Source organism: Dryobates pubescens, chromosome 19, assembly GCF_014839835.1.
Source record: "Dryobates pubescens isolate bDryPub1 chromosome 19, bDryPub1.pri, whole genome shotgun sequence".
In the NCBI taxonomy this organism is placed as follows: Eukaryota; Metazoa; Chordata; class Aves; order Piciformes; family Picidae; genus Dryobates; species Dryobates pubescens.
In genome coordinates this window covers 7711069-7999426 of record NC_071630.1, presented here as the reverse complement: position 1 = coordinate 7999426, position 288358 = coordinate 7711069, and the positions used below count along the sequence as shown (strand labels likewise).

The window sequence follows — 288358 nt, the reverse complement described above, 5'->3', positions numbered from 1 at the left end:
TGTAGTGTTCTTACTAGGAAAACTGTTTTATCCCTTGAAAAGTAATCTCAGCTGGGCAATAATAGAGACAAAAGGCAAGTGCAAAGCACCCAGATTGCAGTTCCTATGACGTACGGCGCCAGGTGCATACTATTTAATGTTGAGCTAAACCAAAAAGACTTAACCACTTCTAAGCTGGATGCTCTTGCATATGACGGAAGAGGGCTGCGTTTCAGTTTCAGTTCTAGTGCAGAAGCAAGGTAAATGTTGCAATGTATTATTTGCTATTAAAAAGGAATGTAAATAAAGTTGTTTAGGTGTTTGGGGTTTTTTTCTTATCAACCTTGATCTCTGAATTAGTAACAATATTTTAATCAACTTGGTACCAAAAAGGTCTAATTTCTTCCAAGTTTAAATCAATATTTGATCTGCATGCCCAGGGCTAATTAAAATGGGTAAGTTGACACTGTTTCCTCATCACCTCTCCGCTCTCCAAAGGCTTCAGGACTGCGAGAAATTATTTCTTTCTTCAAGACTTTTCTCTGGAAAGTCTTTTTATCGAGGTATGAGACCAAGCAAATTTGGAGTGTTTATAGCATTTTCAAATTGCAATTTTACAATCAGCTTTACAGAATCCACATTGCAGAATGAGGAACATCTTAACAAAAGAGTAGAACATATTGTCTCGAAAGTATTTTGTGCTTAGAGCACAGGTGTGCAATTCTTGTCTCTTCTACTCTCTTTTACCTTCTACATCCCTATCACAGGGTCAATTTGACAGGTAACTGCATTTCTAGGTTTAAAAAAAAAAAGTATTAAAAAATCATAATGCTTACTTTTGAAGTGGCAGAAAATAGCTTTGGTGTTTGATGGGGTCTGATGAATGCAGCTAAAGTGGAAATAGCAAATTTTCATGGAAGATTTTTCTTCCTGTGAGCTGTTACTCTGGTTTTAACCTGCAATCAAAGTATTCCGATGTTCACTTTTCAAGGGCTACGTAGTAGCTGTTGAATGTATTATGCTCCCAAATGATACCTGATTTTCATGCTGAAGTTATCAAATGCATTATTAGACACTTTGGAATGTACCTTTAGTTTTGCACTTTTAAGCTTACTCAGGGCAAAATATTTTTCTCTCCAGGACAGGAGTGAATTGCAGCTTCCAATTTGTCATAAGATCCATGTGCAAGTATGTGGAGATGTACACAGGTTGTTCTGTGAAACAAATCCTGAGTATCCAAAGCTAGTCCACCCAAAAAGTTCAGAAGGGAAAAAAAAAAAAAAAAAAAGGAGAAAAAAAAAAAAAAAAAAAAAAAAAAAAAAAAGGTCCATAGTGCAGTTCTCATTTCTGTCAGTAAGCTTTCATCCTTCTATTTTAGCTACATAAATGAGCTGCCACTGATTGTGTTCTTTGTAGCTTCGAGTGGTGATTTCATTGCTTTCAGATATGCTGCTCAGGAGAAACTGACAACAAAGAGGTGGATAATTCAGTCCTCACCCAGCACACTTTAATCCTGTAAGTAGTCACATGAAAGCCAAGGGCTCCAGTTCCTAGCTAAGTGAATTTATCTGAGCAGGGAGGCCTTGGGCAGAGTTAGACTAAGCAACTCTTTCCAGAATTTTATTTTGAAATTTTTATCCACCTGGAACACCTGCTTATGGTGGAAACAATAACTAGGACACAAGCCTGGAAACAAGAGATTTCTTTTAGAATGCTGTTCCTTAATTGACTCTCTTTTTGCTTCACAACAAGGTTCTGTATAGATCTGCTTCCATTGGGGACCCAGCCACTATGAGTTCTATGGCAACAAAGATGGTGAGGGGCTTGGAACACAAGCCCTATGAGGAGAGACTGAGGGAGCTGGGGTTGCTTAGCCTGGAGAAGAGGAAACTCAGGGGTGACCTTATTGCTCTCTACAACTACCTTAAGGGAGGCTGTAGACAGGCAGAGGTTGGTCTCTTCTCCCAGGCAAACAGTACCAGAACAAGAAGACACAGTCTCAGGCTGCGTCAGGGGAGGTTTAGGCTGGAGGTTAGGAGGAAGTGTTACACAGAGAGAGTGATTGCCCACTGGAACGGGCTGCCCAAGGAGCTGGTGGAGTCACCATCACTGGAGGTGTTCAGGAGGAGACTTGATAGGGTGCTTGGTTGCATGGGTTAGTTGATTAGGTGGTGTTGGATGAAAGGTTGGACACGATGATCTTGAAGGTCTCTTCCAACCTGGTTTATTCTATTCTATAAGGATCAAACAAACCAATTCTTCATCCTATTTCTCCCTCCTTCAAGCGAACTCTGAGCAGGATTAGTCAACAACATGATAAAACAAGCTTCTGGTGTTAGAGCTCTATCAGTGATCATTGTGTTGCTACTGCTAACAAAAACAATGCTGGAAATTGTTTAGCAGAGCAAGAGTAACCATTTGATACTTCAGAATGACACTTCAGAACTAAATTAGCCTGTTTTCAAAGATTATTGTATGTAATCATATATCATTTCCTGCATATTAATAGAAGTTCTGAGTCAAAAGTAGCTCTACATTTGCTTATTATTATAAGGAGGCAGAAATAAGAAATTTGCTCACTATACTTTTGTATCTATATCAATTTTACAGAAACCCACACAAAATATTCTGAAATGACCTTTCTGAATAATTGAGGATGGCTTTGCCTTTTTACCAGCATCTCTATAAACTCAGTATGGCATCAATGACAATTTACCACAATATCAGCCATAGAGTATCATTTCCAAATACATTTAGGGAGATTTACTGTAAGTAATGAAATTATTAGAGAGTAACCAGGACAAATATATCTGACTGCTAAAATATGCTTTATGATCTCAATAATTCCCACTGTAAATATAATTGTTTTCTGAAGACCAGATGGCTAATAGCTGGATGTTGTGCAATTTTGAAGTAGATGGGTAATGAACTTGCTGTTTTCCCATCTTCCTCCCCCATATGATTGCCTTCTGTAGCTCATCTACAGAAAAAATAATACTTTATTTTGGAGGTATATTTTAATTGTGGCCATTTATTGTTTTGAAAAGGACCATAGACACATTATCTTCATTCAAGGAAAGGTCTAAACATCACCTGTTGTCCCACTGGTTAAAGAAACCAGGATTATTTGTGCTTTCTGAAATGTGAGAGAAGAGAAAACAAAGTATGTTGTGATTCTTATAGAGAACAGCCTTAGATGTTTTGCAGGTGTAAAAGGATAATTTGATGACAGAATTTCACCCTGTGCTTCTTCAACTCTAAACTGTAAGTGATACAAGCTGATAAAAGAGAAAATAAAACCTCTCCTTATTTTAAATTAAAAAAAAAAATCAATCTGAAACTACTTAAATGTGTTGTACACTTGTATTGAAAAGAAAACCCAAACATTTTTGTGTTAATAAACCCCATGTTATTTTAAAGCAAAAGCAGTATGTATCTAGTGCTGCCAATAGCTCTGTGACTTGGAATTCATTGGCAATTATAAGTGATGCGCAGAGAGGTACAAGCCCAAGCCTATGCTACATGTCACAATAAGAAGTCACACTTGCCAGTTCCTCATCCCCATCTCTAACTGCCAGAGCTCTGTTAGATAAGGTTAGTCTGAGTAACACAACTTTGTAAGCAAGTGTGTCAGACATGTTCCGGAATACTAACTAGGGCTGTTTGTGTTCAGACTCCTACTTACAGCAAAGAAAAAAGCAAAGAGCGAGTACAACTCCATGTGTAGATATGAATGAACAATGTACATCAACTAGGGGAGAGAGAAAGGAGCTAGAAAACCTGTTGCTGAAGAATAAGAGTAAGAAGCACTTAACAAAATTCATAAAACTCCAAATCTGAGTCATTGTAACTACACCCCCAGGCAGGCCATCCTCGTTATTACATTAAATGTTGGGTTTCAGATTTCCTTGAGAATAGCAGATGCCTCAGTGTGTTTTGTCCTGTTGAGGTGAACTGTCTATTGCCCTGACCAATGGTCGTGAAAATTGGTTTAGGCTAATCAGAATTTCCTAATCTCTTCTCCTAATTTGTACCACAGCTCTTTGCCATCATGCACCTTGTAAATTTCGGACTTAGACGCTGTCTACTGGAATGCGAGACTGACAATCCCTTACTTAAAACACTTCAGACCCTCTCTTACTCTGTTTCTTACATAAGTTGACTCAAAATGTTAGAGCCATGCAAAAAAGTATTCTTCTTGAGCCTTCAAAGTCATCAGAAACACCAAGTGTGTGATTTCTATAGAGAGAAGTCTGCGTTGTCAGATAGGATCCTCTGCTTGTGGTTATCTAACAAGTCATCACCTCCACGAAAAGGACTGTGATGTTTAGGATAACAAACTAGCAAGACTGAAACAAAGATGGGGAGGGGTTTGGAGCACAAGCTCGGTGAGGCGGAGGGAGCTGGGGTTGCTTAGCCTGGAGAAGAGGAGGCTCAGGGGAGATCTTATTGCTGTCTACAACTACCTGAAGGGAGGTTGTAGCCAGCTGGGGGTCGGTCTCTTCTCCCAGGCAACCAGCACCAGAACAAGAGGACACAGTCTCAAGCTGCACCAGGGGAGGTTTAGGCTGGATGTTAGGAAGAAGTTCTTCCCAGAAAGAGTAATTGGCCATTGGAATGAGCTGCCCAGGGAGGTGGTGGAGTCACCATCCCTGGAGGTGTTTAGGAAGAGAATGGATGAGGCACTTGGTGCCATGGTTTAGTTGATTAGATGGTGCTGGATAATAGGTTCCACTTGATGGTCTCCAAAGTCTTTTCCAACCTGGTCTGGTCCATTCCATTTCATTCTAACTAGCTCTCCAGGTGTTTTCCATGGTAGAGCACAGTTCTTAAAGGGCTTTTATTTTTTTCCCCCATTAAATCCTATATACATTTATATAAATTTGTGGGGGTTTTTGATGGCACAGTATAATGTCTTTAATCCTTAATAATAGACCCAGACACAAAATTGTGGTATATAGCTACCTACCAGCTTTTCATCTTTGCTGCATTTTTCTTAAAAGAAAGAGCTCAGTGTGGAAAATAAGCAATTTATCACATGCAGGTGGAAATAGCATTGCCAGGCTGCTGTCCCTATCAATATTGAAAAGCATTTCCCTTGTCTGAACCTGCTCTAGTGGAGGAGGAGCAAATTGTCAGAACTGGGAATATGTGACTCAATGGAGAAGATCCATTTTTACTTGGGGACATAACTGCAAGCTAAGTGCATCTGTGCCTAGGTTGTGCCAGGCAGGTGTTGAAGTTAATAAATACAGTATTGAAATGAGTTGCTATTTTTAATATATGTTATAGATACACCTGTTTTAAAATTTTTAAATCTGTCTTGTGTGTGAAAGGATCTTTTTTTTTCCCCCTCTTTCTCTGTCAAAATATTGTTGTAATAATTATATGAACATTGACTGTTCTAATCATAAGAACATTCTTCAGTATTTTTCCTGCTTCAGAAATCAGTACTATAACACTGCTATGACAATTGCCAAAGACAGGTTTCCTTTCAAAATGGTGATGAGTCCTATTGTAATCATCACAGCTTCTTTGTCTTCACTGCCCTCTGAACAGCCCTTCTAATATTTTTTACTTTGAGCTCTGATGTGACATGGAGATGAAAGATTATGTGAAAGATTACCAGGGTACATAGAATAATACTGTATTTACTTGCATATTGCTCGCTATCCAGTGAACTTTTTCATCATTTTACTGCAGAAAAAGGAAAAATTCCTACAGTCAGGATCTGATTTTCAGTGTCACATACCATTAGTTTGATCATGTTTGAATTCACCCTTAAAAAGTGATTTTCAAAAGACAGTTTGTATTTAAACTGAAAGAATAATGACCTTTTTCAGTGGGTTACAGGGAAAAAATAAGGAGGTATGGAAACTTGTGGGTTGGTATCTGTGCATACACACATAAAGATGAAATTGTGCCCGGTTTATTCAGAGTTCTTGAGAAGAATTTTTCTACAAGGACCAAAATGTAGCAAGAGCAAGAAATACATTTGCTTAATTGCAAAAAGGTTTTGAAGACTTTACATTCTCAGAGATATTTAGAACTGTAACTTGCCTTGGATATTTTCAATGTGTATTTCCCTCGTATTCCTTACGGCTGTGCCATAAATACAGAATCATAGATTTGTTAGGGTTGGAAGGGACCTCAAGGATTATCCAGTTCCAATCCCCCTGCCATGGGCAGGGACACCTCACACTACAACAGGCTGCTCACAGCCACATCCTGCTTGGCCTTAAAAACCTCCAGGGATAGGATCTCCACCACCTCCCTGGGCAACCTGTGCCAGTGTCTCACCACCCTCATGGGGAAGAACTTCTTCCTAAGATCCAATCTGATACTTCTTACTTCTTGTTTTGCTCCATTCCCCCTAGTTCTGTCACTACCTGACACCCTCAAAAGTCCCTCCCCAGCTTTCCCCAGGCCCCTTTAAGCTACTGGAAGGCCACAATTAGGTCTCCTTGGTGACATCTTATCAAGCAACATACCTAAAGAGCATCTCCTTCATTTCTGGCCATTACACATAGCTGGGGAAAAGTCCTCTTTAAGCCATGATCAGCAACAAAATAATAAACCTTTAAAAAAAAAAAAAAAAGGATTTAACCACAATGATAGCATGATTTTTTTTATTTTTATTTTTTTTGGTTAGTCTTCAGCTAATATCACCTAACAGATCATTTTGTCCCTTTTAATTTGCTGCTTCTGTTCAGTATTCATTAATCTTCATATTTTAAAAGTAAGGTTAGATGAACTTAATGCAGGCAATATTTTTCTGGTGACAGATACAGTTTATCTTCCAGATATTTTGGGGTGGTTTTTTTTCAATATTTACTGTGTATAATTTTAAGAGATGTACAGGTAAAATTATCTCCTCTACAGCCTCTATGATTCAACCTCGAGAAGAGAAGGCTTAGGGTAGAATCTTATTACCATGGACTGGTACATAAAGGGTGGACAACAAGTGGATGGAGACTCCCTTTTTACAAGGAGTGCTATGGAAAAGACAAGGGGTGATGGGGACAAGGTACTCTTGGGGACACTCCCATTGGACTCTAGAAGAAAATTTTTCCCTGTGAGAGCAATCCTCTCCCAGTGGAAGCTAGGGGAATCAATGTGGATTTGGTCAGTTTTAAGACTCAGCTTGGCAGGTGGTTCCTGAGTATGGTATCATCCAGATTACAGCAAAATACAATTTTGAAACAAAAACATCCATAGCTTCTGCAACCCTTCAGGCATCTCTCTTCATTTTCTCCTCACCTAATTTTTTTAGGCTTTAGGGTTAAATCATTGAAATTCTAGGCTTCGACCCTAGACTTTACTGAACACTTGATATTTCTTTTATCATAAAAGGCTATGAAGCATCATGAGAAGAATCACTGTCTTATAGACAATTGCACAGGTTAGATCAATTCTTAGCACCACAGGCTTGCTACTGAGGATATAAAGAAACACTTGGGAGCCCTGGTTACCAAAGTAGGACAGTGCATTAGATACACAACAGCTCTGCAGGCTTAGCTTGCTTCTGAAAGCAAAACTTGAGACAGGTTCTTTTGAATGACTTGCAGCGACTATAAAGGTGCACTGAATGGGAAGACTGCAGGTGAAGAGCGATTCACACAACAGACCAAGCTGAGTGCAAAGGACAAAGTAAAGGGAAAGAAAAGACACATCAAAGCTTAGCAAATTAAGGACTTGTTAATTAAAATAAATAAAAAGAAGCCATCTGATCTGTTTTTAAAACTGCCAAGAAGCAAGCAGTTACTATGACCACACAATGGCTTATATTAGTTTAATACTTTATCATTGAAATATTACAGAGGTGCATTGTTGGAAAGGAAGGTTGTTTGCGCTGCTGACAGCAGTTCAAAACCAGCAATGAATCTTCCTATGATAGAAGTGAAGGAAAGAAATAGAGTGGGAATATCAGACAGACAGAAGTGACTGGAATCAGATTACTTGTATTGATTTTTGCCTACATTTTATTTGTACTAAGGAGAGATTTGGAAATTTCTGCCACATGAAGGATGATTTAGTTTCTATTGAAGTCAGTAAAATAATCCATTGATTTCTGTAAGATAAACTTTAAAATCATCTCTACCAAAGTATTTAATGTGAACATATTCTCACCAGTATTGCCCAAAGTGCTTTACTTTAGTAGATACAAGGACAGCTTCCTAGAACAAAAGCTATTATGCTGATATTCCTTGGTATCCATTATGATAATCATTAACGTTCCTGAAACCCACTTAAATTCAAATAATAACAGTGCTTGGTATTTATGCAATGCTCTTCCTATCTGTTTTTACAAGCATTAACTAGTGGATATGTTAAACCGGAAGAAAATGTTATAAAGTTTCAGATACAGCTGCAGGGATTCCCTTAAATTAGAGATTCCGAAATACTAGCTGCAATATGGCAATTTTGGCTGATAATCATTCAGACTCAAACCTTAGTGACTTAATCAGATTTCTCCTTCAGTTCTGCATATCTGCTTTAATCAAATTAACAGCTGAACCCTGGTTTAATTAATGTGCATATTATAGAAAGGTATACTAAACAATGAGGTGCTCCAAATCAGTCATCTAGGGTAGGAAATAACGGAGCATAAATTCTGCAGTTTGCAAGCATCGATTTGTGAGGAACTGATTCTCTAATTTCATTCAGGCCCTTCAAGGATTCCCCCACTCCCCCAACTTTCATAGTTGGAGCTTTTAAAATACACAGCATACTGTGAAAACCCCTCAACATGATGAGCAGTGATAAGATTTTTCAGACCAGCAAAATCTTCATAACATTTTTTTTTCCCTTTCACTACTGGCATCCTGCCTGGTCCTAATTGGAAGAGATTGCCTTCTCATACTGCTTTGTGGCAGAATAGACTACATCAGCTGTAAGCCTGAGAGAAGAACATCAAATCTTGCCTTGAAAATGTTTCAACAATTCCACATATCACTGTAGGAAAATCCTCTATCCCACAAGTGCTATAATGCTATGGTTTGCAGAGATAACCGTATTAAATACATCATTTCCATAGAACAAATGAATAAGCAGCTGCTTCTAGCACAGGGTCATTGTACTTTTTGTTGCCAGACTTTTGTCCTAGGAATTTTATCTACATACACACACACACACACACACACATATATACAGATATATTTTGATAATTACATTCCATCTGAAATATCTATTAATATTTATGTATTGGCATGTATGCATGGGTCTTTCATAAGCAGCTTATCTGCTGGTATAAACTAGCTGAAGAAAACACAAAATAACAACTCATTTTTTTAACTGCATTTGCAACTGAAGTTTCCCTCTCTGGAATTGTGAGTTCCCTATTTATGAACACAAAGGTAATAGTGAATACCATGAAATACAAAAGGTCATGGCTTAACTTTTAAGTCTGTCTCATAGCCTCCCTGGGGAGGGCTTATTTGGAAGTAGTGGAAGAATTATACACAAGAGTTTTATTAACTGCACTAAATACCATATCTTAAATCCTTACTTTGCATTTCTTTGCTGTCAGTCATAACTTGACAAAATTAAATAAAAAATATGAAACCTCAGGTTGGTTTGGGGAACAACTCAAGTATTTATTCCTTTGCAACTATCCTCTGGTTGGATTGATGTGCTTAATGAGTTGTGAAAGCACTTTTTCCTTTCCCCACTCTCAACTCAGAGATACAAAGAACTTTTGTTTATTTTAGAACTTTCCCCTCCAAAACTGTTCTATTATAACCATGCAAAATAATTTCATCTTGCAAGTGTATGTGCACACAAGTTCTTGAAATTGCAATCAAGAGCTCTGATGGAGCAGGTTTAAATGTGTCTGGGTAGCAAATCATCTAGGATTTGGGGGTTTTACTAATTATTTCCACACTGAAAATGATATCGAAGTGAAGAGGTCTCATGCTATCAGTTGGAAGTTCTATTTCATATTTCATTATGAACTAAATCCTAACTCACTCATCTGGCATCTCTGAATTACATTGCTGTTGCCCTTTCAGAAACAGTAAAGTACGGAAGTGCCTCTTTTCAGCAGAGACATCCCATAAATATGCGAGAAGAGCTTGAATCACTGTAAAGTTCATTAGAATATTTCAGTCAGATATATGAAAGTGTCAATACAAACCAGAACTACTTTTGGAATTTATTTTGTGATTGCTCTGATTTTTATCCTTAGACATGCAGGGGATGCAGGTATTGATGGCTCTTTCAAGCTGAGATTTTTCAGAAGAATTACAGAAGTTTGGTAAATCTGGAGGAAAACTTTAGTTTTCCTAGAGCACGACAATGGTGACTACAGCTGAGGGTGGTAATCTTTGCACAGGTAGACTGGGTAGTTAAACTGGTATGTATTTAAGTGAGAGGTATTAACAGAGGAACATAGAGTGAGAATTCCAAACTACTCATGGCTTGCACACAGTGGGTAGCTTATAAATATTCAGCCCCAGCATTCATACCCACAATAAAATTTAGTAGAACAATAGTTACTGTAACAGCATAAGGAGGTAAGGAAGATGTTCAAACTACAAGAGCAGTGTACATCCAAATACTCTAAAACCAGCATATGAATATATAGAGTTTAACTTGTTCTCGGTGTTTGCACAGTCATGCGAGGAAGTAGGGAAAACTGAGCATATCTCATTTCCATGATACTTTGGTGCTCCCTTTGAGTTTTTACAAGGCTTTTCCACATGCTCCTCAAAATGCAAAGGCATGCTGTATATTAGCCTACCTGGGCAGCACATATTCTCTGCTGGATTACTGTGTGGTCTAAACACTTTATTTTATATTGGGAACATAGGTCTTCTGCAGAAAGTCTCAAGTACCTAAGTTAGAACTACAGTAGACTTTCTAATAGCTGCTCAATAAGGCTATTGAAAGAGTGGTCTCCATTGTCCAAAGGTAAAATGGAGTGGGCACTGTTTGTATACAATGAATATCTGTAGGGAAGTATTCTTTTTCATCAAGGAATTGCTTAATTATGTTGAGCACTTAATTTCCAGTGATATAATCCTGCTTCTGTTAAAGAGAGTTTTCAAGGATTTCACAAACTCCACTAGAAGGCCACTTTATAAAGTAGCATGTAAAAGTGAGTCATTTGCCTTTTTTTTTCCTAATGAGATGAATCATGAGGAAAAAGCCAGGTTAATGTTCCAAGAAGCTTAATTAGAATCAGGTGAGAGCTTGAAAAGGCAACTAAGGTGATTTCAGGCAGTGCTTATAGGAGAAGCCTTAATTAAGAAGACTGATGGCCTTTTACTTAAATCTCTTCAAGAGTATCCAGAATCCTATTTAACTCCTCCAGATCCAGCAGCAAAGCACATTTGAAATTTCAACATGTTTCACAGCAAACAAAGCAAAAGTGCATCTTTGTGGCTATAGTGGACAGTACAGCAGCCTGCTGCTTCTCAAGGGCACAGACAGCAATGCCGAGCCGCAGAGGAATCCGATCAAAAATGTTGCAGGTACTTGAAGCATCCATAACATCACAAATATTTCAGCACAGCTGCAGTGCAGACAGGTGTATGGTAGATTACAAAAGCACTTTATAACTAAGACTGCTGTGACTTTTGAAAATTCGCTTGCAATATGCAGTCTCACGTGGAATTTATTCAGCCAGCTTAAAAATCCATACAAGCTTTAAATTTATCACTTGAGGCTTGGTTTTTTCCTTCCTCTTTTTAATTCCTGTAAGAACAATAAGGTATATGAGGTATTTTAGCTGCAGGGGGCATATTTGGAGAAAGTGCTTCCTGCAGAGCTCTTCTGCCTTTCTTGTAAATTAACTGCATAAAATCCAGTCATGTTACAGTATGACATTTGGTTTCCTAATCTGTTTAATGCCATGGTTTGCACATGATGTGTTCTGAGGTGCTTTTGAAAAACAGCCACCACATTTAGAGTTGCAATAGGGGTTCTTCTCACAGACAACTTGTATCAGATTGCATATTTCAGAAGAGATATAGCAAAAGATGTAATTTCATAGAATCAATAAGGTTGGAAAAGACCTCAGAGATCAAGTCCACCCTATCACCCAACATCTCATGACTAACCAAGCCATGGCTTCAAGTGTCACATCCAATCCTTTTTTGGACATCTGCAGGGACAGTGACTCCACCACCTCCCTGGGCAGCACATTCCAATGGCCAATCACTCTTTCTGTGAAGGACTTCTACCTAACATCCAGCCTAAACCTCCCCTGGCAGAGCTTGAGACTGTGTCCTCTTGTTCTGGTACTGGTTGCCTGGGAGAAGAGACCAGCTCACACCTGGCTACAACCTTCCTTCAGGTAGTTGTAGAGAGCAAGAAGGTCTCCCCTGAGCCTCCTCTTCTCCAGGCTAAACACCCCCAGCTCCCTCAGCCTCTCTTCATAGGACTTGTGCTCACACTCTCCCACCAGCCTCGTTGCCCTTCTCTGAACACGTTCAAGTGCCTCAATATCTTTCCTAAACTGAGGGCCCCAGAACTGGACACAGTACTCAAGGTGTGGCCCAACCAGTGCTGAATACAGGGCAGAATGACTTCCCTGCTCTTGCTGGCCCATCAGGTTCCTTATTCTAAAAATACAGCCCACATCCTATCTTTCTGTTTGCTACTGGAATGCATGGGCATTGTTTTGAGTGCATACATCTACTGCATCCCTAAAAATCTGTGTGTATTTTAATTCTTTAAGACTGGAAGAAACCCAGGTTACCATTTGAACAGCCTCAAGCATTCACTTGAGAATGTTTTCAATCAATACTTGTGTGTGTGTACCTAGGAGGACATATGCATTCACACTTCAACAACTTTTCAGGGTAAAAGTGTTGCCATGTACTTCTGCTGTATACAAGTATAACAAAATCATCATATTTTTCAGTTTTGCAGTCATTCCTACAAAAGTCTTCATAAAAAGGAAGATAAATAGGTTATTATGCTTCATCATCTTCAACACTTACCATTTCAAACTACTCTTAGACCAGTTTTCTGCCCCAGTAGATTTCATTCAGCTTTATCTAACTAGTATTTCAGAACTGGTACTAAAGACTTCTGCAAATAAGATTTTTGCTGTAGAAATCCATACCTTTCCTCTTAACAGAATTTCAAAATATAAGTATATGTCATGGGAGAGTCTGTGGTTCAAAGGGGAGAAAGACAAGGGAACTGGAAGGCTTGAAAGTATTCAAAACAAAAGCTGAAGACAATGTTTTAGTTGGTTGGTTTTTATGTGACCTTTGCCTTCCTCTCTTCCCCCACTTTTGTTTTTGATCTATTTCTTTAATCCAAGTTTGGAAATTCTTATCTCTGCAACTCAAAAGCCTACTTTACAGAGACTTGCTGTGAGAAGAAGAAGGAAAAAAAAATAATTCAGAAGAACCTGCACAAGGATTCAATCCCAGGATAATGTACTGAAAATGAGTTGCAACAGTGCTGTCATCGTTAAATGAATTATTCACTGAAGAGCACTCAGCCTACTAGCTGGCAGTTCTGCTTTTGTATTCCTATCCAGAACAAAAGATTTCAGATTTTGATCCCAGTTACTTGAGGCACAAAATTTCCCTGCACAACAAGCCATCACCACCTTGGTATATACTAATTGATCTGCACAGCAGTTGCAGCTAATCACACATTCACCGTTAGATGGTGGAGCTGGAACCTGTGTTCCAAAGCTAGTTTGTGCACTTGAGCACCTGTAAATTTATGGGTTCTGCATGAGCTGGATAGAATTTGTCCAAAAGTTTCATTGAGCTACAGATATGGATTGTCTGCCCATGGCAGGGAGGTTGGAAGTAGATGATCTTTGAGGTCACTTCCAACCCTAACAGTTCTGTGATTCTGTGTGCTGAACAAAAGAGACAGTGAAAGATTATTCTTTCAGATCACCATTAGCATTACCAAAACTCTGTCTTTCTAAGGGAAGAATTTGAAGAATTGTGTGATTTGTTTTTTCTTTTCCTTAGCTATAATATTTGAAAGGTTTTGGTATTTGGATTAGATGCCTAATACTGGAAAACTGCAACCATTGTGCCATGCAAGAATAGGGGTGTGGGGAAATACAGTCTTAGTGGTCTCATGGAAGTTTCTGGAAAGATAATCTAAAGAGGAATGCAGAGCCTTGCTGATGAGACAGAACAAGCCCATGGAACTGTGCAGCTGCTGCCTGATGAGATGAGTAGCAATGAATAGAGGAGGGCAGGGAGCAGCGGATGGACAAGCAGCTGAACATAAGTCAGCAGTGGTTTGTTGCAACAGTGAAGGCTACCCTCTTACTGACAAGTTCATAGACAGGAGTTCTGAAGAAAATGTTCTTCCCCTCTTCTCAGCAGTTTTGGGGAAACTATCCTGAACACTACATCTGCATTTGGGCCCCTATAAGTAAGACCAAGTCCAGTGGATGGCCACTAAGATGTTCAGAGGGCTGAAGCACGTGATATGTAAGGGTAGGAGAAGGGAGCTGTGCTTGTTTAGCTTAAAGAATGCTGATGGGAGGGGTAGCTTATGGCAGTATTTCAAATAGAGTACAAGTTTTTCAATGAACATACTTATTACAGTTACAGGAAATGGTCTGTGAGTTGTCTCTTGCATTAATACAGACCTTAGCTGTTCTCTTTACGGTATAAGCTTAGTATCAGATGCCCCAAATCCTTTTTATTCTTTTTTTTTTTTTTTAATTTCCCTTTATTTTTAAAATAATTCATCTATTGAACATCCTTTTAATCCCTGTCAATTACTTTTCATGTGCTTGAAGTATTCATCAACACAAATTTTCTGTTGTTTTCTGTAGTTTATCTCCTAAACATGTGACTTCCACAACTGCAGTTTGAACCAGCATAGGACAATTCCTACATATCAGTTTAAATCTGAATTGGTGAAATAAATTTGGAAGCATTAGACTTCATCAGTTCTAGTTTAAGGAAAAGTAAAGCCATGGGTATGTACCTGAGGTTCTGAGATGTTCGAAGACCCACACTCGGACATTACTGAGTTGCAGACCTCTTTGCTATGACCTCTGGCAGCCCAACCAGGTATCAAGAGCACCGCCACAGTATTTCATCTACAAGTCTTCCTAGATTAATTTGTCCTCTGGTATTTCAAACAAATGCAAAAAAAGGAGCACTTAGAGAATATTTGGTTTGGGAAAGAAAAAGATGATATTTCTCTGTTTTTCTTCTAGATTGTGGAGGCAAACTAGACAATACAAATAGTTTAAATAAAACCTGAACTGTTGGGGTGTATCACATGCTCTCCTAAAACTCCTGAGAAGAGCACAATTTAAATAAGACAACTAATGGTGGTAAACTCCTGAGAAGAAAACAAATTAAATAGGAAAACTCCTAGTGGTAAGCACAGATCCCTTCTAATGAAGAGAACTGAAACAGTAAGAGCCCTGACATTAATGTGAAAAACAGGTGATAAATTACTTATTAAGGTAATTAATTGCTGGTTATGTGAGATACTGTAGATTAAAGACAATAATATATAAAATGGTCATAATTTTGCATATTATTTTTCTTTCTGTCATTAAAGAATTTCTCACAACTCCTCAATTCCTAAATCACAACTCAGCAAATCTGTTTCTCCTACAATCTGCTCAGATCAAGATAAGTTTTACCCAACTCTCACCAAACTTAAAAAGCCTGTTCTGTTTGTGGCTTCTTTCAACTCTGTCATGGCTGTGTCCTACCTTGGCACTGCCCTTTTTGAAAGGGTTAGCCAAAGTACTGTTTGTGCCAGAGGCACAGCCTTATCTAGACTAATTTTGGATAACTGAAAGGTCACAGGCACAAAGAAACAGCAGGTACAATTACTGCCACAGTAGAAGGGTGCAACAAATACATATGGATACCCAACAGAGTTCAGCATTGTCTTTTGAAGTGGTGTACATAAAGTCCTGATCTTAGGAACAGAATGGAAAGCAATAATTAGGGCCTTCAATTTATCACTGAAATGTTAAAAGAAGTCTGACAGAGTAAACATCAGTTCTGACAAAAAGAGCAAGAGTCATGTGTTTGTCAAAAAGATGAAGCCTTGCAGGGAGTTATTCTTCCACTGCTGGACAGAAGTCCCATTGACAACTCCAGGACATGTTATTATTTCCTCAGGTTCCCTCCCCCCCCCTCAGATTCGTGGGAGAAATAAACACACACACTTCATGTGTGTGATTCTGGTAATTAACAGAGGATCTGAGCCTAGTAGTGAAGCTTTAGTAGAATACAACACTTTTCCCAGCAATTTCATTATTTATACTCTTAAGAGGAGGCATAATTGACTGAACTGTATGCAAGCAGCTTTTCTTTTCCCTTCTTCGCTTGCCATGTCACACAGGGTTGCAAGAAAGTTGCCAAAGGAATTGTAATGCCAGGTTGCAGCACAAGTTTTTTCTTTAGACATAAAGCTTCAAAACCTTAGAAATGAACAAATTTATGTTAGTACCATTAATGAGTTTCTTCTTGCAAAATGTTTCACTGTGATATCCTTTGAGTCAAAATAAGCTCTTCTCCTGTATCAGCAGAGAATTTCAGAGAATATTCCAATGTAGCAGCAGCTTTTAGTTTTAACACTGTTTGTTTTTCCACTGAATGGAATCATGGACTCATAGAAATCACAGAACTGTTGAGGTTGGAAGAGACCTTTGAGATCATCATGTCCAACTGCTCACCTAGAGCAGTTGATTGGCTTTGCAAAACCAAAATTGCCCAATTGTCAAATTTTTTATTAAAACCTGTTAGGTTTGGTAGTTTAAAATTGTTTTATAAGATTTTTCACATTTGACATCAGGGACAATAGGACACAGTATCTCCTTTCTAAACTTTGTGTTGATTATAACAGCCCAGCTATGCAAAACTGACAAATTGAATCTGGGTTTTTCCAATGGGACATCCCTGCCTCTTGCATAAAGCTTCCTGAAATGTTCATTCTATATTTTTTTGGCTTGACTGATCTTTCTGAAAGCTAAATCAGTTTCCTTACTTTACTTACACACAGAATCATAGAATCAATAAGGTTGGAAAAGACCTCAAAGTTCATCAAGTCCAACCTGTCACCCAAGACCTCATGACTACTAAAGAATGGCACAAAGTGCCACGTCCAATCCCCTCTTGAACACCTCCAGGGACAGTGACTCCACCACCTCCCTGGCAGCCCATTCCAATGGCTAACGACTCTCTCAGTGAAGAACTTTCTCCTCACCTCGAGTCTAAACCTCCCCTGGTGCAGTTTGAGACTGTGTCCTTTTGTTCCGGTGCTGGTTGCCTGGAAGAAGGGACCAACCCCCTCCTGATTACAACCACCCTTCAGGTAGTTGTAGACAGCAATAAGGTCAAGCTTAAGCACAACATTGAAATTGACATCAAACACAAGAATATTGAAACAGTCAATTACATCTGTTAAGTTTTTCCTTAACTGCGATTTACTCATGTCCTTGATGAGGACAGCCTGCAGTTTTCTCCTCTGTTTTGTTTTGTTTTAATTCATTTTGGCTAGCCATCATCATGTTTGGCATAGATCAGCAAAACAGGCAGTCAGGGCATTGTCTGTGGAGAGGTTGAGACATAACTTTCATGTATCAATACTGATACAGCCAAAGCTCGAATCATGATATAGTCTTCCTTAAAAGGCAAAAGATTCCTGCAAATGTTATATAGAACTAAACCAAAACTCAGGGGAAAAAATGAATAGACAATAGTCTATTGTTCAAAGCAATAATTCACAGCTCTTAGGAGTTGCTCTTTACCAGGGTGCAAAATTATTTTTTAATAACTGAAAGTATGAGGAAAAGTAAATTAAAATTTTTAGGAGTTTTGATCCTGGTTTGTTTTTGGTTTTTTGGGGTTTTTTTCCAGCTGGAAAATGACTGTAACAATTTATCATTGTCTCATTTTCTTTATTTTACTCTAAGGTGAAGAAGGAGCTGAGAGAAACCTTTGAAACTTAAGGTTTTGTTAGTTTTCTTTGCTCTTTATATTTTAATTTACTCAGAAGTGCTCCACTGCAAAACTTTTTAAAATGATAGCTTGAATTTTCTTAATACTGGTGGGGTTTTTTGTTTGTTTTAATAAAAAGCCTTTTTTAAAATGAACTTCAGGAAAAGATTTTTTTTTAAAAAAAATCTCTATTTATAGCATCTTGGGACAAACGATGGAATAACTGCAATTAATTAATTAATTAAATAAGACTGGTGTCTTTGATTAAAGATGATCCAAGGGCTGGAATATCTCTGTTTTGAGGATAGGCTGAGGGAGCTGGGTTTGTTCAGCCTAAAGAGGAGACTCCTGGGGAACCATAGAGCTGCCTTCCAGTACCTGAAGGGATCCTACAAGGCTGGACAGGGACTTTTCATCAGAGCATCTAGGAACAGGACAAGGGGGAATGGTTCGAAGCTGAGGGAGATCAGGGCTGGACTGGACCTTAGGAGGTAGTTCTTCAGTATAAGCATGGTGAGATTCTGGAACAGGCTGCTCTGGGAGGTTTTGGATACCTTTTCCCTAAGGATGTTCAAGCACAGACTGAATGAGGCCTTGAGCATCTGAGTCTAGTTGAGAGGCATCCCAGCCCATGGCAGGGAGATTGGAGTAGGTGATCTCTCAGCCATTCCATGATTCTGCATATCAAACAATATAGAATCAATAATTGTGACAGAAAACTGGCCATTTGTGACAACTGATCCCAGGCACCTAAACTGGAACTACACCAGTTCTCTTTAAAGATGTTGTGTATTTGCTGCACTGGATTTATCAGCAACACTTTATAGCTTCATTGCTGTGGTTAGACAATAAAAAGTCCCAGGAGTTAATGTAGACTGACGCACTTACAGACTAGTTAAGCTCAACATGGTACTGCTGTTCTTAATGTGACCCAAGAGAAGATACCTGTTGAGACCTGTCAAAAACCGCAGAGTCAGACAAACAGAAATGTTGTCATTTACAGATTTTGCAGACCCAGACATTCCAAACTTGGTACAGAGGCTTTCTTAGGTTAAAGAGAAAAACTCAGTTACAGATTAAAGCAGTTTGGGAGGGGGGTGGGGGGTGGTGGAAATTAGGTCACTAAAAATGAAATGTAAACCAGCTGAGAGATTTGTGCTTGTTCTGAACTCGTGCCCTGTGGGATGAATTCGACTGCCAACAGTATATTTGTTAATTGCTGCTGTTGTGATCCAAAGAGCTTCTCAGAGCTTGACACTTATATTGAACGTCTAAATTAAATTCCTTCTTGATGATGTATATGCAAAGGTATCTCAGAAGAGCTTTTTGCATTACCTCATGAACATTTTCCTCTCCAAGGGTCTGTAGCACGTTTCTCCTCCTCCCATTAATCTTTTTTGCAGAGAAATGTAGCATCTATACAGCTAGTGATACTGTTTCTCTAACAAACTGTTTCCCAAAGTAATTTCTGTCATTACATGTGATGCCAGTTTATAAATTTGTCTCTTAGTGTGGAGGTAAGTCAATTTATATTCACGGAAATATAGCAGGCAGAATGTTAGGATGTATTTTTGATATCAGTAAGTTAACATGCATAAGGGTTTCTATCAGCTGAATGAGATCATATCTTGCTTTAATGTTCAGTTGTATTAGCTACGTGAAAACTCACTGGATCTCTCTGAGCATTACTTAATGAATTACAGAAGTCCTAGAGCAATGAACTACAAACATGACCTAGCAGAGGTTGCTGGAGTCACAATGCCTGTTCCTTGACCATTGTATTAATGTGTGTTTATTACTGTGTTGAAGGCCACTAGTTGAATGTGAAAAATAGCTAGAGAAGGGTCCAAACTGATTTTTTTTTTTTGCCTGATGAGTAAGCTTTAGAACAAATGGAAATCTACATTTTGTATTCTACTTACATCTGCGTGGCATTTTAGCAGGGTCATCTTTAGCTAACAGCAGTCTTGTTCTGTGTCAATCTGACTGGATAGAAAATACTTGCAGTTAAGAGTTATCTACGGTTTGTTAGGACATCCTAAATTTAAATTACAATGCTGTATGACCCAAGTGCAAGCCAGAGATGTTGGTAGCCATTATAAGAAATTCATTCCTACATTTGCTTCAGCCCATTCACCTACCAGAATGGTTTTATACCCAACGTGGATAAGTTTGGGTTAACAGACAGACTCAGGTTTATATTTAAATGCAATTCTTAAATCAATACAATCATTTGCATTTATATTCTGATGTATTGAACTATGTATTTCCAACAAGAGAAAAATTAGTCACAGCTGACAATGCAGCTTGCAGGAACTATGACACATCCATTAATAAGAGCTGGGGACATAGAGAGTCTTTCTGTAAAAGCAACCGAGATGTTAGAAATGATGAAAACATAAAGTAACGTAATGGCCTTAGCTTTTTTCCTCCTTCGTGAGGCAGCCTCCTTTGCTCCTAATTTGTAAGAGACTATTTTCAGATCAAAGCCTTATTTATTCTACAGCATGTGGCTTGCATGCTGTATAACTACTGGGTGTTTAAAATGCAAGAAGATTATTGAAGAAGGGTGCCCCTGGAGTTGATTCATTTTTGTTTGGAATCTGCAGATAAATTGTGGTGTATATTGCATAAATAAGAGTACCATTGGCATTCAGAGCATAAGGTTCTGGTTTGAGGGAGAGACTCTTAGGTTTCTTGAAGAAATACATCCGTTTCAGTACCATATAAAAGGACATAAAAACTGTTTCAAACCTAACAGAATCACTTTCTGAAAGTAGCTTGTGAAGAGAAACTTTGGTTTCACTTCTACTTGGTAGTGCCTCTGTGATTTGATTTTTTAATTATTATTTTTCCCCAAATTTCTCATTTCTTTTCTGCAGTTCTGTTAGAGATGGCTCATTACAGAGGCTTAACTACCTGGACCCTAGATAGTGAGGGCCTCCTATTTTTTAACTCTTCTTCCCCACATCCCCTCTCAACATAAACAAGCAGTCACAAGCACATACACACACTATAAGAGTTAATGTACTGCTGGGCTATGGTGTTTCACTGTTGCCCAGAGGTTGTTCTTCAGGGATAAGCATGTCAAAGAGCTCACATGCTCTTTGGAAATTAAACTCCTATGAATTTGGATATTATGGCAAAGCATCAGTGATAATAAGTCAGGGAGATAATAATACAGGAGCAGGGAGGTCATTCTGCCCTGTACACTGCACTGGTTAGGATGCACCTCGAGTACTGTGTCCAGTTCTGGGCTCCTCAGTTTAGGAAGGATGTTGACTTGCTGGAGCATGTCCAGAGAAGGGCAACAAAGTTGGTGAGGGGCTTGGAACACAAGCCCTATGAGGAGAGGCTGAGGAAGCTGGGGTTGCTTAGCCTGGAGAAGAGGAGACTCAGGGGTGACCTTATTGCTCTCTACAACTACCTGAAGGGAGGTTGTAGACAGGTGGATGTTGGTCTCTTCTCCCAGGCAGCCAGCACCAGAACAAGAGGACACAGTCTCAGGCTGCACCAGAGGAGGTTTAGGCTGGAGGTTAGGAGGAAGTTTTACACAGAGAGAGTGATTGGCCATTGGAATGGGCTGCCTGAGGAGGTGGTGGAGTCGCCATCACTAGAGGTGTTCAGGAGGAGACTTGATAGGGTGCTTGGTTGCATGATTTAGTTGATTAGCTGGTGTTGGATGATAGGTTGGACATGATGATCTTGAAGGTCTCTTCCAACCTGGTCTATTCTATTCTATTCTATTCTGGTCTGGTCTATTCTATTCTATTCTATTCTACTTTCATGCCTGTTCCTATAGCTCTCAGATATGCTGCTCTTAATCACTCAGTACATTGGTAAGCCTGAAGATTACTTGGATTGGAATCTCAGTCCTGCTGAATTTAAAGATTCTTTTAAGAGAACACTGAAACAAAGAATGCCTTTAGATGAGTAAGAGTGCTAAAAGGCAAAGTAATTATGTTATCTATCAAAACTATGCTGGGAAAAGTTTTGTTCCTTTTTGTTACTTTCACTGTCATTCCAAGTGCCAAATTTTCTGTGAAATTTGGAGATTACATTCTTGAACAGACCACGGAGAGCTCTGAAGTCACAAATCAAATAAGTAGGAAAATCAATTCATTTAACTGAGGAAAAGTCTATGAACAAGTAATCCTAATAGCATTTTTTTTTCTTGCAGCCTACCATCAACATATTGTATAGTGTCATAAAAATAGATTACAGTATCTCTAAAATTAAAAATGGATCTGTATTTATATATTTCCCAAGACATCCTCATATTGTGCAGCATTTGATCAATTCCCCCCTCTTTTATAACTATTGATGGAACAACAAATTATTCAGAAATAACTGATCAATATTAGAATCAGCTCCTGGACTTCTATTATCCATGGGTATGTTATTACCTTCTAATTTGTGACTGTATTTTCTTATTTATTGTTTCAGGACGTAGGCATATTTATGTACCAAATCCATCACAAAATTCTTTAAAGACTGCTGTTCCCTAAAACTCTCTAAAGCCTTGCATAAGTATCTGCACTGCAGCAACAACCACACTGAATCCTTTCTGCTCTCATCCTTTTCTTCTAGACAAATTGTAGGGCAATTTCTCACCTTGCATTTTCAGCCACACTTAAAAAAAATCATAAAGTAAATATTCTAAATCATCTAGAAGGTGGGAAATATACAATTAGTCTGCTGCAAACTGTCTTTTTCATCCTCTCAAGTGCAAAGCATTGCTTTCTAAGTTATCAGTATAAGGCTGTAGGGATAAATGTGAGGGTTGTTTAAAAGCACATCAGTGTTACCTTTCAGTGGAAGGTGTGCTATGATATTTCTTTACGTGCTGCACACAGTGGTTCAACCACACACTGCTTTTGAAAATAGGGCAAGTGTGTTTATGGCATCTAAAATCACCAGCTGTTTACTGTGAACCCCTGCAACATGTGGATTAAAGTGAAACCTTTCAATTATAATGCCTATTTTTAAGTAGCCTGTGGCTTAGCATAGCACTTTCCATATTAAAGTTTTTTTAGAACAGGGGCATGCCATTATATATATTAATCTATTTGTTCTCAAAGTAGGATTTTCTGGAACATAATTAATTGTTGGCACAAGAGATCTGGGAATTAATATTTCTGTAGTCCTCTTCCAGTTCTAGACTTAATCCTTTGTGATCTCAAAAATCTGTATTTCATGAAAAGAATGTATAAGGGGCAGACCAGCTTAACCTTCCTGCAGTTTTGCCTTTCAAAGGCTTAACTTCTCAGGTAAATAATTTTTTTTTTTATTCCTGCTCTCTCCCCCTTGCCCCAAACTTTGTTCAGTTCACAGCTGCCCACTATGTTAGATGAAAGTTAAGGTTACAAAGACAGTCAAAGAGTTCAAAAGTGTTGGAACTAGACTTAGCTTTTAATGTCATTCTATTAATGAAAAGCTATTAATGAAAAGTTAAGGTTAAAGTTTTCTATACTTTTAAAACAGAAACGCTCTCACATACAACCTTGCCAACCACTATAGGATTCAGCACAGGCATTTGCTTCTTGAGCAGTGGGAGTAATAATGACAAGCCTGTGAACAATGCTAGGCTGTAATCAAATGCAGCCCAGCCACTTGACAGTGCTGAAACACTTTGCACGGATGGGTTTTTCAGCTATTTACTGACTGCAGAGGCATATGGAGTCCTCAGTGGTATTTGGAGTTACGAGGAGTCATTAGATGTACATGTTTAGCAGTTACAGAGCATATAAAATCTGCTTCTAAATCCCAGTTTCTGAATATTTACCTTTGGAGACAAAAATCTGCTTACCCATATAGATGAGCTGGTAGGACATAGACTTGAAGACCTGAGGAACAAATGAGTCTTGGCAGAAATGACAAGGGAGCCCAAAAGGTATATTTTCCTTAAGTTAAATCTCTAGACATGGGATCTGAGCTCCATGGTTGGAAAATGTCCCTTTTCCTATGGCTTATGTGAAGCTTTTGGGATCTCTCAATCTTAAAATGCATCCTGTGCAATGTTCAAATGCTGACTTATATCAAGACCAGTTCCTACTTGTCTTCAGAGGAAAACTTCTCTGTTTAAAGACAGGAAGCACTTGAGGAGAAGGGCAACTGCACTCGTGGAAATCTACCATCAGTTTCTCAGCTGTCGGAAGGGTTTTGACGCAGGGTTGTAATATGCTGTATATAAATATTCATATGGATACGTCTATCTAAAATATGCCAAAAAAAAACCTTATAGCACAGGAAGTGTTATTTCTGGTACATTTTTCAAACAGTTCCCTTGTCCAGAATGTCCTGTTTAGCTTCTGTCTCCTGACAATACCTTAAGACACTGAATTGGAACGATCTTACTAAGTAAAACACCTCTGCAGCAGTGCTAGGAGTTTTTAATTTGTGGCTTGTTGGTTTCTGTGGATAAAACAGTTATTTGGCTTCCAAGAAAAAGGTTCAAACTGTCTGTTTAGTATATTTTTCTTTCTTTTCCAGTTGAAAAAAAAAAAAGAATTCTTTACCAACTGATGTTCCAGAGTTACAACCTTTCACTGAAAGTAGATGTGGCATCAAGTACCCAAACACAGCAATTGAACAGGAAACAAATCTGTTTAGAATCATCTTGTCCAGGAAAGAATATCAAGAATTCTTACCCATGCTGAAGAGAGCAGTAGGACAGATTAACTCTGATGTTAACAAACACATCATTGCAAACTTAGTTTAAAGTTCCTTGTCACCATGCAGCTGTAGATACCAGCGTATTTGACAAATGCAGAGGGCAAGAGTAGGGAAGCTGATGCTAAAAGTCCAACTCAAGAACTACATCAGTACATCTTAGATTTGATGCCACAGTAGCAATGAAATCTGATTTTAGTGTCTGCTTGAGGTTGAGGAGGATCTTTCCTTATTTGAATCAAGTCAAATGCCAGAAACTTTTTTTTTTTTAAATAATATTATATACACTTGAGCAACTTTGAGAAAACCACCCAACAAAACCTGTCTCATATACGTTCTTATTAGGACTGCTAAACGACAGCTGTTCTCACAACAGCCAAATAAAGTGCACATTATGTTGTCATGCCATGTGTTTTTAAAGTGAATACCAGCAATCATCTTCAAGGATGTGCTAGTATAATTATATTTCTATTTTTAAGCCATTTCTAATACATGATCCAATTTTCATTTGTCTTTAGATATGTAAATTTACGTTCTCCACACAAATATCACTAGGGCTAACTATAGTGCTGTAAGAACAGTGTAAATGCTGAACGAATGCCTACTTAATCTTCTTGTTTGGTTTTCATCTTCAGATGGATTGTCTTATTTCAATTTTTGACAAACAGTTCTGAAACTATTTGAATCCAGAATATTTATCACAGCCACACTGAGAAACTGAACAGAAAAGGTCTATCTTGGGAAAAGTTAACCTTAAACCAAAATGTATGGTATATGCTGTCAGATTATTATCAGGTCAGCACAGGTGGCAAAGCCACAAGGAAGTCTGTCCGAAAGCAGTAAAATAGAAGAATAAAAGTAATACATGATGAATTACAAACCACAGCAGGTAAATATGCAAAAGCATGAAACAAAATCTTCACACTTTGTGATAAGACAACATCACTACATTATCAGAGATTGAATTTACTTAGATATTCAGGGCCTCCTACACTGAAGACGTGAATCACAGTAACTGTAAACACATGCTTTACATTAAGTTTCATGAAGAGCTACCGGGGGTGTCTAAACAGTCCAGCACAAAGGGACGGAACAGATGACATACTGTAATATAAATGACTCTTTTTAGAGAGAGCAGAAAAATCACAGTAATCCATATTAGAGAGCATAATACAGATGCTACAGAGGATTGGGAAACACTAGGGAAATTTAATTCAGCCACCTTTTGCTTCAGTAGAGAAATAATAGTGATTCATTATATTAATTCCTTTGATGCTTTAGGTTTAGGAAGTGAGATTTGATACCTGGAGATACTGTGGTGAGTACTCTTTGGATGGCCTGTTCAGGCCTGCCGCCACCTTTAACAGCTGAATCCCAGATATCACTGACATGATGCCATTCATTGATCAGATCCCATGTGCTTACAGTACAGTGCCCCTGACACAGGAACATTTCACCTTAACTAGTGTCTTTAGGGGCTTTTAGAGTACGCATAACAAACATATCTTCAGTTGCAGAAACACAGTAAAATACAACTTTGCATTAGAACCGCAAGTATTGTGGACAGAGATATTACAATCATTAAAAGGTAAGCAGAGCATGTTCAATCAACAAAACTTGTTAAAAATACTTTATTTCATTTATTTAGATTTTTCACAGAACGTGATTTTAAAGTGGTGAAGATTCTCAGATGGCTTTAAATTACACAGTATTTTCAGAAACAAGAATAGCAGGAAGGCCAATGGCATCCTGACCTGTATCAGGAACGGTGTGGCCAGCAGGAGCAGGGAGGTCATTCGCCCCTGTACTCGGCACTGGTTAGGCCACACCTTGAGTACTGTGTCCAGTTCTGGGGCCCTCAGTTTAGGAAAGATGTTGAGTTGCTGGAACATGTCCAGAGAAGGGCAGCTGGGGAGGGGTTTGGAGCACAAGCCCTGTGAGGAGAGGCTGAGAGAGCTGGGGTTGCTTAGCCTGGAGAAGAGGAGGCTCAGCTTATTGCTGTCTACAACTACCTGAAGGGAGGTTGTAGCCAGCTGGGGGTCGGTCTCTTCTCCCAGGCAACCAGCACCAGAACAAGAGGACACAGTCTCAAGCTGCACCAGGGGAGGTTTAGGCTGGATGTTAGGAAGAAGTTCTTCCCAGAAAGAGTAATTGGCCATTGGAATGAGCTGCCCAGGGAGGTGGTGGAGTCACCATCCCTGGAGGTGTTTAGGAAGAGAATGGATGAGGCACTTGGTGCCATGGTTTAGTTGATTAGATGGTGTTGGATGATAGGTTGAACTTGATGATCTCAAAGTCTTTTCCAACCTGGTTAATTCTTTTCTATTCTACACAAGCACTTTGATAGTCAACACTCACTTTTTTTAATTACCTTGAGAGATTTTGCTATTATAGTTATTAAAATTTCAGTCTATACCTTAGTCAACTCAGCATATTGGCTTCATTGTTTGATTCCATTAATTAAGATTACATGGTATATATTTACCGTCCCCATAGATTATTGTTATTGTACCTATGCTTGCTGTTTCTCTGTTATTTTGAATAAGGATGTGAGGTTGCTTAAGATTTTGGGAGTGTTCTACCAGACTCTTATGTTCAGCCTTGTAAAATGTTTTCTAGCAAAAAAAAGAAAAAAAAAAAAAAGACAAAAGCATTGTTGATGATCTCTAGTTACTATTGTGATTCACATTTAAGTAACTGGCTTGTCTTGGGTAAAAGCCACCTCTTTGTTCATTAAAATTAATGCTCAGCAGTGGTTTATGATTTTCTGGTTTTAGTTCTGTGCCAGACAGAAGAGGTTTCCTGTCATAGGGAGGAAAGGTAAATGTTGCCAAGTATTTTCACTGTGATGTACATCAGCAAAGTGATTCTCTTACTTGCACTTTACTCAGACAGCATTCCTACAGCATCAATAGACTGATGCTAGAGTATGAGTTTTGCCTATCTTGTCTCAGGATTTTCTGAACTGAAGTTCATTGAATGGAGCACCACAAATATTGAAAGATATTGTTAATAAACATTTAGCCATAACCAAAAGAAGTTTCACTTCAGATTGTTAACTTTGCTATTCGTGTTTCATTTGGATTCATAGTGGGTGGGGAAGGTTCATTTGAACATTGACCAAATAAAAACATGGAAAAAGTAGTGGAAAAAAAGGTCTGGAATGTGTCTAGATGCTTAGCACTAACAGACTACCTATGCTGAATATATATTTTCCATTAATATTTAGTCCAAATCTTCCAGTGAGCATCTTGAGCAGAGATACTCTAATGAAGTAATTAGCCTATAGGAGATAGAAGTGGTCATTTTTGACCAGCCAAATCTGGATAGTCTCACTGTAATCAATTTGACTCATACTTGTAGACACCTCATATTTTGTATTATTTTCTTTTATCTTAGTTATGCTGAGAAAGAAGAGCAAAAGCATAAAAAGGCCAGTAAAAGGAGACAAGTAAATACTATCCATCCCTTGGACTGTTTACACTGAATAAAGTAGGAATTAGTATTCCAGGCTTGTGACTCTACCTCTTGGCTCTTAGACTTCTAAATGCAGTTGCTAATAACCTCCATGCATTCATGCATGCTGACAGATATGCCACAACACTTTAATCAGCACTGGCTACAAGGCTAATAAAGGTTAGTAATAAAATAAAATTCTGTAGGGGCTCCCTCTTTACAGGCAATATCAAGCCCTATGAACTTTTAATGCCTACTCTGTCTATTTAGATAGTCATGGCTCAAAGCCTGTATTAAAAATAGCAAGGAATGCTTATTCTGAAGGGTTTGAAAATATTGCAAATTACACTGTAGTATTGGCTTACTCCAAACTAATCTTACCCCTTACTGACCTTTGCAGAAACACTTCTCTTTCACTTGGCAGTTTCATTTCCCTTCTTTCCTTCTGTCTTATTCCCTGTCCTTTTACCTGTAGTTTATTTAGTCATCAGGAATTGGTGTGATGGGGCTGCTGCTTTTTAACTATGTAGCTGATAGGTTTGTTGTGTTCACCCAGAAGCAAATACTTATTTCTCATTCCATTTCCATTGCAGCCTCATTTTCATCGCAATATTGCATTCTTCTGGAGCTGTACAATACATTTCTTTTGAGGAAAGCAATGAATGTATTTACTCTTTGCCTTGCCTCTGTACAGGGTATTGTAGATTTTCCTGTCCTTTATTTCCCTGCACATTTTATAAAAGAAAGGCTAAATTCATCAGGAAGCTAAAAATAAATGCAACAATGAGGCGAGAAATAAATGTGTACACATGCATTTGCAAGAAAGGTCTTTCATTAGCATTATTTATTAAAGGAAGATAGAATGGAATACAATAGCTGTACAGAAATTAGCAAGCCCAGTGAAAAGCTAAAATCTTCTTACAAGTTATCCTGTATTCTTTAAGATCGCCAGCCTTCTATCAGGTCTAATTCAACCCTGATAGCTGATATAAGTTTCCAGACTTCATGGTGGAAATTGGATCTTTTTACAGTCATGAAGAAAAAAGTGAACCTGGAGTAGTCTTGACAGAATGAGTGCATTTAGCTATGGAACTGCTCTTTCATTTCAAACCACAGAAAATAAAATACCCAGACATTGATCTGCACCATCCTGTTGTTTCACCTTAGAGTCTCCACTCACAGGGCCAAGAGATATTGAATTCTTGTTTTCAGGCTCCCATCCTAATCCAGGAGTCAATGGGCTTGCCAGAGTCCCATAAATCTGCAGCAAAAGCAGTCTGGCATTGACACGCCCGTTGCAGCTACTTTTATTTAGGTAGGCTGTGAGTTTCTGGATCATTTGTTTCATTAATCTGCAATGATATTATAATTGTATTCCAAATGTAATTCATTCTAGTTGTGCTGCAGACATTGACAGGACATACAATTTTACCCAGTGCTCCTCAAAATGAACCCCATAATCCTGTAGGATTCATTCTGCTGTGCACTAGGTGTCTCCAGTTTCCATGGGTGAGCTATCCATATTGTCATAGTACTGGTTATGTTGACTACCAACATGTTTTGGAAGATCCTTCTTTGCCAGTAGTTGGACTGTACTCTGTGACATGGTTCAAGCAGCAGAGGCCCATAGATGTTCTTATAAACATCCACAGTTTGGCTGTATCAACCTCCATCCTCAATGGTAACATTTAAGAAGCCTGGGAAACAGAGTGCTTGTGGAAGACAAATGGGTCTGTGGGACAGGTGCCCTCAATTTCAAGTAGCAAAGTTTGGATAATCTACACATAAATGACTTAATGTGCTGTTCCTGCTCACCATGTTGTCATAAGGGGCCCAGAATTATTCCAGAAGAAAAGAAACAAGGAAAGACATTTCTTCTTCCTTTCCGGGGCTTCTGTTTGATAGGTGTCAGGTGAGGTTTCATAACTTACTGTAAGATGCTACTGAAAGTTGGATGTAGAGAGGACTCCATGCCTGCATGAAAGGTCTGACAAATCCTCTAATATCTTGTCTTTCTGATGAGATCCGTCTTCCCTTAAGGTGACACAAAATATATTGCACTGGAGGGCTGCTTCATTGAAGCTTTCTTCAGACTTTTCTACCTCACCCTGCAGTTTTGCTGTTGGCATTTCAGCTGTGTCTTTCTCAGGCTGTACCCACAGAATAGCAACAGAAAAGAAAAACGAGAGAGTCTTATTTTTTAATTTTATCTACTCTTTAATATTATTGCATACAGCTCAATTTTCTGTCTGAGCCTCTGTGTTCTCCTGTAGGCCAGAGATAATGGACAGTCACATCTCAGCTATAAATCTCAAATTTTTAAGACCAAAACAAGGCTAGCAAGCTGCAAACCAAATGCTCATGTTAAAATACATCATCAGGATGCTTTAAAGAGTGAATCTATGATCTATTCAAAGACTTCAGAGAAAAACAAGACCACATTTGTTGATTACAGTATTTGTTTAGACTTTGTTTGTCCAAGTTCAGTACTGATTCCCTTTTTTTCTTTTAAGGAAGAAAAAAAAAAAGAGAGAGAGAGAGAGAAATTAAATTATTTTCTGTGTGGAGGACCAGAAAAGTGACCATTCTACTTAAGTCTCATTTTCAGTGTTAAAGAAGGATTTAAATGATGCTGAAGTTTTTGTGAAAGTCTTTAGCAAAGGTGCAAGCCTTTTCCAGCAAAATATTGCAAGAAACAGATAGGATACCCATGCATTATAAATATTTAAAGATGTTTCTAGGACTATTTGCAGACACAAGCTTATATCCTTTTTTCCTTTTCTACCTGTTTTCAAAATGCTTGTGTGTGTCTGTTGTATGTGGCTTTTACATTTTGTTCATAAAAGAAAATCACATACCATCAGTTATCCTTACAGAGAAAGCCTTAATGTTTTGTAATAATATGCCCAATTTACTGTACTATTTTTGCAATCCTGCCACTGTTTAAGGCTTCACTATTCATCACAAAGTTAAATCCATTTTTTTTTTTCACTGCTTGATTTGTTCTCTAGTACTACAATTAACATGTCCTTAGTCCTGTTCTTGCGTGTCTTCCTTTTTATCACCAAGCCTATAGCTTTTGTGGGACTATAGTTCTGCAAACATTTACAGTGAAGTATTTTAAGCGTATCTAGATGACAACTCTGAACATGGAAACAGAACAATTCTTTACTGCAGCACTTCCCTTTTGTTCTTATTTGACTTCTGTACCACCTCTTTGGCATCAGCATCTTCAGTTGGAACTTCTGCTTTACCATCTGCTAGTACAAGAGAGATGAGCTGTGCAAGAGTTATTCAGAACAAGGGGACACAGTCTCAAGCTGTGCCAGGGGAGGTTTAGACTCAAAGTGAGGAAAAAGTTCTTCACTGAGCGAGTCATTCGTCATTGGAATGTGCTGCCCAGGGAGGTGGTAGAGTCGCCGTCCCTGGAGGTGTTCAAGGGGAGATTGGACATGGCACTTGGTGCCATGGTCTAGTCGTGAGGTCTGTCGAGACAGGTTGGACTTGATGATCCTTGGGGTCTCTTCCAACCTTAGTTATACTGCGATACTGTGATTCTTGGTACAGTCTTGAAGTGGACAGTGAGGTTTACAATATAAATACAAAACTGGATTATATCAGAATCATAGAATTGGTCCAGTTGGAAAAGACCTCTAAGATGGAGTCAAACCATCAACCCAATACCACTAGGGCCATTGAACTATGTTCAGAAGTGTTATATCCAGACATTTCTTGAACATCTTCAAGAATGGTGACCTTTCTACCTCTCTGGGCAGCCTGTTCCAATGCCTGACCACTCTTTCATTAAATAATTTTTCCTAATCTCCAACCTATACTTCCTCTGGCCATTTTCTCTTGTTCTATCACGTGATACTAGGGAGAACAGAGTCCCCACCTCACTACAGCCTCCTTTCAGTGAGTTGTATGGAGCTCTGTCCATTTTCACCATCTGGTTACCAATGATTTTGTATTCAAGATCTAATTTTATATTTTTGGACAATTTTAACATCAAAATTTGGTCACAGTTAAACCACAGCTGTGATTTATCCCTGAGAAGGACAATGCACTGGGTGAGAGATGAACTGGCAGATGCTTTGTTGTTTGACATTTAGGACACGTCTATGTCACATCAGTGGCAGAGCCCCTGTGTGAGTTCAGATTTGTGCTTTGCTGTGAGTTGACTCAGAACTCTCTGCAATCGTTCACTATTTCCATCTGGCTGTGCACACTCAGGTGTGTCAATAGATTTCTTTGTGCCTCAAATACCCTGTGGAATGGGGATTACCTTGTGTTTCTTAAGTAGCCTTGTCTCTTCTCTATCTACATTTCAAGGCCTGCATTTGTTTATTGTCCCCAGGTGCCACCAAAACAAATGACTAAATAACAACAAAATACCTGCAGTTCTAGGTTTGCAATATAACTTTGCGGATTTTTTAGCTGCCAGGAAACTTGTTTTGTGTGTATGAGTGGCAACTGCATGCTTGCTCAGACACAATCAGTGCTTTGCATGTTTACTGAAGTTAATACGATTTAAACCTCATAGATGATCCTACTCATGTAAGGTATTATCCACAAACATCAACAGAAGTGTTCAAGTCCTTGGCTGTTACATGAAAATAATCCTCCATAATATATTGCTTGTTTTTCCCCTCAGTGTCCACTGCCTGGAGATTTCTATGATGTAGCTTTGCTGTTCATTTTTTATTAGAACCATTTTTACTTTTTCTACCTTCTTACTCCTGCTTTCAGCTTTTCTTTCCCTTTTCACCTTATAGCAGTATTGACTCATTATCTATGGCTATATTAACAAGTAGTGTGAGGCAACATAACCGTGTCCATGAAGCCAAATGTTTGGTGCTAAGAATTTGACACACATTATGGGCATTTCAAGCAGGCTTGTTTCAGAGATTTTTTCATTTGGTCCCAAGGAGTAAACATTCATTAGTGGTTGCACCTAATGGGATCTAGGGGTACCACTGCAAGGAATCAGGTTTGTCCTGTCCATGACTGTTACCATGGCCTGTGGTAAATTAAGAGTCCTGGAACATGGTTTGCAAAAGCATAATCATGACTGGACCTAAAGTACACTGCAGATACACAAAGTGATGAACATGTGGGGTTGTACTTCTCAGTTGCTACCCAGATTTGTAGTGCATTTATGTTTGTTTTGTGTGTATCTACAAAGTTACTGCATAAACTCTGCAACTCAAAGTTCTAAAGCCAGTTCTCAGACCAGGCTGAAGACCCACTGGCTCTGGAGGACTAAAAGGCCACACACACATGTTAGAAGAGAAGGAACAAGTCCCTAGACTGTTTGTCTTTCTGCTGTTACCCTGCTGCAGACTCTGCCGTAGAGATCTCTAAAGAACTGCCTGACAAGTCCATCCACTCATTGATCATTGCAGCCTGGCAGGGAGGGTAATCAGTCACTAACAGGATGGATTTTGTCAGGCTGATGTTAGCAGGGCAGGGTCTCAGAGCCAGTGTATCTTGCAGATAAGCTTTAAAAAGGCAGAAGAAAACACAGCAGTAATCATGTCAGCCTGTCAGATACCCAGCTCTCACGCAAAACAACAAGATCCAAGATGGTCAAAGCTGAGTGACCCACAAAACTCTTCCTGAAATTGTTGTACATAGCCTGACAGCTATGGACAAGCCCTGCTTTAATGGAATAAAGCCACTCTAGAAAGGAGAGTAATGTGAAGGGAAAATTACCATGTAAAGAATTTCTATTTGATTCTGACACTTTCTTTTTCCATGTAATTATTGCCATGGTTTTTAAAAGTGCATTAAAATTTCATTCAGATTAAGATGAAATATAAGAACAGGAATAAGAGTAATGCATTGTAAGATCCTGTGTTGACAATCACTTTTAGGCAGTAACCTTTATCAAGGTTAATGTCATTTCAGTGCCTCATCTCAAGATCCTCATTTTGTGTCTTAGGCAAGCCTGGCATTTATTGTTTTCAGGGTTTTTTTCCTCAAGTAATCTGTTTTATTTGTGATATGTGCTGCAGAGTAATTAATTCAGGCTTATCACATGCTTAAATAGCATCTGTGCTGGAACTTCATAAAATATTTATTAATAAATATAAAGTACCCAAGATGTAAAAATATTTTTGCACAATTTTATTTAAAAGAAAAAAAAATAATATTCCAAGTTTTTAGGGACTTAAGTACCTGAGTTTTTTACTCTGGCTATAGAAAAGCTATGGGAAGCAATTCTGTTGCTAGGAATCACAACAAACAGTTCATGATTTTTTGATCTCTGCGAGATCTCACTTCACTGGGCATGCGTAAATAATTCTAGCTCATTAGATGTGTTTTATTGCAGCATGGTTCCCACTACAAGCCTCCTGATTCTGCTGCATAATGCATCCTACTTAGATAATCTGTTTGACTGCACCACTGATATGCCCTGCTGACATTATGTGGTCTTATATACCCTTAATACTTTTAGCTGGCCATTGATGCTCCCCCTGCCAAATGTAAATGCAATCCAAGTGTGCATGGTTTGATCCTGTCCATAAGGTCTGGAAGTTCTCAAGTATTTCAGCCATCAAAGATCAAGTTCTATATCTGCATTCTCCTTCTCTGGCAAAAAAAAAATAAAAAAAATTTAATCTTCCACTCAAAATGTTGATCTGCCAAACTTCATTAGATGAGTCATCCTAATTATGCAAGTGACCTTACTGACTGTGTCACATGGGTGTGCAATTTAAGAAAAGATTAAAAGATTTGCTCATATGTTGGGAGAGGGTGAAAAAGTTGCTGCATTTAATTGGAAATGCAGGAAACGCTGGGAGGATAGAATGTTGTGGCTTCTGTGTCTAAAGCAGTCTGTAAGAAAATTGATTTGTTACCATCTTCTCTAGGAGTTAAATAAGTTATGCATTTAATTCATTCTCTCTCACTATGTAGTATGTATTTTGGAAACAGTACTGTCATGCTTGATGGAAAGACAGAGAAAGGTCACTTTTGGCTCCATTTTCAGAGCACAACAAAATGAAATTAGCAGTTGTGTTTGCTTTGCTGTGGGGGAAAAAAAAAATTATTCTTGGCCAGAACAGATAACTAAGTCATTTTGTGTAGAAATGCCACTAACATTATACTTACATTTCACTCTGTTTGAATTGTACAGGTAGTTCATAGAATCATAGAATTGTTAGGATTGGAAGGGACCTCAAGGATCATCTAGTTCCAGCCGCTCTGCCATGGGCAGTTTAGAATAGAATAGAATAGAATAGACCAGATCAGGTTGGAAGAGACCTTTGAAATCACCATGTCCAACCCATCATTCAACATATCTAACCAACTAAACCATGGCACCAAGCACCCCATCAAGTCTCCTCCTAAACACCTCCAGTGATGGTGCCTTCACCACCTCCCTGGGCAGCACATTCTAAGGGCCAATCACTCTTTCTGTGAAGAACTTCTTCCTAACATCCAGCCTAAACCTCCCCTGGTACAGCTTGAGACTGTGTCCTCTTGTTCTGGTACTGGCTGCCTGGGAGAAGAGACCAGCCCCCACACATCTACAACCTCCCTTAAGGTAGTTGTAGAGAGCAAGAAGGTCTCCCATGAGCTTCCTCTTCTCTGGGCTAAGCAACCCCAGATCCCTCAGCCTCTCCTCATAGGGCTTGTGCTCCAAACCCCTCCCCAGCTTTGTTGCCCTTCTCTGGACATGGTCCAGCAACTCAACATCTTTCCTAAACTGAGGGCCCCATAACTGGACACAGTACTCAAGGTGTGGCCCTAACCAGTGCAGCATAGAGGGGGAGAATCACCTCCCTGCTCCTGCTGGCCACACTGTTCCTGATATAGGCCAGGATGCCATTGGCCTTCTTGGCCACCTGGGCACACTGCTGGCTTATGTTCAGCCTACTGTCAACCAGTACCCCCAGGTCCCTTTCTGCCTGGCTGCTCTCCAGCCATTCTGACCCCAGCCTGTAGGACTGCATGGGGTTGTTGTGGCATTCTTGTGTTCTCATGTTCTGTGTTTGATACAAACATTTGAGTCTTGCCCAAATACAAAAGGTATAGCCATGGATTTCACCAGGCCAGACCAGTGAGATACAGATACCCTGTCAAATAAATCATGCTTTAAAAAGTTTCAGCTCATGCAAAAGTGGAATTTGCAAGGTGATGTACTGTAGAAACACAAAGCACCTTCCTTCTACTTCCAGTATTCCCTTACTTGACTAGCTATTAATATTGAATAATTATTTTTTGGAGTTGCATGCTTTGCTGAAGGGAAGCTACCCCACGAGGCTGAAATGGTCTATATACCTAGGCAAATATGTTGATGAGATCTTTGGGGCCTTAAGCAAGGGTAAGAGGCAGAAATATACAGATGGTCATAATCTCCTATATCAATCTGATTTGCTCCTTTTTAATCGCAGCACATTCTGATTATAGCTTTGACTTTGCTCTGTCTTTGCTGCTGTTTCCTGCTGCACATCAAAAACTTTTGTCTGTTCTAAAAAATATTGAACAATGGTCTAAGCTGCTCATCTGTTAAAAGCTACCCATATTTATCCATCTCTGTTGTTTACTGTCATTAATAGCAATTGCATTTCACAATCTGACCTTGAAATGACAGTTTATGTGCATAAATTCTCTCTGCCTCTAACACACATATAAACACGTAGTATTCACAAACACAAACATTCACCAAATAAAAAAAATATATCTCTAATTTGATCCTTGAAAAATACAAGTGTGAAGAAAAAGTACTTAAACATATTGGAAATGTTCATGTAAATTTTATTTCTTTTAGATTTAAATTTGGTAGAATAATGTCTGCATCCTTTCAGTTTGCTTGTTTCCCCTTAGTAGCATTAAACCAGGAAGTCAGCTACACAGTTAGAACAGATGCATTATGCAATTCTGGTGCTGCTCCATAAGCAGAGTAACAGAACAAACACCAGGAATTGTGTTTTCTAATAAAAACATATATGGAGCTGTCTCACTATAAAGTATAATTTCCTGTACCTATAGAAAGTATCTGGAGACTGTTTTAGGGAAAGCTGTTGTGCCTCCCACTTGGCAGTTAACGTCAGGAATGTATTTCTTGTATAGCTCTGTTCAACTGAGAACTTGTATTCTGTTTCCCTCCTGGGTGGAAAAGGATGCTTTGTCCAGCCTACAGGCAACTGGATGTTGTCCAGGAACATTAATCATTAAAACACCTAGGAATCCTTCAAGATAAAAGGCACTACAGATCAACTTAGAATTCTTTACCACATCCAAGTCTGCGTTTTCTGAGGAGCGTTGATAATGTTTCTCATTACAGTAAGCACATTGGATCTTCCAGCCTTATATTCAGGTGCTGATGTAAAAGAGCCATAGCTTATATGTACTTAGATCCTCTTTCACCAGCTTTCTCTAGGGGGATATGCATTTTCCTTACCATAATGAGGCCCATAAAGAAGAAAAATGATGTGACCTAGTATAGATAGGGAGTCACATCACAGTAACTTTTCATCAGAATTGGAGTAGTTAGAGACTACTATATTATAGCAGTAGTGGATAACACTGCTACTGTTAAGAGCCAGCTGTCAACATTTCTGTTATAAACCCCATTTTTCAGGGCTTTATAACTCCTCTGGAAATTCCACTTGGGGTGAAGCTTAGTTTAGAAAGACTAAGTAAGGGAGTGATCTTTTGAAAATGAAATAGAGGGACAAATAAAAGAAGCTAAAATTCCAGGCATTTTCTGGTGAACTGCTGTTTTCCCATTTTATTTCATTCACCTTAGTATGGTTGCTCCAGTTTGAGTAGAAAGGACTCAAAAATAAGAGTTTTCAAAAACATTTCAGTGCTGATTCTGTGGCCTGGTTTCCCACCAATCTCTGGTGACATCATCCTTCACCTGAGAGATTTGATTCTGGGTCTCTCCATTTCACATTGTGTACAAGCAGTGTATGCAACACCTTCCTTTTGCAGCCTGCAGTTTCTTTGCCATTCCTACAACTGAAATTGTATCTCTCACTGTCTCAGGCAGAGAGGGTTTGTATGTTATATAAAAATTATAGTTAAAATTCATGCAAAATAAAAAAGAACATGCAGCAACAAGATGAACAATAATTTTGGTTGTGTCATTTTATACACTTTTTGGTATTGTTGCTTGCCACTTGTTAATTGTGCCTTGAGACAAGAAACAGATGAATCATCATCTCAATTTTTCTCCTCTCATTATTTTTTATGATTCTCAGTTCTTTTCAGGACAGTAAATGGAAATAATTAATTGCCCAATTTATTTGCTGGATATTCAAATATTTACTCACAGCATGCTTGTCAGAACAACTACCTCATCATTACTACCTTTTTTTTTTAAACTTCCTTTTTGTATGTGCTCATTGGTGTAAGAGAGACATGAAGGGGCAGAGTTATTATGGGGGGGTTGTTGTTGGTTTTTTCCCCCTTTTTCTTCATTATTATTTTATTTCATTTTATTTTTTATATCCATCTTGACTCTGACACAAAGAATTAAGAATGTAAAATACAAGAACAGGTTATTTTTCCTAAGAGCTAGGGAGCTAAGGATATTTTATGATGATCAAGATCAGATTTCATTGCTTCCTTGCTGTTATGACAACACAAGATAATTGTTGCTTGTTATTTAAAGGCCAGAATGTATTTATAATCTCTTCTCTAAATTTCCTCCATAAACGATTTTTTTTTCCCCTTCTTTTCTGAAGCACACATTTAGGAATCTGAACCAGAATAAAAGTTGAAATTGCCATGAGCACTGTAATTTTTAGCTTTTATTTTGATAAGCATTTTGTATTGTTCAAGTTGTGAAAAATGAAACCAGCACAGCACAGGTGGAAAAAGAAGCTTTTGATAAAACTTTTTTCCTACAAAAGGAGAATTTTTTGAGCATACTTTTAATCAAATCAGAATCAGCCTTAAATTTTCTTGTGACTTTGTGGTTTGAGTGATGTATCAAACAAAGTAAAGCAATAGTAATCTCTAACATGAGTAATAACAATTGCTTTAGGGAGGAGAAATTACATTCTTCTGGGAAATATCTATAAACCCAAGTGGCAAAATCTACAGAAGAATTAACCAAACAGGTTGTTCTGGTGTGTCAGATAATCTGAGTGAATGAAAGGGCAGCTTTCTCAGATAATTGCATCTATAAAGACAAGGCAGGGAGGTGGGGGGGAGAGAAAGAACCATTTTCTTTGGTTTATAATAGAAAAATATTCCTGGTTTAATGCTGTTAGCAGATTGAGATCTATGACAATAAGTTTAAATAGTTACTTATTCTCCAATTCTAGGTTGAAACCTTGTGGTTTTGTGTTGGAAGACTGAGAAGCTGCCAGAACAAAAGGCTTGAAATAGAATCATAGAATGTATTTTTTTCCTTATTCCTGCAACTCCTGAATGGAGTAATGTCATCAGCAGATATACAATAACACCTTTAAATGACTTGGAATTTATTTGGTTCACAAAATCACATGGGAAGATTGGCAGCATCTTAAACAGCAGCAGTCAGTGAGGATGTGGTTTGAGTATTGACAGAAGTGATTTTTCAAGTAATGAAGAAGGTTACATGATTAAGTTTCCTGAAGCATGCATTGCCTGCACTTACTGTGTGCACTTACTGTGTATTGCCACCCTTCTGAGTCACAGAAGAGCTTCCTCCCCCTTTTTTTTTCCAAAAGAATCAATAGGATTAGGGGATTTGCACTCAAAGCTTGCCTGTGGCTTCTTGTTAAGCATGTTGTGTGCTTTATAGCTGTCTTTGGCTTTTTTCACTGTTCCATGGCATTAAACACCTAAATAATATTCCTACATTCTGATGCTCTGGCCAGGTATTTTCTATTAGCACCATAAAAAAAATAAGGTTTTTATAAAGGAGACAGAAGTCAATCTCTGAAATTCATGCTTAGAATTTCAAATAATGACCTGCTCCTCGGAAATTCTGAGTGTTCTTCAACTTTCAGAGCGCCTGGTGATGTTCACAGTTGTATTGTTTCTTATTAGGAAAGTTGTTTGGCTGCAGCCCTTCTGCAGAAGACCTATTGCCTTTGTGTGTCAAGCAGCATACACAGAGAAGTCTGCACAGCCAGATGGATAATGTAGTTTGGCAGACACATCAAGTCAGATATGCAGAGGACAGCTTAGCTGGCTCCTCGCAGGTCAGTTAACAAGCCATCAGAACTCATTGTGTGAGCTGATGATTGCGCAAGGCAGCTGTATTTTGCAAGGCATGATTTGCATGAAATGGCAAAGTCTCCCGATGTGTCACAGTGTAATGGGCTTCTATTGAAGTGTGGAGTTTAGACATTTTATCTCCAGCCTTTATTGTTGCTGGCCTAATGGATTGGTATAAAGACACAACAAAAAAGAAGCGATTACTGAAGATGCTGAGGAATCAAGTCCTTCGCAGGGCTATACACAAAGCACATAAAATGCCAGGTTTGAATGATCACACATAACATTTCATTGCCCTAGTTCAACAGCAAGCAAAGAATACTGCGGGTTTTCTTACCTAGTTTAATCCAATTTATAACTTCTATATCTGCCTCTTTCTGGTAGACAGAGAGTGTGGAGGCATACAGCCGCATACTTGAGAAGGGTTATTACACATACAGGGGTTTTGTACGAGGAGAGAGGGTCCACTAAACCTGGAACAATCCACACTGGTAGGCCCCCATCCCTACAGAGAGCGAATAAAAGATTTCTTTAAAAGAGGAATTTTGTTACTCGTGGGGGGAGGGGGGGGGTTAGGCTATGCCTTTAAAATTTAGTTACAGCTTTTCAGCAGAAAAGTAGAAAAATATAAATAAATCAGTATTGGGTGTAAAAAGGGAAACAAAAGATTATTCTAAACAAATTCCTTGGAGAAATATCTAGAACGAGACAAGTTGCACCAAGCCCGGTTCTCTCTCTTCTTTTCTGATCTCTGTTGTCTGCTTTGCTCAGGAGAGATTAATCTGCTTGTCAGCTGGCCTTGGCTGAGTTTTTAGTTAAGTCTAACCCACTGCTTTCTCACCACTCCTTTCCTCTCTTGGGACAGGAGGGTAGGGGGGATGAGTCTCTGACCAGGGGGGTTTCATGTTGTTTGCTAATTGTAAATATCTGTATAATATTGTAAATCCAGTGTATTTTGTACATATTCATTGCATTCCATTGTAGAGTGTAGTTTTTGCTTGTAAATACAGCTTTCATTTGCTTCTAACTGAGTTGGTCTGGCAAAGTTAATGCTGGGGGGAAACTTCAACCCACCACACTCGTGTGCTATTTTTTAAGAAGGTTTCCTATTGAAGAGTTTAGAAAAAGAGATACAGCATTGCCTGTAGCTCTGCAATTGAGTAGTTCATTAGAGAGCTAATTAGATGAAGTGCTTGATCAGTGATGGGTAAAATATGTCAGAACTTATCTGGTTTAAGAATAGGCTTATCCTTTCTTCCTCGGATGGAACAGAAATAGACTCCAAAAGCAGAAAGAGCTGTTTCTCAGGAGAATTTGGCTTAAGAAATTCAATATTAAAGAAAGTCATTTAACTCAAGTTTATTGTTTTGGAGCTGAATTAGTGGACATGAATTAAGCATTGTCATTCTACCCAGGGAAAGGAAAAGGCACATAATTGTATGTAGAGGAGTCCAGGAGGACAAGCACTGTATAGGACAGTTGAAACTCAGTATTGTGGATTTGAATATCTGGAACTTGAATAAAGACAGGTAATAGTGGCTGAAATTGTGATAGAAATGGACATTGGTGCTAGCTCAGTAAAAATAAATGTACTGGAAAGACTGGGCATGAGAAAAATCATGGTTATATATACATTCTCAGTTACTTTATAAAGGACAAAAGGACAGAGGAACCATTGAGAAGAGTGAGGTATCTGTCTGCTAAAGGATTAAACTTTCCCTGATGTTCATAGTCTAGCAAACTAGAATGGCTTTTGCAGTGATACTATTCAACTGCAAAAATGGTCAGCTGAAGAAAGGAAGAAACATTTTTCCTCACAGTGTCATATAGCCTTCTAATAAGAATCTTTAAGGTGCTGTGAGGTTACTTTTTTAAGGACACAATCAACAATTTTGGAAATACAGGACCATTTTGGAAAACAAAAAGATAACTTCACAACTGAGTACAGATATTTATCCAGGGAATCAGACAGAATAGATAGCAAACAGTAATTACTTTTCTGATTTATCCTTTGTTAGTTACCTGATGCCTAAACTGAATGGCTGACATCAGTTGGTTTAGTAATGTAACAGAAGCAGTGATGATCAAACTAAGGTTTAGCACTGTGACAGAAAATAGTACTGATCAGAGAGTTGTACTGCTAATAATCAGATTTTTAATAGAAAACTATTTCTGTCTTTGAATATCAAGGGGGGGAGGGGAAGTAATAAATTAAATTTGGCAGAAAAATTGGAGAAAAAAGCAGAAGTGATAGAGTATATGTATGGCTTGTGCTGAGTGAAGGCAGAAGTTTCCTGGGTTTTTAAGGGGTCTTTCATTGGTTGACTGTGTTGACCCTGGATATTAGGAAATATTTCTTCACTGAAAAGGGTTATCAAACACTGGGATAGTCTTCCCACGGCAGTAGTGGAGTCACCATGCCTGAAGGAGTTTAAGCAATGTGTGAACCTGGTGCTTAGAGACATGATTTAGCATTGACCCTTCAGTGCTGGCTCTAAGGTTGGACTGGATGAGCGTTGAGGTCTCTTCCAACTGGATATATTCTATGATTCTGTGAATTCCAGTTTCCAACTTTCTTCTTTCTTTTTCCTGGATGGTATGCTCTTCAGGGAGGAGAACTGTAAGTTTGATGTTTGATTTTAAGCTTGCTGCCGAGTGACCTTTGTTTAATTACCATGTGTTACTGGTGTTATGATTGCGCTCTCTGACCTCAGTGAACTTCATTCTGGACACTTCAAATATGACTTTAGCTTAACAAGTACTGGGCAAATTGTGATGTTTACAGATGTGTATTCTCTCTCATTTCATGTGATACTGCTTGTCCTCACAGTTTTCAGGATAGGATTCATCAATTGACTAAGTAGAAGGTTATTACACACATACAGTAAAGATGAGATTAATATTCAGTGCTTCCAGCTGTGTGAGCTGTATTGCAGACTAGCACCTGCACCTGCGCATACACCCATTGATGAGGCTGCTATGTACACAAGCAAAAGAGCTTGCTTTTCTACTTCACAGTTCAGAAGAGTTCTTGTAGATGGCTGCCTTCCAAGAAAAAAAAAAAAAAAAAGAAGGAAGATGTTTTTAGATTGCAAAATTAACAAGAAAGCAGTTTGAATAGAAAGATTGTTTGAAATTCAAACTGCCACAGAGCATCTTCATTTTTGCCTGTATTTCTATTTGGGTGGTTTTGGTGGTGGTGGGTTTGTTTTGCTGTTGGCTGGGGTCTTTTCTATGTGCTTTTCTGCCTCTTCACTTGGGATGAGTTAATATTGCTGGTATTAGTATATTTCAATAATAAGAGAAAAGGGAATGATGCAGTCAGCAGTCTTCTGGTTGTCTGCAAGGTTCCTTTTTTTAGTGACATTTCTTTCCACCATCTTCAGAGTCAAGGTTTTGACTTTCTAGTAGAATTATAGGACGATTTAGTTTCATTACCTAGTCCAGCCTCAACTTCAAGGTAAGTGAACATAGATAAGTATTGACATCTAATACATAGCTGGATTCTTGTTCCAAAACTTTAGCTTAATATCTGTTGAATTTTATCTTTACATTTTTCAAGCTTACATTGTGAGCAGAGCACATTTAAATCATCCAAAGAGGTAATAAAAAACAGGTTCAATCTGGTCAGTCAATGTTACACAAGATTATCAGTTTTACAGTCCATGTTTTGATGGGCCACTGAATCGAGATTGCTTTGAGTATTGGGTTGGCAGATGAACATGGCTGCTGTGTGTTACCTGTCATAAATTGTTCACCATAAATGCAGAATTGTTATTTATAGTTGATGGCACGAAGTCAGTAGTGCCCTAAGCAAAACTGCCATTGGAATGCTACTCTATCCTTGTAGTTCAGTAGGTGTCAGGAGATCTTCCTCTATGAGGTCAGGCGTTTTGGATGAGAATGATGAACAAGCAGCAAAGAGCTGAAAATGCAATCATTTGAAATGATCACACGTTACAAAGTCACCCTCAAGAAGCCTGGGGAAGGCTGACAGCAGCAAAGCTTCAAGTAACTAGCAATGACTGTAACAAAAGGCCATGTTGCTTTCATAGATATTAGGGGACCTGTAAGTAGATGGCACTTCTAGTAGTAGTGTCTAAGAACAAGGTGCAGGCTTTTCATTACCAAAAGTAAATGCATATCCTACCATAAGAAAAGTGAAGTGTCAGAATTCCCTCGCCCTTTCAATCCAGGTCTCCCAGCTCAATCACTTTGCCTTTTCAAGAATCAGTGGAAGCATGCACTGCTAGGAAATTCATGATGCAGAATTTGTTCCTAGGTCGAGATACAAGAGGAGATAGAAAATTTCACTGAAGAAAATGCAAGGGAAAATAAAGATCATTGTATATTTTTGAAAATCTTTTTCTTTCTTTCTTTCTTTTTTTTTTTTTTTTGTGTATAAGTATCAGAGAGTAAATGTTTGGATACAACAAAAAGTCAAAAGGTATCTCAAATATTGCAGAAAGAGAAGCTGTGGCGGGTTATTATTTGATTATGGACCCTCTGAATGCATTTATCAAAGAGAAATCACTGCAACATGTTTTATAAATTGTTCTTTGAAAAGCACTGAGTGGGAAACCCCTACCTGCAATTCTCTAGGGCATTTAATAAAACATTATATATATATAATAGTGAAAATAATCAAAAGCCTAATCTATCTAAATCAGTCTAAAAATACAGATGACTAATCAGCAAGATCACTAAGTTACAAATTACCAGCAGCTCAGAGATGCACAAACTTGATTGGATGTCAGTGACAGAGGGCAAATATGAATGACAAGACTTTGGGAATGAAAGGTCTAAATGCAGGTACACAAAAGATAAGGTTCCTAACCTGTTTTCAGATGTATTGGCTGATTTCCATTATAAATAATTTGGAAGAAGAAATGCAGACTGAGGCAAAGAAATCTGCTGAGGAAACAAATCCAAGGCAGGATGGTCAATACAAGGGGCAGGACAGTAGCAACCACACACTAGAAAGGAGGTTATGTCACAGGCATGCTACTTATTAATGAATTAACATTGAAAATGTTGATGGTTTAGTTGAGCGAAGCCTGGAAAAGTTCAGCTGACAGCACAAAAAAATCACCTAAATATCAAAGTCTGCAAAACTCTCGAAATATAAACTAACAAACCTTCTAGTGAATTTAATAGGCATTTCTATTCTCTGCCAAAATGGCTAATTTAGCTCTTAACCAGAAGATTGCTTTTTGGTTTGAACTATTATATCTGTCTAAGATGGGGAAAGATTTCAGTGGTGTGATTCGAAGTCAATGATCCTATATTCTGCACGCTAGAAAAGCCATTCTCTGAATCATGTTCGTTGCACTACAATATAAATAACAAAACAATTTCAGAAAAGAAAAATAGATCTCATCTGATTATAGACTTTTTTTTTCCTGTTGTGAATCTGTAATTAGTTTATTAACATTTCTTTTATAGAAATATGTACCATTACACTTGTGTGAGAAGTAGTACCTTGTTAGTGGGTGGAGGGAGCAAAAAGTAATGAAATAGATAAAAAATAAACCAATGTTAGAAAAAAAAAAATTACTCTCAAACTGAGTCCAAAATATAGTAGCACCAACCTTCTTTATTCTTAAATATATTTTATGATTTTGAGTCACTAATCATTGCACAAAACAAAAAGTATAAATGTGGCTCAAGTACCAATTTACCGAAGTAGTCACAGCAAATCCAAGCATAAAGAGTACCATGGAAGGTTGATATTGAATTATCTTTTGTAGTTCTCAGATTAAATTTTACTATCTTTACTTGGGTAGTCCACTGTCTGATGCAGTTTATTTTTCCTGTATCTTATTGGAAGTTTTTATTCATAGAATAGAATAGAATAGAATAGGATAGAATAGAATAGAATTGAATAGAATAGAATAAACCAGGTTGGAAGAGACCTTTGAGATCATTGAGTCCAACCTATTATCCAACATGATCTAATCAACTAAACCATGGCACCAAGCACCCCATCCAGTCTCTCCCTAAACACCTCCAGTGATGGTGACTCCACCACCTCTCTGGGCAGCACATTCCAATGGTCAATCACTTTTTCTATGAAAAACTTCTTCCTAACATGCAGCCTAAACCTCCCCTGGCGTAGCTTGAGACTGTGTCCTCTACTGACAGACAAGTCAGAGATAAGAACAGAAATTGAGTTTGTAACAGCACTGTCCCCTGTGCCACAGAAAGGTGATACAGCACAATTTTCCCCCCCCCATTGTTGAACCATTTAGCAGAAAAGTTTCATAGCTAGGCCATGTCATTATTATTACTACTACTGAGACAATTAGCATTATTTCAATAATTAAATAATCCAGCCTTATGGTTGATCTTCTTAGAGTAACAGTCTTCTGAGTTGCCAGAACTTTTCTGAGCAGAAACACTCTAAACTGCTTTTTTTAGGTAAATAGATACTTTGTGAACTTTATTTTCTGTAGCTGCCATGTGCTTTTCCCAGTAATTATACTACGGTCTCTTTTTTTATGTTTATGTCTATGTAAAGTACTATAAGATGGTAGATAAAAGATAGTTTTCCCCTACAAAATAAGATTATCTTTCTTTCTTAAGAGAATATTGTCTCTCTATCCATTTCATTTACTTGTCCTAATGACTTCAGGATGTTCTAAAATCTAAGGCAGCATTATATATCACAAAAGCCAATTTGTATTGCTAAGAGTCCATCCTGAAAGAACAAGATGAATGGAAAACGACCTATTTAAACATTAATTCAGTTTCTCTGACAGCCAATCTTGAAGTTCTGCATATTTTTCTTCATACCTTCATTAGCAAACAGACAGTTAACATGGCGGTTGAGTAGGCAACTTTTGCCTGTAGCTATTCTTCTGGTTTAAATGTTTGTGTTACTAAAGCTCTGTAAGTAAATAATTAACATGTGCAAGCTACATGTCAGTACACAAGCAAATTAAGAGCCATTTCACCCACTTCCACAGAACCTGCTTTAAAATGCTTTGAAAATCTAGGGCTTGTCAGCTTTGTCACCAGTCATATTACTGAAGCCTCTTATCTAAATCTTGTTACTAATATTTCTACAGTGCTGTCTTCTCTGATCCTAACTACTTTTTCCCCCCATAGTCAGCACTTTTTTCATATTTCTAGGCAAAGATCTTAAAGACCAAAATGGAGTACTGTGAAGGTTTTGTTCACAAGTTCAGTGGAAGCTGTGCTCAACATCCATCAAATATATATGTATGTATTTTAAAATGCTTTAATTATCAAGAAAGAGTTGGAGGTACTTACAAATTGTAATTCTTTGATTTGAAATACTTATGATTCCAGGTGAGGATGCGAGTCTTAGAACTTTAAGAATCATAATTATATAAGCTGTCCTGAAAATAACTTCTGTTTGATAAGACACTTTTATATGGGATTTAAAGTGCTTTTTGTGAAGAAGAGTACTACTCAACATATGCAAACAAACAAGCAATATCTCTTACCCTTTCATTTTATGTTGTAATTATTTTGAGCAACAACAAAAGCCAGGATTTTTTTTACCTCACAGATGCACACAAAAATCATTGCATTAATCATGATGCGGAAAATTCTACAAGGTAGGGTGACATCTGCTAGTGAGATAGGAAGTGCAGCCTGCAGCTGTGCAGAAACCCATCAAGCCTTTAGCAATGAGGTCCTTTGTTCTAATCCTGACAATTTCAAAAGTGCAGACTGTATATAAAGTGCACACACAAATCACCTTCAGAATATTTTTCATCAAATATTTTATTTCACACAAATATTTCTCGCCAAGTGCTTGCACTGCACCTGAGTTTCAGAGCAGCGGTAAAAGAGTAGAAATAAATCACCATGCTAACCTTTTGCTGAGACAATTAGCAAGATGGGCAGGACTTGTCAAATAATGGGAGATTTTTAATTTTATTTTTTTTTTAATTAAAGGCAGGGGATTTTCATGCAAAGCAAGGAAAACATCACAGATGAATGGACAGACTCTGAGGTTACCTGTAACTAGTAGTGGAGAAGTTCTAGTGTCTGCAATGATTTTTAAACATTATTTTTTGTATGTATAGAAGAAAAAGGATACAAACATCTACTGATAGCTTTTTGTTTTCCAGTCTTCTTCTTTCACTACAGACTGGGAAAAAAAATGTCAGTTCCCATTTAATCTCCAATTAGGGATGACAGTTTTCTGCCATTATTTGTTTCTTGCAAGATGTTATGAATACAAAATTCATAGTCTCCTCCAGCATTGGCATTCCAGCACCAGTAGAGATGTGGTGGTCACACTCATGTTTCCACTGTGCCAAGGACTGCTTTAAACTGTGACTGTCAGGGTGTTCACCCCATATCTCTTTTTAGCTTGTTCATATTGGTTTTGAATATACAAATACCCTAATACCTCTTCGCAGGTGCAGAGAGAAGCAAACAGTCCAAAGAATTTCTTCATTTTACATCCAGACACCTATTAACAGGTGCACATGCAGTGAAAAATCACAGAGCTCATGGTTTCACTTACCCAGTCAGAACTCTCAGCAGCTTTGAGAAGCGACAGGATTGCACCTGAGCATGTATACGTCCCAACCTGTGTTTTATTTTCATTTGCATGCTTTGCCTCAGTAATGAATAGTATAACACACTAATATCAAAGACACAACACTGGAAACCATCTTTGGCTTTAATATCAGAGACCCAGCCATTTTTTCAAACATGTAACAAATACCAATGCAAATTTAACTTCCTTCCAGTCCTCTGAGCCAGTTATGGAAGAAGCATACAAAAAGGCTTTGAGCCAGCCCACAGTTCTCAAGCTGAGCTGGCCATGGGAAAATACACAGCATGAAGAGTTTTAGTTGGAACAGACTCCATTAATGTTACCTACTTTTTGTAATATATGCTGTTACTGTTATCCCCAAGTGATGTACCCAGCTATTTTTGTATCTCTACCAGAGAAAATATGATTATCATAGTAATTATGACAGCAAACCTTTAAAATAAGTGTACTCTTTGAGTCACAGCAAAATCAAAGCTAACCGTGTAAGCAATCTGGGGTACACTTTTATGTTTTGGGGGGTTGGGTTGGTTTGTTTCTCCATAGTTACTTTCAGATTAAAAACCAACAACAACAACAACAAAAAAAAGAGTAAAAAATAGTGCTTTTTGGAATATGTCCACCTCAATTCCACCCACACACCCAGCAGAAGCTCAAAACAGCAAACAAATTAGATTTGCATTTTAAAAAACCCCAACTTTAAAAGCCCTACTGGAATCCAGCACAGCAATAGAATAATTAATGGGAAGAGAGAAGATACCATGCTCTTCAAATGTGTTCAAGTAGCTAATTATTAGTTATCTGTAAAATGAGAAAACACTTTTTATGTGAAATTATTTAACTTTGTGAAGTTATGTATTTAAATAACATCAGAAGTAACACTTGTCCATTTTTTTTTTCCTTGTCAGTATTTAATATCTGATTATTTGTGTACTGATCAAAGCTAGACAGCACTCTTCTGTAGGGAATTAGTGCAGTTTCACTGATAGTATCAGACATTTATCTATACCATATGTTAGACAAACGGGAAAATGCTGCTGTATTTCTGTTTCTTCCCTAAGGTAGCCACTTTAAAGATGCATTCTCCACCACCCACTCATTTTCTTGTACTCATACTAGAAAACACACTTCTTCCTCCTGTGTTCAGCTTAATCAGTATCAATGCACTCATACCATAACTCTCAGAAAGCAGTATATGATAGAATATCTGTTATGTTGTACTTATGGGAATAGCAAACATTAATATCAAGCCTTAATTATTTAGAGGGAAAAGTACCTTTTTGCTTTCATGTAAAAACTCTCACTGAAAGAAAAAACAAGGATTCTGAAAGCTTTATAATTAATTATAAACAGCTTTTCAAGGAAATGGAATGCATAGTTTTGGGGCAATGCTGATTTTAGTCACTTTATTAGAATAATTGCCTATTTTTTTTTCCTTAAAGTTATGGTGAGCATCACCTGTTAGCTGCATCTATAAGCCATTATGTATAGACTCCTCACATAGTGTTCAAGCAAGGACATTGGACTTGAGTCTTGCTACGTACTTTGCTATATTTTGTGGTGGGTTGTCTTTGACAGGCTGCTGACTCTCCTCCTCAAAAAGACAGTGGAAAATGTAAGAACAAAAAGCTTGCAGGTCAAGCTAAAGATGTCTACAATTAATTGCCTTCACAGCAAAACACACTCAGGGGCAATTCATTTTATTTATCACTAATTAAACAAGATGTGGATAGTGAAAATTGGAGGCAAAACCAAGAGCACCTCCTCTCTCCTCCTTTTCCTAGGCTCACTTTTAGTCCTTCCCTCCCACTCCTCAGATCCCCACCAAGTACTACAGGGGGATGGTAACTGGAGCTAGAGCGCATCACGCCTCTCAGCCATTCCTTCCTCCTCACACTTCTCCCTTGCTCCAAGTCCTTCTATGTACCACAGCCCTCCAGGATAAACTTGTTCCAGCATGGGCTCTCCAGGGGCTACAGTTTTCTCAAGAAACCTCCACTTGTTCTGGCCCAGGAGCCTCTAAAGCCTTCATCATACTCCAGCAAATCTTTCCACAGGGAACTGTCACACCATAATTATCCCCAGGCCAGTGAGCTCTAGAAAACTCTTTCCTCACAGCCTGGATACTATTGCAGCTTTCTCAAATACCACTGGTTTTGCTAATTGGCTCAGCTGGGACAGGTCCATTAAGGAACCAGCAGGAGTTGGCAATGTCCAGCTCAGGGCAGTCCTGACCTCTCTTTGCAGAGGCAGCCCTGCAGCTCCCTGCTACCAAAACATGGATTCCTTGTCTGTGTTTCAGCTGGAGTCAGGTTCATAGCTGCAGGAGGCTAATGGAGTTGCACTCCAGCCTCTAAAGCTGGGCTTGGAGGGGTTTCAAAGGCTTTGTTATTATGCTATGTGAAGCAGCAGGCTAGTGGTCTTCAGTTGCAGTCATAGCATAGGAATATGTTGAATGGCCTCCCTACTGTCTCCACAGCACAGGTATGTTCAAAATAATGTTTATTTGATTTTTGATCAATTATGTGCTCAAGGTGTTTTCTCCAGAGAGGGTAGGATGGTGCTGAAAATATTGGGGGGGAGCTGGAATATTTTCGAGAAGCTGAAAGGTCTTCTGATGCATCAAATCTACTTGTCTACAGCTTGGAGATTTGTGGAGGTGACTTAAAGAGGGAAACATCTAGTCTTTTGTCCTTGTGCAATTGTAGTGATGTTGGTGATGATCTTTTCTGCTGTAAATTTGATGAACTGGGAGAAGTAGGGTTTATTTTGTAAGTGGTACTTCAGGTTTTTGTAAGCTTATGTATTTTTAAATTAAGAAGGGCTTGAAAGCAATGCTGTATTGTAGTGTTTGATGAAATGACATTCCTTTAGTAATGTTTTTACATGAATGTTGACTGACTTTAGGATCCCAAGGTAAGAGCAGTAGCTGCGTGTCAGTAGTAAGCAGATTAAGGCTGTGGGAAAACACCCTTAATGCACCTTCTTACCCAAAGAGTAGCATGGGCTGCCAAGTGGCACTGGGATCAAAGCATGTGCTTGTCTGCTTTCCACAGAAAATGTCCAATGTTGGATATAAAATGATCACTGATTCTTTCAGTTAGCTGTTTTTCATTTTGGTTTGTGGCAAACAGCATTATTACACATTTGCCTTGCTACTCCACCCCTCTACAAAATTTCTCATCAGCATCCTTAATTGCCTCATGACATCATTGTGTAACTGTTGTGGACTTTCACATATTCCTATAGACAGCATGGCTCATAAAGCTTAATGAGAGTAGGTTCATTAAATTAATCCTAGTAATTAACAAACTTGCTGCTTACTTCTCAGTTGTCTAATTTGTGACAGTCTTGGCAATTGGCTTCTACTGGAAGCTAGACTTGCATCCAAAAAGCCAATAAAAGTGAAAAGTAAATTAATCTTCATTAGAATTAGCTTATTGAATTTAAAATCTATTGCTGATACCTATTGATTTAGAAATGGTTTTTCACTTAGAAAAAGTCACCAACAAGAGTGTTCATTAAAGCAACTTTTCTTCCTATATGCATATCCAGAATATGTTTTGGCAACAGTAAATTTCCTTAAATTGAAGCATTCTGATTCATCAGAATCCAACTTTGGGCTCTACAGGAGGATTTAATGGAAAAGGCGGCTAAATAGCTGAGCTCTAAAAAATCCAGACCTAAATGCTCAATGTCTTCTGATAACATCTTGATCTTAATGTAATAGTTGTTTTCTTATTATCTTATTTACTGGTATTAAATAAGAATGTAAGAATAAGATTGATCTTTCTTAGAAAGTCTTGTAAATAAGAGGTGATTGATCTGTTACTCCAGTATGCTAATCTTCATAACAGAAACTGATTAGGAAGGACTTGGAATGGGCTTCTATTTTTATTTTTGTCCACTTGACTCTAATGAAGTTCCTTGATTTGTTAATTTTCCTCTATCTGAAACTAGAGTTGAGACTGTTGAGGTTTGCATTACTGTTATTATTGATAAAAGGTTTAACCCCTGAGTCAAATTTTATTCTCTGTCAGAATTAACTAAGCGCTGATATAAGAAAAAATAAACCTTAAGAGCCTCTTTCCTTTCTCTTGTTATGTTTGGTTTTGGTTTTTTGTTTTGTTTTAATTAAAAAAAAAATAAATTCCTTCCAATCCTAAGTTTAGAGTTCTGAAACAGGTAGGGTTTTGCAATGAACCAGTTGGTTTAGGATCTCAAAGGATTTATTTGAAGCAGTAAATAAAAACCAAATGAATGACAAAGGAAAAGTATGCTGTATCTGCTATGTGTACATCAAGAGAACCAAAACTCTCTCCCAAGTTTAAGATGGGTTTAGTACTTGTCTGTGCAGGTTATAGTTCAGAAAAGTGTTTGCCATCACCATGTCACCATCTAAGCTCAGCTTGGGGAAAGGAGAACTCCAGTTGTTTTGTGGCAATTGGTGTTGAATTGGAAGTAACAGTGTTCAGTTAGGAGTTTCTCTTCCTTTCCCAACCATATGAAGGTTGCTTCTAGAGGGCAATCTATAAACTGCACTCTATTAGCAACCTGATAGCTAGTTAAAGGTGGCAGTAAATCTTGACTCTATCGCTTCCAGTGCTAAGACTACACTTGTACCAGATCTTTAACTCTCTCCTAAAAAGTAAATGCCCGAAAAAAGATCTGAAAGAACTGAGCATCACCATTTCCTTTCTTAAATTACACTGATCTCATTTTTTATCTAGTGCTATCCTCTTCATATTAGTGCTATCCTATCTAGTTCTATCCTCTTCATAATACTATATTGGCTTGCTGCTAAAGCAACATTCTTGCTGCTAAATCTTAATTCCTTACACTGAAGATATCCAAATATATGCTTTGTAAACTGCAGACCCCATATGCCATCAGCTGGGGTACCCTGAGCAGCTGTTTCTGAAAATGTGTGACTGTGCAGCAATTACAAGTTGAGGGAAGAAGAAACCAAGAGGGAATACAAGTGTGTTAGCCATGACTGCACTGGTGAAGGACTTAATGATGCAGAGGTATAGGATGCCCTTTCCAGGGCATCAAGCAGGATGAGCAGTTGTGATGACTGCAGTTTGTAGAGACGTATGGTACTTAAAAAACAATTTGTAACTTTACATTGTTAAATAGAATTTTGCTTGAAATAACTTTTCCAGAGTTTAGGTTTCTAAATGTAAGGTGTTTGCTCAGCAGCCTGGTTCTGAAATGAGAGAAAAAGCAGAGCTAAGAAGACTTGTTTACAGAATGGCAGAGAAGCTATGATGATATCTTCTACTGCATATGCAAATTTATTCTTAATTTTGCTGACAGGTGACTGATTAACTATGTTGACTGTCCTAGTCTTCTTATTATTAGTTATTTTTATAGACAGTTGTCCATGGAATAGATTCATGGTGCTTTTAGGCACATGATCTAGGCAAAAATCTTCAGAAGTGATTGTATCTGCCTGGATATTCAGCAGCTTTATGGGTTCACAAATCAGTGGTATGCATGCAAAGGGAAATAGTGGTTTTCTTTTTTATCCTGATTTAATGCATCTTTCCCAAGGTGATTCTGCTAATGATGATCTAATTTAAACTAGGATGCTTGGTTCTAAGGCAGGCTGTTTTTCTGTTTAAAGACCAACAGGAGGGAATGCTCTAAGGCAGAGAAAGACTGAAAGCATCATATATCAAGATGGGGAAAAAAAAAAGTTCTCAGAGGAAACTTTTTTTTCCCCTTAGATCACTGAAAAATTTTATATAATGAAACAAAAATATCTGCAACTTTCAACCAAAGGGCCTTTTTTTTTATCAAACAAAATTTGTAAAGCCCCACAGCCTGCTTTGCTCTTAATTTCTGGGACTTTTAATCTGTGAGAAGTCAGAATATGGTGCCAAGTGTTGTATTATGAGACCTTATCCTTCCACCAGTATTTTATGGAGGTTGATTTCACTAGCTGAGAAAGCATCCTACCTTTCCAATTTCCTTGATTAGCTGCACTTAGAAAGTTCTGAATGTGTGTCTATTTGTGATCTTATATAATTGACATCAGGCACAATGTTTATTTTTAGTATTTGAGTAATTGAGATCAAAATTATTCTCCCATTGTTAGCACTCATCTAGAGGCCTTTTTCAAAATTTATCTAAAACAATGAATTATTTGGTGTGGGGGGAAGCTATAGAAAACATTTGCCCATGAAAACGTACTGCATTCCTGCTTTTGAACAAATGGATGCAACACTGAAATTTAGATAATTTGAAATCTCTCTTCAGATTTTGTAGGTAAGATTCAGCTGTGTGGTTTTGAGCCTGTTTCTAGTCATAATCAAGAGATTAAAAAAAACCCCAAGCCCAAAAACCTTGCCAATTTGCAATTTCTAAGAACCATGGAAATGTTTGTTGTTTAAGCGGAGTGGTGGTGGTGGTAATTAATAAGTGCCAAAGAAAAACAGGGAATATTGAACATATGGGTAAATGAGAAAGCAACAGTAGCAAAAATATTGCAGACCCAAATTTCATCTTTTTTTTTGTAATAGAAGTCTAATAAAAGCTTGTGCAAGATTTCCAGATAACTTTTCAGGGTTGGAAGGGACCTGCAAAGATCATCTAGTCCAAACCTCTCTGCATAAAGCAGGGACATCTTCAACTAGATCAGGTTGCCCAGAGTCATTTAGTGCTAATTTTCAACAAGTTATTACAACAAACAGAAAAAAAAAAAACCACGAAAACACACAAAAATACCCCAATGACAAAACAGCAAGAAAAAAACCCACAACTACAAAAGTATGTTTAATAAGCCTGAAATGCAGCAGGTTCTTGCCATTTGTTACAGAGAATATGGAGCAGAGCCAGGAGTTCTCTGAAGGTTGTGCTGAAGTATGGACTGGTAGTAACTGTCAGTATTAATGTGAAAGCCTAAGATATCCTTTTATACATATACCTTTTTTTTTTTTCCCCCCAGTGATATTTAAATTATTTTGATTCAGAGGCAAAGAGGGGATGGAAGGGGATGGAAGGGGGGTTGTAGTGAGGTGGAGGTTGGTCTCTTCTCCCAGGCAACCAGTACCAGAACAAGAGGACACAGTCTCAGGCTGCGTCAGGGGAGGTTTAGGCTGGAGGTTAGGTGGAAGTTTTACACAGAGAGAGTGATTGCCCACTGGAATGGGCTGCCTGAGGAGGTGGTGGAGTCACCGTCGCTGGGGGTGTTCAGGGCGAGGCTTGACAGGATGCTTGGTTGTATGGTTTAGTTGATTGGGTAGTGTTGGATGATAGGTTGGACACGATGATCTCGAAGGTCTCTTCCAACCTGGTTAATTCTATTCTATTCTATTCTAAGTGATTGTTTTGTCAGTAAATTGGCAGATAGTTTTTAGTTTTCCATTATCAGTTATATGTATCCTTTAAAGCTACTTAAAAATGTGAACAAAACTATTCAGGAAAGTCTGTTTTCTGCTACTTTTCTTTCCAAAAGACCTTTGGCTTCTAGATTCTGTTGTCTTTCTGTGAAATGAGAGTTGCAGCTGCTACACACAGCTCTCATGTTGACCTAAGATAATTGTCCCTGCCATGCTTGATACTTGCCTGCCAGTATCAAACACAGGAAAGCCTTGATGTAGATGAAGTCACTTACTTCAGACTAAACTGAGCTGATTGACTGTGTACTTGATATAGACTAAGAGCATATACACAGACAGCAATCATAGCTAAGGTGAAAGAGCTCATCCATACGCCGCTTTCCAGCGCAGTATGATCTTTAATTGCCTGATCCACTGATCTTTGCATTTTTTAAGTGATTTCCTTGATAGCCAAACAAAAATACACAGTGAAGAATAAGTATTTCTTATCATAACCTTCTGAGTAACAGCTTGTATGATGCAGTGATCAAAAAAGCAGGAAGAAAAGAAATGGTGAACCAAGCAGAAAGCTTTGCTGACCCTTTTCTTCTGTGTAGAGCTGTGCGTTTGTTACTAATACATGAAGAGCTCCTATGCTTTCTTGGGAAATACATTTCCCTTCTCAACCAATGTCTCTTCTATGATTTCACCCTCATCCAAAACACGCCTTTATACTGTGTGTCTTTTTTTTCACAGTGCCACTATTCCTAAATCTTGACATTTTCTTGTACAGCTAACACCGCAAATATCTACTGGGAGTTCTGCTTTTCTTAGATAAATACTACAAAACAAGATGCATCTTCTGCTTCTAGAAGTAACAGAAGTTGACAATGTATTCTTTTGCCTTGTTTCAAATTACTCCTGCTCCTCTTGGAAGAAAAAAGGAATGTTTGCCACAATATTGAAATGTCTTTCAAGCCTTTATATGTTCTGTTGTCTCTTGAAGCCTCAGATGCTCAGCTGTTCCTAGAAAATGTAATAATGTTGCAATGTTTCCCAGCTGATCTGTCAAGTCATGATTCAGATTGGATGCATGGGTGGACACTAAAACGATGATTTATCAAGCAAGACAATTTTTGTTTATCTAGTCTTGTCTTGAAACATATGCTAAGCCTAGCTGGTTTAATCTTGCATTCCCTGGTTCCCAGCAGACTCAGACAAAACATGAAAGGCAAAATGGTGGTGCAGAGGAAGTGACAAAGAGCCTGAATTTCCGCTGATTTTTATATTTGACTTTTTTTGCTGCTGAATTTCAGGTTGAAGAGTGTTGTACAAGCCTTCCTTCCTATCCATTTTATGCTGTCATAAAGCTTTTTTTAAAGACAAAACCTTCAACATATTTGAGAAAGGGGAAGAGAACAAACCAGTACAAACTATTGTCAAAGTTGTAAATGGATCTGCTTGTCAAAATAAGCCTGATGACTAAATTGTTGCAGTCAAGATGACAACAAGGAATATAAGGAACAGCAGAAAACTGCCTCAAAAGTAGCTTGGAATATTTTTAGTTTGGGGTGGTAGGACAGAGAGAGCCTTTGGTTTCTGATGTGCTTGTTCTGAAAAGTTTCCACTCAGTAGAAAATGTCCTACTAAATATATCAATATATCCACTAAATGCATATTAAAGAGGTGCTTTTAGAAAGTGGACAAAATACTTTGCTTTTTTTTTTTCCTTTCTTTTTTTCTTTCTTTCTTTTTTTTTTCCTTTTTTTCTTTTTTCCTTTCTTTTTTTTCTTTCTTTCTTTTTTCTTTCTTTTTTCTCTTTCTTTATTCTTTCTTTTTTCTTTTTTCTTTCTTTCTTTTTTCTTTCTTCTTTCTTTCTTTCTTCTTTCTTTCTTTTTTCTCTCTTTCTTTTTTCTCTCTTTCTTTTTTCTCTCTTTCTTTTTTCTCTCTTTCTTTTTTCTCTCTTTCTTTTTTCTCTCTTTCTTTTTTCTCTCTTTCTTTTTTCTCTCTTTCTTTTTTCTCTCTTTCTTTTTTCTCTCTTTCTTTTTTCTCTCTTTCTTTTTTCTCTCTTTCTTTTTTCTCTCTTTCTTTTTTCTCTCTTTCTTTTTTCTCTCTTTCTTTTTTCTCTCTTTCTTTTTTCTCTCTTTCTTTTTTCTCTCTTTCTTTTTTCTCTCTTTCTTTTTTCTCTCTTTCTTTTTTCTCTCTTTCTTTTTTCTCTCTTTCTTTTTTCTCTCTTTCTTTTTTCTCTCTTTCTTTTTTCTCTCTTTTTTCTCTCTTTTTTCTCTCTTTTTTCTCTCTTTCTTTTTTCTCTCTTTCTTTTTTCTCTCTTTCTTTTTTCTCTCTTTATTTTTTCTCTCTTTTTTCTCTCTTTCTTTTTTCTCTCTTTCTTTTTTCTCTCTTTCTTTTTTCTCTCTTTCTTTTTTCTCTCTTTCTTTTTTCTCTCTTTCTTTTTTCTCTCTTTCTTTTTTCTCTCTTTCTTTTTTCTCTTTCTTTTTTCTCTCTTTCTTTTTTCTCTCTTTCTTTTTTCTCTCTTTCTTTTTTCTCTCTTTCTTTTTTCTCTCTTTCTTTTTTCTCTCTTTCTTTTTTCTCTCTTTCTTTTTTCTCTCTTTCTTTTTTCTCTCTTTCTTTTTTCTTTCTCTTTCTTTCTTTCTTTCTTTCTTTCTTTCTTTTTTTTTTTTTCTGTTTGTGAATATTTTCAAGCTATAGGTTGGGGTTTGGAATATATTTTTATTATCCTCTAGTTAGGAGTGATCGAGTTCACAGTTTTGCTTTCCACTCTCTTTCAGCAGACTAGTTTGTAGAGGTCTTGAATCTCTAAACAACTTTCTGTGGATACTATATGGGACTCAGAGTAATTTCCCCTGTCACTCTGTCTTGACATCAGAATACTCGTGTGATTTACTGACCTTTATCTCACACCTCAATACACTACCCTTTCTTCTCCCTTATCTTGCTTCACGTCTCTATGGAGTGCAGATTTTTTGGCAAGGTGAGAAAGGTTCCACAGTGCTAAAATACACTCAGATTGCAGTGTGTTCTCTCTTTTTTGTTTCCTTCTTCCCCTAATAATGCTTTGTATATCTTTCTATTTTGATATGAGAAAAAGGCACAGAGAGAAAGTATCATTTATTTTTTTGCATTAAAACCAGCACAAGGTAAACAGGTGGAGAAGAAACTGAGCTATATCCAAGTATTATGCCACTCCTTTTTCTTCTTGACTCAATTGGCATCTGCTTTGAGAAAAGATGTTTCCCTGAAGAGCTCAATGTCTTTCCCCAAGTTTGAATTGTTTGAGGAAAATGAGCGAGTTTCTTTGTCTTGCTGTGGAAACACACAGGTAGAACTAATTCAGTTAATCAACATATGCTGTCATTTTATAAAGAGCTTAGAGATGGTATTTTTAGGTGCATTGGGGAAGTTAAAAGTTGTGTAATAGCCAAGAAAAATTTCTTAAAATAAAAAGAAAAAATCCCAACCAAAACAACAACAAGAAGACAACACAAACAAATGTAGTCAAGTCTAAGCAGATTTAGTTTGTGCAAGGCAATTTTGGAAGTGTTTCATGTGGAGCTTGGCTTTTGGAGATATTCTTTTCAAAATCAGAGCTCACATACTTAAGCTTGGCTCTTGAGTTCATTATTTCAGAGTAAACTTTGTACAGTGCTTGCATATAAACTTCAATTAGAAAGATTAAATGGCAATGTGGTATGTGCATGGAATATATCAATTCTGGGCTTTCACACAGAAGACTATGGTTGTTTTAACTGATTATTAATCAATGATTATCTGTTGACTTACAGGAACAATGAGATCCCAGTAGAATTCAGTAGAAATTCATGCCTCGTAATGCTGTGGTATGCACACTAAAGAGTGCTGTCCCAGTCCTATCCAATATCTTTATTGATGATCTGGATGAGGGGGTTGAGTCCACCATTAGTAAGTTTGCAGATGACACCAAGTTGGGAACAAGTGTTGATCTGCTAGAGGGTAGAAGGGCTCTGCAGAGGGACCTTGACAGGCTGGACAGACAGGCAGAGTCCAACAGGATGGCATTTAACAAGTCTAAGTGCCGGGTGCTGCACTTTGATCACAACAACCCTATGCAGCACTACAGGCTGGGGTTGGAGTAGCTGGAGAGCAGCCAGTCAGAAAGAGAACTGGAGGTATTGGTTGACAGCAGCTGAACATGAGCCAGCAATGTGTACAGGTGGCCAAGAAAGCCAATCAATTTAACAAGGATATTGAGATACTTGAATGTGTCCAGAGAAGGGCAGCGAGGCTGGGGAGAAGTCTTGAGCACAAGCCCTATGTGGAGAGGCTGAGGGAGCTGGGGGTGTTTAGCCTGGAGAAGAGGAAGCTCAGGGGAGATCTTCTTGCTCTCTACAACTACCGGTAGGGAGGTTGTAGCCAGGTGGGGGTTGGTCTCTTCTCCCAGGCAACCAGCACTAGAACAAGAGGACACAGTCTCAAGATGTGCCAGGGCAAGTTTAGGCTACAGGTGAGGAGAAAATTCTTCCCAGAAAGAATAATTGGCCATTGGAATGTGCTGCCCAGCGGGGTGGTAGAGTCACCGTCCCTGGAAGTGTTCAGAAAAGGATTGGATGTGGCAGTTGAAGCCATGGTTTAGTTAATCATGAGGTGTTGAGTGATAGGTTGGACTTGATGATCTCTGAGGTTTTTTCCAACCTTATTGATGCTATGATTCTGTAGTTTTCAGGCTGCTCACTTGTTTGAATGTACCAACTCTAGTTGTTACATAACCCATTTCTATATCTTCTAAAGCAGAAAGAAAGCACTAACAGTGATGCTCATCTGGTACTTGGAGAGAAACTGCAAGAAAAAAACAGTGCAATCTCTACTGCATGAGCACTGTTTCAGACCCTGAAAATGATCATTTCTTTGTTCTAGAATGCATTTCTAGGAGACAATACTCCAACTGTGCCACACAGTGTCCGTCCTCTGAAGAATGCATGTTCTAGTCTGTTAGTGTCTGAGAGTGGATGTGATTTATGCAACCAGCAGCTGGTTTCAGCTCCACAAAACAACTCTTTTAGAGTAAGTCAGATTATTTACGTGTTGTTGTGGCAGGATTGCTTATATCTCTCCTAGTGGCTTCTACTTCAATTTATGTCACTGCAGAAAGCATCTGGTTGTTCTTCCAGTTCCCTGACAGTTCAGGTTTTTGTTTCACACTCTGCTTGCACTGTTTTCACATTCCTGCCTTCTTTGGCTGACTGTTGTTATAAATCAATGTTTGGTCAATTTGTCTTCCATTCTATCTCAAAGCTCTCTTAGATGCATGTTGACAATCTGAAAAAAGTTTCTTCCTAATAACCAAAGTGGTTACTGCTTGCATGCAAAATGGATTAACTTCTTTCTCTCCAGAATGAGAAAAAAATGAGTGGAGAAATTAAGCCTAAAATGTGTTAATCAGATAAATAGTGCAGAAATGTGTTGCATTTTTTTACAGTAATTTAGCACTACCCTGCACTGTGTGGATGAAGCTCAAAGCCTCTGGTAGTTCTCCCAGTGGAAACTGTCACCACAATGATTCTGCCAAAGAATGGGTGCTTTATATAAAGAAGTTGTATCAGGGAACAGTCTGCTCAGTGCAGAAGAGTGAATGATGCACTGTTCTGAATGGCCATTTCATGGAGAACACCTAGATGCACAGCTCTAATACCACACATGAAGATGATGACCTGGGTATAGTGCAGATCTTTAATAATGGTTAAGTGCTTTAAATGTTTGTGGGGGCTTTATTTTTTTCCCAATAGATATATATTTTTTTTTTCTTCTTACTTCAAGGTATAATGTTGCTGTAGTGCAAGCTCTACAACCTCTTATGAAATGAATGGAACAAGTGAATAAAATTTGCAAGCAAGAGGATTTCCTGACTTGCAAAACAAAATATGAGCTCAAAGCAAAGCATATTTATTTACTGACAGGTAAAATAGATGCTTTTATCTGGAGATTTGAGCCTCCTTTAGTCAGTATAGCTGTACCAATTCAGCAAACTCTTTTTAATCCTGCATGGGAAAGAGACAGAAAGAATTCACCACAGTTGTGATAAAATCAAATTAAAAATTCATGGAAGTAAAACATTGTTCTGCCTGATCCAGTAGGAGACAAGTTTGGAAAATAAAAGAGCATTAGTAGGTGCCGAAGCCTCTGGCACATTATTTTATTTAATTTGAAATGTAACTCTCTCTTTTGTGATGATCTCGCTCGCCTCTTGAATGCAGTAACTCTCAGAGGAATAATCTTACTTCCTACGCTGCTGATGTAGGAATCTGCTGTATTTGATGATCAACAGCAGGATACTCCAGACAGGGCTTCAAGCCAGTAGTGTTTAGAGGAAACAGAACTTTTAGGAGTAGCGAATCAAAGCTTTCTTTCTATACTTGAGGAATGGATGTATGTGTGCTAAAGAAATACGGGTCTACCTAGCTTTGTGCTGCATTTTGTGCTGGTCATGATGATCTCTACAGCCTATTCAGAACAGATAGCTATGACATTAGAGCCTTTGCCTTTTCAACATTCACTTTTCTATGTTGGAAATAAGAATGGTCTGGAAAATAGTTCAGAACTAATGCTAAACCTTTGTTAAATTAACTAATGCAGTTGACATGGGCAAGAAAAGTTAAATATCCCTTACAGCAAGAATGTAGCTATTTCAGTAGCATACCTCACAGATGATTGCTTTAAGCAAGAACAACAAAGCAGGAATGCTATGTAACTCTAATTTGCAGGGTAGTAACTCAATTAAATTGAGAAGAAAAAAAAAAAAACAGTATGGAAATGAAATGGTGTGGTGAACAAGTGCAAATTATATCTCCAGTTTCATGCATTCTGATAATAACAATCTCCTGACTCAGTCTGTATACATGCAGCAATGTGTCAGGCAATTTACAGAAGAAGAAAGAGAAGGTCAAGTTCAGTAGAAGTGCAATAGTGGTCTCATATCAGTCCAACAACAATAAATCAAATGGGGGCCACTCAAACACATTCTAAAGTCTTGTTAGGTGAGCAATATTTTCAGAACAAGTACCTTGGTATGATATATGGAATAAGCACATACCCTGAACAAGAAACTGGAGGGGCAGAGATGTGACAAGGAATGAATGTTGAGCACAGTGATGGGCAGACCGCTCCTCAGATTCACTTTTATGATGCCGTGGGCTGCAGGGATGAGGGGAAGCATTTTGATCCTACAACATTGTGGTTAAAGGTCTTTCACTCTATTTCAGTTCCCAGCAATGTCAGTATTTTCACAAAATGGTCCAAAATGGGCTCTCTTTTTCATGTACTTCTTGTGCTGTCCAGGCAACAGGAGACTTTCAAGCTTCAGATAAACACCCAGAACCCAAATAAACTCCCCAGCAGTGGGGATGCATAGCTACTTCTACTGCACATTAGCTCATTTTTCAACTGCTTAAGTTCTATGTCCCACTTCAAATATTAATGATCTCCATGCAAATGCTTGGATATGGCACTGTGATTCCTAGGATGTAGTCTAAAGGAATAGGCTTCATAAAGTACTGGGAAATTCCTCTGTGTTGTGTTCAGAGGAGCACCGTGTAATGGAAGCAGCACTTTAAAAACCATGTGCTTTCATTTCTTGATGGAGAGGTGTTAGGAAATCTTTGTCTAAAGCATTTAATGCTTGAGAATTCTATGTGTGCTGGTCTGGATCTAGTGTCTGTAATCTGCCACAGAAATGTTGCAACTTGAACTATAATAAATGAACAGTATTGTCTGAATTCTCTAAGTGATTTGGATTAAAAATGGTTAGATTCTGGCTTTGTCGAGGAGCTGAAAATAAGGACAGCTTCTTACTGAGATAGCTGTCTAACTGTATAGTCCTTCTGAGATAAGGCATCAATAACTTTCTCCTAATCTTAGTTGAGCTTAATCAAACACCTCACTTATCAGGCTCAGCTGCTCTCAGGTAAAAGCCTCCTTATCTTGCATTCACAGGATTTTGTAGAAAGTTAGTTAACATCAAAAAGCAGAGATTTTGAGCATGACAGTGTCACCTCTGCTCTGCAGAATATAAGCAATCATATTCTTCACATCCATGAAAAGTTAAATCTGAAATTTTTGAGAGGTTCCAGTCACAATTGCTAAAATTTTCTATATTAAGGATGATAATGGCTGAGAGTTTTGTTCGTTGGAGCTTAACATGAAAGTTTCTGAACAGAGCGGTACCAGGTTAGATGTCACACCAGAATGAATTCTTCTTGCTCAGGGAAAAAAAAAAGCTTTATATAAAGGACAGTGGAAAAGACAGAAATTTACATTGTTGAAGGATTATTTTCATAACAATTCAACATATCAGTGGGTGATAAAGGGCCTACGTTATTGAGTCAAGCTATATCCAGCAAGCCAATTGTTAAGTTTTCTTGTTTTATGCATTTTTTATATCTGATTTTTTACTTATTGTGCAAGCCATCTTATGAAGTAGAGGAGGGCTGCCTTAGTATCTGATTCTGCTAATTTTGTCTAGAACAATGTCAGGGTTTTGTGAGTAAATACCCAGTGAAGAAGGAGAGGAAAGCTTTTATTTGCTAAATGGTAAAGGAGATATGAGAGGACAGATGTAATGCAGAAAGGGAATTGACTTGGCATTGCTGTAAAGTAATAAGGGTGATATGAATATCTAAGGAAAATGTTTCATTTCCAAAGATAAAAAGCATTATGAAGATTTCAAAGAGCTAGAGTGCTACTGAACTGTATCTGGTGAAAGAGGAGTGTGAAATATTAAGCATTTGAAATGTTTTGTTCGTGTGGGGATTCGTTTCAAATTGTTGTTGATTTTATTATGCAGTTCATGTTAATAGATATTTGACTGTAAGGTTGATTATTAATGAAGGACAAATGAAATCTATGCTTAATGTTATACCATAGCATGTCACCTTGACATTTTAATTGTAAAAATTCAGTAGGGCCAAACTTGATCAGTATTTCAACTGAAAGCCATGAGGTGCATGAAGTAATGCTGGTGACAGGCCCCAAGACAGCTTAATGACATTTCTTGCCACCTTTACAGCTAAGGACCGAACTGCTGCAGCCTTTCATGATCTTACAGTATTTTTTCTTCATCTTGAGCTGGATTAAAAACCAGCATTGCCCAAACCAAACTAAAAGCACACCAAAAAATGAACAACCAAAATCAACTTTGGAAGGTTTGGTTGCACAGCAGTCACTAACACAAAGTGTGTAACACTTTCTAGAACTAAACAATGTCTTGCAGTCTTGCTGGCTGGTTCTTATTTTACTCTATTTTATTTTTTTTTTAAACTATGTGATTGTCAAGTGATTGTTTCATTCTCTCACCCTAGTGTACAAATTAACTGCAGAATTAAAGGGCCTCTTGTGAAATCTTTTACAATGGTATAGAATTATTCATTGGAGCAAGCCAGGACTTTTTTGCATCATATGTGGGTGTTGAGGTGGTGTTCCTTGATATTTTACTTGATTTTTGTGTGTGTGGGGTGTGGTTGTGGTTTGTTTGGGTTTGGTTTGTGGGTTTGTTTTTGATTGTTTTTTGTTTGGTTGGGGTTTTTTTGCTGTGGGTTTGTTTTGGTTTTTTGTTGTTGGTTGGTTTGGTTTGGTTGTTTCTGATAGACAACATTAGTTTGTCAGAAGTCTGAGTGTAAAATATTAATGTTAGGGTGGATTTTTTCAGAACTGAAGTCCTCTTTAATCCCTTTCCACCCTTTCCACATTCTCAAAATGCAGACCTCAGCAGCTCCTGTCAGTTACCCAGGCACTCAGTTTTGCACTTTTGCTTTCACAACCATTCTTGCAAAATGGGACCCCAGGAGACTCTAGAATGGGAGCCTGGCCATGACTATGATTGCAAGTGATATACAGACTGATGGAAACAGAGCTGTGGAATGAAAGAGTTGTTTTAGGGGAGCTGTCATCCACCATATGCAATTTTCTGGTGGTGTTTTAGTGTTGTGTTTTCTTTTTTCCATTAGCCATCCTCTGGCTCTAGATAAATAAATACACACTTGTGGTTGGAATGCCACACTGCCACACTGTGGTTGTTTGGAAGATAGATCATAAGCGAGAAACTCATCTGTGGACCCACAAAACCATGGTGAATAGCTTTGTTTTTGTTAATCTCCTACTCACAGCTATCTTTGTATTCTTGTCAGTTGCTCTGAAGTAAGCAGAGGGGAATATTGTGTGAACCAGCATAAATTCACTAGTCTTCAGTTTATTTCCAAAGCAAAATAAATTTCAAGATCCAGGCTTCAGATGTAATTTGGTTATTTAATATAATCTGTTATTCATTTAACAATTCTTTAAGTTCATTGTTCAAAACAATATCTGCTATTAGTGCCTCTAATGGATTGCCTTAGGGGGTCCCCTAAGGAACTGCTCATCTTCAGAAGTCCCTTTCTGATCTCATCTGTCTCTCTGCTCAATGTGCTTGTGAAATTAAAAGCCTGCACATAATCAAAGAAATAAGCTGGGGTGGGGAATGGATTGAAAATGCCATTTCTATGCTGCTTCTCTAAGTATCTGTTGCTTGATCAGAGAGGTCAGCCTGTGCCTGCCAAGCAGTGCATGGTCGCGAACAAGGCCAGTGCTGTCTCAAAGCAGTGCTCCGGCATGAGTATCACCTGTCTCTGACACAGCTCCTTGCCCTGCTCAGCCCTGCTCCCCCTTGGCATGGTGGTGTCAGCCAGGAGGGGCATGCCCTCTGTCACTTGAGTGTGGATGTCTTTTCATCCAAAGACATGTCTTTGCCATTTGAGGAAGTTAGAGAATACAGAATTAACCAGGTTGGGAAAGACCTTTGAGATCATCGAGTCCAACCTATCACCCAATCTAATCAACTAAACTATGGCACCAAGTGCCTCATCCAGTCTCTTTTTAAACACTTCCAGTGATGGTGACTCCACCACCTCCCTGGGCAGCCCAGTCCAATGGCCAATCTCTCCTTCTGTGAAGAATTTCTTCCTAACATCCAGCATAAACCTCCCTTGGTGCAGCTTGAGACTGTGTCCTCTTGTTCTGGTGCTGGTTGCCTGGGAAAAGAGACCAGCTCCCACCTGTCTACAACCTCCCTTCAGGTAGTTGTAGAGAGCAATAAAGTCTCCCCTGAGCCTCCTCTTCTCCAGGCTGAGCAGCCTCAGCTCCCTCATAGGGCTTGTAATTTGGTACAAGGCTCATAGATGAGGAAGCCTGATCATATCTGATCCAAAAACAAAGGTCCAAACTTTGGAAACATAACCTTTAGTGAAGGTACTGTCACTCATCTTCTGCCTTTTTCAGTCTGGGAGTGGTTCTCTTACATGTCCTAACTGCTGATTTGTCTCATCAGCAAGAAAATTAATGCTCATGTCCTTATCAGTCTATTTAAACTTCTGTATTTTAAATCTGATTTCTTCAGCTGCAGTTAGGAAGCAGTGGAAAGGAAGTGCAAAATGTTACCTGGTTGTATTATGTGTCTCTGTCTTACAGGGCCTAGGGATGCAAATCATACAGATTCAAAGCTTTCCAATGCTGGCAATTTTCCAATGACTTAAAGGTACACAGAAGAAATAAATAAATAGTCATTTATACAGTAGCTATAACAGTCTTAGAAGGAGAATCACAGAACAGAAGGAGTTGAAAGGACCTCTGGAGATCATTGAATCCAACCTCCCTGCCAAGTCAGGTTCACCTAGAGAAGGTCACAGAAGACCATATCCAGGAGGGTTTGGAATATCTCCACACCTCCACCACCTTTCCGCGCAGCCTGGTCCAGTGCTCCATCACCCTTAAATTAAAGAAGTTCCTCCTTGTGTTTAGATACAACTTTTTATGTTCAAGCTTATGCCAGTTACCCCTTGTCCAGTCTCTGGACAGCACTGTAAACAGACTGGTGCCATCCTTCCAACACCCACCTTTTAGGTATTTATACGCTCTGATGAGATCCCCACTCAGCCTGCTCTTTTCCAGAATTAAAAGTCCCAGTTCTCCCAGTCTTTCCTCATAAGGGAGGACGTTATAGTTCTCTAATCATCTTTGTAGCCTTTTGCTGTACCCTTTCCAGCAAGTCCCTGTCTTTTTTGACCTGGAGAGCACAGAACAGGACACAGTACTCCAGCTGTGGCCTCACCAGGGCAGAGTAGAGAGGGAGTCCTTATTCACTCCTCCCATTTTAAGCATTAAAAGACATTTATGTATGCATGTATTTATTTATTTATTTATTTTAGTGGTGGCAGTTTATAGGAATTGAGGAGACTGATTTAAATGCTAAATTTTGTTGGAAAATTATATAACATTTTGAATCAATGCAGGAATATTCCTTTGTGAGATGGGATACTTCTGGAACCTTTGGAATTTGGACATGTAGCCCTAACACAGGTTAAGCAGCTTGAGCATGAGATTTTAGACGACATCTCAAGTTATAATTACAGTTCACTGTTTTAAATAGTGCCATCTAGGGTTTTTTTTCCCCACCCCCTTCCATTCCTTGTTACTAGCAGCACATATGTGACTTGGCACCTTAACCATAGGCATTGTTCACATTATATCACGTTAATAAGGTCAGTGCACCTGGGGTAGAAGGAGCTACTTCACAGCTTTTTCCACTCTCTGCTCCGGTATGTGTCGGAACGCAGGCTCCACAGGTCACTGGGTTGGTATCTCTGGGCTTTCTTTTGCCAGATGGTTGGGTTGCAAGTGTGAGGTCTCAGTATCATTGCTGCTTTTTTTTTTCTTTTTTTTTTCTTTTTTTAAATTTATTTTTCTTCCTTTGGTATATCTTTAATTCTGAAGAGTTTGCTAAATTTGAATGCAGCATGTATAATTTTCTTATTAAATCAATGGACAAGGTCATTATGTGTTAAAAGGAGGAAATAACTAGTTCACACATGTTATCTTCACAAAAATGTGAGCTGGGCAATACTGTGCTGACCTTTCAATATCATTCAAAATTAAATTCCATATGCACTCTGCTACTATATTCTAATTCTGCTATGCTGTTAGGATGGCTTAGTAAGTGTTCCATTTTATTTGCTTGCCTACTTTGTTTCTTCGTTTACCTATATTTCACTTTTTAATTTAGGGCACATAAATTTTCACCGCATTGATCACAACATCAGGTAGTTTTTAATTGCAGGGGAAAAAAATTAAAATGCTAGGAGCTTTACATCTACTACTGTCTCCAGAAATCTGGGCCTTGATAGGAGTCACAAGTGGAAGGACTTGCATCGTTAAATACTATAGAAAAGACATTAATATAGATTTGTAGTCATGAAATGAATTAGTCTGTCTCAGTGGCAGGAAGCAATTTCCGCAGGGTGTAATTCAGAGCACAAAAGAACATTGCAAAAAGGTGCTGTAAAGATACAGAACAGCAACAGATAAGCCCCTAGAGTGCACATATTTACGAGGGGAATATTAGAGTGATTTGAGAATGAAGAAATGGAATAATAACACTCAGGGCTGCAGCGTTCACATCTGTGAATATGCTTAATTGTTTTATTGCAATGCTTTAAATGTGGTGCATGACAAAGAGAAATCTAGGAGATGCTTCCTTATTAAGGTTTCACCTGAAGCCTTAAGATGGAGGCATTTATCTTGGCTAGTAGCAGTGTTCTGTGTGAGCTCATACTTTATGAAAATACATGGATACCACGCAGTCAGGTACTTTGAGGAAAGCTTCATCTTGCTCTGTTTACAGAACCTAGCACAGCTGGCTTTTAATATTTACTGTGGTCTTGGAAAACAGCAGAGCATAGATAAATATTTGGGAGATGGGGATGGAGATGGCTACTGCTAAAAACTTTCTGTGCCCAAAATTGAAACATTGAGGCCAGAGGCTGTACAGAATAAGTGGGTATTTTTTTACTGAAGTCACAGTTTTGTCTTGGCAGAGACCTGATCTGATGATGATGAAATTAGAGAGGGTTAAGAAGGCATCTCATCTTAATGCAGATTGTCTTTAAAAGTTTCAAACAAAAAGATTTATACAGAGACCAAAACTTTACCAAGGTTGGGGACAAACTACTAAACAGCAATAGAGGACAAACTATTAAACTGTAATAGCAGGACACTCAGAGGCCAAGGGTGCCTCTGTTGAGATGTGGGAGTACCATGTTCAGTCAGTTCTGCTCTATTCAAGATTAATGTCCTGACCTTCCTATTTTATTGGTCTAGGATATCTTTGTGTCTTTCTGGTTTTGACCAGAGACCTTTTCCAGTGCATTGCTGAAGTTGGTCTATTCTCAGCCTTTTGTCTGTTGTGACTAAAAATAATTTAGTTGAGCTAGTCAAGATTTTGGCTGTTTCAAACACGGGCAGATAGGGTGACTTGCCAAACTAGAAAGAGCACAATGGAAGGGTTTCAGTTTGAAGTTGAGTTCATCCCTTTGCCTTTTAGATAAGAAATTCCTGAACTGAGAAGGCAGATACAACTTCCACTTTAAGAAAGGACACTAGGAAAGGTCAAAACAATTTAGAAGAGATTTGTCTCTTCAAATAAGGCAAGTAGTTATGTTGTTTTAAAAAAGGAAATGAAATCTTCATTGTGGAGGACTTATTCATGTAAAACAGATTAAAATATGCATTCATAATATGTAAATATAGAGTCAATTAACATGAAGCTTTTTTACAGTATAAGTGATTGTAACCTGCCGGTGTCCTTTGGGACGACTTTGAAACTGAAATGCTTCTTCTCTATAGTCCCAGTAAAGAAAAATCAATAAACAGTAAACATAGAGCAGTCTGTTGCCAAGTGAGTAGTGTCTGAATAGGACAGTTTCATTTTCAACAGATGAGCAGAATTCACCCATCAACAGATCCAGGTTCAGGAGTCCACAAAGCCCTTCATGCATTCCAAGACCGATTCCAGTAGGCAACAGAAACTAAAATTCAGAGAGAGGATTCAAATCTATCTGTTTGGTTGTTTTGGATTGGGCGTTTTTTCCATCTGTTTAAAAATCTCTCTCTTTTAAGACTGCCTCCAGTCTGGTTTGCCTCAGATTTAGTCAGTTACACTTGTGTGAGCTCAGTATGGAGAGGGCATAAAAACATCAAGAAATTTATTTCCGCTTTCAGTTTGATCTTTTCTTTGATCCTTGAAAGGTTCCGTCAAAGCAGGACAGTTTGAATCTGTCAGGAGGCCTGTTGGTAAAGAAGGTCGTGGTGTGTCAGTTTAGCAGAAGTGACATCTCTCCCCTGCAAGTGATTCTGCCAAGAGTATGAGAAAGGGGTAGGGAGGCAAGAGGCCAAATTCTGACTAGCTCTTCCCACTGCCACAATTTGCTCTAAAACTGATGCTGTCAGAAACACTCAAGTCATATAAACAAGATAACATTAGTTATACAAAAATTATACAAGAGGATGCCTGACTTTTTCCCCTTGAACAGTTGGGGTAATTACTCTATTTGATAACTAAATTATACCGTGTGTAGCATGGTCATTTAAGTGTCCACACTTTGCTCCCATGTCTAGAATTCAGCAGGTTTGAAATCTTGTTATATGAAAACATTTAACAAGGTGTTTGACCATTTTTTCATGAGGTTTGCTTATCTCCAATGTCAGTTCATAATCTCTAATTTCCATTTTGCATGTTATCACTGAAGTATTCATTGCTGCATCTTTAATTGCGTTAATCCAAGTTGCAAATAGCTTGTGTGTTCCTGGAGGTGCAGAGGTCAGCTCCACTAAGTACAAAACTCTTCAAATTAAGTAGATTGCTGAGGGTTTTGTGCATTTGCTATGTTCAGCATTTGAAAGCAGTTTCTGCTGAAAGTCTGTCTACTTAAAATTCGAGCACTCTGCAACTAAGGAACTCCAAAAAGAGGTAATGAACCATAAATTATTGCCGTTAGATATTTAATACTCAATCAGTATGTGCTCTCTCATGCATATCCCACTGGCATTGCATTTATTCTGACAGTGTGGTACTGGTTCAATTACTTTGCTCATTTACAATAAAAGATTAATGAAAAGAGGTATATTTTAGTTCACAGAGATTAATTGCATCCCTTACTTTCCCTACTCTAGAAATATTCAACCCATAATCCTGATAGCTTTTTCGTCAACAAGTACATGGAAAATTAATAGACTTTCTTCTGCTGGAATCCTCAGTAGGCTTGCAGATACAAACATCCAGGGAAAAGCTGACTGAAACTTGGCTTTTTGGTATGGAGGAATTAATTTACCTTCTCTCCCTTGCTCTTTCTCTTTCCTTCTCTCTTTAATCCACCCTGATGACACTCTGAATTAGCTGGAATAAAAGCACTTGTGCAATAAGAGTTTGAAACCAGCACACTCTTTGTCTTTTAGGCAGTCCAGCTAAGACACATTGTGTGTTTCCTCACTGAGGTGCAGCCAAAGACAGCTAGTCATTGTGAGGGTAGATAGATGTTTCCAGCACTTTCGAGGGTGTTACTGCCTTGTAAAATTTAACGGCCCTTCTATTTGCAGAGTATTTGCTAAGGTTACTAATAAAACTTATTTTTAACCTTGCTATGGATGCAGTTCATAGTTTAAAATTGCACTGTGCAAAGATGATGTGAAGGAAGAAATCAGCGCAAAAAAAATAGAATTCATGTGTGTGCTGTTGGCATGTAGGGGAAGAAAATATTCTAGTGTTCTACTTTACAGGAGTTCTAGCTACATTAACAAGAAAGTGAATCTAAGAAAAAGGCTATAATTGCAATATTCTGACAAGCAAACCGTGACAGTCGTTTAGAAAAAATGCCAAGCTGAGGCTTATGTGTCATTTGCAGAACCTTAAGGCAGATCTTCAGCAGTTCACATTTGTAGCTGGACTATGGCTTAGACTCTAAAGTAGTAGCCAGCTTGTGATCATACTGGAGCACAACTGCATCAGGGCAGATTTCAAAAGAGGTTGCTCTGAAAACATGATACAGAAGCAAAATCTAATTGCAGGAAATACTCTCTTAATGTTTTGGTACTTCTGGTTCTGTTCTGTATGCAAAACTGTTAATAGAAAAATAATGCATTTCAGTATTTTGGACCTCAAATAGTTGGTTAAGGAATAAAAATAGATGTACAGTTCACATGTACCTAATTTACTTAATTAGATTTCTTCTTCGTGATCATATAGTAAAGGCTCTCAGAACTAGCTTTGAAAAAGCTTCCTGGAGATCCTGCTCTAAATATGGAGCTGCTACCTTAAAATCTATATCCAGCTCAACCTCAAAATGCTGTTTTATTATCATGATCCTTTTTAATCTGTGTTATTTTCCATCCATTGAGGTATGTCATTACTTCAGGATGAGCCTTACTGGCTTAGAGAAGAATAAAAGCTGAACTGGTTTATGATGGGACAGCATGGGGCAGCTTAGAGTAAGGTAAACGAAGAGACATGAGTTCAGGGTGACGTAAGTCCTCTGTGGTCACTACGCGGCCAAATTTGTCTCCTGATGGCTGAACAAAGATACAGATTAAAATATTCAGACTTGGATTGTTGGTATCTTAACAGTGAGAACTTTACAGCAGCAGTCTCTTTCTTCAAGAATTGTCTTGCTATAATTGGACAACATCAGGGGTTCTGAGCTCTTAGCTTGAAAAGAGGACACAGACAACAGATGATGTTGCTTAATGCACTATGCTCTGATTTTATGATGCTGTTTAATTTTCCTCCTTAGGCAAGGAGAATATTTCACTTAGGAAAAAATCCCAAACACCTTCTTTGCCGAATAAGGATAAACTGGGTTTACACTTTTGCTCATCTTAATGAGAGCTGAGGAGTTTGGTAGCTACATCTGATGTAGAGAACGCTGCTGCACACAATAGTTTTCTGCACAATACCTGTATTTTAAATCTGAATAATTTTGCTTATTTCACTTCTGTCTATGCCTCTTATTTCTTTGAATGCTGAATGATTCTGTGTTTAATTTCTGATCTTTCTACTAGCAGACTTTTAAATTGAATAATACAATAACATACTTTAGAACTGCCTGCAATTACTTGGAAGATATGACTTCTTTTTGTGTAAGTTAGATGCCTGTAATTAAAAGAAGACCTGACATATATATCTTCAGTTAATAATACCAATGATAACAGACAACTTGTGTAGATTTTAATGGAAACAACTTTTTGCTCCAAGGGAATTTTTGAATCTTAGCATGACCTCTCCTGCTGCCCAGGGCTGGCTTGAGACACTGGGTTGTGACCCGTGTATCCTCTTGCAGTTAAGGCCCGTGTCGTGTTATAAAGCTGACTTGAATAGAACTTTGAAAGAAATAAGGACTAAATTAAACAGTTTATTGCAAATCCATAGGCCTTGTGGCATTTGCTTAACCCAACAAAGCAAAATTCTTGGGGCTTGTTTTTCAGAACATTATTTCATTTGATATCAGGCTTTTAAATAGACATCAAGTCTTCACATTTAGCAGCACAGAGAGTTCTACCCAGTTAATCTCTTTTCCCACTATCTTGTTGATCTTTTTATCATCTAAGTGTGGAGAAGAAGTCTTTAGAAGGTTTCCAAAGGAGCTGTGCACCAGACCTTGTACTCCTTGAGATGACTCTTACAGGGTGAAAAAGAAAAACAACCATTTGCTGAAATAAAACCCACATTCACTCACTTTGTGATTTTGAGGAGGAGTTAACTGCCAACATTTCAAGAAAATGGTCCTGCTTTGAAGGAAGAGAATAAAAGTACCTGAGAGGTGAAGTGGTTTTCTCCTGAAAAAAACCAAAAAAAAAAAAAAAAAAAAAAAAGAGAGAGAGAGAGAGGGAAAATAGGGTTTAGATACTGGTGACTTTGGTCATTGTTGTAGAATGGGTGGGATGCTGGTGACAAAAGGTATCGATAGGATGTAGCTGTCAGATAACATGGAGAGAAGCAAAAAAACACACCATATATGAAAGCCCCTTCCAACCCAAACCATTCTATGATTATTGACAACCTTATCAAATGCATTTTGGAATAAGACTTGGTGTAAATACAATGGAAATGACCAGTTGGTGCATTCATAATCCCTGAACTGTTGGTTTTATCCTCTTCTAAACTCTTGAGCGATTTATCTTCTCTGAATTGTTTTTCTTTGCAATCTCTAGCTCACTATAGGGTTCTCTATTCAAAGCAGAAAATGAAGGAGTGGAAAAAGGAAACTGAACCATTTCACAAGAAATGTATTGCAGACAGCAGTTTAGGAGACTCATTATCCCAGCATGAGGAAAACACAGCAGAATCCTAAGAAAGCCAACACAATACACATGCAAGGAATATACTCAGTGACTGAACAGACAATATTCTATTTTTTCAGTTCAACTTAATACAAATTCTAATTCATTTTGTTGTAATAGGATGTATGAAGCAAATATTAAGTGCTAATTAGTATCCTGCAATTGAAAAAGCAGGCAATATAGCACATGTGGTTAGTTCAAAATAGTAGGAATTCCTAAGTTACTGGGTGATTAGTTGGGAATGGTATAACCAAAGTATGAACAGAAATCTCACTATCAAAGTGATTAAAAAGGTTTGTAGGAATTTTCCAAGCAGCTATAGGTGGAGAGGGACAGGCTCAAGTTGTTTGTGTTGGGGGGTTTTTTTGGTTGGTTTTTTTGGTTGTTTTTTTTTTTTTTCTGAGGCTGAAGCAAACAAACAAGAAAGGCAATTACTTTTCTGCCAGTGCTCTTAATAATGTTTCCTTGATTGCAGCAGTTTTAATGTGTGTTGTTTCCTGATGGATTCCTCCTTGTATCCTCATGAAGCACTTTTGAAATGCAAACACGGTCTTGTAAATGCAGTCAATGGAGCTGGTCAAAACCAGTAAGAAAACTGCAGTTGAAGGCACTCTGACTGGGTACAGAAATCAATAACACTCCAGACACTGCATTTAGATACATGCTCATCTCCATGGTATATCTCAGCTTTTGACTCAATAGGAGGTATTTGTGCTGTGGAGGTGCAAGTCATGCAGTGAACTGGTGCCTTGAAATTAATTGTGTTTGTCAACCAGCTCTGACAGCCCATCGTTGCAGGAGCACTGGTTTTAATTTGGTAAGATAAAGTGATAAGTAGTGCATCAATTAATCTTTCAAATGCACATTTCATATTGCTATCCACATTACAGCAATTATGAGCTGATACACAAAATGCCATTTGCCTGACCAGCAGAACAGACACAGAATGGTTTTCCTGCTGAGTTAACAGAACTGAACTTTGCCTGCTGACTCACGGTGAATTAACAGTACAAGCAATAAAACTTGTTATTACTGGAGTTCAGAAGATGTGTGCCACGTACAAGCCATGTAGCAATTGTTCAAATTAATTTAGTCTGCTAAGGGATACTTCTTAATGAAACTATAAAGGGAAGACACCTGAGAACTGTGAAGCACATGTCATGAAAGCCATCACAGGTGGCTTTTCTAGCAGATCAAAAATTGCTCTGGTTTGGGCTCTCTTGTGTAATTCAGTGCAGTACACACCAAAATATTAACAAAAGTAATCTGTCCCTTGTCTACTCTGGGTAGAATCCAAGTGCTCATAACAGATCCACTAGTTCCAGACCAAACAGGGTAAGTGTACAGTGTGTATATGGCACTGGGTGCTGAATACTATTGCAGGAATAGAATATAAAATATTTCCTGCAAATAACCTGTGCTGGTTTTTAAAGTAATGTACAAAGGATGTTGTTTCTTGTACCAGCATGGAACTAGTGCAGTTATTTGCGACAGGCTGTGTATCACTTGACATTAACACTTGTAATACCAGGCTACCTTTCCCTGTGGGGGAGAGAAGACAACTGACATATGAGTAGGACAGTGTGGAACTTAGGTAGAGTAAAGCTTATAAAATTCAGGGCTGGAGAGGGAATTTCTTGGGCTCCTGCTCTCAGCAGCAGCATTTCTTTGACAGGAGACACCTGACTTGGGCTATTTCCCCTCTTTTCACCCCAGCTGAGCCATGGCACCAGGTGTCTTCTGTGCAACTTCTTTGTCTGCTTTTAAATTTGCCTCTTTACCTTGAGGGTGTCTAGTCAGCTAAGAAAAACATCATCATCTCTAGGTTCCACATCTCCTCTACCAAAACTCTGTGTGTGTGTGATTACTGCTTTAAACACTTCTTGTCGTTTACCCTGATTAACAGCACAAAACTGTGGGCATTTGCTACTTCCTGAGGGGTACCACCTACAAATTTAATTTCAGGGCATAGACACTGTTAGTATTCATTCAAGAGTGTCACCATAGTGATCTAAAACCTATATCCATGAAACTGTATTCTCAAACTTTGGTTTTGAGTAACCATTTTCAGCGAATGGCCTGCAGAGTATAGAACAGGTATGATAGGGACACAGCACACGGTAGAAGTGCAGCCTGATGTCACATAAAATTGACAAGGCAGAAAAAAAGTGTATGTTCTTACTCAGTTCAATATAAAAACAAATAAAATAGATGAGCTTAATCCTTTCTCTGTCTAAATGAAAAAGTCTTTTTATAATTAGTTACCTTTACTTGCTAGAGTCACTTTAGACCACCCAAAGACCTTGTAAACCTTTACTAAATTGAGCTATTGAAATACACTTTCAGACAGACTTCCTGAAATGGATTTGTTTGTACTGCCAATGCATTCAAGAGAAGTTATTGAGTCTTTCTGTGCCTCTTTACCCATTCAGTAAATAATGTCCATAGAAAGTGTTTTCCAGTGTTAATACTGTGTTTAAATACTATTATTTTAAAAATTACTAGTTCATGTCAGTGTTTGAGGTTTGAGATTTTTTTCAAGGTTTCTGGCTTGAGAACAGCAGGGAGAAAATTGAAGTCCACATTACAGAGCACCAGAGTTGATTCTTATCTTTACAGTAGAGCATATGTTAAGCAATTGAGGAAAACTTGTACCAAATCAGGTGGCCCAGCATGTGAAGTGGGGGTTGTGTTTGTGACATGTTTTGGAAAACTTCCTATTGTTCCTCTCCTGTTGCAAAATTAAGCATCTAATTTTTGTTGAGTCTTCATGTAGTGATCACTTCAACAGTAATTTACTAACTTTAATTAAAATACTTTCCTGCTAATCTTTGGACATTATGCCTTTAATTACAAAAGATGCCTGTTATATTAATAGCCTTGGAGGCTGCCTTATTTGCTTTAAAATGTAGGTACATGTACAATTAAACTTTTGCCACGTTTCACTGTGTTCTGGGTAGGATCAGTGACCGTTATGCATTACAAAGCTTACAGAACTGTGATAATGAAGCAAATTTGTGGTGAAAACCTGTGCTTCAAGGGAGTATTAAAGCTCATTAATTTCATTAGCTGAATGCATCTTTTCCAATGCAACTTTAAAGAAATCTTGTAACTTCATGTGGCACTGCAGAATGGACCAATTTGTTTAATAACTGTGACTTCATAGCAAATAAACATTTTCAGATGATTAGTCTAACAGTATGCTAAGACAGGATTTTCCTCAAAGTTTAGCATTTGCTCTTTTGCATATTTCTTAACCACTTTCAGTGGTGACACATTACATTCCACATCATTAGGAACCAGTAGAGTCTCAAGAAATGACATTGCTTGGTACAGAAAAGTGAAGCTAGGGGTTATGCAGAACAGGCTCAAGGCATAAGAAAAGTAAGTTGCAATCACTTTGGTGTCTGAGCAGCCTGGGGTTGGCTGTTGTTTTCCTACTCTTACAACTCCTTCAAGCTTTGCTACAGTTATGAATTGGAAAAATCCAGTCTTTTGTGTCTGAGGTCTGGCTTGTACATCTTTCTCCTGAACTCTTTTATTTTCTGAAGTAGAAGAAAGCTCTAGTTTAAGCATTTATATTGCTTTGCAATTATTCCAAGAAACAGTTGTGGTGTTTTGTTTGTCTGGCTTTTGGTTGTGGTGGTTTGGGCTGTAGGGGTTTTTTTGTTTGCTTGCTTGGTTGGTTGTTTTAATAATATACTATTGGTAATATCAAGTGCTGTAATTAAGGACTGAAAATGGTCAAATATACTTTCTTTGACAGTGAAATATTGCATGAATATTTTTCCCTAACTCTTTTTGTCTTCTTTTTGTCCTAAATTTCAAGAATCTCCATAATGCAGCTATGCAGCTATAAGTACTTATTAAATATTGCTGTCTTGGTGTGTTCCATGTCTTAATTGCTTTTTATCTACATTAAGAGCTAAACCCAAAGACATTTCACCTGCTAACATCACAGTGGATTAGCTTGAAAGTAAAGAATCTTACAATGATGGTATACCCACAGAATCAGTGCTTCAGTGTTAAAACTCTTCCATCATTAATGTGCACCCTACAAATAAACAGAACTCTATACCTTTAGAGAAGTCCCGTATTTGTTTCTGTGTGCAATGAAGTAATTTAAATAACTATTTGGTCATTATAATAATCATAATTCATCATAAAATTGGTTTAGCTAACATAAATTCTAAGCCTCATTCTATAGTTCTTACTCATCTGATGTGAGAACCTCCTTTGCTGTCTGAATTATGGATTCTTTTTCCACGGATCACTGTCCCGGATAGGCCAGTTGTTTGCTACTGTGTGTTTCTAGATATGTCCCTTGCCTTTTTGCATAGGTATTATTATAATAGGCAGCAGATATAAGAAGGAATTCAGGGGAGCCGGGATGTTGAGACTGTTTCTACAGGAGGACTTAGGGGTGACCTTATTGCTCTCTACAACTACCTGAAGGGAGGTTGTAGACAGGCAGATGTTGGTCTCTTCTCCCAGGCAGCCAGTACCAGAACAAGAGGACACAGTTTCAAGCTGCACCGGGAGAGGTTTAGGTTGGATGTTAGGAAGAAGTTCTATACAGAGAGAGTGATTGCCCATTGGAATGGGCTGCCCGGGGAGGTGGTGGAGTCACCGTCATTGGAGGTGTTCAGGAGGAGACTTGATAGGGTGCTTGGTGCCATGGCTTAGTTGATTAGGTGGGTTGGATTGGTTGATGGGTTGGATGCAATGATCTGGAAGGTCTCTTCCAACCTGGTGTATTCTATGTTTATTCTATAAAAGTTCGATTTGCAATCAGGAAAAAACATAAGTTTAAAGCATGATTCCAAGCTTAATCAAAAAGAACTTTCAAATAATAGCAATCCATTTTCTCATACAAAAATAGAAAACTTATTTCTTTATTCCCAAGAGAACAACTGGGATTGTTACGACGGTGAAACTGCAGCATGTACTGTTTTCAGGAGTCTGAGGATTGTTCGCAGCCTGCATTTTTCTACATGCAGCACATGCCGTGGGTTAGTTGTTTGGGTGGTGTTTGATTGGTTGATGGGTTGGACGCGGTGATCTTGAAGGTCTCTTCCAACCTGGTTTATTCTATTCTATTCTATTCTATCAGTTACAGAAAGGGCAGAGCTCTTAACACACATATAAGAAGTAGCCAGAAGTGTGATCAGTGAGGAAAGACTTCATCCAAAGCTAGAAAGATAACTAATTGCTTTCATGTGACAGGTTTTGACTAAAGAAGGGTGCGCATTCTGATACCTTCTCGTTGAACTTCATCATTCACTAGATCTTGATGAGTGTTGTTTTTGTTTAGCTGGCTTTTTTTTTGCCTTTTCACCCCAAACCCATAGCTGACTGATTTGTCTGCTGTAAGCCACGACTTAGCATCTTCCCTGATTTACACAACCAGAAAGCAATTGTTGTTAATTAGTATCACAGCGCCTTAAAGAAGAGTTGTTGAGTCTTTTAATTTTGCGAAGTTGATTTTATTTTAATGTCCCTGCAGACTGCTTTCTCCATGAAGTTTAGTAGTGTTAATGATAGTAAAGTCATTTGCAATTACAGTGATACAACTTTGGCTAAAACAAGCTAAAAAGAGAACTGAGCTAGAAACTAGTGATCCTCTCCTTATACAGTAGTTGCTTTTATTAATGTAATTTAGTTGAAGGGTGTCTATAAGATGCCTTGAGGTAGTTAGTTCAGATGTTTACCTAAAATTAAAGCAATTGCCTGATTTTTTATTTTTTGACACAGAAAATATTCCAATATGGTGAAATTGTGGGCCAAGTTCTCTGCTGCAAATGACTTCATCTGACCTCGCTGGAGCTGGAAAATGTATTAATTATGCCACTTCCAAAGTGACTTTTACGTCCCATTATTTCCCAAGGCATACTCATCAAAGTCCTGATCTGTTTTAAAAAGGAACCTATTTGGCAAAGGACAGATCATGCGCTGCCTCCTCCCTCACGGCTTTTCTAACTTCTTTTTCACAATTGTAATACTGCTTCCATTGCAGTTCTTCCAGTTCCAGAAGTTTTGTTATGATTAGGCTGTACTTTGAGGGGGAAAAGGTGAAAATACAAGGCAGCAGATTCTATATTGGTATTTTAAATGTGTGAACCATTTTCTAGATGCAAAATGAAAAGAGAGGTTTTCAGAGCACTGTAGATATTTGCAGAAGCAATGCTGCCTGTGCTTACTGTGATAGGAGGCCAAATACAAGCCAGTGAAGAAGTAAATTACAGGTTTTGACAATCTCACTGCAAGGTGTTGCTAACATTCCTAACCATGATTATACTGTTTCTCCTCCAATTCAGGGGTAGTTGTCTGATATCTTGCTAACTTGCTAATGACTTTATCTCTAATGGATCACTACTTATCAGGTCCTGCTCGTGATCTTTTCAGTGTTTTCTATTTAAACAATCTCAAGTGCAATTCTTTTCAAGACTGAAATAGAAGTAGAGAGGTTTATTCTATCAATGCTTAACTATTCCACACTGCTCCCAGTTTGTGATGTGTATTTGTTAAATAACATGCATGGTACAGTGAAAATAATTTAGTGGTTTCTGAATGTCTTACTTGCTCTTGTCGTGAAGCCCAACTTGTTGATACTCAGCACTGTGTGGCTGCATTTATTATTTTATTGGTTTTAGCCATAGCCCAACTTAAGGTAACAGATTAATATCCGCATAAAATACCTGAAAGGGCTCCTGCCATTTCCATCATTCTTAAGTTTTTGGCTGTTTCTGATAGCCATCTGTGATCTGTGGTAGTCATTTTGCTTCTAGTATTCCCACTGGGTTTGGCTGTTGTCCCAGTTTGAGGCCAGGCAGATTGTCTCTTGCCTCTCACCGGGGCAGAAAAATGAGACTCACACAGATGGATTGCAGAAGTGATGGGAAGTTTAAATGGAAAAGTAGTGAATGCTTTACAGAGAGCTACCAGCACAGCGACAAAAGAAACCCAAGGCATACAGAGTCCCTCACAGCATATCCAAAAGCATCCCAGCACTCCCCTTCTCTCTACCTGAAGATATACCCAAAACCTCCAGGACTCTTTCTTCCCCCCCCTCCACTGTGAGGCTAATCTCAGCTGGCCAGATCTGAGATTGCCCTTCCCCCTTCTCCTCCTGGCATTAGGCCTAGCCAGGTCTAAGAGGTCTTGAACCACTCCTCCATTATTACCAGATAGGGAAGCATCTCTCATGGGAGCAGGGGGAAAAGAAAGAGGAAGTGTGCGACCTTGCTTATAGATGTATAGGGAGCAGGACATTATGGGTATGAAATACGTAGCTTCCTGTGTCCACCCACTGGACTGGACACCCGGGGCACCGGAGGTGTATCTTGTGTGGCAGCAGCAGCAGGAGGCACTCAGCCTAAACTGCCACAGCTGTATAAGTACCAGTTGTGTAGCAGAAGAAGTTTTTTTTATTACATCAAACTTATGTAGCTGAAGATTCATTTATAGCTTCAAATGTATGGTGGGGGGCATTTTCCTTTATGAGTCAAGTTAAGCCATGAAGGAGGGCAACAGTGTGGTGTCAGCTTTGGCTCTGCTCTGCTTCTTGTAGAGCAACTTACCCTCTTGTGCTGAGGAGAAGACAAAATATCCAAAGAAAGGCAGGAATGCAGTAAGGGAAAGGTCAGTGACTTTTTGTCCTTCACTGACCTCTTCCAGGACAGAAGAATTACACTTGCATATATAAGGACTTTGGAAGTGTTAAATACTTAGCAATTCAACAGCAACTTGATTTTTAGAAATACTTATTGTTAAAAAATAGTAATACCAACTACTCAGAGGCAGCATTGTAGGCATCCTGCTTTTCACCTGCAGGCTGAGAAGTCAAATAGAATAAAATGACTAGTTTTGAAGGGCATTATTAGATGAACACCATGTCATTTAGTGTATTCCATCAAATGTCATTAGATCTCAAGGCAGCTTATATTAATGATAATTTAGTTAATTAACCAAGACTGTTACTTTGTCATAGTTTGACACCCACTAAGCTGTAGTAAATATATTGTAATTTGAAACCTGCTGCCTTCTATTAAGGCTCTGTACAGCTGTTGGTTTTTTTTCAAAACTAGCAAACATACAGAATAGCAAATAAATTAATCAAGGCTAATCCTCAGAGCACTAAGAAATAGACATTAAATAGCTTCTGTGACTCCTTCTTTGTACATAAATTCATTACTGAATTGGCCATTGATCCAGTTACCTGCATGGGGCCCAGATGCTGGATTCACTGCCCCTGTGAGTACATTTGAACACTTTCTTTGTACTTGCACTGCAGCTGTTTGTTGAGCAGGTATCCTGAGAAAATGTGCAATTAATTGATACTACTAGTTGAGGGTTTTGGGGGGGTTTGTTTGCTTTAATTTTTAACCCTGTGTATAACTTTGTTGTAAAATCCTGAGACCAAAGCATCCTGTGGCAATGCCATATTATGGTTTTCCTTTGAATTAGCTACCTTTTTTTTCCTTTCTTGTTCTCCAAAGGTCCAGCAAGGCATAAAAAATCATTTGCACTCAACTATTCTGAGTTGTATAAATATTTGATGACATGAAGTCCTATGGGCACTGCAATAATTATACAAATTGTAATGCTAATCCTTGGTATCAATAATGCCTTTGGAGAAAATAGCATTATATACTTCACTCCCAGAGAATAATAACAATATTAACGCAGCTCTGACACTTGGCAGAACTGCTTCCCCAGCCTGTGTTCACTTGGCAATTGGAATTGCAAAGAAGCACAGAAAACACACATTTCTGGCTGCAGTTCTGCTTCCAGAGTGGCAGAAAGAATTTGGCATTTAATGATATGCAAAGTGTTGTTCCTATTTGATTGTAGTATACTATACATGCCTTGGAGCATGACTTAAAGTAATTTAACAACTGGAATAACAGGCATTTGGGAAGAAACTAATTTCATAAGAAGGCAGATCACAGACACTAGGCTTGTTCATAAAAATGTTGCCTTGTCATGCTCTGCAGAGTTGGATATCAAGCTAGCAAGATGATGATGTGGGGGGGCAACATTGCTCAGTTCCAACTGGATGACATCCACTTGACAAAATAACATAATTAGTGAAATGTAAACATTGCAGCTAGCCTGCTTTACAGAATCATATCAAAGATCAATTTTATTTATTAATCTTCTCTTGACATTTCTCTGAGTATGTTTTGGACTCTCATGGTGCTTCTGTGCTACTCCATGGCTACCCATCACTGCCTGCTTCCTCTATTTTGTTTTCTTGGAGAATGAAACATATTGCTTGAAGTGAAAAGTGATTTTGGTTTCGGAGTCTGCTTGCTTCTCAGTAATTTTGCTAGTAGACTTGTCAAATTGCATAATCATCTGTAACTGTTATCCATATGTACTGGGAAGAGCCGAAGCTACTTTTGTGTGCAAGTAGTTCACAGTGAACCTATAAAGACAAGAGGGAGAAAAAGCAGCAGCCTCGATTTCGATTACTGTCATTCCCCATGACAGAGCTGGATCTGGAGAGATAAAGGCTTATAAACCAGCTTCCATCTCTTCATGTGTGAATGGAGGATAGAGGCTGGAGAACAGCTGGATTTTAGAATTGCCAGATTCTTTTTCTTTCCAGTCTTCCTCCAACTAGTTTGGCATATTTTTATGCCAGTAAAAGAATAAGGAGAAAATTGGAATTGGGTATACTGTGTCACAGGAGACCTTGGATAGAGGTCACTGGGATGAGAGTCCTAAAGGTCTGTCCTTGACATCATTCATGTGGTTAAGGATTCTTTATTTAGGGGATTACCTAACTGAATAAAATCTGTGGCTGTTTTTTGACACCCTCAGCACTAATTCACACAAAACCCCAAATTTCCCTTTAGGTAGCATATGTAAATCCCAGTTCTTAATCTTTCATATTCCACAAGATTGTTGTAAGAGCTTTGAGATTTTTGAAGTATAACCAAGGTTAAAATTATTTTAAAAACAGATTACTTTGGTTTTGCACTTTTTTTAGCTGCTTTCATCCAGGAAATTAAAGTGTTTTACTGACTGTAATAAAGTAAGCTACATAACATAGTTGTGAAGTAAAAAAAGGGATAGAACTAATTCCCTTCTTGCTGGGAGAAAAATGACGTAACAAAAATTGCCAAGGCAAATGTTCTGAGGAAAGAAAAAACATTCTTTCCTCCCCCCACCTCAACTGTGTGTATTTTCAGTTCTTTCTCTTTTTTCACGTAGATGTAGCTCTAGATAATTACCTACAATAGCTTTTTGGGATGTAGAATAGGGTAGAAATAAATTGGAAAAATTAATACAACCCAGCCTTCAAACAGTGGAGTTTGCAGTTCCTTGATATGTCATGTGTTTAAATATGAGCTAGATAATATGAGTGTTGAATAATGACTTCTGGAAGCGCAGGTAATTTTACTACAGCATAGGAAAAAAACTTATCAAGTCTCAATTCGTTATTCCTTTTAACCTGAATCTTAGGAAAATATACCCCTTTTCTGTGTCCCATAATGGCTGCCTCCCACTATGGTGATTTTATGTTAGGCTATCTTGCTTAAAAAAACTCAAACGAAAAAAACACACCTTACTTTTTAAATCAAGTAAGCAATAGAGAGTTAAGACTCAAAGTGATACCTTCTTGCCATTTCTGAGTTATTTTTCTGGCTCTAATGTGTCTGACAATGCAATCTAAGAACTGCAGCAGGATATAGGTGTTATATTGTGCTCTGAATTTTGTTACAGTGGGCATTTTTGGTGAATATTAATTAACTTCTGTGTGACACCTCTCCTGAAACATTAGAATTCAATGGCATAATGAAATTCATATTAGAACATGCCAATGCTCATTTGAGACCTGTTTATCATATTCCCTTCAGATAAATAAAAAAGATCATTTAAGAAATGTTTTAGGGGAAATTATAGATTAGAGTTCTACTTATTCATGCTGAAAATTGAGTTCTATTTCAGATGTGATGGCAAATAAATCTGATATTTTATGGGCTTCTTTCCATGTTCTTAAAGTTCATTGTGTATCAGCAAGCAATCCTTTTCCTGCATTTTAGCAACTAATCTCTGATCAAAGGAATATAAAAACCTAAACTTCAAAGGTGTTTCTTAAGGGTTTACAAATCTCTGCTTTCTTCTGTATCACAGAATATGGGTGCTACTTTTGAGGATACTGCATTTTTATCTCTGGGCTGGGTGGGAGAAGTCTTCAGTCACTTAAACAAGATCAGATCTTCTGGTAATTTTCATCTTTGTATGTTATATTAGCTTATCCATTTCTTCAGCAGGGCCATCTGGCTGATAGGCTGAAATAAAGAGTGCATTGAATATAATTATAGCCATTTAGAGAGGGGAAAAAAAAAAAGGTTATTTCACAAAAATATTAACATTGTTAAAAATTCTAGTGTGGCTTTCAATTACTGCAAAAAAGAGCAGTGGAACTGACTGGACTAAAAGCATATCAAAACAAGTGGAGCAGAGAAACCCATATAAAGAAGGAAAAGAACAAAGAATTAATATAAACGTCAGTGCTTGGATACTGGTCATCTCCCCTGCTCCTGGCAGTAACTGAAGATGTTAGTGTCCATGTTTTTGTAGCAAAATGTGCAGGATATTTCATTTGAAAAACCAAACAGCCACCAAAACTTTGTGTGGGACTTTTATATTCACTCCTACTTCTTTTGTTCAGGAGATTGACCATTATGGGAAAACCTGAACATGCAGAAATGGTGGTAGAGTCACCCATACTAAGCATGAAGGAGAACAGCAAGAGTGTGTGACTGTGTTTTGTGCACGCTGTCTGACGTGTATGGGGAGGAGAGCAGGAGGATCCTCAAGACTCATATTGTCCTACTAATGAAAAAGCTAAGTATTTGTCAGGAGAAAGCAGCCTGTCTAAATCTTTGGGTCATTTGTGTGCTGTATGTGTGCTTTGTTATTAGAATATCCAACAGGTTTTCACAGTGTTTTCAGTGAGTTGTGCTGTTTTCTGAAGTTGTTCAGTGAAAATCTCCTAAAATCCTATGCCTTCTGCCCAACTTACTGTGTTGTGATATTTTCTAGTGTGCTTTGCCATGGCACTGCATTTCTGAAGGCATATATGATCAAAAATCAACCAACCATGTAACAAAAATACATATAAAACCACCGAGGAAGAACACTTATTTCACAGGTCAAGTGAGATCTCAGAGTCTGTAAGACTCTCTGATCTCATCTCCTTCCCTTTTAACAAAGCTCAAGTGTGGTCTCTTGACTAGTTTCTTTGACTTTTCTGCTCTTTTTGAACTCTTCCCTTGCTCTCTTTCCACTGGACACAATCCTGGATGTCCTCTTCTGCTTTGCTCCCCTTATTAACTACTGCTAGTCTTTTTATGATTCATCTTCCTTTCTCACTTAGTCCATGAAATTTCCATTTCGTCCTTCTTTCCTGCAAGGGATTTTTTCAGCTTCGTGGTTGCTGGGGTTTTAATTTGTTATGAATTTGCCAACTTCATCTTTTGGGTTCAATTTCCCACCCCCACTCTCCTGCTACAGTTCCATGTGAAACATCCTTTCACGCAGGCATAGGAAGGGGTGAAATTTACTCCTGGTGGTTTGAAATAGTCTGATGTCTGTGTGTTTCCAGCTTGTAGGTGGTGGTATATTTGTATTGTCTCCACATGCCTTAGTCAACTCCATTCAGGAGAACACTGGCTTAGAGTTATGACAGGTCATCACTTCATTCTCGTGGAATAATAAATAATAAAGGAGGCAGTAACGATCAATGGCTGGGAAGAGGATCTGCAGCCAAAATAGAGGAGGAAAGGGCCTATGGCAAACTGCAACCTGCTTGTCTGAAGCATTGACAAAGAGATTATATGCTGCGTTTCTGAATGGAACTGCAGGCTCACCCAGCTGTGCCAGGTACAGATTTTTGGAGTTCTGTGGAGCCCCCATAATTATCCAATGTAATGGCACAGAGTTCTACATAAAGTAGCTACCTGGCTCTTCCTTTCTGATTGCTATTGTCCTTGAAAGCAGTGTTAAAACCCCCATTGATCTGTATGGGAACTCAGCTGGACTAGCTCCAAATGCGTTTGAAAGTCCTACTGGTTTTCCCTATACTTTGATTTATCCAGTCTATTCTAAAGGGCAATTTCAGGCTCTAATGGATGCCATCAGTATTTTCAAATGAGGCACCTTTTAAAATGTGGAAATAGCTTTGAGCATAATTCCTGGTAAAGTAAACGTCGAGTGTTAGCTTTTTGTATTTTTGCTGCACAGCAACAACGGTTTTGCTGGGGGTCGATAAGAGATTGAAAAGTGTGGTTAATAATAAAAGCTGAAGTGGGAGTTACTTTAATAATGGGATGTCATGTGTAAGCCTATAAAATAAATAGTAATTATCACATTTGAGAAACTACTCTGTTCGAATTCGTATTGCTCTTGACAGCTTCATCTGTTCATCAAACCTTCCTGGATTATGCACTTTCTTGTTCCTAATGAGCAAACAAATGAAACGGAAATTCTTACCCAGATAGAAGGTGTTGATTTCAACAAAACCTAAACAAAACTAGATAAAAGACAGGCAGGATTGCAGACTTCAGGATTATTTCTTCCTAATGCATTTGGCTGTTACAAAACAAGATGAAAAACACAGCTATAGTTCTATTATTTATGTTCCTCCTCCACCTTTCTGTGGCACTTGTTGAAGGAGGTGGATTTTACATATTATGTAGCCCAAACTGGAAGTTTTAAGAGCAGTAATGAATTCAGAATGGAACTGCATAGGTTTTGCAAAGAAATGGTCATGTCTCATGTTTGTGAATCCATAAACGTTAGTATGTCACATCTGGAAGAGATGGTGAGCATTCATAATGGTTTGTCTTTTTTTTCCTCTCTAGCCCCACACACCCAGGAATGTAAGAAAATCTCCTCTGAGGAAAGATTTGGGTTAATGTAATTTAGTGTGTTATTAAAACTACAGATTTTTTTTTGAATACTCTTGACCTCAGGAGCCCAGAACTGGAGACAATATTCCAGATGTGGTCTCGTTAGGGCAGAGTAGAGGAGGAGTACAACCTCCACTGGCCGGTTAGCCACACTGTTCTGAATACACCCCAGGAGACCATATTATTGTACACATCAGTTATAAATTTAGCCTTGTAAGCCTTAGAGAGTCAGAGCTAAAGTTGGTATGTGTTGAGATATAGGAAAATATAATTAAATTAGGGAAAGTAAGGAGCAGAAAATAGGTTGTGAGAATCTCATTACACTGTCCCTTGAAAAAGTTTTGTCGTGTTTTTTTTCCTCCTTTGTTCTTGTATGTGAAGCAATATGTTTGTACTCAGAACTGGTCTGTGAAGTTGAGGTGTTATGTGTAAAAGGAGGGTGTAGGGCCCACGCTCTGTGCATGGATTAGCAGATCTGAATCACTACATCAGGTGGAAATACATTTTCTATAGAAGTTATTTCAGTGTGCTGACTTCATTCCCAGAGATGGTCGTGGCAAAATTATTGATTTGGACATTAGCAGCATTACAGAGTTTTTACAGCTCTATCTGAATTTAGCCTTGTGTTCATAGGCAGGCTCTGATTCCAAGGCAAGTAAGGTGCTCAAGAAGCCCTGCTATATGAAGAAAGGTTGAGAGAAGTGGGTTTGTTCAGCCTTGAGAAGACTTGGGGGAGACCTTATTGCCACCAACCAGTAGATAAAGGGTGGATACCAAGAGGATGGAGTGTCCCTTTTCACAAGGAGTCACATGGGAAAGACAAGCGGTGATGGGGACAAGTTACTGCTGGGGAGATTCCCATTGGGCTTCAGAAGTAAATGTTCTCATGGGGAAACAGTTAGACATTATAATCATCTCCCAGGGGAAGCAATGGATTCCCCTCCGCTCCTCAGTTTTAAGACTTGAACTTGACAGGGTGCTGGGCCAGCTCATTTCAACTACATTTTTACCTAGAAAGGTTGGACCAGATGATCCCTGGGGTCCCTTCCAACTTGGCATTCTGTGATTTTTCCCAAAGCAGCTGAGGGAGTAGCAGGGAGAAGAAGATGCCCTGCTGCCTGAGCTGTTCTGAGTCCTTCAGTCAGAGGAAACCCATTCTGCCTGGTCATAAAGCCAGGACTGCTGGCTGGCAAAGTTGGGTTCCCAGTACACATCCCCAACTTGCAGGCTGGAACAGTTTATTGTCAGGTTCTAACCCACGAGGGGGCAGGACAATCCCAATTTCCTGCACAGCCAGAATAACTGGTGATGGGGAGGCAGCACAGTTTCATTCCAAAATCTGTTTGTCATCCTGCTTCAGCACTGGTTTGCCTTAAATTCATCACAGCAACACCCCAGAAGTCACAAGATTGGTACTGCCTGCAACTGCTGCTAAAATTCTGCCCATCACCTCTAGTCACAAGTGTGTTTGTGAGCCTCTAACAAAGCCTGGAGTTGCTTTGGCAGCACTTAGGAAAGAGCACTATTGCAAAAGACTGTTTGCAATTCCCTAGCAATCTCATTACAGCCCGAGGCTTTGCTGCAGTGAGATTTTTGGATAACAGTAATGTCTGAGCCAACCTTCTACTGCAAACCTGGGGAGTCAGAAGCATCTTATTTAAGCACCCAGGGTATAAGTGCCAGTAGGTTGGGTTGTAGCACAATTTAGCTCTAATCCAAGGGCAACACCTCAGCTAATCATTCTCCAACATAGTACTGGTTATCAGCCCCCAATCTGACAGCATGTGTTGCAGTCAGTTCATAGAACCACAGAATGCCAAGTTGGAAGAGACCCCAGGAATCATCTGGTCCAACCTTTCTAGGTAAAAGTGTAGTTGAAATGAGCTGGTCCAGCACCCTGTCAAGTTCAAGTCTTAAAACTGATGAGCGGAGGGGAATCCATTGTTTCCCCTGTGAGATGATTACAATGTCTGACTGTTGTCATGGGGAAACATTTACTTCTGAAGCCCAATGGGAATCTCCCCAGCAGTAACTTGTCCCCATCACCCCTTGTCTTTCCCATGTGACTCCCTGTAAAAAGGGACACTCCATCCTCTTGGTAGCCACCCTTTATATACTGGTAGGTGACAATAAGGTCTCCCCCAAGCCTTCTTTTCTCAAGGCTGAACAAACCCAGTTCTCTCAACCTTTCTTCACATGGCAGGACTTCCAGTCCTCTGATCATTCTTATGGCCCTTCTCTGGACACTTTGTAGCCTGTCAGCAAATTTTTTTGCATAGAAGGGAGCAAAACTGAATTCAGTGCTCCAGGTGCGGTCTGACAAGTGCTGAGTAGAGGCTCAGGAATATAGCACTGCATGTTGCTCATGCTGAGGAGAGAGCAGGTTGGGGCCAAGCAGTGAAGATGACATGAGGGTCTGTCAAAGACCAGTTACATATTGCTGGTCCAGCATTTGAGCAATAGATCTCTAGAGAGATGAGCTATATCTGCAACCTAAAATCCACTAGATAGACGCTAGGGAATTTATGTTCTGTTGTGCTTTGCTATTTGGCAAGCAATCAAGTAACTGTCCAATTTAACTGTCCAACTGTGCTTCAGTACTAAGGCAAGTGACTTGTTTGGTTTTCCTGTTGGCCCTGCTACAGCTGTCCTGCACTAGAATGTGGTCTGCAGCCTCCTGGGTATGTTTCACACAGGGAAGAGCTTTGACCTGTTTGATGGTCCCTTTAAAGAATTATTTTTGTTTTTTGGAGGTTGCCTTTGTGATGATGATGCAAAAGCAAAGCAGAAGTGCAAAGCTAGTGCAGGGTTACCCACAAGGAATAAATAGCTGGAGATTGATGCCATGTGGAAGCCTGGAAGGAGCTTCCTAAGTGTACTGAGTTAATGGATGGTTTTGTGGTTTGTGTCATCCCCCCTGCTCCTATTGCAGGCTTTTTAATGTTGCAGAGAGCTAAATACAAGAGCAGAAATGGGAAGAAAATGAAAGGGACAACTTGCCTGTGTTTTTGAGAAGATAAAATGAGACAACAAAATGAATACAAGGCTACTATTCCCACTATGATATATGCAGTGCTTTCTTGTGTCCAAGTTCAAATCTGTTAGCTTCAGAACATCTTCATAATGCAGAATTCTCATCTAATTTTGGCATGGAAAGAGCCTAAGATTTGTGTTCATTTTGTGATGGTTCAAAGGTCTGGACAATGGTTCTTATGAGGAGCAGCTGAGGGAAATGTTATTTTTTAGTCTGGAGAAGAGGAGGCTGAGGGAAAGCTCATTGCTCTCTACAACCACTTGAAAGGACACTGGAGTGAGGTGGTGGGGTTGGTCTTTTCTCCCTAGTAACAAGTGATGGAACAAGAAGAAATGACTTCATGTTTCACCAGAGGAGGTTTATGTTGGATGTTAGAAGAAATTCCTTCACTGAAAAGGTTCTTAGGCACTGGCCAGGGCTCCCCAGTGTGATGGCTGAATCCTGGAGGTGTTATAATATGGTTTAGCACCAGACTTGGTAGAGTTAGAGAATGGTTGGACTTGATGATCCCAAAATTCTTTTCCAATCAAAACAATCTATGATTGTTGCACATAAGTCTTTGCATTTTAGTTGTGGAATAAAATCTCTGAAAAATGTTCTACAAAAGTAGTTCTCATAAATCAGTGATGGCAGAAGACAGCAGGGCATTAAAGCCTAATTAGTAGGAGTATCTGGGCTAGTTTGCACCATTGCATTATGCAGTCAAGCCTGTGCACTGATGATGCTTTCCTTGTATATGTCTACTTCTGTTCTGGCTCAGTCTAGAGCCAACTGGATCACAAAATGGGGAAACCAGTGCTGGTAATAGCAAATACCCCACTACAGGTTAGGGTAGAGCTACATCTGAGCTATGCAGCTACAGATGACATGGATACATCTGCATTTGAATGCAGAAGATATGCATGTGCTATAAAAAGCAAACACCCCCCTTCGCCTGCCTCCACGTATGGATTTGTTCTAACGCAGATAAAATGCTGCCCTTACTGTAGTGAATGCTCAGTGGGTGATCCTTTCTCCCAGACTCCAAACAACAAAGAAGGATTTCAGTTCTCCCATGGCACAATGTTGCTCAGTGTCCCTGCAGAGATCCACCTTCTGATAGTGAGGCAGTGATAGCCCTGACTGCAGTGACTGGCATTGCTTTCCAAATCTCTTTTTTTATTATTGTTATTTTTTATTCCTAGCTGTTTCCAAACAATGGTAACAACTTCCTGTAGTGTTTGCATATATTTTAATGTAGTTATTTTAACGTAGTGACTGCTCTTTGCTTCTCCCTTTACAAAAGCAGGGATCACTCCATATGTGGCGGTGTTATATTTCTATAGTCAATTCTAGCAGAAGCCAGAAACACAGAGCATTTAGTATGCATTTCAAAGAGAAGTGCTAGTTTTTACTTTTAAAAATTAACATTCATAGATGGAAGTCTTATTTACCAATATCCTGCTGTGATGAGAATAACAGTAATATACTACATAGCTTCAACTAAGCTAGATTTCCATTTTGTAATTATATTTTTTCCACCTGAATTTTTCTGTTCCTCGCTGAGAAAATGCTTTGTGTTTATACAATGGAGTTTGAAAAGCCACAAACTGATCTGGATTTGTGGTGCATAATTTCCAGTCATTTTTATGTATATTAATGTTAAATCACATTCTTGATTTCCATAAATGACCCACATAACGTGCCAAGCTTCTTCCACATCTTAAACAGCCTTATATTGTGATGAACAAAATTGATAGGTAGGAGATGAACAAAAGAATGCTGATGACACGTAATATAAGCCTTGATCAAAAGTTGTGAACTTCTCAGATGGTCTGCCAAAAATGGATTATTTTTCTGAAAGTTTGAAATATGGCTGAGATGCATTCTGGCCATTATTCAAAGCCTTTAATTTATAACATTGATGCTGTTAGACAACTGATTATCGTAGGTTTTAATTTCCTGCAGAACTGGGTGTAAGTGTGGAACGCTTTATATAATTTAATATGCAAAGAACCTCTCAGATCAGGGAATGGAATTTACATCCCTGTCAGTATAGGTTGTCTAATCTGACATGGATTGATATAATACACTACATAAAAACTGGGTTTTTCCTAGACCTGTGGCATTTTGTTGAATTTTTGATGTTCACACTTTCAAAACCATCTAGATGCAATTTATGTCCATCCTTAATAAGACACAAACTGCAGTACATTACTTAGTGAAACATTATCATCTAATTTTCTTCTGCCTTCATGATACTCTTGCCCTTTATTCTCTCTAGATTGTTGAGATCTCTCATGTGGGTTGTGCATAAATGACAGACTTGTTGATTCCATTGTCTTTTTTTCTGCCAGTTAATAGAAAAACACAGTCCATGTTGCAAATGTGGCAGTCATCTGGTACAGATAATTGTTTGGCTGAGCACATTTTTGGTATAGCTTTTTAGGTTCTGTTTGTGTAATTTTGGTTTTGCAAGGGGTAATTTTAAAGTTCAATATTAAAACACTGAATATTTGCATCAAATATTCAATTTGCATTGAATACAACGTCAAATGTTTTAGATGCCATCCCAACAAAGCTGATTTCATCAGGAGAGAGCTTTCCAGCAATGAAGCAATCTTACAAAACCATGCAGTGTTGGACAGGACTCACTGAGCCACAGGAAGCATCCCATTTCCTGGCTGTTGGCTGAGTAAAGCTCCCTTTGATCTGCTGTGTTTTGCAGACAGATAGCCATGAGGAGACTTGGGTCTGAGGTCAGGGATCTTGTTCAGTGATAGATTATTGTGGAGATGAAATCATGAAGTCACTGGCACAGGACCAATTAGACATCACGAAAAGCCAACTGGCAAAAAAGTCTTTCCTGGCCAAAGGAAGAGGAGAGGTCCCCAGGGCATGCCCCTGCAGGCCCTTCAGAGTGCCTGAGCAGCTGAATGAAAAAATCTATTCTTCAGGACTTAAAAATATGTTAATTTTATTCAGCTGTATATAGGGCTCCAAAAACATTTGGTTTCCAAAGAATTTTTTAATTTTGTGTTGGTTTTTTTTTAGGTTTTTTTTGGTGAAAAATATTTCTTGCAACATATTTTAAGCTTGACTCTGCCTTACCTCGAAGGAGTTTGTTCTCTGCTTGTTAAGAGAAAACTTTCAGTTTCCTTCCTGTGTTTGTGTTGTTTGCTTTTGTTGTGTGGTTTGGGGGATTATTTATTATTATTAAATGCTCTTAACATGGAAAATATGGTAAGGATGCTTAACAAAAAAAGTCTTCATCATAACAGTTCTGGAGTCTTTCCTTTATATTACTTGAGAAACAGTCCCAGTATCTTGGCAAGTAAAACATTTTTCTATTTAATATTTTTGAGGGCTGAACTAACACTAAGTAAGGATCTTGACTGACTTCCTGGTGTAGAAGAGAATAGGTTATGTCTATTTGCAAGCAAAAGCTAATGTTTTGCATTTTAACAGGAAAGGAAATTAACAGCGGCAGTAAAAACACATCTGCCAGAGCAGAGCCTAGTGGCAAAAGTTACCTCTTGTTAGTGTGATGACAGTATCCAGATGTCACACAGTTAGGGGCATTTGCTAAAATCTTTCTGAAGTAGGAACACCTGTGACCGTCAAAAGTGATAAATATTAGATAATAAAATGTATTCATGGTAGATGTTCTGTGTAACCAATGTAGTCACTGATAGAGCAATCAAATTCCTTCTAAGCACTCACTTCTCTCTCTTTATTCCTATTTATATTGTACTTCTCCCTTGAGGACAGAATTCTTTGAGGGAATTTACTTTCTTGCCAACTGTTTTTATATATGATGTACACTATTGCATGATTTACTCTTAATTTTCCTGGTATTTGTATTGTTAGGATGATATTCTGCAGAATTGCAGTTTAAATGTCTAGAAATTTAGATCTGGGTAGGCACTGGGAACTGAGGGTGCCTCTTAGAATCATAGAATTATAGAATCAGCAAGGTTGGAAAAGATCTCAGAGATCATCAAGTCCAACTTACCACCCAACACTTCATGTGTAACTAAACCACAGTTTCAAGTGTCACATTCAATCCTTTTTTGAACACCTCCAGGGACAGTGACTCCCCCACATCCCTGTGCAGCACACTCCAATGGCCAATCACTCTTTCTGTGAAGAGCTTTCTCCTCACCTCAAGCCTAAACCTATGCTGGCACAACTTGAGACTGTGTCCTCTTGTTCTGCTGCTGGTTGCCTGGGAGAAGAGACCAACCCCCACCTAGCTACAACCTCCCTTCAGGTAGTTATAGAGAGCAATAAGGTCTCCTCTGAGCCTCCTCTTCTCCAGGCTAAACACGCCCAGGTCCCTCAGCCTCTCCTCATAGGGCTTGTGCTCAAGACCTCTCCCCAGCCTCGCTGCCCTTCTCTGGACATGTTCAAGAGTCTCAATGTCCTTCTTAAATTGAGGGGCCCAGAACTGGACACAGGAGTCAAGGTGTGGCCTAACCAGTGCAGAGTACAGGGGCACAATGACTTCCCTGCTCCTTCTGGCCACACTAGGCCATTGGCCTTCTTGGCCATCTGGGCATACTGCTGGCTCATGTTCAGCTGCTGTCAATCAGTACCCCCAGGTCCCTTTCTGCCTGGCTGCTCTCCAGCCACTCCTACCCCAGCCTGTAGCTCTGCATGGGGTTGTTGTGACCAAAGTGCAGCACCCGGCACTTGGACTTGTTAAATGCCATCATGTTGCACTCTGCCCGTCTGTCCAGCCTGTCAAGGTCCCTCTGCAGAGCCCTTCTGCCCTCTTAACAGATCAACACCTGCTCCCAACTTGATGTCATCTGCAAACTTACTAATGGTGGACTCAATCCCCTCATCCAGATCATCAATAAAGATACTGAACAGGATGAGGCCCAGCACTGATCCCTGGGGGACACCACTAGTGACTGGCTGCCAGCTGGATGTGGCACCATTCACCACCACTCTCTGGGCACAACCCTCCATCCAGTTCCTAACCCAGCACAGAGTGCTGCTGTCCAAGCCATGAGCTGAGAGCTTGGCCAGGAGTTTGCTGTGGAGGACAGTGTCAAAGGCCTTGCTGAACTCCAGGTAGACTACATCCACAGCCTGCCCCACATCCACCTGATCATAGGAGATCAGGTTGGTGAGGCAGGACCTGCCCTTCCTAAATCTATGCTGGCTGGGCCTGAGCCCTTGGCTGTCATGCAGGTGCACCGTGATTGCCCCCAAGATGATCTGCTCCATAATTTTCCCTGGCACTGAGGTCAGGCTGACAGGCCTGGAGTTTGCAGGTTCATCCTTCTCGACCTTCTTGTGGATGATCTTCCTGCACAGTGTACATGTGCTTGGTGTCTGCTGGGGCTTCCCCCATTAAAAGCATGGGATAAGCACATTGCCATGAGCTATATTTAAGCATAAATGTTTGAGACATCATTCTGTTGTCGTTTGATTTTCTCATGCTCATTGTATCTGAAGATGATTGTTATGCTCTTGAGGAAATAGAACCTTCAGCATGCTTGAGTTCTTTATTCACTTGAACTCAGAATGCTGCCTCACCCTAAGCAAAAAACCTCTTTAGAATCTGAACTTACTTGTTTGGCAGTGGATCATAAAAGTTTGACCATTTGTTCTATCCCTCCTTTTGAAGGGCTCACTGGTGCCGTTCCAGCCTGAATGTGCTTTGAAGCTGCTGGCAACTCCTGCTTCCAAAACCAACAGAGGGTAGCAAACCACTATACTATTGCCATGGAGTAAGAACGTTGTCTTCTGTAGCTGCACTGCTTTCAAACACTCCTTTGTGCATTTTCAGTTCCAAAAGGATATTAAGATACCCTCTGAGTATCTGTGTTTAAATGGAGATGGATGCAATTCTGCACTTCAGGGGAGAAAAAAATATGATTACGCTTTTAGTTTTTGAATAAAAATGAAATTATGTAAGTCCTTGCTCTATCAAAATCCACTATTTCCATTTGATGCATCAATAGTGACCTCTGGGGTTGCTGTTCTGCTTCTCAAGGGGATTCTGCCTCTGCTATTTTGGCTGGACTCCAGGTTTGGATGACAATTTCAAGGTTACAGTTTGTTTATTTTTTTTTATCCAGAGGCAGGGGAGATCAATCCTAATCTATAGAGAGACTGAATCTCAAATGCCAGAGTGCCAAAGGCTTGACCCTCAGAAGTGCTGAGCACTCTATGCTTGTAGCCTACCATGTGGCACTCAGTACCTTACAGAGTCAGACTTAACATTATTCTCCTCTGCTTTACCCTGAGAACTGAATTAGGCTCTTATTTTGCTTTCATACCAGAGGATTTTATTCCCATTTATATTGATGCCTTTGAACTCTGTCTCTCCAAGTAAAGGGGATAGTGGTATTCATTCATTTCTCTTAATTCTCAATGATATTTGAGACTTTTAGGTTGTTGTCTTTAGATTTTTTTTTCTTTAGATTGTTTTCTTCTAGTCTTTTTCTGCTCCTGCAATCTGTGATTCTTTGTTTTCCATGTTAGCTCAGAAATGTCAGAAACTAGGCTACCTGAATGACTGGATCAGTCAGCCACATCTTTTTTTTTAGGAACTAACCTTTGGCCTTTGATATACTTGGGAGGATGCTGAGTTATGGAAGGCACTTGTTTTAGTCTTGTCAACAACACCCAAGAGGAACCTAAAAATACTGTTCCATTTTTTTTCTACTTCACATTAATCCTGAAAACATTTTCTTATGCTCATTTAAGTGGAGGTATCCTTCCTCCTCCCTGGTGCTCTGTGACCTTTAGCAGTACCAAAAGGAAGCTCCGTACTGGTGACAGTAGGGAGATGTCAAGAGGCTGCAGAACCCGAGTGAAAATATCCAAGCACAGCACTTTGCTGGGGTGACTGAAATCTTATTTCTGGAGAAGATAACATCATAACCTTTTAATTTTCCTTTCTATTTATTTATTGTAGTGCCAGATTGACAAGCCTGGAAAACCAAGTTGTCTATTCATAGAACAGGTTCAGCGTGGGCAGCAGCACTGATTGCTTCCCATGTTACCCTGCTGATGGTTCTCAAACCTCACCCAAAGAGGCTGCTTCTGGGACTGAGAAGTTCAGCCAGCAGCCCAGTTATTTTCCTTTCTGACAATGCCAAGATGACTGATGCTCAATGTTAGTGCAAAAGCGGTTCTGCGGAGTAAACAGCTCTCTACTAGAAATTGCATTGATCACTAACCAGCTGAGTTGTTCATAGCTTTCAGTTCCTAACAACCATCTGATTTCCTACCCCAGCAAAGTTTATTTTCCTTCTGTCTCCAGCCTTTTGTGCTCTTAACCACTGCTCACACTTCAGATGGCATAATTAAAGTTTTATAGCAGAACATGAGTCTTCTCTTAAGCAAAATTATTTTAAGTATTGCTATTACGGTAAAAGGAAGAGACAACAAGATATGGCATCAGTTTGCAAGTTGCTTATTTAATGTATGTTTACTATAGACAGCAGGTTATAACACAGGCTAAAAAACCCAAAAAGGTGCCACAAATTTATCTGAATAGAATAGAATAGAATAGACCAGGTTGGAAGAGACTTTCAAGATCATCATGTCCAACCTATCAACTAATTCAACCCACCTAATCAACTAAACCATGGCACCAAGCACCCTATCAAGTCTTCTCCTGAACACCTCCAATGATGGTGACTCCACCACCTCCCTGGGCAGACCATTCCAATGGGCAATCACTCTCTCTGTGTAGAACTTCTTCCTAACATCCAGCCTAAACCTCCCCTGGTGCAGCTTGAGACTGTGTCCTCTTGTTCTGGTGCTGGTTCCCTGGGAGAAGAGACCAGCCCCAGCCTGTCTACAACTTCCCTTCAGGTAGTTGTAGAGAGCAATAAGGTCACCCCTGAGCCTCCTCTTCTCCAGGCTAAGCAACCCCAGCTCCCTCAGTCTCTCCTCATAGGGCTTGTGTTCCAAACCCCTCACCAACTTTGTTGCTCTTCTCTGGACACGCTCCAGCAAGTCAACCTCCTTCCTAAACTGAGGGGCCCAGAACTGGACACAGTACTCAAGGTGTGGCCTAACCAGTGCAGCGTACAGGGGGAGAATCACCTCCCTGCTCCTGCTGGCCACACTGTTCCTGATGCAGGCCAGGATGCCATTGGCCCTCTTAGCTGCCTGGGCACATCTTGATCTTTATCCCTGCCAGAAATAATTCCCCTTTCCTAAATCCTTTCTTCAGTGTTAATGTTTGTATCATCTCCATTTGTTGTATGTGAAAGATACTGCTTCCTGATAACAAAGGTGTTAATCATACAAATATCACAATTTCTGCTTCTGAGCTTTGAGAAAAGAATTTGGGAGCCCATGCAGCAAGTATGCAAGAGGATGTGCACAATGAGAATGATTCTGCTGTCCCTGCTCTTGCTTGCTGGGATTCTCATCCACTGACTCTGAATAACAATACAGACTATCAAGAACCAAGATAGGATAATATCTAATAATTTCCTGCACAGACAAAGAAAGTTTAGGATGACTTTAGAGGTTATTGCTATCTCAATTTTAATGATATGAAACGTAATATTAATTTAAAATCCTCAGCTTCAAAATATTCTTACAGCTTCCGCTCTCAGCCCACACAAACCTGCCAAAACAAAGTACCTTTAAGGGCTAGAAAGAGCCATCAGTCAACAGCACACAGCACATATCAAAGACATCACAGTTTCAAAGGTATCATTAATACCAATACAGAAGAAAGTGCACTGCAGCTTTTAATACCTCATCTGAAGCAAAACCACACAGTAAATCGCACTTTGCCTAGTGAAGAAGGAGAAAGGGATGCATGCACTTGGGTTTCTCAAGGATGAGCACCATTTATATTTGTGGAGGTGGTGGTACTTAAGTTTGTATTTGCTTGTGGATCACTCTAGTTATTCCTTCAGGAAATAAAGCATTTACACTGCCAGTCTTAAAAAAAATATGTATTGTTAACATTAGCTTTACTTTGCATTAAACATTTAAATTATATATGAGACAACTCAGGGCAAGGGTGTGCAGTGAACTGTGGCGTGGAGACTAAGAGTCTGTCTGAAAGCACTTTAACAGAGAGCTTTGTGTGAAGACCATACACCTGTCCAAACATGTCTGGGGCTGAGCTATAAAGCAGATGATGTATCCTGCCTTACTCTTAAAGGCAGCAGCCACTGGCTTTCCAGAAGACAGCTTACAATGTAAGTGAACATTTGTAAATCTCTATGGTATTAGCAGTCTGTGTAAGTTCATGTGCAGGTTGACCCCTCTGTGTGCACACAGGTGTATCAGACATGAGGCTAGCACTTGGGGTGTGCTGCTGAGAATCATCCACAGAAACTGAAGGGAAAAGCAAAGGCGAAATTACCATGGGAAAGCATCTTGAGCTTGCTGGTCCCAGTGTTCCTATCCCTGCTGCAGTATCTTCCCATTTTATTTGCTTACCTAACCAAAAACAGAAGGAAGATATGGCACTGGGCCCTTCTAGACCATACATGCTACTGTGTTACTGAAACATGCACCCAGGTGAAGTTTTAGTGGTGGCACAGCTGATAAGCAGTTGCCAGAGAATTTTCAACATTCACTTAGGTGTTCTGGTCCATGCCTGTACCTAGGATGACTACTTTACCTTGTCTTTCAGCAGTGATACATTTGGACCCAGAGTACATATTTTATTCCTTATTTGTTCTAAGGATTAAGCTTTTTATTTGTAAGCTTAGTGTCATTTCTCACTTCTCTGAACCTTGGCAGTTTGAAACAGATGCCTTGTTTGTGGAAACTTTAAGGCGAAGTGGAAGCTCACATGTTATTTCTGCTGCCTTTTGAGCCTTTTGACACTGCTGGGAAACTTGCCTTTTTTGTTTTGCTGGTGGTTTGTTGTTGTTGTTTTTTATGGTAACTATTCCACGTAATGTCATCCCTTATTTCCAGAAGATTGTTTATTAGACAGGTACTGAAGTGAAAGCTCAGTGCTTGCTTGCTTTGTGGCATTGTTTTACTTGTGCACTGAACAGAAAATGCTGTAATGCTGTGACTGGCAGCCACACATAATGGAATATGGGGTTATTCCTCTTTATATTTGCAGCATCATGAGTGTTAATTAGAAGATGATATCTCCAGTGCACCCTTAGCTGCCAAATGTAAATAAATGTTACTTTGCTTTAGATGAGGTGTCCAATGTGTAAACAGACGAACCAGACTTAGTTCAATCTTTTTGATAACTCTTAAGAATGCTTTTTCACTAAGACTTGATTCATATCATTCTTTAATATTCTGCACAATATTTGCACTGCATAATGGTAGTACTCTTGCCAGCAGCCCTATGCATCTGTCTACCAGCAAATAACATTTCAGTAATTACAGTATGGGTGATGACGGATAGATGAGTGGGAAGTGGTGGGGGATAGTGGGAAGACAATCGTAGCAATAAAACACACAATCTACAGAAGACAAGTCAAACAAATACTGCAAAAATAAACAAGAATTTGAAAGGATTAAAGCAGAATAACTATTACTGTGGTAAACAGAAAGAATGGCTTAACTGGAAAAAGCACAATAGCTAAACAGGGCTTCGTATTTGTGTGCTTCTAAATGAAGAGAATTTCCACTAATGCATCATTAAATTGAAGCCTGTTAAACCTGAAATGCTGATGAGTTAGATTTGATTGGTTAGTGTTTGCCATTTGAATTTAATCAGTGTGTCTTCAAGTGTATGCAATGCACAGCTTTTCAGTTGAGAGCTGAGCCATGCTGACTACCTGAGTGTGTGGTTCATATGTACCACCAAGGCAGAGTGAACAACTGGATGATGCTTAAAAGACATAAATGTTACTTTGAAGCACCATAATTACAGGGAAATGTTAAAAATTTGGAGTGGAGGGGTGCTAGAGGACAAAATACCTTTTTGGTAGGAATATAACATTGTTGTGGAATGAACTCCAGCCTGGCTTTTGTTGGAATTCCACTTTTTGCTGCAATGTTCTCTTTGCAAAACAACAGTAGAAGTCTAGAGAAAATATGCTGAGATAAAATAATGGAATGAAAAGAACCTGTGACATTAACAAAGGGATGCTGGGGTGGGTTGCATTCATTGCAAAGCTTGTACCTTCCAATCCTTTGCAAGCAAACTGACCCTTTCTCATTTGCAGGGTGCTAACTTGCTGAAGATTTCCTTATTAGTTTCCAAATGCTGCTTCTACACATGTGTTCTGTCAGTAATCATAGAATCATAGAATGGTTTAAGTTGGAAAGGACCTCAGAGATCATCTACTCCAACCTCCCTGCCATAGGCAGCAATGCCTCTCAACTAGACTCAGCTGCTCAAGGCCTCATCCAGCCTGGCCTTGAACACCCCAGGGAGGAGGCATCCACAGAATCCTTGGGCATTCCATTCCGGAGTCTTAGCACCTTCATACTGAAGAAATTCTTCCTAAATCCAGTCTAAACCTCAGCTTAAAACCATTCCATTTTGCCTGTTGCTGGATACTCTTACAAAAAGTCCCTCTTCAGCCTTCCTGTGGGATCCCTTCAGGTATTGGAAGGTTTTCCCAGAGTCTTCTCCAGGCTGAACAACTCCAGTTCCCTCAGTCTGTCCTCAAAGCAGAGGTGTTCCAGCCTTTGGATAATCTTTGTGGCCCTTGGCTAGACTTGCTCTGACAGCTCTGTGTCCATCTTATGACGGGGACACCAGAACTGGAGGCAGAAGACCAATGGATGCAGTGTAGCAAAGGAGGACTCAGCAGTGTAGGCTAGAAGCTGTTCTTTGAACTGCCCTCTATGCCCTTTTAAACAGGGTTAGATGCTAAAGGGAATGCTGGAAACATGGATAGAATTAAGCTTTATTTGTGCTAGCTTCACTTAGTTCATTAGCACAGACAGAGCAAAGGCAGCCTTACAAAAAGAAAAGAGTAACTGATGAAAAATGCTTAGCAAAGATGCAGCCCCTCAGCAGCCCATCCAGGGAAGGAGTTGAGGTTTGTGGCAGCACAGATTGTTCTGTCCTGAAAGCTGACCTTGAGTTGAAGAGGTAACATATGGCTCCCTTCTCGCGTTTTCTGTAATTGCATGACTATCTAAAAAAAGAGCTCTGCTGCGGTTTTGTTCATATCTTAAAGGCATTTTACTAAAGTAATAGATAAAAAAGAAATATGTTAAATAAAAACATTTATTAGAGGACATAATTTTAAATATTTAATGCTATAATTAAGTCTTATTAATGTAATGGTCTTTATTCTTCAGCTTAAAAATTCACAAGGTTAATTTCCCTTTCATCTTTATTATGCAATGTTTGCCACAATTATTTGTTATATATTCTTATAAATATTTGATGAATATTAGAGATTTTAATTTAAATAAAAATATGGGTCAACTTTTGCCACAGCATTACTCCAGTGTTAAACCGGAATTGTGACATTAGCCAAGCAGTGAATCAGGCCCCATTATTCCTTCAGTTATGCCACAGTTGGCTTGTTTGACTGAAGTAATTCATGGAGAACTATTCATTTTACTGCTGTCCCTGTACTTCTGTCTCTTGTACTTGACAAGAAGCTGAGGATCAACAACCAACAGAACTGTCAGCTGCACCATTTTCAGGTTGTTTCCTGTGGGGGAAGGGATTTCCAGCATCTCAGATAATTTTTTCATTTGATATTACTACTGCTGGTAATAAGTATCACCTGTCAAAGTTCTTAAATTACTATATGACATATATTTCATAGAATCAGAATGATCTGGGTTGGAAGGGACCTCTGAAGGTCATCTAGTCCAACCTCCTCTGCAGTAAGCAGGGGCATTCTCAACTAAGTCTTGATTCACTAAATAACTGGCATTAGAAGTCATTCTTTCCAGCACAATAATTCTTCCTCTATGTATTCTACTGTTTTAGCTACTTACTGAGAAAGTTCTTTAGCATTAAGTCCTGGGAACTTCAATTATTTATATTCTCTTTAACTACCAATGTTTGTTCCAGACACACCAGTAGTATTTTTTTTTTAGTGGAAATGGATGCTTTATTTTACCAGAGCATTACATTATTACTGGTGGTGTTGTCTTTATTGGTGGTGGTGGTGTCTACCAAACTACCATGTCAGCAGTTGCTTTAGGACCAATATGTTGACTTACCTTCTTAAGTAAATTAAGAAACAAACCAGAAATCTCTGGAGACACACTCCTAATCTGCCACTGCATTCAGAATGGAAAAACAAATGCAGTTTCAACTAGCAGCCAAATTTCAGCTTGTGTTGCTACTAGATTTGTGCTGTGGTGTATGAGAAACTGCCTTTCTGGGAGCTTCTTCAGGTGGCAAATGCTGAAACCCGAGGCCTGTGCTACTTTTCCTTGCCCTTCTATCAGTTACCACAGCTACCGTTAGTTTGCGTACCTGCTATTGTTACCTCCAAGCGCACCTAAGATAATGCTATTTCTACTCTAGTTAAGGAAGGCAGCTTCATAAAGAGCTGATCTAAACTTAAAAGATTTCCTTGTATGAACGTGTCTTTTCTGGAATAAATCAGTTGTTGCATTGCTGCCATTGTGTCGCCTGGCTGCAGTATGGCTATTAAGACAGATGAAAAGATGCTGTTAAGTTTCAGAAAAGTGTGTATCGGTATACTGTGCTCTTTAGCTTTCCATTGTTAGCTTCATGCATGTGTCAGAACTGTGTTAGAAAAGTATGTTCCGTGTGGAATGCATGAGAAGCAGTTCAGTTACAAAAAAAAAAAATATTTGAAAGAACCAACATGCCATGCAGGGAAGAGTCTGAGCTAGCGGACAGGAAACAATCCTGTTGCCTTCTCTGAGCACCTCACTTGGAAACCACAACCCTAAAACCACAGCCTTAGCTCAGATAATGATGATGACTCTTTCCACTCAGAAGCAGTCCTACTGATTTTACAACTCGTAAAAGATTCAGTTCCTTCACCTTGAAAAATTTCCCCAGTACAAGCAAGCATTTCACCTCCCCTGGGATCCAGCCATCCCTCTTACCTCAGCTCTCAGCTAGAAGTCCATTAAAAATCTGTTTTAGGTAGAGTATGATTAGGCCTGCTATTATCCTGGAATTTTATGGTAAATCTTGCTTGAAAATAGATACTTGGCTCTTAAGTCAGACCACAGTGAAATGAGGAATGGGGAAAAGTCTTCCAATCATTCTCCCCTTATTTGTGCAGTGCAGAAATTGAGGTGGGTAGCTCAAGCTTGAGAAGCACCTTAGAAATATAATTAAATAAATTAAACAACTATTGCTTGCAGATACATCTTAAAGATACTTTTAATTCTTTGTTCTCAGAGCTGCACCTGGCAATTTTACTTATCCAGGCTATTATCTCCCAACATCCTCTCTTCTTCTGTCCTCCTTTTTTTCTGTATTTGTTGACAGACAGCCACCTTCTGTCCTGCTGATGTGGCAGTTAAAGGGCTAGAGCTGCTTGGCTGCATGCATTGCCTGCTGCAGCCAAAAAGCAGAGTCATACAAGACTTCCTCTCTCTGACAGCCATGGCACAACTTGTCCAGCCAAGTAAGGTCAGAATTTTAACCAAGCACCTCAGCTTAACAAAAGGTCAGATGAGAACACACAGAACTTGTTACATGTGTGCCTCAGGAATGCATTGGGTTTTTTTAAATTTATATTTATGTAGAATTACTTATTTTCTCAACTTTCATTACAGTCCTATTCAATCACTTGCTGATAAAGAATGGGATCTAAATGTCTACATGAGAGTACTTCCATAGTCCACAAGTTAAGGGTGTATTTGTAGAGAGTATTTGTTTGCCTACAAGAGCTCATTTAACTGTCAGAGCTAGGGTTGTCAGTAGTGTCCAGCACTTAGAAATGTATTTCAAACCAACCCACAGAAGCATAATTAAGATGGGGGGGGGGGGGTGAGGGGGGTGGTGTTGTTGCTAAACCTTCTTCTAGGGTTATGTCTTGCTGATGAGTATGTTAATTTCTGTTTGCATATAGAAAAATACTATTGTTTTGCTCCTGGTAACACTGAAACTGTTTGTATCTCAACATTTGCACAACATCCAGAAGAATTATGGGGCTTTATTTAACTAATACCTCTGAGAATAAAAACTTGACAGGAAAGGGGGTGATTTGATTTTACATAGAGGAGATGATTCCTTTATATCTACACAATTAATGTAGTGAACATTGAATCTTTCCTTTCTCTGAGAAGAAATGCAGTGTTACATGTTACTTTGGGATTTAGAAGAGTGGCTGTTAGGAAAAAGGGGAAAAAAAATAGTATTTTAACCTGCTTAATTACTGCACACTAGAGGGCACTTGAGGTAGAGCAAACAATATTTGCACAGCTTCTGAAACAGTTACCTATATTCACAAGGCATATTGAAAACTAAAAGCAAAAGCTTAATCTTCCAAATTGGATCCAGAACCATTAATGTAGAAAACAAAAATTGGTTGATTGCTTTGCTTGATGTAATTTGCTTTGCTTTTTTTTCCTTCCCCCTCTTAGTGTTTGATGTACAAAAGAAATACTTGTTTTTCTAATAGTCAGCTTGACAGCAACTAATCAGAATTGCAAACAGTATCCAAGGAATACTAAAACCTGATAACGTGTTGTGATTTTTATGCTCTCTGTAATATCATTGGTGCATATGGTACACAAATGTGTAGTTGGGGGGTTTTAACTCTGTAACATGAAGAGGGCTCAGAACGAGTTACATTTTATTGTACTAAATGGAGTAATTTGGGGATGGGAAAAGGATCTGTTAAGGGCCCAAAAGCTCATTGCTGCTGTGGGGTTAAATCCTTGTTTGTGTTTGACAGCCCTTGGGCTGGAAATTGAATTTCCATGGTTCTCGGAATGTGCTTGTCCCATTGAGGCAAAAGTAACTTAGGAAAAATCAGAGCATTTATTTCTTCTCATGGATAGAGTAACAAGGGGAAGGGACTTTGATTAGATGTCTTTCATGGAAGACCAGGCTGGAAAACAAGTGGGTTTAGGTATTTGAGAACGTTTGTCACTTTTGGATGCTTTTGTTTTACTGGTTTGTTCTTTCTCCAGTGGTTTTTTTCAAGCTTTCTGTTCTAGTGTTTCACACTGAATTCTAACCAGTTTTGATCTCCATAAAGATCTGGCATTCCTTTGCAAATTTCTCACTTAAATTTCTTAGTCTTTCTAGCTTCCTCTGTTAAAATGAAACCTGGGATGTCTGTCAGTATAATACATAAATAAATAAACCCTACCTCAAACCACCTTTGTCATCATTCATGGGCCATTTGTATCATTCCCTTTGTTTTAATCTACAGTATCAGTTGTAAACATCATACATTGGAAATTTTTCAGGTTACCGATGGCTTCAGTGACTTCCCAAACACAGAGGATCATTATTTCTCATGATAACCGGCCTGTGATAACTGAATACAAGCAAGTTTTAAAGGTTGCAAGACAGTGATAAGAACTTGTGTTCTAAAGGTAATTATGTCTCTCTACTGGCACAGGGAACTGATAAAAGTGCATGTTATTCAGAAACATTTTGGACTTAAGATAAGGTTTCTTATGTCTTCTTAGTTTATGGAATATGAATTCAAGCCTTTCAAAGCAAATTAAATTTTGGAATAATCACTCACATAACTTGAGCAAAAGGTAGAAACTTGGTGGAGTGTTTGGATACTGTTGGAGAAAGCATCTAATTTAAAGCTTGAATAGGACAATGGTAGCTTACACCACTGTTCTGCAAGCTTGCTTTAGCAACTTTCAGATCAGTTATTAATTGTAGATTATTAATATTCCTTTGAAGTGACATGCTAGTGGTAATCCCTGTAAGCACAAGTAGATTGCAGTAGTCATTTATCTTGATCAAGTAATTCACACTGGACTCATTAACCTCAGGGTAATTTCGGATCAGGCCTTATTGTATATAAAAAAACTTAAATCGTCTACTGCAACATTGAGGGAAATATCTCATTACTAGATGATTTGATGGAATAAAACCTGAATGTGAAGAATTAACATAGTAGTTTCTTTCCCAGGCATGCCTTCCCTGACTTTCCTCCCCACCCCTTTCATGTTCCTGACTTTTGCATTGTTATTTAAATGAGATGACGCTAAACATTTACATCAGCAGCGGCCCATTTAAGGCTGTGCTGTGATTGAGCTGCCCCTTAAGAGCTCATTTTGAGTCTCTTCTATTGAGTATTTTTAAGCAGTAAGGTCTAAATTCTCTGTCTTATGAAAACAGTTTATTGCACTGCTTAGCAATGCTGAGGAACAAAGAATTATGTAATAGCCAACAACTGTTTTCATAAATACAAAAGGGTGAAAAGAGGCTTGAATTCCATTATGCCATACAGTTTTAGATGATAGACAGCTATTTCCTGTCTGTAAATGAATTACACATCACATTTGGGTTTTTATCCTTCTTACTTCTAAAAGCAAAGTAAAATGGAAGAAAATCTCCAGGTTCTCTTCCAAGCAGATGTTAATCTTTTCCCCTTTACCAGCTACAGCCAGTCAAAATAACCAAATCAACTAAAAAAAAAAACAAACAAACAAACAACAAACAAAACCAAACAACCAAAAAAACAGAAACCAAAAAATCACAACAAAAAGACACCAAAAGCCCAATGAGCCCAACAAAAAAAAACCCCACCCAAACTCGTGAAGCTTCTGCATGTATTTTTTTCAGTACTGAAATTTGAATTCCAGTTTAATCCAGGATGCATTCAGTCACATTTTGCATATCATTCTATTTTATTTTTTTCTTCACTACAGCTACTACAAGTTTAATCTCCTTTCAGTTGGAATCAGAGATGCTTGTTGTTTAAAAAAAACCTAAATTTAGGAGATAGAGGAGGTATCTTCCTCGTAATATGTATTTAAGAGGAAACCAATTTTAGCCAGCATACTCATCAGTGGTGACAGAGTGTGTGTGTGTATATATATCACTATGATAAATATAATTAAATCATTTAACTTGGATAAGATGCAGAAAGTTGTAAATATTTGCTATCCCAGGATTATTTTTAAATTGAATATTAATCTATACACTTCTTCCTGTCATCTGAAAGGTTTCCCAGTAGGGGAATCCATAATCCATTTTAACAAGACACTTAGTATCCTCTCCTACCACAACCTGGGGATAAAAGAGCACAGCATTTGCCCCAGTAATCTAAGAATCTATGAAAGGTCACATAGAACAAAGGGCAAAAGTCAAAGGTTGAAATCAAAACAAAACCTATACTTTTAAGCTCTGCTTGAGGGTACAACCTCTACCATTAGCTTTCCTCCCATACCCTCTGTGCTACTTGTTTAAAGCACAGATGTAAGGGATATAACCCTTGTGTACTTCCATCAAGTATTTGTTGATAAAAATGAATGAAAGGTATGCAATTAGTCTTATTGATACCTTCATAAAAAGAGTTTTCTAACTGTCATTAATTGCAGGTTAAACTTCCTCGTGTTTCCTTGTGACAGCATCTGTATTCTCATTGTGTTTTTCAGTTGGTGGAAGGATGGAGAAGAAAAATGCCCTTTGCCTCAGTGGAATCCCAGGTAAAGGGAAGCCACATTTCTGATGTTATCTGTTGCACTGCAAAGTGTTTTGTATTTCCCTCAAGGCTCTCAGCCTGCTTCAAGTGTAAGTATTGTGTGTTTTATATCCATCCTTCTCCAAGGAATCATCCCAGGCTCACAGCTTGGAAAGTTACCAGTTGGGCTGAGGGAAGCAAAGAAATAGTTAGATGTTTCTTCATTGCCCTTGGAAAATGTCAAATTCTGGGTAGAGTTTGCTACATTCTGATGAGTTACAGACTTTTCAGAATGAATATTTGTGCAAGAAGAAATGCAGCAGTTTTCTGCAATAACTTGCATTTAGTTAGTGAAGCTCTAAATGCATGTTTCTTTCATCCAGTGCCTTACGCGTGCATGCACAAAAATTAACAATCAGGAAATTAAATTATATGATATCCTTACTATAGAGAGGAATAACGGAGGCCACTTTCTGTAATCACAGGTAGATGTTCAGCAATGTAGTCATTTCTTGCTGAAGGTTAGAATGTTTATAGATTATAGAGATGAGTTTAAGATGAGCAGCCATTTACAAATGAAATTAAGAAACAAACTAGCTTTAATAATACCAAACGACATGAGATGCTCATCTTAAACACAACATAATGCTGGTGAAAGAAAGTTGGAGTAAAGGAATGGAACTGAGTGCACTTAAGCTTCCCCAACAGCACTACTTAAGTGTTGAATCAGTCCTCCATTTTAGGAGTTGTCATCTGTACTTCATCATGTCTATACTTTGTGCTCCTAGCACAATACTGACCCCTTTTTTTTAGTAAAAAAATATACGTGGTGGTAACACTTAGAGCTATGATGTATGCAATTATTAAATATAATACAGCTAATCTGCTCATACAGTATATATGCAGCACAGTATGGAAGAAAACTCATAAACTTAATTGTTAAAGAAGGGGGCGGGCAAAGGGGTCGCTTTGACCTCTCATGTGGTGCTGGCTGCGGTGTTCCTCAGTCCTCTGCAAGGGCACTCTGCTGCCCGCCCTGCCTGGACCCGTGGTGAGCCCTCAGAAGGGATGAGCAACCTTCAAGTCAAAGGCAGTTGAGGACAGCCAGTGCTTAGGGTCGCTCAGCCTCTTTCCAGCGCTTTTCAAGCTGGGGCTGTGCAGGGCACCAGCACGATGTCAGTCACAAAGAGGATTTGGAAACCGGGCAGTGGTCAACAACTTACTGTACCGCGGTTGCCCTTCAGCCATTGCTTGCTGTGTTGAGGTCTTGGCTCTGTTCTGCGTTTAGGCGGGTTCAGGCTCCTGCTTATAATCTGACTGCCACCCTCGGCTTTAACACAGGAGAAAAAATAAATGCCTGCAGTTCTTTGGGGTTAGTTTGGCAAAGGGTTTTTGAAGTATGCCCTCTGTCCCTGGCGCGTCCGACTGTCTTGTCCGCGGCGGCTGTCACGGAGATGTACAACTGCCTCCTGCCCCTCCCGCCCGCTCTGCACCCCGGCAGCCCTCCCCAGGGTCCTGCCTCCTCCCCGCGCAGCATCCCGACCCGCTACGCCCGCAGCCCCGCCACTGCCCGTCTCCCGGCGGCCCCGGCCTCCCCTTGGCGGCGGTCATAGCCTCGGAGGACAAGGGGCTGCTTCCAGCCTGCCGCCTCTCACCCTCTGCCCCCGCGGCGCTTCACCGCCGCTCTTCCCCCCCGCCCGCCGCGCGTCTGCCGGCGCTCCGGGCACGTCCGAGCCCCGCCGTGCTGCTCCGGGCACGTCCGAGCCCCGCCGTTCCGCTCTCCCACCCCGGGGGGCAGCTTCCCGGTGGCCCCCCGCCTAAGAGCCCAGCCTCCCCCCTCCCTCGGCGGGGGCCACCACGGCGCCCGCCCCCGCGGCCTGCCCGCCCGGCCAGAGGGAAATGCCCGGGCTCGGAGTTGGCGGTGCGGGCGGCTGCCGCGGCTCCGGGGAACGGGTGGCTCGGCGGATCGTGGAAAAGTTGTGTGCTTACCGGGCGATAGGCGGGGTAGGGGGGTGCGAAGGAGAGGGAGGAGGAAAAACCACCACCCAAAACTGCTTACATGAATTTCCAAGCGCTAGACCTGCCTCCGAGATCAGCCCAATAAGAGCTGTCAGGGGAGGCTCCCAGCTCACTTTTCCACATCACTTCACAGTTACATTTGGCAGGCAGGCACGTTGGAGCGCTCAGACCCGGAATTAGTGGATTTATTTGGAATATCCATGCTTTCCTGGAGACGTGCTGCTGCCTCTGGCTTGTGCAAAGGGAGAAATTAATAACTGCACTTTAGCATGCAGGCACAGAAACCCGAGAAGCTAAGTAACCAGCATCTCCTCCAGCATCAGCAGCCTCAAAAAGCATGAAAAGAAAATCGGGAAAATCCTGCCTGTTCACAGGGACTGGCTAATGTTTGTTACCTCACCCTCTCAATCCGTGCAGAAGTGGCTGTCAGCGAGCGGTTTCCTTGGTTCTTGAAAGAGTGAGTATTCATTTTATTAATATTATTTATGTCTCCCTGGCAGAGAGCTGCCTCTCTGTAGATGTCTTTCTGACTTAGTGGCTGTGTTCTCGCAAGGTGCACCGTGCGAGTGCTTTCCCCCTTAATAGGTACGGAATTGGGCTGAGCTGTAGTGCCTCATTAAGTCGGATGTTTGGAAATTCCTGATGATGAAAATGCCATGGGATGCTAGTTAAGATTTTTAATTTTTATTTTAAAAAAAATTATTATTCCCTTGGGAGGAGGAGTGGTGGTGGTGTGGCTATTTCTCCTCCTGTTTTTTTTTGGTGGTTTGTTTGTTTGGTTTTTTGGGTTTTTTTTTGAGTGGGTTGTTTCCCCATCCTTTCCTACCCCCCCACCCCCTTTTAAAGGATCAGGAGGACTTTGGATCACAGACGGTAGCTTCCAGGGCTGGAGAACCCGTTTCTTCTGTTTCTTCTCCTTGTTTTCTTATTTAGTACAATAAATCTCTGGGCTATTTCACTGTGTTGAATAGATGCAGGATTGCATTCATGCATTGAAATAGATTGCAGTTTTCGTGCTGAGAATAAAAATCACCCAACAGCCAGATATGTAAATGAGGGAGGAGGAGGAGGAGGCTGGAAAAACCACGAGCGGGGGAAAATCCCCCTGATCTATTATCACCTTCCTTCCCCCAAAAGCTTCGCACCCCCTAGGTAAATAAATAGAAAAGAATGGTATTATAGCTTCCTTTCCCACATTCAGAAAGGAAAGCATCCCAGAAATACTGTTCTTTTTCTTAAAGGCTGAGATGGGAATGAATAGCTGTAACTAGCCAGGAGCCAATACTGTCCCACAAGTTGTTTTCCTTTCCTTTTCCTGGTTAACTAAACAGATAATGCACCCAGCTGAAACTTCGGAAAGGGAGAAAGCCCCTTAGCTCCAACCACTCATTAGTTGCATCACTGCCAAGGTTCCTAGAGAAGAAATGCAGGAGTCTGCCGACCCCTGAAGCGGGCCGTTTCACAGAATGTTTTATCTTCTCTTTGAGGAAGGCAGGGGAGTAACACATCCTTATATTCTGCTTGGCTGCAATATCTGCTAGGTAGCAGCATCCCAATCGGGAGCCCCAAGCTGTCAGGCAGCATCCTGACTAGACGATATCAGACCTGTATATGGTGCTTGGCTGGGCAGCCTGGGAGGCACTGCAAAGCTTCTGCACAGGAAGCCCATGGCAGTTTGTATGTGGATATTATAGAAGAGATTAATTCAAATCCTTATTTAGACGCTGCCTACCGCCATGAAGGTGACACCACTTAGCACAGGCAGGAATTCCTTTGTGGTTCATTGCTGTGCAGTCATGTCTTGAATCTGTCTCAATTCAAACAGTTTGTGTTTAGTACCAGACTAAATAGAGTGGAATCAATCCAACCTGGCACATAACGGTGTTACACAAACCTGCTTGTGTTGCCAACAGGTATCAAACTCTATACCCTCACTTCTCCCTCCCTCTTCCTCTCTTGTAGACAGGCACAAACACACACTCTGTTCCATGCAAAGGAGTCTGTCTGTCTTTCCTCTGAAAGTAGGAATAAATACTGGTACAACTCCCACAAAGGCTGGCACTTCCCAACTGTGAACTTGAGCGCATAAAGGGCTTGCTATTTGTGTCTCTGGGTTTCACAGCCAGATGTTTTCTGAGGGGTGCTGATTGTAAGAGATCAAATAACTTTAACTGTTTATTGTTTCAAATCTGCCACGTTAGTTCTTAATAGAAGGGAAGCTTCCAGCTGTTCACTTCAGAGTCAGTTAAAGAATAGAGCTGGTAACTACCAAAGCTATAGATAAAGAATCCTCTTAACTTCACTCATCCTCTTCTGGAAATTCTTCAAGAGTTTCTCTGTAGTAAGGATAAAGAGAAATATGCAGTGTTGTTATATGAATGATACTCCTTCTCTCTGTTCAATGCCAGAATGTTATGACCACGAAGACACTTTGCAATAGGCTGCTCAGTAAATGGAGATAAATAACAGATTTTTATTCTTCTGAATGTATTTATCTAGTGTATGTTTTACCTGTATTAAAAAACCTGAGAAGGCAGCTAGAAGTTAATATCTTGAATACTTGTGAAATTATGAAATTTCATACTCATAAAATGTGATAACATCCAAACCCAAGAGCTCTCTAGTGTCACTTCCCAACCTGAATGTACGAATGTTTGCCACAGAAAAAACCCAGTAAGGGAAGTGATTATTAAGTGGTGTTCTAGTCCAAGGTTTTCATCTGTTCAGCCTTACTGTTCTGCCTTACTGCATGCAGAATGAGCACATCTTTCTGCTAGCTTCCTCTCAGGCTTGCTATTTATTCTCTCTCCTCCTTTTTTTCCAAAACTTGCATCCTGGCGATAAAGAACTTCAATTTCAATGCCTAATTGTAAGCTGAAGGCCTTCAGTCTCCTCAGAGATTGAATTATTTCATGAAAGTCATCTCTTAAGTCATGCAGGTGTGCAATTTGTTAACTGATCAGGCTGCTAGCCAAGAAGTGAACTTTGGACATTTTTTTCAGTATTTAAAAGTCAATAAGAAGTATGTGTGCCTGCTTAACAAATGTAACTGTTTTTAATAAGAGATATCCCCATACAGGACATTTACTCCTTTTACAACTTTCCCTTAGTGAAAAAAAAAATAAATTCATCTCCAAGAGGAGGTAGAATCTTCCTTAGGCAAAGTCGCTTAGTGCTTTTTCAATATACTTCAGGTGTTCCTACCAGCTTCTGCTACTGAAGTCTGAACCAGACCAGTAAAGGGGGAAGCAGTCTCACAATTGGATTAGAATTCACTTTCTTTGTCATTTGTAATCTTCAGAATTTTTCCAATAATACTGCACCTTTACCAAAGAAATTAATTGATCCCAGATGCATTATTTGTATCACTGTTGACATATAGTGCGTCATCTTATCCAGAAATAGTATATTTGTACTCCCTTCTTCAGGGTATAGAACTGTTACAGGTTAAGAGCACACAGCCAGCCTTGGATATGGATATAGGTCTATTACTCTTTGAAGTACTTCTTGGATTTTTTTTCTATTTCTTCCTTCTTGCACGCTTGCAGATTTAATCTTTTAACGTCTTCATTAAGAAGACCTAAGCACCCTACTGACTGGGACTTTTTCAGCCACTTAGTGAAATTAGGGGCCTGGAACCCATCCACTTGACCCTTGCTACATAAAGACAATTTCATTTCCAAAACTGAAGAGACTTCCAATGGGGAAAAATCCTGACCTCTCAGTTTATGAACAAGAAGGAAATGGGAATGTGTGCTTGAATCCCCTGGTGCTGCATATCTCTAAGAGATGACTATTCATACTCTGTAACAGAAAGCAACTGCTCCTGCTATGTGGTATAAACAGGTATTTTTATACCCATCCAATAACCACAAGATATTGCATATCTTGACAGTATTCCTTTTCTGTTCTTTTTCTAGTTTGATATTATTAGAGCCTGACCTCTTTAGATATACTATTAAACCTGACAGTTGGATGTGTACAGTATAGATTGTAGTTACATCATAGGAGTCTTTCAACTATGAGTTTAAAATAATGCAAACTGAATTCTTTCAGTGGGAGAGAAATGCTAAAGCATTTTGAGCTTGGAACATTTTAAGCGTCATCGCTACCATAAGATTGCATTAATAGAATTAAATTAGCTGATGGAAACTCAACATTATTCTTAGTGTTGTTGCCATAGAAAAGGTGGCTCACTTTGTAGCTTTCTGTAGATCACTGTTTGAGCAGTAGATAGACATAGAACAAAACAAAGTTCAAAATGAGATTTCAAATGCAGAGAGTTATTATCATTATTATTATTATTATCATCATTATTATCTCCCTTCCCTTTTATAGACTTCTTTGTTCTAGAATTTGTTCAGCAAGTTTCTCATTTTGTCAAGCAAGTAAATAATGGCAACGCAGTGACATTTCATCTGTATTAATAAAATTTTGCTCCCCAAAATATTAGGTACTGATTGATTCTGCAGTGGTAGGTGCAAGCTGAAAAGATGATTTCTGTACCAGCTCAGTTACCAGCAGATAGAGTTTAAAGCATCTGACTCTAGGCAAGAGAGTAATTTCTACCGGGGAGTAGATTTTATCCAGGAGTTGCAATTATGGAACTCATAGAATTGGTTTTCCAAGGTGTTAAGCATTAGGGCTTTGAGCGACCTGATCTAGTGTGAGGTGTCCCTGCCCATGGCAGTGGGGTTGGAACTAGATGATCCTTGAGGTCCCTTCCAACCCTGGCAATTCTATGATTCTATTTGGCTTGTGAAATTCATTTGAAATTCAGAATGATCAGCACCTTGGCTTGGATTTGAAGTGAGTGATGTCAACCAATCCTAGATCTGGGTAAGTGAAACCCTTTATGAGAAGTGTCTATGTACCTCGTGGTGCCTAAGTCATAGGCAAGCTCAGAAAGGTACTGCTCAGAGTTTCTTGCTCCAGTCTTTGTAGCTGGATGTGGGAGTTCGAAGCAGTATGAAATCAGTCAGTCTTGGCAGTCATTAGATCCTAGTTTCAACTTCCTGATTTGGTGAACGTTCAGTCGAAGCAACTTACTCCTGGGAAGCAATGCTCACCTTAATTTGAGGAAGTCAGATAACCATTTAAATCCTTTGCAGTGACCAATTCTCATAATTCTATATATATGTGTATTTTAATACATATATAAACTCATTACATCGGAGCCCCTAAGTGCTAATGCAAATGGACTGCATGCATTCACAGGCAGTGCAATTCCTTACACGGGTTTCACAATACTTTGGATTTGAACCTCCTTTATGGATGAAATGTAACAGCCATGATTGTGTCCAATGTAACACATCCTCAGCACTTTTAAGTCTTGATGTTACTGAAGTTCAGCCCGAGTTCCGTATACTAGTCTGTGAGCTTTATTTTTTTTTGTGTGCATTTCCAAAAGTTAGGGTAAATCAAACAAATAAATGGAAGAAAGAAAGGAAGAAAACCCCAACAAACACAACAAAGTGGCCAAACCAAAAATCTCAACCTGGCAACAGCAAAAGATTTAATGTTGGAGGACCCTAATTCTCTCCCAACAACTTGTTGACGGTAAAACTGCCAGGAAATGCAATGATGTGAAATTAAGGACCTTCACTTCTAATTTAATTTGTTGCAGTAGAAAAGATCTGAATATATTTACTGCAGCAGTACTGAATGTAGTTGGAAAAGTCCAGTTCTATTCATATTTTTTCCTTTTTAAAGTTAGGTGGTTTGGGCTTTTGGTGGGCTTTTTTTGTGGGTTGTTTGGGTTTTTTTTATGTACACACACATTTATGCATGTGACTAGAAAGTTTGTATAGCTCTCACTAAATCACAATGACCAGTCGTAATTTTATATTCTTAGTCTCATCACAAGTCAGAAAAACTTGTGTGTTTTAGTTTAATTATTATCTTTTGTTGAATTACATGGAGAACACCTAATATTCTTTTAAAGAAAGCCAACAAAAATTAAAGCTGTGTCATATATCATACAAAAGGACTGAAAAAGTAGCCCAGAAAGCAAGACATTTATGTCCTCCATTAATATTTAAACATTTTTCAGCAAGTACAGGGTAAGCACATCCCATCTGCTGAAACTCTCATGATAAATGATGCCCTAGGCAGAGCATGGTTAACACCTAATTCTCAGTCACAGGCCAATCTGTTTGCCTTTTTATGAGCTCTCTTCATGTTGGTGCACAACTTGCCTTTTTTTCCCTTCTCTTTAAAAGTGAGATAGGTCTTGAAATTATGCAATACACCCTCATAAAAATGAGCATCGGTTTGAGAGATGAGGCTGGCATGAGCTGAAGCTATTAAATCTATATGTAATACAGTTCTATTTTAGTCTAAGGAAAATCACTTTAATCAGTGGACTGTAAAGAATAAAAATTACTTTTGTTCATTTCTTCATCTTACTATAGAATGAAAACAATGAAGATACATCTGTTTTTGTCACGTTTAAGTTTCTGAACCACCTTGGTCATCCAAGGAGTTTTGTTGCTTTCTTCCCTCTCTGTTCTGAGCCTGCATCATGAGCTCCTCAGCACAATATTTGGAGGTGATGTTCTGACACACATCACTACAGTATCTGACTCCCCTGACCCAAACAAGTCTTATTTATTTTTTTTTCTAAGTATAAGAAGTTGAAGGGGAAGCTTGCAAATACCTTTTATTCTACACAAGAGCTAAAATAGCTGTATTTTTATTTTAATGTCTATTCTTTTGGTACCACCTGTCACCAAAAAAAGAAAAAAAAGGAAGGAAAATAAAAAGAAAAATGAACAAAATGCAACACAAATGAAACCACCAGCCCTAAAATGTTACAGATGCTTGTTATGTTGGAGAGGAAGTGTGATCAAACAAGTCATATTACTTCAATTGGAAACTCTGAAGCACATCCTCCCTCTTCGTCCTGTAACTGTACAATGTGTAGTGCAGTGGATTCATGGCTGGAGTTCCCGAGTACTGCACAATATAAGTAATAACAGAATAGAAGAAAAAAAAAATAGTCTGGAAGAGGTAACAAAACACTTGAAAGTGTTTATTGGGTGTTTTGTTGTTGGGTTGGTTTTTGTTTGGTTGGTGGTTGTTGTTTTTTAAATCCACTCTGGTTCAGTAAAGTAGTGAACACTTCTGAAAGACTGACAGCTTTATGTACAACTTATCAGAACTGTGGCAGCTTTAAAGTTGGCCCACATTGATTTTACTATTGAAGAGTAGCAAAATAAGAAATTCTGTTGATTCCAACAGATTCCAACACCTCGGGGCCAGGATACTCTTTTGGGTTCTTTAAACCCCCACTTCCCCCTGCTCCCCCTCTCCTCCAAAAAAAGAAAAACATCCTAAAAGTAAACATTTTTCAAAAAGTATCAAAAAGGTTTAGGTAGTCACTTACATAAAAGAGACTTTGTAGCTATTATAAAGTATCATGCTAGGCAATCACAGAATAATGGACTTTTTGTTACAATATATGGCTTTAATTAAAGATAAGTATATCGCATTGAAATACATCATTCTCTTTATCCCAAAGCATTAGTCAAGTAGTGTAATGATCTATGTCCTGTAGCAGGCTCATCTCTACTTCAGAACACCAATCATGGCATTTCCTAGTGAAAGCAAAAGCCTAAGGAAAGTAAAGAAAAGGAATTTATCTTAGAAACACATTTCTAAGTCTTCCTTCCCTCTGCCTCTGAAACAGACCCCTAAAACTGGAGTAACCTGTTTTGTTAATAGTAATACTAATCATCTTATAGCTAGATGAATAAATCTCCCAATAAATATGAAATGTCTAAATATTGGGGAAAGTGATGTGTTTCTGTAGCTGCATGTGTATGTCTACATTTCCTCAGTGCAAGGGTATAGGTTCCATCAGCTGTAGGTCTGATGCAAAGATTGATCAACTATGTGCTTAAAACAGTCCCTTTGCATTTGACACAACCTTAAGAACTCACTTAATAACCTAAAGATCTGTTCAGATGTCTTCAACTATGAGAACTAGCAATGCATGACTAAGTTTAAAAAATACAGTGGCATATCTTTGCACAGTAAATTACTCTGTGTGTATATGTGTGTGTTGGACAGAATATCTAAGACCCAGAGAAAGAGAGAGGTGGTGTCTGTTACCATTGTTGCTGAAATTAGTAATTCTTTGCATAACTCTCCTTGGTTCTCCAAGCAACCATAAGCAAATTGTCACACACGATACATCAAAATGAACCTGGACAATTGATTTGCACTTGTATTGGCAGGTTCCTCTCCACGTCTCTGCACAACGTATACTTGAAGTGTGTGCTACTTGCTGCTGCTGCTAGCACAACTCAGGTCAGGATCACCAGAGTTCCCCTCCTGATGGAGCCTGTTCTTGGAACAGCACATCCAGGATCAGCACATCTATCTGCTGCCTGGCTGCAGCAGAGATGGCAGGAGAGGTTTCCATCCCTAAAATCTGCCAGCATCCATCAACAGAGCTGCATCAGATTGCCATCTTTATCTACTAGGAGTCCATCAGAGTTTTATTTAAGTAGTTTCACTGTCCCTAATTGCTTGTTCTCTTTTCCAGAAGTTATCCTCCACTCAATTTTGTTGATTCAACTGTTTGCCTGACTGCTCTCTAAAGCAGATAGTGAAACTTCATCTGCTGTTTGGCAGCACGGCTATTTCCAAAACTTTGTGCGGCTGTCCTGTAGTTTATGGTCTCTTTAGTTGTGCTGATGCAACTGCTTTGTGCAGCCGTGCTGTAAACTGAGTCAGTGCAATTCTCTGGGTTATAAACTTGAAGGGAAAGACTTCTTGAAACAGTTTTGGTGCCATTTGTTTAAAACTACATTTCACTGATGTGGTTTGTGGTGTTGCCTTGCAAATACCACCACTGCTAGGACAGTGAACTGCAGTGAAGAGAGGAATGGGAATGGAGGAGAATTCTTGGAAGCATGCAGCTGGCATGTTGCGGGGGCAGCTCAAGAACCTTTTAAATTCAAATTGCTCTTGGTGGAAGAATAGCATGAGCAGTGGCCTAACCCAGCTCTGTCAAAATGATTTGGTTTAAAAAACACCTTACTATTAAAAGCGTTTAAGTTAACAAGATCATTTTGACAGATCTGGGTTAGGGAGTGACTCCACACACAGTTCTGCTGGCAGATAAGAGGCAGTGCAGTCTAGCCAGGTCATGCAAGTGGCACTTAGCAGTGGGCACTGTAAGCATGATCCGAGCTACTGCCATGGTAGCGTGTCTGGTTACAGCCTCAGTCCCTCTTCTCTTACAGTAATTTTAATTTTTTTGAGGTATGTGAGTAATCTTTACGCAAATGAGTAATCCACTGAAGAATAATTGTTATAATTTATGGGAAGCAGTACTCATTCCTTTGCAGCAGAAACACGAGGATGCTGCCTTAACCAAGGTAATTTAAAATCCAGTTCAGGTACAATATAATGGGTATGTGCTGAAACAATGAGGTTGTAGCAAAGTTATACGGGCAGGGATGGCATGATTGTTGGTTATGGTGTTTTGATAGTTCTCTTCTGATGGACTTTGGGTTTCTTCTGCTTTAATGGCAAATTAAAACCCTTACCACACTTCCCTTATGAATTATTCCTGCAAGTGAGGCTAAGGAATGCTAAGGACTCATGGTTTTACTGCTGAAAACTTAAAGCTCTATTGTGCTGCCAGAAGAGGATCAATGAAGGAAAGATAATTGTGCTTCCCACGGTGGGAAGGCTTTGCATCATGTTGCTGCTATTGATGGAAAAGCACCCTGTCTGAATCCTTGAGAAATGGGACTAGGAAGCATAAGTGGCAGTGGAGCCAATACTTGCAGTAGTAAAAGTAAACCTAAAGAGCTTAAGGAACAGGAAGACCAGTGTGAAGCAAAAAAAAAAAAAATCCCCCAACAAACCAGAACAAAACCAAAACCAAGCAAAAAAAAAATCCCCAAAAGGTACTTTAACTACTGCGGACACAAAAACCCAGGAAGGAGAGAAATGGCCCGAAGTGAGGAAGAACATAATAGTAATAAAGAAAAAAAGTAGTAATTTGAACAGTAAGAAGGAATCTGCCTGGATGTTAACAAAGGAAACACTAAAACTTAAACATAATACCTATAGCTGTGTATAGGCTGTCAAAATGGATCCCGAGTTTGCAGATCTCTTGACGGGGGAAATCCAATGCCAGATCCTGAGCTGCGAGAAACCTGTGATAGTGTAAAGAGAAACTTTAGTGTTGGTTAATGAATTTCAGATAAAAGAAGTCACAAAAGGTAAATTTTTGTCAAGGACACTTGATTAACCTTCCTATTTTATACTCCCAGCCTATGTTAAAATTACTGCCTATGGCTCTATTTTGCAGGAATAAGGTTCCTTATTTCTTGCAGAAATTAAATTAAACTCATCCTCCTGGACACAAAAGCCCAGGTGGGTCAGATGGAAGTTTGAGACTCCAAAGGAAATATGCTGGTTGCACAGATCTGCCTGCTGGAATTCCAGGTGATCAGTAAATTAATCAATTATTCGAGGCTGCTCATATTGTAATGTAGACTTGCTTATGTTAAATTAACATCTAAGGGGAGATTATGCATGAAGACATCTAAAACATTTTTGCTACAACTCCATTGCCTTTGTGTATCGTTTACCTCCTCATGTTGTGGCAGTTTGCATGCTGAAGGGGTCCTTTAATGTACAAAATATAAAAGATTCTGAAAATTCTACCAAGAAAAAACCAAACCCCATCCAAACTACCTGCTTTAGGCCAAGTTCACCAAATTCTGTCTGACATCTCTAGTGTAACTTATTTTAATAAATCAGTACTTCATTTTCTTTTTAATAGTAATAACAGTTGTTTAGGAATTGATAAAATCCACCCTGATGAAACAGTGCGGTCAAAGAGCATATCATCACTAAGAATGAGAAGGTAAATGCAGGAAGAAATAAAGGAAAAAGCTTTGTTGCAATGCTTAAGGCAATTCTCCATATGTCTTACGTGAAGAAACACAAGAGGCTCTGCAATCTTTTAAACTAGGATGATGATGTAAATCAATGCACTAGCCTTGTAATAAAGTGGTGTACTTGACCGAGCAGATATTCTCTGGTTTGAAACCTAAAAATAAATTGATTCTTTTTCAAGCTTTTTATGATCTTACTTTACTTCTTTTTCAATAAGATCTTTACATTTTAATCTACTTTTATTAACTTTATTAATCTTTTTAACAAATCTGCTGTATTCCAATGTTCACCTTTTAAAGCTGCGCTATGATTCTAAAATAATTGCAGTGCAATTGCTTATGCCAGAGATGCTAGCCACCATAAACCTTTCCCCTAGTGCCATCAGTTAGTGTGCCAACTATAGCTGTTTGCTGTCATCTAACTTTAGGCAGAGAGTTAACTCACAGAAGTAGCCTCCAGAGATTTTAGTTCCAAAAGAGGTTGCAGTGTATATTACGTTAATTTCTGAAATTGCTATGCTTAGTTATGTTCTAGTGTTAGGTAATCAAATTCTGCTTTGTTGCATTCACTTTCTGTGTTGTACTTTATGAAACCTATGCACTCTCTGGCTTAAAGCTGGACAAGCAGTGCTCCAAGATGCTCTGAAAAAAACAGACTTGGGTGTATTGATTCATGAGAAGCTCAGCATGAGCTGGCTGTGCACTCATGAAGCCCAGTAAGCAAATTGTATCCCAGGCTGCATCGAGAGGAGTGTGGCCAGCAGGTCAAGAGGTGATCCTGTCCCTTTAATCTGCTCTGATGAGACCCCACCTCGGATAGAATATTGCATCCAGTACTTGCATCCCCAGCATAAGAGGACACAGAGGTATTGGAGGCCACAAAGATGATCCAAGGGCTTGAGCACCTTTCCTGTAAGGATAGGCTGAGGGAGCTGGTGTGCTTCGGCTTAAAGAACGGAATGCTCTGGGGGTAGGGTGGCCTGAAGGGATCCTACAGGAAGGCTGGAGAGAGACTTTTCATAAAGGTGTGTAGCAATAGGACAAAGGAGAATGGTTTGAAGGTGAGGTAGAGTATGTTTAGACTGGATCTTAAGAAGAAGTTCTTCGGTGTGAAGGTGGTGAGACTGGAAAGGGTTTCCAAGGAGGAAACCCCTGCTCCCTGGGGGTGTTCAAGGCCAGGTTGAATGAAGCCTTCTGCAGCTGAGTATAGTTGAGAGGCCTCCCTGCCCATGGCAGGGGGATTGGAGTAGATGATCTCTGAAGGTCCCTTCCAACCTAAGCCATTCTGTGATTAACAGAATAATATTTTTCTAAAACTATGTCAGCACATACAGTAAGTGGAGAACAAACCTCTCATCTTTAGCTGTAGTTCTCTGCAGCTCGTGCATGGAGAACCAAATTTATGAATACAGTTCTATGTTTCTGACACATAAGACAGTTATCTGAACTCCTGGTATCCTGACAGAGTGTCACATTGTCTTTTGTCTGTTACATTAAGGAAATTATTTGTATTTCAGCTATCACTTTCCCCTCTCAGGGGTGAATGAGGAACCAAAGCTGTTTTGTAAACAGCTTTTGCTGGATTAGAGTTTTCTGTAGTTGTTTGTATCGTACTCGATCCAAGGAAACTGCTTCGAAGAACAGTGAAGTTGTGTTGAAGAAAAGGCCCCAAGGCCATTTGAATATGTGGAACCTCAAAGAAAAAAATATGCCTTTATCAACTTTAACAAAATCTTTATGAGGGTAGAAATATACTCTTCAAGGCACATGTGCTTGTCCTTTTTGGTTGCTTAGCAAAAGGCAGTTCTAGCTTCACTGTAATAATTTTTGCTGCCATTCCATACTCACCACTTCTTTAGACCCTGGTGTAATATAAGGAAAGAAAATGCTGCTCTCCCTCTCTTGCTGTCTTCACTCACTGCCAGATCTCCCCTTACATTTGGCTTTTTAATGTGGTCATAACAGCTTGATTCAGCAGCCATATCAGCTCCTTCTATATAGCTAATCTAGAGGATTATGATTTAACTAACAGGCTTTTTCTTTTTTTCCTTCTCTCCCTCTCCCTCTCCCTCTCCCTCTCCCTCTCCCTCTCCCTCTCCCTCTCCCTCTCCCTCTCCCTCTCCCTCTCCCTCTCCCTCTCCCTCTCCCTCTCCCTCTCCCTCTCCCTCTCCCTCTCCCTCTCCCTCTCCCTCTCCCTCTCCCTCTCCCTCTCCCTCTCCCTCTCCCTCTCCCTCTCCCTCTCCCTCTGTATTATTCTAGACTAAAATTGCAGGGCCAAATATTTAATAGTGCCTCCCATCTGCTCCCAACTACATATGTGGTGTTTGGCTCCCAGGAACGGAGAAGAAATTTAATTTCCAAATTTTTGATGAATTTTGGGGACAGCACAATCTCCACGCGTTGCAGAAAGTAAATGCCACGATTCACTGATAGAGCAGTGAATCCCAAATGAGAGTCTGTTTCTCAAATAAAGCTCAAAGTTGAACTGTAGAGAAGTTTATCCAGCTCTCCTCTACACCCTGATGATATTTCTCTGCAGTGCACTGATAGATGCAAAAGCTCCAGCAGATTTTTTTCTTCAGCCTGTCCTGCCTAATACTTGCCTGACTTTTGTGCCAGTACTTGGTGGATCTCACAGTTTTGTGCTGGTTGAACTTGTCTAACTGTACTTATTTAAATGAGTTAGGTTTAATGACAGGGTGCTTGTGTTACTAATATTTTTGGTGTGCTTTTGACTCTTCTTTGCCTTAAGGTATTGCTGAATAAGGAGCTGAATAAGGAGGATGGTCCAGTCACAGTGAATGTTATGCGCTAATGCTAGTAGATAGGACCTAAACTTGATTGGAGTAAATGAAGAGTAACAGGCAGTAAGTCTGGGGGAGGACCTGAGGAAGGATGTACTGAAATGAACTTAATGCTTGCCAAGGATTCAGAGTGGCAGTCTGAAAAACAAATATCCTGTTCTTTCTTCAAACAAAAAGGTTTCTATGAGCATCATAGCATTTTATCTCACTTATTTAATCTCTTTTAGAAGGCAGTCTCTGTAGATTAATTAAGAATTGTTTTGAAAAACATGCTTGAATATGAAAAGAAGTGCTTTATTTTACTACTATTTAGTCCTCTGAGTGAGAAGGACTATACCAATATGTACTGGAGGAGTGAGAAATTCTGTGATGGTCCACCTGGACCTTTTTTTTAAGGCTTTCTTGGAAAAAGGTGCAACATACTATTCTGCTTCTGGTGGGCCTCTGTCTGGGTCAGAAATAATTTTGTACATATATAAAAAATAAACTCAGCTAGAGAAAAAGACTCTCAAGTCAGGTTTTCAGGTTATGCCCCTACTTTTCAGTTTAATCCTGGCTATTGTTTGAAGATGATGTCTATTACTCTGTTTTACAATGGTTCTATTTCTCCTGTGTTTCAACTGAAGAAATCAGAAATCTCTGTCACACACCCCCACAAGGATCTCAGACACACTTAACTGCTTTCATTGAAAGTCTGTCTGTTTCTCTCTTTTGATACCTTCTACCACCATCTTTTTAACATGGGCTAGAAAGCAGCAGCAGTAACCTCCCTTTAATTCCCTGGACTGAAGAGGGTTTTCAGAGGGTGACCTGGCAGTCTGTTTGCTCCTCTTTCTTTTCCCTTTTCTGGGGCTGCGAGAACACCAAGAGATTGAAGGCTTCTTGCTTCCCACATGTTTTCCCCAAAGTTTTTTTGCAAGATCTTAGTGTATTCTCTGATATCTTTCTTTCTATCTCAGTCGGCAATGAGGCTTAAACAATGTTTCTCAGCCACCCAGTTCCTTCTGTAATGGATCTTCACCTCATTCTTGATGCATTGTCAAAGCACTGCACTATTAGCTTACCATTCTTGCATGCTACTTGAGATATTGAGTTTTAGGTTGATAACAGCTCGGCTCCCCTTTTAACAAGACAAGTTTCTCACAGTTTAAGATTTTCAAGCAACAGATTTCACAGTTGCTTTGGCAATTACTGGAGTTTAAAAAAAGGAAAAAAAATTGCTTTTTTACATTGTTTGCTTTTAAAATAACAACTGGTTTTTACTGGTCTTATTCATGTTTTCAGATGTTTTCTTCTATGAATGTACATGAACCTAAAAATGCCCCAACAATCCCAGGCACCCCTCTGAAAATAAAACCCTGAAGCCCCAAGAGTTCAGACATGCAGCACCAGGAACTCATTTTAAAGTGGAAAAAGCCAGATTAAGACACAGAGTCACACACTCACAGAATGCCAGGTTGGAAGGGACCCCAAGGATCATCTGGTCCAACCTATCTAGGTGATAATGGAGTTGAAATGACATGGTCCAGTACCCTGTCCAACTGTCTTAAAACTGTCCACTGTAGAGGAATCCACTGCTTCCCTTGGGACATGATTCCAGTGGCTGACTGTTCTCATGGGGGAAAAATTTTCCTTTAGAGCTGAATGGGAGTCTGCCCAGGAGTAACTTTTCCCTAGTCTTTCCCGTGGGACTCCTTGTAAAAAGGGAGTCTACATCCTCCTGGTAGCCACCCTTTATGTACTGGTACATGGTAATAAGGTCTCCCTCAAGCCTTCTCCTTTCAGGGCAGAACAAACGCAGTTCTCTCAGTGTTTCTTCATATGGCAGGGCTGCCAGTCCTCTGATCATTCTTGTGTAAACTTAGAAGTAGACATTTGTACCTACCTTATACATAGTGATTTCTCATGAGATTGTTTGGTTATGAGCCCAAGAAAATATATTGGGAATCTTTTTACATAACTCCAGCCTCATTAAAGCAGTTGTAATGCAGCCCTGCTCCCTGAGCCTTGTCCCATCTATCTTTCTAAGCCTTCCATGGATACATTTCAGGGTTTGCCAATCAGTGTGACATTAGCAAGCCCTACTATGTTAACTTGCTTGTCCTTTTCAAGGAATATTTAGGCTGAGATGAAACCTGATGTGGCCTTCTAATACTTGAAAGGCTGGATAGGGAAAGAAAGACAAAATGCTCCCAAGTGTCCATCAAGGAAAATGTCTTTGAAATAAAATCTGACTCTGTCTTTTCTCTGGAAGTGAGAGAGAGACACTGAGAGTGGTGTAGTGTAGATGTGCATAAATGAGCTTACTTAAGACCTGGTTTGGGTATCGTGGATTTCACAGTGAACTTAGCAGGGCTGCTGCAGCTAGATAATGACTAAAATGAGAATGTATTGTTGGAGCCTCGGATGCTTATGAGAAGTAATTTATTTTTGATTTCTTGTGGAGGAGAGCAAGAATGTATGCAACAACATCGTCTCGTTTGACTTTTATTATTTGACATGCTAAGTGTTTATAGTTGACTACGTAAAAGGTACAGACTAGCAAGACAGCGAGAAGTTTCTTCAGACCCTAAGATAGACTGCAAGGAAAGTCTTTTCCTCACTGTGTGTAATCTTTTATCTGGGTCCTCTTTCACTATTTCAGACAATGAAGGAATCCACAGAATACTTAATTCATTAATTTAACCCATTTTGTATTCACTAATATGATGTACTACAACTTTAAAACCTAATGTGGCTTGTTTATGTAAAAGCAAATAAGATCTCTCAGAATGCTTTCTAAGCCCTTTAGTCACTGATTTTACCATTTATTTATGTATTTATTTTCTTCTTCCCATCCAGGAATCTTTAATGACTGGAAAACTCAATGGATCATGTTTTTATAGGCTAAGCTGTTTTTACCTTGACTGTGGTGTAAACACATGGAGGAGCTGTAAGTAAATGTTCTGTGCTACATGATGCATTGGATTGCTACAGTCTGGAGGAAAGCAAAATAATAATTTCATTTTTGTGGTGATTTGCATAGCTTGTGGTACAATGCCAGAAAGACTAACGGACATGCTTATGGATACATGGACTCCATTAGTAATATTATGGATTACTGTCCTTCCTTCCATTTATATGGCTCCAATGAATCAATCTCAAGTGCTACCAAGTGGATCCAGTTCAGGACTAAAAAGGCTAACTGAAGAGCAAAGAGTTTTGAACCGTTCTAAGAGAGGCTGGGTTTGGAATCAAATGTTTGTATTGGAAGAATTTTCTGGACCTGAACCAATACTTGTTGGCCGGGTAAGGCAAGATTTATTTGTTGTTGTTTTTTTTTTTTTTTTCCTCTGCATATGTCAATAGATAGCATGTGAAGGTCTTCATTCAGTTGGATTCTTCTAAGAAATTCATATCTGATGTGCTCTCTTACTCTGAAATTCTACTCTAATACACTTTTATATGTACCTGATTTAAAAGCTTTACATGTACCTCAGTGTAAGGGTATGGTTTCCTGGCTAGCTAGGTTGATATTTACAACAAAATTATACACATTCCATTTGACAAAAAATATACAAGCATGTAGACATGCTTTCTTTGGTGTTTCTGATCACCACTCTTCACCTCTGTCAGCTGAAGTTTTTTGCCCAGGTAGCCTTTTGTACTATGTTCCTATTCATTCAAGGTATGTTCCTATTCATTCATGCATTCAAAAAGGTTATTACACCTATAGGTAATTTTCTGTCTCTAGCCTGATTAGACAGAAGTTATTTATGCCCTGAGAATCTGCAACAGTTTCAGGATATGCCTTAAAAGCTAGCTGCAGATTTTTGGGCAGAAGAGAAATCACAGAATCTTAAAAACAAATTAAAATGCTCACAAAAACAAAACAAAAATGGAAGTGTGGTATATACAGCAAATTACAAGGTAGTGCTTTGGGGATGGGGGATATGTGTGTGTGTCCTGATAAGCACATACATGAAATAACATCATTGCCACAGATTTTATCATTTTCTTCCAAACTCAGGGAGATAAAACAAGGAAAATTCTCCTGTTTCCATGTGTGCCAGCTTGCCTTTTGCTTTAAGCCTTTGACTGTTGCCATGCATTAGATCATTCTGTTGCTCGGTGCATTACCCCCAGCCTTGTACATTCTCTAAATAGAGATCATGGGCCATCTGCATTCATCAGGAATGAATTACCTTTTGAAGTATTCTTAGAGAATAATTAGCTGATCCTAAATGCATATTTGTCCTATAGTCAGCAGTTGTAAAATCCACTAAAGTTCAGTTCCTTTTGAATAACCAGGTACATGATTGTCAGATCACCTGGCAACTGAAATTGAGGGAAAAATAAAACCTAGAGAACATAAATTATGGATATCAGTTAATTTCATAATCATTTGGGAAATTCTCAGGGTAAATGAAGAGGATATAGTATAGGAACTGCCCATAGCTAGTTCTATTCTTGAAGAGAACACAGATAAGTGCATTCTTAAATTTTCCCTAGTGTAGCCACTTTCCTGTGAAAACTTAGGTTCAGAAGGTGTAGCAAGCTTTATATCCAGTGATTTCTGAGCACTGTGTTTACATTTGTATCAGCTAGTATATACCTTTTCTCATCTGGTTTTCTGTTAGTAGCATAACTCATTTTCAGAGAGACAGTAATATTCTTATTTCAGGTCTTCAAATATGTTATCCAACCCATTCTTTTTGGACTGTTTTGGTCAAGCTTTTCAAATGGTTTTGAGTTGCTTTTGAGTAGCTGGGGAGAATCCCAAGTTGGTACTTCGTAGCACCTTGATTTCCAAGTCTTAATACTTCTACAGTATTAGGGGGGTTTGGCAGATATAATCTCCTGAATTGTTGGAGTCATTAGTGATTAGAAGTGGGTGGGTTAAACTAAGCCAAACCAATAAAGACATTATCCCATCTTCAGCTGGCATTTTCAAAGAATTAGCTACTCTAAAATGCTGTGACAATCTATTTGTTGAGACTACTGCATAATTAAAACACTGCATGATATAGATGGAAATGAGCAAAAAGTGAAATTGGCTCCCATAGGGAGAAGTCCTTGTTTTATTCATGAAAATGGTTTAAAATATTCTTGTAATTCTTGTCTGTATTTTTTACCTCTGCAGAAAAATCATCCCTATTTCTAACCTGTTTGTCTTTCCTAAAGTTTATGAGCACTATAGGTGCTTTCACAGCCTGCTGTAGCCAGTGGGAACAGAGGCACTCTGCATTTTTCAGAGTTGTTCTTAATCCTTCCTGTTTGTAAAATGGCAATTCTCTCAGTTATAGTTCATGGCAATTCTTCTTCCCAAAAGCTAAAGGTGTAGAGAATGTCACAAGTGAAATGCTCCACTTCTCTCTTTAGCTGGGCTATGGTTTCTCCTCTGTCACCCTTTTTGGTTTCTTATCCATCGCAATTTAAAAATAACCTCTTTTTCACAACTCGTAGTAGGCTTGCACTTTCCTAGCTCCTCTTCATCTCTTTTTCCTATTTAAACTCTTCTTCCAACCTTGTAGTTTTGCCCTTTGCCAAAGGATTTGCTCACTTAAGAGTATCTCCTTCGTTCCGTGACTTGCTTTATCAACTATTTTTCTGCCCTGTGACTTACCTTGATGTTCTTTTATTTGAAGGACTTTGAATGAAGGGTACTTTGGAAAACGTGATAGAGTGAATTAATGTTGAGAGGCTTGATACTGTGGAGAGAATAATGCCAACCATGTATGCCACCTATTGCTGCATTTTCTGGACACAGATGTAGTTTGTAGATAGTTTTTACGTTTCAAGCGTTAGTATAGTCTTGAAACAAACCGAGCTGACTGTTAGCTGCTTCAAAAGGAAGCAACTAACTGGATTGGATATTAGGAAAAAAAATCTTTACTGAAAGAGCGATCAGACATTGCAACAGTCTCCCCCAGAGGTGATGGAATCACCATCTCTGGAGGTGTTCATGAAATGTGTGGACAGTTTGGGACATGGTTTAATGGCCGTGATGGTCTTAGGTTGACAGTTGGACTTGATGATCTTAGAGGTCTTTTCCAAGCAAAACAGTTCTATGATTTGATGTATGAATATATCCATGCATTTTGAGAAACCTACAAAGTAACCTGTTTCACATTCGTGTGCCATACTTCAAATGAGTTCTGTTCATAGCAATAGTTACAAATACTGTTTCATACTTCATTGTTTAAGGGCTTTTTGCTTCATCCAAGATGCAGCTACATGCTTTGCACAGCTACTGATTCTGCTGCAGAAGGCTCCATATCCTGCATATTGCTGTCAGCAGTTTGCAGGCCTCCCAGTGGCTGACAACCTCATTCAAGTGTAGAGTGATATGTCTTGTGACACTGCATGCTGTCCCTGGGGACTTGATTAGTTAGATAGAACTTTTACTTGATGTACAGTGCTGCATTTTCGGAGTCTCCTCTGCATGCATTTACAGCACCATGGCAGATGTGCTGTGAAATCTGTGGTATAGCAAATGCCACAGGAGACAGCCACCGAATTCTCAATGACATAGATAATAGAGTTAAAAAGCATTAGGAAACTAGGCTTGGGGTATACCACTGTAGCTTCTGCTTTGTGGAATGTGTGTTATTGGACTTGTTTTAAATGGGATATCCCTGGTTTACTAGATATTTTTAATCAAGAAACCTGGGATAGTTAATGTGTTAACAGTTTGTGAGTAAAATGCACAGAGAGAACAGAAGAGGGAATGAAGGGGTTTTCTGGTTTGGTCTGGGGTTAGTTTGATTTTATATTCCCTGACTTACTCCTAAACAAATCAGCAGTTGTGTCCAGACACAAATCACCATTTATGGTCAGTCAGATGTGTGCTGTTTCTGTGATAGCACTCCTCTGGCTGTACTCGCTGGTTTCTCCCAGAGCCTTCTCAAGCCTTTTTTGAAATTAACCTATTTCCAGTCTCACAGTATATATTGCATATTTTTGCACACAGCCTTTGTGATGAGAGATTTGTAAAATGAGTGGGCCAGGGCAGACTAGCGCTTGCATCACCTGCACCAGCTGCTACGCCACATCTGTGGCATGTGGTGGGTAGAAGAGCTGTGCTAACTCAAAGAGTTGCTCTGAAACACCTGGACAGAGGTGGAAACAAACCAGAACATTAATGAGATACAGAAAGAATGTGGCCAGGCCAACTCTATAGTGTAGTGGAGTCTCAGGTAGACCTTTTTAATCTGTGACCGTGGAGTTTTGCTTCTTTGCTTCTGACTTCCACGATTCGTGTCTTATGACTGTGTTAAATGCAGGGGGTTTTTGTATGGCTTCTAGGATGAGGGAGCTAGGCAGCTTTTGCATTTTGGAGCAATGGAGATTTTTCCCTTGATGTATGGGGCTTAGGTACAGGCCTTTAGAGGAGAAATAATTTTCCTGTAGGAGGAGCAGTAAAGAGGCATTATGTTTTCACAGTTAAGTGCTTCAGGCTGCGCTACTGTAAAAAGCGAACCTGGAAATGCAGAGAGCACTTATAAATAGCTTCAAGCTGTATGTTCTACATTATACATGCTTTATGCAATCTTTGATTTCATTGCCAACATACATTTTATCTCTTAACAAGGAAATGGTAAAGTCTTATTTGTTTAAAATTATGAATAGCTTTGTTGAATAGGGATACATATATGCAACGTAAACAAGATTTTAATTAAACAAGCTCTTTCCATATGTTTTCCTTTTTATTCCTGCATTGAGTTTATGATTACAATGGCTACCTGAAAATACTGGGGTACTCAGGTGTTGCAAAGCAGACTCTTGTTACGAATGAATTACATGATGTTTCTCTTAATGGAGGAAACAGTTGTGATATATCATAGAATCATAGAGTGGTCTGGGTTGGAAGGGACCTCCAAAGGTCACCTAGTCCAACCCTCTCTGCAATAAGCAGGGGCATCCTCAACTAGATCAGGTTGCCCTGTCGAACCTCACCTTGAATGTCCCCAGGGATGGGTGTAGTATAGTCTCAGCAAAGGTTTCACAGGCTATGACGTGGTCCCACATTCATGCATTTTTAGATGTTTTACAGAGCAGCAGAAATCAGAATCCCATACTACATAGATTCCTTTTTCCTCCTAATAAACACTTGTATGTTTTGCTGTCTATGATTTAAATGCATGCCATAAAATATTCAATATCTGAAATGTTGCAAAGTCAACATTGCTTTCTGAGTCCTAGATTTTTTGTTGCTGTTTTGCAGTCATAATTATACACTAATTTTCCTACTTATGTTTAATAAACTCCCAGAAGCTGAAATGTATCATCTATTCTGTTACTGTATTCTTTATGGAAAATACTAATTCCCTCTGCCTTTTGTGTGCTTTTGAAGAAGAGATGACTCTGTCCTTCTGAAGGAGAAGAGATGACTCTATCCTTTACAGAATGCTCCCATTTACAGGGTCCAAATCAGCTTAATAAGCAGGAGTATAAGTAGTTCTGAGAAAAACTCTTAATTAAATGTTACTGCAAAAACAATAAATATTGTATAGAATATTTTATAGAAGCCTGATAAAAGCAGTGGGTTTGAAACAAATATTCCTGAGTCTGCACAAATTTAATTTGTTTCTCTTTAAGTGTTAAGTTCCAAGAAATTTCTTCTTGGAATATATGCATTACACCAAGATAGTTTGACTGAAGTGAGTCAACAGTGTCTACTAATACAGTGTAAACATCTTTCTACAGATTTCTCTTAGAGTTGACTGACAAGACATACCTTCAGATTCTAAAAGCTCATTTCTGGAGCTATCACTGTGTGAGGCTAAGCGCTTTTATGCTCACTCACCTCCAGTCTGTGAGCATGATACAAACACAATTTAAGTAGAGTCACTATGTGAAACACTTGGATGTCAGCTAATACAACCGGACTGGTAATAACTTCAATAAGGCATTTCCTGAGATGCTTCCTTTATTTCTGCCATACTATTAAAGTAAGAATGTGGCATTTACCATCATGCAAAGCACTTAAAGGAATGTATTATAATGTCAAGGTAATTATAAATTTTGCATAACAAAGGGTCAACCTGCAAAATACCACACACCACCTGAGCTGGATATTTTCTGTATGGAAGTTGGAACAGCTCAGTGGTGTGATTTGCACCCTAGGGTTTAGACTGCACAGACACTAAGTGTACAATAATGCTGGAATATATCCAGACAAGGGCAACAAAGCTGATGAGGGGTTTGGAGCACAAGCCATATGAGGAGAGGCTGAGGGAGCTGAGGTTGCTTAACCTGTAGGAGGGTCAGAGGGGACCTTATTGCTCTCTACAACTACCTGAAGGGAAGTTGTAGCCAGGTGGGGGTCAATCTGTTCTCCCAGGCAACCACCAACAGAACAAGAGGACACAGTCTCAAGCTGCACCAGGGGAAGTTTAGGCTGGATGTTAGGAAGAAATTCTTTACAGAAAGAGTGACTGGCTATTGGAATGTGCTGCCCAGGGAGGTGGTGGAGTCACCGTCCTTGGAGGTGTTTAAGAAGAGACTGGATGAGGCACTTGGTGCCATGGTTTAGTTGATAAAGTGGTGTTGGGTGATAGATTGGACTTGATGATCTTGAAGGTCTTTTCCAACCTGGTTAATTCTAATTCTAAATAACTTCCAAAAGTTGGAATAGGGTTGGGCTTTCTTTTTGTTTGGGTTTTGTTGGGTTTTTTTGTTTCTCTGGTTTTTAAATTTTGTTTGTTTTGTTTGGAGAATTTTGGTTTGGTGTTTTTGTTTTGTTTTGGGGGTTTTTGGTTGGTTGGCTTTTTCTGTTTTGTTTCATTGTTTCTGGGAGTTAATTTTTTCTTAAAAAAACCAACAATGGTATGTGTTGTAGACATGATTATATTCTGTGTGCTTAGGCATTTGGATCCCTTGATGCCACTTTAACATTTTTTTACTTAAATCTCCTTGTCATTTTTCTAAAGCCACAAAGATTTCTCATCTTCTGAAAAACAGTAGCTAACAGAGAGATTTTTTTAATTGCCCTTTTTTTGTGTGTGTGTGAAGAATTGGATGCTTGTGTACTTTTTTTCAATATATTGATCTAAACACTCGCTCTTTCTCACAATTAATTGAAATGTTTTCCAAGTATGCATACAAAATCCTGAAGTGACAGTATGAAAAATGAAGTAGAGCGTTCCAGACGATATTCTGCAGATGCCCTATGATCGCTCAGTATTTCCAACATTGCTCTAGTAAATGATTTTCAATTTCTACCTGTAGGGCCCACCTCTGGTGCTGTCAGGATGCTTCAGTTCCAGTTGTCAGTTTAACTAGCAATTAGTGCCAATTGTGATGGTGTTCCTTGCCTAAAAGTTTGTCCTTTGTGAACTTGACAAACGTTTTTTCCATAGGCCACTGAGAAGTCAGTAGATAATGGTGACTCAAAAAAAGTGGCCCAACCTGTTGCCTTTTGACCATTCTGATCAGGTTCTGATGTGATGTTCCTCAATTTGCCAAGGATTCATGTAATGAAAACCTTAAAAATAATTTTGCATTTAAATGAGAAATGTGTTGGGATTAATTCATTTAGTGTCTGCAGGCTTCCAGTAAGAGCTCTGGAGCTGAAGTGGCTAATACTTCATAAACAGAATTACACCTGAGAAAGGCTGGCTTTTGAGCCGGTGGTCAGCTCTATATTTTTAAGATGTCATAAAGACACGTTCGCAGTAACCACAAGAAGAATAAGTTTGCATGTGAAGATAATGGGAAAGTGTTTGCATAAATTTTGTTTCTTGAAAGTTCTGTTTTAAAAGTAGTTTTTTTCCTAATTTAGTGAAGTGAAAGAAATTAGAAGAAGGTTGTACAACAGACCACGGACTTCACAGCTGAAGGTCTTCAGTTTGGGTTTTTTTTGGACAAATTAAATCTGGTTTTAATTCAATCTGGATGTGAATCTGTCAAGTTCTTTACAGGAATAATTTATTGCAGTAAGTATTTTAGGCAGTGTTTAAACATAACCATTACTTGAAAGCAAAGTGTGGCATTGAAATAAATGTAGATAATTTTCCTGAAGATATTTAAGCAAATATTTATGCATCTGAGGAGCCTTTTAGTGCTCCCTGAGGAACACCTGTAGTGATATAGAATAATATATAACTTTCCTTTTTCCTGAGGACTTATTCTTACTGTAAAGATTCCCCTTCCTTAATTTCTTTCAGAGCTTTTATTTTACAGCAGGCATGCCAGCAGCTAAGAAAAAGTAAGTGTAGCTTTCCCTGGAGACTATCAGTGCCATTCCTGAATTAACTGGAGGAATCATTAGAAGCGCCATAAGAAATCCTTTTTCTTGTTTCAGGGTCTGAGCTCAGTAGCTGTTACGCACCCAGCCCCTGGTGAATAGAAGCAAAGCTGAGGGTTTGTGTTTCAACTTGATATGCTTCACTTTGCTGTTAGATCTCCTCAATGAAGGGGAATGAAGTGAAATAAAAGACTGACTCAGAGAGGATCACTGGAGGCAAGAAGCCCAGTTGTAGGTAGAACCAGCAAAAGATATTTCTTAGCAGAGCCCCAGTAATCTGCTGGTTTAAATCCAGAAGCTGTATTATCTGTTTTTTTTTTTTTTTCCCTTGCTGAGAGAACTGCTTACATACAGTAGGAGTATTGTTACCGAGTGAGAAAAGCTGAATTTTAGTATATGCAGAACTGGTGGTGGGTATCCAGTCGTGAAATACAGAGGACAGAAGAATTAAACTAAACCATAGCTCTTCTGTTGCATTATTTTCTAAGGTCAGCAAGCTACAAGCATCATTAAGAGCTGTGACATGTTATACACCCAACCTACAAAATCAGGATATTAAATTGACTGGGAAAAAAACCCACATTAACAAAACACAATACTTTTTTTTTTCAAGATGATCCTGTATATTAAAGCAGGATGCAAATGGCTCAGAACGTGATATTGCCAATTCAAAAAGCTTAATGAAAATCCACCATGGTCTTTTTTTTTCCAGAGTAGGTTTCCTAAATACAATGACTGATGTGCTTGCTAGTCCCTTTTCACTCCTTTTCTATTTTTTAAAACTCTCTGTTTTGCAGGCAACCTGGTCTCTAATTATTATGCAGTCATTCAGTGTAGAGTATTGGCATACTTTGCATTTCCTATTGTTGCCTTGTTATACAGACAAGAAAATACAATGTCCAGAGGCAAAATGTTTGTTTCTTCCTTCATGCAAAATCACCTGAAACAAGACTTAATGCCAGCACACTATTTCCAATGTGTTTATTTCTGCTAATGAATGGGTCTTGATGATTTTGGTGTATATCCCACCTACCTGTTAGAATATTTGATTAACTGAGAGCAGGTGCTGATCTAAATATGCAAGGACTTCTACTTTTCATGGTTTTCATGTGAATAAGCACAAGTTTCTTAAGTCATTTAATGCATATAGCAGGATTTCACTTGGCACAAGAAGATTTACAGATTGAACTGAAATTTAAGCCATGGAAGAGTTTTTTAAAGGGAATCTCAGCATGGACTTGTTTCTTGTGTGGATCTTTCTAACACTTTACATATTTTTAAAGCATACATGTCTTTTTATAAACTGAAGCACAGCAAATGATGAATGCTTCAGCAAGCAAGAATAAGCGTGAAAGCTGTTAGTGCTGCCATTTGTATTAAGAACCCTCAGCTAAAGTTTTGATCCATTTTCTTGTGCAGGAGACAATTCCTGCTTCAAAGCTGTCATTGTCTAAATAGGATATGCAGACTGTAGTTGAGGAAGAAAATACAAATGCAGAAGGGTAGTGTAGGCAGAGAAGTAATTTTCCATGTCCGCTATTGTTTCACATCCCTGGCATTGCCAGGGAACAAGCTTCGTGATTCTCTGTTAATGTCCATAGTCAGTGCTGTCTCCTGCTAGCCTGTAATGGTTTTGTAAGGTGTAAAAACTGAATACTGTTGGGAAGCCTAAGAAACAAAGAACAGCAAAGCTGATGAAGGATCTAGAAAACAAGTCTTCTGAGGAGCAGAGTTGTTTAGTCTGGAAAAGAGGATATTGAGGGAAGACCACATTGCTGTCTACAACTACCTGAAAGGAGGTCAGACTGAGGTGGGGGTCATTCTCTTCTCCCTAGTATCAGGTGATAGAATGAGAGGAAATGGCCTGAAATTGTGCCAGGAGATGTTTAGACTTCAGGAAAAAATTCTTTGCAGTGAGAAGGCTCAGGCATTGGAACAGGCTGCCCAAGGAGGTGGTGGAGTCAACATCCCTGGAGGTGTCCAACAAATGTGTGGATATACATGGCACCTGGTGACATGGTTTAGTGGCCATGGTGGTCTTAGGTTGGTGGCTGGAATCAGTGATATGAAAGCTCTTTTCCAACCAAAACATTTCTGTGATTCTATGACAACCTATTCTATGACATTCTGTGATTCTATGACTACTTTTAAGTGCATGTGACATTCTGTAAGAGATGTGTTCTATGCAATTAATTAGGAATTTAAATTTAAAATGCTAACAAATATATCTACACTTAAATATATTGAACATAAGGCTTGACACAGTGGAGTTATCAGACCTCAAAAAATAAAGAAAGGAAATGACAAACATTGTTAGACTTCTCTTGCTATGTAGAAGGCAAATACACTGATCATCCCGTTAATTAATCACTTTGTAATTGATCTAAACTCTATCACTTGAGCAGACCACCTGCTAGTTACTGCAATTACTGATAAGAAAAGGAGCGGTAGGAACTGAGAGTATGTATATACAAATAAATATTTGGAATTTTAAGCCAGTAACTGTGCTCTGCACAAATACTGTAATAGACAATTCTCTACAAGACAAAGTCTGATTAGTAAAGCAAATTGTTTTCCTATTAGTCAGGAGGGAGGTCCACTCTGAGAAAACAGGTTCACTACAGTGTTTTGAATCTGTTGTGGAATGTATTTCATACTTTTAAGGTGAAGAAAGTGCCATAGTTCAACTGTCGGTATTTATTCCAACTGACATCTCCCATGGAGAATCAGGAGTGCATTTGTAAATTCTGCAAATTGCATAAGAGATGTTTTCCCCACTTAAAACCAGGCAGCTGGGGCTCCATTTTGTCTTAAAGCTTGTTTTCCAGTGGTAGAGCCTTTGTGAGAGGAAAGTTCAGGAAGGGAGATTGTCAGCCTGAAAAAAAATACTAATACTGACTCATCTGATAGCCCACTGCGTATTTAGCTCTGAGAACCTCCACAGTACAAGGGCGTCTCCTGGTGTAGGACAAAGTAACTGACCTCATGAGACACTTCTTGTTGACCTTCCTGCTTGAATAACCATGATACAGTCTTCAGGCACTTGTGTGTTTCATTGTGCCCATGAGCCACTATCAAAAGAATTCTCTCAGGATCACTTGTTTGAGAATTCTCAGAGAGACCAACAATCCAGTAGTGGTTAATCATTAATTTATTCTTTTCTCAGCCACTTAATTGATAAGTCTCTTGCCCTTATTATGCCCCATGATACATTTTGTTACAGAGCCTGAATTTCTGCTTGATGATGTTGGATGCTTTGCACTACTACTTTGGGTTCATAAAAAATAATTTTGAGTGTTCCAGCCTTCCAGATACTTTGAATGGCTTCAAATCCAAAAAGTCAAATTTGTTCCAAGTTTGGTTAGTACAGATGCTGGACATTAAGTCTATCTTCATGTATTTAATGTAAAGCTTTATGTAGTTTATGCAGGGTCTAGTGGAGGCAGGGTAATGAAAAAAAGAGCAGTGACTACATTGAGATGAAATCCGGGGCTGTGTGTTGTGCATTTGCACACATTGGTACACATATCGAAGAGAACTGTAGAATGGCTTAGGTTGGAAGGGACCTGGAAATCATCTACTCCAAGTTCCCCCAGTATGGACAGGGACACCTCTCAACTAGACTTGCCAGCTCAAGGCCTCACCCCCATGGAAGAGAACTCCACAACTTCCCTGGTCAGCACCCTCATACTGAAAAACTTCTTCCTAAGATCCAGTCTAAACCTACTCTCCCTCAGCTTAAAACCATTCCCCCTTGTCCTTTTGCTAGAAGCCCTTACGAAAAGTCCATCTCCAGCTTTCTTGTAGGCTCCCTTCAGGTATTGGAAGACAGCTGTAAAGGTCCCCCCAGAGTCTTATTAGTAATATTAAAAGGATTCACATTAAGAAGAGGAGCAATGTTAATGAGCAGGGCATGTGTTTCATTAGTGAAACTGTTGCATTGTCTGGAATTAATTGTAGGACATAAGAAAGCTCCAGCACTCATACAGCTTCCTCTCATATGCAGTGACCCTTGCAATGTTCATGTCCTTTGCCATTCTTTTAGAAATACTGGTAACCTTTCCTGTAGTGACTGTACCTTCACACTCACTGCTGCAGTATTTTGAGCCTAAATGGAGAAAAAAAACAAAACCAAACCCAAACATATTAAAATGCACAAAAGGTAATATTTTTTTTATGGGGAGCTGAGTGCTGCCCTGCAGTAGGAAAAGAGCTACAGCTACTTGAAAAGTCTTTTTTGGGTGATCTTCACTATTGATCACACCTGCATTGAAATACTGCATGTGGAAACTGAAATGTTCCTTGCTAGGCCTCCTCAGAAACAATTGAGTTATTTATTTTGTGGGAGAATCAAAACGTGATAATGAGACATACTTTAGTTGTCATTCTGTACCTCACCAACCTAGCAGTCTGCATTCCTTTGTGTCCTTTAGCTTCCTCATCAGAAATGTGTGAAATGAAGGCCTTTGAAAGAGGACACATTTATTCTAGGTATTTCTAAATATCTTTTAAATTTTCATTTGACACTTAATATGAAAAAAAAATTATTGTTAAGCTTGCTTTGAGAGGCATAAGCTGGTTTGGGTGTTATATAAAAGCTGATATGATTTCATTTACAGCAATTAATGATGGGCCATATAAAGTAGGAAAAGTATTCTTGTACGTAACATATCACCGTGGAAAGCTTTGTCCTTGGTACTGTTCTGGCTTTTTATTACAAAGAGCAGGAAGAACAGTCAATAACCACTTATTAATGTTTTTCTCTCTTCCTTATTATAGCTTTAGGTACATTAGGCTCTCAGTAATTATCTCATTCATAATCCTCTATAACAAGTAATATTTTCTGCATCTTGTGAAGCATAATTGGAAAATATTTTCTTTGGGTGTACACTATTTCTATTCCCTCTTTAATATAACTTTACCCAAGAGTATCTTGCCTAGTAAAAATGAGCCAGCATAATTTTATACAGGTAATCAAATCTCTCAAATGTTGGCACATTTTCCTTTATCTCCAAGGGACCAAAAGCTAACCTTCAAATAGACCTAGGCATTAAAAGAGAGAATTTCACCACTCAATTAGAACTCAAATAAGCTTGTACAAAGCAGCGTGAACAGAAGTGCTATTCTATTAGTGCTCTAGTCTACTACAGGGTATTCCATTTGATTAATACAGAACTTCAGGGGAATATATCTATTAGTCTAAATGTGTGGGTACGTATAGATACATCTAATACATTGTTTAAATACCAGCATTCCAAATAATTCTTCTTTTTCCTACTTAAGATTCTAACCCACATCTTGATGCAGCTTCTATCTTCCTAGGTTGATCAAAATAAATGTATAAGGAAAAACCCCAAACCCACACAACAAAGCAACAGAAACCCAAATAAGCGTGGTTGCAATACACTGTCGAACAGTTCATTTATTCCAAACCTTCTGATATAAATCAGTGGGAGACAAGGAAAAACATACAGAATCACAGATATAGAGCTAAAGACAGGCTTCAGCCCAGATGCTTTCAGGGCTGCTATGTGTTGGACCTACAATGAAAGTTTTCAGTCTCTGTTTTTGTTGTGGAATTGAACATTTTCATTTCTATTTTCACTCATTTTGGTATCAAGGGCTCTCATGAATACAGAACCCAGAGAAAGATGATTCTGAAAGCTGATATGACTCTCCAGCTGTAAACAATTTGCCAGGATCCTAGCACTGTGTAACTCAGCAAGATAGATGCCATTTTCCCAATGCTTATTTCAAAGGAGATATTAGATGTCTCAGTAGAGGGGCTGCATTTTTTCCCCATGTTGTAGTTTACAGGTTTGACTTGACACGAGTTGACATGTGTTGGTAATAAAGAGTTTTGTGGTGTGAATATGCTTATTCTCCAAGACCAAATTTTAGATATTTTAAATTCCATTTTCAGTTGGTAGATTATTCCATGTCTATCATATGTAAAGCAAGTCTGCATTTATTTGTTTTATTTGGCATTCTTGGGCTAAGGTGATTCCACTTTGCATTATCATGAAAATATCCACTGAGTTCTTCCTATTGTAATGCTTAAGTTCTAAGATGATTTGCCCGGTGGGTTGTTAAATATTGTCTTAATTTGCCATGGCCTGCAATTGTTATAGGTGAGGTTGAGGTTTGATATTAGGAAATATTTCTTTACTAAAAGAGTGGTCAGGCATTGGAACAGGCTGCCTGGGGAGGTGGTGGAGTTACCATCCTGGAGGTGTTCAAGAAAAGTGTGGACATGGTACTTTGGGACATGATTTAATGGCCATGGTGGTCTTAGGCTGATGGTTGGAATCAGTGATCTGAGAGCTCTTTTCCAACCAAAACACTCCTATGATTCTACCATGAAAATTTGTTAAAAATGGGATATGGCTTTTTAAATCTGGCACAAGTATGGTTAAAAAAAATATAAAGAGAAAGAGTCAAATCGCTCCATACAAAAGTTAGGCTTTTAACCTGAGTTAAATTAGCAGTGGAGACAAGGTACCTTAGCTAGTAGTTTTGATTGTCTGTTGAATGTATCTGCTGACAGAACAAATTCACACCACTGCTCTCTGCTTGGTATTTCAGCCCAGGCAGAAAGTACCTCCAACACCAAGTCAGCATAGATCCTTTCCTGCATTAGGCTAATAGCCCAGGCTGCTATTTCTCCTTCAGAAGAGAGATGGCCTTCATTAAAAGTGTCCTGAGAATCTTAAGTGGGTCTGTTCTTAAAGTTCTTCCCTTTTAACAAAAACCAAAAAACATCAGTAAGCAAAATGAAGAGTAAGGATAAAGAGATATGGTATGACCTAGAGGAATGGAATTAAAGAGGGATGAAATGGTGTGGCCAGCAGGAGCAGGGAAGTTATTCTGTCCCTGTACTCAGGACTGGTTAGGCCACACCTTGAGTACTGTGTCTAGTTCTGGGCTCCTCAATTTAAGAAGGATATTGGGACACTTGAACGTGTCCAGAGAAGGGCAACGAGGCTGGGGAGAGGTCTTGAGCACAGCCCCATGAGGAGAGGCTGAGGGAGCTGGGGTTGTTCATGTTCTGATCCTGGGTGAGAGGATTTTCAAATACCTGCCTAATTATATGAGCAAAATGTGGGATGAGGAAATTGTCAGTATATTTCCTGTGTTCTCTGAAAGTTAGCTGTGTGCTTTTATAAATCAGGCCCTCTGTGAGAGGGTGTGTCTATTTTTACATCCAAGTGACGTGGAAGGCTGAAATATATGCAAAGTGACGGCTGTCAGCTTTTGCACAAACCTGGAAAAAGACATTGAGTTGTTTCAGGGCTAGAGAGAGACTTTAGATAGAGTTGCCTAAAGCTGCTGCTTTGGTTCTAAGTCTCTTTGTGAATCTAAGAAGCCATCTGCTGATGTCCGTGTTAATGCTAGATAATTGACCTCAAATGGACTTGGTAGTCCATTGACCTAAGAGTTGCTTAGGAAAGAAAATTTTGTAGTCCTCAATCACACTCTTATCTTTGTAGGTGAGATGACCTCTAGCATGCCTTATTTACTGTCAACATTATTTGATCTCTACTTCAGTATATTTTGCATATAGCTACTTTTAATATTATTGAGTGTTTGAGTCGCTTTTGGCAGGAAAGTCAGAGGTGTGACATCCTCACATGTGTCAGAACATGTGCAATGCCATCCTTCTAAAGAGCTTCTCCATGAACCAGTGTTATCTGCTGATCTAGAAATGGCACCATGCAGCATTTCCAGATGTATTGTGCTTCATTCCTGAAATGAACTTCCACAAAGTTCAATATATTTGACTTTTTTTTTGTTTGTATCTTTTTGTCCTGTAAAACAGTTTGCTTTGCACATTTTCCCCCATTATTCTCAGAATCGCCTTCAAAAGTTCAAGAACTTAATGGCAGTACTTCTGCTATAGGAATATCCAACTTTTGTTCATCATACTTATTTTTCTTGCTCTCTCTGTTCCTTTATGTTGATGAAGAAACTGAAGTTTGAAAGATGTAAGCAAAAAATAAATTTTTCATTTACTTCAACTTTGTCCAAGATTGGTTTAGGTTAGAAAGCACTTAAAAGATTATCTAGTTCCAACTCCCCTGCTATGGGCAGCACACCTTTCACTGGAGCAGGTTTCTCAAGGCCTCATTCAACCTGGTCCTTGAACACCTCCATGGAGGGGTCATCCCGGGGTGTGGTGGTGAGAGAAGGCCCAGCTCTCCCTCCCCCACAAAGAAAGAAACCATGGCTGACCCAGTCAGAGAAGCAAAGGATAGAGCTGTATTCACAAGCAATATGGAATGCAGGTTGTATATACACAATATATATAGTATTTACAATATATACAGAAATATACAGCAAAGAAAATAATACAGGAGCAACACTCCCTCCTCCAGACAGAGGAGGGTTCCCCCCCTGTACCCTCTCTCTTCTCCCACCTCCCTTTTTTCCCCAAAAAGGGTTAGAGAGAGAGAAAGGTAATTATTAAGGAATAAATTCTGTTAGGCTCCAAGCACGTGCAAGGATTAGTTATCTTGTATTCAAGGTCAAACTCCGGCTAGTTGCTCAGAAGCAGACAGGCTGGAAAGGCAGAACAGAGTGGAACTGAGAAAGATTCCAACTGAACTAAAACTTAAAGTTGCATTCTACCAATCTACCAATGAAATTTGTTTAGAATATCTGAATGTTTTCAAAATAACAGCCAGAGAGTTCCAGCACTGTCCTTTTCTTTTAGGCACAGCCTAAAACGGTCACACTGGGCAACTAGTTCCAGTGTCTCACCATGCTCACTGTGAAGAATTTCTTTGTAATAGCCAGTATAAATCTACCCTCCTGAACCTTAAAGCTATTCCCTCTTGTCCTATCACTACAAGCCCTTGTAAAAAGTCCCTTCCTGGATTTCTTGTAGGCCTCCTGCAGGTACTGGAATGCTGCTCTGATGTGTCTGCAGATCATTCTCTTCTCCAGGCTGAACAGCCTCAACTGTCCCCATAGGGCAGGTGCTCCAGCCCAGCCTGTATTTGTGCTTGGGATTGCCTGAGGTATAGCACATCTTTCCCACCTCATGCTCAAAATTTTAATTTGTCCAATTATAATATATCTATGCAGACTCCATGCTCACTGCTATTACCACTAGCAATTAGGGAGTGGGAAGACAGGATTGTAGGCATAACCAACCAAAAAAAAAAAAAATTCAAAGGAATTAATTTTTATTTTTACTCAAGTATGTTTTCACAAAGTTTTGCAGCTATTCATTGTTATTTAAGATATTAGTCACAAAGTTATGAGACTTCTACTGTTGGGAACAGAAATTTCTGAAAATTAGGTTCTTTCTAAACTTGAAGTTGAGATGAACAGAGGCTCTGTGCTGCTTTATTTATTTTGCTTCTGAAAAGGTCCATTGTTCTTGAAATGCTCATTGAGTTCAGTGAAGCATTTGCATTACAACACACATTTTATCACAAAGTACTTTTACACAGCCATGCAGGTCTGTGGCAGGCAACTTGCAGCTTCTCTATTTCTCTTAGTATTCATCTTAAATTGTTATATTGAGGTAACGACTTTCACTTGACTGAAAAACTGTGAATATATACTCAGAAATACACAGTTGTGTGTATCCTGAGATGAGAGAGGCACTCTCAGTATCTGTGTATGCTTTTCAAGCAGCAATAAAGGAAACTCTGTAATAATAACTGAACACTTGTGACTGGCAAACACCCTCCCACAGTTCAGTACTGGAATATGAATGGACACCATGGGAGGCTGGCCCATTTCTGATGAAAACAGTTTTTACCAGCATGAATTTATGAATCTACTCAGTGCAAATGAGAGCTTATTATGCTGAGAGTCTAAAAATGATGCTTCATTTATTAAATTAATACAAAAATTGTATTCAGATATGGCTGGAGAGTTATGTTAGGCCTTCCTGAATATCAGAGCTGAGGCTGAAACCATTGACTTAGGTTATGGGAGGTAACAGTGAAAAGCACCACAAGCTGCCAAAACCTTCCCATTCTTTGCTTGATTGAAATGAATGTGTATTTGGAACAGCACCTGTCACATTTTACCAATCTGTGCACTAGAGAAAATGATACTTGCCCATTTGGAAAATACTGTGTTTGTTTAATAAAAGCTTTTCATAATTATTTTGCCCTAGAAAAAAGCTTTTACCCTGTTAAGACCGTTCCTCAACAACATGAGTCAGCTACATCTAATTGCTGCAGGACTGGAAGCAGCGGCATCAACTGTAGCAGAATCTGAAGTAACTTAAGTTTGCACTGATATGGTAGAAATCATAACATAAAATTCAGGCAAATTTGATACCTAGTCACACATAGCTCTGAGGCTTATTGCCAGATTTTGATATCTACTCTGCCAGCTGTACTGTGCACTGCCCAGCTCATTCAAACCATATGCCTTGAGCTAACAATCAGCAAAGTGTGCTAAAAGCTCTGAAAAGTACCACATTAGCCGTAAGTCAACCAGCTGCATGCACTGCCCTATTAATTTGGATAAAAGCTTACCCCTTCAAAACTGATTTTTTGACTTCTTCTTCCTCTCTTTGTTCTAAAAATATGGCTTAAACATAATCTGTGCATCTGCAGTTAGGTTTATAGCACCAATTTCATACTATCTGCAAAATATTAGTGAAATTCTGTTTCTGCTTGAAAAGTTTCCCTAGAGTCAGAGAGTCCATTACAATCTTTTCTGTAGCTCAGAAGGAAATAGGCACTCCTGAAGCACCCTAAAGCCTTTGTAGCATGCATTCTTTGCATGCTTGAAAAAGTTTTGCTCAGAGTAGAGCATTCATTCTTGTGCCATGGACGAAATGAGAAATGTATCCATCCTTTTTGCTTCTTTGGTTGGATTTGGCTGGTGCTCAACCTGATTGAGTTACCATCCCAGTTAGTTGCGAGAGCAAGTCAAAATTTCTCTGGTAATAATGAAAGTGTACATTTTGTATAGAATCATGGAAAACCTCTAAGATCAATAATTCCTACCAGTGATGTAAGGCCACCATGGCCATTACACTATGTCCTGAAGTGCCATATCTACACGTTTCTTGAACACCTCCAGGGATGGTGACTCCACCGCCTTCCTGGGCAGCCTGTTCCAGTGCCTGACCACTCTTTCAGGAAAGAAATTTTTCCTAATCTCCAATTTAACCCCTTCCTGGCACAATTTCAGGCCATTTCCTCTCTTCCTATCACCTCACAAAGAGACTGAACGCCTTCCTCACTACTTCTTACTTCTTAGAAGTTCCCCTTTATCTCTACACTTGGATACTTCTTTTATTGTTCTCCATGTGTCCCAATTAAAATAGATTCTCTGGTATTTATGTTTATGTAGCTATAGATCATTATTATCTGTGTATTAAAAGAGAGTGAACATGAAAATGAGAAGATGGCATTGCCATTGTGACTGGTTTCTACCAGGATGTTCTAATCCTACTTTCTCAGCTATAATCTTATTTCAGAATAGTTTTTAGATTCAATTTCAGAAGGTTTAAAAAGAAAGAACAATGCACATTAATAAAATTTTTAGCAATATCTCTGAGCTAGAATGAAGTATTTTGCTCTAAGCACTATTAGCTGAATGAGAAAAGTGCAGCAAGTATATTATGAATGAAACATTTTCATTGTTACTTCTTGCCTACATAGTCTTCTGCCTTCATCCCCTGAAATATATTATCAAGAGAGGACAATATTGCAACAGGTAGCACAGCAGAGCAGCCTACTAAGGTTAGTTTTCTGTTCTTCATTGTGCTTATAGCTAGGCTAAAGTAAGGCATAAGTAGGCAAGTGAATTTGCTCTGCTTTCTGTTAATCTTACTAATGTGGTCCCATTATTAATACAGCTCGGCAATATTATAAAAATATCTTTAAATATTAGGACAGTGGAAAATCTGACAGGCTTTTATTTGTTTATCTGTTGAGTCTGCAAGTTCTCCCAGCAAATACAAACACATCATATGAGCAGCTTCACTTAGTGCTTAGAGTGCAGGGAACAGATGTAACATATTATTGTTCATCCTTCATTGCTGCTCATTGCATCACATCACAATGCTGTAAGGATTTTATTGTATACTTTATTGACTCAGCTTCCAGTTTCCTTTTACCTTCTACTCCAGGTCATTGCAGATGGAATGTCTGCAAGATATCTCACTGTTCTCTCTAGCTAAAAAGTACTGAAATTCCTTCTTATTCTTGCAGTAGCCCTGGGTAGTTCCTGTCCTCCAAATTCTAGTCCTCAGTACTAACAATGTCAAGCATAGTTTAAGGCAATGGGGTAGGCCTATAGCTTTTCACTTTCCACTCATGGTAGGAGAGGCAGAGAGTTGAAAGGCATTTTTCCAGGTCTTGGCTGATGGTTGTGATGTCCTAGGACTTCAGGTCTGCAGAGACATAACAACTGATATAAATACACGTTTATAAAGTTCACTTCAAAGCTGGGGATGTGGCACCCTACGGAAGTATTCCTCTAGCGTTAAACTGATACTATGCTGGATGAGAGCCAACAGGCTCTAAGCTTGCTTTTAAAAAGCTGAATCTGGAAAGCTTTTCAGAGAATACATCTGTATTTCTAATTTGCACCTTGAAGGATGAAATTGACTGGAGAGTTGGTGAGAATGAATAAATTGATTCACAGTGGGTTGACAACTCCCAGTGTCTCACTTTCTGTGAAACATCTGTGGGTGATGCCACCACAAAATTTGACTGCTGGCTTGCAAGCTGGTCTACCAGCAATACATGATTAAAAACCTGTTACTCAGATTTATGCAACTGAATTCATGGCACCGTTTTCCAGATTACTTTGTATAACTTTGAATTGGTGATAAGGGGACTGAAGCAGAGCAAGCAAGACCGGTCTCTTCAAGAAATGTCATCTTTGCTCTGCTGAGTCTCATAGACATGCAAGTGGAATAATGCAGCAGAAAATCAAGCCCAGAACTTAGTAATAATTTTTTAAGATCGCATTATGCAATATTATTATTTTTTTAAAGTCATTTTTCTTGTGATTTTGTGTTTGTTTGTTTGTTTACAGCTTTAGAGAGAAAAATAATGAAGATGACTAAGTTTTAGCAAATATTACAGGGTGAATTTTCTAGCAGACAAATCATTAGATGCATTCATTTGTAAATATCAGTGATGGAGATGACAAGTGATATAGATCACAACTCTTGTCATGAGGAGTAGTAATTTATTATTTCAATAATCACACAGCGCAGAATTTAGATTCCTCAGGAAAAAGAGTCACAGTGTTTATGAGTGTGTTAGTATCTGATCGTTATAAAATTATGACCTCAGAAGAAATCAACAATTTCTACAGTGTTTATGAGTGTGCTAACATGTGATCATTATAAAATGTTGAGCTTAGAAGAAATCAACAATTTCTACAATGAAATAGACACTGAATACAACTATTGTGTAGAGCAGAGAGACCTGTGAATCAAATCTTGCACATCATATATTAATTAAATATTTTCTTAATTTGTTCTATTATGGATACAGTATACTCACCTTCATGGCAGTTTAGTCTATGATGAAGGTGCAGAATGCACCCAGAAAGGATCCTTATGTTGAGCACTGCAGAACTGTGACTTTCTTTCATCCTGAGAATTGCCCAATTCCATACAAAAATGAAACAAGAAAAACTCCATGTCCTAGCAGTCTACACTTGGTGATGAAGAAAGAATGAACTAAATACATGAAATTCCTAGCCACTATCTTTTTTTTCGCAAAGGAAAACATAACATTATGCAATTATACAATATTGACATTTAAATTTATTCAGCTCTTATAAAATCTGCCCATGGCTTTTTTTTTTGCCTTTTTTTTTTTTTTTTCCCCCAAGCAGACATTATTGTAGCTTTATTATAAGGAACAATTTGCTATATCACAGCTGGCCATCAGTGAGGCATTGTAGACTTAATTCCATAGATGGCCTTCAGTGAGACATTGTCTGATTCATTCTCAGCTGAACCGTGCCAGGACACATACTTGCTGACTAAAACCAGTGAGAAGCATTTTATGTGTATGTGTGTTTGTGAGTGAGTGCATGCTGTAAGTTTATTTTTTCAGGCTAAAGAGAAGGACTATTAACCACAAACTGTAGAGCCTCTGATTTTATAATTAGAAATCAATTGGGCAAGGCTTAGTTTTGCATATGTGACCTCTTCCCGTGACTGTGTCCCAGAATGGTTTTTCTCCTGAAATTATTTGCTTAACAATTTTACATTAACAGCAAATCTATTTGCAAAATCAGTTTGAAATACTAAATGGCCTGTGTGCTGTTGCTGGCCACACAGAACAAAAAGAAAAGGTTTAACCAGTGTGGATTTATCTCAGTGGTTTGGGGTTTTTTAGGCTTTGGTGTAATATTTTTTTGTAATTTACGTTTTCATCTCATTCTTAATTTGTTTTAATTAAAAGCTGTCACAAAACTTGTTGGCACTGCAGAGTTGCATAGACTTTGGTAAGGGCATGGCAGGGCCAGTTGCATCTGGAGTTGATGTTCATTTTTGTCCACAAGGAGGGTGAAACGCAGCTGGACTGTGTTATGCCAGACAGATTGCTAAAAGACATTTACTCAACTGATTTGGCCACCATGGGCTTGTGTGGTGGTGTGGATTCATTTCTGTTCTGATTGCCTTGGTATTTGGGAATCCTCAGGTGGCAGAGTTGTTAACATTTCCTATTTCCCTTATCTTCTGTATTGTGCACAGAGAGCTTTTTAGCTTGCTAAAAGAGGCAATGTCTGACTGGTGCATTTAATTCCAATGACCTTCACGTTGGTGGGGAGGGAACAGAATGGGACCCAGCAACCTGGTTGTTTCCTGGAACACAAACTAGAATTTGTGGTAGCCTACATTCCATATTTTGCCTCAATTCCTGATACAGGGAGGACTGAATGCTGCATAATGCCACTGTTGCTCTTCTTCCATTATTTGCAGGAGCTTTGCCAAATGTAAATATAAAACCCAGGTAACGTATAAAATACGTTGCTCTTCTGGTCAATCTATGAGTACAGGCTGTGAGGATTGGGGCTGTTCAGCCTGGAGAAGGCTCCAGCTATACCTTACTGCAGCCTTCCAGTACCCGGAGGGGGCCTACAAAAAAGCTGGGAAGGGACTTTTTATAAGGACTTGTGGTAATAGGATGAGAGGAAATGGATTGAAGCTTGGAGAGAACAGATTTAGACCGGACTGAGAGTCTCGTTTGCCATTGGAATGGGCTGCCCAGGGAGGTGGTGGAGTCACCGTCCCTGCAGGTGTTCAAGAGGGGATTGGATGTGGCACTTGATGCCATGGTTTAGTCATGAGGTCTGTGGTGGCAGGTTGGACTTGATGATCTTTGAGGTCTCTTCCAACCTTGGTGATTCTGTGATATTAGGAATAAATTCTTTACGGTGAGGGTGGTGAGACACTGGACCAGGGAGATTGCTCAGGGAGGTTGTTGATGCCACTTGCCTGGAGGTGTTTAAGGCCAGGTTGGATGCCCCTCAGCAACCTGGGCTAGTGGGAGAAATTTTCTAATAAGTAACTCAATAAAATGGTTTTGAAATATTTAATTCACAATAATTACTCTATTGTGGTAGTAGCAACTGATATTCTGGGGGAGCAGGAACCAAGAAATAAGATCATGGGGTTTTTTCCTTCTCTTTTTGGCTTCGATCTCATTATCCATGCAAGCTTATTATTTATTACCTGCCAGTACTACTCTTTTAAAATGTGCAAGAATATCAGAGATTTGTGGTATGATAGGGCTGAATTGAATTGGATCTAAGTAACTGCAGATGTGGCTGTTTTCACCTTTATCAGCTTATCTAAGCTTTTGCACTTAAAGGCTTCTGCCAGTTCAAAGAACAGACACTGGTTGAACAGAGCTAAACTATGGATACACTTCTTAGCCTTTCAAAAATAACACTAACTTAATTCAAACCCATGTACTACAGAACTTGAAGGAATTTAGATATGCAGCAAGAAAAAATCGTTTCTGTTTTTATAATACAAGGAGCCACCAAAAAAAACCCAAAACAAACAAACCAACCAACCAAAAACCACACCACCCCCCAAAAAAAAACCCCACCCTGAATCATATCAAAGCTCTTGAAGTTTCATTTTAGTGGTTTGTTTTTTTCCAAAATGCTTTTTTTCTTTCCATATGAACAAATATAATTTGAGTTCTTCACTCGTTCCCTTGCTTAAAATAAAGAAATGACTAAACTATAAATCAAAATTTAGCACTGGAGAGCAACTCTGTCAATAGAGGCATTTGGGGAGCTTCTTAGAACATTGAAATAATTACAAAATTGGATTTCTCTTCAGCATAGGGATAAACAAAAAATTGCTGCTCCGTAGCATGATGAGATACTGAAGCACATTTCTGCACTGGAAATGATAGGGGAGCCTACTAGTGCAGCATAGATAAAGATGGCTTTTTTTGACCTTGAGGTTGGTTTTGTTTGTATCTCAACCATTGATAGTTTTTACTTCAGCTTGGCATCATGGCATATTCAGAGGAGAATTCTTTTGAATGGGCAAAGATACGGAGTGTATCACAAATGCATTTCAAAAAGACCCTCAGAAATTAGTAGAGAATTCCAAAACTCAAAGCAAATTCAGCCATAGAAATTTGCTAGTAAAATACATGCAAAACAATAACAAATAAAAGGCTGTGGGTGGGAACTGCTGGGTTTGCACATCAAAACTTGTATTCTAAAATCCTTTCTCCAAGTTAGGATCTGTGAAAGATAAACAGGAAGAAATTTTTAGGAAGAGTGTTGAAACACTGAGAAGATATCAGGTCTAACCATATCTTTTCCTTTCCCAAAACTCAGTCCATCAGCTTTCAGACATGCTTATCCATTAACCTTTTGCCTTAGGTTAAGTTTATCAGGCTCCTATGTGGCATTTGCTATTTATGAAAACTTGAGTTTCCTCCTAATGATACCTTAGATAAGATGAGAGTATTTGTTGAAAATCTAATTTTCTGATCCCTATTAAAAATAAGCAGTTGGATCCCTTGTGCTTGTGGATTCTGCCTGATGAGAGCAGAGGAAAGAGACTAAGCCCAGGGAACTGCCTGTACTGCCTTACAGATGAATCAGATGGCACCAGTGGTGACCCTGGCTAAGGTATCATTCATCTAGAATGGCCCCTGTTATCTTTTCCTTTGCTGCACATGGTTTGCACATCCTAGTCAGCAGAGTGCTCAACAAAAATTGTACATGGGTATTAGATAAAGCAGCAGGATATTCCTTTATGCACAGGAGTCTAAATAATGTAAAGAAAAGGCACACTAGGAAACAAAAATGAGGGGAAGAAAGGAGAAAGCAAAAATGGAGAGATTAGTTTGAACATCTGAGGCTGACACTGTGGGGTGATCCTCTCACTGAGTACTTGCAGTCGTGCTAGTGGCAGGAGTCGATTGTGCCATCCAGTTCAGAGGTACCCTGTGTCTCCCTGTTCTTTTGGACTCTGACAACGTGTGTATGTGACTAATAGAGATTGTTTACTGGGGGAAAATGGTTGTCTTCACAAGTGAGATTTCTCTTTGTTGATGGTTGATTTTGCAGTAACTGGAAGGGAGTTCTGTCACTGGGAGCGAGAGGAAACTAATTTAGGAGAACATAGCATGTGGATGTTTGTCATCCTGTGAGATAGTTCAATGACTTGTACTATGAACTACAAAAAAAAAGAAGTTTAAATAATTTGAAGGTCTTTCTAAATCATACAGAAGTTAAGAAGTGCTCTCAGCAGGTACTATAAATGTGAATCTTACTCCTGTCTTAACTTCTCCTACTGTGATTACTTATTTAAATTATGCAGGCAGCTGCCAGGTCCTGGATGTGATATCCTCTCTCACAGAAGCACAATACTTCATTTTGTTTGCTAAGATGTACTAATCAGGAATATCTTGTTCTGCATAATTCTAGAGCACGATCTAAGGCCTGATTTTAGAGAGATTGATATGTCCTAGAGGAATGATTCCAGCGGTCACTCAGTTTCTGTTCATTTGAAGTTTTTTAAAAGATTCACCAAATTTGCTGTCCACCCCTGAGTGGAATGCCAATTCTTGTTTATAACATGATAAAGCTAAAAAGAAGGTCCAAGAATTGTCTCCAGCAGGCTTATTTGCATTATTTCTTCATAGTAATTACATGAACAATAGGGATTCTATACCTAAGAGCAAAATATATGTTGATCTCTATATGCTGAAATACAATCACAGCAAATATGTTTTAATTATATGTGTGATGCTGCAGAAGGAAAGGCATGGCTGAAAGCTGTGCTAATATCTACAGAATGAGTCATAATATAAAAACACTAAAGCATTAATATAAAGCTGCTGCTAATTAAGAATATAATTAAAATATGATAAACAAAGGAAATGAAATAGTTTGGGTTTGGGTGTTTGTTTTTTTTTTTTTGGAAGTAAAGATCTAATTGGAGGATTTGTGTAGGCAGCACGAATGGTTTGCTTTTAAAGCAAATCAGAATTTAATTCTCCTAGAACTTGAGTGCTTCTGAGATGAGTAACAGAATTTCAGTTCATGCACAGTTGTGAAAAGTTGGAAAGAAAAGATACTTCTGTCTCACTCAAAATACAAATTGCTGGAATATGAAGAAACATTTTGGGTTGGGCACAACATTTTTATTGCATGAAAAAGAAATTCCTGCTATGCTGGCAAACTGAATTAATTCAAAATGTAAATAAAATGTTTCCTTTTGACCAGATTAAAATGTTAAATACTTCAAGAGAATGAAATCAATGCATATGCAGGCATAAAGACCTTTGGAATGTAAAATAACATTGAAGCATTCTGGTCAGAAAATGCTCAGGAAAAATACTGCATTGGACTCTTCCCAAGCCTGTATTTGTTTCCTAAATCACCTTTTCATTAGTATGCAGATGAATGGTTGAAGTGAGGATCACAGAATCACTATTTTTGTCTAAAAAAATGCTGGTGAAAAAAATACAGCAACAAGGGTAAGGCTTAGGTTTGGGGTGTGCCTTCTTTGTGGTCTCGAGCAGCTGTCCTTAGGACTTTCAACTACTCACTTTGTTCTGAATGCTGCACTGCTTTATTTCTGTGACTCAATTTCCCCATCAGCAAAATAGGAGAGGAAAAAAAAAAGGCTGCTTTTGCTTTGCAAAGGTGTGGTGATGCTCATAATGGCATGTTCAGATTCTGGAGCAACGTGCAGGAGGCCTGTGTCTTAATATTTAGATGATGATAACGTTACTGTGATTGCAGGAAGACAAATAAAAGGTTATCTCTGGTTTGTGCAGAGCTCTGAGTCAATTGCTGGTGTTCAGGATATGTGATCACTCTCAGCATTGCACCCCGGGGCTGGATGACACGGCCAGTTTGATGATGACTCTCTTTGCTTGGGCTATCAATATAAAGTGTCACTTCTAGAAGAGAATCAGATGAGAAGAGAGCTTTAGCCACAGGGAGTGAGAAGAAATGAGCTCGGCAGTAAGATTCCAGGCAGAATAAATAATGTTTGGGAGAATTCTTAGTGAAGAAATACACTCACTATTGAATATAACGAGGTCTGAATCAGGTACTACTTCTGGGAAGGAAACAGCCCCAAACTCAGAGGATTTCTGTTGGTCTCATACTCTCTATCCATTCATTTCACTATTGTCTGCAGTCAAAGAAGCTGTTGAAATCTGTGTTATCTTTGCAAGGAAGTTGTGGCCCACCTTTCAGGAATGTAATTCCTCATATTCTTCTTGATTTTTAACTGGTTGCTATTGTGATTTTTTTTTTTTTTGGAAGAGTTTCTTCCCATCAAGCAACTCCCCCATGCCCTTGATGGTGAGGAACTGCTTCTCCAATGTTTTTTCACACAGGCTTAAAAATTCAATGACTGTCAAATCTCTTGTAGATGAGACCTGGAAAAGGAAAGAAAAAATATTTATCAAATAGAAAACTCTCCAGGCAACCCTTAAAGTGAATATTTTCTCAGGCATACATAAGATTGTTGGGAGCCTTCTCCTCTTTGCTTTAGGTATCTATATGGCTGTGGTTTGTTTGTCTTTTATAAGAAAAACAACAAACCCAACCCAACCATCTTTTAACCAATAAAATGGCATCTGGAAGTTAAATATTCTCAGCTTAATTTTTTTTTTTGTGGCAAAATTTAAATTGCCTGACATTCCTGTTACCTTTTTCTATGTGGATTTTTAGGAGCCATATGCTCAGCATTTACTTCCTTTTGTTTGTTTGTTTTTTTGTTTCCTGCTTTCTCATTTGTTTACTCTAGATATTTCTGTTTGTTGCTTGTTTTCATTCACCAAGCTGGCTGATGTGTGGTTTTTGACTTTCACTACCACTATCCCTTTGGAATTGTGTCTCAGCAGATAGAAAAAAGATGTATTATGAGGATTTTTTTTCCCTTGTGACAATTCAGAGTGCTTTAGATGGAGGCTTTGTACAGTCTTTTCACATTTTCTCTATTATCCATCACCCAATCTGCATAGCCTCATTCTTTTTTATTGGTGAAGGGCAGATGTCAGACTTTTGACTGTTAAACTCTTATATGGAAGTTATTTTTTAAGGTCTAAATAGTAAGTACACTGTGTATGATACAAGTTCATTACCATCTTCCATTCTGTCTTACAAATATACCTGTTCAGGTCTAGACAATGGTTGAGATTAATGTGGCATTCATCTTAACTGTTAGAACTGGACTGGCTTAGAGACTCACTGTACTTGCAAACAGTATAAAAAGGTTTAAAGCTACCAACCAGCTGTTAGATAGCCATGGTATTTACAAATAAAGAAGTGGAACTGGGGCACCTTCCCTATAGGGACAGGCTGAGAGAATTTGGGCTGTTCAGCCTCGAGAAGGGAAGGCTCCAGGGAGACCTAGTAGCAGCCATCCAGTACCTGAAGGAGACTTACAAGGAATCTGGGAAGGGACTTTTTACAAGGGCTTGTAGTGATAGCTTGAAGCTTGAGAAGGGGAGATTTAGACTGGATATTAGGAAACAATTCTTCACAGTGAGTGTGGTGAGGCTGCCCAGAGAAGTTGTGGATGCCACCTGCCTGAAGGTGTTTAAGGCCAGGTTGGATGAATCCTTGAGCAGCCTGGGCTAGTGGAAAGTGTCCCTGCCCATGGCATGGGGGCTGGGACTAGGTGATCTTCAAGGTCCCTTTCAACCCAAACCATTCTATGAATCTGTGAATCTTTAAATGTCGATTCTTAGCAATACTTAGGCATACTACAATCTCCATGACTGTGACTAGTCTGTTTATGACATATTTACAACAGCTGATAAACATAAGAATTTTTCAGTCTTTCTAGATTCTGTCACAGACTTAGAACTTGTTATTAAGCCTGCATATTGAAAATATATGTAACAAAAGCAGAACCTCTAGCTCTCTCAGGAGCTCTGCATTTCTCATGAATTTCTATTCTGTGACAGGAAACACGAAGCATTGCTGTCCCCCAAACCTCTGTGTGTTTTCTCTTTGCCAGGCTGGGATTGTTGGAATTTGTGCTGTTTAGAAGGGCAGGCTTATAGTCAGGGTAATATTTTTTTCTTGAAAATAAATGCTGTTCCACCAGCATGCTGTACTGTGTCATAGCACATACAGCAAAAGGAAAGGAGACTGGAGGACCCATGGGGTTTCCCTGTTTAGCCTTCTTGCTAACACTGATGCTGTATAATCAGAAGCAGTCATGCACCAGACTGGAGAAAATTATGGCTCCAAGCATTCTTGTCCTGTGGGCTTCTGAATTTTCTGGGAAAAGCTACCTATTAGTGGAGTTGGCATAGCTGAGACAGAGAACTGTGGTCCAGCTGATTAAACATGGACAGACTCCGAAACCAATTGTGCTCAGTGATGAGATATTTAATATGACTTGAGTTTTCAGTATGGGTGGGAAAAAAAGGTTTGGTTTAATCGTGATTTTTGACTGGCCATAATCCCAATTTGTGTCAAAAGAGTTAACATTTGTTAACCCAAGATATATTTCTTAACTGTATCAGGTTTTGTGTGAGAATATCCATAGCAGAACTGAGCAACAGTGCATTTATAGTGCTAATATTTTCGTTGAGCAAAGGCATACGGCAGATTATCTGTTCAGTTAACTTTGCCATCGACGTCCATTTACATACCCAATGATCCCATCTCCATAGGCAAACAAAATATTCTATCTCCTATATCCTGAGTAAATGTGAAAAGGCAGCTTTACTGACTTGCTAAATAATCTCAAATATTTTACTTTATTTCAGGGTCTTGCTGTTTTCAACACTTTATTATCTCCCAGTCAGATAATTGTTAATCTCATTATTGATCTAGTTTGTATGAAAGTCACTTACCTGATCTATTAGGTACCAGAAAAGTATAAAACATAAGCTTTTAGGCTAGTGGTAAATTCTGAATTTTATTGGACTAGAAATTAAGGACTATAAATTAATAACTAGATGTCAGTTGTGATTTTATTTATTGTTTTCTTTGGGAGGGACAGTGTCTTTGGTTCTTTATCTTTCTTTCTAACTCTATATATGTTTCAAGTAAAGAGTTTTGCCAAGTGCCCTTGGAAATTTGAGACAGAAACTCCTACCAAGTTCCTGGATCTTAAATCAGATCTTAAAAACATTCACAATAATAAAACCAAAAGAATTTTAAGACTAGAAATTTATGCAGGATTTCAGCTCCACTTTTTCCATGAGTTTGAGCCGTACTGAATCCATAGGTAGTAACTGTAGAAATCAGACAATGTGTAAGAAGCTAGTTTCTAAAATTATGCATTCTGGATTAATTCTTCGTTGTTTCTTTTAAAGACAAAAAGGGAAGGGATAAAAAAAGCCATTTGATATTTCACCATCAGCAAAGAACAGTGAAGTAAGCTCAGTGAAGGTTGAAGCACACAGTATAACAGAGCTCTTGTGTCAACAAGGACCTCTATGTGTTATTGTAATACAAGTAATTAATAATCATTATTTATAGATGAGTACTGACTCTGCAGTTGTCAGCTGCCTAGCTAACCAGCTGTCATTTGGTTCTCTCAGTAGAGTTCTTTCAGATAAATAGCAGGAATGTACATAAGATATTGGGAATTTCTGTCCTCCTTGTTTCTAGGGGACCATTTGGATCCTTTTAAAGCTTCAGTTCTCCCTATTGTGTCTCTTTCTCTCTCTCTTTTTTTTTTTTCCTGAGCCATATCATAGGTACCTGAACTCAATGTCTTAGAGAAACAGTAGCAAAAACTTTGGAGACCTTCCAATATCTCCCTTATGCAGCTACTTCCCTCTTTTGCTGTTCCTATTGTGCCTGCTATGTTCTCTAGTGAGCAACCTAATAATCATTTCTTTGGAAGGGAGGGAATGCAACAAGGCTGGTGAGACATTGGGAGGGCATGTCATATGAGGAGCAGCTGCGTGAGCTGGGATTGTTCAGTCTGGAGAAGATAAGGCTAAAGGGAGACCTTATTGCTCCCTACAGCTACCTGAAAGGAGGCTGTAGTGAGGCTGGTGTTGGTCTCTGCCCAAATAACCAGTGGTAGGGTGAGAGGAAATGGGCTTAAATTTTGCCCGGGGAGGTTTAGATTGGACATTAGGAAAAATCTTGATTCAGAGAGTGGTGAGGCATTGGAACAGGCTGCCCAGGGAGGTGATGGAGTTGCCATCCCTGGAGGTGTTCAAGAAGCTGTAGGTGTGGCACTTCAGGACATGCTTTAGTGGTCACAGTTGTTGGGTTATGCTTTGACTCAATAATCTTAAAGGTCTTTTCCAGCCTTAGTGTTTTTATGACTACATCTATCATAGGAAAAGAGGTCCTGAGAAACCATAATGTTTCATTGCCTCTTAACTTCAGCCTCGTGTGTATTTTGCATCTTCTCTGCTCCTCAGAACCTCAAAAGATAACAGAGCAGGATAGCTAGTTACCTGTTCTTTCCAAGAAGAATACCCTGGTAAAGAAATACAAAGAACAGCTGAATGGGGAGAATATTGTATGAATCCCATATGGGGTTTTGGCTGTTCTGTGCTCACAGAGTGATATGAGCTTGTGTGGGTAGAGAAAACTGACAGTGATTCAAGCATCATTAAATTAGTACAGATGTCTCCCGCAGCTTCCCACAGTAGTCTTCACCATGAGCTCAGACAACTTGGATAAAGGTCTAGACTAAATCATTGCTGAGTCTGTATGTATTCTGGCTGGTTTGGGATTGGCATATGTTAGACACTTACAGCTTTTGTGGTACTGATTTGTATACAATTTGTCTGTATTCATGCTGAGCCAGATTCTTTTTCTGATGTGACATTGACCCTGAATTTTGGATGTTTTGAGTCACAGGTAGGATAGGTGTTTATAGCAAATGACATAAATACTCCACAGTTAGAATCATAGCGCTGCTATTTTTCCCTCCCTAGAAACAGGTCAGGTTATTTGAAGTGCCAAAGAAAGTGATAATTGTCACTGAGACTTTCGTCTCTGTGTGTACTGAGAAGGTGACTGCAGGACTCCATACAAGTTGCTAGAGGATCAGGGGTAATACATTACCAAATATCAGAGGTGGCTGAAGTGGGCACAGTTTGTTTCTTCTGTTTAACATTGTCTAAGTCTAATGGTTTGTGTTCTCCTCTCCTCTGCCAGTTCTTCCAGAAAATCATTAACCAAGGCAGAGGCTACAATCTATCTCTAGTGCTTTGAAAAATCTTTCAAATTTAATGGTATTGCAAATTGATCACATTATGAGAGACATAACCTTTGCAAGTCAGTTTGTAAGAAATTCACAGGAAGGCCTGACTTTGTGGAAATGCATGGGAAATTACATTAGGAAGCTTTGAAACCACACAAGTCATGTGGCAAATAATCTCCTGTGAAACTGCATGAAATTATAATAACCAGTTTCAGCCACCTTCTGCTCAATAACTGACAATTCTGCATGAATTATGCCTAATAAACATCTAACTGCAATAAAATGGGGAAAATAATCAAATTATCCTCATGCTATCTCTATTTATTCTCATGTATGACACTGATTTTGCTATCTAGCTGCAAACATAGTAACTCTGAAGAAGTTACTTTGGTTTGACATCTCAAAGGGAATTTGCTTTGTAGCATTTCCTAGATGTGTTTCTTAGAATCATAGAACAGCTTAGTTTGGGAGGCACCTCAGATATTATCTACTTCAACCACTCCACTATGGGCAGGGACACCTCTCAACTAGACTCAGCTGCTCGAGACCTCATCTAACCTGGCCTTGAACACACTCAGGGAGCAGGCATCCACAACCTCCTTGGGAAACCCTTTCCACAGTCTCACTATTCTCATACTGAAGAACTTCTTCCTAAGATCCAGTCTAAACCTGCTCTCCCTCAGTCTATTGCTAGACCCTAAGAAAAGTCCCTCTACAGCCTTCCTGTAGGATCCCTTGAGATATTGGAAGGCAGCTTTAAGGTCCCCCTAGAGTCTTCTCTAGGCTGAACAACCCCAGCTCCCTCAACCTGTCCTGATAACACAGATGCTCGAGCCATTGGATCACCTTTGTGACCTTACTCTGGACTCTCAAATATCTCTGTGTGATTCTTACGATGGGGGACACCAGAACTGGAGGTGATATTCAAGGTGGGGTCTCACCAGAGCAGAGTAAAAGGGCAGAATCCCTTCTCTTGTTCTTCTGGCCACACTCCTCTTGATACAGCTCAGCACATGGCTGCCTTCTGGGCTGCATGAGTACACTGATAGCTTGTGGTGAGCTTCTCATGAATCAATGCATCCAAGTCTCTTTCTTCAGAGCTACTCTCAACCCACTCTGCACCCAGCCTGGATTTGTACCTTGGATTGGCCAGCCCCAGATGCAGGACCTTGCCCTTTGGCTTGTTGAACCTGATGCAATTGGCACCGGCCCACTTCTCAAGCCATTGAGAAGCCATTCACATTCCCAGTAACTGGGAAATATTTATAGAAAGAAAGAATTTATACTATACCCATGCGCACAGTTAGTCTAAGTACATTCCAGTAAGTGATATTATCACAGGGAAGCAGATAGTTTCTATGATAATCAACGTGTAGGTACTAACAATTTAATTTTTCAGTTCTCTTTATTTCACTCAGTTACCTTCTCAACAGTTTTCAATTTTAGCTCAAAGCTGGCTGCAGAGCTGATGTTTATATTTCTGCACTGTGGATGTGTTTGACAGCCAATTGCTAGAGAAGAGCTTTCTATTTGCACTGCCAGCTTTACACATTTTGTGGTTTTAGACAGTACTTACTTCCTTATGTTCAGACACTGAAGTATGCTAAGCAGTCATCTGAAGGTTGAAAAATTACCTTCGGAAAAGGTATTTTAATGCTTTCAGGTTCATTTTATTAAGTGTGATTAAATAACAGGATGCATTAAATAACAGAATGCATTCTGCATGGGTTTGAATTTCCTTTATTAAGAAAGAAGATAGGTTAAATATATTATCCCTGGGATCCTCCTAATCACTATGAGCAAAGCCAGGGTGAAAGTAGAGCCTCAAAGCACTGTAAAATCATGACAACTTAAATAAATAGAAATATCCTGTCACTTTTTGACCATCCTGGCCTATTGTACTTCTTTCTGCCTTCGCTGATCTAGGTTATAGCTTGTCTAGTTTGACAGACTTTGTAAGCAGCCTTCAAATTACTGCTGTGGATATGCAGTGATTAACTTTTTTATTCTTCTTCCACAATCGTAAGAGCATGTATTATGTGATATTGCTCTGACATTCACTTGAGAAAATCATTTGGAAAAACACAAAGAGGTCTTAGCACTGAAGTGCAATGCACCCGGTGCCTGAGAATGAAGCCTAGCAAGTTCTAATAAGCTCTTAAAGAGGAAAGGAAAAAAATACAGCTCAAACAACATGGAAGAAAAGCTCAGAGCAGTGTGAATAAGATGATGATGATTAAAGGAACAAAGAGGAGGATTTAGTATATAGGAACTGCTGAGCTTCTGGCTAGCACATTGAATGGGAAATTCCCATGGCTTGTGGGTTATTACAGTCTTCCCCATCTTTTGTCTATGTTGAGGAGGGAGCAGCAAGAGAGACTGCTGACAGTAGAAACTGACAGCCAAAAGGGAACAGTCTTCTGAATTCATTTTTGGAGACTTCACACACTCTTACAGGCAGTAGAAACTACAGCATAGTTTGTGTCCAAGACTGACAAGATGGAGGAAGTAGTAAATGGCTTTACTGTGCTTTCACTGAGTTGGAAAAAGATTGACAAGTGCAGGAGCCACTGTTAATTGTAATGCCTGAAGCACTGGAATTGTTAATGTAGGTTCTTGACCCCAAACAGTAGGAGATGACAGACAGATCCTTTCTTTCCCCCATAAAGACGCAGAAGAGGGAATATGTTTTACAAGACTAAAACTACATCCAATTTTTGAGGCTCTCTGTACACAGCTTTCAGATCTCCTGCGGTGAACCACAGTACACTAGAGATGAAATAATAGAGAAGCAAATGAGAGGGGATAGGATTCCTCTTTGGCAATATGACACAATTTCATTGCATGTTTCCAACTATCAGAAACAGTTGGATTAAAAAAATCAAGACCTTTTTGCAGGAGCGGTGTCTGCTAGAACACGAGAAGGGAACAGAAGTCTGGGTTCAGAAATAGTTACATGAACTCCAAGCTAGGCAGAAAGCCAACTACAAAAAGGTGCCAGCCATCTGAGGCCACTTGACACAGGACACTTGGGTGCTAAATAGCTGCAGAAAGCAGTGACTAAAGGCAGCAGTCCAAGCTGCGGTGGGACAGGTCATATGTGGTGGTGGTGTTCTCAGGACAGACGGGAAGACAGATGGTATTCCCAAATGGAAAAGGCCAAGGCCAGAACTAGGAAAACAGAAAGCTTTAGCTATCATCTGGCTTAACATAAGGATTCAGAAGAAGCAAGGTATATAAGGAATGCATACAGAAAAATCAACCTGAGACCATGCCTTGAAACAAAGATAGCAAAGAGCAGACACGAATCACCATGTCTTTGTTGCCACCGTAACCGCTAAGATGAGCATGCGATTGTGGATTTGGGGAAGACTTTGCATCTGAGAGCATGGCTTCCTCCCTCCTAGGGAGTTCTTCTGGCAGAGGGAACAAGTTCTCTGAAACAACACAGGCAATTCATAACAATTCTAATTAAAAATTAATACTATGATTAACTGGAGATAAATGTGTAGAGCTGTTTAGGAATGGCTTGGGTAGTCCTACAGTCTGGATATTTTTTGAGCCTGACGATAGGTTTTTGTCTTCCATCTGTTTAAACAAGTATAGCTATCTTCTCTCTCCCTAGATGTTGAGTGAAAGTAGATATTAAAATATTATTAGTTCAGCCTGCTGAGGTAGAAGATATGTGACAAATACAGAAAGGACCCAGTAGTGCTCTAGGCAGGAAGGACTTAGACCAAGCTTCAGCCACATTCCTGGAGGCTTTTAGTTCATCAGTTGGTTATCACCAGTGAATTAGAACAAACAGTTAGATCCCAATCTTGTCTCCACTTTTCAAACAGCAGTTCACTCTAGTGTATCATAAGATGATACCAAAAGGTAAGCAATGAAAAGCAGTTTGTGCACAGTTGCAGTATGAATATAAACAGAGACAAAATTAGCAAATCAAATAGAATAAAAAAGCAGTAGCAAAGAATAAAGAGAAACATAAAAGAAACCATCTGGAATCAAAGGTACTCAAATGACATGGTAGGAAACTGAGGCAGACAACAGCAGAGATTACACTCTTAAATGCAAGTGTTAGGGATATTATTGCTTTAATTCTCCTTGAATCTGGTTATGAAACTGCAGCTGAGAAGTGTGAGCAGTAATGTCGTTTGACAGTTACTCCAGAGGCTTCAGGTTACATGATTCTCCTATCTTAAATGAAACCTTTGTCATCCACGGACATGTCTGCTTCCTTTCTAAAAGTGTTCCAAGTACTGACGTTATGTCAGGCACATCAAGCCCATGCTCCAATTTGCCATTAGCTAAAGAACAATGCAGAATAGTTGCTTTTCCTCTTCCCCACTGTACAGCTAAAATTCCCGTTGCTAGAGACAGGATCAGCCTGTCCTTGGAGAAAATGAGAGATTCTATTAAACTGAAATTACATTCAGTTTATTAATCCTGCATTGTGTGCAAATGAATAGAATGTGCCTATAATAGTTTAATTATGAATGATTATTTTAAGATATGGGTCATCAGTAAACTTGCTCATTGTCCATCGTGTCAGAGCACAACGATACGCATCAGACCTTTCTTTAACAACTAATGATGCTCATATTTGTAGAGGGGGGAAAAAAATCTGCCAAGATTCATACAGAAAGAAACACATCATGTGTAAGGTGCATTACAGATTTTGAATGCATTGACATGTATAAATGATTGTAAAAGTCTCTTAAAGCCTTCTGCATTGCACATAATGAGCTAGAACCTAGCGCTTGGGAAGAGTAAGAGAAGCTGAAAATCCTGTCAGTAAATTGTTAAGATGGGGTCTGCGTCATAAATGAGGAACCTGCAGCATTAGGATAGTGTTGGTGTGTTGTGTATCTGTGTAACATCAAGTGAAAACCAGGGGTGCACTAGTTAATGCCTTTTAAAAGATTCCAGAGAAGGAGAATGATGATGTCAATTTTAAAATGAAGTTTTAAGGGCAGATTATGCCTTTTCCCTTGAAACAAGTAAGGGGTAATTCCCTTGTAATTACATGAGGATGAATTAATTACTTTCTAACAAACTCAAATGAAAACTTGACTACATAATGCTGCATTCTCTTTTCTTAATTAAAAATGTCCAGGAGCATTTTCCTAATATGTAGATTTCCTCCGTCTTGTGAATTATTGATATATTCATGCTATTTTTACTAATATGGGGAAACTGGGGCTACAAATCCTCCCTTTGATGATGCATCTCGTTATGGGCTTAGTCTGTACCAAGTTGCGCATCAACAACACACCTGGAGAGGACTGGAAGTGCCCAGTCCTACTGCAAAGGTCATTTAGAGCTTTCTGCTGTCTCTGGGAATGGACCAGCCCTAAGTGCATTGCATACTTTCCTGATGGTGGGCACATGGCTTGAACATGAAATTCATTGTGCTGAGCAAGCTGTTGTTTTGACTACCATTGATTTGCCAGGTAGCTGACTGAGAGCAGGTGAGACAATTTCCATCTGCAGAAAAGACTCAGAAATCTCTCTGCATACTCAGAGTTGGAAAAAAAAAAATAAAAGAAAGAACTTCACAAACCTACCTTGGAGATTCTACAGTCATTATCCACACATTAAATCCTCGGCTGCAGAGGTAGTTTTAAACCAGCTATGAATGTAGTTTTGTTAAGAAAATGTGGTTAAAAAGATGATGAAAAAATATCTGTGGAACAGGAGAATTTCATATCAGTAACATGCTCAGGTGTTTGTTTTCTTACTGCAGAGCATTAACAACATCTGCTGAACAACCCTGTGGATCATCAGTACAGGTCAGGGGCTGAGCTGCTGGAGAGTAGCTCTGGAGAAAAGGACATGGAGGTCCTGGTGGACAAGAGGATGACCATGAGCCAGCAATGTCCCCTTGTGGCCACCATGTCCCCTTGTGTGCACCAAAAAGGGTGTGGCCAGAAGGTCAAGAAAGGTCCTCTTCCCCCTCTACTCTGCCCTAGGGAGGCCGCATCTGGTCAGTTCTGGGCTGCCCGGTTCAAGAAGGACAGCAACTTGTTGGAGAGGGCACAGAAAAGGGCTACAAAGATGATGAGGGGACTAGAATGTCTCTCTTATGGGAGAAGACTGAGCAAACTGGGGCTTTTTAGTCTGGAAAAGAGCAAACTGAGGGAGGATTTCATCAATGCTAATCAATATTCAAAGGGTGGGTGTCAGGAAGATGGATCAGTCTGTTTTCAGTGGTGCCCAGTGGCAAGACAAGGGGTAACAGGCACAAACTTAACCATAAGAAGTTCCATCTAAACAAGTGGAGGGGTTTCTTTAATGTAAGGGTACTGGAGCATTGGAACAGGCTGCCCAGAGAGGTGGTGAAGCCTCCATCTCTGGAGACATTCCAAGCCCTCCTAGATGTGTTCCTGTGTGACCTTCTCAAGGTGAACCAGCTTTGGCAGGAGAGTAGGACTCAATGATCTCCAGAGGTCCTTTCCAACCCCTACCATTCTGTGATTTTGTGTGTAACATAGAGGTTCTTTGAAGAAGTTTAATCTCTGCAACTTCTCTTGCATTGATTGTAATTATGCATGTTTGTAATAGATGTACGTGGGAGACTATAAATACATCTTATATATTTGGATGCATGTTGGCAACACTTTTAGATATGCATTCATTATTAGTGAAAATAAGGTTAGTTTTGTGGAAGTACACTGGGTCTTGTTACCATTAATATTGGCTCCACTGGCTGTCATCTGCATTAGAACATAAAACAGCAAAGGAATTAATAATGATCACTGCAGTGTTCAGAGGCTTTGTGTTGAATAAAGCTCATTTTATAGGAATGGACCTGTGCTGAGGCTACATGGGAGCCATTAGCAGAGTATTAATACAGGGCATCTGCATCACCATTAAAACTAGGAGAGGATCCAAAATCTATCCTCTTGCCATAAATCCAAGCACAAATTGTGTGATGGGGTTGCATCTGCTGCTTCAGAAGAGGTGTTTGAATTCATAGTCCCACAGCCAGGGCAATGATGGAGGAAGGAGATTTTACTTCCTCTGAGGTCTAATTAACTGAATCTCACAGAAAGGAAGGTAGTTTGGCTCACTCTGAACATGGTAAAGTTTTCCAGTGAATAGACTTTTCTGTTTGTTTTGGGATGCTGTCTCATAGTGGGACATAAGAAGTAGAAATAGAAACTCTCATTCCATTTATCAATATTGCTCTGAAAAATAAGAGGTCACCTCGTAAGCACAGGCACAGCAAATAAAGCTATGGGTACAGAAAGCAGTTTCACATTTAGAACATTGGTGAGGCTTTTTCAGCAGAAACCAATATTCATTTATCATATTCATTATGCCTCTCTATCATTCACCTAGACCCTATATAATTATGTGTTTAATGATCTTTAACCTTCACATGAACACAGCTTGCTGAAGCTTGACGATTGCTGAAGATTATCATCCACATCTGGTAGAAGAGAGGAAATACTGCTTGGTAAAAAAACCAAAACATACCATGCTTTGTGGCTTAGAATTTCACTGCAGGTCTGTGAGTTAACTTTGTAAATAGATGATGTTTTAATCCTAACTCCAAACAGTGAAATTATTTTGGGGATATGGCTCTTCCATAGGTCATTTATTCTTACATTTTGCTACTAGAGTGTAGGAAATGCCAAACCTATAAAAGATGTTATAGTCTGTGAGCCTGGATGCTCATTGTAAAAGCTACATGTGATTTCAGGGAATGCCACATTTATGGCTTGTTTTTTTGTTTTAATTGTTTTTTTAATTAAGTAACTAAAAAATAATATCATTGTTGCTACTTAGGGTTAAAACCTGATCTGATGATCAGACTCAGCTTTAACTTTACGATTATAAAATGCTTCTATCTTTTCTGGATTTAGTTTAATGTTTTGTCATTCATCAGTAAGTTTGCAGATGACACCAAGCTGGGGGCAGGTGTTGATCTGTTAGTCAGTAGGAGAGCTCTGAAGAGGGACCTTGACAGACTGGACAGATGGGCAGAGTCCAACGGCACGAGATTTAACACAACTAAGTGCCGGGTTCTACATACTGGCCACAACAACCCCATGCAGTGCTACAGGCTGGGGTCACAGTGGCTGGAGAGCGGCCAGGCAGAAAGGGACCTAGGGGTACTGGTTGGTAGTAGGCTGAACATGAGGCAGCAGTGTGTCCAGGCAGCCAAGAAGGTCAATGACATCCTGGCCTGTATCAGGAACAGTGTGGCCAGCACGAGCAGGGAGGTCATTCCGCCCCTGTACTCAGCACTGCTTAGGCCACACCTTGAGTACTGTGTCCAGTTCTGGGCCCCTCAGTTTAGGAAGGATGTTGACTTGCTGGAACGTGTCCAGAGAACAACAAAGCTGGGGAGAGGTCTCAAGCACAAGCCCTATGAGGAGAGGCTGAGAGAGCTGGGGTTGCTTAGCCTGGAAATGAGGAGGCTCAGGGGAGACCTTCTTGCTCTCTACAACTACCTGAAGGGAGGTTGTAGCCAGGTGGGGGTTGGTGTCTTCTCCTAGGCAACCAACGTCAGAACAAGAGGATACAGTCTCAAGCTGTGCCAGGGGAGGTTTAGCCTGGATGTTAGGAAGAAGTTCTTCATAGAAAGAGTAATTGGCCATTGGAATGTGCTGCCCAGGGAGGTGGCAGAGTCACCTAAACACCAGGTGTTTAGGAAGAGACTGGATGGGGTGCTTGGTGCCATGGTTTAGTTGATTAGATAGTGTTGTATGATAGGTTGGACTTGATTATCTCAAAGGTCTCTTCCAACCTGGTTAATTCTATTCTATTCTATTTTATAGTGTTTCAGATAGCAATATCTTTTGATACATAAGGCTTGAATGTGTTAGAAGAAACAATTAATAGTAATCACAGACTGTTTCGTTTTCTTTCTCTTGGTATTTTACTAGCAAAAGTTTTAGAGCTCTACATAAATTTATACCAGAACTGATTTATGAACAGTAACTTCTGTTGGATAATATGGGTTTGATTTACACCAGGTAGTATTTTGAGAGCCTCCCCTAGTTGTTAGCAAATAGAAAGTTGCAGAATTTCAAAGCATTCTCAGGTTTCTGTGTGGGGTATCTGGTTTATCCAGACAGTGCCTTCTTAGAAATTCTGGTTATAATTTTTCACTGTAAGGCTCTGTGTAGCTGGGTGAACTGAGAGTTCCAATTGCTTGTTGTGTGCATGCAGAAAATCTTGTGATGTGACATTCCCTGTTATTCATCTATGAATGTTCTGCCAATACCTTAATATGTAAAGTTAATAACATAGAGATTTTATTCAGGAAACAAACAGATGATTAAAGTATAAATCATAGAATGGCTTAGGTTGGAAGGGACCTCAGGGATCATCTACTCCAACCTCCCTGCTGTGGGCAGGGATGTCTCTCAACTCGACTCAGGCTCAGTTGCTCAAGGCCTCATCCAACCTTGAACACTTCCAGAGAGGAGGCATCCACAGCCTGCCTGGGCAACCTGCTCCAGAGTCTCACCACCATTGTACTGAAGAACTTCTTCCTGTGATCGGTTAAAAACACCAACGGATTCTGGATTCATCCTGACAGGCTCTGGGACTCTGAAAATACTTTTTGATGTTGTGAACATCTAGATAGAATATAATCCTGCTCCTAAAGACAATAATCCTTAGGACAAGAGGTCTTGAACAACCTGGTCTAGTGGAGGGTGTCACTGACAATGCCAGAGGTGTGGGAATTTGGTAGATCTTTAAGGTCCCTTCCAAACCAAACCATTGTACGAATCTCTTAGTGAGCAGACAAAACTGCAAAACTAACGAATGGGGGAGTGCTGTTAACCTAGAATAGCATCAGCTGTGCTGATTATTCTTAAGTGAAAGCTGTTGGCAGCTGCAGAAAGAAAAACAGTTTGAGTTTTTGGAAAAAGGGCTCTACTATCACTCGATACCCATGTGTATGTTTGTGTGGGTTGGGTAGGAAGAGTGAGCTTCATTGAGTCATTCATATTCACAGAGAGTTAAAGTGCTTTTAAAAAGTTGTTAAAGCAATGGTATAACAATAGATGGTGTGGTAATAATGTGTTTCCCAGCAAAACACTGAGAAGGAGGTTAGACCTCTCGTAGTCAGTGGGAGTTCTGCTATTATTGCAGAGCAGAGAATACACTGGTGGCCCAGGATTTTGTATGTATAATAAGCCAGATCAACTGGAAAATCAGACCTGACTGCTGTTGTCTGCTGTGCTCATTGCAACAATTCAAGATTCCTTTTCTGAAGGTACTGTTAACAAGTCTTCTAAGCTCTTATTCCTGAACAGCTAATTTGCAGCTATAACTGTATGTGACCAATTATCTGCTGAAGGATCTGCAGAGCCTACTTGTGGTATGACATAAAAATCTACTTGCGGCTGGGCTGTAGCTAGTGTCATAAGGCTTTTATTTCTTCCCCCATGCTTATTTTAATATCCTAATACAGATTCTTATATCAAATGACAATGCTGCCCAACCCCAGCAACCACTGCTATCAGTTGAAGGGCAAAATGCACAACCAGCAACAATTTCCCTTGAGCTGTATGCAGAAAAATAAGCAAATAGAAGTCTCGCACTAGTTGTGAGTTGTGATGCAGCTATCCTAAAAAGGTTGTATATATTTCCTTCAGACTATTTTTTGTAAGGCAGAGATAAATACCAATAACTAGAAGTTACATTTTTTTAATGAGTTGTTATTCACTTCTTACTGTTCACATTGAGTGTGTTGATTGAAGAGTAAATACCTTTCAAGTACTATTACTGTATACTGAAGTTATTATCCTACAGATTTGAATGTGTTGGCACTAATATGGTTCACCAGTTGCCATTCTCACCCTCACAAATGAAAAATTACTGGAGGTAATATATTTAGTTCTTGGTTCTGAGCCTACAAACATTCAGTGGAAGTCTTTTGTCTCCTGTGTTCAGATAACAGAGCAAAACCAAAACAACCAAGGAGAAAATCTGGTTTTCTCATGTTGTTTGAGATTTTTATAATCCTATTTTGTTTTCTGAAAAGCCAATTTGAACTTAAATATTCTTATTTTCCAATGGAACATTGAAGAAAATGGGAAGATATGTGCAAGAGTTCTGCTGTTTCTGGAAACTTGTTTTAAGAAAGCTTTCTTTCAAGAGAAATACTTTTAGAATAAGGATATTGGGACTTCCTGCTGAGAGCTGATACCTTTACAGATTATTGTGACTGCTGTCCCTTACAACATTTATATAAATGCCAGTGTTCAGCCATTTTCAATCACCACAAAATAGTCTAAAAGTAATTACTAAAACTAAGAAACTAGATTAAAATATGTATTATTGTTAATCCCTTATTTGCCCTTTGATCTAATAGGTTAAGGACGTTTTGTGCTTGTTCGTTTTGACTGCTAATAGTTCTGAAGACATTTACATTTCAGAACAGGGATTTAAAATATATATATAACAGCTGCTTTTTAAATAGAAAGTCTAATTATGCCTATGATTACACTCACTTTTGATTAGTATGCATACAAATCCCTACTCTCCTTGTGTATTCAAGCTGAGATCTGGATCACTGGTGCTCAGATTAAAGTACAAAAGAACAGCTTGACAAATGTGTGGTTAGACCAATGCAAAAAGTACTCTGAGTGTAGCTTTCATCTTCAAATGTTTTGTTGTTTTTTGTTTTTTACCTGTTAGTTACACACAGACCTGGATCCTGGCAGCAGCAAAATCAAGTATATCCTGTCAGGAGATGGAGCTGGAACAATCTTTGTGATTAATGACAAGACTGGAGACATTCATGCCATGAAAAGGCTTGACCGTGAGGAAAAAGCTGAATACACTCTAACGGCTCAAGCGGTCGACAGAGACACGAATCAACCTCTGGAGCCTCCTTCAGAATTCATTATTAAGGTTCAAGACATCAATGACAATCCCCCAGAGTTTGTGGATGGGCCATATCATGCCACAGTTCCAGAAATGTCCGTTGTAGGTATGTATGTCTAACCATTGATGAACTTTGCTGCTCACAGCTCAAATGATGCCAGTGTGCCACTGAGTGGTTGATGAATAAGATATTTATTATGTTGTTAACATTCATTTGCATGTTTTCAAATCTCTCCTTGGCCAAAGCTTTCATCTGCAGCACAATAGTAGAGTCCCATAGTAGTAAGAAAATGACTAGCAGATGTATTAATGTGTCTTTCTTTGTCCAACAACACTTTAGTGGGCTGAATTTATATTCCCCTTATGACGCTGTAGTTAAGAGTATCATTATTGAGAAGGATTTATCAAGATTTGTTCCAACATGACACTCTAATCCTATTGATAGTTTGTTGATGTTTAATTATCTGTTTGTGTATTTTCATACACAGATGTAGCACTTGCAGTGTGTTGATACATACTTATTTGTTTTCCTCTAAGTAAAAGTCTAATCAGAAAAGAACATTGAAATGAAAGATGATGTGCCTGGGAATTGATAGTTGGGCTCTAGAGTGGACTTAACCAATTAGACACAGGATTTGTGAGTGGGAAACAGAGAAAACTGTGGAAAAAGATGGTGAAAAGGCAAAATTAACAGTATGAAAGGGGAGAAATAATCTTCTTAACACATTTTGCTTATATTTATTTATTTAGTGAGATTAATGTGAATTGATTTCCTCATGGATTAGTCTATTAGTTGGGGCTTTTTCTGTGCATAGTTTGTCCTTTGTTCTGTACTTCCAAATGTAGAAGTATGTAGTTACAGAGGTACGTATTTATGTATTCATGTCCTCAGTCACTACTGGCACATACATATCAAGTGCAGGTGATATTTAGCTGTCACTAAAGCAAAAGGGAAGTAAACCTATCAAATGCAAGGAGTCAGTTTTAGGGTAATATAGCAATTACATATAAGCAAGGACATAAAAATCTGCCCTTGAAATGCAGAGTAAATTCTAATATTGTCTAGTACTAGGTTGAGGATGTGTTTTTCAGCAATTTGTCTACACCTGTCCAAGTGAGATAACTGAAGGAGTGTCATAGCAATTTGTAAACTAAAGCAGCACCCTATCAAAACGTTTCAAACACACCACTGTGTCATAGTTAGAAAGAGGAGGAATTTGAGCAGCCACAAGAATCCTCTCATATTCAGTACAATGCGCTCTACCAGGTCATTTTCAAATGTTGTAAGCATGGTGTGCTGACTAGATGGTGATACCCCAGGCTTCATTTGTTTTATCAACACTTCTCCAACAGATTTTGCTGTCTTGGTTGCATGGAATTACTTGTGTTGAAACTGATATGTGAATTTGCAAGCCTGCATGTCAGTTCTTCTACCAAAACAGAAGTTCCGTTTGTTAAGTTACTTTTAATTATGCAGCAGCACAAACATAATATGGACCTGCTTTTAGGAGATATTTTTGCCAAGCTCTAGGCAAGAAAATGGATTAATTAAAGTTGCTTAAACAAAGAAAGAAAGAAATCCAAACCACCTCTACCCCCTCCCCCCCTGACCCCAACAAAAAAGAAAACACCCAAAAACCCCACCACACTGAAGGCACTTGATCCTTACCTGAATGGAATTTGTTTGGTGTTCTAGGAAGGAAGAAAATTAAGATATATGCAGACAAGAAAAGACTGTTTCTGATCACAAAGGCTTCTGTAAAACTAATTTATATCTGTGCATATGAGCAACATCTATAATCCTTAGTAAAGATATCCCAATCCAAGGAGTATTCACTGTAAGGAAGAGGAAGGTAAAACCTCAAAACTTTGACAAGAAACTAGTCAGAAGATCAGATAAATACAAATCTAGTGAGTTGATTAACATCAAGATTAAAATACTGTAAAAGTGCAATGAGAGTAAAAGGTCAAACATTAAAGTGAAACAATTGAGAAAAGTGTTAGGGTGGAAGAGAAGAGGGGAAAATGTAAAGAAAATTGTGAGAGGTGAATTAACAGATAAAATTTTCTCTGGACCTTGTGTGTTGTTTATGTGCCCTTACTAGAGGTGCATGTTTTCAAGCTTTGAAGAAGCACATACAGATGCTTCTGCTCTTTTGATGAAAAGCAAATCTTTCTCAGCTGCCACTTCAAACCTCAGAGTAGGTTTGCCATTGCGTTGCATGGGTCATGAATGACTGTGTCTGTGCAGGGTATGCAGTAAAGGCTGGAAAGTTGAAGATGAGAATGTTACTCTTTCACTAGTGTTGCTGTTACTATTTCCTCTTGCCTCCCTCTTTATCCCACAGGTAGCAATATCTAAAGCTGTACAAAATGATGCTCTATAAATTATTTTCACTTGCTTTAAGTTTTGTTAGTCCTTTTCAAATTACTTTAACTCCTCTATAATGTTTATAATAACCTGTCTCCTTTCAGAGTACAAGGATTTTCTTTTCTTCTTCTTTTTTTTTTTTCCACACTAAGAGTATTTCACTTCCATTATCCACTTACTTAATTCCTGTTAAAGAGATCTCCACCCACTGTTAATTTCAGCCTTGACATTTCTACAACACAATCATTACCTGGCACTGTTCTTATTCGGGATAAAACAAAGTTCTGCTTAAACCTCTTCTTTCCTCAAAATGCTGATACCAATTCTGACTGCTCTGAAACAGAAGAGGAACTCATGTGCTCTATATATAGCATTTATGTAATGGGGATGCAGTACAAGGCATTTTATTTTTGGACCTCTGTGAAAATCGATGCATGAAACAAAGATTAACCTCTGATTATTCTGTAAGGTAATGTCGAGGTTCTAGCACAGTGCAGTTGTTCTAATAGGTACATCACATACTGGTTTTCACAGCTTCACATATTGCAATGGGTTGGAAGAGACCCTCAAAGGTCATCTTGTCCAATCCCCTGCACTGAGCAGGGACATCTTCAACCAAATCACGCTGCCCAGGGCCACATCAAATTTGACATTGAATGTCTCCAAGGATGGGGCCTCAACCACATCCCTGGGCAACCTGTTCCAATATTTTACCACTCTCATAGTGAAGAACTTCCTCCTTATGTCCAACCTAGATCTGTCTTGTTCCAGTTATGAACCATTGCCCCTCATCCTATTGCTACAAGCCCTTCTACACAGTCTTGTAGGTCCCCTCAAGATACTGAAATGTAGTTATAAGGTCTCCCTGGAGCCTTCTCTTCTCCATGCTGGACAGTCCCAATTCTTTCATCCTGTCTTCATAGGAGAGGTGCTCCAGTACTCTGATCATCTTTGTAGTCCTCCTCTGGACCCACTCTCTGCATGAGTTTTGTGTTGCTAGTTGGAAGAGATGTATTATACGAACATCAGTGGTATTTTTGCATTACTATCTGGAGCACGCTGCACCAGGAGGATGTGCAAACTGCAGTGTGCATGCAGGCTGTGAGTCTGATGTGTGTGCACGCCAGAATGGGAGATGATCACACGGATACGGCCACGAGCCAGCCTGTTTGATTGTGATGTTACGTATCGGTGATATCTGGAAAATCCTGCTTCCCTGCTAAAACAAAGGGAAGAATTTGCATGGCTTTCCTCCCACTGCTTTCTGCAGAGATGATTAGCGTTATCTCCAGTAGGAATACGATTAGTTTTACACTCTGTTATCTCCGGTAGGAATGATGCTCACTTTTCAGCTGTCTTCACAGAACGCACACCCACACACCTACTGAGTGCTGTGTATCGTCAGTGTGCAGAGTTATTCTGAAATAATTTATTTCTCTCTTTGAGGAAAGAGAGGAGCACATTCCAGAAGTTTTGAGAACTAAATTAAATTTTCCCTTCTTTCATCTTTTTTTTTTTTTTCTGTCCACATAATTCCTATGTAATCTGCCATAGCAAGCCCTGTTCCCCAAGTCCAAAATGATGAATTTGCTTGTGAAAGCTAATAGTGTATATGGAGAACATGTTCTTTGCTGAAACTGAGCACTTTAATCTTTTAATTCTGATATTAATTTTCTTAAGGAATTAAAGATCAAAAAGTGAAATCTGTGGAATCACTTCTTTGTAAGAGTATTGCGTTGCACAAATAGGAAATAATTCAATTTGCCTGTAAATCTTGTTTAATCACATTTAGATGTAAAGGGACACACTGGGAATGAAGCCCAGTTAAAACCTATAAAAACGAGACTCAGTTAAGCTTCTGGGAGGAAGAACCCCATGACATGACTCTTTTTTTTTTCCTTCCTATTTGCCTATGAGGTCAGCATGTATGGCTGCAATGAAGGTAGCATGGTATGTAAATGAATAAGCAATCTTAGAGCATCCACAGAGGTAATTTGAACTCATTCTGTAGCTTATTGAAAGGAAAGAGGAAGGCGGGGGGGGAAGGAAAAAAATACATACAAGAAAAGGAATAGGGGAAGGGGAAGGGGAAGGGAAGGAGAAGGAGAGAGAAGGAGGAGAAGGAGAAAGAAGGAAGGAGGAGAGAGAAGGAGGGAGAAGGAGAGAGAAGGAGAAGGAGAAAGAAGGAGGAGAAGAGAAAGGAAAAGGAAACGGAAAAGGAAAGGGAAAGGCAAAACAATACATCACGCCCTCCTCCAGTATCTCCTGTTTCTGTTTCTCAGCTATGCACAGAATCATGAATTCCCTGAAAGTAAGCTGCTAAGATGATAATGGGAGGAAAACCAGATATTGTCTCCCAACAGGATAGTTTCAGGATCGCTTTTTCAGGAGAGGAATGAGGAGTGAAATTTCTTGATTTTGTTCTTAGTGAAGCCGAGAGTGTTTAGACAGCTTGTGTCATGTTGAAAGACAGGAGACGACAGAAGTGGAGTGACAAACGTGTTGGTGAAATAAAAAAGGACACAGATGGAAAAAGAACAAAAGCCATAAGGGAAGAGAATTCTCTCATAGTTAGCCTGAATTAAGGTAAACAGACAAACTTTAATAGTCTCTAAATATTAAGAATTCCCCTGACAGTCATAAAACGCCCATCTTAAAACACAGTGTAATCCAGTCTGCTGTTGCTCTAGTAGTGTTTTTGCCTTTCACACTTGAAAATACTAACAGTGTGACAAAGCTGAGAATAATATTTTTCTCCTTAAATGCTTCCACAAAAAATGTTTACTGAGGGGTTAAAAGGTCTTTTCTGGAAAGGGTTTAGGATTTCAGTTGAGTCAGAATATCATTTTCCAGTTTTGGCACAGGCACATCTACTCAGCAATGTTTTCCTTTGGATCAAAGTTTACCCTTGATTAAGCCACTGTAAACAAAGGAATCATTCAATCTTTTTTCTTCCCCCTTGTGTTTTGTTTTTAGGTTGTTTTTGTTTTGTTGGGTGGGGGTGGTGTTGGTGTTGGGTTTTTGTTTGGGTTTGTGTTTGTTTATTTGTTTTTAATCTTGTTTGTTTCAAAAGGAGAACAGAATCATTTAGCTTAGCCAGAGTTATTTAGCTTAGCCATGTCTAGTAGAAGCACACTGTGCAGTGTAGCTCTTCTTTCCAGTTCTCCCAAAGCTATTAGTTCTCTCCCAGTTATAAATTCTTTGTAAAGGGACAAAATCTGCTAAATATGCAATCAAGAGGCAATATCTGATAGGCATAGTGATAAAATAACTGGATAAATTAGGAAGTTATGCTGAAAACCTCACCTCAAATGTTATCAAGATCAACCACACTGTCTTACTGGCTTTTTTTCCTATATATTCATTGATTTTTAAGCCACTGAGCATGACTGCTAAATCAATGATAGTTTGTCACGAAATTGTAGAGTAAAAGGACTATATTACTGGGGTCAACTACAAATTAGCCCAAAGGGTAAGTGCAGAGGGAGTGCAAAAGCCAAGGAAAAAAACCCAACAGATGTTGTAAAATATGGCAGCAAGGTAACAGCTGTTAGGAAATGTATATCTTCCCGTTGTCTTGTTCCTTGTTCATCTTGTGCATAATCAAATTCAGTATCTGTGGTACTGAAGAGTATTTTACGTGAGCAATTTATTGAGTGAGTGTGCACGGGGTTTGGTACATTCTCTTTTGGTTACAAGTTGAAATCTACTCCTAGCACAGATTTTTTTCACTGCTTCCCCAGTTTTTTAAAATGTGAAGTAAAAAGGAATGTTTATAACATTGGTAGGTTTTGTGTCTTGTTAGCTTTGAAAGCATGACAATTCATTTTTCCAAATAGCTATGCTTGTGGCATGAGCCCATTTGCTGGCTAGTTGATGATGCCAAAGTGGAAAGCAGACAGATGAGAGGAAGTCAGACCAGTAGAGAGTTCTGCCAGGCTGAGGCTTGATTAAATGCTACAGAAGTGGGTTGAAACATGTTTCCTCTTTTTCCAGTTGTGGGGAATGTAGGCAAGTTCTAACCATAAAGTGAAAAAAGAAAAGTTCTAGGTCAGAAATGAAGTTTAATGTGGTAATATTTTCACAGAAACTTTTATTAATATCACTTTTATCACTCTGCTAACACAAAAGATTTGGCTTTAGAACACTGGGGAGCAATACTTCTCAAACTCTGTTAATTCAGAGGTCTGTGTGTCTTTGATGGACACACTTGGCATTTGGGAAAATGAGACTCAGATCCAATTCCAATCTGTTGCTAGTCACGTCCCAAACTGTTACCTCTGTCTTTGTTTAGTTGCTGGACCTGCAGCAGCTAATGTTCCTCCACGAATACAGGAAAGGGATTGCCTGTGGAGCTGATGTCAATACAGCTTTCTCATGAATCAGCCAGTGGAGTACTGCTGGGCAGCTGATTCAACTCTCCCCTTTCCCTGGGGCCCAAATGGTCTCTGCTGCCATATGCTTGCTCCACGGTGGCCTGAGGGGGCAATACTTCAGAGTCTGCTTTTGCAACCTGGATTACAGTTGCTGGCATTATAGACTTCAGTGTACCAAACAAAGCAGGCAGAGCTTCAAAGCTGCAAGATTATACCAGCTGTTTTCTGGGTTTACAGGAGAAAGTTAGAAATGAATGAATTTCTGCAGTAAACAGCCAGGGCTGCTTTATTATTTCTTTGTATTTGAATACAATACACCTGAGCATAACCTGCAACTTCCATCAGCATCGACAAACCTTATGGTACTTTCCCTGCTTGGAAATGTAGTGTACAGTGATCATCCAATTTTACTGTCTTTTGCCTGGGGACCTCGCAGGAGGAATGCTGATGAAATAGTCAATTGATTAGAGACAAACAGTCTTTGAAATGTCCTGAACAAAAGAATAGCTATTTCTCCCTTCTCTCACAAATCTCAATTAATATTCTATAGTCAGGGTGATATCTAAAGGGAGAATTAAAAAAAGAAAAAGAAAAAAAAGTGACATGAAAAGGAAACATAATTCTTTAAGCCAAACATAAAATATATTTTACTCTTCTATTGTTGCCTGTGATGTTACAGGCTGTATTCTAATCCTAACAAACAGCCACCCAGGAGACTTTATAAAGGAATACCTGCAGGCTCTCTAATGGCACCATCTTATAAGTTGCAGCAAGAAAGAACTGCCAACCTTAAAACTGGAAAGGCAGTGTCCTTTCTTATTAGATTCACACAAGCTAAATCCAAGCAGCATGTAGCATCAGCAAGGATAATTGCCAGTTATCTCAGTCACTGCATCTGAATATATATTTCCTATATAAAACAGTTGTATTTCCAAATGATCACGTTAAAACGGCAGCAGAGTTCTAAAACAATTAGTTTATGCACAATAAATTGTCAGATATGCAGTTTATTAGATTTCATGGCCATGCTTCCTACAGTCCTCATTATACAGCTGTAAAATGCTGAAGGCTGCCAGCTTTCTCCATTGTCTGTGGGCTGTACAGAAAGCATTTTTCTCCTATGCATAGCAAGCACCTTGCGTATTTCTGCAGTTACACATTTGCATACAATACATCTTTTACCATTTCCCTCACATAATAAAAAGTCCTTAAAATGTCACATGAGCAATCTAAACCCAGTGTCTTACATGTGATAGTGTATTCAGTTGTTCAGAGAGTTTTGACTCATGCACATACTGCATGTTAGTAACATTTTTTAACTCACTGCTCTAAAAACTGCATTAAGAAATATGTAACATTTAGAAGAAACAACTCAGATTTCTCTTCTTCTAAACCTGACTTAGTCTATCAGAGATATAGGAAAAGATTTTGTTTTCCTGGGGGGAAGTTTCCTGCATTTAACTGCATAGTACTTCATAATTTCTTGTAGTACTTATTTCCTACTGTTGACCAAGCTGCTCCTCTTTCATTCTTTCAGGGTTTTTTTCCTAAGACACAGTTTTCAGGTGTTAAAATGTTTGGTTTAGACTATCCATTTTTGGGAGCAACTTCTGTCATTTCTCCTAAATCTCTAAAGTACTGAGTTCTGAAATGTCTTTATCTGTGCTTTCAATGTTGTTACATATGACTGCATAAAGCAAACTAGCAAAACAAGCAAGAAATGCTTTGTTACTCTAATATTTTAGATTAGTTTTTACAAACTGAATAGGAAAGGTATCAGTTACAGTTTATTTGAGTAAGTCCACATACCAGTACATAAATAAAAGGTGGCTACCAGGAGAATAGTCCCATGGTAAAGACAAGGGGCAAAGGGTACAAGTTACTGCTGGGGAGACTTTCACTGGACTCCAGAAGAAAATGTTTTCCCATGAGAACAGTCAGACGTTGGAATCATCTCCCAGAGGAAGCAGTGGAGTCTCCTACACTGGGCAGTTTTAAGACTCTGCTTGACAGGGTGCTGGGCCAGCTCATTTCCACCACACCTATCACCCAGAAAGTTTGGAGCAGATGATCCTTGGGGTCCCTTCCAACCTGGCATTCTGTGATTCTATGCAGTGTATAAAATTGTCTATATGAGTATTTAAGTGCACATAGGTGTTCAGATATATATGGGACCAAATGTAAATGAAAACAGAAGTCTCACAGGTTTTGTCTTTGCCCTATATGTTGATGTGGCAGCTTCCATGCTTGAAGTTCCTGGAAGGCTAATATTATAGATTGGTATGGCCTATTTTGAGTGCCATCTACATACAAGAGTAGTTGTATGATAGAAATTAAGGCGTTCACATTAGCTGCCTAATTTAATGTGGATTCCTCTCTGGTCAATCAAGAAAGGACCCCATGAGAGGACAATTATATCTTTCTCCCTTAGAGCAGAAAGCTAGTGCAACCAGGTACTGGCTAATACCTAATTTAGCCAGTTGAGCCTAAAACTGAGTTTTATGAATAACCCTCATTTCATTCTTCCTTACCTTAATCACCATAAACAAGATCGTGACAGCATCACAGTATTTCACTACTTAGAGTCAAATAAATTACAGCTGGGAAAAACAAATTACCCCATTAGTTAATCTTCCTGTCTTTCTAGGGTTTTCCCTTAGAATACATTATCTAGCAGCCTGTGCAATAGAGTGAACTCTTCAGTGAGAAGAATTCTGTTATTTCCCTTGGGGAGCTATTCCTCCTTGTACAATTTCTCATTGTAAGGAAGCTTTTGTTGTTGTTTTTCTCTTTGCAGAAGATTAAGTGAAGTCTTGTATCTATGAACTTATATGGTTCTCATCACCCACATATCAGTATTTCATCTGTACAGTACACAAATTTTCTTTCCCATTTCTCCCTTCAGGAGTGGCTGTGTCCAGGATTGTTCTAGAGATACAGTAGAATACGTGCTGGTCTTGTTGTCCCTCTAGCATGCCAAGTGTAAGTTGCCCATTTGTCCTTTAGTGGACCATTCTCTACCCCTTACCACTGCTTAGGATGCCACTTGCCACCCCCATTAATTTTACAGCTCTGAAAGGGGTCCACTGGGCACTTAGCAAATGCTTTTATATTTTTGGTATGCTTTTCCTGAAGTGTAGGGAGATCTGAAAGATCCACACAAGACCTCTGTCATCTGTTCTTAAATCAGACCTTAAAACTCTTGTATGATGCCTACACACTGCAGGCACTGTGGGGTAGGTGTGTTGACCTGACAGCAGCTAGGTCAGGCAGCAGCACCACTATGTGCTGACAGCAGTGCTGCCCAGGATGATTTATGTCCTCTTCTCATCTCCTGCTGTCTCTGCATTTGTCATTCTTAGTTCTTGGCTCTTGGAGTCTTTGGGGTGAGAACTTTCTTGCATTGTGAGACTTGATACACACATTAGGCTTTTAGATCTTTGGCAGTAAAGTGTCTATTAATAATAATAAAAATCCATTCAAGTACTGTTGTAAAAGGTAGGAGTGAAATAACGTGCCCCTAAAATCCTCATTAAACATGCTCACACATGTGTGTGTGAATATCTGCATGGAGACCAAGCTCTGCAGTTTAAAATACCGATGATAATATTTTCAGTGCCTATTTTGCATATGTTAACAAGTTCTGAAGTGCTTCAGACAGATTTCTGTTCCACAGACTTTTCCTTTATTTGGTTAGCAAAATCTCGAGTTCATGGATTATGTGTTTAGAAATGGTCCCATGGAATAATACAGGATAATAAAGGCTTAAAATGATGCTTTTGTATTTTAAAACATCAGCAACAATTAAAAACAAATAAGAATAAGGGTTTTTTTTCAGCTTTGAGGCAGTAATAATTTACATGTCAAGAAGTTATACAGCTTTTTATGAGATTATTGCCGTTTTATTCAATAAAAAATTGTTACCATGACAACAAGTGTCTTGCTACCTGTGAGATTATAGCAAAGAAGGACAGTGAAGAAAAAGCTTCATTTTGGAAAGAATGCTTATCTGACCTGCTGAATACAAACAATGCTTTGCTTTGACCACTCTGGACTGCAGGGTTGCTGTCAGCCAAACTCAAAATCTAGCTAGAGATATTGAAGCACAGTGATCCTCTTAGAGAAACAAAACAGTTGGTAAACAATGATAGGTCTTTTTTCATGTAAATATACTCTTAATGCCCTGTCAGGTCGGTAAGCAGATCTACTGAATGAAATGGTGATTTCAGGATTTGGGGAGAGTAGGAGAGAAAGGGTGAGGGAGACCTGAAAGGGTATCAGAAAAAAACCCAAACTGACAATCCAGAAGTCCTTGGGAAAATGAGACAACCTGGTCCCACTGGGTTGCATGATGGTCACTTCTTTTATTTTTCCCAACCATTACAATCTTTCAACAAAATGGTTGCTTCACTGAATATGGATTCATGTAGATTTCTGGCACCAGCTATGCATTACCTCCTTTACAACACACAAGTTGGATGATTTTTTTTTTTTTCCAGTACACACATTTCACTGCCACACAAAGGAATTTGCTTTCCTGCTCCTTGTGGTGGTGTGCACATTTTTCTTTCTGACTAATGTGCAGAATCTGTACCCTGACTTGCACATAAAAACGCAGCCAAAACAACAGAAGAGCACTAACTGAACACACACATCTTATTTTTATGATGCCTTTTAATCTTAGTTTGCTAGCAAACACAGGCTTTCTTACCTAGCCATATAAAAATACTTTTGTTGTTGATTGCATCTCTGATTGCTAGCCTGTTGCAAAGAGGAGCTACGAAACCTGACATTAAGAGAGTAAAACAATCAGCAATGGTTAATGGCTAAATCACATTAGAAGTGTTCATTAATTAAAATCTGTTGAACCTCTTTGCAGTCCATATTTAATCATAGGGTCATTAGCATTGCAAAAGTGTACCTCAGGAAAAAAAAGAAGAAGAAGGAAAAAGAAAACAACAAAGAAAATGTAGAAAGTTTTTTTTTTTTTAACTGAAAATCATAAGAGTTTGCCTCATCTATTGAAAAAATGGATTTGGTTTGCAGAAGGCAATATTAGGTACATAAAGCAAAAAGAAGCAGTGATTATGTTGTTGGGCCATGTTATATAAAACCGCTGTATTATTGCAATTAGGACAACAGTGACTCGGACTATAATAGTGGCTTTCTTGTAACAAATGGCACCAATTCAAATTTATGGTCTCTGGCTAAATGAGTTTGTTGTAGCATTGACAAAGAAACAAACACAAGCCAAATGCAGTCAAAATGAAGCACAAACAGAAACCTTTGGCTGTTTATATGCCGGGTAGAACCCAGAATGTTGTTTTTCAAAGAGCATTTACTTAATAAATAGTCTTCCCTGCATTCTTACTGCTTTTCCAATGCATTTTTTTTTCAATCTTTAAAACTTTAAGCACATTATGCATGTTAAAAATATTTATCTATGAGTAGTTTATAGCTGTAGTGCCTGTACTAGAGTAAAATCCTACTTGATGATCCAAAGCACAGAAAGTTCTGCTGTGTTCTGGAGACCGCCTAAAGAACAGCATTGGTTTGAGTTCCTTGTTTTCTGAGGAACAGGAGAGAAGCTGGTGGATCACTTCGCTGCCAGATGGGGCCATGCTAGAGCTTGCATGACAGTCTGCTGATCTGCTCCGCTTCATTGGTATTCTCTCCCTGTAAGAATGACTAATGTTGTGCCTGTAGACAAAAGAAATGACCAGTGCAAACCATAGGAATTTTTCTCTACATTACATTACTTTTCTCCCTCAAGAATTTCTCAATTCTCCAGATCTTTTCTTCATACCTAGGGTTTTGTCACTTTGGGGAGTGGGATAGATTGCTGCTTCTTCTGGACCCTTAGCATAGATTGCTACTTCCTCAGGACCCTTCGCATCTTGCAGTGGAACCAGATCTACCAACACTGTCAGCAGCTACAAAGGAGACAGAGTTTGCTCCTTTATATACTTCTTACTGCTAGTGGGAACATACTCATGTGGCAAGTTTCCCACTTGCAGATTTGAATCAAGGCCTAAAAAAAAAAGTAGTTCAAATTAAAGGTGATAGCATTTAAACTATGTAAAAGCTTAACTCATTTTAATAGTGGAAGTAATTTCCTTAATTTCTGTTTCCTGATCGCTTACATCTTTCAGAAACAATTTGTTTAATTTTAAACCATTTAAATTTTAAAATTTAAACAATTTAAGATTGTTGGGAGCAAATGACTGAATTTGTCAGAGCGTCTCAGAGCTCTGTGTGGTGGTTGGAAATGAAGTGCTGACTGGCAGAGACTGGCAGTGTGAAAAATTGGTGAGACTCTGGAACAGGTTGCACAGGGAGGTTGTGGATGCCTCTTCCCTGGGGGTGTTCAAGGCCAGGTTGGACGAGGCCTTGAGCAGCAGAGTGTAGTTGAGAGGTTTCCTGGCCCATGGTGGGGTGGCTGGGGTAGATGATCTCTAAGGTCCCTTCCAATCTATGCTGTTCTGTGATTTTATAAAATTGATTTCTATGAGCAAGGAAAGTATTTTTCTATTCCTTTCATTATACTCGCACTTCTAGTGACTTTAAGGGAAAGAAAAAGAAGCATACCCCCTACCCAACTTTTCTGTATATCAGCAGTGAATGGGAATACTGATTATTAAACAGTATGTGAGGGAGTGGAATATCTTCCCTGTGAGGAAAGGCTAAGGGAGATGGGTCTCTCGAGCTTGGAGGAGGCTGAGGGGTGACCTCATTCATGTTTATAAAGATGTGAAGGACAGTGTAAGGAGGGCAGAGCCAGGCACTTCTCAGTGATGTCCAGTGATAGGACAAGGGGCAATGGGTGCAAGCTGGAGCAGAGGAGGTTCCACATGAAGATAAGGAAAAACTTTTTCACTGTGAGGGTGACAGAGCCCTGGAACAGGCTGCCCAGCGAGATTGTAGGGTCTCCTCTGGAGACATTCCAAACCCATTTGGATGCATTTCTGTGTGACCTGCTCTAGGTGATCCTGCTCTGGCAGGGGGGTTGGATTGGATGACCTCTCAAAATCTCTTCCAACCTCTAACATTCTGTGATTCTGAGATATGTTTTTTGAATGTAGGTATAAATTTCAGATAAACTTGGAGGCTTAGTAAGTGATTATTTTATATCACAAGGGAAAAATCTTGAGAGCTAAGCATCATGACTGGAAGCAATGTTAGACACCAATTGCCTCTTTTTATTAAGGCTTATTCAGCTTTAAAGTTTAATGAATACTTGGGACAAAGGATGCATTTATCAAAGAATCAGCATAGCCATTTTAGTTTTGAAATCTTGGAATAAATATCTATAAAAGTCTTCAGGAATTCTCAAGTGAAATAAGAAAAGGATAGACATTATATATCAAATCTTTCTAAACAAGCAATGTAATTATGCTGAAGTCCTTTGAAATGAGAGCCAGCTAGGCAAATCAAACACAATCTCAAAGAAGTCAACAGTTTCACTTCTTTATTTTCCTTTGTGTATGAAGTATATCATGGAAACAAAGTGGAACAGCCCAGATAAAATACTCTTACAACAATTTTCACTGTGATGAGCCTTATCTTATTCCAGCCATGTCACATTTTGTAATCTTCTGCACAAAACTCTTCTGTCATGGAAGATTACAAAACAGAAGTGTTATGATGGTAGACACAGAAGCCTTGAACATCACCTGGGATTTCAGTTTGAATGCGTTGAAGAAAGCACTGACCTCTACACTCATATTTGGAAAAAAATCTTTACTGAAAGCATGGTCATGCACTGGAACAGGCTGCCCAGGGAGGTGGTGGGGTCACTGTCCCTGGAGGTATTCAAATGTGTGGACATGGCCCTTTGGGACATGGTTTAATGGCCTTATGGTGACAGTTGTACTTGATCTTAGAGGTCTTTTCCAACGAAAACAATTCTATAATTCTTTGATTTGGTATCACACATGGGACAGCAACTTTGAAGTGCAGAGAATGTCCTTCAGGGACGGTGTGGCTGTAGCCTGAATTCTGCAAGAGGGGAAATACAGATTGACTAAGAGATGGCTTTCTGCAGGAACACCAGAATCAAGAACTTTATCAACTGGTGTATGACTTACAGAAGGTGGGTCAACAAAACTAAAATATGTGAGACAATTCTAGCAGCTGCATCTTTTCATGCTGTGTAACTATTCTATGCAAGCCATGAAAAGTCCTTTTGTTCATCTCTTCCTGCTACATTCAAACTCAAGCTTCCTGCATACTTCCTTGGTACTGGTGCCTGTGTAATTTATTTTCTGTAGTCTACGCCCTGGCCTCTGAGTGTGCCCTGTGGTTTCTTCCCTGTTACTGTTTTTATTCTCCTGTGTCAGAAGCAGGACACTGAGGATGTCATCTACAGACTAAAACTGCTGTACTTGCTGCAAGGCTGGGGACCATGTTTATATCATCTGTCCCCTTAACTATTTTCACTCAAAGCTAGCAAGGACTGTCTGTTAGCATCTGAGTATGCAGTAACATTTGTAATTGGTCAGACAACAGATTTCCAATGGTAATTCCTTCCAAACCAGCCATAAAGTTGAGGATAAAGTCCATCTCTGATGCCCAGTGGCAGATCTAAGATTATTATATTAAAGTTAAGGTATAAGATCACCTTTCAACATCAAAAAAGAGCTAAGCTTCAAAACATAACCAGTTTGCATGTCTATAAGAACAGGTTCAGCAAGTGTCTATCAAAGGTAGTTGCAACATAATAGTCTTTGCATTCCTCATCCACCTAGTGGATCAGCTACAAGCCATGTGGAGTTTTCTGGTCCCTACTGAACAGCATGAGGGAAGCTGGTGGATTGCTTTGCTGCCAGATGGGGCCGTGCTAGAGCTTGCATGACAGTCTGCTGATCTGCTTCCCTTCATTGATGTTCTCTCCTTGTAAGAAAGGCTAAATTCATGCCAGTAGCCAAATGACAAGTATAAGCCATATGATTATTTGTTTTTCTTCTAGTGAGATGTTTTTTATGCAACCTATATTCCTTTCCCTGGGAATTATCTCATTATTCCCATGCAGCAAACCTGCTGCATCTTCAGGAGCTGCAGAACATCCAGTCTATAAGCAAGGTGCTATCCATCTCTTGTGTCTATCCCACATCCTGCTAGCCCCACATCTTGTCCTGGTATTTGAAGTGGCCATGTGGGAAAGCACAAAATGGAAGCTATTGGGTGATATGAAAATTATCTCTAAATATGCAAACATGCCTCAAAATTATTTGCAGGTACTGTAGCTCACAAAACTGTCCAATGCCACCGCAGTAATGTGCCATGCAGAGAAAGACGAGAGCGCAATGCAAGGATGTGCCAAAGGGATCTCCTTCTCCTTGAGTTTGCTGTTCCTGTCCTGATGTGACATGTTATTTGGATTCAACTTCACTTGAGGTTGAAGGGCAAGCTGCTTTTATTGCCATAGCTGGAAAGGGGGATATTTTCCTCTGTAATTCTTCTTCTTTCTGAATATGGGAAACATAATTCAGCCTTTAACCTGTTCTCCTACTTTTGCTTTCTCTTCCTTTGCAGATATTGTTGTTATTGTTAGCCTAATTAATGGCATCATTATATTTTTAAGTCATCCAGAAAGAAAAAAGTCTCTGCAACAGGCTTAATATAACTAACTAAACTTAATTGGATTTTGCTGCTTTCAGAAATGGGAAGTGTTATGTTGCCTAAGAAGTAAAAGAGGAATTTCCCTTTTTTTTTTTCCTTCTTCTATTTTTTGGTCAGAGAATGGAATTTGTAGCTCTGGCTAGACAACGGCCCCCTCAGTGGCAAAGACTCATTTCAGAGACAATAGATGTTGTCCTAGTTGTCACTGTGGCCATATCAGACCATTATTATGGCTGGAAGCCAAGAGGGAAAAAATAATACTTTTTAGTATTGCTTTTCTAGGTGGTTTCTGTGAGTGGGCAAGGTTCCTTCAAATGTGATTTTGCAAATCTTAAAATGCAACATATTATATTGTATTATTGACCTTGTATTTCATATCCTTTTGATATGATTCCTTTACAAACGCTTGAAGTCTACACAGATCTAGCAGGTAGCTTTAAATGCATTCTACAAAGAAACCTTAAATAATACAGCTACTAGAAAGGTTATTCTTTTACCCAGAAATTCACTCTGCTGGCATATATCATCTGTAAGGAAAATGTTGTGTTTGTGTTCCACAAGTAATGTTTTAAGTCATTGCTGAGGTTCTTTTTCTTCTTTTTATTATTGTCATACAACTCACAAAGAAATTAAATTTTGCTTCCAATTATTTTCTGAATTGTTATGTAAATATCTATGAAGAGTGTAAACAGGAGTTTTGTGTCTTCTTTTTATTTAGGCACCTTTGTAACTAAAGTAACAGCTACAGATGCAGACGATCCAGTTTATGGAAACAGTGCCAAACTGGTTTATAGCATTCTGGAAGGACAGCCTTACTTCTCTATTGAGCCACATACAGGTAGGTGACTCTGACTATGAATCCCTCGGCTATATTTACACTTTAAACAAGAGGTTTGAGGTAGATGGATGTCTGTATTACCAAGTTCTAACCCAGGTCTCACTTTTATTCTGTCAGAGGTTGGCCATGTGAAAAAACAGAGTGAAGTCCTGTATTAATGATAATGTAAGGAATGGTGATGTTATTACTGCAGATGCTACTGAAGCAAAACTGTGTGACTTAGAACCGATTAGGGGTTGAAAGACTTGGCCTGAGGAATTTAATGAACATAACATAATTTTCAATATGAGACTAGAGTATTTCCAGTTAAAGCAAGTACAGTTTAGCTTGGGAATGTTAATTAATATATTGTGTGTTTCCCTTAAAATTTAGTTTACTTTCTTCACTGGGTGGGTCAGAGGAAAGAAAGAACCTGAAGCTGTGCTTGGTATAAAGTTTTATTAGCATCCATTTAGGATGAGTTTATTTCTGTCTGGCTTTAAAGTCTTGAAAGTCATGTGAAAGAAGTGTCAATAAATCCATTCCCTCTTGTTTTCTGTACATATGTTGTACTTACAGCAAATTTGTTTTGAGAAGTGCTTTTTAAAGTGATCTGATATTATTTCTTATATTCCTTCACATGTTACTGGAAACTGTTTTTAATCTCTGTGAGTCAAGCAGCTGTCCTCTAAGGAGAAGAAAACTGTAGCTCATTTTAAAGTGTACATAGCCCCATAAAGAAGGGAGTAAAGCAGGAGTAAAAACCCCTGTCCTCGTGTAAATTAATGAAATTATTAAATAAATGGTAGGAAAAATTATAAAAGGATGCTTTGCATAGATCAAGTCTGCTAAGTTTTCTCACCAACATAAAAAAGTGTACTCTTGGATTCTTTAAAGTCCAGAAGTTCTTTAACTCTTTCTGGTGAGATTGCATAAGAGAAATTATTTCCCTTTCATAGAAATGCCCCAACTTGTAGGGCAAATAGTATCAGATGATAAATATTAATAGATTAATGGATTAATCCATTAAAGTATTTCCTTCTGGTTGATGGGCAACTATCCTAAATGTGCAAACAATCTCTGGAACACCATTCATTATTTTATTTTATGCTGCATGTAAAGCAGACTTTTACAAAGCACAGCACAACAGGAGAACAGTGGCTTGTTTAAAAAGTAACTATGTCAAGAGACTGTGATTAGTGAGGCTCCTTAGTTCATGCTCCTGATTTCTCACAGGTCATGTGGAAATATGAGCCAGAACAGACCTCTGGCCATCAAAAATATGTATCAAAATATGTGACTTGATTTTTATTGTTTTTGTTACTATTAAATATTGTTGCCTTCAGTAACAACTTGAGCTAATTAGAGGGGGATTAGCTGCAGGAACTTTCTCAGTTTCTACTAGGGAATGTTGGTGCTGTAGCATGGGAACACATCATCTCTCACAGAGGAGCCAACAAGTATATTCCTTACCTGCACACATTTTTCATTTCTTCCACACAAAAATAGCCTGTAAGAAACATTCTAAATGTATAAAAATGTTTAATTTTGCTCAGGTTTATTATTTGTGATGCAGTAAAACCTTATGCTTAATGCAATGAAGTAACTATTCTTCACCTAGCAAGGCGATTTTCATTATGATGAAAGCCTGAAAAAGCTCCAAAGCTTTTTGGTGAAACCTGAAAATCATGATTTTTCAGTAGCATTACATCCCTCCTCCTACCTTCTTTTCCAGTTACAAATATTTCTTTGAGTAGCAATTCTATTACCATGAAAATGTCACGTTAGTTTCTACAGGGAATGTAATCATAAAGATTTCAACTGTGGCTTCACATTGTGGAGCTACTCTGGAATGAGTAAGTGGCTTCATATACACCACTTTTCTAGATCTAAGTAAGACATCAATTATGTTCTTTTCTAAACTATTACAACTGATTGAGTTTATGTATGGAGGGTGTCATCTCTTTCTTTGCCATCCCTTCATGGCCTTCATCTACAGCGTAACTACCATACTCTTACAGCTACCCACCAGTAGTCTGTTAAATCCAGAGAGTATGCAGCTGGTTTTGTGATGTTAGATGGACCTATCTATTTCTTATAATGCTTTAAAATGTGAAGAATTTGCTCCTGTGTCTGAGATTTGTCTTAATTCAGTCAGAGAACTCAGTCATACTTGAGGAGGGCAGATGTAGACTGGATATTAGGAAGAAATTCTTTACAGTGAGGGGGGAACTGGTTGCTCAAGGAGATTGTGAATATCCTGTCCCTGGTGGCGTTCAAGGTCAGGCTGGATGTAGCCTTTAGCAACCTGGGCTCATGGAAGGCATCCCCTGCCCATGACAGGGCAATTGGAACTAGGTGATCTTTAAGGTTTTTTCCAACCCAAACCACTCTATGAATCTATGAAATGTTAGAAGGTATAGGGCCCTCCAGCATGCATTTGTTTAGGATAAGAAAACAATAAATATAGATAAAAGTCAAGTCATTGAGGAAAGCAGACACAGGTAGTCATGTAGAAAATGCAACTGCACATTAAACAGGGTGAAAAAGATTGCTCTGATACCCATCAGCCTTATAGTTGTGTTTCCTCTGAAGAGAATTGTTGATTTCTGCAAACGTGGAGCTATGAAGCAGATTTTCTTGGTAACAGCAGAATTTTGGAGCAAGAGTATGATAATGTTTATTATATACCAGAGAGAGCTTTTGCATGCAGTCTCAAAATGCCAATAATATTACACTAAGATAGCTACAATTTTGCAGTAGCTTGTGGCACTCTGTATTTCAGCTTTCAGAGGTAGTGGTGCATAACACATGCGCACTAGTTAAGCAGCTATTTAATTTGGACGGTAGAGCTGGTGCCACGGACAGATAGAGTGGAAGGTGCATTTTAACAAAATGTCCAAAGCAAATAAAAAGTACATTTGAGTACATCTTTATCCAGCCTTAGCAATGTGAGTTGTCACAGTGAATGTTTCCTCTCAGTAACTAAGCCAGGGAAATGCATTACCTTACCTCAGTGAAAGCTGTCATGTGGAAAGATTCATAGAATGCATCAGGTTGGACTGGACCCTCAAAGGTCATCTTGTCCAATCCCTGCAATCATCGGGGACACCACCAACTTGATCAGGCTGCCCAGGGCCACAAGTCTGATCTTGGATGCCTACAGGGACAGGGCTTGAACCACATGCCTGGCCAAGCGGCTCCAGTATGTTACCACTGTCATGCAAAGAACTTCCTCCTAATGTCCAACCTAAACCTACCCTCTCCAGTTTCAAACCATTGCCCCTAATATTGTCTGTAAAGGAGCCATGCAGAACAGAGCCATGTAGGGGATAGAGGAATCCAACAAAGCATCAATTCAGTAAGTGTTTTGAACCAAGGCATGAGCCTAGGGAGCAAATCATCTGGGCAGAGACAGTACATTGCACAGGCAGGTGTAAATAACCAAAACCAACACCTCACTCCTGTAAGCCTCCAAACTAAAAGACGTTTGGATACTATAGTGATGGCATACAAAACATAGCAGAGCAGCCAGCTATAGCAGTGCCTTAGCTAAACCAAGCCAGGTACTGTGTCTTTCCCAAAATTGAATCATTGGTTTAGGAAATAACTCTGCTGAAGTGAACTACTTCCAAATGTAAATATTTTATGTAATTCACGAGAGTGTACCAAATGTTATCAAAATATAGCTACTTAGAGCTGATCTACTTACTATTTTTCTAGATGACTGTCCTTCTATTAACTTTATTTATTGGAAATTAAGACTAGGTTCAGACCTGTGTAGCTGCCAGCTCTAGGACTGCCATAGCTAGTCTTTACTGCCTATAATTTTTTTTCATTTGCTGGCTCACACCAAAGGCTTTCTGACCTTGCTGCTTTGTTTTAATGATAGGCTGAGAGCTGATCATGACAAAAATTCCAATCATGTCTCTCAGTTTCTCTCTCTTCTGTAGCACTCTGAACAAAAAGTGGGAGCAAAGGTATAGGATGTGGCTTCATGTTTACTGTGGAAGGTGTTGCTGCACCTGAGGGTAAACATGAAGAAAGCAGGTGCTTAAACTTCTGCTTTTTTTGTTCCTACAAACCTGGCATTAACTAGGTGCAGTCCTTACCTGAATCACACTCTTGGTTGAAATTCTGACATTACTCTCAACCTCCTTGCTGAAACAATTTTATAATGCTGGGTGCACAGAAATAAGTACTGGTAAGTGACCCATAAAACAATAATTTTCCATTACCTTATATGAAAAATGCATACACTTCTGCAGTTCTAGCTTCTTAAGTTCTTCTGTACGAGCTACAGACACATGAACAAAGGTAATTTAGAAGTTATTTTTCACTCAGTGCTCTGAATATGGCTTAGGGTAAATGCTCTTTTGATGGCTTGCTCTGAATATTTTTTTGCCTTTCATAGGTGAATTTTAATATGACCACTGGTTTGTTGGCTAGAGAGTAACTATAAATAATACATTAAAACGATACAGATTCAGATTTACTCCGAGGCTCAGCTTACGATGTGGTGACATCAGATTAGTAATGAAACTCAGGGTGGACTGAAATATATTCCATAAAACATTATTTTTGCATCTGAGTAACTGATTTCAGGTTTCCTGCCTAGTGTGCATTATTTATAAAGGAATATAAGTTGTGTGTGCTCTCTCATAGTCCAAATAATGACAGTCAAAATGATGGGGAAGGGGATTCCTTAAGACTGCTCAAAGTAGGTAAAGTACTTTGCTCACTTTTAAGGGTGCTTTTTTAAAGGATGTTAAGTCATGACTGTCAGTTTTAAAATAAGATTATCATAATGGCATGTAATATGAAATGACACTGTGTTTTACAATACAGGAGTGGCAGAGGAAAATACATTTGCAGCTGTGCCTGACTTATTTACATTCCACATGAACTTAAATAATGTCACTCCTACACATATGTGAAATGCACCTACAGGAACAAGGAAAATTATGCCAAACAACCTGCACTGAAAACAAACTATGTTATTCAATCACAAACCCTTAATATCTATGGAAAAAAACCCACATATTTTTAAACACTACCATCTTGGATATGGCCATTTGATACAAAGCCAAATTCAAGTTAGTAAAGCTGATACAAATAGAAGGGTCAGGAGACCTAGGAAAAGAAAGGCTCTCCTAATAGAATGTGGATACTTCTTTGGAGAGTGAATGATTGATTTTTTTCTATACCTAGCTTTAACTTTCAGGTGAAAGTGCACATGCTTTAATCAACAGAGCTTTTAATGATTTAGTATATGGCCCTCTCTGGACCACAGTGTTGAACCCTGTGGTTCTGAAATCAGAACATAAATGAGTAGGCCTAGGAGGAATGGAAATGGCATACAGCAGAAGTAAGGTTTGAATCTTTCATTTCAATTTGCAGTCTGTATTATCTTACTCTGTCTAAACCTTGAAACAGAGTCCAGCAGGATGAAAAAAAAAAAAAAAACCCACAAAAAACCACAAAACAAGATAGCAAGAGGATAAATGACAACAACTTCTGAGTTACAGTTTTGTGATGTTACAGACAATTTCTTCTAGCTGGTTGTTAATGTTCAGTTTATTAGTCATGGTATATATCAGTGACAGCCCAAGCTGCCCTCAGAATATTGTGTGTAGTCCTGATGAGACCTGGCATCATAAAAAAACTACCTAAATGCTGAAGAAAGTTCAAAGCAGGGTAGCTAAGGTGAGGAAAATATTACTTACAATGAAAGATTGATAAAACCTAATTTGTATAAACTGGGTAAGAGGTGATTAAAGGAGGATATGAAATCACTGCACAAATATTTGAGAGGTGTTAATAAAAGAGAGGCACAGGGACTGTATCTGTAATGACTCATGGTAAAATGACAAGGTAGCTTTTTCAAAATACAGGGATGGGAAAACAGTTTGGATACAGGAATTAATCTGCAGCTGTAAGGGGAAAGTAATGAGCTGCTAGGAGCAGAACTAACTCATGTCCAACAGAGCCTTTCTAAATAGTTCAGTTTCTAAATAGTTTAGATTTAAACCCTCATGGAATCAGTATAGAGGAAGAACTTATTTAACATCAGTCAGCCTGGAATGAACTGCTGCTTTCTAGCTCATTTTCTTAACTAGGGCTTCTGTGAGAGCCTTGCCAATTAAAACACATTAAAGATAACAGATTAAAGTTAACTAACATTTTAACTGAAATAATTTTAAAAGACGTGATGAAATGGGCTGAGTAGATGTTGTTCTGTCTTAGCAAGTGAGGTGTAGGAACTTCCTTCCCGTAGGAAAAGGCAGCTGTGTGCAGCAGGCTCCAGAAGGTGGGTCCATGCAGCATGGAAAGAAGCATTCCCAAGGTAGGACAACTGGCTCCAGCATATCCAAGGACTTCTGCAGTTTGTACTTGGTCGCTTCTGTCTTGACAGCATTTGATGCACTTAGGCTCAGTGCTGACAATGGAGTATATTTTCATTGAAAGCAGTATAAGCCTTATCTTGTCATTATGTCCTAAGTATGCTGTGTAACCTTAGGAGTTGCGTTGAGGCGTTTGTACAGAGCTGCTTTGGTGATTCTGAGAGTTGTCTTGGTGACAGCCCATTAAGAGAGGGAGTTGTACTGACAAACTGCTAGTGCAGCAGACCTGAGGGTCAGTCCTACAGTTCTGGCTTTTTACTTAGAAGTACAAAGTATAACTGTTATGGCTAAGGTACGTAGGATTGGGTCCTTCAGTAGCAGCAAGAGCTGTCTTTTCTGATTAATAAAGGAATACAGAGACATTTGAAAACAGTTCTGATGGTCTGTTGTTGGTAGGGATAAGTGGCTTAAGATGAGGACAGATTGGCATTTGGGGAAAAAAAAGCAATTTCTGTTTCTAGAGTTTATCTAATAATGGCAGTAAAACATATTTCTTGCATTTCAGAGCATACCTCTATCATTTTAGAAAGCTAGTGAGATAGTTAGGAGTTATCCATTTTCCTCATGCTGAGTAGGAAAACAGGGGCTACGTATCTAAATAATGTTGTGCTTCAGGAGGCTGAATTGGAAGAATTTGAACTACACAGCTAGAGTTGGAAAGCATCTGAAAAAGAACCCAAGGCTACTTTCTGTAAAGTGTCTTGTGTAATTATAGGTATTAGAGGATCATTGCAAATAAACTCCTAAGGAAGCAAGGTCATAAATGCAGTGCAGGATGTTTATTTACTGCATTCATGCTCAGCTGGTGAGAGGGTGATCCTTTCACTATGCCAGTGAAACTAGGTCCCAAGGAAAAGGCTGGTTAGTAAAGGTGAGAGCTTTTTACCCATACTGTAAAACCCAGATACAATTTCATCTGAATGAATAAGGCAGAATTATAAGAGGTGTTAATGTGGTTGTATCCTAGGTTATATTCTTCAAGCAGAATCCATGTAGTGAAAGATAGGCAGTGTTAATTTAAGCACATGGAAAGCTCGCAAAGTCCACTTCAGAATGAATGCACAAAAATTCAAGTAATATGAGATGAAAAAGAAAATAGATTACACAAGAAACAAGAGAATTAATAAAACAATATTCAAGCTTCATCTGGCAGTTTAACAGAGGCAGGCAGTGCCATCTTCACAGAATCACAGGATCATGTTAGGAGTTGGAAGGGACTTCCAAAGCTCATCTAGTCCATCTTCCTCACACCATTTGAAAATATAAACATTTATAAAAGTTAAAGTATGCACAGTTAGCTTCACTCTTAAAAATACAAAACCAGCACAGAATTACTCCACATAAAATGGTATAACTTCTTTAATTCCTCACATGATTATTTTTTTTTCCTCACCTGATTATTTTTACTCTGATAAATATCTTTGATTTGAAATACATCTGCATCTGAATGTCATTCAGGCAACTCCTGCAATGGATAGTTTTAGCCAACTTTGCTAGAAACTACAGACATTTTTCTTCTCTTGCTAAATAAAAAAATCCTAAAGCGTTAGAGCTAAATAAGAAATAGAATATTTCACGACTTGTATTAAAAGATTACGATTTTTATGAAGGGTAAATTGAATTAAAGCTCATATTCCTGAATCACATCAAACTACTTCAGTGTTTTTCATTTGCAGGAAAGCCAGTTTGTGGTCTATTCATTTCCTTTAGGACTTATTGTACAGGGTTTCCACAGATCTCCAATTGAACCTGTTTTATGGACTGCTAAAACAGCACTGAAGTCAGTGGGCTTCATGGGAATACAGAGAATGCATCTCACAGCTCTCTGAAGAAATTACAAGATTGATTTTTCAGGAGTTTGGGTCATAAATGACTGTTAAATTCAGTAGGAATCTCCACCAAGATTTTATCATGGAAGGAAGATCAAAGCGATTACTTAGCTCTTCCAAAATGAAGACAAGGAAGCTCCAAAGTCTGAGAGTTGAAATAGCAGGAAGTCTTCATCAAAACGTGTGAGAGGAATGAGATGCTTAAGAAAGGTTTCTCAGGGCCAGATTCCAATTTTGCATAGTGCATGCTTGGTTTTGTTCCATCTTTTCAATTATTGTGTGTATTTTTACAGTGTTGTGATAAAGAGAGCCTTAAAAGAATGGAGAGCAACGTGAGAAGTGAAAAATGGATCCTTATTTCTATTGTTCCTTTTCCTTCTCTTCTTTCTCTTCATCAGCTATAGCCTCTAACACACTGCTTTTTTCCCCCTGATCTTTCTTCTTTTTTTTTTTTCCCTTTTTTTTTTTGGTATGAGACAGCGTCTATTCTTCCAAATAGGTTTTTGAAAGTAGTCCCCAGGGGTGCATTTTAACCGATTCAAGTTGTGAGGCAGATTGTGCAAATTGCTCAGTGTGTGCATTTAGGACCACTGTAAAAGTAAATCCCATTCTGCAGCTGTTTTATTTGCTATTGAGCAGTGTGACACCAATAGCTGTTTAGGAAAAGCAACTCAGCCCCCAAAAAAAAGGTACTTCCAGTATCAGGAGGTGGTTTCGTTCTTTGAAGGAATAGATTAGTTCTTGATTTTGTTTCACCTTCCAACCCACTTCCTGATGTTTCCAGCTTTAGTCAGAGGATCCATAGCCAAATTATGATGCAGGTGTCTGTTCAGTGGTTGTACTGCGTGTCCATTGAATGTTTTCACAGGACTAAGGTTTGTGAAGTATTTTAGAGTACATAAAGACTTATCTTAGACAATGTGGAGGGATGGGACCTCAAGTGAGAATGCAGTGAGCACCTTTGCCCCAGAAAAAGATCAGGCTTATCCCTTCTTATTCTCAAAAGACACTTGTCTGATAGGTTCTTAAAAAATTTCAGCAATGGAAATGCTGCAAATTCTGCAGGCAGCTTTCTCTCTGTACTTACCTTTCTCTTTCAGAAAGTGTTCTCCTAATGTTTAACTGCAATCTCTCTAGCTGTAATTTAAACCCATTTGGTGGTTTATATTTTAGGCCCGTTATTTATTCTCTCATCCCCAGGGGAAGAGAAGACTAGCTCCCAGTAATTTTTACATATTTGGCTGTAAAGCCTTTCTTCATGCTTCCCTAACTATATAACCCCAATCCCCCTCCCCCTTTTCCTTCAAAACTGGGCCCTTACATGAAGGATTATTCCACCCTTGTTTCATATAACATCCTTGCCAATATACCAGGAAATATTTGAGCATTTTTATCAGCAAATCACTGTTGACTTGACTCCATATTCTTTACTGTCTTTAGAGTCATCTGCTCTATTGTAATTGTGAAATTGTTTCATGCACACAAAATACTTTTTGCTTACCAAACTAAGTTGTATGCTGCTTATTTTCTTTTTAGACTACTCAACTTGTCCAAATAGTTTTGAACTTTAATCCTGTTTCCCCAGTATTTGTAATGGCTCCCAACTTTGTGTCTGAAAGGCTTGATAAGTTCTTCCTGCTTTCCATCATTCAGGAGATATTGAATGATGCTAGAAGCAGAACAAATCCTATGAACCACTTCATCCATCTCTCCACTTTGACAGTAAGCCATTGCTAACTGTTCTGAATACAAGCTTCCAACAAGCCTCTGCCTGCCTTACATTAGTTTAGGGTAATTCTCATGCCTTGCTTTTAAACTACTCTCCTGTTTGGCAAACATGGTTTTCATCCATCAAAGCATGCTGGAAGTGATTATGTTTTTATTCTCAATTTGTTTCTAGCTTGAATTGAAGGAGAGCAGGTTGAATGCTCAATGAGTTAATGTTCTGTGCACTTTGTGTGTATTTGGTGAGCTTGAATTGTTCGGGGAAAAAATTAGATTGGAAGTTTCAGCACTTCCTGTGAGCTAAGCCTAAGAATTGGTGAGTTTAGCAAAAGAGAAAATAAATATTCCTGAAATTCTGTACTCATAGCTCTGTTAGTCTGTCTGTGTCTCAGTCATATTGCTTAAGTGAGGATGGAGCCATTTTCTGTTTATGAATTTGCCTCCTAAGAGATCTCTTTTGAGATGCTTCTCCTTTTTCCTAACTTCCATTCAGAAGCTTCTGAATGTAGAAACATTGGTGGTAACATTCAGGCTGTGTAATTTGTGTATATTTGATGTTTAAAAACCTTCAGATCCTCTCAGAGTAATTAAAACAGTAAATTTCGTTTCAGCTGTTTATTGTGTTTGAGATTGAAACTTGATTTTGTCTTTGTGTCTTAGCTTCTGGCAAATGGCTGAGGAAGCAGAAATATGTATAAAACCACTGAAATAAGAGGTTGTGTTAGTATATTTATACATAACAAAACCCCTCTAATTTTTGTGTCTTAAAAGTCAGAAACTGTAAATCTGATTTAGGCATTTTTTAAGGTATTTATTTTTCCTGCTGTAAACAAGGGCTAGCCTGTTCCACACGCTAAGAGACAAATTAAAATATGTGTTTGAGAAAAGTCATCACTTTATTGAAGTGATTATTTATTGAAATAATTAACTAGTCTCAGTGGAAACTGCAGGATACAAAATGTTGCATCTAAGAGAGGTCATCTGTAGGCTAGACTCAGCTATGGAAATTAGGTTTTAAAAAACAAACAAATGAGGGAAAATCTGCCTAAAACTGTTAATGGAGAAAAAGTTGTAGTAGGCTTAATACAAAACCTATTGAAATAAGGTTTCCCTGATCTTTGGATCAGCTCTATTAATGAAACAAAATAAAAGAAATCAATGTGGACCAAATTCACAGTCTAAGCTTGGATTAGCATCCCTGTTTATGAGTCCTCTCATTTATAACAATAGGATTATTTACAGAATGCATCATTATGATTCCTAAACAGTAAGCCTAGCAGTCTAAACCTGTCACAACTATCAAGTACTTTGAGAAATAAGTATCATTTACTCTCTTGACCTAGTCTGCTATGGAGGATAAGACCCTGCTGTTTTATTGTAGGTAGTTTGCACCCATCACATCTGATGCATGTTTATTATTACCTCCAGGGTGCTATTGTTCCCCTGGTTTCAATATGCTTCTGGTAAATTTGTTAATGTTTACTGGAATAAATTCTATCCCCTCCTATAGATAATATGAAGTAGTTAAATTAATATGAATATTGTGATTCAAGGCTGCTTCATTGGTTTTTCAAGCATTGGAGTGCATGGTATGTGCCAGGGTCCTGGGTACAATCTCCTTCAAGGAGTTTCCCTGGTAAAGTTTAGGAATGTAGTTGGCTGCCTCCAAGATCAGCTCCTTTGCTGACAGCTGTGAAGGAGGCTCCATGCAGAGGCTGCCACTCCTTTCCCTGTGGAGCTGCTTTTAGGTTGTCTTCACTGCTGGCCCTCAGCTGTGCTGCACCTACACCCAGCCTCGTATTTCCATGGTTCTGATTTAGATCCAGAGCCTTCTGCTGAGTTTCCTGTCCTGGTCTCAGACCTGCCTTATTGGTGGGGACTTACTAGGTGATCACTATACTGTAGCTCAGCTTGGCCAATGTCTCAGGATCTGAGTGGCATCTGGCTTCTCGTTGGGGAGGTCACTGCTCCTCCTGCCTTATTTCCATATTCTGCTCCCAACTCACCTCTAACTGCAGTGCACTCTGCTCCCAACTCCACCTACCCCATGCTCAAATGAAAAATCCCTGATTACTTATTGAGTTCCTTGGCTCAGCAGTTGCAGACATGAGCTAGAGGTTTCATTATCATGCCAAATTATATTTATAAAATGTGTAAGGCAACCCAAAATATTTTCTGGCAATTGTTTGCCAAAGTGTAGGTTACAAGAGTGCTATTGTGTTGTTTGGTGGTTTGTATGTAGCAAGCATATTGCTTCATTCTAAATACCTTACACCCCCTTGCTCTTAGCCTAGTCCTGTACTCAACCAAGAAAAGGAGGTCTGATCAACTTGTTAGCATTACAATGTGAAATGGATTCTAAAAATTTACTAAAATGCATGTCTATTAATGATAAAGACCAGGAACATTTCTTTATTCACCATAAATACCTGCATAATCTTAGCATTTCAGCCAGTGTATTTTTCTAAGAAGATTATTTAATAGAAAAACTATCCCAGCTGAAAGAAAAAGATTTATTTGAAGTCTCCATAGCTATGCTAATCCCAGCAGAGACATCAGAACTAAGAGACTGATAATAAGTATTGACATCTATAGAACTCCTGATAATAAATAAAAAAGAACTGGTAAAAATACTAAATTAATTCTAAGAGCTAAGGAAACGTATGATCAGGCCCAGTAACAGGTATAGATGATCCAGAGTGTAGGCATGGCCACTCTATTCAGCATGAAAATCTTAACAAGGACACAGCACAATAGAGAATTCTCACCTTCTTGTGTTTTAATGACTTCCAAAGACTTGGTGAATTATGGTGAGTGTCTGCCCATAAACTGTGTCCTTCAGCTCTGCTCACACAGGCCCATGGATAGAGACACTCTTTAGGTCTCAGAAGAATGTTCAGGTACTATGAGAAACCACTGCAGAGGTGGATTCAGAATGACAGAAACATTCAGGTTGGAAAAGACCTTCAGGATCACCAAGTCCAACCAAGTTCAATTCCCCTTGACACTCTTTTAACCACTAAAATAATTCAGTAACTTGGACTATGTGCTTTTTTGACAGACAAATGGTTTTCTAAAAAAAAGAGGAAAAAGAAAACCACAAACATATTTCAATGTAATGTTTACAGTTGCTTTCCCTAGGTTTAGTAGAACTTCCTTAGTCAATTCTTTTTATTGTGGTGACTGTTACTAGAATGGGATGAACACCATTTAAACTTGCCATTAAGTGTTTAGTACTGCGCTTTCCACAGGGAATGCTGTGAATTCCACATTACAGAGGGAGAAGTTTTGTAAAGAAAACAAAAATATGTTTTAACATTTCTTCTGTTAGATGTCCATGAAATCTGTAGGAGTTTGCAGTGGATCTGCACCCATATTTAACTAGACTCTCCTTTGCCAGATATCTTTCTGCTAGCCCACTGACATTTTATGTTTGCATATACTACAGTTCATTTTACTTCTCTGTCTTTACAAACTTCTACCCTACTGAAGCAGGTGATAGCAGCTTCCTGAGATCGTTGTCCAACAAGTGATCCTCCTAGAACACGGATAAAGCACTTAAGGGAGCAACATCATGTACAGATTAAATAATGGGGTTTGAGTTCAGATATTTGAAACAATTGATGTGACAGATGCAGTGGCCAGTGTTTACAGACAGAATAGAATAGAATAGAATGGAAGAGACCTTTGAGATCATTGAGTCCAACCTATCATCCGACACTATCAACTAAACCATGGCACGAAGCACCCCATCCAGTCTGTTCCTAAACACCTCCAGTGATGGTGACCCCGCCACCTCCCTGGGCAGCCCATTCCAATGGCCAATCTTTCTTTCTGTGAAGAACTTCTTCCTAACATCCAGCCTAAACCTCCCCTGGCACAGCTTCAGAGTGTGTCCTCTTGTTCTGATGCTGGTTGCCTGGGAGAAGAGACCAACCCCCACCTGGCTACAACCTCCCTTCAGGTAGTTGCAGACAGCAGTAAGGTCTGCCCTGAGCCTCCTCTTCTCCACACTAAGCAACCTCAGCTCCCTTAGCCTCTCCTTGTAGGGCTAATGAAGTTTGCTATCCGGTTGTCTTCTGTTTGTGAGTTCTGTAGGGAAGCATTGGATTTCTCTGGGAGGTAGGGAAGAAACCAAAAAAGTTCATAAGTCACAAAATGGTAAAAAAATTAATATGTATCACAGATATGATTAATTGCTGGGTTTTGGACCAGCAATTTCATTGCATTTTTAATCAAAGCAAGGTAGGTGACCTTTAATAATGCATTTCTGCAAGTCTCAAACTCTTCTTTAAAGTTAGCACTAAGAGACAACTTAACTGGACCTTTAGCAGTTCCAATATTTACATATATCCTTAAAAATAGCTGCAAAAGTGGATTTGGGTCTGTACCTGACTTTTTTCCACTCTGATTGTTGTAGCTATAATTAAAACAGCCCTTCCCAACATGGACAGAGAAGCCAAAGAAGAATACTTTGTGGTCATCCAAGCAAAGGACATGGGAGGACATATGGGTGGACTTTCTGGAACTACAACAGTGACGATTACACTCACTGATGTCAATGACAATCCTCCGAAGTTTGCACAGAGTAAGTGCCATGATGTGTATGTGTTCTCCTATATAAGAGTGGTGTTTTGTTTGGTTTTGGTTTATTGTTTGTTTGGGGTTTGTTTGTTTTTACCAAATATTCTGTTTTATTACCATATTGACTAGGTTTGTAATGTAATTTAAAAACAGGCAGCTGCTGCTAAAGAAAGATTAATAGTCCTCTGCTGTTTGAGAGCTTAGAAGAGAGGGAATTATGTCCATATCAATGTACAGAGCTCTCTGCCTTCCTTGTTACCTCCTTTACACCCACACAAAAGAGCATGGGGACTTTTCTTTCATACATTTATATGCTTTCAGCTAGTGTTAATTGCTGTTATGTGTGCTTCCATCTCATGCAGACAAGTGACACCACCAGTAGAACACACATATAACCGATAAAAGAAATGAAGGTTTGACTAGTTAGGTAATAGTGAAGAAAACAAAGGAAGTAAGTCTGAGTCTAGATAATTGTTGATCTTTAATTCAAAATCCATATATACTACTTTGGTTCCAATAGATATCTTGCTGGCTAGGTTAAAATGATTTGGCATCCTGCTGAGATTTTCTGCAAGCTTTGTAGTCTGTTCCAAAGATGAAGACAACATGAAAACACAATAGGGAAGAGCATAATGACTGGATTGATTTTATTTGGAACAGGTGCAATCTAATGCAATATTAGAAACATATTTTTTTCCCAGCTTGTTCTGGAAAACTGAAGTTATAAGGTGTTAAGAGTCTGTTTGGAGAATGCTCAAACCTAGACTTTGTATTATTTTAACTTTATTAGAAGTGTCTTCTTCTAGCAAGATACTTAGGCACCTAATGTACAATTAATTCTTTTCTACACATTTATGACTTGAAGTCCACTTTGGCCCTGCTCTGAAGACACAAAGAGAGAAATGGGTTTGTCCTGGCACTCAGCATGTGATAAATACTCTCTTATAGTCTAGAAAATGCACATACAGATAGAGGGAGGGGAAGAAGAGGTAGAAGCTCTTTGCAAAATATGTATTTTAATACTTCATCTTAGTGGTTTTTAACAGAAAGGCCCTCTGTGCACAATAAATGGATTTCTCTCATTATAAAATACGAAATGCATCAATTTTTTGCTCCACACCACACTGCATTACTTGCCCTTGTGTAGCAGTGTTTTCTTGCCTATGATGACAATTTCCCCAATAATGTAAACATCTACATTCCTGGCTGAACCCTATCACCAGAATGCAGGGAGACATTTCTTTTATACCTGCAATATACTGTAGCTCCAATTCAGTGACTACAGATCTACTTTTGCCAGCTTACCTGGCTTTTATATTTGTGTCAGCACTTTTGGTCTCAAAAAGCCTTTTTGCCTGCCAGTGTGAAAAAAGCCTATCAGAAAATCAGCCACCCAACTGGTGCTAATTGGTACATTTGCTGGAGGTCTCAGCAGGAAGCAGAGGAGTGACTGTACACAGAGATGAAACTGCACTTTCCCTGAGCAGTTCACTCATCCCTGTTCTCCTGTAGTTTGGGTAGAGTGACACACTCTCTGGGTAGCATGAGGAATCCTGCATCACAGATCCCTGAAATATATTTTCTCTGTAGGAAATGTAGATGAGTTTTCCTTCGGCAGACTGAGCTGCTGTCTTTGAGGCTGTTGCAGCTAGATCATTCCAGTGCAGAATCCAAACTGCCATGGAGGAAGAACCATCCTGTCATATACAATGACCACTCTTCAGCTTCATGAGAAAAGAACCCTGCATCTGCTATAGCTTTGTATCATGTATATATTGTGTTTAATGAGGATGAGCCATAGTAAATACTGGAACTAGATGTTATTACAAATTCTGCCTTTTTAAGCATTCATAGCATGCTGCCTAGCATTGCAGATTAGTCATGACTCTGGCCTTATACAAGAGCTGAGCAGGGCTAACATTTTTTTACACTGCTGAAGCACGGTTTGCATTTGCCTGGGAAGGAAAATAAGAAAGGATCAAAGTTACAATAGAGCCTAACCAGAATGAAATAGAAATTCATAAGATGTAATACATGCTGCTTTCACAATAAATTGTAATGAACTCCAAAAGCAGTGTGGTTTATCAGTTTATTGTTTCCAGGCAGGACAGAAATGTATATTTATGGTTTGATTTGAAAGAGTGTTAGCCTCCTGGGTTTTAGAAATGAAAAAGATGAACTTTCACTACTTCCATGATCTCTTTGAAATAATTTTAGAGGTATTTTATAAGTCACAGAAGTTTTTAACCTGGCAGCTTACCACAGGATTTCACTGAGAAGAGCACTGCTATAAAAACCAAGGGGTTTCAGAGATGCATAACACAGATTTATTTCTTTTTTTTTTTTTTTTTTGTCAGTTCTACACTATGACATCCAAGCAGGACAATTCATCATTCTTAAGAGCAATTTGTGTTAAAGAGTCAGCTGAATCCTAATAATTTATTTTACCATGTTTTGTAAAACATCTTAATAAATCTGAAAGAAAAATATCAACTGAAAAACGCAATCAGCTGTGTCTGGAGATTCAAACCACAGAGCGTGGACAACGGTATAAATTATGAAGCTATAATTTAGTCTTCTGAGACACTTGATTGCTTTGGCTGCTCATTGTTTGTGAGCCATTATGAATATTCTTGAGGAATCTTGATGATCTCCAAATTATCTGCAATAATTTAGCCTAGAAACATTGAAGAAAAAAAATAAATAATATATTTCCCTTTGGGACAGACCTTAGCTACTGTTTATATTTTGTGAATTCCTCACTGTTTCTTCCCAGCTTTAGCTTGTTGCTGCTGGAATCAGCCTACAAACAGCTAAAGCAACAACTGCAGTACAGCTGTGAGGACAGAAAAGAGGAAGTCCAGCACCCTTTGTCAAAGACTACTTTTATGGTCTCATCTGCTCACTTTGAATTCCTTTTGAGTGTTTTAACCACCAAGTAGCACTGCAGTTGATTAGATCATGCACTAACTGTGCCTTCAATAAGTGTAAATTGCCAAGAGGTACTCCATGAAGGGGTTTCAATGTAAATCATGCATGTGTGTCTTCTCTTTTGCAGAGTATTGCTGAGAACTGGGAGATACAATAGTAGAATTAATATCCTGAGTTTTCTCTTAATAAAGTAATACATAAGAAGTTCTAAATATGTTTTTGACCCTTCTCTAAGTCAAGTTTGAAACACATGTTTGAGAAAAATAAAAGTGCTGGCTATTTGAATAGAACTTTCTAGTGGATTCCTTTTTAACCATACAATAAAAAGCCAATGCAGTAGTAATTACTACAAAATGTTATTACTTCTTTTAATACATAAATTTGGGGATTCTCTCTTGAACGTTTCCTACCACAGAAGTGAGGTGGGAGTGCTTAAATAAACAAAACCAAACCAAAAGGCTCAAAAAAGTAGTGAAGATCTGAAAGTGTATAAGGTATCTTCAAAGTATTAGACCAGTTTTTTACAGAATCAAAGCCAAAGCTGAATCCTAACTCCACCTCTATAACTAAAATGGTGAGTTCAAGAGTGTCTGCAGTGGAGAACATTGCATACTTTCGGTGTTCAAAGTAGCTTAATATTGATGTTTGCCAATACTAAGCATCCCTGCAAGGAACATGAAGATACAGGAAACTGAATATTCCTATTGAAAGAATATGTTTTGCTGCTGTCAGTAAATAACGTATGAATGTGGTTTGTATCAGGTGCACATCTCAGGAGTTTGCATTGGGGAAGTATGAATAAATGAAGAGCACACGAGATACTGGAATCAGACGTAATGCTTAGTCTTTTCCTCTTCTTTGTAAGGTCTGTATCACTTCTCAGTAATGGAAGATGTTGCTCTTGGTGAACCAATAGGAAGGGTGAAAGCAAATGACCTGGATACTGGAGAGAATGCTAAATCATCCTATGATATTATTGAAGGAGATGGAATGGATTTATTTGAAATTACCACAGATGCCCAAACTCAGGATGGCATTATTAGAGTGAGAAAGGTAAATCATATCTCTGTTTAAAATTATGTTTATTGTGCATGCAGCTACCCAGCCAGACTTCACGCTGTGAGAAGATGCTGGGTTTCCCAGGGTTCTTTTATCTCCTGGATTAGCCATGTCCCTCTAAACTGGGGACATCTATGGGTGGCTTTTCAGTGCTGGGAATGTGTTGATCTTGTCTGGGCTTCCACGTAGCCAAATCATACAAGTTTTGCTTCCTTGGTTCCAGAGAAGAGTAGCTTACAATCTGCTTTGTTGGTGGGGTAAACTTCCAGAAAATCTTGGGTGAGTATTTATCAAATACATGTTTTTTCTGATTTGTTGCATAGCTGGTCAAATGCTGTTCAGAGGAAGAAAAAAAACCCACAACCAAAATATAGCATATTATTTCAATAGCCTGTTGTGTGAGAGGCTTGATTTTCTACCTTTTCTCATGTTGAACTCTGCTCAATGAAGTGATTTCATTGAATCTTATCGAGGAGATCATTGCTGTTTCACATGAGGAGTTCCAAATTCTGACTTTAAGGAGGACTACAGCTTTGTTACAGCCCTTGATGTATGCAGTATGAGGTATTTGCAGGTACACAAGAGGAGGGCCAGCCAATAATACACAGAACTATTGGGAGAGGAAGCAGTCTGGAACCAAACTTGCCCAGTAAAGTCAGTGAAACATTAATTGCAGACTTAAATTTTGTTGTTTTCTGGGAAAGAGGAGAGCTGATTCTCATGTTATGTTCCATAAAAGGACATGAATGTAACACAGGCATAGAGGGTTTTAAATATGTAGCGTAGAGCACTCTAAATGTATCTTTATTTCAAAGTAAAGCAACTACTTAAGGCAAAACAAAGAAAACCCAAAACATGACATGGGGGGTTGGGGAGGGAGAAAGAAAAGAAAAATCCAATGTGTACAGGTAATTAATATTTAATTGAACCTGTAATTAAAGAGGTCAGGCAGAATAGCTATCACAAGTTTCTATTCTCTATTTCTCAGTAGGAGGTCAGCCCTGTAGATGTATAATGAAATGATGTATATTTATCCCAATTTTGATCTGTTTTCCTAAAGGAAAAGTTGTGATATACATCCCTGATCTTCCTCACCGTTATTTATTGCATGCTGTGGCCTCTTTTGTAAACTAAGGCAATTAGCCTTTTGCCCTGGTTCCCTTGGCTTTATTTCAGAACTGAGTCTCTAACAGAATGTTGTTTCATATATTCATTTTGACAGCAATAATCATTTTGGTTCTACTACAGTGGAATGATGTATGGAGGGTACCGTTCACCAACAGATTTTCTCCAGCATAAATTCATGGGGCTTAGACAATGTAGAGTAAATTTTCAATATGATATTCTGCTGAAGCATGACTGAATGTATTGGGGTGCTGTCATTTCTGTAAAGCATATGAAAAGCAATTGAAATAATGATCCAGGAGGTATGATTGGCAAATTGTGAATATGCTGATTTATAAATCACCGTTCACAATTACAAAAAGGTTACTAATTTAAGAGCTGCTGAGGAAGCAAGGTTTGCTTGTGTTTACTAGGATTTGTGAGAAAGAGTAAATCCCATTAGAGCTTGATTCATACCTGGGGAAAACAAAATCAACAAAATTTGGAAGTACACATAGTGAAAGCTTTTGCAGACTTCCTGTTTGTGCTCTTGCTGGTATTTGCATTGCAGATTCTGAGTTTCTATGTCCTTTTCTTTTTATCCCTGGGACATTGTCATGCAAATCTTAATATCTTTCCAATGCTTGGCAATTTGCATCTTTGAAATTGGAATCATTGTGAGACACAATAGAATTATATAGTGAATATACTGGTGTGCTTCAAGACACAAACTCCAATATCCTATAATGAAAAATTCTAATATTCAATAGTGCCACAGATTTGGGCGTTATTTGCTATTTCCTTCTTTTAAATGCACTGTCTTTTCATCTTCTATGTTTTAATAGGGAACTGTAAAATAGTGAAAACAATTGTGACATGGCAGGTATATGGAGAGAAAAAAGAAATCAGTTTTGTGTTTCTTGCTGAGAGAAAGAGAAAAAAAGATACAGAAATAGAAATTGTTACAGTTTTAAGAATATTCCTGTGAGGTGTCTACCTCCTTTATCCCTATAAACAGAAATGCAGAGTTACCTGAAGTGCAATAATGTTGAAGTACTTTCTTACATGATTAGCTCTACATTTTTCCACATAACGCCTCTCATGTCCAACAGATAATAATTGCTACTTCTTTGCATTTCTCACGCTGCTCTGGAGGTAATAAAATATTTCTTCTTTGTGGAGCTAGCATCATGTATTTTTCTAATCTCTGATTTACAAAGCACTGAGTAAGTGCATGATTAGTATGCAAGTCATGGCACCACCAACAAATGTGTAATATTTATCTGATATGTAATTGTAACAGTAAATTATGAGAGAAAATATTTTGGTAAAAAATCTTCTGAAAAGCAAGAAAATGAAGAGTTTTGTTGTCTCTGATGCTGGCTGATAAACAGATGTCAATATATGCTTAGATAATTTGCAGGTTGAATTCATGGGAGTGGGAAGTGATTCCATTAAAACTCTCTGAATGTGCTTAAATGCACACAACTTTCATCCATCAGTATTAGACTCACTTGTTCTTTCTCTGTGGCCATTAGTAAAATACATTTATCTTTGTCATTCTTAACAGCCACTGGACTTTGAGACCAAAAAATCCTATACTCTCAAGGTAGAAGCAGCCAACATTCATATTGATCCTCGCTTCATCAGTGGAGGACCATTCAAGGATACAGCAACGGTTAAAATTGTAGTAGAGGATGCTGATGAGCCACCAGTCTTTTCATCACCTACTTACCTACTGGAAGTGCATGAAAATGCTGCTATTAACTCTGTGATTGGTCAGGTGACTGCCCATGACCCTGATGTGTCTTCCAGTCCTATAAGGTAGTGCTGCTTTAAAGTTCTCTTTGAAAAACCATGAACTGTAGTTCCCCCATACCTTGTATGACACTGTGTTCCCATCCCATTTTGTTTCTAGGAGGACACTTGTATAAGACTTTTTTGGTGATGTTAGATTCATCGGTTCAGATCATCTTCAAAATCACCAAAATGCTTCTTGCCACATGAGTAGTCTTATGAAACAGTAGGAATGCAATGAAAATAAGAACTAGAGTGTTTGAGGTCAGATGGGCTTGCAGTTTTTTGCTTTGCAGTTATTTTAAATAATCTACTAGTGCCTGCACTAACAATGCTGAGTTTGTTCCATGTGGTTGTAAGGCTGTCAAAACAAATTTTGTGTTCCTTTAGCTAGACTCATTCTTGGTTTAAAGACAGAAAGTCAGGGATGATTATGCCTGTGTGCCTTTTGCCAGTTCAGCTGGCAATATTTTCCCTTTCTGATCTAACTTGAATGGAATCTTTTATTCTGGTTTCATCAGGTCAGTGCTTTCCGTCTGATTTTGATGGGCGCACATCTTCCCCTCCCCCTTTGTAATGGTTAGTATGGTATCATAGAATCATAGAATGGCTTAGGCTGGAAGGGACCATCTACTCCAGCCTTCATGGCAGGGATGCCTCTCAGCTAGACTCAGCTTCTCAAGGCCTCATCCAACCTGTCCTTGAACACCTCCAGGGAGGAGGCATCCACAATCTCCCTGGACCGCCCATGCCAGAGTCCCATCACCCTCATACTGAAGAACTTCCCCCTAAATTCCAGTCTAGTCCTACTCTACCTCAGCCTCAAACCATTCCCCCTTGTCCTACTGCTAGACACTCTTATGAAAAATCCCTCTCCAGCTTTCCTGTAGGATCCCTTCAGGTATTGGAAGGCATCTCTGAGCTGCCCCCAGAATATTGTCTTTAGACTAAACAACTCCAGCTCCTTCAACCTATCCTCATAGCAGAGGTGCTCCAGCCCTTGGATCATCTTTGTGGCCTCCTCTGGACTCTCTCCAACAGCTGTGTGTGATTCTTATGCTGGGGACACCAGAACTGGATTCGAGGTGGGGTCTCACAGGTGCAGAGTAAAGGGGCAGAATCACCTCTCTTGACCTGCTGGCTATACATGCAAGTATTCCCAAAACATCTTTTGCTATACACTGCCTGCTTGATAAAAGCATGTGAAAAAAACATACACCAACTCATGTAATTCATAGTGAAGGTATATTTGGGGAGTCTATTTAATAATAATCATCACTGCGCATTACTGCCTCAGGAAATTTAAGCTATACAAGCAGTCCTCGGCGTTATGAGGATGATGCTAATTGTTATAATCTATCATTTAAGACCGTTTTGTAATCACCATCATCATTTACATTAGGTTTTTCCTAGAGCCACACTTTAAACCTTTGTTTAGGAGGCCTACACATTGCAGATAATAGGATCATTGAGATTGGAAGTGACCTTTGAGATCATCAACTCCAGCCACTCACCTAGAGCTCCCAAGCCCACCACTACTGCTAAGCTACTACCACTAAACCATGCTCCTTAGCACAGCCCCCCCTGCTGCTTTTAAATACCTCTAGGGATAGTGACTCCACCGCCTCCCTGGGCAGCCTGTTCCAATGCTTGAGAACCCTATATGTGAAGAATTTTTTCCTAAAATCCAACCTGAACCTCCCTTGGCACAATTTGAGGCCATTTCCTCTTGTCCTGTCACTTGTGTCCTGTGAGAAAAGACCAAACCCCATCTCACTTCAGCCTCCTTTCCAGGTAGGTGTAGAGGGATATGAAATATCCCCTCAGCCTCCCGTTCTTCAGACTAAATAACCCCAGTTCCCCCAGCTGTTTCCCATAAGACTTGTGTTCAAGGCCCTTCACCAGCTTAGCTGCTTCTCTCTGGACACACTCCATCACCTTTTTGTAGTGAAGGCCTCACTACAGTATTCAAGATGTGGCCTCACCTATGCCAAGTAGAGGGGGACAATCATATCCCTAGACCTGCTGGCCACACTTCCTGATGAAGCCAGGATGCCATTGGCCTTCTTGGCTACCTGAGCACACTGTGGGATCATGTTCAGCTGGCCAGATCCTTCTCTGCTGAGCAGCTCTCCAGCCACTCTGCCCTAAGCCTGTAAGTTGCATGCTTTTGTTATTATTATGGGGGTATTATCATATTTTCATGCTTTCACAATTAGAAATTCAGGATTTCCAGTGTGATTTGGAGGTCTTAGACCTTGTGTGTGAAGATGTTAGCGACTACATTGAAGTCTCTTATTTCTAAATCATCCTTTCAAAATTAGCTAAACACAGAGTTCTATACAAATTAATTGCTTAATACATTTTCTACAGCAGCACACAACAGTGCTAATAGGCACTGAATTTATTTCTCTACCAGAGAAGTTGACAAAAGATGGCAATCTGATCATAGAAATAGGCAATAAGTAGAGTTACCCAGGCTAGAAAAATGTTACATAAACAACAACCAAGTAATAACAGAATGCACAGAATTTGCTCTAACAGCATTTAAGCCATGGCTCCATCCCTAATTTTATTACTGCTGTCCACAGGAATCTGTGCAAAGGGCTTGCACTGCTGCTGCAAAGACTCTATGGAAGGGGTTTGAAATCAGCCACGGTGGCAGCAAGCTGCCTTTCTGCCCTTTATTCTTGCTCCATAGTAATTTCCTTTTCAGTTTAACCTTAGTTCCTTCTCTCTATCCTCTTCTGCTTTGTTCTTGGCTTAATCCTGTGCTTCTGTGCCTCTTGATTGTGTCCCCTTTCTTCCTCATCTAAGCCTGCTTCAACTCGGCTTCATTTTTGCCTTGGCTCTTTCGCCAGTTTTGTTGTTTTCCTGGATCGCTTTTCTAGTCCTGCCCCACACTCCTAATAATTTAGGCCAGCTACCAGCCAAAATTTGAGACACTTTATTCTATCCAAGCCCAAATAATTGAACTGAGTAAAATATTTGCTTAATTTCCATTTTTTTTCATCATTTTGCAGATCAAGATCTTTTCAAACTGTAAAAAGCAAAAATATTCTATATGTGCAAACTGAATGGGAATGTTTTATAGAAACAATTGATATACATGAAAGGGAACTGACCAAAATTCATTACATTTAAATGAAAAGGTAATTAATTAGTGTGATTTATACCTTCTTTTAAAATAATATGTGCAGTAGCTTATGAGATTTAATTTTTCTGTGTTATTGACTTGATAGCTGTTTCAGGAATGCACAGAGCTCCATTTTCTACACAACTGGTTTGTCTTTTCTTGTTTGCTCAGTTTATTTGGGATAGCTCTGGGAAGTGCAAATTCCCTCTTTTTTTTTTTTCTTTTTTCTTTTTTAGGTTTGCATGAAAAAATATTTTAATATATATAAAAGAGATTTCAGACTAGTAACTCTCCTGTCACAGGAGCAAAAACACTCATCAAAGACAAGTTGGGAGCAGAAATGCAATTCTGTCCTTCTGGTTTGGAACAAAATTGGAACAGGAGAGAGTCTAGCAATAGCATGTGGAAGCATTTTGTTTTGTTGGATTAGAATATGTCATTTTGATTGTGCATGTCAAGTGCTTATTCCGTTACTGTACCACATAAAGGATGTAAATTTCATTGATATGTTTTATGACACTCTTTCAAAGGTAATAAAGTTAAAGATGGACTGGTTTAATCCTGCCTGGCCATTTTTTTTATGGGTTTGTTGGGTTTCTCCCCCCACCCCCTCTTTAAAACTGGATTTTAGAAGACCACAACCAACTGCATTTCAAGGAAATTATGTTTTTCAGTAGATACCTAACCAATAGTATATGATACTATGATATCTAATGGTATCTAATCAACAGATATTTTGGTTAAATGGAACTTTTGATAGCATTTGCTATAAAAACCCCAGCAATACAAAATTATGAACCGCTGTTGGTATGTGCTACCAACACCACATTACCTGCCCTTTAGTCCTATGTACACCAGGATTCAGTTAACTCAGAGTACCGTAAATAAAATAGAACTGGGCTCTCTCTGAACATGGAAAGAGTCTCTTGACTCAGCTATCAGAGTAAATATTAAAGCAGTTAGGGAAAAAAAGTGTTATAGAAAACAGCCCTGATGATTTCTTTAAAAAAAATAAAATAAAATGAAATTTGAACATTAACCTCACTTTTAGCCAATACAGCAAGTGTTGTCCTGTTTTATATGTGGGTTTTATAGCTGCTTAGAAGAGGCCAAACACTTTTTGATCTTTCCATCACTTGATATAAACTGTATGATGTCTATCATAGATTTACAAGCAGGTGTATAGATTGGCTACAAAGCTGGTTCTGAATGTGCCCACCTTACGGAAACACCTGAAGTGTGTTGTTTAGCCCTGTCTTGTGTCAAATGCAGAGGTTTGGCAGTGGATGTTAATCTGAAATCTCCACATCAGCCACAGTAATTTGGACACCTTTAGACAGATGGGACTAAAACATACCTGTGTTGGAAGGGACTTTTCTCATTGTTTCGAGTCCTAATTGTGGGCATCTTCTTATGGCTAAGTAGTAATTGCAAAGGCATCTTCTTATGGCCAAATGGTAATGTGATATTCAGCTGAATTGCTTTCATTATCTGCTTCTCCAATGAATATGAGCTTTCTCCTCCTATCAGTTAGGCCAGTCTAACTGTATCACATATTTCATAACCCAGTATTTTTAAAATTATCAACAACATTGCTCTTTTATCATTATTTTCTGCTCTGCAGTGCGTGGTGCTTTAGGGCCTGCCTCACTGGTGCTGAAGAAAGTTTACATGTTTGGCTGATAATTGTAAATATGGTGAGGAGCTTGGCTTATTCTACCTTAGTCACTTCAAAAGCATGCATCAGTGGCTCACATTTTACCACATCCACCCAGTGAGCTCAGCCAAGCCAGCTGTAAAGTTTTACTGCAGTTCATTTAGTAAGGGTGGCATGTTCTTGCTTAAGGTATAATTGGGCTTGAAAGATCATTATCTATTAGCATACAAATCTATTGATTCCAGTAGTACTTATTTCATGTTTCTGTTGTTACTTTATAACCAACAGTCTATTTATCTGCAGTAAATTATCTTGGATAAAGCATGATCCAAGTGCACAGAAAGAAGCATGAGCAATAATCTTTCTTCCTACACTGCATCGGCCCTCCTATAAATCACTGCCCTTCAATGCCTTTCTCTGTGGAGAGATAAGCTTCACTGTGGCAGCTTTTCCCCATTCATATCGACAGAGATTTCATCTTTGGCAGCAGTTGATCATTTTCTTAATTCACAGCAGGCCTTCAAATCCTAGATAGGATATTTTCTGCCTCCCTAATGGTTTGGCTGTTTATCTGTCACTAAGTAGCATGTCCAATCTGCCTCGCACTAATAAACACTGGTGCTATACCACTGATGAGGTATCAGTACTGTGATTGAAATCTTAACAGGTGAAAGGGGGGGAGATTTCTTCTCTTATTTACATTAATTCAAATAAAGAAATAGATCAAATTAAGTCATAACAGCAAGAGCAAAACTCTAGGAGCAGGGCTGAGAATCATTTTAAGTCCTCTGTTGAACCGCTCTGGGGTTGTTCCTATAATTGCCAGAGAAAACCCGTAAACTAACCCAAACTCCTCAATAACCTGTGCTGGGTTTATGGCAATTTCAAAAGATATTATTTCCCAAGATATTCTTCTCTCATTATTAGAGAAATGTATGTTTTATGTATAGCTTATGGATCTGACAATGCTTTCATATTAAAAAGAGTTACAATACCATTATCATCAAAGGGAAACTGCAAGTGTACTATTAGGGTTTTTTCCCAGGTTTATAACACTGCAGGTTGGTTGTTTGGATTTTTTTCCCCCCTCTTTGTACCAAGTATTTATCAACTTAAAATCAGGAGATGACTTTAACTCTCTGTAGCCTTGCAAAGCCATGTAATATGTTAAAAATATTTAGTTTGGAATGCTGGGTCTACATTGTGTATCAATACTGTTGGGATAAGATGAAATGCAATCCAATAAACTCACAGATGTTACGCTCCCAGTTTTATCACTTCAGACATTGTACTGTGGAAGACTGAAAGTTTGGAAAAAGGACTGATCCTTAGAGAAAAAAATGATCTGATCTCAATGGAAGTTGTGTCAAGCCCTCCTCAGCTAAACATTAAATGGCATTTAAGCATTTTATGTTTTATTTTGTTTGTGGACTGTAAAAAATTCCTCAATGGACGATCTCCAAAGAGTTCTTTCTGCATCAGGAATGTAAAGCTAGTTTTAATGTGATGTCATCTTTGAAAAGTTACCTTGACTAAGGTCTCCCTTGTATTTTCTTGCGTGAAATCTTAAACTGATGAAAGTCCAGAAAATTTTTTTGACTAACTTCACTAGCACCAGAATTTGACTTCTAATACTTTAATTGGAACTAGGGAGACATCAAAATAAGGTTAAGATACATTATCCAAAATGATTGCCTGAAGTTAGGCACCTACAGCTTTATTCTTCCACGCAAGTGACCTGAATTTCAGAAAAGCTGAGGAGAGCACAATTCCCATTAAACCACCGAGAACTGAGTCTGTGGAGCACTGTAGAAAATCAGTTTACTTAAATGTCCAAATATAGATGGATGTGCCTAGCTTTAGGCACATGTATTTGGAATTCTACTTGATTTTTTTTTCAGGCACTCTTATTAACCACACTACTAATTTTTTAAGGGAGTAAAATTAGTTCTTCTCAGAATTTTAAACCAGAAAACTTAAATGTCTTAATAATTTTCTAGTTAAGGGTTTTTAACTTTGTAAGTCCTTTAGTTAGGTGCCTTGCAGGTGGTCAGGCATAGGAACAGGCTGCCCAGAGTAAGGGTCAGTCTATTCTCCCTAGTATCAGGTGGTAGAATGAGAGGAAATGGCCTAAAATTGTGCCAGGAAAAATTTCTTTGCTGCAAGAGTGGTCAGGCATTGGAACAGGCAGCCCAGGGAGGTGATGGAGTTACTGTCCCTCAAGGTATTCAAGGAATGTGTGGACATGGCACTCTGGGACATGGTTTAATGACGATGGTGGTGTTAAGTTGATGGTTGGGCTCAAACGTCTTAGATTCTACGATCATGCTGGTCTTGATTGGCAGTAACACAGGCTTTAAACATTTAAACTTTTAAGATTTTTGGTAAGGTTTCATAGTTTAGAACTTAATTTTTTGGAAGTAAATTGTATCTGACACTGAAATAGGAAAAGAAAAAAATTATAAAGATGAATGCCATAATCCTAAGCTTTGAAATCAGATCTTAATGCAATGTCTATCAAAATCGATTGTGTTCTTCTGGAATGAGTTTGAGTTCATCAGACCATGTTTATTGTAGCATATAAAGGAACTTCTGAATCAGAACTTTCTTTTGCTTGTGATGAACCATAAACCAGAGTGGAATGGCTGATTTTCAGATAACTGTGCCATTGTCAGTGTAGCAAAAAAATGTTCTTGTTCTTTTAGCAGTGAATTTAACGGCATATTGGTAAAAACCAGGAATGTAATGAGAAACTGACAGGCTGAGTCACTTCTCTGACTACTGTGTAGTGCAACCTGATGCTGTATCCTCACTCACCCTACTATGCCTAGATAGAATGCAGAACAGATATAAAAATTGTCTGTGGATGCTGCTAGGTTCTGTAATAGACACAAAGGCTTAAAAGGTTTTTATATCAATCCACAACTAAGATTCAGTGAAACCCCTTGAAGTCAATTTTGGTTGAACCATGTCAATAGCTTAGTGAAAAACTTTCTCATTTCATAGCTTTCCTGTCCAAAGGAAAAAAAAAAAAAAAAAAAAAAAAGGAAGGCTTAATTTTGTAATTTAGTTTCATTTTCCAAATAATGCATAAATAAAATAACTGAAAATGGGGAAACATAAAAGCTTCCCTGGACATCCTGTTCTGAGTGTTAGATCATCCTGCTTAATGCACCATTGGAGCAGTCTACTGCAGCCCTCTCTTGTTGTCAGGCTGGTTCTGTTTAAGCCTCATAATTTACCTGGATATTCACATTTGCACACTGACTGCCTGTCAGATGAAACTTGTTTTGTTAAAAATCAGTGCTGTCAGTCCATGAAACAATCAGTCCTTCAGTGTTCAAAGTGTTCTTCAGGAAGATGGTGATTCGCTAATCATGCTGTGCCCATGCATCTGCTCGAGGTGTGTCCAGCGAGGAGACACTTTGGGACATGGTTTAATGGCCATGGTGGTGTTGGGTTGACATTTAGACTCAATGGTCTTGGAGGTCTTTTCCAACCAGAACATTTCTATGATTCTATGAACCATAACCAAAAAAATAAAAACGTGTGGTGAATAGTTCATGCTTCATTAATCTGAAATTTATCAGTACAATAATATTATTCCCTGCTTTGTAAAATAACTGTGAAGCCCACCATTTTTTGTGTGCTTAGTACAGTCCTGTTGGAATTCTCATCAGTCACTGAGAAATACCATAGAAACTGTCTAGTAAATGTGATGGATTGTGCAATTAACTCTTGATCAGCACCGTTTTTCAAAGATGCTACCCAGTGAACCTGGGGGCATTTTATGACCTTCACACTGGGTACACAGCTAATTGCTCCGTGGGCAATAATTACTAAGTTTTTGTGGTCTCAGGTTGTCATTTTTTTTTGTTACAGATTATTATCCTATTGAGCTTCTCAATCCATTTGGCTATAGAACTGCAGCTCTCAGAGGGGTCCCTAAATTGTCTTGTGATTGTATGGATTACAGCAGCTTCATTAAGTAGATTACAGGGATGTCTCTTTTGTAGGTTCTCCATTGATCGGCATACGGACCTTGAGAGGCAGTTCAACATTAATGCAGAAGATGGGAAAATAACTTTGGCAACACCACTGGACAGAGAAACAAATATGTGGCACAACATAACCATTGTAGCTACTGAAACCAGTAAGTATTTGTGCCTACTGGCTTTTTGTGCTCTTGATTCCCTAAGTGGAAACTGGATGTCATTAAGGAAAAACTAAACCACATTGGAGTTTTAAATGACAGAACTTTTGAAAGCAAACCTGTTTTCTGCTGAAGTTCCATTTCTTCTAGTTTTCAAACTGTGTTTTCTGTGGTGAATACTGTAGTGTAGATTTTTTGAGAGAGAGGGAATAGAACATAGAAGATAGATGATAAATAGATGATAGATAGAGTGATGATAGATTCATGACAGATGATAAATGGTAGATGATAAAGTATAGGTTGATAGGTTGATAAATAAATGAATACACTAGTAGAGGATGTAAAGGGTAAATGATACAAAATGTGTTTCAAAAACAACCCTAATCAAAGCTGTATATTCAGTCAGTTACATTAAAAGATAAAACAAAATCTTTGCTATTTTAGAAGTAAATTGTAGACCCAATTCAGATCATCTTAATGCTGAGTGATGTTATGTTTCAGTACTATAAATGGTTAAGAACATGGGAGTGTTGCATGAAAAGAGGTTACAGTGAAGTGGTCTCTTCTCCCTAGTATCAGGTGAGAAAATGAGAGGAAATGACCTGAAATTGTGCCAGGGGAGGTTTAGGTTGGATATTAGGCACAATTTCTGTTCTGAAGGAGAAGAGGCTGCTCAGGGAGGCGGTGGAGTCACCCTCCCTTGAGGTGTTCAAGAAACATATAGACATTGCACTTGGGGAAATGGTTTAATGGCCATGGTGGTGTTCTGTTGATGACTTGGCTCAGTGATGTTACAGGTCTTCTCCAACCCAAACAATTCTACAATTCTGTGACTCCATGATGCAGAACTTGTAATGTTCAGTTTCATAATACTGAACCTACGCAGTAGCTGGAGATTGGAGTTGGTGATCTCTGGAGGTCCCTTCCAACCCCTACCATTCTATGATTCTATGTGCAGAAGGAATACTTGGAGAAAATATGCTTATTTGGCCCATTTTTGTTGTCCAGTAGTTTTCCATGGTACTTGTTTTCAAAACCAAACACATTACAAATATGTGGCAGTGTGATGGGTTGAGGCAGACCCCCTCCCCACCACAGGCAGAAATAACGACTCAGACAAAACGGATTGCAAAAGTGATGGAAAGTTTAAGTGGAAGGTGGTGAATGTTTACAGAGAGCACAGTGACAAAAGAAATCCCAAAGCAGACCCAGAAAGATCCCATCCCCACCTGAGGGTACACCCTAGACCCCCAGGGCTCCTTATTCCCCCCCTACTGCTAGGCTAGTCTCAGCTGGCCAGATCTGAGACTGCCCATCTTCCCGTAGCCTTGGGCCTAGCCAGGCCCATGGCCGGGAGACATCTCCCCCAGTTACTGGGTGACGGCAAGAGAAGAAAGAGGAAGTGCCAGACCCCGTGCTGGATCTTATAGTGGTGCAGAGAATTATGGTAGGAAATACCTAGTTTCCTGTGTCCACCCACTGGGCTGGACCTCTGGACCCAGGAAGCACCCCATGTAGCAGAGGGGACCCAGCCCACACTGCTACAGGCAGGCAACTGAAATGGCAGAAACATCGATGAGAAAGACAATTCTGAGTATAAACTAAGCTCTCAGCTTGCAGACCCCATAAATTGTGTTCCTATGACTCACCTTAAAAAATTGTGTATTTCATTGCCAGTAGTGCCAACAGTGCCCTGTTAATTACTGTTAAATCTTGCAGGCCAGCACTACTTTGATAAATCAGCAAGAATACTTCCCGCTTGCAGGAAAGCCAAGTTAACACAGGGCATCAAACTACACAAGCAAAGAATGTAAGCTCTGGTTTCATAGAACATATTTTGCCCAGACTGATACCCATGAATAATTTTCATGTTCTTAAAGGAGAAGTAGATAAAATTTCCATCCAGGTTTGCCAGATCATGAGATATGCCGATGGCATGAAAAGCAGAATTATTAGTGTGTGATCCAAGTTTTCAGTGACTGGAATCATAAGATGTAAAGTGAAGTAGTTTTACATTTTACTTCCTCAAAGAAGTCAGAAAAAAAGAACAAAACTCTAAGGAAAAATTTTCAATTAATTTTGTTATCTCCTTCATACCTCTGAGTCAGAGCAGAGTCAACAGAGGTACACTGCACTAAGCAACATCAGAATCAAGTCTGACTGTTGCATCTTCAGATTTTTGAAACATAATTAAGCTCAAGAATTTTGTAAGAAATCAGCCTTGTCATTAGGCTTCACGGGAGCCTCAGCATCCATCACTGTTGCAAAATTGCCTCTTATCAGACTGGCTATGAAAATAATAATGAGAATCTTGTTCTAAGCATTTGCTTTCCTGCTGATGTCTTATTTTCATATTGCTAATATAATTATTTGGCATTTACATAAAACAAGAGCTTAATTTCATAGACTACTATCTTTGCTTATTTAAGAGAAATTATTTTTAAACTCCTCATGTAGACACTAAATTTGTCCCTAGAACTGTCAAGCAGGATAAAATGGACATTTTCTTTTTTTTCTCCAGGCAGTAATAAGCAAAATCTCTATTATAAAGTGCAGAAACCTGTTGGAAGCAACAGCAAATGAAAATACAAAGTGTGTCATTAGGATGCTGTCACTGACAGTGATGTCAGTGGTTTACTGGGAGCATTATTGGTACAGGAGCACTTTCTCTTCCTAGGCCAGCTGCTTTCCAGGCTCAGTTCAAGGCTCACCTCTATTCCTCTGGGGCAATGACCACAGAATCATAGAATGCTAGGAGCTGGAAGGGACTTCCAGAGATCGAATCCAAACCCCCTGCATAGCAGGACCACTTAGGGCAGGTCACACAGGAAGCTGTCTGGATGGGTTTTGAAGATCTCTGGAGAAGGAGACTTCACAACCTCTCTGGGCAGCCTGTTCCAGGGGTCCATCAACCTCACAGTAAAATTTCTTTTTTCTCATGTTGAGATGGAATTTCCCGTGGTTGAGTTTATATCCATTGCCCCTCACCCTATCACTGGGTTTCACTGAAAAGAGACTGACTCCATCCTCCTCACATCCACCCTTCAGGTACTTGTAGACATTGATAAAATCCCCTCTCAGCTCACTGACCCTGAGAATGTGCCTTTTGGTCTGTGGATGTAAAAGATGAACTTTGCTTTCTCTCCCTGACTCTGGACTTCAAATACTGGACTAATGAAATTTCTCATTGTTTTGTTGTGTAGTTGAGACATAGCTTAAAACTTTATGCCAAGATGTGGAGGTGTATTGTAGCTAGATGCTTGAGAGACTGGGCTATGGGTATAGCCTTGCTTTCTAAGTTGAGGCTGATTATGAGTCCTCTGGAGCTATGCCCTAAACAGGGAAGGAATCTGGGGGCTTATGCAAGTGTTCTCTAAGAGCCTGGATCGCAGTGCAGTAAGAATGAATGATTAATTTACAGACATTCCTTTTGTTGCATTTTTTTAAGTGGTTTTTTGGTTTGTGGTTTGGGTTTTTTTTTTTTTTGGTATGTACAAAGGCTCATCACATCTTTAGATCTTTGGTACTCTTGAGAAATGGAATTTTCTGCCATTCAGTAAAATCTAGTAAAGTCAGGATCCTACCAGTCATATGTGACCCCTTTCATCCGAACACACAAATACTTCTTTAGTTTGTCCAAGTTACATTTGTGGCTATAACTACTGTTCTCATTGGCATGCTCGTGTTGCTTGCACTAACTGGTTAGCAATTTAGCTGGGCAATGAAGCAGAGCAGAGTTCAGGCTGCACTAACCTCCTCAGTACTCCCTCAGTTTCTCCTACAGGTTTTGCAGTATTTACCAAGTTATGTGTTGTCAATGCTACTCACCCACTAAAAGAGAATCCAATAACTGTGATTTATTTATTAGAACATTTTTTGCTGCAGTTTGCCCAAATTCTGAATGGAGTTCAGAATGACTGATCGTTCCCCTTATCACATTGTCAGACATGTATAAAGCATGTAATAATGAAACTCCATCTTCTTTGTGCCTTCAGCTCCATGGATTTCTGTTTTCTTCTAATGGCTCTAACAGCCACCCTGCAGGTATTTCCCAGTATCCTGACTGGGTGTCTCATGAATAGTAAGGCAAAGCCCTATACTTCAGACATTGCTGAAGTGAAATTTGTGAAAAACACACCAACAAATATGACCAACCATGACTCAAACTCTAAAGACTCTACATGATGATCCATTTAAGTGCCCAAGCTTTCCTTCACCTGAGAGAACACTAAGTGGGCTACTCAAGATTTATATTTTCTTCCTAGCCTTCTTACAACCATGTGCAGCCCTGGATTCCTCACACCATGTTCAGGTCAGATCTCAGTTACAGTTTGTGAGTACTACTGTGAGCATATTCAAGCACAGACAGGTTTCTTTATAATTGGTATAGACTCAAGCCTTTTCAAATATACTGGGAAATAGTGATGAAGTGTGCATCCATTTGCAGTGTTGGGTCACAAGAAGGCTCTTCTAAACCTTCTTCCTCTTCTCACACTCCTTGCATCACATGCACGGACATGCAACAAATCAGAACTCCAAAGCCAGTGCAGGACCGCCTGGGACAGGGTATTTCTCTTAGCCCACAGCAATGCTTTTAGCCAAGTTTTAAATCTCTGAATGAAGGGGTTTAATGGAATTTCCATTTTCCTTGTTCTCCAGGGACTGCAGTCATGGAAATATTGTTTTTGTTTTGATTGACTCCTTTATCAAATTATTCTTGGTGTTGAGCATCACTTGCCAAACAATAAGTGTGCCGGTGGCCAGCTACGCCCCCCACCGCAGGTATCACAGTATCACAGTATCACAGTATCACAGTAACTAAGGTTGGAAGAGACCCCAAGGATCATCAAGTCCAACCTGTTCCAACAGACCTCACAACTAGATCATAGCACCAAGCGCCACGTCCAATCTCCCCTTGAACACCTCCAGGGACGGCGACTCCACCACCTCCCTGGGCAGCCCATTCCAATGACGAATGACTCGCTCAGTGAAGAACTTTTTCCTCACCTCGAGTCTAAACCTCCCCTGACACAACTTGAGACTGTGTCCCCTTGTTCTGGTGCTGGTTGCCTGGGAGAAGAGACCAACCCCCACCTGGCTACAACCACCCTTCAGGTAGTTGTAGAGGGCAATGAGGTCGCCTCTGATCCTTCTCTTCTCCAGGCTAAACAATCCCAGCTCCCTCAGCCTCTCCTCATAGGGCTTGTGCTCAAGGCCTCTCACCAGCCTTGTTGCCCTTCTCTGGACACGTTCAAGTGTCTCGATGTCCTTCCTAAACTGAGGGGCCCAGAACTGGACACAGTACTCAAGGTGTGGCCTAACCAATGCAGAGTACAGGGGCACAATGACCTCCCTGCTCCTGCTGGCCACACTATTCCTAATACAGGCCAGGATGCCATTGGCCTTCTTGGCCACCTGGGCACACTGCTGGCTCATGTTTAGGCGGGTGTCAATCAGCACCCCCAGGTCCCTCTCCGTTTGGCAGCTCTCCAGCCACTCTGACCCCAGCCTGTAGCTCTGCATGGGGTTGCCGTGGCCAAAGTGCAGCACCCGGCACTTAGACTTATTAAATGCCATCCCATTGGACTCTGCCCATCTGTCCAGTCGGTCAAGGTCCCTCTGCAGAGCCTTTCTACCCTCTAACTGACTAACATCTGTTCCCAACTTGGTGTCATCTGCAAACTTGCTGATGACTGACTCAACCCCCTCATCCAGATCATCAATGAAGATGTTAAAGAGGATGGGGCCCAGCACTGATCCCTGGGGGACGCCACTGGTGACTGGCCGCCAGCCGGATGTGGCACCATTCACCACCACTCTCTGGGCTCGGCCCTCCAGCCAGTTCCTAACCCAGCACAGAGTGTTGTGGTCCAAACCACGAGCTGACAGCTTAGCCAGCAGTTTACTGTGGGGGACGGTGTCAAAGGCCTTGCTGAAGTCCAGATAGACTACATCCACAGGCCTCCCCACATCCACCAGACGGGTCACCTGATCATAGAAGGAGATGAGGTTGGAGAGGCAGGACCTGCCCTTCCTAAATCCATGTTGGCTGGACCTGAGCCCTTGGCCATCCTTCAGGTGCGCAGTTATTGCCGCCAGGATAACCTGCTCCATCACTTTCCCTGGCACTGAGGTCAGGCTGACTGGTCTGTAGTTTCCAGGTTCCTCCATCTGTCCCTTCTTGTGGATGGGGACCACATTGGCCAGTTTCCAGTCACCTGGGACCTCCCCAGTGAGCCAGGACTGGAGGAAAATGATGGAGAGCGGCTTGGCCAGCTCATCTGCCAGCTCTCTCAGCACCCTAGGATGGATCCCATCCGGTCCCATGGACTTATGGGTGTCCAAGTGGCTCAGCAGGTCCCGGACTAATTCCTCATGGATTTCTGGGGCATTACACTGCTCCCCGACCCTATTACCCAGCTCAGGAGGCCACTCATCCTGGACTCCTACCTTGCTGTTAAACATTGAGGCAAAGAAGGCGTTCAGGACCTCAGCCTTTTCCTCGTCTTTGGTCACCATGTTCCCCTCCAGGTCCAGTAAGGAGTGGAGGTTCTTCTTGCCCTTCTTTTTAGCATTGATATATTTGTAAAATTGCTTTTTATTATCTTTCACAGAGGTGGCCAGCTTCAGTTCCAACTGGGCCTTTGCCTCTCTAATTTTATTCCTACATAATCTAACCACTTCCTTAAACATACCTCGAGAAGCCTTCCCCTCCTTCCAAAGGTGATACAGCCTCTTTTTTTCCCTTAAATCCTTCAGGAGCTGCTTGTCCATCCAGGCCGGTCGCCTTCCCCGCCGGCTCATCTTTCGGCACATGGGGACCGCCAGTTCCTGTGCCTTCAAGAGCTCCTGTTTGAAGTAGGTCCAACCCTCCTGGACCCCTCGGTTCATGAGGGTTGGTACCCAGGGAACTTTACAAATAAGTTTCTTAAAGAGGCTGAAGTTTGCCCTCCGGAAGTCCAAGGTGAAGGTTCTGTTGGTACTCCTCCCTATCTCCCTGCATATTGAAAACTGCACTATCTCGTGGTACTTGGCAAAGTACCAGAGCTGCCACAATCAGTAGAAATTCTCATGGATTATTAGCTCAAGAAAGAGATGAAAGTATAGTTAAGATCCTGAAATGTAAATGATGATTGGACCACAATAAATATTTTCAAGACATAGAGCGCAGGAGTCTCAAGGACAAAGCTGTGTGCTCTGCCTGACAAAGGTAATTACCCATACCGACTGCATTCTTTGGAAATGAAGAAGTATGAGGCAATTTTATCACCTAATGGGAAAGGGCATAAAGCCAGAAAGGCTCTTTATGGTTTACCAAGAATATAAATACAATAATTGAATCATCACCCGGCACATGCTCCACTAAAGTTATCTATATTGTATATTCCTTTAAAAAATACAAGGGCACTAATTAAAAAGGAAGAGAGACGTAATTACTCTTCAGAATAAGCCTTCAGCTATACTCTGCTTTTTAATGCCATGAATACCTTTGCTTAGGCTTTCATTTATTTAATTTTATTTAGCCTTTATGGTAAAAATTACTATAGGCATTATTAGCAATAATTCTAACATTTTAGGAAGTTACTTTAGTGCATTACATAATTACCGCTAATTTAGGGCTGAGTAAATTTCAGCAAGTTTTAGAAAGAGAAGGAAATAAGCCGTTATGGAGGTTTAAGCAGGAGGAGCTCAGGAATATTAACCTTTTTTTGTTTGACCCTTTTTTTCCTCTGGCTTAGTGGAACTCAAACTGGATAATCCATCACTTTTTGCACAGAAACACAGAATTTTGTAAGGTAGCTATTATTCATTTGCCCATAGATTCTAATGGGGTGCAGATCACTGGCTATTGACCAGTGGAGGTCTGGTAGATCACATAAAGCTAATTTGCAGTTCTCAGTTATCAGAGAGCATTCAGGCACATCACAAACTTAGTAGTATTTTTCACAGCTCAAAAGTAGCAGGACAGGTGACCCACACAGATAACAGCATTCAATTGGCCATATTATGAGGACACATGAATGGGAATGGAGTTTACTTAGGGAACAATCCCTTCATAAAACTGTCTCAGTAGTTCAGAAGCAAGCATTACAATTCATGAGATTCTCCTTCCCCTCTGCTCTGCCCTGGTGAGACCACACCTAGAATGTTGTGTCCAGTTCTGGGCTTCCCAGTTCAAGAAGGACAGGGATATACTAGAAAGTGTCTCATAATGGCTATGAGGGTGCTGAAGGGACTGGAACATCTATCTGATGAGGGAAGGCTGAGAGACCTGGGGCTGTTTAGTCTGGAGAAGACTGAGAGGGGATCTTACTAATGTTTATAAATATCTGAAGGCTGGGTGTCAAGAAGAAGGTGCCAGTCTCTTTCCAGTGGTGTCCTATGATGGGACAAGGGGCAATAGATACAAACTGGAACACAGGAAGTTCCACCTCAACACGAGGAGAAACTTTTTTACTGTAATGGTGCCAAAGCACTGGAATAAACTGCCCACAGAGGTTGTGGACTCTCCTCTGGAGACTTTTAAGTCCTGTCTGGATGCACTCCTGTGTGTCCTGCCCCAGGTGATCCTGCTCTGGCAGGGGGTTTGGACTGGGTGCTGGTTTAGAAGGGAAATAGGAAATAGAAGTGTCATTAGTGGAAACATACTTGACTAATTTGTGTGAAATATATTTGTTAATTACTTGGAGAAGTCTGGAGGCATGGTTAAACTGATGGTGTACATCTTATATTAGCAAAATGAGTGATTTGTTAAACTGAGCAGCTAACAGTTGGCCATCTGCACTTTGAAGAGTTGAGCTGGAATTTCTGAAGGAAATAGGAATTTCTGAAGGAATTACTTTCATTTAGTTTGATAAACAGAACTCCTCTGCTTCTAAGTAGAATGTGGCTATCTAAAATCTCCACTGTTTTTTCTGCAAGGCTGAAGCATGAGAGTAGATCAGAGTAGAGGCTTGTAGCTGAATATCATTTCAGTCCATCTTCTCTAAGCACATTTCTTTCTGGAATAAATATTGCTGAGAGCAGCATGCTTTGAGCTTCTAGTAAAGTTGCTGGATAGCAAAGGATGACAGCATCTTCTGTCTGAAAAACAGCGAGGACTTTTTAAAGCTACAGGGAGATTTTTTTGCGTATTGCTGGATCTATGCAAGTATGAATGGGTTGATGCAAGACTCCTAGAAGCTGATTCAAATCCAGCATATCCAGAAATATTTTGTCTGTGGAATAACCCAGGCACCAGTACAGCCTAGGGATCATCTTGCTGGAAAGCAGCTCCATAGAGAAAGATGTGGACAGCAAGTTCTCCATGGGACAGCAATGTGTCCTTGTGGCCAATAGAGCCAATAGCATCCTGGGGTGCATAAAGAAAAGCATGTCCAGCAGGAGGGGGAGGTTCTCCTCCCCCTCTACTGTGCCCTGCTGAGACTACACCTTGAATACTCTGTCCAGTTTTGGGCTCCTCAGTTCAAGAGAGTCAGGGATCTGCTGGAGAGAGTCCAATGGAGATCTATGAGGATGACTGGGGGACTTGAACATCTTTGCTGTGATGAAAGATTGAGACTGGGGCTGTTTAGTCTGGAGAAGAGAAGGCAGAGAGGGGATCTTATCAATGTCTATATATATGTGAGGGGTGGGTGTCAAGGTGAGGGTGCCAGGCTCATTTTGGTGCTGCCCAGTGATAGGACAAGGAATAGTGAGTACAAGCTGGAACACAAGAGGTTCCACCACAATACAAGGAGTCACTTCTCTATGCTGAGAGTGCTGGAGCCCTGGAACAGGTTGCCCAGAAACGTTGTGGAGTCTCCTTCTTTGGAGACTTTCAAAACCCACCTAGATGTGTTGCTGTGTGGCATGCCCTAGGTTATCCTGCTCTGGCAGTGGGGTTGGACTGGATGATGTCTAGAGGTCCTTTCCAGCCCCTACCATTCTGTGATTAAATTGCATTTTTAAGAGGATCATTCCCAGTAAAAAATGTGAGCTCTAATAATAACAACAACAACCAAATACTTCTAGAATAAATTCCTGTTTAACAAAATTTGTTATTAAAGCATTTTGTTGTTTTGTTTGTCACTGAGGAAGAGAGGGATTTCATCTGAGCTATAATTTTACTTCAATCACTAAATCATTTCAAATTAAATAAATAAATAAACAAAAAGTCAAAATATTCCAGACATGTCATCCCCAATCAGTCTGCTTATTGTTATTATTATTGCTGCTAGTCATTATAAAATTTCATAGCTAATTATAATTGACAATAAGACCTTGCATATCTAAGTTAATATTTTATAACAGTTTAATATGCATGATGTATTAGCATATTAACAATATAATTGCTCGAAAGTGTGGGCCAGATCCCTGACTGGTTTATGCAGGCCAGATCCCTGACTGGTTTATGCTGGCACAACTCCCTTGTTTAAGCTGGAACTGAGCAACACAGCAGCAAATCATTCCCTGGTACGTTTGTTCTGCCTTAAAACTGTTGATCTTTTTGAATCAGTTTTCTTCCTGCCTGTTCAATGGTTTATTCTTAAGGCAAATTCTTTTCAGTCATTTAATGGCACCATAATATTTTCTGGATGTCCCCACCCCCCATTGTTAGATTTATAAGTGAAAACCTGTTAGTTCTTCACACAGATTAATGCATTTCTCTACCTTAGAATATCTGAAATCCTAATCAGGTTTGTGGTGCTGTGATCCACAAGAAGTAAAGATGTAGTAGCACTTCTTCACAGTGTTATTATTGCTAGTGTCTATAACAAAAGAGTTGTGGTTCCCTATAGTTTTCTGTGGTTCCCTGCTTTCTTTTTCTCCTTCCTATTGGTAGCTGCCACAAGGAAGTGGAAAAAACTTTTTTTCAGCAGACTGACTTTTGCTGTAATGATGGGCTTGTGGAATATTGCTTTCTAGTAGCAGATGCTTCTAGAGGCTGGAAGTGCTGGTTTGCCATTTTTGAAGCTAGATATATATTTATTTCCAAAACATTGTTTGTATTTCTTTTTTTTAATTTGCATTGATTTGGGCAAAATCTTTAACTGTGGAACTCCAAACATTTCTAGTTTACCCTTATTGTTTCTAAGTTGACTAACAGTTGCTAACAGTTCACTAGCAGTTGCTAAAACTTAAAGCATATTTGTAGATTTTGCACTCCTAGCAGTTCACCACTGAAATACCTGACACAGTTATTTACTGCAAGTGACATAACTACAAACTACAGCCTGACTTGCATCCTCGTTAGAGACAAGTAAGGCTCAATCACATTGCTCTCCATCAAAAATACAGATTGTTTTCCACCAGCATTTGTTTCAGTTTGGTCTCTGGATAGATGTGTGGGTGGAAGATGTTGGCAATGTTCTTTTTCTTTTCTATATTTTTTTTTCCCCTTCCCCTTAAGGATTTACTTAGGATCTGTGAATAAAACAGAATTGTTTTCATTGTCATGAGCCTGACATGACTGCAAGCAGCTTCCAATCCAACCCGCTCAAGCAGCTACACTAATAATTTATTTTGAATTATGTATTTGTTTACTCATATTGATGTGTCACATATATCTTGATTATGTGTCACTATGAATATAAAGCTCACTCTGGTCAAAATTAGATATGCAGAAGAATAGTCTCTAAGGACATGCTGTTTGAATCCAGAGCTTCTGACTAGAGACAAGTACCCGTAATTGCTACTCAAATATTGAAAAGATGCTACAGCTTCTGATTAGGATGCCCCTTCTAACTCTTTTCAAGCCTCATCCCATCCCTTTGTTCCCCCTGGTTTAATATTCCCCCTTCTCTCTGCTAGTGCATCTCCCATGCAGTCTGATCACTCTCTTATGCAGTATGTAGGTTACATGTAATGAGCATTCCTGTTACCTACTACATTGGGTATCTACTGTATCTTCCAGCATTTGCTTTTTGAAGTCCAAGAAAATGAATAGGAAGTGGTGACACTAAGGTGGGTTTTTCAAAACACAAACATTGTGATTAAAGGGAGACTGCCATTCCAAGTGATTTATAATAACTAGAAACCCTTGAGTTTCTGGGTTGTTTGGTTTTTGGGAGGGTGGCACAAGGGGTGGGTGCTGCCTATGCTTGCTATTCCTCTCCAGCTCTAAGGTGGATATGAATTAGTTTCAGCATCCTCTGCTCCCTCAAGGACAAAATTGCAGCTTGCTTGCCATGGCCCCTGGTTCTCAATCACACTGCAGCAGCAGATAACTTTTCCTCTCTTATTGTGCGTGGCTAAATTTAAACAGAACAGTGCCTTTTGATTTTCCCTTATAACCAGGGCTATGGGCGAGGAAATCCTCTGCACAGCTGTAAACTACATCTGAGGGGATGTTTTGCTTTTCCAATCTACTTCTGCCTTTCCAAGCCTTTTTGATCTATCTGTGCATTCAGAGAAGACAGTATCATGTGTATGCACCAAACAAACTATGGTAAATCTGCAAAAAAACCCCAACCTCAAATATTTCCAGTGTTGCCAATACATCTTTCAATTGCCAGAGGATCAGAGGTAATTACAGAGTAACTCTTTCTTAGGCTGCTGAATGACTGCACGCCTTAATAGCATGAAAAATAACAAAGAGGTTGCATTTGAATGTCAAATTATAGCCTGCCCTCAGATAAGCAAAATGAGGGCTAACTGACTCCATCATTGTGTATTGTGTCTGTATGCAAAGAATGTACTAACTTTTAAAAACATATATTATGATTATCAGGTTTTGTAAATCAGTGTTAATTCCTTGAAGTTAGAAAGCATCCCGTTCAGGTCCCTGTTTTAATTTAAATTATGTTTACATTTACAATCTTAAACTAAATTCAGTGTGGGAAATAGGTAATATTACGGACAAGGACTAGATTAAACTTCCAGAAAGGAAGATAACTGACTGGCTTCTGCAGAGGCTGAACCAGGCTTTGAAGTGAAAGGGAAAAGTGCAGACCAGCACAGTGCAGGGCTAGGGGAAAAGTCATTGATTGCCAATGATTTGGTTGAACTCTATGATCTTGAGAGTCTTTTCCAACTGAAATAATTCTGTGATTCCAGCTGAATCATTCTGCATATTTTAAGTAATTGATTCAAAAATTCTTAGTAATCTGGGGCTATATGAAACAATTTTATGTCTTCCATGCACTAATGCAGAAACAAACAAAACCCCACAGACAATGGAAGCAAGTGGAAATTCTCTGAGCATGGCCTGAAGAATGTGGTTTTATTTAATTAATGTTTTCTGTCACTGGCTTGTGTGTCTGTCACAGAAATTTTACTGTCTTGTTTCTTTTGGCGTTATCAGCAACCTGGAGGTATAATCTGTCCTTTAGTCCCCAGCTATAGACCTTATTTCTTGATTAAAGGTAGGTATGTGGCCTATTTAGTCACCTATTTACAGATGGAGTTGCTGAACTTTGGAAACCTCTTAACTACAAATTGAGCTTTGAAGTCAAGGACTTGCAAATTCAGACTGTTCTCAGTGTCCCCTCCTCCTTGTCCTCCTTTCCAGGATACGCAGTCGAAATACCCTCCTCACACTCCACCTGGTTAGCGGGTATGTATGGTTCTTCTGCATTTGTCCATGCCTGTGGAAGCATGCATTGTGCAAGAGTCTATCTTTTTCATGGCAAAGAGAGGTAGAAAAGTGGACAAAAATGGAAGGAGGTGGAAGAAGTTGAGCAAGTCCTTGGTTAATCTTGGGAAGGTCTATCAAGGAGGGAATAAATAAAATAATGTAACATAGCTTTGCTCATCTTTCTTCTGGAGACCATAAGAAAATAAACTGAGTCATCCACTGGAAGAAGACAAAACTTTTCCAACTCCATTATTATTTTTCTCCCAAATAATGACTTAAGGAACAAACCCAAGAAATATGGTTCACATCTTTTTTCTCTCTGCCTCCCTCCCACACGCATGTACACACAGAGACTCGCCTCAATCTGTACTCCTCTAATATGTTCCAGTGTGCTGAAATAAATAGAAATGAACATTAATTTGGAAGCAGTGTTTGTTTCTTGTCTTAGCAATTTGTACAGATGCCTTTCTGCTATGCACTGATATGTTTATATTATTTTACAGATATTTCACAACTCTTAGTGTTTTCTCATCCTTTAAAACTACAACAATTTCAGGGGGGATCTAAATTTCATGGTGACCAATCCTGTTTGTTCTTCTTTGTTTGTTTCCTTGAATTTTATCCTAATTCAGCAGTAGCTTATGTTCTGTTCTTCTTTAGAGTAATATTGTCTATGACTGTTGTCTTTGACAATTTCAGAGTCAGTTTCAGGCACTCATCTCTCTTGAATCAGATCATTACACAACACTTTGACAAATGAACGCAGTGTTTGCCGCAGAATGTGATTTGTATAGCTAAACCTCAACATAAATACAATTCCAGTTCCACAACAGCATCTCTGTTCCTCAGGATTCTTAATTTTAGGTTTGTCTGGTTTATATGGGGAAAAAATAGTGTTATAAACTGTGGAATTATGTAGAAAGAAATAAAACAATAACATAAACCCTAACAGGAGAAATAAACTTGTCCTGCATGTAGATTATCTGGGTAAAGTCATCAGATAAAACCTTGATAAAGCCAAGGGGAATGGGTCTGCTAAAATACAGTTTAATAAGTTTGAAATATAAGGGATGTCAGACAAGTGCTGTTGGTTTTATGAAGTCAGTGATTCAAATATTGTTTTGAATTCTCTGTTAGAATTAGCATTTCCCCTACTTGTGCTTTGAAAATATTGTTTCAGTAGAAATTTCACTCAATCAGGGAATCATGCTAGAGACATTTCCAAGCCATGTGGTAATAACAGCAATAGCAGTGATGATAATAATAACAACAACAGCAACAACAATATGTTCTTTTCTAGAAGCCTACTTTCTACTCAGGTACTTTGTTTTAGCTAAAATGCAAGGCAGATTATAACTTTTTAATGAGAACCTTGAAGTGATTTTGGATGGCTTAAATCAAATAAAGTTAAACTGGATTAAATTGGATTTATTTGAGTTAAACAAATTATGAACTTCATTTTGTGCAGCAAATAATTTTCTCTCTTAAGGACCATTGCTCTCTAAGACCACTTGTGTGTGTATCTCTCAAGGACAGACATTGTTCAATGTTTACAGGAGCTGCAGAGCTGCATTTCCTTCTGCTAGGTATGGCACAAGACAAAGAAAAAAAGATTTATTAGCCCTAGTTATTCCTAGAATTACACAGTAACAAAGTTACCAAAGCTTAGTCCTTGCATTACAAATTCCCACTGACACACACACATCTCAGATCTGTAGGTTTTCTCCAGGAAGAAGGAAGAAATGTGTTGATTACAAAAAGGGCTAGAAGGGGTCTGTAGCCTCCCAAAGTTCAAGTTTGGAATATCTTGATAGTAGGATTTTTTAAATTTTATTTTATTTTCCTTTGATTCTGTCATCTATATCTTAATTTTTTGTATCAAACTCTGCAGCCTTTTGTAATCCTAAATTTCAGTGGGTATGTTTACTCCAAGATAAGTACTAGCAAACTATTTCAGGCATTTAATATTCCAATAAAGTCTGGAAATGGGGTGGGTGGGGGGAAGCACAAGAGCTTTTTAGGTCCTTATAATTTTTGTAAGCTTTTCAATATTTATTGCTGAACTCAGTTGGACTTTCTATCATTTTAGGAAATATATTTATTTAAGATCAGTTATAAGTTCCACTGGTTATTTTTACATTTGAGTTATCCTTTCCCTAGATCTGTCCCGCTGTCCCTTTCTTGTTGGGTGTGCTGTGCTCATCTACAGCAGACTGCTGGATCTTGGAACTGAGATTTGAGCAGACACATGAAAGAGCTGTACTTCTAGGAAATTATGAACACAATTTGCATCTGTTTCTTATAGCTCCATGCTGTGCTGTGGCAGTGGTGTCCACAGATGACCAACTGAATGTATTTGAAAATAAAAGCTAAGTCCCTCTTTGCAGCCATACTCTGAAAAGAGTTTGGTTAGCTAGGCTAGTGGAAGAGTTCTCAAGAATTTTTCATCCTGCACCTCAGTGTGCTACCTTTTCAAACAAAGCCATTGCTTCTCAAGTAGCAGTCCTAATGAAATACTTGTATTACAAGACTCAGATTAGGTCTTTTTCAGCTGTGCATCACAATAAATACAGAAGATGAAGTTTTGACAGATTCATTTAGTTCCTCAGACGGAAAATTCACACTTACAATTTTGCATAAACTTGGAGCTGAAGCTATCAGTCTTACTACCTGCCTGACACAAAACTCCCTTAATTCTAGTGATTAGGTGATTCATTGGTGAAAAACAAACAAACAAACAAAAAACAACAAAACAAACAAAAACACCCAACAAAAAAATCCCACATCATCCAACACTAAAAATCCCAGACCACCCAGTAATTAAAACTTGGATTTGTCACTGGTTTAGAATGAACTTACTCTCCATTCATACAAATGAGGAAAAGTCCTGAGACCACTGAATACCAACCAGGCTGAAGGCCAGCTGTACAAAGGGCACTTGCCCATGTGAGTGTAACAGTTTGTGAACTCTGTGGATCAGAGTGGATCCACTTCAATCACTTTCTACTTTTATTTCAAGGATGTTGGGCAAAGAGATTTGAATTGGAAAGTGTTTTACCACTGAGAACTTCAAAGACATTAGAAGGGTGAAAATGGGCAGATGAAACTATTTTATCTTCACAGTGTTTTCACCCACAAGTGAACTCTGGGTTTGCTTACTGAGAAGTCATCAACTTGCTTGAATAGGTGTGCTTAGGGTGGGGGTTTTTCATTATTTTCAAGGGAAACACTTAGCATCAAGTGAAATTTCATTGAAAGTTTGCAATGACAAAAGAACGCAGTGCCTGCAGTGTGGTGGGCAGTGGAAGCCACAGATAAAATTCCCTCTCCATCTTCTCTCTTTTCCTCAACAATAAATTCCACTATAGCCACAAGAACCCTAATAGGCTCTGGGTATCCCCTTGTTTGGAGATTTCCAAACCAGTTGGGTCTCTCTTGTGTTTAGTAAATTAATTTTTTTAATGAATTCTCATCAAGTTTCTAATTATAATATCTTTAAATTTAATGTTTGTATTTCTGATGAAAGACAAACATTTTGGGGGCAGTCACAAGGGACATGAATAATTTCTTTAGAAGCTTATCTAATTAATTACATTTCTCTGTAATGTCTTTAAAATTTGAACTGCCATCATTTCATTAATTTAGATAAAAGTAAATCTTTAGTGTTTAAATATGACACTAGTGCTGAGAATTCTGATAAGCTCAAGATTCATTGTATTTCTATCAAGTTAAGAGAAAAAAAAAGTGTTTAAAATGTTTGGGATTCATGGTTTGCATATTAACTTTTATTTGATTTCAAACATTATTATTTCATGGCATGTGTGTCCAACTCATTAATAAGCAAGATCATATGATGCAAAATGACAGTCTTCTTACAGGATTTGGTGAGGATTTCTTTTTCTTCTTTAACATATTTCTTTCTGGACTAAAACTTTTCACTCCTTCAAATGGGGAGCATTTACAATCTGGTGTCTCATAATCTTCCATATCCTGTATAGGTAGAATTGTATTATTTCAGGCTATCCAGCAAACTTAAAGCCTTTTTTTTACAGCACTAATACAGAAGGTAATAGTCTGGGTTTGTGTCATGAAATAGCTATTTTTATGCTGTTTTAAAGTAAGTTAGTAGAGCAATGGCAATTTACACATTTAGAGTTATAGGTGGAGCCTTAAAAATTATATTTGCCCTGTGAAAAAATAAAATAGAAGAGTTAGGGTAGGGTTTGATCAGAACACAACACAATTAAATTTGATGGAAACCACAGAAAATTACAGAGTACACAATGTACATTGTACATGGAGTACAATCTTCCTTTAATCATCTCTACCACTTGTAGTGCTGCCACCAATTGCTACCTGCCAATGGTGGAGCTTCATCTACTTCTACTTTGTAGACATTTGTTACAAGAGGTACATTGAATACCAGGCAATAGGAACTTCTATCCTGCCTTCCCCTAACCAGTTCTGTGCTGCCAGAGAACAGAACCCATGTGGACAGCTGCTAAGCCATCACAACTGTGAGTAAGTTGACACCCTGACTTCTGGTAGCACCTTTCTTGCCTGCAGTAATAAATTAAGCAAAAGCACTTAGTTCAGTTGCAAGTCAGACACGGATTTAATTCACACAGTGTGCAGTTCTTCAACTTGTTGATGATATAAACAGGATAAAATGCTATGGTTGTAGAATAATACTCACTAAGAGATTTTGAAACTACAGTTGAGTTACTTGTGGAGTTATGAATGTATTATAGAATAGCTTTGGTCACTCTCCAGATCACCTGGTCACCTCAGTTTAAACTAAATTCCTGGTTTTATCTTTTTGGGGAAAATAATTATAGCCTCTTAAAACACATTAGCTATATACTGAACTGAAGGAAAGACACTAGAACTCTTCAAAGTAGAAAATGTAGTGTTGGCTTAGCCGTTCTTTCCCTACAGCTTAACAAGTTGATTGTGCTTTTTACAGTGATAAACACTTTTATGCAAAATAGCTCTTTATTCTAAATAATGAGGCTTGATTTTGGTGAAGAAAGAAGTTCACAGGTCATATTTTTGTCGATGGCAGATGAATCAAAGTGCTTTAATAGTCCTAAGAACTATCTAGTTTTGCCTATGTCAATCTACCATCCATCTTTCTCACAATGTGTGTCTCCACATTAATCGTATTTGCAATGAAGAAGTAATAGATGCGCAGTCAGAGCAACTAATAGAGTAAAATGTTCTGTGCTCTGCCAAAGATAAACAAAGAAATAAATCTGTGTTGTTTACAGCTTTCCCTTTTCCATGTATAATGGACTTTATCAATAAAACAATACAAACTTCATCAAAGAAAAATCTCACCAATTTAGTTCAAGAAAGGTCTTCATTGAACTAATCCCCAACAAGTGCTGTTTGCAATAGGGATCTATTTATTCATTTCAGCCATAAAATACTGGCCATCCTTCTTTATCTCATGCTCCAACTCTGCGATTCATTACAGATAAGACAACCCAGTTAAGCAAGGAGAGAAGAGAGGAAGGAAGAATATGGTCACTATGTAAGCATTTGTGCATCAGTCTCACGTTAAATATGTTCACCTTATCTGCTTTGATTTCTTTTCTTAGGGAATCACAGTCAAGTTTCCCGGGTGCCTGTTGTTATCAAAGTTCTTGATGTAAATGACAACGCTCCAGAGTTTGCATCGGAGCATGAAGCCTTCTTATGTGAGAATGGGAAGCCTGGGCAAGTAAGTATATTTGTGGTTTTATCTTGTGTACTTTGGTGTGCAAGAATGGGGTGCAGTTTCTCTCTGTCAGCTTATCTTTATTCCCCAAATCTCTGCCTATGTGTTCATGATGACTTTTACTATTCATTTAAGATAAACTTGTGATTGTATTCTGTGATACATCTCTCTATATATGGACCTACATATTTTTTAAAGCATGAGGTTTAAATTAAAGGTAGCTATCTTGGGACAACATCCAGAAAAAAATCTGAGTATCTTTAAGCTCCTGCTATTTCTACTCTGTGTGGTGGAGTTCATTACTTCATGTGTGTTAACAGGTAAATTACAAACCAACCTTAATTCCAATTTATATTGTAGGTGGGCTCAGCTATAATTTGGAAGAAACACTTGAAACAATAAAACCATTTCCCTTTCCCAGCATCTCAGTTATAAATAAATATAAATCTATTTTTTTATATATAATATGCATATATAAATATATTTAGTTCATATCCACTTCTCTATGGGGAAAGTCGAGCAAGCAAACCAGAACTTGATGGAAAGTCAAATAAATTGTAGCTGCATTTGCAATATTTAAATAGGGATGGGGTGCTGGAGAAGTGGAGTTCAAATTTTCATTACAATTCACGCAAAGAAGTAAAACCCAAAACAATACAAAACCAAACAAAGCTTAACATGTAATTTTCTTGACTTAGTGAAATAAAAGAGTAGGCAAAAGAATTTACACAACACTCTACAAGGTAAAATAAACATAGCAAGATATCAGAAGCAAGGTTTAACCTGTGTAGCTTTTTTTTTTCCCCCCCAAAGAACATGATACTTAGTTCTTAAAAGGCATCTATCTATTTTGAAGGACAAATGCACAGAAATAGGGAAGAATATCTCATATGCCACATAGATGACAAGCTAAAGATTCAAGGAAATGTACAGACTTCTAGAAAGCAATGCAGTGCAAATGAGATTTAGCTGTATTTCACAATTCACTGTTTTTAAACTTTCTAATTTATTTCTAGATTGTGACATTTTATTTAAATAAACAGCAGCTGACAGCATGACACTAGTCTTGTTAATCCAACTATTCCTGTGTCTCATGTGGGTGTTAGGCATTAAATTCACTATGCTCCAAAGAAGGTTACCTGACAATAGAGTTAGAAATTATTTTCTTTTAGTAGTGTCAAACGACAGCCTATGTAGTAGTATATGACAACCTCCCTCTGCTATGACTGGATTGTTACCGAAGATGATTTGACTTCTGTCACCCCTTTTTGTTTATTAAAATGGTGTCAAAGAAGTGTCATTTAAGAAGACTATTCTCTGTAACCACTGAAAAGCAGATTATTGAAATGTGCCCTTATGGGCAGATAGTTATGTTGGTGCTGGTATGTAAGTTCTTCTAGCTCAGAGTGGATTTCTGTTTAGCTCAGGGTAGATTTGAGATGCTGAGCAGTGATGTTTTCGAGGATATATTAAATTCTAATGAGTATCCCTTTATCCAGAGCTCACTAAGCTTCCCTGAAATCAGAAAGCTGTGTTGCAGTGTTTGCTGAATGTATTTATCTAGGTTCCACATTTCAGGTGGCTTAATACATGGTGAAAAATGTTCACATTCCGTTTTGGAATGCAACAAAAAATGACATTATTGAGAGTCAGATAGTAAAAGAGGCTTTTTTTAACCACTTAGAGAAAACTTTCATTAAAGACCACAATATTTTTCATCACCTCTTACCATCACCTGTTACACTCCTGATCTGATGTCACTTTTGAGTGTGAATTCTTGTGTGAACTTCACAGGTGTTTGTTAAATATTTGGCTGCCAGCATGGATGAGGTGGCACTGATCCTGCAATTTCTTTTGTGTTTGAAACAAAAAACATGATGGGAAGAGTAACCAGTCCAGAATAATCACCAAGGTTAGGTACTAAATCTAAGTAATCATTAAAAATTATCTGCTTCTGCAAAGACTTTAGCATCTATACTACCTGATTATCTAATTTATTTTTTTAGGGTTATTATTCTGTATTCGGTTTTAGGGAGAAATAATATTCATCAGTCAAGATGTAGAACTCAAAAGCTTAGATAGAGCTAAAAAGAGGAAGACGCTATTCTTTTACATAGTAACACAAGCCTAATTGGGATAGTTCTCCAAAGTTTAGACATGTTACATGTGCAGGAAATGTGCAGTTGTGTTCTGGAATTCCAATCTATTTACATTTGCAGTTCAACTTAAATCTAAGTTTAAATCAAATTTGAATTACCATAAAGGAGATTATGTTTGAACCTCTTATGAAACCTTATTTGCAGTCCCTAAATACATTGAACCAGCTATTCCAGTTTGGTTTCTAAGCATTCTATTTTGGGTTCTGATATAATTGTAAGTGGCAAGTGCAGCTGCTGGTGATGTGACAGAGTGTATTAGGAACTGTTGATGTATAACATTTCCAGATGCATTTTCTTTGCTTTAACCTACTTGTAACTGTAGAGGTACTACAGCTTGTAGGAGAGGGTAGAGAGAAGAGGAAGACAAGGAGATGTGCACAGCCATGCACTTATCTGTGTGCTCCTTGCACATTTTTACAGGCAACAGAACATTGCCAGAAATGGGTTTTGTCAGTTTTAAGGAAAAAAAATAAATTTAATCCTACTGTTACAGTAGTTCTAAGCTTACCATAAACCATCTCATGCTTTTTCCTGGTTTTGCATGATTCCTCTTACTAAAGCCAGAATATTCCCAGTTCTGCTGGTTATAGCTGCACAGCTGTTTGTTTTCCAGCACAGCTGACTTTCTGACACCTGTAGAACAGAATCTGTGTTGTTGCATATGAAAAGTGCCTCACTTGTTGCTCCCCAGTCCATACCAAGGCTTTTCCAGTGAAAACAAAGCAACAGTATTTTCAAGGACTGAGGTAGTGAAGACAATGATGTCTCAGTGCTCAAGCCAGTGTTCAGACTAGAACAATATCAAACTGAATACAATGTGCCCTCAGTCTCTCACAATTTCTGTCTATTTTATTCAGTTATAATAGAATTGCCTTTATCTAATGGAAGAAATCTTCAGATAGATCTTCGTCTCTCTGAAGAGTCAAAGCTCATTCAAACGGCAAAATGCAGGTTCTAGCAGTAAAGGGCTGCCTCTAGCTGAAAAGGCAAATGTAAAATTGTCCTGTGATGAGTCTCCTGCTTATGGTATTATGAATCTGCAAAGTAATTCAGAAATAACCATGAACATTGATGTAACTGCAAAAGTTTTTTTCAGAGTTGGAAGAAGAGCTTCAATAAGAGCAGGGAGCAGTTGGCTACTTTGGAACCATTCTGAGGTTAAGAAGTTGCATTGCAGCAAAGGAGTTTTCAACAGTACTGTATATTTTAATTGCACATAGATAGGTGCAAAGAACCACATGCTATAATTGCACATAGATGGTTACAATACACTGAAAAGAACTGTGGTTTGCTGTTTGTCCTTCTACATAGTTCATTATGGCCACACTGGCAATTTATAAATATTATTTTAAACATATGTGGTTTTGTAGAAGCACAATGCAAACCTGCAGACTGCAATGCTGAATGGTCCTAGGGAGTAATTTAACTATTAATTTCAATCCAGAGCTGCCTGTAAAGTAAAACATGCTGATTTTTGGATGTTCAGAAGAAGTTCATCACCATGAGGCTGGTGAGACACTGGAACAGGTTGCCCAGGGAGGTGATAGAAGCCCCATCCCTGGAAGTTTTTAAGGCCAGGTTGGATGTGGCTCTGAGCAACCTGATCTAGTGTGAGGGGTCCCTGCCCATGGCAAGGGGGTTGGAACCAGATGATCCTTGAGGTCCCTTCTAACCCTGACAATTATATGATTTACTGTGTTTCTACTGAATGTATGTGCAGAATCAAATACATACCTGGATTTTTAATGTAACATCAAAGGCAAAATTTTACATGGCAGAATGTCATAAATTTCAAGACTGAACAGCCAGAGGCGTTATGAACTTTCACTGTAGTCCTTCTGGATATGCAGTGGGAAAAAAATCAGCTCTTGTTCACTTCATTGTTAGCATCGACCAGTTTTCTTATCTGGAGCACCTCTTTTTTTATGCATGTTCTTACTAAGGAAGGAAAAATATTTGTAGTGATAGGTAAGGCGGGTCAGCCCTAGAAGATTCTCTACTGTGTCATGAACCACAAATTAAGAGTTGGAGAATGACTTCAATAAGTGTTCCATTACATGATCACGCCACACTGAGCAGTGAAGTATGCTCATCAGCATTCTAATAACAATGTGGTAATGAGAATTACTAGACTTCTTTCACCCCTATGGAGAAAAAGATACAGGAGCTTTTTATCACTGGATATATGTTATGCTTTTTTGCTTTCTTTCTTTATTTTTTTTCCTCTTCTTTTCTTTTTTTAAGAGGTTATTTTAATGCAAACGCACAAAGAAATAAGGTTGCTATGGGAACGCTAACTCTTAATTCCTTGATGTGTGCATGTAACACAACAAATATAGTATTCCACTAAGCCTGTCTTTTGCATATAATTTTCTGTGCATTTTCAGAGAAAGAATGATTTGGTAAACAATGAAGGGAATGGAGGGAGGGAACTGAAATATAAGAAAGAAATCTGTAGGACATTAAGAGGTACCTATGGATCCTGGAACAGAAGGAAAAATAACAAAACACAACACAGACAACAGAAGTGACAAAGAATATGCCCAGTTTCCATTTCTAATCTGGATGATATTCTAAGCATACAATTTCTGTGAGCTGCAAATCCGTATTAGTAATGCTCTTGGGTACTGGCTTTCAGGTACGCTAACTGAAAACCTGGAGACAGTGAGTTTTTAGAGTCAACTCTTACATAATGTTGGGAAGTATTAACAGTGATGTAGCCAGCAGAGACAAAATTGCATAACCATCTGATAAACTGCACCTATTGCGTGCAGCTGACCTGCCAGACTTCACTGTGCCATTACCCTTTTCCCCTATTGCTTTCCCAGTGTAACAGTGTTTGAAAAATGGAACAATCGTAAAATATATCTGTCTAAAGATACTTGTTCAGGATTCCATTCTAAACTGCACTTAACTGTGATGCAGAAATACCAGTGCCCAGTCCAGTTCTGGGCTGAGCACACGTGGAGAGTTTAGTACCTTACACCTCTGCAGAGAGGTAGCTGAAAATGTCCCACATCCATCAGTGGGTCCATTCCTGCAGTGGGACAGACAGATCTGCTCATAAGCTTTTCAGCTGTTTAGTAGTTTTTTCACACTGCATAGCTCTCTAGGATCTCTCCTGCAGCTGTGAAATTGGAGAGCTATTTCTTCAAGCAAAAGCTGTTAGGCCTTTTTCTGTCCATCTCTTCTAATGCATACGTTTGGAGTCATATCAAGCAAAGCTTCTGCTTGGCAGATGCAGTTATGAGAAAAAAAATTAAAAATCTCTTCATCTGAGGCTGTTTAGTCTGGAAAAGAGAAGACTGAGGGGAGATCTTATTAATCTTTATAAATATCTGAAGGCTGAGTGTCAAGATGAAGGTGCCTGTCTCTTTTCAGAGGTGCCCTGTGATAGGACAAGGGGCAATGGATACAAAGTGGAACCCAGGAAGTTCTGCTTCAACGTGAGGAAAAAAATCTTTACTCTAAGGGTGCCGGAGTACTGGAACAGGCTGCCCAGATTGGTTGTGGAGTCTCATTCTCTGGAGACTTTTAAGACCTGTCTGGATGCATTCCTGTGTGACCTGCCACAGGTGGTCCTGCTTTGGCAGTGAGGTTGGACTCACACACACACACAGAATCACACAGAATCACCAAGATTGGAAGAGACCTCAAAGATCATCAAGTCCAACCCATTACCACAGACCTCATGACTAAACCATGGCACCAAGTGCCACATCTAATCCCCTCTTGAACACCTCCAGGGATGGTGATTCCACCACCTTCCTGGGCAGCACATTTCAATGGCTAATGACTCTCTCAGTGAAGAACTTTCTCCTCACCTTGAGCCTAAACTTCCCCTGGTGAAGCTTGAGACTGTGTCCTCTTGTTCTGGTGCTGGTTGCCTGGGAGAAGAGACCAACCCCCTCCTGGCTACAACCACCCTTCAGGTAGCTGTAGACAGCAAGAAGGTCTCCCCTGAGTCTCATCTTTTCCAGGCTACACACCCCCAGCTCCCTCAGCCTCTCCTCGTAGGGCTTGTGCTTGAGACCTCTCCCCAGCCTCATTGCCCTTCTCTGGACACGTTCAAGTAGGGGTCCCTGCCCATGGCAGGGGGGTTGGAACTGGATGATCCTTGAGGTCCCTTCCAACCCAATCATTTCTATGATTCTATGATACCATAAGTGTCTCAATGTCCTTCTTAAACTGAGGGGCCCAGAACTGGACACAGTACTCAAGGCGTGGCCTAACCAGTGCTGAGTACAGGGGCACAATGACTTCCCTGCTCCTGCTGGCCACACTATTCTTGATGCATGCCAGGATTCCATTGGCCTTCTTGACTCAATGATCTCCAGAAGACCCTTCCAATCCCTAGCATTCTGTGATTTTATGATCTGGTATTTAAACAACCTAAAAGCTTTTCCAGTACATTTCTGATAATAAACCTGGCCTATCCAAAATGTGGTTAGGCAAGGAATTAATTGTCTCAAATTCCCTCATAGGCTTTCTTACAAATTATGTATGCCTACAACAAGACTTGCTCTAACAACTTTTTGCATACACAATTTCAAATATAAATGTTTTTATGTTGTTCCTTACACTTATCCAGTGAGATTTCATTCTTTCTTTGGCTTATGAAGAACACAGAAGAAGGAATGGGATGTTGATTGCATATAGAGATTGATAGTCCCTTCTCTTGTCCTAAACCCAGTATATTAGTTATTAGCATTTTGTTAGGGAAGCTTTGAAAATTTGAAGTCTCTGAATTTGCACAGTATCAGACCCTGTTTCCATTTTTTACTCTAAAAAGGAAATCTGTAGTGATTCCTAATTTGAATCTAATTGTCCAAGAAATTATCGGTCAGCTGCTTTAGGCGTTACCAAAAGAATAACTACATTAGACAAAAATGTTATTGAATTTGATGGACATGGGAAAGGTCAATAATTCTCATTAAATGTCTTATAAACCTCATCTAGCATAAGCTAAGTACCACTGAAATTCAGCTCTGAGTGCAGGATCTCGATCCATAGTTGTCTTTGTTTCTACTTCTCAGGAAAATACTCAGAATCAAAAGTAAATGCACCAAATATTGGAAAACAATTCAAAGCTCCTGATTGTTTTCAAATAATGCTCCCTCCTTTCATATTCCTGTGCAGCTTATTATGACTGAAGGATGATCAACTGCAGTATCTAAGTATTTGTAGTGGTTTTAGGCTATGCCTTTAAAATTTAGTTACAGATTTTGAGGAGAAAAGTAGAAAAATATAAATAAATCACTATTGGGAGTAGAAAGGAAAACAAAAGATTACTCTGAATAAATTTGTTGGATAAATATCTAGTATTGGGTTGTGCCAAAGCAATTCTTTGTCTTCTTTTTCTGATCTCTTTGCTCGCTTCGCTTGGGAGAGATTAACCTGTTTGTCGGCTGACCTTGGCTGAGTTGTTTAGTTAAGCCTAACCCACTGCTTTCTCTCTGCTCCCTTCTCTCTTGGGACAGGGGTAGGGGAGGAGACAGTATAATGGCTTCCCTGGTCTCTAACCAGGGGAGTTTTTGTGTTGTTTGCTAATTGTAAATATCTGTATAATGTTGTAAATCCTGTGTATTTTGTACATATTCATTGCATTCCACTGCAGGAGTGTAGTTTTTGCTTGTAAATACAGCTTCCATTTGCTTCTAACTGAGTTGGTCTGGCAAAGTTAATGCTGGGGGGAACTTCAACCCACCACAGTATTGCAAGTATAAGAGGTAAATGAGGCAAATGCACTGCAAATACTGGAGATGGTCGTAGAAATCATATGAGGTACTTCATACAAAGATTCATTTAAAGTTACTCAGCCTATCCAAGCACACTCTCCTCTTCTGACCTTAGTACCCTGCATTATTCTGGGAATCATTTATTAATAATGGAATTTTAAAACAATCCTATGTTCCTAGTACAGGAAGAACTGAAGTTGTATTGAAAAAAATCCAAAGTTTTTTGCTTTGTGGATTTGGAAGGGGGAGGGGGGAGGGGTTGGGTTGTTTCATGCTGATTTGGTTTTGTTTGTTTGTTTTGTGGTTTTGGTGGTGTTTTGTTTTTCAAATTATATTATTTATCATATAAACCCCAAAGTTACTTTTTAAAAAACTGATATTTATTCAGTGAAGTAAAAATGGTGGTGAGGGAAAGAAGGAAGGATTAAAGATCAATTATACGTTTTGGTCCAGTGTGAGCCATGGCTGCATGAATGAAAGGCTACCATAGGCATCATGAATATTTTGGAAACACAGTTTTCCTTCTTCTTTATTGCTCAATAATAATTTATTACTTATCTAAATCAGCAGCAATTTTTACTGGCTGCTCTTATGTACCTGCTCCTTGTTCTGGAAACAGTTTAAACAGTCCAGATATAGTCCCTGTACCACAGACTTTCAGTCTGAGGTCTGTAAAAACCTTGCAAGGTTATAAATTAACATTTTTAATCTGGCAAGTAGACAAATGAGAAAGTGTCTGATGGAGTGGAATGTTGGGTTGTGGGTTTTTTCCCATACTGTTTGCTTATCAGGTGTGTGGTTACCTCATGAGAGCCTTTTCTGTTGCAGGTAATTCAGATTGTCAGTGCAGTTGACAAAGATGACCCTAAAAATGGGCATTATTTCCTGTACAGTCTTCTTCCTGAAATGGTAAACAATCCAAACTTCACCATCAAGAAAAATGAAGGTAAATATAAAATATGTATAATGTGTATCTGAACAACTTGGGCTTGACTTGCTTTGTGACTTCCAGTGATTTTACCATTTTGTCCCTTGGGCAATTATAACAGAGATCATTTCTTTAATGGTGCCTTCATTATAGCTCTAAAACCATTTCCAATATCTTTGCGGTAGATAAGAAGTAAAAAGAATACTGCATTTAGATCCAGAAGACAGCTCACTGGCTTAAATCAAAAGAAAGGATGGATTTACTGCCAGTTTTATTTCTATTAATTTGAAATCCCAGAGATACACTGTAAGGTGAAAACCTGAAACTATGTTGATAACTAAATGTTGATCCTATGTTGACTGGCTATAGATGGGAGCATAAAATTAAGAATCTGCTAAATCTCCCAAAGGAACCACTTTGTAAGCCTGTTTCTCGTGTGTTTAAGGGCTTCAAAGTATTCCAGTTAGAAAGAAAAGTCTGCTACATCAGCAAAGCCCAGAAGGGCACTTTGTAGCACTATGCTTTAGAGCACTTCTGGAAGGACACAGTGTCATTCTGGAGTATTTTGAAGTGGAATTTCATGCGTGATGGAAAAAGAAGCCCATTTAATATAGCTGAGCAATAAATTTACACTGATCCTTTTCTTTGACACATCTATAAAGGTCATGTGAGGAAGAGCAAGGGGTGATCTCAAGAATGCTGTAAATAGTTCTTCATGTATTTCTACTTGAATATTCAGGGAAGTTTTTCCCTCTTGTTTTTTGTTTGCCTTTTTTTTTTTTCCCTTTAAAATCAAGCACTACCCTATCAGGAATTTTAGTCAGATTCAGCTGCTTATGTCTTTTATTTGACCTGATAATGAAGAAAATCCCTATTTGGTCCAGATGTGTGTGAGGTATATATGCGTGAGTGTAAAAGTTATATATGAAATGCCAAATAAAGAGAAATTGCTGTTTTCATTTTTTATTCTAGCTGCTCCAACCAAGAAGAATGATTGCACCATCTTCTTAAATGATTCTATAAAAACCTAAATTCTTACATAAATAAATATATCCTGGTTATTTTCTTCTCTTTAGGTATGTTTTTATTTCATAGCATTCATGGAGTCTGTCTCTGTTGAGCATAGTTTTCCTGTAGGAAGTAAATCTCTTGTGTGTTTTCTGAACACGAAGCAAACCTCTTCAAAATGCATTTCGTAGTCATCAATGGTGTAACATGAATTAAGCATCCTAAATGTGAGGGGGTTTGCTCTGCACAGCATGACAAAGTAAAAAAAGGTCTTAGCATTTGTCTCCATGTTTAAACACTTAGCTCACATCACTAATTAGCCTTGTCCTTCCAATCTGCTACCCATTTAATACCCACTCTTACTCCTAATCACAGCCAATGGCAAAATGACTCCTGATCTGAGTGGGAGTGAGGAACCTTTCTCTATAATGTGGCTCAGAAAAAGAAGTCCAGTTTTGCATTTCAGTGAGTTAAATGTGTAAATCCCCTTAAAAGAGCCAACTGAAATCTCTTGAAAATTGAATCATGCAGCATCTGGGAGCAAAATTCCCACTATGCATGTCAGCCTTTTTCTATCAAGGTTGCTCATCCAGAGAAACAGTCCATGGTTGATGCTAGAACATGATCTCCTGAAGGAAACAAATATTCCTGTCGAAGCTAAAATCAGGGTATAACTTGGTCGAGCTGAGATTTCAAGTCATTTAAACATCATAAATCTTAAGCAAGTCTCGATTTATTTATGCCACTTGAACAAACAAACTTGAGTATGACTTTGTCTTGCATATATCTGCTAGATAAGCATGAGTGATTATTCTTGTTTAAAAAAATTCCAGCATTCCTAGTAACCTGAGCTCTAAGTGAATTTCTCCTCAGTTGCACTAGTCTGTGTCTGGGCTATCCAAAACCAGTTTGATGTGGTTTATTAGAAGCAATGTAAGAAAATGCCTGTAACAAACCCTACTCTCATTTGTGGATCATTGGGTTTCTGAGGGTTGAATCAGTGCACGACCCACTTGGGTTTGGAGCAGAAAAATATTTCCCCATACTAGTGGGCAAAATCTTTGACATCTTTCTGTCACCTCGGCCTCAAGATCCCTCCCATATTCTTGGCCAACCACAGTTCTTAAAGGCAGCAGAGACTGCCTTGGTGGCTCCTGAAGAAATACTGTCTTACAGATATTATAAATGGATTGCCTTTTCTCAGGGGATCTAATACAGAAATCCATTCTTTTATTTGCTAGGATTAGTAATCTTTTTTATTTACTTAAATGATTTTTCTTATCTTGCTTTTGTCCAAAATTCTGTCAAGTGCAAAGGCAAACACAAGTCCCCCTCCTCAAGAGAGTTAATGAAATTATGTGACCCTTTGGGGTTATTTTGTGCTTTAGGTAACATTGTGGCATTGGCAATTACTTCTCTACTTCACAAAGCAATAACATTACCTGATCTGGTGTCACTAGCATGCAAACAGTGCAGTTTGGGATCTGCCACGGGAAGGAAGTTGGGATGCTCTGTTCCTGTACTTCAAACTAAAGAATTTTCTCTTGCTGTATGGAATGTCAGCATAATCCTTAGTTCATTTAGTTTGTTGCCTAAACTTCCCCGGTTGTCTTAAGGCAAGCTCATATGATACATCAGTAATTAACTGTGCTGCCCAAATATACTACAAATATTATGATTTGCTACATTGTTGTTGACACAGCAGTGTGTATTCATCAAAAATCACAAGAAAACCCCATTTCTCCTAAGCTTATATTACATACTGTAGACAATATCCTCTAATCACTGTAGAATCTGTTCCTTGAAATGATATGCCAGTATCCTTTATTTGTAAAATCTGCATATTTACAATCCCTTCTGTAGACAAGATGCCCAAAATTATGGAGGCTGTAGTGCCTTTCTGGTGGAAGTAATGTGAAAATGGGAATTTAAATGCTGTCATACATCTCACTGAGTATCTCCAGATCTCTCAAATCTTTGGTTTGCATATCTCATGATCTTTTTATTCTGTTCTGAGCTCAAATGTGTGTTGCTGAGTATTTTTTCTTGGGCTTTGTGCCTTGGCTAAATGGGCAGCTGCTTGATAATGTGAAGAAAAGTAATTCTGCTCTGTCAAACAGTAATGCAAGGACCACTGATAATTTATATTGCCAGATGCATAAACCTTTATCCCTTCTAAAATGCAGTATGAAAATCACCTCATGTTTTCTGTGTGAGTCCTGGTAACTAAACCTGTGTCTTATGAGGAGTGGCTGAGTGAATTGAGATTGTTTAGTGAGGAGAAAAGGAGGCTGAGGGGAGACCTCACTGCTCTCTATAACTCTCTGACAGGGGTTGCACTGAGGTGGGGGTTGGTCTCTTCTCCCTATCATCAGGTGATAAGACAAGAGGAAATGGCCCAAAATTGTGCCAGGGGAGGTCTAGGTTGGATATTAGGAACAGGCTGCCCATGGAGGTGGTGGAAACACCATGCCTGGAGGTGTTCAAGAAAGGTGTGGACATGGTGTTTTGGGACATGGTTTAATGGCCATGGAGGTCTTAGGTTTACATTTGGACTAGATGATCTCAGAGGTCTTTTCCAGCCCAAACAATTCTATGACTCTATGACATAAGAAATCCTTGACTACATAAATTTGTACAACCTGACTGTCTAGCCACTTACTTTTCACATGTCTATGTGCTAGGTTTCTGCAGAGGAGAAGAAATGGGGGAAATGGCAATAAATTATTTGTGTGGTGTTTCTGACACACGGAAAAAGCCTAAAACGTCAGGTGAATATATCTGATGTTTAGGCAGGTGTTGATACACTCCAGCAATGTATTATAGATTCCTTATCTGAAGGAAATTAACTCTTCTGAAATCTGTGGGATCACAACAAACTACAAAAAACTGACAGGAATTTAGATATCTGATAAGGATTTTGTGCTGCTGTGGCATCAGTACATCGAAATGAGACCTTTGGCAATGGAATTAGCATATGTTGACAGTCTTTTTTCAGGTGAGTGGTCTCCACAAAGTGTTACTTAAAATCTAATGCCAGTCTCCTGCATCCCAAACAATATTCTCACAGCAATACCTGCTTTCAGCAGTGAATTCCTAATGTTCTTCTGGTTTCCTTCGGCTGTTCAAGAGAGGGCAGAGTTTTGTGATAAAAGTGTTTTCACAGATGTAAACATTTTGATATGCTGCCAATGCAATTTTTGCCTTCAAAAACTAGCAAATACATCTTTTCCATAAAGAGCTTTTCCCAAAAGGTGTTTCCATTTTGCTTATGCCAGATTCTGTTTCCTGATGGAATAAACCCCAAATCAAATGTTTTACGGTGCCTGTGGATGCAGTAACTCTTCTGACAGAAGAAATGGTGCATCTTTACTGTATAAATGTGGTATTACATAGCTCATAGTAGGATTTATGGAGTAGAAGCAACCACAGGTTTGTTTGGAACATGGCCAGGCCTTATCTTTGGATTAAGAGAACAATCTTAATGGCATGTGTTTTGGTTTCTGCAGAAATAAAGTCCCCTCTCCCCAGTGTATTCAATGCCTATCTGGTGATTTGAGCTCTGGATTTGAGTCAAACATTTTGATGAGTGCATAGTAATGAGGGTATTTTCTTTAAAAACTGAAGTGTTTTCTCAGGCTGGAGAAGGGAAGAGCTTATAGTGGCCTTCCAGTACCTTGAAGGAGGCTACAGGAAAGCTGGGGAAAGACTTTGTAAAAAAGTTTTGTAGTGATAGGATTAAGGGCAATGGATTAAAGCTAGAAGAGGGGAGATTTAGATTAGATATGAGGAAGAAATTCTTTACAGTGAGGGTGGTGAGGCACTGCAACTGTTGCCCAAGGGAGGTTGTGAATGGCCTCTCCCTGGAGATGTTAAGAGCCAGGTTGTATGATGCCTTGAGCAGCCTGGTCTAGTGAAAGGTGTCTCTGCCCTTGGCAGGGTGTTTGGAACTAGATGATCTTTAAGATTCCTTTTAACCCAAACCATTCTATGATTCTATGATATACACTTCAGTGATGAACTTTTCTGTTGGTTCTCTGTAATAAACAATATTTATTCTCAGCCATGCTTAGGTTATCATACCTATAATACATGTTACTGCTCCAAGGCTCTTCATATTTAAATGTCCATTTCTTCTGTTCTTTCCATCCAGCAAGTTTGATCTGCCATTTATGTCCTCATTGTTCCTTCTTAAAAGTATAAGCAATGTGTCACCTATTTAAAAGGGAATAACCTGGCATAACCACATCAATCACTGTCTTGCATGTCTTTCTATGCCATTTCACAACTTATCTTCCAATATTTTCTATTTCTAAACACCGCTTCACAATTAATAAACAAGTATGTCTAAACTACTTAGAAACAGCTGGAGCCGACAAACAAATGCAACCTCTCTTTTAGATATCTCAAATAATAATACCAGATGATCATCATTGCTTCATTTTGAAAGTGCATGTGTGTCACTGTGTGTTTAATATAATAAAACTTGGATATCTTCTTTTCCCCACATCTTTTTCCTGAAAATATTTTTAGCAGCATCTGTCAAATGCATACTTGGAGGGTGAGTCTTTTGTTCCCACAAGAGTAACTCCTGTGTTAAAATGAGTTTCTTTCCCTGAATCAGTTTCTCTTGGCATTTCTCAGTAGGTCTCTCTGCCATTGTCTCAGCTGCCAGCTAAAGCTCCTGTGTTTTTTGATTGACTTTTCTTTCCAGACATATAACTAAGAGAGCTAAGAGGTGGCACTGCTATTCCATTGCCCTCCTTTCACTTTGCCCATTTCCAAAGTTAACCTAGTAACCTCAGGTACAAATTGCTTTAGCAAGGACATCATTAAACCCATCATTTCTTGATGGATGTACAATGAACATCTAAAATAATAGCACCCATATGGTCCCTTGGATATGAGCAGTAAATCCTTGTACATTTTTGCAGTTTCATGCAGTTTTTCAAGAGCCTTGGGAAACTTTGTGGCCCAGCTGCCGTCTATGCCAGAGGGTGTTTGATAATGGCAGTTCTCAAGGGGAAACACATGCTTATATATTTCTAATGTCTTTAATTATCATCCTCGCTTCTTTTATATATCAAGAGTTAGACTTTCAAAGTGCAACTCTGAAACACACCAAGTCATATCCTTCCTAGTGGTTTTCATGGAAAGTAAAATCAAGTGACATGATCAGAGTTGTGTCTTGTATCCTACAGTTAAATATTTTTCTGTCATGCCTGCCATTATTAGTGGTATGGAATAATGTCTAGAAGTTTAAAATTGAAAAAAGAATATGCTGCATAATCTGGGAAACAGCATTGATCAGCATCTCTCAACAGGCATAGATTTGCTACCTGAAATCAAAGGGGATACTTCTATAGCAAGGTGCATTGTGTGAAGGTAGTGAAGTTAAAAATAAATTATTCCAATGTCTTAAAAAGCAACAAACACAAACTAATTTATAACCTGGCACTTGTGTGCCCGAATCTGCCATCCACAGGCACACATGATGCTTCTCCAGGAGTGTTCATAGTGTGAAAAAAACATATTATAAATATCATACTATCAATCTTTTTTCTCAGCGTGGCATTAAAAGTGGAGCTGTTCAAATAGCAGAGTTCAACACTTTTATAAACTGAGGATACCTGAACAACCTCAGATTATTGATTTCTTTTTTATGAATGATGTAGTTAATAATGAAATTGTTAATATAAAATTATTGAAGTATCTCCTTTTTAGTGTGGTTGAAAGGGTTTGTTCAATAAGTTGGTTTTTTGTTGCTTATGCTAAAAATTGTAAGCATAGACTTTAAACCAAGAAAACATAAAGAAGATGTTGATATTTTGCTGAGCAGAAAGTCTAAGTGTTATCAAAACTAATCCTGTGACAGTTTAGCTATCTGAGCTTCATGAAGCAATTTAGTTCTGTGGGTTGAGACCACTGAGACATTAAATTGTATTTCATCAAACTCATAATTTTATTTGGGATGCATACTTTCTTTCTCAGTTAAAAGCAAAATGTCTTTTACAGGCCTCAAATATCACATTCTACTGAAGACCTACAAGTTACACTACACTGCTGGGTCCAAGTCCCTTTATAAGAATAACATCTCAAGTGTGTCGGTCTGTGTGCTGGAAAGCCAGTATAATAATGACTTGGCTGTGTGGTGGTAAGAGGACACTGCGCTGCCTTGTCTCCCTCACTGTTAGAGCGGGCAGGCAGGGATATCATGGCTTTTAAAAGGAATTGAGAGATTCTAGCTTCCACTTGATTAATATGCAAGAAATGATATCCTGCCAGTGCAAATACTTTTCCTGGGGTGAGTGGTTGTATTAGGTGGTAAGTGTCAAGGCCCTGAAATAATTTGTTTTTATAGCAGAGGAAATGCACTTCCTCATTTATGATACTCGGGTTCCTTCAGTCATAGTCGTTAGACGATTGACCTGATTGAAACTGCTTTGCATCAGAAACTATGTTAGATCATACTTTGTAGGAAAAGCAATCAATTTTGTAACTTACATATCTGCCTGAGTTCTAAGATGTAATGTCATCCTGTGAGGTAATAAGCTGTGTCTAAAGACTCCAAAAGATGAGCCCTTTCTACTAGTGATGAAGTGATAAGCAATGTGAGCTGTGGAAGTCGGCACTATATATCTTTAGACTAGTTTCAAACTCTAGAAGCCTGGTAGAATTTCAAGCTAATGATGATATTACCAAGGGGCCTCAGTACATTCCAGTAATGCTCAGAAGTTCTGTCCTGCCAGACACTGAATTCATTTTCATTTTCATTGTATGATTTCACCTTGCAGTTGAAGTAGTATATTCAACTCCTTTCTACTATACCAGTTTGTGGTCCTAGCAAGGTTGCACTTTCTCATGCTACAGTAGTGTTAGCCCATCTGCTCTGAGAACATCCATGAAAATATTCTCAGTATATATCTTTCATACCTGATAGCTTTCTGCTTCCTCTCCCCCTTCTTTCTTCACTGTCGTCACTATTGACTCTGTTCCGTTATTCCCTGATGTTGTTTTGCCTTGATGTTGAATATCAATTGAGTGCCATTTGAAACAATTTCCCTGGCATAGAAAGGTGTGATGTTATTTTTTGAAACAAAGATTATATTAATGTAGATGGAAAACCAGCACTTTTCCACTCCAGTCCTTTGTGTGCCACTTCCTTCACTGACACCTGCTTCTGCTGTCCTTCCCTTCTTTCTTCTTGCATGCAGATCAGTGCTCTTCCTGGATTCCCTTCTAATTAGAACCACAGAACAAAAGAAGACTAAGTGCAGTTCCTCTACAAACATAGTTTTTATCCCTGTCTGGTTGATTTACACCTTCTTACAATGGTTATGTGCTTTTCACCACTTCAGTAGGCTAAAGAGATGAATCCTTCTTGGTGCACATAGCTGCTCTAGCTGAAACTGAATGTCAGGAAAATAGAACCAGCTCTTCAAAGGCTAACTCAGCTACCAAGCTCCTCCCCACTTTGACCCTTCTGTCTATTCTGTCCATCTGAAACCTTATTCACTCCTCTCCTGTATTCAGGATGCAGGGCTCCAGACAGATTCCCTCTCTCCTCCGCCCTAAGCCAGATGTGATCCATCAAGGCTTCATTCGACTGGACAGGCCAACCTGACGAATGAACCAGCAAGGAGGGGGCCATCTGGTAAGCTGATTGTCCTCTTTTAGGCATCTTTAGGCTCTTCTTCAGCTCTGCTGTGTTCCCCAGCACGTCTGTACTTTTTGTAGCTTTGTAACTGGCAAAGTGTTTCTCTGGGAGCATGTCTGTTCCAAATGCTGTTTAACCTTTCAGTCCTGTTTTAGTTCAGCTCTCTGATGACAGCTCCTTTTCAAGAATACAAATACAAACTTTCAGGCAGCTACAGAAGAGTTGTGTATAGACACTGGAAAATAAGACTTAATTTCCACAGCTTCACATCCTTGCAGAGAGCACCCTTTTTTAATTAATCATCTCACTCAGTCACAATTATATAGCTGTCGCAGGAACATTGATGTAAACATGAGCCAGCCTAAACCCCATAAAACATGAGTGCTGAAATACAGGATAATGCTGTATTTCTGCAACATGGTATTATGCATACATGACCAAAGAGACTTTTACTTTACTCATTCTTAATTTATTATTTGTGCTGCTAGCAACATAATGTTGCAAAGGCGTCAATTATGCTTCATTTTATAAATCAAACTAATTAAGAACCAGATGCAATCTGAGTGAAAAAGATCTGAGGTCAGTGTTGTGCACCATATGTACGACAGTGCTTACTCACGATGAGGAGAGGGATTGGACAGCTGTGAATTTTCCTGCTGTTGGAGTTTCATCATGCTCAGACAGTGTAGCAGACTTCTCTCTCTTTTTCCAGTTTATTTGTTTAATTCCATGTTAATACTAAAAAAAAGCTGAGTAACACTGCCACATCTTTGAAACACTAAGTAAAGGAGAAAAGGTTATGAAGATGAAAGGGAAGAGGACAATAGTTTGGTCAGCAAATTAGCATGAAAAAATAATTCTATTTTAGTAATAATACAGAATGTGGATGAAAGAAATGACAGCCATAAGAACAAATTCAGTCTTCAGTGTGACTTAATTTCAGACACATAATGGAGAAAATAAACATTAAATCAGGATCTCAAAACTGAAGTGCCTAGCAGACAGAAAGGCATTGTTCTTAATGAGTATGAAACTACTCAACTAAGTACTGTCAGGACAACAGTAAGCCCCTCAGTACCATCTCTCTGGAATTTGCCTCTGATGAAACATTGCTACGATAGCCCTTTAATTTTCAAAGGTTCCATAAGTGCTTAGAAAACATAACTCCTTGAAAGCTAACAGCACCCATGACAATTATCTTCTAGGACTTCAAAAGTATTTCATAATAACATCTCTAAATAAGTGAATCTAAAATGTTTGGAGATAAATATCGAGATTTTTAATCAGCTGTCTCCTGAAATTGTGTTAAGACACAGGTTGCCCAGGGAGGTAGTTCAAGGAGATATTCAAGCTGAGGCTCAACAGGGCTCTGGGCAACCTGATGTAGTTGAGGATGCCCCTGCTTACTGCATAGGGAATTGGTCTAGATGACCTTTGGAGGTGCCTTCCAACCCAGACCATTCTAAGATGCTATGATTTCTGCCCAAGTATCACCACTGGTTACATGGGTGGATCTAATTCCTCCGGATTTTCTGCAGGAAACAATTCCTGTTGTGGAAGTGTTCATGGACAATGCGCTGACTATGATTTCTTCTAAATGGATTTAATTCAGTGAGTAGGAGGGATAATGAAGCTGAAGGTTCTGGTAGGGCCTCTATCCCATCACTTCAGTGTATTACCTGACAGAAGCATATTACATCTTAAGAAGTGCCCTTCTGTTTTTACCTACTTGTTAGGTTTTGGATTGTTTTGAACGTTTGGGTTTTCTCTCTGAGTATTTCTGGCACAAGATTGATTTTCTTCTTCTTTCATTTTTTACTCTCATAATGGAATGTTTCATCACAGAATTTGCTTTATCATGGACTGAATACAGGCTGTTGAGGGGAAATAACAATTAATTTATTAGTTGCTGTAATTGTACTTTTCTTTTGTCAGTTAATGAAAAACCGGATGGGAATACCATTTTAATGTTTCTCTTGTAATAAAGATTAAAAAAAAAACCCACTCTCATCTACTAGAGGAAGAATCTAAACAGGCTAAAAATGAAAACAATGTAAGCTGGAATCATCACATATTGGCTGTTAAGTTTTCCTTTGATTAGTAAAAATCTCCTTTTGTCATTATAACAGATACAAAGAATACAGACTATTTGCACATGCTTCCTCTATTGAAACAGAAGGTATTAATTTTTCACAGTTAGCCTCAAGGCTTGTCTGGTAAACTATTGCACAGCTAACATTATAATGTGAATTAAAAAGACAAAGACCATGTTCCAATTTGCATCGTGTTTTGAAGCAATTACAGAAATGTTACACAGGAAAGACTCCTTCTTGGAATCACAGTCACCCTGACTACGAGGTGACCATTACATTGATTATTACATTAATTCTATGTCTGCGTTTTCCTGAACCTGTATGGTATGGTCATATTTAGAATAGAATAGAATAAACCAGGGTGGAAGAGACCTTCAAGGTCATCATGTCCAACCTATCATCTAACACCACCCAACCAACTAAACCATACAACCAAGCACCCTATCAAGTCTCCTCCTGAACACCTCCAGTGATGGTGACTCCACCACCTCCTCCGGCAGTCCATTCCAATGGGCAATCACTCTGTGTAAAACTTCCTCCTAAACTCCAGCCTAAACCTCCCCTGGTGCAGCCTGAGACTGTGTCCTCTTGTTCTGGTACTGGTTGCCTGGGAGAAGAGACCAACCTCTGCCTGTCTACAACCCCCCTTCAGGTAGCTGTAGACAGCAATAAGGTCATCCCTGAGTCTCCTCCAGGCTAAGCAACCCCAGCTCCCTCAGCCTCTCCTCATAGGGCTTGTGTTCCAAGCCCCTCACCAACTTTGTTGCCCTTCTCTGGACACGCTCCAGCAAGTCAACATCCTTCCTAAACTGAGGAGCCCAGAACTGGAACTTTGTTCCATACCCTTTCACTTCCTCCTTACTCCTTTGAGGAGGTGACTGTTCAAGAGTGGGCTGCATTTCTCTGGCAAGTGCAGATATAGTAGTGACAAATTGAAAGCAGGCTGAAATTTGTAATAATTTCTCACGTCAGGCTTTAAAGAACAAGGGAGACAAAGCTTTTATTCTGTTGGTTGGGTTGTCTTTTTCTTCTTTTTTTTTTTTTTCTGGTAACACAGTATTTTCCCATCAACTTCTGATTTTGTAATTTGTATGGGTGGCCTTGTGAAATGAGTCACTTTGTTGGGCTTCATTTTATTATATCTAATTAGGATGTATTCTGTTTGGCAAGCATTCAGTAATTAGCCATATATTTGTGTAGTTATTAGTGTTTAATATTTAGATAATAAATATGCCTAGAAAGCAGTCCCTTCAGAGGCCAGAAAAGAGGTAGAGTACATGATTTAACTGAACGCAAAGATCTTACATGCTGAGCCAAATGCAGAAAATAACTGAAACGCAGAAGTTGACCTGTCTAGTCTGGAGAGAGAGTTTGCATATCCTAAAATGATAGGATGTGTATACTTGGTAATCAGTGCTGATTATAGAGGGAGTGAAGAAGGGCCCCTGTTTGAAGTGAAATAATAAGCCAGCTTGTTAGGAAGAGATAAATAGAACTTCAAGAAAAGGACCAGATGTCTGCTTGATGGTGTTTAAGAGGGAGAGCTGGTGGGGTCCTTCGAAGGTAATGTGGTCGGATGCATAGTTGAATTACAGCTAAGCAGTAATAGCTCTCTGCCTATATTGAGGTAGCAAAGTTAGATCAGCCCAGCTTGGCCTCAATTGATTGTGGGCTCAAATAAGTAAACTTCACTGTTGCTGTAGGCTAAGGGCTATGTACATTCTTGAGCAGTAACTCTAATACTATAATATTTTCATACATCTAGTTCTATAATAAGGGATAAGTCAGGAATAAAGTCTTATCTGTGGAGCTTTGAGTGGAATTAGATGTTGCAGTCATAAACCTTAAAAGGAACATCAATAATAATCACTGACTGCTGTGTTCTGTAGAATGTTGGACTGTCTGAAACCAGAACACTTGACTTTATTCTTTAATTGAGACTGTAGTAAATTACATAACAGTTTCACGTTGCTTTTATAGAAAAAACATAGAACTTTTGGAGTTTGGGGAGGGAGGTTAAGAAACTTTCACTCAGTCTAACCTAAAATTAAAACTAAAATCTAGGTTATAGGAACTACTAAGAAACAACAGAAAAATGTTTCGGGTGCCCTTTTTGAACTTGTCACTCCCTACCATTGCTTAACTCCGTCATGCCACTTTCTATAACATTTTCATCCATTATTTATGACCCTTCTGGGAATTACATAGGTTCACCCCAATAAAGGTTTAGCCATTGTGATCTGAGGGCACTGCATAGAAGTGATGGGGTTAAAGAACTGTTCTGGAGTTCAGAATAGTTTTGTGCAGCTTGATTACAGGTTTCCTGTATGGCTTGGGACAAGTCGTTTATTCACTGTGCCTGTCATCGTGCCATGCATACACCGCGGAAGTTCTTTTAAAACGTTATCTGATCCTCACATATGACATTAATGGCACCTATTAGCAGCTCCCGATGGATTAGTAAAGACTGAGAATGTTCAGGAGTGCATTATGATGTCTCTTTGGGTTCTTCTGAAACTTCCAGTTAGAAAACATGTAGAAGTCATTCTGCAGCTCAGGGAAGGAAATGGTGGAGCCCAGTTGTTCTATCTTTGCTATAAGCTGGAGTACTAAATATAGAGAAAGGTAGCCAAGAGTCAATTCTACACCATGTCTTCTTCTGTAGCATCTTTATCTATCCCACAACATGACAACTTCTGATTTTATACTAATACTTTCTACTTTCAAAAGAGAAAAGCATACTTTTTAATAACAAATCTACTATCTCTTCTTTTGTGTCTGCTAACATGCAAGACCACAAGTTCTAATGCGGCTTGTCTAGGAGATCTACTTGCTTCAAAACTTTGTATGAAGAACTTTTCTGGTCTAAGACTGTTTATCTTTTTGCTTTTCTTTTTCACAGCAAGGAAACATGCAGCTTCCTCAAAGCATCTGTTTCGTTGGGTTGGGTTTGGGTTTCTTTTTTTTACTGCTCTCCTTTTTGGTTATTTAAGGTTGGTTGTTTTTTTCACGATCATGGAGGGGGGGTTCAGTGTACGAACGTGTCTTTTCCTTTGTTACTAGAATTGCCTTCTCTCTTCTATTTCTACTTGATCCTGCTTCGTGTGGTTATTGCAGCTTCTGCCTGTACACTTTAGTTGTACTTTGTCAGACTCTGTGATGATGTAGAAGACTGTATATGCAAGTTGTTTCTTTAGCATAGGGATGCACTATGTATTTGTGCCTTGCCACCTCTCAGACAGATAGGAAGAGAATGAATAAGATGTCTTCTGCTTTATTGCACATATATTTCAATTGGGACTAACAAATATTTTATGACTATTTGCAGAATCTCCATCCTTGGAGTTATTCAAAAGTTGCCTGGACATTGTCCTGGGCTCTAGGTAGTTGTGCTTGAGTAGAAGGGTGGTACAGATAACCTCCAGAGGTCCTTTCCAGTCTCAACCATTCTGTGATTCTATAAAAATATAGAGTATCTTATGAACTGATGCTATACTTTGCAGATGTTTACTAATATAAGCTCTGGTTTTATAATATCTTTACAGCAGTGAGGTAAACACCCTGGAGGTGTTCAAGAAATATGTGGACATTACACTTTAGGACATGGTTTAATGGCCATGGTGGTCTTAGGTTGATGGTTGGTCTTTTTCAACTGAAACAATTCAATGATTCTATGAAAAGTCAAATGTTAACATCTTGCCCTCTTTCTTCCTTCATTCCAAGTTGTATGTTGTGTCATGCAGCATGGGTCTTGCAGTGTAAGCCAGTCTTGAAATCTGAAGGTGTATGCTTGTGTGTTCCTGTAGACCTGTTTTGATTCTCAGTAATCTGTGTATGCTAGTTTAGGACTTCTGGCTTTGCCAACTTTTCTCTGTGACAGCCAACTTTTCTCTGTGTAGTGTTTGCATAGTATGCAGAAATGCATCCAAGAATATCTGAAATGCTTCATTTGAAAACTTTATACAATCCATTCCACTTTATAGACGGGTAACTGTTTCTCTCACTTACTGAAATTTCTTTTCTGGAAGCATTTTGCTATTCCCTGCATTCCAAATGACCATTAGTCTTCACTATAGGAGACATCCTCATTGAGAGGTGTGCACATAGCCATTATGTGTATACTTTGGGTGTAAGACAGAGGCATAAATTACTGTCATTAATGGCCTGATGGTAACAAATTGTTATTGTTATATGTAATCTGCATATGAGAGCATCTTAAAAAAGTCATTATCATGCTGCCTGTGTGCCCAGGGGCAATCTTACACCATAGCATTTCAGTCTCTGAAATGGCAAAAAGCTAATATAACTCTTGATGACATTAACAAAACTGTATAATGGCACTGCTTTCAGTTCTCTCACAGAAACGATTCTCAGTGAAAAGGGAGTTCTGCATATACAGGACCTGCAGGGTTTGACACTTTTTGAAATCAAAGTCACATTTTTGTCTTATGTGTCACCAGCCTAAGAAAATACTAAGCCACTTAAAATTTTATTTATTCTCTGACTTAAAATGTCTCATCCACTGTGAGTCCTATTTTTCTTTCTATGTTCTTTGGCAGAGGGTACACATTCTGAATTTCCCCACATAGTGGGTTGTTATGTCAGAGTTACAAACCCCTGAAAATTGGCATATTGTAATGGGAGTGCTGACAAGATTTTATTACACCACTACAGACACTCAGCATTCCAATAAATGCTGGTTGTTTTTTGAGTAGTCTGGTCATTGCTTTCTGCCTCTGTATCTCAAAGTGAACATTATATTAAGATATATATATACACACACACATATATATATAAAATGTAATAGAAATAACTGGTATGGCTTGAATTTGGCTTTCTAACTTCAATATAGTTGATATGTCCAATTCCACATTCAGTTTTAACGGTCTGTTAGTAAATTGTTCTAAATTCTGACTATGGGCTTATATGTGTTCCATACATTATTAGAACAGAAGAGGCACTGGTCATGATATGGAGAAGTGGATGTTAAGGTGCTCACTGTGAAATTCACTTAAATGCCAAGAACAAATCACATTTAAAAATCACAATGTTTTGTTTTTCTTGCTGTGGTATTCATAGTTTACACTCTAGAAAGAAAGATTCACTTAAAACCTCTGTGATTGTCTTCATAGTTGTGAAGATTCTGAACTTTTCCAGACTCTAGAAGTCACTGAGGTAAGAATGTGTGCAAAGCGAGGAAGGTGATGAACATATGATGGCACTCTTGGAAATCTTCCATCACCTACCCAGAGTACTATAAATGTCATGGAATCTGCTTGAGACTTAGCTTTACACATAAGAGAACCACAAATGAATGTCAAACTGTAAATCTCACAGTGACCTAAGGGGCTTTTATTAATTTCACCTCCTAGACTGCACTTACAAGTCCATGTTCTTTGAAAGAATAAGAATCCCTTATCCCTAAAGGGAAGTACAAATAACAAAGCCTTGGGAGATTTTGCCACACACACAACCCCACCCTATTTTATTTTATTTTATTTTATTTTATTTTATCTTATTTTATTTTATTTGTCTTTCCAACATTTTGTTGAAATCTGGTAACACAGGAGCAGAGAGCTCTTGGTGCAAATGCCAAATATAGCCATTGTGTGGTGGAAGCCTTATAAAACATGGTATTACATTTTGGTTAAAATAACATAAAGATAATAGAATTACCTAGAATATGTAGATTTCAAAAATGATTCATCAGTCTATGCAAATTGCTGTGTTAATAATGTATTTTTAATGCTAAGCACATTTGACAGCCATTTCATCTCTCTTTCTACACCAGAGCTTGGCAACCTGCAATAATTCTTGCGCTTTACAGATGTAACATTCAATGCACATGCCATGTAGTGATGTGATCCGAATAAAGTAAAGCATGTCAAAGCAATGTGATTATTAGTAAACAAGTTTGTGACTGGCTTGTTGAATACAGAAGAGAAAAATGAGAGGCAAAAGCCAGTCCTGTTTTAGCATATCTTACATCTTCACCGGCCTGAATTTGCTCCAGCTTATGGGAGTGTCAATCATAACTGGCACCAGGGGATTCAGAAGAGATAAGTGGGTATAGCATCAGAGCAGGCAAGATTAAAATCAGGTATGTTGGCTACAGTTCTGACAACTGTCGTAACTGTGTAGCTTAAACAGATCCAGAGCCCAAAGTTTCCTGCTTTGACTTGCCATATATATGTCTGTAAATTAAGAAGAGAGAGAGGTTCTGTGTCGTAATTATTTATCTTCCCTATTAACAATTACAAAGAAAAAGAAAAAGTATTGTTTTGGACTCAGTGCATACTCCCACATCATTGTTTCATCAGCAGGGATTTTCAGTCCTTCCTTCAATGGGTTAAAAACCCAGGTACAAAATATAACAGTTGCTGTTAGACTGCAAGTGACCATATAGATGTGTTTGATTATAGCTCTGCTGGACTAAAGGTCAAAGGAAAGTTTTAGAATACTTAAGAGACAATTATCTAAAGTTCAGACTTTTCCAAAGGAATAGAACTAGAAATTATCCAGACTATTATCTAAAGTTCACAGTTTTAAGAGGAAAAAGGGAGGGAGGAAATGCTTATTCCATCCCTTTGCTATTAATTTGTCCTGGGGTTTTTTATTCTGTCAAGGATTTATTTACTGTAAGTTCTGCATCACAGGAATAATAACATGGTTATTCCCCTTTCCAAGGAATTTTAACATTCTTTTACAGGATTCAGTATTACTTGGCTTTCCACCAGCACTTTTACTTATTTCTGCAAAGGAATGCATGACCTAGAAATGTCTTTAGAGGGGTTTTTCTTTGAGTTTTGGTTGTTTTAGTTGGGGTTTTTGGTTTGGTTTGGTTTGGGGGGTGGGAGGGTGGGTTTTGGTTGGTTGGTTGGGTTTTTTTCTGTTTAATTAGCTGATTCCGCTGTTCTGGCATAAGCTATTATTATTTTGGCCAATTGGTTAAAAATAAATACATTAATTAGAAAGTAATATATGTGCAAAACCTGTGATGTTATCCAATTTTTCTCCTCAGCAGTATATTTTCTCCCATTAAATACTTCTTTTCCTGTGTTCTTACTGGTGTTTTAAGTGAATACAAAATGTCCAAGGCTCTAGAACAACAAAAATCCATGCTGGTGTTTGCCAGTGTGTCAGGAATGTTTAGTGTGTTGCCATCAAGTATGTTAGTAGGGCTTTTGACTTACCATGATGCAGAAGAGAGAGTTTGATCCATCAGCTGAATTTTTATAGCACAATACCCCTTCTTTTCTTTTGAACCTGATTTCTGCTATCAAATTTGATAGCAGTCATCAATCTGCTTTTTTGAAGACATCACAAATTTTTGACATTCATGAAAAGCAGGTCGGTTTGAACTACCTGCAAATGCTTCATTGCCCATATGGTTTGGCTATCATAAATCAGACAAAAGGTGCTATAAAAATGGCATCTTTTTATTTTCAGATTATTTTATAAGCCTTTTGCTTGAATAGAACATTTATGCCTTTACCATACAGATTAGGCAAAGGGTCATCTCCCCTTTAAACTGCTGTTCAACAGAATTTTGTCTGAGACAGTCACAAAGGACAATCTTGTAATACCTGTGTAAAATATTACACGTTGTCAGTGTCAGCATCTATATTAGCATATACACAGAGATGACTTCTCATAAGAATGTTTGGTGTGCCTACCCATGTTCAAATTACTTTTCATCTCCTAATGACTGGCACTTTATAAAATGCAAGCCCCAAACTGTCCCCTTTTAATCAGTTATTCCTTTAAAAAGTGTTACAGCCTAAGGCAGAAACAAAAAAAAAAACAAACCCAAACAAAACCCTCTCTTACATAAACAGAGATGTATCTCTCAAAGCATTTTAACTGCATTCTCTTGGAAGCAAGAAACTGGTACTTCTAACTTGTATTTAAGGGTAATCTGAAACATGCAGACAATTTTTTCAGCTCAGGGCCCCTCGATGAATGGTGTTCTTTTACAAGATGACAGTGATGAGGGTGTGCTCTGAGTTGTCTTTTCTGGTTGTTGTGCTGCATCAGAAAGCAGGTCATGAATATTCTTTCCCACTGCTTTTGTAATTATGAGAATAAAAGATTATATCAAAACAGTTAAGTTTGGAGAATATGTCTTACAAGGACAGGCCAAGGAAGCTGGGATTGTTCAGCCTGAGGAAGGGGAGGCTGAGAGGAGACCTTATATCTTTCTACACCTGAGAGCAGGTTGTAGGGAGGCTGGTTTTAGCCTCTTCTCTCAAGTAACTAATTACAGAACAAGAGGTGATGGCCTCAAGCTGTGCCCAAGGAGATTTAAGTTGGATGTTAGGAAAAATGTCTGTACTGAAAGAGCGGGGAGGCATTGGAACAGGCTGCTTTGGGAGGTGGTGGAGTCACTGTGCCTGGAGGTGTTAAAAAAATGAGTAGATGTGGCACTTCAGGACATGGTCTAGTGGTCACAGAAGTGTTGCATCGAAGGTTGGATTTGATGATCTTAGAGGTTTTCCAACCTTAATGATCCTATGATTCTAATTTGACAGCTATCAGGTGGAACTATGAATGGTGAATTGTTGGGGCTGCATTCATCGGCCTTGTTTCTGCAGTGTACTGCTACCAATCGAAATACATTTGGTTTGCAAATCCTTTCATAGAAAGGGAAGTACCAATAACAAAATATCCAAAAGAATAATGATTGCAGTATGGTTTACTGCTCATAGAATGTGTATAGATACTTTCTGAGAGATCTCTGTGACTTTGGGCAATTCGATTAGTTCCCAATCTCTAAAATGGGGATGGGGGTCTTCCCTTTTACTCTGCTATTTTAATGTTGTTAGGTTTGAATTTTGAAGAAAACAAAAAATGGAAGATCTGTGTTTAACATTGTAACACTGAATAGTAAGTTTTATAAGCAGCACACACATGAATGAGGCTATGAAAAAGCTGAAATGCTCTCCTAGCATTCTCTTGAATGTTCTTTTCTAGTGCATCTGCAGGTGACTGCTAAATATTACACAGCTAGCATTTCTGAGCATGTCATACAGTTTGGGCTTTCTGCCTCTGCTTTGGTAGTTTCCATTGAAACCTTCATGATAATAACTCAATTACTCTGTTATTTCAAGTTTTTTATGTGAGAATAGCTGCCACTTATGAATTGAGCAAGGAAATGAATGAGCTGTCCTTGTCTATCCATTATCAAAAAAGCAGGAAATATCACAGTAAGGAGATTGCTGCTTTTCTACTTGTGCCAAAGGACTCTGTATTACAAAGAATCTGGTTTAGAGTAAAAAGTACACAAAAAAGCTAGCTCTAATAAACATGAAGAAACTGATTTCTGTCATTCTTGTGCTTCCAGCTGTAAAGCTTCCACTTAAAATTCTTTCTTTGCATAAGTAACATATCCGGAATAGATAACAATTTCTACCACAAAGTCCTTAATACCATTAATGATTTGATCTTTCTGAGAACATTATAAAAGGGATGGAAAAAAAAGAAAGACAGAAAAGAGCTATGTAGGTGTAAGGTTACCCAGCAGGGAAGTCCACTGATCTCCATATATTAAAGAGAACCATGAGGGAATTAAAGAATTGCAATAATGTGTGCGGAGAAAATGACACTTGGATGCAAACTGACTGCTTCAGCTTTGTTGGTTTTTTTTTTTTCACTTTTGTTCTGTCATTTTATTATCTGACTGAAAATTGCAACATGCATTCTTTTACAAAGTGGAAGATGAAGAAGTTGACTCCTGCTTGCTAGTTTCACATCCAGATTGGTGTCAATCCCATTAAAGCCACTCATACCTAGAAAATACAAAAGTGGCTTTCTATTAAAATTATTACAGATGCTTTTTCTCAAAATCTTTCATCCAAGAATCTCCAAAGAGATCAGTGGGTCTTGAGAACAGTTGGGCATCTGCAGGAAGCACTCAGCCCTGTGGTAAGCATGTCCTTGGTTATGATTATTAAAACTGGTTTTGTCTAGAAATCACACTGGACATTTGTAAAGACTTTCTGGATTGTCATTCTTTGTTCCAGCTGTGAGGGAGCTATTCCCCTAGCAGTCTCTTTCAGCATTGTTTAAATCTGCTTGTAAGCTTCAAACACTGGGAGTCACCAGTAATCCCTGATTCGGTTTTAGTTTGTAAAAGGTAAAAATGAGCTACAGATCTAAATTGTAATTATGTATTCCTGGACCTGTGTTACTCTCCTGCACAAATTTATGACAAGTTAAAGCAATGATTAAGAGCCCTTATCTTACACTATTCCTTAAGCCTGCAAGACAGAACACAGTTCCTAGGCCGTCCTGTGGGGTTGGTAGACCATCAATGAAATGGCATTTAAGATGTCTCTGGCATTTTAATGAACTTCTTCAATCCCTTCCCCCTCATAGAAGGATACAGAATTCAGGGAGTCCAAATTTGATTGAGAGTGGCAAGGTACCCCTGAATATCCCTCACCAACTGGAGGTAAGACTGTGTTTCTCTTGCCTGTGGTAGGTTACTCAGAGCTTATCAACAGAGAGGAGTTATCTTTTTTCCCCCCTTGTGTGTAATTGTCCTTGTTTTGCTAAAAGTAACATGAATAAATAAATAACCTGAACAGTGCTACAACGAAGGATCAGTGGGTTAATTGGAAAGATGAGTGGAAAGTGATTGTCCACCCTCCTGCTGAGCACCTGCTGCCAAGTTAATTCATGCAGCAGTGCTGGAGGTTGTTCCTAGAGGAGATTCCCCCTGTTTTGTTATCTGTGGGTGAGAGGAGTGTCCACAGAGAAGAGCAAGCAAATCAGATAAATGAAATTTGTTGCTAATCAGCTGCTAGGTTATATTTTTAAGTTCCAGGAGCCAACTGAAATGTCAGCTAGAGAGTCATTGTTCTTCAGTCATGAGTCACATCCCCACTAACACCAAGGTATATTTTTTGCTGCACAAAGTCAAATTTGAGCATTTGCCATCCACTGGCAAAACAATTTGGTCATTTCCTTTTCCTTATTCTACTGACTACTTCTGATTGCAAATTTCTTCCTGAGTAGAACAAATTCAACTGGAGTCTATGAGCAGTTTTAAACAAAATCCCCTTCTCTTAAAAAAGGAAAGTTTATTCTTTTCTCTCCTTGCCTTGCATCTCCTCTCTTATAGTACTAACTAGTCAACCATTGCAACTTCTTTTACACTTAAATAGTTCAGCTAATGTCCCAAATATCTTGCTTATCTTTCTCTCATGTCTTTTGAACTTGAATTAATAACTCTTACTGGTACCAAGCAATCCTATATTCAGCATAGCTTCATCAATTGGCAGAAATGGGCACTTTTTTTCCTCCATCCCTTCTCCTTCCTCTCTCTTTTTTTTTTCTGCCTTCTTCAATTTTTCTCTTTATAGTAACCTTCCTTTTCACTTTGTTTTACTCTCCAATTCTGGCTTATTAGAATTTTCTGAAGCAGCCAGAGTAGCAGTGAATGTGTCAGAAAGATGGGAGGGATCTGAAGCTGTCACCAACAAAAGCAGCTTCTTTTTTTCATTTCTTCTTGAAGCAGGTGTCTTACCTTTTTTGCATATGAGTCCTTTCCTCCAGCTTAGACAGAGGAGAACTGGAGCAGGCTTATAGGAAGCAACAGTCTGTACAAGTAGATTTCTAGAGCACAAGAAGTCACTGAGTAATATAGCTGTAAAAGCCTCTAGAGTTCTTAATAAATGACTACAGATGTGACACTTCTGATTGGGATTTGTCTCAAAGAGCTGGAAATTGAGCCTCATAGGTTTTTTTCTCCTTTGATCTGTTAAAGCAAAAGGAATAAGGATGCAATTTATACTGAGGTATTTTTAATTTTGCAGGAGGAAGCCAAATAATTTTATTTTCCAGTGTTTGAGAAGGAGGGGTGGAGCTGTGCAGGAGGAAAACACTAAAAAATGTACATTGTACACATTACTTTTGGTGTGGTAGTCACCCTGGTAAAGCCACACGCTGATACTTGGGATATCTTAGCTGCAGTATTATTTTACTAGCATAACATTTCCCTTCGTTCCTTGCAGTTCAACCAGAGAGCAAGCATGACACTGGAAGTGGTTTAACTTGCACACATGTGCTGAAATCTCTGACACACTCAACTAAGAAGGAGAAGTAAAGGGTTTTTGCTTAATTCTAAATGTCTGCTAATCATTGACTTAAAACATACTTGACTTTTCCACCACGACAGTGGCACACAGTACACTGAGTATCATCAAGGAGCTTGGTCCTATTTGAGTTGTCAGAATTCTTAAGAGCTTATACCTGAAATTTATCTTTAGTAAACACATATGCTTCCTTTAATTTTAAAAAGGGCACAGGGAAGGACTAGACTATTTATTCAGCTCCAGGGTGCCATCAGTTTTGATGTGACGGTTCCTAACTTGAATAGATAAAAAATCAGGATTTCTGGAAGGCAAAGTCATTAAGAATACTTTTTGTTCTGCAAAGGTATTATGAAACAGCCATGTCTATACTGCTTTATAAAGTAGCTGATTTTTAGTTTGATCTTCATGTTATGAACTGTAAATGCTAAGAGAAGTGCTGAAATTATTATATAGCCTGTCATACATATTAAGAACCTTTACAGTAAGAGCTGAAGTGTGATTGGTGGGTGATTCCGCTGTGAAGGGGATACAGAAAGACTGCAAAATCAAAGACAGAACTTCAGAAGGGAACTACCTGAAATTAAATTTCTTCCTCATTGAATGGGAAAACAAGACTTCTGTGTTCTCTTGTACGAGACAACTGCCCCATGTGCTTAAATATCAAATAATCTTTCTTCATTTTTTGTTTTATGGCAGTAATGAATTAAATATGGGAGTTATCTACTGATTGATATCTTGATGTTGGTTGAGGATATGATAAAATTTAGAAAGGTTTCTTTCTTTGATCATTATATTTTGTAACTACCTTTATTCCTTAATAATACCCATCCTTACTAAGCAGGGCTACAAGAATATAATGCTGCATTTTAGAATACTGGTTTGGATGTAAACATTTCTTTATGGTAGTCAGAATGCCTCTGTCTGTTCCCAAAATTAAGTATCTTCATGTGTGTGTGTGTAGAGGTAAGAATGTCCTAGACTCATTTCTTCTGGCTGCTGTCATAAGAGACATATTCTGCTATGTTTTTTTCTGTTTTCATTATTGAGGGCCAATAAATGTTTAGATTGCCAAAAATTAGGCCTACAACTTCTAATACATTCAGCTTTTCCTTTGTCTTTGTATTGCTTATTAATAATAAAAAACCCCCAAGAATCTTTTACAGCATTTTCTGCCTACAATGCATGGAACATTTGCTTTAATTGATGAATGTGCTTTATTAAGTTTGGGTTACTTTAGCATTTCATTGCTCACTTTGTTGTACTAGTTGAAGTTTTATGACTTAGAAAACAGTGATGAGTCATGATGGGAAAACATCTATATGCAGAGAAGAAAGTGAGGGGTTGCTATGATCACACCACATAACACAAGAAAATTACTGTGTTGCACCCAGTTATTTGGGGTATTGGCAGCCAGACAGAAAGGGGAAGGATTTCTGTGTCAGGTGCTGCCAGTATAATGAGTTTAATAAAGTGCAAATGTGTTTGTACAGAGGTTTTCTGAAGGCACTAAGAAAAAGCTGTGGGTTTAGCAGTTATTCTACATCATGAAAAATGCACCTTTTCCATTTTCCAGATAACACTCTCAGCATATTGGCAAAGCACAGTGGATTCAGCAGGCAGAAGCAAGAAGTTTACCTCCTGCCGATCATCATCAGTGACAGTGGGAATCCTCCCATGAGCAGCACCAGCACTTTGACTATTCGGGTCTGTGGTTGCAGCAGCGATGGCATTGTCCAGTCATGTAATGTTGAAGCATACGTCCTGCCCATTGGACTCAGCATGGGAGCCCTCATTGCAATATTAGCCTGCATCATTTTGCTGCTAGGTATGTATTCAGTTCACAGGCTGGTGTTGCAAATGATTCTGGTTCCTGGGTGGCTGTAAGCAAGGAAGTCACAGAGAAGGACAATGTTATGTGCAGCAGTACCAAGAGACCTGTCAGGGCTGAATCCCTGTTGTACTAAGAGCTAAACAAAAGCATTCAAAGCAAAGTCCCAGTCTGAAGCAGCTATGGAATATGAAAATGAAAATATAATTAAGTTTGTTAAACTGCAAGGTGAACACACTATATACTGCACGTGATGGCTTTCTTGTATCTTATATCTGGAGAAGCCTCTGGGGAGACCTCATATGCTCTTCCAGTACAAGAAAGAGGCTACAGGAGAGCTGGAAAGGAACTTTTTACAAGGGTTTGTAGTGACAGAATGAGGGACAATGGCTTCCAGCTGGAAGAGGGGGGGATTTACTCTGCATATTAGGAAGAAATTGTTTACAGTAAGGGTGGTGAGACATTGGAACAAATTGCCCAGGAAGGTTGTGGATGCTTCCTCCCTGGAGGTATTCAAGGCCAGTTTGGTCCGAGCCTTGAGCAACCTGGTCTAGCAGAACGTGTCCCTGCCCATGGCAGTGGGGTTGGAACTAGATGATCTTTAAGGTCCCTTCCAACAAAACCATTCTATAATTCTAGGACTTGTATGTGTTTATTCTGGATTGTAGTGCCACAAGAGACATTACAGTTTCACAAGATAAAAAGCACTGAATATTTTAATAAAACATACAACATTTGTATATGACATCAAGCAAGTGAGGGAGAGAACAGTGAAGGAAGAGGACTATTTCTCCACTTTGCAGCTTCACTTTGTAACTGAGATTTACATCAGTAACTGAGTTTTCAGCATTAAGCCACAAAAACAACAACATAACCAATTTAGAGCTTTTTATGCATCTGTCCATGATACTCAAACTGATGTATCTGAGCTCTTTCTTTCTCCCTTACCGTCTCATTCTCTTTTCAGTTATATAGTGTGCCTGTTACAGCACATAAAAGACAATGCCAATTTCCTTCTATCATCAGGCCTGTGTTTTCAGAAAAACACCCTCTAATTCTTGAAAACTCCATCCATAATCTAGATCATTACAGACTATGTTTCAGTGCATGATGGCAGCTTGACTTCACCTAGGTTTGTAACTTTTCCAAAGGGAAAAGTTATCTAAATGAAAGGCTCAAAAATGGAAATGTGCATATCCTTCCTGCTTGTACCAAATTGGGCTTCCAATGTAAATGAGATGGTGGAAAAGCAGAGGACTAACCAGAGCTTGTGATCCATTTTTTGTCATTTGAATGGGGTTGGAGTTAGAGGAGTTTTAGCTTTCCTCTACCCCTATTACCTTTACAACCTACTGCCTTCCACAGCTGTGCTTAACCCGTAGTGCTTTGATTGGAAGTTTTTACCTAATGAGCTTGTGGTGCTTTCTTTGCAGTCATTGTGGTGCTGTTTGTGACACTTAGACGACACAAGAATGAGCCTCTAATCATCAAAGATGATGAAGATGTGAGGGAAAATATTATTCGCTATGATGATGAAGGAGGTGGAGAAGAAGACACAGAAGCTTTTGACATTGCAACTTTGCAAAATCCTGATGGAATTAATGGATTTCTGCCTCGTAAGGATATTAAACCTGATCTGCAGTTTATGCCCAGGCAGGGTCTTGCACCTGTTCCTAATGGTGTTGATGTTGATGAATTTATTAATGTAAGGCTTCACGAAGCCGATAACGATCCCACAGCTCCACCATATGACTCTATCCAGATTTATGGCTATGAAGGAAGAGGGTCAGCGGCTGGTTCCCTTAGCTCATTGGAGTCCTCTGCATCAGACTCAGATCAGAATTTTGACTACCTCAGCGAATGGGGTCCTCGCTTTAAAAGACTTGGAGAACTTTACTCAGTGGGAGAAAGCGACAAAGAAACTTGACAGTGGATCACAACCTTTTTCACTGTTGACTTAACGAACATGTAATATTCTAGGGCCACTGCTGTTAGTTAAAACTAATGTGGCTTTCTGTTTTAGAGGCAAGTTTAGCGCCAGTCATCTATAAAATCAACTACATTGTAATGTTGAACCAAAAAAAAAAAGTATATGTTAGGAGGTTAAGTCTTGTGGAGTGTGAAGTAAAGTATGTGGAGTGTCTAGAAGTCTTTGGATATTTGATATTCACTTGACCACTCTGAAGATGGAGATTGGGATCTTTGATTATCTTCAGTGAATTGAAAAGAACAAAAAGAAATTGGTGCTTTCTTAGAAAATGGACTTGCAGGGATTTTGCTGTTGAACAGTAGCTCCTGCCAGTATGTGTAAAGCTAATCGTTTGTTTCTGCATTGCCAACAAAGATCCTGCCACAGAAATGTTAAAAGCAATATCTTGGTCTTCTTAGCAATGCTTAATAGAAATAGCATTGTAAATTCCTACTGGCTTCTGCTGTGCAGTGACCATACGTTGTACATACAGTAATTGTTGGCCATGTAACCACAGACTGAGTATCATCTTTAAATATTGTGTCAAGCCTTAAAATATTCACATGTTCTTAATCCATTCCAGTGATGGGTAATAAATCCTACTAATGTGCAGAGATTCAGAGGCAGGGCTACAAAACCTTGCTTGACAAAAGGATCTTTTTTTCTAGAAGAAGGATCAATCCTGTGCTTCGTCTTCTGAAAGGAAACTGTGAAAGTGGACGGACTTACACATACGAAAGAACTGCTGATTTTATTGCTAAAGATCGAATTTATTTGTTTAATCTTTGAAATAAATATTTTATTGATGTCCATTACTGCTTTTATTTATTAAGACTGATAATCTATAGAGTAAGCTTATGAAGAAAACTAAATTATATCTGTTAGATTTTTTGGTTTGGTTTGGTTTGGGTTTTTTTTTTTCTATATATAATGAATGTTTAATACATGTACATTTTGAAGAGAAAAAATGACAAATCGTTTGAGGTTCAGGCAGTAACCTCTCCATTTGCAGTAGCTGAATTTTGAGAGAATGCTGGCAGGAATAAAACTTTCCCCGAGAAAACTTTTGACAGTTTTATATCTTCTTCTATAAATCTAGTACCTGGTGTTTTTAATACAAGCACAAACAGCTGGAAGTAAACTGGTTCATGTGAATATTTAAACTCTAGACTTTTAGAAATCCACACATAACACAGTACAGTTAAAAAAAAAAATAAAAATGCTTATAGTTCTCCACTGTATTAGAGCAGGAACCAGTGTGTACATAATTTTACTGCTTATGTTATTAGCATTTCTTTTCTATAATATTCATAGTGATGCACCAGGGCTCTTGCACACAGAGAAAGAACACCACTAGAAGCTGCAAGCATACTCGATTTGTAATGCAAACTTGCCATTTAGAAGTAGCAGTTGTATAATAAAACTACGTATTACATGCAAATCATTTTAATTTTCTACTTTGTTTTGAAGCTATATTATTGTTTGTTTATTTACTCCGTGTATTGTATTCAGAGAAACTCCTGTATTGTTTCCTACTTTGTGAAATATATTTTTATAAATACTTCTCTTGTTATCGCTTTTCTTTCAGTTTCACCTGCAGAAAGGAATCTGCCTGAATCGCTTCACAGTTTCTTGAGGGATGTAGTTCCTTCCAATTAATTAATTTATTTTATTTTTTAAATAAATATTTATTTATTTAATTAATTAATACAACTACCTGAAGGGAGGTTGTAGACAGGTGGATGTTGGTCTCTTCTCCCAGGCAGCCAGTAGCAGAACAAGAGGACACAGTCTCAGGCTGCGCCAGGGGAGGTTTAGGTTGGATGTTAGGAAAAAGTTCTATACAGAGAGAGTGATTGCCCATTGGAATGGGCTGCCTGGGGAGGTGGTGAAGTCACCATCATTGGAGGTGTTCAGGAGGAGACTTGATGGGGTGCTTGGTGCCATGGTTTAGTTGTTTAGGTGGGTTGGATTGGTTGATGGGTTGGACGCGATGATCTTGAAGGTCTCTTCCAACCTGGTTTATTCTATGTATTCTATGTATTTATTAGTTGGCTGCAGTCACAATGAGAAAGGATAATGTTCGACGCAGTTTTTGACAGCGTTTGCAGAATTAGATATGCGGCAGGCTGTGACCACAGGAGTTAGGTGTGTCTAATTCACTGCGCTGTGCTGAGAAATAACCTCACGCTTCTTTTTGTTCAAGTATTGCTAGTAAAAACAGCCTCCTCCCCTTAAGCTCCTCAGTAATGTATGTTCTGCGGACAAAAATGTCTTAATGCATCACCCCCGGTTTTGCCTGTATTTGAAAATGGAAACGTTTACTTCACTTTTGATGCAGCGTGGCTGGTTTTAATGACTGCAGTTTGTGGGCAACTGATATGCCAACGCAACTTGTAGATGTATTATAAAGGCTTTATTGCAATTAATGAAGTGTGCAATTGATTGAAATGGTACTACATAAAACAAACAAACAAAAACCTGTCTAAATAACTTTTTTTAGCAATTTTGTTAATAGTATAAACAGTGAAGTAAACTAAAGACAGTAAAGAAGCAGTCATCAATACTTCAATGAAATCAAATGTATTTCTGTAGCAGACGGTAATCAGCCACACCCTTTCTTACTAATCGCTTGCACCAAGTGCCAGGGTGTTCTGCAGTGCCATGCCAAAGCTATGAGTAGTGTAAATGGAGAAGTTTGATTTGGAGCTTAGACTGAGCCCATTTCTAGTCAACATCCCAATCCTGGGAGCAAAGGAAGGTGCTGTGAGGTACAGATCGTATTTCTGCCTATAGTCACATAGCATTTAGGACAAGTCACTCTGACTATGAGCTATAGGCATATAGTGTAGAGGTTTGCAAAGCTCTTTTGTAGGAAAACTCACAAATGGATAACCTTTTGATTGCCTTTTTGATTGAAAGTTCCATCCGAGACCACAACAGTGCATTCAGTAATAAGATTTCAGCAAAAAAATCCCATCACTGGCACTGTAGGAGAGGCAAAGCATGACAGAAATCTCATCATTGTCAGTCAAAAGGAGATGGTAGCTACCACTGCTGTGCACAGCTGTAAACTGTGCATTTATTCAGATTTTAAACATGAATACCTACAATGCAAAAGGGACACACACCAAAAAAAATTAAAAGATTAATCAGTTTGTAATGTGGCAATAGCAATGTGCTCTCTCTTCAAGTTATTCCTGTCCCACTAAAGGGAAATGATTCCCTCTGCAAACTCCTTCTCTGTAATCTGAATATGAAATGTATACCAATACATGCTAAAGGGTTAAATGTTGATCACTTGAGCTTTCCAGTACTTACCCTTTTTTTGACAACATAATTATTCAGTATAAAATTGTTTTGAATAACAATTATATTTATAGGGATTCGAATTGCACCGGTCTATATTTCACATCTAGATTTAGACATATTAGCGACATTCTAAGCATGTAAAATGGTAATTCATCTTTTTCACAGCATTTAATTAGCAATTGATTCACTGCAAGTGACAAGGAAAATGCATTAAATTAGAATTATTAATACTGATAAATGTGAGAATTAAATTCTCAAAATGTTTTACAAGTACCATGCACCTTAGAGTTCCATTGGTTCATGGAATGGTTTGGGCTTGAAGGGTGGTTGAAATCTCCCATGATCATGGCTTGTGAACACAAAGCTGCTCCTGTCTGTTTAGAGAGGGCCTCATCCACTTGGTCTTCTTGAACAGGTGGCCTGTAGCAGACCGTACTATGATGTCACCTTCTCTTGCTTTTCCTTTAATCCTCACCCATAAGCTCTCTGATACATCTTCTTCTATCCCCAGGTGGAGGTCCATTGACTCCAGTTGGTTTTTGAGTTAGAGGGCCACATCCCCTTCTCTCCTCCCCTGCCTGTCTTTCCTAAAGAGCTTGTACCCATTGAATCCCACACTCCAGCCATGGGAGCCATCCCACCATGTTTTAGTGACATACTAGCCTGGCCAGCATGGGCATATTTGTAGTCCTAGACTGCCTTCACCTAGCTATCTTTCACACTCATTTGTCAGAACTGCTGGAGTTAATTATCACACGCATCCAAAGCTGGACTTCTAAGTTTCTGTCCTGGACATTGTCCAGACACAAAATTCAGCTCATTTAAATATATATGTACTGTGAAGTGAATATCTATACGTGTTTGCTAATTATTACTCAGATGACTAAAGGTTTTCAACATGTACAGGAACTGAAAGCAGATGCTATTTGTGTGCTGTGACCTTGAAATCAAATCACAGAAAGCTCATTTAGAGACAATACATTTTTCACCTGGTATCATTTACACCTTTTTGTCTATGATGAATTTGAAATGACTTTAAAATATACAGGAGAGAAAATGGCTGAAGATTTTCATTTGAATCAGCAGCTGCTGATCACAAGAGAAACATTTAACACTATGGCAACTCCAAATACTATCAACTCTGTCACAGCACAGCAGTAACTGTTCTGAATCTGGAGAACAGACAGAATGTCTGCAAAGCAGTATGTTCAAAACAACTTTATTTGCACAGCTCTGCTAGAGATGGATCTGTTGATTTTAATATAAAGAGAAAAATAAATCAGCTATGCTATACTCATGCAGTTACATAAGCCTACATTTGTGTGTGGCAAATTCTTTTAACAGCCTGCATGGTCATTGAATTCTAGAATTGATAAATGGGCTGAGGTAGCTTCTGCAAGGTCTGTCCAGCTGTAGGAAACAGCAGGTAGTCTGGGTTTGTAGCTGTTTTTCTTGGGATATAATTTGAGTCTTAATCAAGCTGTTTGTTTCTCTTCTTCTCCCTGCCCTTCTCGACCTATCATGCTCTACAATACTGTGAACATGATGCTAAGAAGTAACTTCATTAAGACAACAGAGCTCTTTTTCAGCTAGGTTCAGATGGTGTTCAGTGACTGGAAACAAGGAAGTAGTCCAGGATGGTTCACCAAGCTCTCTTCCTTCCCTATTTGTGTTTCAAAAAACAAAACAAGATGGAAAAACTCCCAAGCAGCTGTATGTGAGTGGCTTACTTTCCACTCAGAGGACCATATTGTTACTTGAATGAGTTCAAGTGATGCATAAGAAACTTAGAAAGCATAACTAAAAGCAATGCAAAAGCCTATTATATGAAAAATTGTAGTGACCAGTCTGGGTTACTTGTACCAAAGCATTGTTCCTCTATTTTAAGTTAAACTGAAAAATATAAAGGCAGCAATGGTGCTTTTTAATTCAAGTTCACACATTCACAAGTATTTCTGGTCAAGAAAAGTGAAAAGAAGTTACTCAAAAAAAAAAGTTGGAATGTTTTTAGCAGTGGCAGGATATCCAAGTAAATTAAAGCTTAATAAGAGGTGGGGAGGGAGGGTGGGAAGCAGGGATAGAAGGAAGGGTATTCGCCATTATAAGAATTTGCTTTCAGGATGTAGCAGGTGTCATTAGCAGCAGATAGAGAGTATTGATGGAGCGAGCAGTGGAAGCTTTCTGTGCTCTATCGTTGAGATAAGTTGGACTTGTATTATTTCTACATTTGTACACTATTTGTGCAAGATAATATTCTGGCTTTGCAGAAGGTGGAAACCAATTTAACTTGCTGTATAATTCACTGTGATGGGTTTTGTAATCACGCTGCAAAATGAGTCTAGCTGCTGTATTATACAATACTGATCCTGGCTTATGTGCTGCAGAACTAGTCCCTCTTCAAATAATGTCATAGTATTCTAAATGAGAAAATATAAAAGCCCTGACAATGCTTTTTGTGCAACTGCAACTAAGACATATTCCAAAATGGCTAATAAAAGCAAGCTGAAGCACAGAGTTTCTGGCACAGCCTTGTAAATGTGCTCATTAGCATTGCAACACAACTATTCCTCTTTTTTCTCCTCCTACCTCCCCCCAGTCCCCCCAGCTGCAAAAATTAAATCAGTGAAATGAATGAACTGAACATTTCAGCCTTTTCTTCAGAGGGGAGATACAATATGTTACAAAATTCCCTTTCTTCTTTCACTGTTCCAGTTGCTTGCCTGAAGTCTGTGTGATGGTGACAGGCAGGCAGAAGGGATGAATAGAAGTTACCTGCTTCATTACATGAATGGAGAAAGCATTTTTATGTGAGGGCAGTAGTACACACTCCTCAAAGTCTAGTCAAAATAATAATTATTGCTCATGTTCCTCCTCCACATATATCTGGGGAAAGCTCCTCCTCAATATATACAAAATAGAACTGTTCATTTTCTGTGCAGCCCAGATGAACTACTTAAAGTCCAGACATCTCGAACTCCTATTCAGCAAGTGAACAGGGTCCAGCTGCTCAGTGCTCGATAAGTATATACAGACTCATTCCATGGTGCTTCAAAACCTGGTTTTGTTCTATATCTGATGTGGAAAGGTTCTGCTTTGTGAAGTTTGGAATAAACAGACACAGGGCAGGCAGCAGAGATAAGTGATGGTAAAATGAGAGATGATTCTGGAATGCATCCTCATTTTGTATTTTACTTGTGTCTTTGTGTTACTTGAGTCTAGCCTTGATTTTTTTTACCTTCAAAATATTTTTTAATGGGGTAAAAAGAAAAGTCAGCTCCATGCTCTTCACACCAGTTTGGGTTTTGAATTACAAAAGAGCCCTTATGTTTGAGGGGCATGTGTCTTTTTGTCATTTCTTTTTTTGTTAATGGAACTTTTCACTGATGACAACACTGACACAGCTCATTCTGCCAAGTTTCACAAGCTGGCAGTTTTAACAATGAATATGAAAATAAAAGATGTGCTTCTTTTTTTTTTTCTTGAGATTTGTTTTATATAATTGGAAGCAAGGCGAAATCAGCTGAATCACCTTTCAAATAAACTCCAACACCCCCCTGTTTCCAGCCACAGATAGGATCAGGGAACCATAGAATCAGTCAGGGTTGGAAGGGACCACAAGGATCATCTCGTTCCAACCCCCTCTTATTAAGGATCACTTTCAGAGCTATGCTGAAGTACACTGGCATGCCTGTGTTCCCATGCATGACTTTTACATGCAAGAGAACACTCCAGTCTCCTCAAGCATTGCTGAGGAATATCTGTCTTCTATTTTGTTTAAAAAAAATTTATCATGACTTAAACTTATGGACAAGGAAAGACTAGGGTTTTATATTCAAAATCACATGCACAAGCAGTATCCAGCTGATTTCAAAGCCCTGCCCCAGTGTCTCAGCTGTGAGATACAAGCAGGTGGACAGCTGATTAGAGGTAAGAAAGAGATTATTTCAGCAATATATATGACCTCCCCCCTTCACACAACTAGGGGCTGTTACTGCAGCTCTTAAGCACATGGTGATTTTGTAGCTTACCCAAGGTAGGGGATTATCTCAGCCTCCTGCCAGGTTAGTCCCATGGCAAAATAGTGAAGCTGGTCAAGAGCCTGTCACACACAGAGGGGTGGATGTAGCTTTATAGTCTTTGTATTAAGACAGCTTTTACAGTCTTCCAGTCAGTACTGGCTTCCTTTTAGTTTTGCAGTTTCAGGGCTTAACTGTTTTAAGCTACAGCAACCCAGTATAACCTGCCCTACCAAATAAAGGCAGGGTATTGTTAGGTAAAATGTCAATGCAACACAGAGCAGGAGATACAATTAATCCTTGCAGAAAAAGGTCAAGCATGAATCATCAAATGCTGTAGGTTTCTAATGGATAGTTTCCAATGTTTTCCCTTGAAACAGCAGTCATTAATTTTATTATATATTGTATCTCTTCCATAAATAAAAGTAACAACTGATGGTTAAGGGGCTTTATTTAGACTGTCACAATGTCTGCTTGGGATATATTTTTTATATAATTTACAAAACAAACAGGAAGATTTCAGCTTATAATTGTATAGACCTACCCTAATGTCTGACCAGAGCAGAAGATTACTTTCCTTTCTTCTTAACTTGTTTAATTAATGAAGTTCAACATTGTGCCTGATCTTGCCCACCTGGCAGCTTTTTGACTCAGACTCTGGTAAGAACTTTAATTTCAGGCCATGTGCTAAAATCATATAGGGAGAAAAACCAAACTATTATGAATCTGTGATTGTCTTAATAGCTTCTTTTCAAATTTGTCCACAGTTTCTGAATGTATTTTATCACTTATAGATGCATTAAATAATTAGGTGAGGGGGGACTTTTTGCAACCTTCATGTGACACAAACAGAATCTACGAATCTTGAGACTTTACTTGCCTTTATGCTGTCATGGTGGTCAAATGAGCACATGATGTGAAGAGCTGTTATCACAAAACAACTGCTAGTTGAGAATAGAAAATAAAAAGGAAGACATTTAAAATAACACTTTGAAAAATATGCCTTGTCCTGAAATTTCAGAGTGATTCAGTCTAGCTTTAATTTTCATTTTCATTTCCCACATATGGATTCTAATAATCCAAAATGTACTTGCAATGAAATCAATGTCTGCTAGCTAGCTTTGCATGACAAAAGAGGCTGGATTTAGCCCCAAGAAATGCTACACCAAATGTTTATACGGTGGAACATATCACACAGACAAAATCCTTCTTCTACTCTCAGAGGATGTTATAATGAGAGTTCAGGTAAGGGCTTTCTTGATAGAAAGTTACATTTTACATTGAAAACCATGTCCCAACTGCTGAACATTCTGATATTTCTCCTACATCATTCAAATATGATTATATGTACCAGTATGCATGCAACTCCTCTGCAAACTGAAATCTATTGTTTCTCCTTATGAAAAATTGAGCAATGGCTACATTTTATTATTTCAGTAATATTTTCAGCATGCTTTGTGCAACAATTTGTGGAAACAAATGTATATGCTGGCAGTCATAGGAAAATAATTTCTGTTAGGTGAACACACATTATTGCTGCAAGTGGCCCTTTCATGTGGATAATGAAACTTGATGGCCTGATATGAATTTAGTTTTCAACAAGGAATTATAGGAGCAGTAGTCCTCATGGAGAGCTTGGATACATTCAATTGTTGGAGGCCAGAACAGGTGAAAAATGTGAGAACTTCAGAGTGAACAGTTTTACAGGCTGTAAGAAAAGCTGCTTGGAAGATGCAAATTATGCTCCATGTTTTAGTGCTGTGCAGTTAAATGCTTCCTCATCCTAAATTGTTTGTTTCTGTATGAAACTAGAAAACAGTAGGCTGGATACTTATTTCAGAGTGGACCTAGCCACATAAAATCTGTTTGGGAAGTATGCAACCTTTTTGTTATATAGTAGCCTGAGGTAGAAGAGGAAGAGTGTAGGGCACCATGCCGTGTGTTGTTACTGTGGAGGTTTCTATGAGTAAGGAATGTACTATTGAGTAAAGAGGTAATTATCTGCTTAGTCCTAGCAATTACCAGCTGTACTAAGTGTCAAGGATGTAGCCTGAGAAGGGCTAATTTGCCTATCTCTGTTTTGGCATTTGTTTCTGATTGCTTTTAGGTGGAAGGTGAAACACAAAGAATCAGTGAGAAACAACCTGAGGCACTGAGATGTAATGCATCACGTTTTGATCTTCCCTAATACCTGATCAGGTAAGTGTTTTATTTGTCCTAGGAACTTAGATGTTTTTCTTTGAAAGCTGAAATTCAAATTATTAATACTTGGAAGTGCTTATAGAATGTCATTTGTATTCATAGAACTTGAAGCTTTATGTAAAGCATTCAAACAAGTTGCTAAAAGTTGTGAGGAGCTAATGATGGAAAAGGGGTCCTGCTGAAAAAAATCAGGTTATAAAAATATCTGCTGTGAATAGTTCACCTAGCTCAAAGGGTAAAAGCTTCCCCTGTGCTGGGAACCAGAGTGAGACCTATACACCACTTAATTAACACTTAAACCCACAAAATATGGCCCTCAGCACTGCAGCGATTTTCTCTGAGGACACAAACACAGAGAATAAGCTTCAAACTTGCAGGCTATTGCCATTATGTTGGCAGTCTCATACATCATTGTAACTTTCATGCCTGTACCCAATGGCTTTACAATTCTGTAGTGCAGTGTAAGCTGAAAATGTTCAAAATTGTATCAGTCAGCTGGTGAGAATTCAAATAATGTACAAGAGTTGAAAGGGAATGAGGAGCTAAAACAGAAGGTGTCACTTACAATCAAATCACTGTGTTGCAAGCTGAGTCTGAATATAATTGGTTTTAGTGTGTGTGCATTAAACCCCAGATCAGATTGGGAATGTAGTGATTTCTGGGATGAGTAGCAGAGCAAAAACCAGATTAAATGAGAATAAAGCCTCAGAATTTCCTTCTCCCAAACACATTATAAATATGAGACAGAGTATGTGTGCGGGGTATGGGAGAGAATTACAAGGAAATTATCAAAAAAGCTTCTGCAAACATGGACATGTAGCACTCTAACATTCAGTCTTTATACATGGGATTAATGGTTCAGCTTATATAGTTCTCAAGTCTTTGTGTTCTGGTGAGGTAACTAGTAGAAAACTTGCACATCTCAGGTTATTTCCCTCACTGCTCATATCTGCAAGACAGGCAACTTTATTTTTTTCTTGTTGTAAGAGGAATCATCATCAGAGTCATATGATCTGAGCAATAATGTATGTCTGATCATCTCACTATGCCTTAAATAGAGTTTTGTATTTCAGATTGCCTTTCACCCAAAGGTGAAAGACAATCAAACATCTTACAGCATTTCTCTCTGATGTTTCAGTATTTCATCTCTTTGATTTGATGATATCTATACAGCTCCTTTGCCTATTGCAAACTGAAGGGAAGATGCATGAGGTTGCCTTTTTTTAAAAAAATAATCATCCATTGTTGCAGTTCAGTTCTGAAGAAATGGTGTTGGGCAAAGAAATTCTGTTCTTCCAGTTCAGTAGAATTCAGCATTAAAGGAACAGAGTAGTTGTGTTGTTGTTTGTGGCGGGTTTGGGTTTGTTTTGTTTGTTGCTTGTGGTTTGGTGGTTTTTTTTTCCCTTTTAGAGCCCATTTCCAGACCAGATGGATTTCCCTATCACCACTAACTTATAGATGTCCTAGGGCAATGGTGCTGGTGATGTTACTACTGATGCTAAAAAAGAGCTAGGTGACTCAATATTTTTTTTCTTGCAGTCACAGGTTTAGTTTGATTGCTGATGAGTCTTCCAGTGTGATACACACACTGTGGACAGTACTGACTGAGTTGGACTGAGCATCCCTACCGCACAGCTGTCTAGCAGGCACTAAATATCACAGAAGCATGATACCAGAGACCTCCTGAGGCCTCTAGTCCTACCTCCTTCTCAAACTCCTCACTTCAAAAGCAGATAATGTTGCTCAGATCCTCGTAAAATTCAACTTTGAAAGTGTCCATAAATGGACATTCCATAGCTTCTCTGCACATGTAACCATCGCATCCTCTTCAGTTGCATATACCTGAGAAATTATTAGGTTTGTCTTTGAAAAGTAACAAGCCTAAATCTTGCTTCAGAATGGAAAGGATGGATTGTTTAGCCTTGAAAATAGAAGGGTAATGGGGAACTGAGTGGCAGTCTGCAAATATCAAAAGGGGGGTAATAATAATAAATACATTTTTAAAAATTAAGGGAAAAAACCCTTACCAAATCCAGAATCAGACTCTTGCTAAAAGCACCCAGGGAAAGGGCAAAAGTCAATGGACACAACTTGCAAGAAGAGTAATTCTGAGCGGATAGAAGGAAAGAATCTTCATAATAGAAGTGGTTAAAACCCTGGTGTGAATGCTGGCAAAAACCAGCTGAGTATGCTCAGCTGAAGTCCATGAGAGATTCATTGATTTAAGCCACAGAACGACTTCAACATATTTTTTCTGCATGTTAGACAACCAAACAAAAACAAACCACAAAGCACCAGAAAACTCCCAACACAACAAACCACCAGACTCCCCCAAAATTTCTTGATCAGCTGGCTATATCGGGCTAT

At 38.9% G+C, this 288358-nt stretch overlaps 1 protein-coding gene across 4 annotated transcripts; it reads left to right on the top strand.

The window, feature by feature from the left end:
* Positions 1–112539: 112539 nt before the first annotated feature.
* CDH8 (cadherin 8) lies at positions 112540–277990 on the top strand. Of its 4 annotated transcripts, XM_054169904.1 has the most exons (13): positions 112540–113132; positions 129246–129692; positions 173951–174245; positions 191226–191345; positions 205703–205870; positions 209663–209850; positions 212531–212784; positions 221567–221703; positions 235196–235240; positions 240865–240986; positions 249709–249826; positions 274238–274489; positions 275926–277990. In XM_054169904.1, exons 2-13 carry the CDS (start codon positions 129441–129443, stop codon positions 276417–276419), a joined length of 2445 nt encoding a protein of 814 aa, XP_054025879.1. In that variant the 5' UTR covers positions 112540–113132; positions 129246–129440; the 3' UTR covers positions 276420–277990. The 4 variants fall into 4 exon arrangements, with proteins under 4 accessions (XP_054025879.1, XP_054025880.1, XP_009899440.1 ...); XM_009901138.2 differs by lacking the exon at positions 235196–235240 and having other exon boundaries at positions 112541–113132; XM_054169905.1 differs by lacking the exons at positions 235196–235240; positions 274238–274489; positions 275926–277990 and having other exon boundaries at positions 249709–249858.
* Positions 277991–288358: the final 10368 nt, after the last annotated feature.

Bases quoted from the DNA above. Each gene is read 5' to 3' on its own strand.
- CDH8 (XM_054169904.1), top strand. From the start codon at position 129,441: ATGCCAGAAAGACTAACGGACATGCTTATGGATACATGGACTCCATTA. The intron at 235,241-240,864 runs GTATGTATGGTT...TTCTTTTCTTAG, and splicing joins ACACTCCACCTGGTTAGCGG to GGAATCACAGTCAAGTTTCC. The intron at 274,490-275,925 runs GTATGTATTCAG...CTTTCTTTGCAG, and splicing joins CTGCATCATTTTGCTGCTAG to TCATTGTGGTGCTGTTTGTG.